Source organism: Pinus tabuliformis, chromosome 7, assembly GCF_031772625.1.
Source record: "Pinus tabuliformis cultivar Carrire ecotype Pingquan chromosome 7, CPIR1, whole genome shotgun sequence".
Taxonomy (NCBI): domain Eukaryota; kingdom Viridiplantae; phylum Streptophyta; class Pinopsida; order Pinales; family Pinaceae; genus Pinus; species Pinus tabuliformis.
In genome coordinates this window covers 605,161,236-605,449,593 of record NC_142293.1, presented here as the reverse complement: position 1 = coordinate 605,449,593, position 288,358 = coordinate 605,161,236, and positions in this window count along the sequence as shown.

The following is a 288,358-nucleotide window of genomic DNA, read 5'->3' as shown; positions in this document are numbered from 1 at the left end:
TAATGATTTGGTGCAAAGGAATAGGAGGATATCGTTGATGGGATCAACCTCTTTCTACCCATATCTCTCCTTCCATGAATGGCACCTCATACCATGTTCAACAGTAGAGTTAGTAGAAGAATTTCATGAGTCTGACACGAAATGCAAAATTTAAGTTAATAATAAGGAACATTTATGAAATATGGAAAATAGGATAATTAATACCTTACCTATGCCAAAACCTGCAATTTGATACCTATCAAGTTAAAAGTAATGGTCAATGACAAGGAAAATGAGTGAAGAAGAGTGTCAAGATTAATCATTCACGAGGCTCTACAGATAAGTTGAAATCTTAGTTGGAATTGGACCAATTTCTTATGATCTCCCCCTTCAAGTCAACATAAAAGTTTAAAACATCTTTCACATATATTTATTAGAGAATTATGTGCATGATTCTACTCACATAATTGATTGGAATGTTGTATAGGTGGAACCAAAGGGAGAGTTCCAAGAAAAACCACTATGTATTCTATACCGAAGAGCAGTTACACTCTAGAATAGAGAAATACTGCAACTGAAAATTTAGTGGAAACATTTACATTTTGAAAAGACAATGTGAGAATTGGAAGATTCTTTCAAAGAACCATGCCACTCTTTATTTCACTAAGCTGATTTTGTTTAGGAGGATAGTAATTAGACACTTGGATGATATCAAATTCAAGAGGGAGATAATGTGAAATCCCCTAGCTTGATGGTTTTATGTATTTATGTGTACATAAGTGTGTTTTTTCCTTTTTGATATTTGAACTAGGGATATTAATAATTTTACAGATAATAACTAAATTATGGATTTGTATTTATGATGTTTGTGGATAAATAAAGAAACTTGGAAAAATAAGTTTTGGAGTACAGATTGTTGTAGGAGAGTGATGAAAAATTGTTTCTAAAAATATTATTACTCATGAATAATTCCTAGTAACCTAATCTAGAGTAATTATATTTGTTAAAGAATTATAGAATTCACTAATTAATGTCTTCCCTAAAATACGGGAGGTTGTCTTTGGGAGTGGGAGACGGAAGCTCACTAATGATATAACAACTACTTGCCACTCGTTGCTGAGGCAGAGGGGGTTATTAACCACCAAGAAGAGTGGTACATGGGTGAGGAACAAAATTTTTTCTACTGACTTGATTTTGTTTTTCACTTCTGGAATAAAGAGGAAAAATTGAAGAGAAGTAAAAAAACAAAAATAAGGAAAAGGTTAGCAAGCATGAAAAGCTCGGAGGGATACTATTTGGTTACAGTATCAAGGTTAGAAGGAGCTAAGTACTCCAATTATTAGTTTTTCAAAAATATTGATTAAGTTGGTATTTTCAACTTCTACTTTTACTTTATGAGTAGGAAATTGTCATTAATTAAAGATTTATATGGTCTTGCGTTTACATGATTTATAAAAAGAAAATAAATTATATTTATGATTGTTTTCTATGTTGTTTCTACAATTACATTATAATTGTAAATAAAGAAAAATAAATTGTATTATAATGTTCATGTTTGGTTCATTTTCTCTATTTTAGTTAGAAGCAGAGTCAGAGTAACAACTCAGCTGAATTTTGTACTATATATTGTTTTCATTTTGTCTCTCTTTTGAACTAAGGACTATAATGACTCTTTTCAGTGCATTGTAAAAACAAAAGTAGTCAAGTAATTATATAGCACAAATATGATTTACATAGTAGAAATGGTGGGATATTTTTGTAAACATTGGTTCAAGTGACAACCTATGCAGTAGAAATATGTTACGGATGTTGTAATCTGAGTAATAGGATGTAGATATCAATAAAATAACCTTGTATGTATATTTTCTAATAGTTGTGATGAAGAAAATATAGCTATAATAATCTAAGTAATATTATGTTTCAATTCTGGTGGCATAACTTCTCATAATTAATAAGATTGTTTTGACCTATCTTAGAAAAAAGTGAAGTCACAAATAGAACAATTGAAAATACTTTGGGTGGTTTAAGGGGACACACACACATATAAAGTGTAAACTTTAAATATATTTCAAATATTTAGTTAATTGAAAACTAAAACAAAAAGTATAGGAAAAAGCTATAGTAACAAAACATTAACTATTGTATTTTATAAGTCATGTCAAAATATTGTAGCCTAGAAAATGTGGCTACATATGAATGTTGATGAGCCCTAGAAATGGGTAATTATATGGGCTCATTTAGCCTCCTAATTCAACTTAATCCATCATTCTCATTAGTTTATTGCCTATTGTTTATTATATTTATGCTAATAGAGTGAGTTGGGTTAGTCATTATGCCAAAAAGTGTAATGTGTGCATTATGCATATTTTTGGTCAATTTTAAGACAAAATTAAAGGTTTAATGAGAACTTGGCAGCCAAATTCGTGGAACAACAAGGAAGAGGATTTGTAGAAAGGTGTACCCTTCATTTATGAGCCCTTACCTCGAATTCTCCACTAGCAACTTGGAGTTCAAGGGCCATCACATCGATGATCACAAGGGAAACCAAGCAGGGCTAGTAAAGTTGTTGTTAACTGTAAGTTTTGGCAGCCGAGTTCCTAAAGTTTAGGAGGACTGTTGGGGTCCTCAATTTGTATAAATAAGAAGGCTTAGGGCCTCAGTTTATTTAGTTAGATTTTAGTCAGTAGGTTAGTCATTTTGTTAGTCTATTTTCGCACTTTAGTGTAGCTCTATATCAGCAAATTTTCGAGCTCCTTTTTGTAGACAGTTCTTGGGATGTAACTATTATTTTTTTTTATCAATGAAGATAAATCCAGCCTTGCACCAGCTCTGATCCCTCTTAAGAGGCCGTAGCTTTTGGGGTTTGGCCCAACCCAAGTGTTAATACCTCCTTTGTGTACTTTTATGTGTTTTTCTTGCATTCATAGAATAATTTCTGTTATTTAGGTTAAGATCTTGCTTTGTTACTTAGGTTGCTTTTGATGATCAAGATAGCTCTTCATGTTTCAACTTGATTTGATAGTTTGGTAATAGAAAAGATCTGAAAAAAGGCCATCAAGCAGTCCTTGATCTCATCTCTCCCTCCTTGGGACCATGAGCTGAGACTAAGGCATACTTGCTACCACAAAAACACTATTTTCACCTTTCCATGCAATTGCTAGTGTTAGATTTTTAGTTGAAAAAGTTGATACCAGTCGTACTTGCATGTTTAGATATGTTCTTGCTTAGTTTCCATAGTTATCTTGAATGATTTCCTGTCTGTAAACTTATGTTCGTCATGTTTCTGGTTTTTAGGTCTGTTTAAGTCAAAATAGATAAATCTCTGGTTTTTCTAGTCTTGGTTCCATCAGTTTTGGAAAATAGTGTGCAGAGCACCTGTAATACACCCATACATATCCTTCCTCTATCATACAACTTGCTCCAACCCCTAATCCAAGATTCCTTCCCTTCATTTGCCACACTTTTCCAATTTGAACTAATTTCTCCATTCTTGTGCAACATTGCTCCCTCCATCCTTGAACAAATCCAACCACCTTGATCACTCCTTAGCTTCATTCCCCGGGTCCTGGAACCCTTCACATTCTCATCCATCCTCTATTCCAACTTTCCCACTGTTTTTCCACCATCAACCCTCCAAAATCCTCTTTCAGCTCTTCCTGTAGAACCCCTGCAGACTTCTTTTAGAAGTTCATGTGAGCAGTTTTTCGAGATTTGATCATTGTGAAACTCCTTGGAAGGGTGCTAGGGACCCCTTAGGCCCTATTCTCACCTTCCCAACCTCCTGCAAGTGCCCACTCCATTTCCTTTCGCCAATAAACCCCTGCATAGTAAAAAATAGTTAACGCACATGCATAATAATTCTGTAAAATTACTCAAAAATACAAAAAGATGATTTTTCCATATTTTCCTTCAAAAGTAGCTTAGTCACATGCATTTTACAGTTCCAAGAGTCATTGGCATCCATTTCAGCAGGTTTCATCTCTTTTCTTGCACTAGTAGGGTTAGTCGGTAAAACTAGGGTTTGTATTTCCTTTCAGCTTTCAGCTTCTTTCTGCAAGTAGATTAGCCTCCTTTGAGTTAGCTTTCATCCATCATAGTTAAAAGCTTCTTCTAAGAACTCATACAAGTTGGTTTAAGCTCCTAGCGAACTTGTGCCAGTTGATTAAGTGATAGCGTGCAGTAAGAGCTAGTACTTGTGCATATAGCACCATCGCTTCCAAGTTTGTTACGAATTACCGGGTTGATAAAAGTAAAGAAGGGAGCCCCAGGAGTTGCAGCACCATTGCTTCAATACCAGAGCTCACCATTTTTTTGGCGCCGTTGTCAGGGAAGCATCAAAGTATTTGTGGTTACTACTTTTCCTCTATTTTCTACTGCAACATTCTGCTAAGTAGTTTATTTCCGCAAAAGTAGATTAGATATTTCCTACTTTCATTTCGTTTCAACAAATGTAGATTAGATATTTCCCGCTTTCATAGATTAGCATTTCAATTCCTCAATTTCAATTCTGCAAGCGTAGATTAGCATTTCCATTTTACAAGCGTAGATTAGCACTTCAATTCTGCAATTTCAATTCTGCAAGCGTATATTAGCATCTCAATTCTGCAATTTCATTTCAGCAACATAGACTAGTCATTTCCTACTTTCATTTCAATTATGCAATTTTCATTCCAGCAAGGGTTATTTTAGTTAGTTGTGGTTCAATCTATTTCAGTTTTGCAGGTACAATGAGAGGAAAAAAACAAAAATCAACCAGAAATATTTCCTTTCATGCCTTATAGGAGTAAATATAATTCAGAAAAATGTTTGCACAACACCCCCACTACTTCACATAGCCAACCTTTTCTCTTCTTCGATGACTGTGATTAAGAAGAACCCTTAGGTGGACAGTAAGACATATTTGAAGAACCTCTAGGGGAGAAGAAGAAGAAAACAATTCCTCTAGAGCAAATGGCTGAAAACAGAAATGTTGGGAGGAGTACCTTTTCTTCCAACTCATCCATTTGAAGTTAAATTGGAAACATGTGGAAATATTTCAAGAATGAGATCAGACAGACTATTGCCATGCAAATGGATACCTTGCAGATCCAAAAGAATCAAGAGGAAGCTGGGAGGGCTTTGGCCATCTTTTGTCCCAGGTGCACTAGAAAGTATCCCAGGAACGAATGTCCATTGCACTCCATAGAAGTGTGTTTTGTCTGTGAAAGAGACCATCCTACGAACGAGTGCCCTTCCTTGCCAGAATTAAAGCTGCATATCAGAGGGCCAAAGGAGCCATTGAACCACTCTATTTTATGAACCAAAGGAGGCCACATGGACCCAGAACTTACAAGGATGGAATGCAAGGGACATCCCAGACCTATTACAACCCCTACCAAGCCACTTCCATTCCTTCTTGGGGTCCCCATGCTCATCCTTCCTATTCCACACCCTGTCCTTGGTCGTACATCTTAATACCTTGCTCCTCCTGTTGCTCATTCATTTCACTCTTATGCTCAGCCACAGCCTTAGTGGAATACACCTCATCAGGGGTGGGGGCCCTAATACAACACTCCTCCCACTCCTTTTCATCCACCACCTACTCAACTATTGCCTCCTACTCCACCAAGGTAACCCCAATTGCCTGCCCAGCCAAACTCGAACCCAAATAATGGGCAGACTCAACAAGTATATAGTGGGGAACCACCATTTCAAAACCCCCGCATTGGAGTAGCTCAACCCAATTACAATGCTGAGGCACAACATGTCCAAATGACTCCTCTTGAGCTCAATGATATTCACCATAGCTCAGGAAGAGTATTGCAAACAAGAGATTATATTGAAAGCATTGAAGGACCACATCCAAAAAAAGAAGATTCAAAAGGGGAGATCAAAGGACCATGGGCTACACTTGATGAAGAGAAGACATCAAAATCAGAGATCGAGAGAGTTCCCTCATGGTTATCATCAAATCCTCCATGTATTCAAGAGAAAAAATAGCAAAAAGAGGAAGATTAGAAGGTCATGGTAGAAGGTGACATGAAGAATGATCCAGATCAGCAAAAGGACCAAGGATATAAAAGCTATATTGAGAGATGGTTCTAGACGGTCACTAAGTTGCAGCAGTACTCTCTTCCTCAGCTATGTTTGATCCCTTCAAAGTCAAATCATTTGGTCTCTGAAATCCAGATACCTGTCAAAGCATGCATTTCAAGCCTCGACATCATTTTGTCTATCATCTTGATGTGCACATGGCTCCATTGGAAGTATTCTTATACTTGAAAATGATTTTGTTTTTCAAGTAGGGTAGGGTAAAAAACAAGAAAAAAAAAGGAATAAAAAATGAAAATAAGAGGAAAATAAAAATCTAAGGTGAAAACCTCCTCGGAGGCGCCTCAGATTGGCTCATTGATTGAAAACCTCCATGAGGCTGTCAATGGGTTGGAAAGAAGAGAAAAGAAAAAAGGAATAAGATCCCTGGGTGAAAACCTCCCTTGGAGATGCCCAGGGAAGGCAATTAGGGTGAAAACCTTTTTGAGGCACTCTAATTGTTTTCAAAAAAAGAAAAAAAGAGAAAATGAAAAAAGAAAAATGAATTTCCAATTGTATTGCAGGTCTACAAGAGAACTTCGGAAAGCAGAAGTAGGTGCCAAGAAAGCTTTGAAACCAATAACAACACCTAGCCTACCTTCCCTCGCCCTTCTCCATCATTCTTGACATCCTTTATACCTCACTGTGCTTCTTTTCTAAAAACTGTGTTTTTTACAGGAGGATCGTGTAGAAATTACAGAGAGCTAGAAATGGACTTCAAAAGCAGTTTGAGGAGCAGGGAAGCTTCATAAATGGTTTATAAATTCTCCTACAGTCTTCAAACCCCTCTTCCATCATTTCCATGCCTGCATCACACCCCAAGCTCATTTCTCCTACTCTTTAAGAAATTGCAGAATGCTCTGATACAAAAATACATAGAGCAGAAATTTGTTTTTTCCCTAATTTGAAAACCGTGCATCCATTTAAAAAAATGTTTTATGGGGAGTTGTATAGGGATGATGGCAACATGCCTAAGTAATTTCAGCCAATTCTAGTGCACGGTTTCTAAGAAATCAGCCTCCATCACCTTCAGCCATTTTTTCATTTTCTCCATATCCATGCATCCATTTAAAAACTTGTTTCATGGGGAGATGCATATGGGTGATAGTAACCTACCCAAGAAATTTCAGCTAATTCCAAGGCATGATTTCCGAGAAATTGACATCTGTCACCTTCAACAATTTTCAGTTTTTCTCAAAATCTGTGCATCCATTAACCACAATTTTGCTATGGGAGGTGCATAATGATGACAAAAACATGCTCAGAAAGTTTCAGGTCAACAACCAGACAAGCATGCATGCACAGAAACAAAGACATGCAGTAGAAGGAAAGGCCAGAGCACCTCACTACAAACGCATTCGACTTCCAGGTAAGTGAGTAAACCCATTCCTCTGTTGCATGAATGTAATTTAAGAACTGCATGGATAGTGAGATGGTTGTGATTAAACAATAACCCTCATCTAGTTCAGGCAGTGCCTTGGCCAGTTCTATAGCACTTATCAGGAAATCATACAGCACATGTGTATAGTCAACTCATGGGAAATTTAAAAAACAAGTAGTGATAGAGGTTTTGAACTCCAACACAACTGATGTCAAGTGATTAATAGGCAGAGAACATACAGTTCATAATAACACTGCAGTGGGGACCAATGGTCTGCATGGGGCCAATGTGCACTTGGCCAGCTCACCCTCCATCAACAGAAGTCTCCATAAACAGCCAATCGAACTCATCTTTGAAATACCCTCACCACCGTTGTTTCCATTTTATCATCATCCCCGCAGCTGCAACAAGCTCTATACCACCTCCATAACAGCAAATCAATTGTTCTCTGCCATTTTTCAAAACCCTCTTGCTTATCGGCATTCCACACGAAGCTGTAACATTTCTACAAGAGCAGGAACAACGTCTACAGGAAGGTTGCTACGGCAAAGGCAGAGAACAGCTCTGCAGAAAGAAAACCCTGGATTTTCATTGAATTTCAAGCTCAAAACGAGGTAGGCTGGAGAAAAATTCTCCGTGCATGCTTTGTTTCTGTAAGGTGGTGAATTGAACACGGCATTAGATTGAAAAGCGAGAGTAAAAGTATGCCTGCACATTGAAAAAATGTGAAAGTCTATCTGCATATTTCACTAAGTCTACATAGTTCATTTCTTTCTTTGCATCCAAAGTCCCCTCATCATTTCTTAATTTCTCCTATAAGGAAGATACATGTAGCAGTAGAATCCAGCTTGTGTGTGTGAAAAAACCCGAATTTACATATCTATCTATGTGCTAAAAAAAACCTATGTCCTTATGCTCTATTCTATATATAAAAAAAAAATCTTTCATAAACAGACAGACCAATTTTGGGTGACAGTAGTTTTTAAAATGGGGAATTACTACCATTTGATATTGTAAGGAGCACATGAAAAATTCCTTCTTGGTTTTAGAAAAAACTGAATTCAGCTCTCCTCTGTTTTAGTGATTGATTTTTTTCCCACCTCAGCATTATTTTTGCTGTTTAAAACACAAACTCAACACCATGTCAGGAGGATTAATGAGGAAATAACCCTTAAACTCTAGCAAATTGTATGAACACCCTGAGGTGGTGGACCTTTTCACCAGAAAAAATTGGATATCCTTCTTTGACAGAATTCAGGGTTATGATGAGGAGGTGACTGAAGAGTTTTTGATATCCCTGAGACCACACTCGAAGACATATGCTACAATTAGTTTTAGGGGTTTGATCCTAGAACTTACCCTTGATTTCATCAGCAGAATTATTGGTTTACCATTGGGGCTTCCTTGGAGCAAAGAAGATGAGTCATTGGGACAAGTGGCTAAGAAAACATTTTAATCTGCCCGAGGAGCATCCTGTAGAAGATGAAAATGGGGTCAGAAGGACAAGCTTGCCTGCTCTTTGTACTGAAGTCGGTTATCAAATAATGAAGTATATCACATGTGAAGGGTGGTTTAGCATCATTTATGGTTATCATTTCAGGTTGCTATATGAATTAAGGTATGGGATGGACTTTCCCTCAGCTAAGAAATTGAGCATCCCATATTTCCTTCTTCAGTCCTTAATTGAATATGGCACAAAGATAAATGTAGGAGTTCCAAATGAGTTGGCCCACCATGGATTCATCAAACTGTTGGTGGAAGATGCCTTACACACCTATACTGTCCCCATAGCTTGGGAAATCTTCAGAAATATGTCCAGGGATGATAACATCAGAACTCTGGCTGAGAACATCACCGCATCCAACAGGGATGAGGGGGAGCAAATTGAAAAAACTGAGAAGAACATTGATGAAGGAACACAGGGCATTCAGGAAGAGGGTAAAACAAAGGAGGAACAGAAGGAAAAAGAGGGATTTGACAACACTGTTGAGCCTAAGACAGAAAAGGAGAAAACAAAAAAACAGAAAAGGGAAAAAGGATAAAGATTGGAAATAAAAAAGGCCAAAAAATCCCAAAAGAAGGTTGCCACAGCCAAGGCAGGCACCCAGCAAGAGAAAGAAAAGATACACCCTGAGATATCAGTGGCACAAGTAGAAACAGTGGGCATAGAAATTTCTAAATGAAGTGAAGAAAAAGAACAACAGAAAAAGAAATCCTTTGAAATGTTGGCAAGAGAGGTAGCAACAGGTCTCATTGCTCTGAGCACAACAATCAAGCCAAATGAAAAGAGAAAAAGGCAGGCCTCCATATATTTTAAGGCCAGGAGAAGCACAAGAATTCAAGCAAGGAGAATAAGAGGAGTAGTGGAAGGACATGGATAAGACATGAGTAGACGACACTAGAAGCTTGGGATGATAGGGAGGCCACCAAGGCTATCAAGGATGAGGAGATGGATTAGTTGCTTAGAGGATGAACAGCACCTTTAATAGGGGGTGATGATGAGCCTCAGATATGGGTAATTATATGGGCTCATTTAGCCTCCTAATTCGACTTAATCCACAATTATCATTAGTTTATTACATGTTTTTTATTATATTTATGCTAATAAACTGAATTGGGTTAGTCATTATGCCAAAAGGTCTAATGTGTGCTTTATGTAGATTTTTGGTCAATTTTGAGACAAAATCAAAGGTTTAATTAGCACTTGGCAGCCAAATTTGTGGAAGAACAAGGGGGAGGATTTATAGGAAGGTGTACCCTTCATTTATGAGCCCTTACCTTGAATTCTCCACCAGTAGCTCGTAGTTCAAGGGCCACCACATCGATGATCACAAGGGAAGTCGAGCAGGGCTAGTAAAGTTGTTGTTAACTGCAAGTTTTGGTAGCTTAGTTCCTAAAGTTTAGGAGGACTATTGGGGTCCTCAATTTGTATAAATAAGGAGGCTTACGGCCTTAGTTTAGTTAGTTAGATTTTAGTTAGTAGGTTAGTCATTTTGTCAGTCTATTTTTGCACTTTAGTGTAGCTCTGTATCGGCACATTTTCAAGCTTCTTCTTGTAGACAGTTCTTGGGATGTAACTATTATTTTTTTATCAATGAAGATGAATCCAGCCTTGCACCAACTTTGATCTTTCTTAGGATGTTGTAGCTCTTAGGGATGGGCCTAACCCAAATTCTAGTACCTCCTTTGTGTACTTTTATGTGTTTTTCTTGCATTCATAGAATAATTTCTGTTAGTTAGGTTAAGATCTTACTTTGTTACTTAGGTTGCTTTTTATGATCATGATAGCTTTTCGTGTTTGAGGTTGATTTGACAGTTTGGTAACAAAAAAGGTCTGCAAAAAGGCCATCAAGCAATCTTTTATCTCATCTCTCCCTCCTTGGGACCATAAGCTGAGACCAAGGCATACTTGCTGCCACAAAAACACTGTTTTTGCCTTTCCATGCAATTGCTAGTGTTAGATTTTTAGTTGAAAAAGTTGATACCAGTCGTACTTGCATGTTTAAATCTGTTATTGCTTAGTTTTCATAGTTATCTTGCATGATTTCCTGTCTATAAGCTTATGTTCATTATGTTTCTGGTTTTTAGGTCAGATTAGGTCAAAATAGATAGATCTCTGGTTTTTCTAGTCTTGGTTCGATCAGTTTTGGAAACTAGTGTGCAGAGCACCTGTAATACACCCATACCTATCATTCCTCCATCATACAACCTGCTCTAACCACTAATCCAAGATTCCTTCGCTTCATTTGCCACACTTTTCCAATTTGACCTAGTTTCTACATTCTTGTGCAACATTGCTCCCTCCATATTTGAACAAATCCAACTACCTTCATCACTCCTTAGCTTCACTCTGTGGGTCCTAGACCCCTTCACATCCTCATCCATCCTCCATTCCCACTTTTCCACCATTTTTCCACCATCAACTCTCCAAAATCCTCTTTCGGCTCTTCTTGTAGAACTTCTTGTAGAACACTTGCAGACTTCCTGTAGAAGTTCACGTGAATAGTATTTCGAGATCTGATCGCTGGAAGTGTGCTAGGGACCCCTTAGGCCCTCTTCTCACCTTCCTAATCTCCTGCAAGCGCCCACTCCATTGCCTTTCGCCACCTGCACAGTAAAAAAATAGTTAAAGCACATGCATAATAATTTTGCAAAATTACTCAAAAATACAAAAAGATGCTTTTTCCATATTTTCCTTCAAAAGTAGCTTAGTCACATGCATTTTACCTTTCCAATAGTCAATGGCATCCATTTTAGCAGCTTTCATCTCTTTTCTTACACCAGTAGGGTTAGTCGGTAAAACTGGAGTTTGCTAGGGTTTGCATTTCCTTTCAGCGTTCAACTTCTTTCTGTAAGTGTATTAGCCTCTTTTGAGTTAGCTTTCGTCCATTACAGTTAAAAGCTTCTTCTAAGAACTCATAGAAGTTGGCTTAAGCTCCTAGCGAACTTGTGCCAGTTGATCAAGTGACAGTCTGCAATAAGAGCTAGTATTTGTGCATATAGCATCGTCGTTTCCAAGTTTGTTATGAACTATTGGTTTGATAAAAGTAAAGAAAAGAACCCAAGGAGTTGCAACATCGTTGCTGCAATACCGGAACTCGCCAAATGTCATAGAGTTATTTTCCCTTTGAAAACAATGTAAAAACAAATTAATTAAAAATACATATACACATGTAGCGAGGAGCTCTAAATTGAACATCTTAAAATAACGTTGAACTTAGAAATGATATGGAAAAACAGTTAGAAACCATTCACAAAAGCATGTAACATCAACAGTAATAGAATAGGTTAATAGAAAATTGGACCTCTAAAGAGGGTTCATGTTAATTTTGTTAAGAGATATGTATTTTAGACAAATTCAACGGTTACGCCGTAGTCAAGGTTTAGACTGACTTTGTAAGTGTCAGTAAACAGAAGAAAATGTAAAAGCTTAAAAATTGTAGAAGGAAGAGTAAAACAAACTATAGAGTATATAACCGGGGACTGAAAAGGTTAATTAAATACCTTTCCAAAAAGTTCGTATATTTAGAATCCTCACTTCTGAGCATTCGATATTTGTGGCTAAGGTTAGAAAGAAAGGTTAAACAAAAGAAGCGATAGGAATAACCAGTTTTCTACAACCTTTACCAGTAAATGAAATCTTGAAACGTAACTAGATATACATCAACATAGACACAAAAATGTAATGATATGCAAAACATGTTAATAATGAACTGAAACAATCTCATTTCTTGGTCAAGCCAAAGCTATGAGTGGCTATAAAACCATCGGAGGAAAATTATAATTTTCTTCGTTGTAGCTTTAAGAGAGAAGAATAACAAGTGAACTCACAAAAAAGTCATATTGATGGAGAAACGTAATTTACCTGTTATGGGTGGGTGAATTTTAGCACCCTTGAAGCGTGATTTATGAACTGGTAAAAACACCAGGGTAAAACCCTACAGTTGAATGTACAGAGATGGGTATACACCTAGATGTTACTTATTTAAGGAACAAAAATTTTGTCAGATAAATTAATTAAAAAAGGGAAATTAAGAAAGGGAAAGAAAAGAATAACACATGATTGAGTTATCACATTACCTCTGTTTCTGAAGGAGAAAAAATAGACCCGCATTGAACCCGAACATGGATAAAAAAACTAAAAGCGAAGAGAGGTAACCTTGTCACATATAAAAAGATTTAAATACAGGAGGTTAAATGAGTACCATAATTGAATGATACTAATCTATGTTGATGGAAAAAAAAATATTATAACCATAAAAGAATTCCTGAGGTAAATTACATTTTAACAACTCGTGATTAAACATTTTCGAAATTACATGCGAAACCAAGTGCATATCCATCGAGAATCTATTCGAGTTAATAAATCTCTGCCATGCAGGAAGGTTGTCATAAAAAATAGTTGAAGAACTACTAAGCAAAGAAATAAATTAATTCTTGCATGAATGTGTTCTTGACAACCCTCATCCTAACCTTCCCCAGAAATAGTAAAACCAAACAACGAATGAACTAGGGAAAGTGGCTTGAATAATGGCCAATGTCATAAACAAAACCCCAAGCCACGTTGAATGTCATCTAACAGTTGATTCAATGTTAAATATTATCTACAGCGGATCCAAAGTTGTACAAAATGTGTAATCATTCACATGATGATGCGTGGAGGCCGACAGCATGGAAAAACACATGAACTCCACTTGTTCACAACAAGGTGATTTGGAGAATGTTCTAGAACTATAATAGAACAAACATTTAAGAGAAAAAATCAAATCTGTGTCGAGGTATCGGAGAGCAACCTATACTATATGGTACATAGTATTATGTACAAATTTGATAATTATGCCATTGGTAAAACAAACTCCTAATTTATAAGGAAACCAAGGTTCAAATATAGAAACATCAATGAGGATAAAGATTTATCATTTACATATTGATATAGTACTGTACATTGGCACAAAATTAGAGGTGTTAGAAACAAAGAATAACAAAGTATTTTATTTAAAAGTAACTGGAAAAGTAACTAGAAATTGCACCGAGAGCTACAAAGTAATGTCGAAAGCTCAACAAGAAAAGTTTGTTGTAGATCAAGAAACCACAGTGAGACTGATACAACTTCTGAAGGCAATGTGATTTCAGCATCTTCAAAAAAAATCAACCATGGAATCTGTCTCATGCAAATCGACATCCATTGTCGATTTCTCCCTAAGCCTCCCCGTCAAAATTCTCTCTATTTAGCTTCACAAAGCCCGCTTCTAGTCTTCTCATGGCAGTCTCCATTTTTTTTTCTCAAAAACCCTGCAAATTTTTTGTGATGATAAAACCTTTGAAATATACATATGCAAATCCCTTGGTATCATCTGATTTGGCTAATATAGAGCCTCTTAGTTCTCTCAAAATGACATGAGGAACAGTGGTAGGAAGGAGTTCACATAGATCCCCACATCCCAACTTTCATTACATCTATGTCATTAGAGATGATAACAACTCTCTACATATTTTGTATCAAAATTCACAAGAACATATCTCCCTTTCTCCTCTATTAAAATCCACACAAAAATAATTTTCTATTAAGATCTATAATGAAATTGTCTTTTGGGGAACTTAAACCTTAAATTGGAATGACATTACTGTGGTAGGTTATAATCAAGAAAAATTAGCTAACTGTGGTAAACATTTAACAGTACAATAAAAATCAAACAACAATGGTTGTTATAGTGACCCAAAATACCCATATAGTTTGTTGAAGGAATGTTAAAAAAGTAGCATCATCATTTTCCATAGCAAAAAACACAACTGTGTAGTTCACTAAAGAAGAGATGTATGCCATATAAATTTAACATGCCTAAAATTATCTAGTACACATGAGGTCTATATTTATGCAGTAGCAATAACTAAGAATGACACTACAAAGTCGAAGACTACAAATTGATGATATCCTCTAAGTAGAAAGACAGTTTGAACTATAACAAAAAGTACACCTATGTAAGCTCATACAACGCAATTTGAAATCTTCATCCATGTAAACATGAATGTAATAACAAATGCCAAACATTACAGTTTTCAATATTATCAATGTAATGATATTGAAGACCAAGCCCCTCCAAGTCTGATTCAGATAATTGTACATTGTTAATAAGAATGACCATTTTGGGAGGACTTAGGAGGCTTATAAAGAAATTCAAAGACCACATACATTATTATTATAATCAAAATACTATGGATTTTGCAATATAGAACTTAATGCATGTAGAGCAAAGAAAACTGCAAAGATTTATTCAGGGTTGTTGAATTTGTGTATATAAATTGGCTCACTTTTCTTCTGACATTTTAGTAATATCTAGAATTTTCCAAAAACTAGTAAAAAATATTATTTATAACATCGTATGTTATCAAAACCATAAAGAAATGAGAACTAAAATGAAAAAGAAAATTCTATTTATCTAGTAATTCTAGTAATCTGAATTCCTTTAGCAACTTTACTTTCGGGTGAGATTTGACTTTTTATAGCTGACGTGGGACTGACAAATTCCATTTCCTATTACAGAAGAAAATTTTGAATTGTATTTTTTTGAAAGTATGGATTTTAAATATTTTACTCTGTCAAGTAGTATATTTTGAATTTGAGTTGTTTTTTATTTTACTTATGATATTATTTGGAATAAATTTTAACAACGTATTTGAAAATTAAGTTTTAACATAATTTTAATTACGAAGGACAATTTTTTTAAACCAACATGTAAAAAGGTTTACATTTTGTGCTTAAAAATGTGTCTATAATCAATTTGTACTCTTTAAGATTGTTTCAGTTTCTTAAATTTCGTCGGTTGTTTTAATTTCTAGTGTTTGTATAAATATGATCATGATTGTGGTGCACTACCTGGTATGCTGATTAGAATTAATGTCATTGCATCAAATTCCATTAGTATTATTTCAAAACACTAAGAAGTAATCGATCAAGGATCAATTTAGTATAAAATTCAAAATCATTTTCTAGAATGATTTAAAACCAACCAAAAAAATTATTTAAATTTCAATGTTTTATTCCCAACAATTAGTGACTAATGATTTAATCAATGAGATTCAACCTTCGTTAATCACTTTGGAAGATGTTTAAGAATTTCTTCCCTCAAAAGTTTACCATTTAATAATCAGCACCAATACATTGGTATGTTCCTTGAATTTACGTTGTTTCATGAGTCGTGAATAGTGTAACGGAATATTCCTTCCGAGTTAACAAAGGATTTGCACGCAACATACATTTGAAGTGTGAGGCATTATAATCAGACAGGAAAGAAATTTAGAGATTATGTTGTCTGTAAATAAGCGGATATGTGCATTAAATAATTCAATATATGGATTACCGCGTTAATCCAGTAATCCATTTTCTTAGTAAGCGTTATGGCTGTCGAGCACCACTCATACCATTGGATATCCAAGAGAAGTTCAATGTAGAAGCCAAGGCTTGGGATTCTCGTTCTCTGAACCTTCTATTTCTGACTCTGTAATTGTGATCGACCACACAGCTTGTATCATAGTTTGTAATGCATATTATGGATTTGGCACCGTTCATCCCAACGATGACCAAAAAAGAGAGATCCATCACTTCCTTATTCACTAATCTAATGCGCGAAACTTGAGGAGTCGTGCTTGCAGCGATCGAAGAATATTGCAGGGTTCTTGATAATCTAATGCATGAAAATGGAGGAGTCGTACCTGCAGGCATCAAATAATATTGCAGGGTTTTCAAAGATGAATTCAGGTCAAGGGAACTCTTGTGAAATATAATTCATGGCACGCACAACCCGAGCTGCGGGGTTGTCCATGAGCTGATCGATGGAGATTACGTACCGCAGAAATCAGTCTTCAAGTAAACGTGCTCGCCAAGAAAAGTCGGACGACGACTTTTCAGGGCTGTGAATTTTCCATGTGTCAAATTTTAACAGGAAGGAGAAGGATGAACATAGAGATTTAGGATTAGCTGGAAAGATGAAAATAGAGATTTAGGATTGGTTGGGCTCAAGAGTGTTTGCCTAGCCAACTCCATAAAGAAACCGCCTTTCAGCATAAATATAAAAATTAATGTGTATATATGAACTTACATAAATTTTATCAACGGTTTCTCTATTATTAGTCCCTGCCTGGGACTATTAGCGATCGATAGAGCGTTGAATGCATATTAATTTTTTGTTTGACCAGAAATATATATCTGCACCGAAGCTTTAACCAAAGTTTTAGTATAAAAAAATAATATAAAATGTATTAAGTTTTTTTTATTGGTCAATAGTTTTTGGGGTCTTATTGCAAGCCTCACGCATCCCAATGCAATTTAGTTTTGGATATCCTAAATTTTTCATTCATGCATCAATGAAAATTTTGGATGTTTCGACTTTCGCTGGCTAGCACGTAAAAGTAACTTTGGATATCTTGGTTGGCAGGTAATTGCGAAGTTTGGATAAACATTTATATGAGTTCAAAAAAATAACAAACTTTGGATATCTAAACTCTCAAATTTTGGATATCTAAACTTTTGGCTGTCAAACCATTTGCAGGACGTTGGCACCTGGTTGGCTAGCTGTCTCAGTGTCTTCATTGCGTTTCCATGACGTTGGCACCTGGCTCGCTAGTTGTCTCAGTGTCTTCATTGCGTGACTGCTTCCACATTGTTGTCACCTGGCTGGAATTATGTATGCCACTAAAACATGATGACACTAAAAACTGTAGATCATGATCCCTTCCCATTTAACGCAACTTCCCATTTAACTGCTACTGCAAATTAAAATTAGTATGTCGCTGCGAAAATTCTATCTCGCTTCCCATTTATACACAGCTTCCCCCAGCTTTCCATTTAGCCGTTGCTGCAAACTGAAGGTATGTTGATGCTTCCCTTTTAGCAGCTACTGCAAACTAAAATTATTATGTCGTTGTTGAAAGTCTATCTAGATTCACATTTATATGCAACTTTCCATTTCGTTGTTTTTGCAAACTTAAAGTATGCTCTTACATATATCTTCCAATTTATCTGCCCATCTAGACATTGATGAATTGGCATTGCTGCAAATTGAAGGTATGCTCTTACATATATGGATCATTTTCTGGATCTTTAAATGAATCAAAAGAATAAACAGCGACAGGTCAACAACATCTGAAGTACAACGTATTGATATTTTCCGATATACAAATATTTTCCAATTTAAAATGATAGAATTGATATTTTATGGCCTAATATAGATGTCTTTTATCAGATATCCTTTATCAAATATAGGTGCCTTCATTTAACATTATCTTTCAATGATTGTTACCCAGAAATGCTTAAATTCTCTTTCAGTCATTATTATACAGAAATACTTACGAAACTTCAGCCATTATTATACATAAATACTTACGAAACAGGGGAGGTTGTGGATGATGATATCCACTATAAGTAGACAACCATATCCTTCAATGGGATGTCAATACAGTCTGATGCATTAATAACTTCCAACTTCCAAAATGAGGCAATGGCATCAACAGGTTCCAAAGGTTCCTTTTAAAAGAAAAGTTTCTACAAAATCTCAATTACTTTTTCTTTCACACAAAAGTAATGAATAATATAAATTTTCACAAAATGACTGTATATTATTCTTTTTATAAGAAAAATGAATCCATAATATTCTTTTTATAAGAAAAATGAATGAATTAGGGAGATAGATTTAACCGGAAAGTCGGTGTTTGGCTCTGCAGTTGTGGGTTTCTCCCACTAAAAATTTGTACATAACATTAGACATAGAATTACTCAGATTCATAATATGTAGCTCTATTTCAGGAGAAGGTGCAATCTTTGCATCACTCAACCATTAGATATCAGTTCCATTCTTATTTGCATTTTTGGGCTAGACAACATAAATTCTCAACTGGGACAGATGGAAATCTATTGGAATGCATACTTGCAATGCTCACCAGGATATCCAAGTCCTATGCAATAACAAGGGGCACTAATGCTTTGTGAATGACCCGGTAGAATTTATGTTTATTACTACTGCTAGCTTGTCTCTAATTGGAGCATTGCTTACTGATCAAATTTACCTACTCATCAAATTTACCTACTGCTCAAATTATGATTGATCATTTAATGATTGATCATTGTTTACTGTGCAAATTATGACTCATCAATCTTTTTTTGAAACAGAGTAAAATAAATTGAATTAAGAGGATAGACATTTACTTAAATATATTGAGAATATAATATATGTCACCCTCATGTTGTTTCTATTTCCCTGGTTACTACTTTCTCTTCTTCTGGAGTTAAGCTTTCAATGCTTAAGTGCTCCATTATATAATTTACATGGGTAAATGTCATCCTTTATAACAATATTTTCATAACAAGAATTTCATTTAAGAAATATGTATAACAATAATTTCATTTATGAAAGATGAATGCCTGTAATTTCTAACCCTATGATGGCCAAAGGTGTCAGTGGAGCAGAATCATTTTGGATACTAGGTTATCCCCACCTTGAACTCCTAATCTTGTATACTATGGGGATTTATGCCTCTGGAGGTAGAGAACTCTTTTCTCTATGCTCTCCCTGGCACATCCTAATGAATTGGTTCCATATCCCCACTCATGGAAGCTACATTGTGTGTTACAGATCGCCTAATCAATATCTCTTTCAACATTTCCCGAACTGTTGGTTGGTATTTCTTTCCACACCAACAAGTTTTTTTTTGTCTTTCCCTCCAAATTCATTAAACAGACTTTGTCTTTCGCATTTAGGGTCCTAAATTGCGTCCGCTCCTTTGACATTTGTCCACTCCTCTTCACGTTCACCTTAAATTACTATGTCAAGTCTCGCAGATGAAAACGGATTTCCAGAACCCAAGTTATGCGAGCTATATTTTTATCTTGTCCCAAAAAGAATAATTTCCTCTGCTATCTTTATTTGCACAACTTTGTTCTACACTGGAGGTTAAGATGGTCCCTAGATCCTTATGTTGTAGAAGTATAACTGAAAGCATTATGTCTTTCCTGCAGAAAGAGGAGAAAAGGTTTTTCTTTTGCTACTAGTTTTCCACGCAAAGAGGGATGGGAAAATAACTTCAGCCGGCCCATGGCCTCCAGAATTGATTCAATCATTGAAATAAAGACTGTTGTTGTTGACATAACATCTAAGCTAGAAAGCCTATGACGAAGGCACCACCACAGAAATAGCATCCAAGCTGGAAAGCCTATGAAGAAGGCATCGCCATTGAAATAAAGGCAACATTGTTGTTTGTTTGTTTAGGCGCATTGGGAATTACTTGGAGCCACAACTACGTGGAGTGCATGGAGTAAGTTTCTAGAACTGTCTTTTATTCCAATCTCGTGTCCTTTTATTCTCTTGTTTTAAGAGAGCATTTCAGAATTAACTCGTATTTGATGATTTGATCAACTTAAACCTGAATAGGTGCCGGTATTAAATGTTGAATATTAATATTATTATATATTTTTGATATATACCATATATTTTATAAATTGTTTTAAAAAATAAAATAAAAATGAAATTTTATTATTAAAATTTTTAATATTGATATATGGTTTAGATCATGTTGTTTTATATTTAATATATGGTTGTTAATTTGTTAGGTTTAATATAGCTATTACTATATCATTATTTTAAATTACATCTTGGCTGAACGAGAGGAGGCAACACTCCAGGAATTCGGGCATAAGGTTAAAACTTTAGTTTAAATGGTAATATGAGTTTTTTCGAGAAAAAGGGCACCTACAGCTGTTAATTTCAACCAGCCAACTCTTCCAATTAGAGAAGAGTTAAAGCGGCAGAGCAACCCAAAGCACCACAGCAGCCAGGTGACTAGAGTATGATTTGATGAAACTTGCTTTATTCTGGCTTAACTTGCTTGAGTATGATTTGATGCTACTTGCTTTATTTTGTCTTAACATGCTTTATCCGGCATTGTCACTTAGAGTGAATTTCAAAATTTGCGGCATATGAAGAGAAAACAATGCATTGGTTTTAAAAAATTATCTGAAGTAAGGGTAGATCTCATCGAGAATACAATGAGTAGACACTTTGTGTTGGCCCTTCACCGTATTGTGGTTGCTAAAGCTTACTAGTATAGCCTTAGTGTTGTGTGTTTGTCATGGTAGATTGACTTTCATAAAATGTTTTGTGGTTTGCGATTTTCTTGATTAATCAGGCACTGTATTTGTATTGTAATTTGTGGTTGTCTCATTGAGATAATAAATTTGTATTGTAGGGAGTTAAACATAATTAATATTATTTTGTATTAATGGAGAAAATGGTTACATTGTTGTAACGTTCTCCCTAGTTTAGGATTAGTTCCTAAAGTTTAGGGGTTTGGGTGCAACTTCCTAATTCCTAGTATTGTATTTAATGATGTAATCTTTCATTGATGAATAATAGAGTGTACAAGAGTGATCTCTTTGTTTTGGTGAGTGTAGTCTCCAGGTGCAACCCACACCTGAGAGCTACATATCTTTCTTTTCAATTCTATTCACATTTTATCTTGGTATCAGAGCTCAGATTGGGTGACCCTGATCTTTTGTCACCTTTGTGGCTGAAGTGCCATTGTAGCTAGCTTACCTGTGTGGTAGAATTGCCTGTGTGGCTTGAAGTGCCTTCGCGGCCGCGTGTACACAAAAGCTCTGTGCTCAATTGAGCAGGTGGACTACAGAACACCTGGCTCGGACTTAGATATATATTTTTTTTTCTGATTAGAAAGGACATTGGCGCGCTTTTCGCACTGACATAAGTGCTAGGAGGGGAATTAGCATGATTGTTTGGGGATTAATCCCGCCAGAGTGCCAGAACACCCGATTGGTGCAGAATTTTACGGATTAATCGCGCCAGCAAAATTACTCTAACTGAGTTTTAATTGGCGTGGATTTTTCACTCGAGAAAGCACCGATACAAAGAAGGACGCACCAATCTTCCTTCAAGGGGATCTGCGGGAAGCGTCAACTTTGTTTGGCAGTTTGTAAGGGGTGCAGATCAGCGAAGTTGCAGATCTATCCGGGAGAGGCAGATCAGATCAATTTTGATCAGATCAATTCTTCGGCTGTATTGAAAATGCCGAATTTGCTCATTGGAGCGAGATTGCCAGACACTATAGATTAGTGGCAGAGGTGACAGATCGATCTGACAGGTATTGTTTTTTTTTGTTGGGTAGATTCATTTTGTAGATCTGGTCAGAATGAGTAATACGATGGAATCTTACCTTAACGAGTCTGGTAAACTTAATGGATCTAACTTCACGAATTGGAAGTTTAAGATCCAGACCTTGCTCGAGGGTGCGAATTCTTGGTCCATAGTTACATGCGATGAGCAGAAGCCGAACGGAGGGCCATAGGAGCAAGATTGGGAAAAACGAGAGAACAAGGCCAAAGTATTGTTGAAGATGTTTGTGAAGGACAACGTTAATGCGCACATCAGAGACTGTAAAACGTCCGCGGACATCTGGACGAAAATCAAAAATATGTATGAGACCCAGAATACAAGCCAAGTCTTGGCACTTAAAAGCAAGCTATTTTCAATAAGGATGGACGAAAGGAAGACTGCTACTGCATTTGTTGCGCAAGTTAAAGATGTGAAAGATAGATTGGGGGCCATCAGAGTGATGGTTTCTGATGAAGATCTTGTCGCAATCACAATGAATGGGATGCAAGATGATTTTCAAACGTTCATCACTGGATTGTCAGCAAGAGAGAAAGCGCCCACATTTGATGATCTCACTGGGATCTTGCAGCAAGAGGAGGAGCGGCGGCGGAACTTGAACCCCCAGAGTGATGATCTTGCGCTGATGGCGAAACGACGATCATTCAAAGGAAAGCAGTCAAAGCAGAAAGGAGGAACATCACATAAGAATTCATATTCTCATAAAGGTATGCTTACAAATCATTCTGAAAAGAAATGTTATTATTGTGGAAAGAAGGGTCATATACAGAGTGAATGTTATAAGAAGCAGGTTGATGATGCAAAGAGGAGGCAGGAAAATGCAAAGCACACATGATACTTTGTTGAAGAAGAAGACTTCAGTCATGAATTTCGACTGTTTACAGTCAACTATGCCTTTTCAGCATCTAATGAGAACAATATTTGGTATGTCGATTCCAGAGCATCCTCTCACATGGCAGGTAAAAAGGAATTTTTTGATAGTCTTGAAGAAAGTATAAATGGATCAAAAATATATCTAGGAGATGATAGTGGATACAAGATTAAAGGTTATGGGGTGATTTCAGTTAAGTTACCAAATGGAAAAATTAGTCACCTTACAAATGTTTTATATGTACCTGGAATTAAGAAAAATATGATATGTGTATCCATGATGGATGATCAAGATATGCAAGTCGAGTTCTTCAAGACTCATTGTGTGATAAAGGATTGCAGGAATGAAATAGTTGCAATAGGCATGCGAGTTGGAAGCGTATACAGACTGGATGCAAAAAGTATACCAAAGCAAGCCATGGTTGCAGGAGGATCGACAGCTGAACAACTTTGGCATCAGAGGTTCGGTCATTTGAATTTGCAGGACCTCATGTTATTGCAGAAGAAAGGTATGGTTGAGGGACTCTGTATCTTTCACAATATTCAGTTAAATTGTGATAGTTGTGCCTTAGGAAAAATGCGTAGAGAACAGTTTCCTGTGCATGATAGGAGGAAGGAAACAAACATTTTAGAACTAGCGCACACTGATGTATGCAAACCTATGCAGACAAGGTCGCTAGGAGGAGCATATTATTTTCTGTTATTTACTGATGACTACACTAGATATTCATGGGTTTATTTTTTGAACAAGAAAAGTTAGACTCTGTAGTGCTTTATAGAATTTAAAACCTTGGTGGAAAAACAGTTTGGTAAGAGTATAAAAATTCTCCGATCTGATCAAGGGGGAGAATACAAGCTAAGGGAATTCATGAAATTCTGCAAATCTCACGGGATTGTTCAGCAGTATACAGTGCCACACACACCACAACAGTATGGAGTTGCAGAGCGCAAAAACAAAACCTTGGTGGAGTGTGGAAGGAGCATGCTACAAGGTAAGGGTCTGTCTAATAGTTTTTGGGTAGAGGCTATCAACACTGCTGTATATTTGAAGAACATAAGTCCTACCAGGTATCTTGGCTTCAAAACCCCTTTTGAAGCTCTATATGGATTTAAACCAGCAGTAAACCATCTAAGAGTATTTGGGTCAAAATCATTCGCCCATATACCGAAAGTTGATAGGAAGAAATTAGACCCTAAAGCAGTTATATGCATCTTTGTTGGTTATGGCACAGAATTTAAAGCATATAAATTATACAGTCCTAAGTCTCGTAAGACATTTGCAAGTAGGGATGTAGTGTTTCATGAACAGGTACAGGAAGGGAAAGATGACATTGGCGATGATTGGCACATTCCATTGTTGTTGGAGGAAAGCAGCGAGGATGAAAGAGAGCGGGAATAGAAATAAGAGCAAAAAGAAGAACAGAAAGAAGGTGATAATGCAAGCCCAATTGTAGCAGAAGAAAAAAAATTTGAGGTAAGTCCCCTACCAGGGAGATCAGGTAGGAAGACTCAATTTCCATTAAAATTGAGAAACTATGCTTTGATGTCAAAGGTTTTGAACATTGTAGAACCCTCTAATTACAAAGAAGCTAATCAATTTAAGGAATGGAGAGCTGCAATGAATGAAGAAATGGAATCAATTCTTAGAAATGATACTTGGGATTTAGTTGAGCTGCCTAAGAATAAAACACCCATAGGATGTAAATGGATGTTTAAACCAAAAATGAATGCAGACGGAAGTATAGAGAAATTAAAAGCTAGGCGGGTTGCAAAAGGATATTCACAGCAGGAAGGTATAGATTTTGATGATACTTTGAACCTGTAGCAAAGTTAAATACTATCAGAATGCTTATTGCTTTAGCTACTAAATGTAATTGGGAATTACACTAGCTTGATGTTAAATCTGCATATTAAATGGTGATTTAAAAGAGGAAATTTACTTAGTACAGCCAGAAGGATTTGTAAAGCAGGGGCAGGAACATCTTGTTTGCAGATTGAGAAAGGCTTTATATGGTTTAAAGCAAGCACCTAGGTCTAGGTATGAAAATGTTGATTCTTTCTTTGTAGAGCATGACTTCCATAGAAGTTTAAATGACCCAAATTTGTATACCAAGTACAATAATCAAGGGCAGATTATTTTGATTTCTTTGTATGTGGATGACATGATTATAACAGGAAATGCAGATGATCTAATCAGAGGAATCAAAAGGCTTATGGCACAAGTTTTTGAGATGAAAGATCTCAGAAGCCTTCACTACTGTCTGGGATTAGAAGTATGCAAAGATACTGGGCAAACTTTTCTTACGCAACGGAAGTATGCCAGAAATCTTTTGGAAAATTTTGGTATGGATTAGTGTAGATCAACAGCGACACCTTTGCAGCAGAATCTGAAATTGAGCAGTGACGATGGCACTAAAGAGGTTGATGCCACAATGTATAGACAACTGGTTGGCAGCTTGATATATCTTACCACAACCAAACCTGACTTGGCATACTCTGTTAGTGTGTTGAGCCAATTCATGTCGAAACCGCTTGAAAGTCACAGGGTAGCAGCAAAGAGCGTGTTGAGGTATCTTTGTGGTACTGTTAATTATGGTATTTTATACACTGATGTATCTGATGTTACTCTAGTAGGTTTTTCAGACTCAGACTGGGCAGGTAACTTGGATGATCGGAAGTCCATCATAGGTTACGCATTCAACATAGGATCTGGGGTCATAGCATGGAGCAGCAAGAAGCAGTGTACTGTAGCCTTGTCCTTGTGTGAAGCTGAGTATCAAGCATTGTGTACAGCAACGTGTGAAGTGATATGGTTGAGAAGGCTTCTCAAAGATGCAAAAAAAGAACAGAAGAATCCCAATTCCATCAAAAGCAACAACCAGAGCACCATTAAATTAGCATACAATCCAGTGTTTCACAAAAGCACCAACATATAGACACTCAGTTCCATTTTGTTAGAGAGAAAATATAGTCAAAAGAAATTGTTGTTGAATATTGTAAAACTTGTGACAATGTGGCTGATATTTTTACAAAGCCCCTTGCACGAGTGAAATTTGAATTGCTTAGAAGGATGCTAGGAGTCCAGGAGAACCCTTTCTCCATTAAGGGGGGGAGTTAAAAATAATTAATATTATTTTGTATTAATGGAGAAAATGGTTACATTGTTGTAACATTCTCCCTAGTTTAGGATTAGTTCCTAAAGTTTAGTGGTTTGGGTGCAACTTCCTAATTCCTAGTATTGTATTTAATGATGTAATCTTTCATTGATGAATAATAGAGTGTACGAGAGTGATCTCTCTGTTTTGGTGAGTGTAGTCTCTAGGTTCAGGCCACACCTAAGAGCTACATCTCTTTCTTTTCAATTCTGTTCACATTTTATCTTAGGGAATATTTTGTGAGGCACACACCTATTTAACTCTCATAATATTAGGGAAAGCATAGTTCCATATACCTATATATATCTATATATATAGATATATATATCTACGAGTAAAGTTATTCTCATTATCTATATGCCTGCTGCTGAAAATACAGTAATATTATTTATGTCTCTTGATAATAACGTGCTACATGGTAATCCAGATTATATATTAATTTCATTCCCAATGGCATTGATCCGATATTGGTAGACCAGAGTATTAACGGATGCGCAAATGGGCGGTATGCGGGAGTATTAACAGATGTGCAAATGGGTGGTACGCGGGAGTATTAACAGATGCGCAAATGGGTATTAAAGCAGCGAACCATTAACTAGAGTAATAATTAATAATTAATTATAAATTATTAAATAGAGAATAATTTTTTTTTTCAAAAAATATGTAAAATCTTTATGTCTATTTCTATAATATAAATCAAATTCATATTTCTCATTATATATGTCGTCAAGTTATTCTCATTGTTTTTATCGGTTCATAATAGCGTGATGTTTAATGGCCTCTTGCCAGACGTGTTAATTAACTGCAATTAATTTCTACGATAGATCCAAATGAATGATTAATGAAAGAAAATAGGTGTCAACTCCTCCTTCAACCTAAGGACGTCGTAGGTTCGTTGATTCTTCTCTCATGAGTCAAGTTAGAATAATCACGTTGTGTTTGAAACTATGATGCATCCCACTAACAAAATTAATTTAAGGATTTCATCAAGCCTAAATAATATTAAGAACAAAATTTGCATGTTTGCACTGCTATTTATTTTCTGTAATTATTGATTTAGTACCTTCTTTCTTTGTTTCTTTGAATACCGAATATCGTAAGTATATCTCTTATTGAAAATTTTCATTTCCTCATTCTCCTATAAAATTGGCAGAGACTACCACTGCTTGCAGTCCTTGTTCAAAGTGGATCCTTTATATATTTTCAAAGCTCCAATAAACCTATTCCAATTTAAAGGTGTTTGGAATGATCTTAAAATTCCAGTTAAGCCATAAGCACAGGGATGCAAAGGGTTGCAAGTTATCAAGATAAAAATACTCTTTCTTGGTATAATCTCAATTCATAAATGGTCTTCAAATTTTAGAAAATCAAGAAATATTCCTCGTAGAAATAAAAATAATTAATGTGTGAATTCACACATTACAATAATGTCTTAATAATGGATTCAGACATTTAATGAAGGAATAATTATTATATGTGTTATTTTTAAAATAAATAAATAAAATCTACTGTGTATTCAGGGGTTATTTACAATAACTTCTTTAAATTATAAAATTATATTATTATTAAAATATATTAATTCAATACACATGTTATTCTTCTCTGCCATGTGGCATGGCAATATATTAATCAGAATCGGTCATATAACATTAATTTGGGTTAAGATTTACTCAATTTTTACTTCGGCCTACACGATGCAGTCTAAAAACTATATTCTAAATTTTTTCATGGTCTTCTTTTGCCTCTTCCCAAGGTGAAGAGGTTATAAGTGTATAGTATCTTGGCTTTGTGCCATTCATATTTTAGAACTGTAAACTAATGCTAGCATTAGTCTAGCAGTATGAAATTCTAGCAGAGTTTAGCAGAGTTTTGGAGTGTCAAAAAGCTGAAGTAATTTATAAATGGCTAAAGTTACCACATGTTCGTGCATGTTTCTTCTATTCTTCTAGTGCATGTTGCTCGGGTGTCTTCATGTTCATAGTTGTGTTTCATCATGTGCATGGCGGAGGAAAACCAAGGGAACATAGAAAAACCAAGGGAGGAGCAGTATTTGGATAGGAGATATCTGTAAACCAATTTTTTGCAATTTTTATCCTAACGTCATGCGTGGTTCTGCTCGTTTGGCTTCACCATTGTTGCTAGCCTAAGAACCTTACCATTTAGGTTTCCCTACAAACTATTTCTTCTAGATGCGGTTTCGAGTGTTGGATACTTCTACCTGGACTGCATGCAGTTGTAGTGTTGCTGCTTTGAGGAGCCATATGGGTTCATGTTGCTAGGGTAGAACTAAAAAATTCCAGCCCGGATCTAGGAGTCCAGTCGTTTTCACACCTATCCTGGGAAGGAATGATACGACAGATGGTGATGCCTCAGTGGATGGAGGCATGCTATTGCTCCTAGAATAGTTCCATCATTGTTTTCACTTGACTCCTCTTTTCTATTATGTTGAATTCATCACCAAGAACATGACACATCAGCTCGCCAATTTCAATAAAGAGAAAATCTCCAGGTACTTTTCTTACCTTGTACATCTATTTATCTGTTACCAGAGTTGCTCCTTATGGCTTTTTGAAATGAAAGGTGGCTCCTTCACAACCAATAATGTTTTAGTTATTTTATTTCTTGAATAGTAGAAAATATCAAACCTATTATAATTATTTTATTTCTTGAATATTAAAAAAGCTCAAACATGTTCATCCTTCTCCGGATTCCTTCTTTGATTTAGAGGCTTATTTGGCTACTCAAACCTAGCTGAAGAAATTTGCTTTGTAAGGGTAGAAACTTCAATCATTAGATCTTTGCATGCATCTAGTGGTATCTCTAATAAGGATTTCTTCTTTTAGAATATCTTATCTTCCCACTGTCTAATCTAGTAATCCTTGGTGCTTAATTCTGGAACGTTCCACAGGTTCATCGAGAGAAGAAAGCTGGAGTCTATGAGGCAAGAAATCACCTCTACACCAACCTACACTCTATGGAACATCACTTCATTTGTGGCCATCTGTTTATCCAATTCATCTTCCTCTAGAGTAGGCTTTGTTTTTATTTCATACATAGCCAGAATGTCCCTAACCAATAGTTGTCTAACCGTTATTGTAAGAAAAGGTATAAGATCATTTCCCTCTGGTTCTAGCCTTATCTAGCTCTAACTCCCATTAAAGAACAAGACCTTGTTGCCATTTGTGGAAGTTCTCTTTGAAGACAAAATTAACCATACTGGTTAGCAAGTTTGCTACATAATAGCATAAGTTATTACAAATAATTCCTTTGACCTCGTACAGAAAAATATTTGATTTATTAAATGCATGTTTGGAAGGGGTGAGGAGTGACATACAAAATCTCACTGGACCATCGAGAAGGTGAAGAGCAAAGCCTAGAGTCATAAATGAAATATTTTGGTTGACTCTATGAAAAAGTTGCTTCATCTGATTCCGAACCTGGTTAGAAATTGTGAGCAAATGATATTGGAAGATAGTTTAGTTGGGGTTACATTGGGGAGAATGTAAGCTGGCACGTGTGATTCATGCAGTCACATGAGGTCCAAGTGCAAGAAAGTTTTACGTATATATCTATTTTTTAATTGCCATATTTTTTTATTATTATTATTTTATCTCAATGATCCCCTAGATAACATGTCCTTGATATTCTATAATTGTTTAATATTTGTCTCTTGATATTTTTCTCTGATGCAATGTAGTGAGAGCAGTCTCATTTGTGTTTTTCGATTAATTCTTTGTCATAGTTTTTTTTCTTGAGCTTTCGTTAGAAGGGAGTGATATGCTTGTAGAAGTCATCAACTGAGAAGGTCATTAACTCGGGGATAACTGGTGGCTTGGTGCTTCTGATTATTGGTGCCTCTCCATATGCTCTCATTATTCTTGGTAAGAAACCATTATTTTGTCTATGTACTTCCAGCCTCCAAGATGTTTTCCAGTGGCATTCACTACAAGAAAAAATGTTATTAGTGAGGGTCATGTCTATTACAGACCTTTAAGGTCCGTCACTAATGTCACATATGGTGACGATCTTTAAAAAACCGTTGTTGTAAGTGTATATAGTGATGGTCCTTTAAGTTTTGTCACCAAAGCCATTTTCAATGACACTTTTGGTGAGTTTCGTTAAAGGCCCATCACTAATTCTCTCTTTGGTGACACTTTTGGTGAGGGTCGTTAAAGGCCCATCACTAATTCTCTCTTTGGTGACACTTCTAGTGATGATCTTTTATGGACACTCACCAATGCTCTTTTTGGTTACTTTTGGTGATGATCAAAAAATGTTTGTCATCATTCATCATTCCAATGAGTTTTCGATGATGCCTCATGCCTGTGACGAACCTTTAAGGTCCATCAACAATGTCGCATATGGTGATGGTCTTTAAAAAAAACGTTGTTGTAAGTGTATATAGTGATCATCCTTTAAGGTTTGTCACCAAAGCCATTTTCAATGAAACTTTTGGTGGGTGTCATTGAAGGCTTGTTAGTAATTCTCTATTTGGTGACACTTTTGGTGGGGGTTATTAAAGGCTTGTTAGTAATTTTCTATTTGGTGACACTTTTGGTGAGGGTCATTAAAGGCCATCACTAGTTCTCTCCTTGGTGACACTTCTAGTGACAATATTTTAATGACCCTCACCAATGCTCTTTTTGGTTACTTTTGGTGACGGTCAAAAAATGTTCATCATCATTGATCATTCCAATGAATTTTTTATGACACTATGTACGATTACTATATTTCTTATCAGAAGATAATGATTTAAGACCATTGTTATGGAGTGTTTTCATTATCTGTCCAAGGTCATAGAGGTTATAGTCAGTCAATTTGTTAAGAATTAATTAATGTGTATCACTTCCCTCAAGTCATAAGAATATATTTCCTATGAGTCAAAAATTGGTTCATCTCTATTAGGTTTATTATCTAGCAATTTTCCTTTAAATAAATTTCCACTAGTGTGTGTAGGAACTATATTATTTAATACATAATTAAGCTTTGTCAATTCTATTAATGAGAGAGACCTAGAATTCCTCAACACTCATGGCACACCTTCACATTCTTTGGAAAAATACACTAACATTCCTTGGCACCTCGCATGTCTTGGAACATATTTGTACCTAGAACATCTTGCCATGAGTAGGACACCCAAGCACATGTTGGCATGCCCTAAGGTAGCATAGCACTGCCCTATGATGTGTTGGCATGCTCTGTAATCCCTAGCATGCCCTAGAACTCCTTGGCATAATATTTCATTGACAAACATTAGCACTTGGCACACATTGGCACTTGGCATGTACTGGAACATATTATTAGTGTGCCTAGCATGCCCCTTTTGAAAAATATAAAGTCCCGACTTATTAACCCTCTTATGTGTTCATTTCCTTACATTTTAGCTTGGTTGTTCCTTTTGTTTCATTGAAACTCCTTAACACATATTGGCATACTTGGGCACCCTGCACATCCTAGTATGTCTTAGCACCTGGCATGCCTTGGCACTATTTGGCACATGTTAGCACACCCCAAAACTACCTAGCATAGTCTAGCGCTTCTTGACATGCCCTGATATTCCCTGGCATGTCTTACCTGTGCTTAGCATACCTTGTCACTCCCTCCTTGGCATGACAGCTAACACTCATTGACACTCCCCGACACACTCCTAGCTAACACATCCTTGCACGCATTGGCACATCTTGGCTGCATGCTGCCCTAACACTTTAACATTCCTTACCACTTCCAACAATGTGTTTTCACTCCTCCTTATCACACTTGGGACTCACTAACACTCCATGACATACACTCTTATTCATTCATTTCCATGCATTATGATGTAGTGCTCCTTTGTGTTCCCCTTGCACTCCCTAACACTCCTTGGCACACATTGGCGCACCTTGACACTTGGAACATATTGGCATGCTTTCCTAACACTCTATCATGCCTTGGCACTACCTAGCATACCTTGTCACTCCCTCCTTGGCACACCTAGAACTTGCTAACACTCCCTATCACACACTCTTATTCATTCATTTTCATGAAAGTGAAAATAGTTCTCCCTTGTATTTCCCTGGCACTCCCCGACATCTATTGGCGCCACACCATAGAACCTAACACATCTTAGCACTTGGAATGTCTTGGCATGACTAACATGCTTTGAAAATATCTAGCATTTGTTAGCACTTCGTGGAATTCCTTGCATGCCTTGGCACTCCCTAGTTGTCATGCCCTCATAGATAGCCTAACTTTTTTTGCGACTTGGGAACCCAACCAAGTCATTAAAAAAATAGTGTTATTCCTAGCCCAATGTCTCCCTTTGTCTGAAACAGCTTTTTCCAACCCCTTTTCGCAATCGTAGGCTTGCCTCCTACAATTCCTATTATGAAACTCTCCTAATACATTTCCTCCTTAGGACACGTGTAATTCACTAACACTCCCTCACAGACACTCTTATTCGTTCGTTTCCATGCACTTTGACCTAATTCTCCCTTATGATGCCCTGGCATTCCCCAAAACTCCTCAACATCTATTTAAATTATCTGGCATGTGTTACCACACCTTTTCATTCCCTCACACACCCAATCACTCCTTATCTATCATGCCCTCACAACTACCCTTATTTTTATTTAGACTTGGGAACCCAACCAAATCTTGCTTCGACTACAACAACATGGCTAAGTTACAGGTATTACAACTAGACTATTCCTTGTTTACCTAAGAATGGCCTATAAATCATCTTAGGCTACTAATGTCCAATCTTAACTCATCCCACTTAACAAGTTACCAAGTCAAGGCTCACGTCCAACTGTGGCCGTAAAAACAACTAAGAAACATAGTTTACATCTTAACATGCCATAACAGCTCGTATGTCTAACAATACCTTATCGCTATGTGGCGCATGTTAGCACCCCATGCATTCCTTGGCATTCTTTGGCACCCCCTAACACACCCTACCACTCCCTGACATGCCCTGACACTCAAAGATGCCTTGACACTACCTAGCATACCTTGTCACTCATCCTTAGCACAACTAAAACTCGTTGACACTCCCTGTCACACACTCTTATTCATTCATTTCCATGCATTTTGACCTAGTTATTCATTGTATTTCCTTGAAACTCTCTAACTCTTAGCACATATTTATATGCTTCCCTAACACTCTAGGATGCCTTGGAACTATCTAACATATCTTGTAACTCCCTCCTTATCACACCCCGAACTCATTGACACTTCATTTCCATCAATTTGAAACTAGTGCTACCTTGTGTTTCCCTGACACCTGGTCCTAACATTCCTTAGCATGTGCTCACGCCACACCCTGGCACTTGACACATCCTAGAAAGCCTTAGCAGTTGGCACGTCTTGGCATGCATAACATGCCTTGGAACTATATAGAATGTGTTAGTACTTCCTAGCATTCCCTTACATGCCTTAGAAGTTTTTTGGCATGCCCTCATAGACAACATTACCTTTTTTGTGGCTTGGGAACCCAACCAAGGCATTGGAAAAACAATGTTGTGCCCAACCCAAAGTCTCCCTTTGTTCGAAACTGCTTTGTCTAGCCCCTTATCATAACCATAGGATTACCTCCTACAAGTCCGATTATGAACATCTCCTAGTACACTTCATCCTTCGGACATCTAGAATTCACTGATACTCCTTGGCACACACTCGTATTCATTCATCTCCATGCATTTTGACCCAGACCCCCCTTGTGATACCCTGGCACTCCCTAGCACTCCTTAGTATGCATTAACACTGTCTGGCATGCATTAACATGCATTTTCATTCCTTGGGATGCCTTTTCATTCATTAGCATGCCCTGGCACTCTTTAGCTATCATGCCCTCACAACTACCCTTACTTTTTTTGGGACTTGGGAACCCATCCAAGTCCTTCCTCGACTACAAAAGCTTGACCAAGTTAGAATTACTACAACTAGAGTATGTCTTGTTCACCTAAGAACTAACTATAACTCATCTTAGGCTACTCATGACCAATTTCAACTTATCCCACTTAACAAGTTACAAGTTACCATGTCAAGTTTCACATAGCTAACCAACCTTTACAACTCTCAGTTTTCACTTTTATCTCATCAGGGAAGTAGCTTTCATTGATGAATGGTTATACAAAAGGGACCCTATGAGCCAATCATTCATGTCATCAATGTGGTGCCCACACAAAAACAAACTTTCAATGGTTTATCATAGCCAGACACTCTATAATGGGTTTCATAGATACCCAATTTATAACAATGAGTTTCATTCTATTGTCAAAGCCTATAAGTACTGGAAGAATTATATTCTACCAAAGGAAATGGCCATTTACACTAGTTGTAGACTTTTTCCTACCCTAGGAAATCCTTGGGAGTTAGTGCCCATGGATTTTATGTCATTTTTTTTGCCAGTCAAGCATGGTAATGAATATGTTTTTGTTGTTGTTGATCGCTTCCTTAGGATGGGAATTGTGACACCCTATAAGAAGAGTGTCACAACAAAATCCACTCATAAGCTCTTCTTTGAGCATATTTTGGTTCATTTTAGGTTTCCAAAGACCATATTTCCTCATAGAGATAGTTGGTTCCTCAGTATTTTTGGTTTAACCCTTAGTCCATGATGGACATCAAGCTTGACCAAATCCATTTCCTTCCATCCCTAGATTGATAAATAAAAATTAGTCAATATGATTATCGTAAATGTCCTTAGAATATACAATTGTGAGGATCCACATACACATGTTGAAAGCCTTCCATATTTTCAATAGAAATTTGACATAGCTCTTGATATTTCTATTAGCTACATTCCCTTTCAAGTATGCTTAGGGTCCCAACAATTGGGACAAATTAATGTAGCTATATTCATGGAATAAAACATGAAGATACCTCCCATGCTTGAACGAGGTAAGAAAAGAAACCAATTTTGAGGAATGTATCCAAAAAATTCAACAATGAGTTCATGATATTTTGTAGAAAGTTGCCAACTCCAAGTACAAGTAGATACACAATCCACTGGGTTTTGCATAAGTTTTAGGTTGGTGACAAGTTATGGTTGGACTTGCATTAAGAGAAATTAACAAACTTCCATAAGAAGCTCATACCACTTTAATACGATCCTTACATCGTCACCAAGTCTATGGGTGAGAATTCTTTTGAGAATAGACATTGGACGATTTATATTACTTCAAAGATACATGTTAGGAGGCTTTATGCTTGAGGGTGCATGTCTAGAAAGAGTTCCTTTAGGAGAATGAAAAACATGATCACACCGTTACTAACATAAATAATTGGCATATTCTACTTGAATGATATTAGGTAACTACACAAGAGATTTTAAGAATGACATTTTTAGGGTTTGTTTTATGTCAAGGTATGTGGATCATTATGTTTTTTTTCAAAGCATTTACATGTGACTAAATTTTTTAAACAGTGCATCACTCTAATATTATTTCTATTACATTCTCCTAGGTTATAATTCGAAACATCATAGGTACTAAAGCTCATGAAACTCTTATTTGTTTCTCTAAATAGTTATAGCTCCCAATTGTGCTACTCCTAATATTCAACTTGCACTATTGTTAATACTACTTCCTCTAATTCCTATTTTTCCTCCATAAGTAAGCTAACTACTAGGTGGACTTGAACCATTGCTAACAAGTTAGTGTAGTGTTACCTAATTGTATTTAAGAAGCATAAGAGGTGGGGTTAGTACGAGGAAAATGTTGCTAATGTCTAGTGCCATGCCCACTACTAGGTTCTCATCCTCCCTAGATAGAAGGGGCACATATGTTGGCCTTAGAATATGGTTTCCCATTAGTTCATTTGATGATTTCTCATACACAATATCATTCTACATTGTATCCAACCTATCACTTTCTAACCACATATCTCTCATGACACAAATCTAGTGTTTTCGTCAGACCTCATTGAGGTGCCTTTACTACTACTCCTTATTAAGATATATTTATCACCAAACCTTTGTTTCACAACCATTCATGGGCTAACTCACCTTTCCTATTAAAATTCTCCAAATCTCTCATCCTCACTTCACTACACCCTTCCTCACTAGTCCATTTCTGTAACTCCTCGTGGCTTTGTTCATTTTCTCACATCTAGTTCAACCACCACTAGTTAGTTATGTCTACTTCCTCAAAGCTTGTTCAACTTTATCTTTAGCTTTTCTGTCCTCCATGGTGATTTGGTCCTTTGAGCTCTCATCTTTTCCAACCTCTTTGTAACCCATTCCTTAATGTAAGGTTTTATAACAACATGCTCAGTGGGTTAGTAGGAAACAACTTTTCCTTCACCAACAACATTTTTATCCTAGTATGGGTTGTGTTCACCAATCTCTCTCAAAACCCATTCTAAAATTGGTCCTTAGATTTTGAGTACAACTAGTACAATTCTACTACAAACTAGATATAATGCATCGTTCCATTGTCTGCTCTCCCCAAAAGCCTATTGCTTGATCAACCAAGTGATCACAATGCTCTAAAGTTATTGGATTTAAGATTCAAATTACTTGTCTTCTTGTCTCCTCAATGGTGATGTGGGGCTTCATCAAGAATATGCAACCATTCACACAAACTCACTAGAAAACTCTATACATAAAATTTCAAAGACATCTTCATACATGAATGTCTCCTTCAAATTTTCCATTCTCCAACAAAATAGTGGAGCTTCCTCGTTAAAAAATATTTTGTTCTATCATCAAAACAATCTTCCACTTGTGGTTTAGCCATTTTTTCCTTAATTTTGATAAGGCCGCAAAATCATGTCGTGGTCCCAACAAAATAACCATTTGTTGGCTTTAATTGGTAAACTAGGGTCCACTTAAGTGTCCAACAAACATTGTACTAGTCCAGCATTACCATTATTAGTTATTGAAGCAAGGAAAGCCACACTTGAGGAGTGTTACCAAGGCATTATAGAGGTGGGGAGCTATACATGGTGAAGTTATGATTCGGTGATGGAGTTCTTTTAAGAGACATTCCATATACATTCAATTAACACTATGCAATCGACCAACAACCATAATTTTTTGTTTGATTATGCTATGACATTAAATTAGATTGTTTTAATTGATATTAATAATGGAGAAAGATTCAAGCATTAATCTAAATGTAAAGCATAACAACATAACCTATATATAAATCATTGTGGAGCTTATGAATACAAAGTTGAATATAGCTACTTAGAATGTGATTTATACTCAACCAGTTGTTAGGCTCAACAAGCAAAGCTTAAGAGTAGGAAGTGAGGTTAGGATTAGGATTTGATCCTTAACTATGACTAGGATCATCTCTGAGCTCATGATCAAGAACATTTTTTTGAAATAAAAGTTTCAACCTATACCTCCTATTAAACTTTCAAAATAATTTTCTACCTCATTTATAATATTTGTGTAATAAATGGCAACTATCAAATCTATTTTCAATCACATTTGTAATATCCATTTTTAACATATGTTTTTGAATCTAAAATTATTCTTTTTATAAATAATTTTGACCTAGATTTTTAACATATATTATATTGGTTTTTTGGACAAAATAATTTTCAACTTTATTATCAACCTAATTTGTGACCCCTATTTAAAATATGGGTGGACCACAAAGTCACACAATAGGTTGAAAAAACATTTTCCTAAGTAATTTCAAGGTGCATTTGAGGCATAAAAGAAGGCTTATGGTTGTGGTGCTTGCTAATTCTCTTCTACTAATTAATCATAACTATGAAGATGATCAAAATAAACACCAAGAAATGGGAATCAATTGTCCTTCGTGAAGAGATAAAGAGGTTGTAGATGAGCATAGAGGTTGGGTAACTAAGGAATCTTTCACCCATTAGTTAAATTGACCATTAGTTATTTGAGAGGCACATTTTAATCTTCCAAGTTATTCCTAGAAAGAATTCAACATATTGGACTCTTTATGCCTACACTAAGGAGAATTAAAGGGAAGAAAATCCCTAAGGCATTGCCAACCATAGTAGGGGAAGATCTTACTTATGCCGTGTAGGGAAGTAAAAGAGAGTGTCATTGATATTTGTGGGTCAGATTATATGTGTAATGCTTTGTAATGAGTGAAGTAACAATTCCATGAGAGAAATTGGTTGGGTTGAGTGAGTGGGAGCCTATATCTTACATTGATTTTACCTAGTGTGCTCATAACCCAACTTGGGGATGACATTTTAAGTGGATGCCTATGACTAGGAGGAAAATTGTTCACATGAAACTAATTTCCTTGGACCATTCTTAGTTAAAAACAAGTGTATTTGAAATTTGATTGAGTATTATTTACTATAATAAATTAACATGGATTATGCATGTTTTGTGTGTTCAGGTTTAATTCAAACATATATTCTTCGTTGCTATGAAATGTTAATGAATTCTTATTTAATCCCATTGCATCTTTATTATTACACATTATGTGTACATTTAAATGAATTACATACCTCCTTAAGAAAACCATAGATGTGTTATAATGGCGAAATGGTCCCTCAAGGGCTGAAATTTCAATGGCCTATAAGTGGCTATCCATATATGGATGAAAATGTAGGGGATGGAGATGGCACATTACTTTTTCTACCCATTAAAATTTTTGAATTCTTACTAATGTTTAACTGCCACTTTAACTAGTGCAACCAATTTCTTAAGTAGGCTCACCATTTTGTTTTTGAATTTATCTTGCCTGTTTGCATTCCATTCATCCCACCATAGAGTCATCTCCCAAAAACACAAACAACATAAATATGACATATCCACAATCTTGCGTTTTCTTAGTCATTCAAGACCCAATATTCGATAAATTGGCATAATTTCGTTGTCGCTCTATGGATAATTCAAATGATTCCTTTGACTCAAACATGTCAGTAGGTTTAGCTTCAAATACTAAAATTACTTTTGTTCAAGGCCTGATTGTTCTAGCAAATTTAATTGTGATTACATTGGATTAAGAGGTGTAGAATGAAAATATAGTAATTAAAACAATGATTTTCTTGTCCTTCCAACTTAAATAAAAACTAATTTGTTTAATGAGAAAAGAGTGCAAGAGAAGATGTTGAGATAATCTATGTGATTTTTTAAGTGATCCTATTACCAATCCAATTTATTCCATTAAAAAACACACTCTTCTAATGCTAGATAAGTGTCCCATCTATATTGTAAAAGAATAAAGTGAAGAAAATTAATATAATTCAACAAATTTATAAAAATCAATAGAGTTAAACCTATTAATTTTTAAAAATATTACTTAAATTCACAAAGTGTAACAACTACTCATTAATATCATGTTTAGTTTTTTTCTTAAATTAAGATATTAATATTTTTTCAAATCATTACATTCACATACATGAGAACCCTTTCCCTACCAAAGTGAACCAACAAGCACTAAAGACTCAAGAGACACTACTCACCCCAACCCAAGTGCATGGAAGTCCTAGCAACAAAAGGAGGGAACTTGCAAAACTTGGTGGGAACCATTCCCATTCTCTCAAATTCTGCGAGAAAGTGAAAAAAAAATTGCAATAGGAAGGAAAAACTAACAATCCACGTTGAGAAGGCTCGAAAAAATGGTGAGAATGCCAAAAAATTTAAAGAAATAAAAAAAGGTGGCAAAAACATTTCACCCTTTTAGTCAAATCCAGTCCTTCCTGCCTCACACGAATGACCTGAATGACAACAAAAGCTACCAAAGCATAGTTTTATTTGTTCGTCAAATTTTAAAACCCTCGTTGGTTCAAGAGTTTCCAATTTGCGCTCTGGATTTCCATACCGTTCTTGGGATCTATCCTCGGTAGCTGAGTCGAGCGGAGCAATGGGAAAGCATGATATGAGTTCATTAGATGGCCTCACTTCCTCCGAGGAAGAACGACCACAAAATGAAGAATCAAGCCCAGATGAAGAAGAGGATGACCAAGAAGAGCTTGAATATGTAACTTGGATGACCATAGACAACCATGAAGATGATGAAGACAATTAGCCAGTGAATGCATCCAACGCCATCAATGATCAAGATGCTTTTGCTATAGGTAATTTTGTCAAACTCCATTTCTTCTGCATTCCCTTTATTTGTCTTTCGCACAGAGTGCAAGTTCGAGTCTTCCATCCTGTGTGGTATAGGGTCTTGAGGAATGTCTGGTCCCTCAAGGACCAAAACTTTAATGGCCTATAAGTGGCTATCCATCTATGGATGAAAATCCTGGGGATGGAGATGGCAGATTACTTTTTCTACCCCTTAAAAGTTTTGAATTCTTACTAATGTTTAACTGCCACTTTAACTAGTGCAATCAATTTCTTAAGTAGGCTCACTATTTTGTTTTTGAATTTATCTTGCCTGTTTGCATTCCATTCATCCCATCATAAAGTCATCTCCTAGAAACACAAACAACATAAATATGACATATCCACAATCTTGAGTTTTCTTAGTCATTGAAGATCTAATATTAGATAAATTGGCATAATTTCGTTGTAGCTCCATGGATAATTCAAATGATTCCTTTGAAACAAACATGTTAGTAGCTATAGCTTCAAATAGTACAATTACTTTAGTTCAAGGCCTGCTTGTTGTACCAAATTTAATCGTGATTACATTGGATTAAGAGGTGTAGAATGAAAATATAGTAATTAAAACCATGATTTTTTTGTCCTTCCAACTTAAATAAAAACTAATTTGTTTAATGAGAAAAGAGTGCAAGAGAAGATGTTGAGATAATCTATGTGATTTTTTAAGCGATCCTATTACCAATCCAATTTATTCCATTAAAAAACACACTCTTCTAATGCTAGATAAGTGTCCCATCTATATTGTAAAAAACTAAAGAGAAGAAAGTTAATATAATTCAACAAATTTATAAAAATCAATAGAGTTAAATATATTTATTTTAAAAAATATTACTTAAATTTACAAAGTGTAACAACTTATCCATTAATATACTCTTTATTTTTTTTCTTAAATTAAGATATTAATATTTTTTCAAATCATTACATGCACGTACATGAGAACCCTTTCCCTACCAATGTGGACTAATAAGGACTCAAGACTCAAGAGCCTCTACTCTCCCCAACCCAAGTGCATGGAAGTGCTAGCAACAAAAGGCGGGAACTTGCAAAACTTGGTGGGAACCATTCCCATTCTCTCAAACTCTCCATGAAAGTGAAGAAAAAAAATTGCAATAGGAAGGAAAAATTCACAATCCACAGTGAGAAGGCTAGAAAAATTGTGAGAAGGATGAAAAATTAAAAGAGATCAATAAAAAGGGTTGTGAAAGCATTTCACCCTTCTAGTCAAATCCACTCCTCCCCGCCTCACACAAATGACTGGAATGTTAGCAAAATCTACCAAAGCATAGTTTTATTTATTCGTCAAATTTTAAAAGCCTTACTAGTTCAAGAGTTTCCAATTTGTTCTCTGGCTTTCCATACAAATCTTTGGATATATCCTCAATAGCTGAGCTCGACCAAGTAATGGGAAATATTGATAGGAGTTCATTAGATGACCTCGCTTCCTCCGAGGAAGAAGAACCATAGAATGAAGAATCGAGCCTAGACGAAGAAGAGGATGACTAAGAAGATCTCAAATCTGTAACTTGGATGACCATAGACAACCATGAAGATGATGAAAACAATCAGTCAGTGAATGCATCCAACGCAGACAATGATCAAGATGCTTCTACTAGAGGTAACTTTGTCAAACTATATTTCTTTTGCACTCCCTTTATTTGTCTTTCGCACACTGTGCAAGTTTGAGTCTTCCGTTTTGTGTGGTATAGCATCTTGAGAAGTGTATGGTCCCTCAAGGGCCAAATATTTAATGGCCTATAAGTGGCTATCCATCTATGGATGAAAACGCAAGGGATGGAGATGGCATTCTACCCATTAAAAGTTTTGAATTCTTACAAATGTTTAACTGCCACTTTAACTAGTGCAACCAATTTCTTAAGTAGGCTCACCATTTTTTTTTTTTGAATTTATCTTGCATGTTTGCATTCCATTTATCCCATCATAGATTCATCTCCCAAAAACACAAACAGCATAAATATGACATATCCACAATCTTGAGTTTTCTTAATCATTCAAGATCCAATATTAGATAAATTGGCATAATTTCGTTATAGATTCATGGATAATTGAAATGATTCCTTTGACTCAAACATGTTTATAGATTTAGCTTAAAATACTACAATTACTTTTGTTCAAGGCCTGATTGTTCTACCAAATTTAATTGTGATTACATTGGATTAAGAGGTGGAGAATGAAGATATAGTAATTAAAACCATGATTTTTATGTCCTTCCAACTTAAGCAAAAACCAATTTGTTTAATGATAAAAGAGTGCAAGAGAAGGTGTTGAGATAATCTATGTGATTTTTTAAGTGATCCTATTACCAATCCAATTTATTCCATTAAAAACACACTCTCCTAATGCTAGATAAGTGTCCCATCTATATTGTAAAAAAATAAAGAGAAGAAAGTTAATATAATTCAATAAATTTATAAAAATCAATCCTCGACCCCTCTTTCTTCATAAAAATGGGTAAAAAGACATGAATAGAGTTAAACCTATTAATTTTAAAAAATATTACTTACATTTACAAAGTGTAACAACTTATTCATTAATATACTCTTTCTTTTTTTTTCTTAATTTAAGATATTAATATTTTGTCAAATCATTACATGCACGTACATGAGAACCCTTTCCCTACCAAAGTGGACCAAGAAGGACTCAAGACTCAAGAGCCTCTACTCACCCCAACCCAAGTGCATGGAAGTCCTAGCAACAAAAGGTGGGAACTTGCAAAACTTGGCGGGAACCATTCCCATTCTCTCAAATTCTGCGAGAAAGAATCCACGGTGAGAAGGTTAGAAAAAAATGTGATAACACTAAAAAATTAAAAGAAATCAATAAAAATGGCCACAAAAACATTTCACCCTTTTAGTGAAATTCACTCTTCCTTGCCTCGCAAGAATGATTGGAATGACAACAAAAGCTACCAAAGCATAGTTTTATTTTTTCGTCAAATTTTAAAACCCTCGTTGGTTCAAGAGTTTCCAATTTGTGCTCTGGCTTTCCATACAGATCTCGGGATCTATCCTTAGTAGATGAGCTGAGCCAAGCAAAGGGAAAGCATGATAGGAGTTCATTAGATGACCTCTCTTCCTCCGAGGAAGAACGACCACAGAATGAAGAATCGAGCCTAGACGAAGAAGACGATGACCAAGAAGAGATTGAATATGTAACTTTTCTCACCGCAGACAACCACGAAGATGATGAAGACAATTAGTGAGAAAATGCGTCCAGTGCAGAAAATGATCAAGATGCTTCTTCCAGAGGGAATTTTGTCAAACTCTATTTCTTTTGCACTCCCTTTATTTGTCTTTGGCACACCATGCAAGTTCGAGTCTTCCATTCTATGTGGTATAGGGTCTTGAGAAGTGTCCAGTTCCTATTCTCTATCTCACATTAGAAAATTCTCCACATTGAGCTGCCTCTGATCACTCTAATGCAACAACTAAGAGGCGTCGTGGAAGTTATGTACTATAGACCCTCTCAACCAATCTGCTATGTATTACCCGTGTATGACCAACTCTGCTCATGACTATATATCAATCCATTCTGTGACTTAAATGTGCAGAGAGTCAAATCATAAGTAACAATATTCCAACAAATAGAGATTAGAAGAGTTCGTTGTTGAAATACAAATTCAACTTACATGGCACATTAGCGTGAGTATCCTTCTTGTGTTCTAGCAGTTAGAGCTGAGATGTGTTATATGTGTTATGTCTGAGTATGTTAGCCTTGAGTGAGGAATAAAACACCCTAGCAGCGAAGCGTGGTCGTCAGACATATGTGAATGCACATAGCCATGGGTGAGCATTGAGCGGCCTTCTGTATAACTGGGTATAACCTGCTCTGTCACTTCTAACTACGCTGTGTTTATCATCCAACCGATGGTAGTGGGATGGTTATGGATCACAATAGTGTGTTCAGTCAAAATAAATTTGATAGTCTAGACCGACTCATCACTAATTTCCTCTTCTTCTCAACATTGTCCAACTAGTTATACGATCTTGAACACATCACAACCTCGTACAGTTTAGTTACAAAATTTACAATAAAAACTTGCAATCTTCTATTCCCAACATTTATAAATATTTTACATATCCCCAATTTAACAATGACATTGTTTAAATTCCTCTCCATCACTTCTCCAAGCGCTTCAGTTCAGTCATCTTGAAAGGAGAAAAACCAAGAAGAGATTGAATATGTAACTTTTCTCACCACAGACAACCACGAAGATGATGAAGACAATTAGTCAATAAATACGTCTAGTGCAGACAATGATCAAGATGCTTCTTCCAGAGGTAATTTTGTCTCACTCTATTTCTTTTGCTCTCCCTTTATTTGTCTTTGGCACACCGTGCAAGTTCGAGTCTTCCATTATGTGTGGTATAGGGTCTTGAGAAGTGTCCAGTTCCTATTCTCTATCTCACATTAGAAATTCTCCACATTGAGCTGCCCCTGATCACTCTAATGCAACAACCGAGAGGCGTCGTGGAAGCTATGTATTATAGACCCTATCAACCAATCTTCTATGTATTACCCATGTATGACCACCTCTGCTCATGACTATATATCAGTCCATTCCGTGACTTAAATGTGCAGAGGGTCAACCATAAGTAACAATATTCCAACAAATAGAGATTAGAAGAGTTCGTTGCTGAATTACAGATTCAACTTATATGGCACATTAGCATGAGTATTCTTCTTGTGTTCTAGTAGTTAGAGGTCATATGTGTTGTATGTGTTATGTCTGAGTATGTGAGCCTTGAGTGAGGAATAAAACACCCTAGCAGTGAAGTGTGGCCGTCAGACATATGTGAATGCACATAGCCATGGGTGAGCATTGAGCGACCTTCTATATAACTGGGTATAACCTACTCTATCACTTCTAACTACACTGGATTTATCATCCAACCGATGGTGGTGGGATGGTTATGGATCACAATAGAGTGTTCAGTCAAAATAAATTTGATAGTCTAGACCAACTCATCACTAATTTCCTCTTCTTCTCAACATTGTCCAATTAGTTATACAATCTTGAACACATCACAACCTCGTACAGTTTAGTTACAAAATTTACAATAAAAACTTGCAATCTTCTATCCCCAACATTTATAAATCTTTTACATATCCCCAATTTAACAATGGCATTGTTTAAATTCCTCTCCATCCCTTCTCCAAGCACTTGAGTTCAGCCGTCTTGACAGGAGAAAAACCACTTTTATCTCTAATTAACTCTATAATAACAAGAAGATTAGTAGAATAATGACTCTTCCTATTAGATCATTCTCAGGGAAAAAGTATATTGTATTTAACATATTTTATCATGATATTAAGATTCTCACCAGGAAAGATGAAAACATTCTTTTAAGATTCCTTACCAGGAAGGATGAAAATATTTTTTTGAAATGAAAATACTTTTTGAAGGGAAAAAGAATACTATATTTAAGATATTTGATCATGCTATACATTTAATTATTTAGAAGAGAAAGTGCTGATGATAATAGCCTATGGAAAAATGAAACATGGTAGGGTATGAGATTATTGCAGTTGACTAATAAACCAATCTCAACCATTATCTGAGCATAAGAAGCTATATGTAGTTGTGATGGACAAAAACTTAGCCATGTTAGAAAGATGCCTGAGAGAATTAATTATATCCCTTCCCCCACAGTAGTAGGGAAATGATAAAAAATACAAAGCAACAAGAAAGTGATCTGTGACCTCTCAATAATTACATTGCTAAAGCCAATCAAGATCAATTCATGATGGCATGAAGAATAGCATTAAAATAAAGTGCAACATATTGTGAAGAGTAGATGGATGATGACTGTTGAGTGTCATTTTGTCACTAAAATGACAACTCATTCCATCCATGATCTTCTTCACATGAATAAATAGTGACTAAATTATCCAAACCTATAACAACACTTCTGAAATGAACCCAAACTAAAAGATGCCTCCAATACTAAGAACATATTGTTAGATGAAAAATCTAATTTATATTTGCAACAACTGGACATATTAAACTTAGAAACATTTCTAAGTGTAATATTTAACATGTGCCACAATGAAAAAACATTATGAAATATGATCAGGACCCCCCTTGGGTGGCCTCGTAACAATTGTTTTGGATATAGCCCCTGGCTTGGTGCTTGACATCTTTGGCGTTGTTGGCGATGCATTGGCGTACATACTTAACCTTATCAGCACCAAGTGGGTGTTTTCCCCTCATGTATTTAATAGTCCATGAAAGTGAAGAGAGGGAAACAATTTCAAAGCCCCTAGCAGACATAAAACCAATGGTGGTGAGAATAGAATAGTCCCAACAGGCACCAATGCTGGGCTAAAGAAAATTACCATAGGAGTTACAACAACTAGAGTTAACACAGTCCCTGTAAGGGTAATTCCAACAAAGAGCAACAATGCCCCTCCCACAGTAATGGTGGCCATCATCTTCCTAACCTTCTAGGCACTAGGAGCATTCTCCTATATCTTTTGCATCAGCCCTTGCACTTACTGCTATTCATTCTCTGAAATTGTATCTTTCTTCTTTTCCTCACATGCTCTGGTTCAACTGGCAGAGAATTCAAAGAATTTGCAGTAATAATCTAGCTGTTAGTTATATAGCGCTAATCGATTTCTCTATAGATTTGATGAGAGGACCTCTCCATAATGTTGCACCCTTCACTTTCATAATTACATTGAGGAATCAGATTAACTCTCATAGTTTGCAAATTGCAAATGATAGTCTTCATCTCCATGATCCTCATCTTAGAAATAAAGTTCTTCTTCTTTAATTTGCATATACTATAGATTTATGGATGCAAGCTTTTAATAAGCTTTGTTACTATTATCATTGAAATTCAATTTCTATGGATACGATGAAGGTTGATTTTTGAGTGTTGCGTGTGAATATATTGCGAGTCTCGTGATTTTATGATGTCATTCATCAATTCACTGATGAGTTTATTTGTTTGGGAAAATATTTGTGTTTTTCATTTGTGTCATTGATATATGATTCCCAAAATTGATTGTTTTCAAGCTATCCCTTTGTAGTTTGGTTGCATAATTTGATTACGCTCTTTCGAGATTTCGAGTACACTCTTTTGAAGTTTTGGTAGTTATGTGTGTGACTGAAATACATTTAGATACGTGATCTAGAATCAACTAATTAATTAATCAATTAAATAGTGGTTGATCAATGCTCTTAACTATAAATCGTTAACCATAAAACCAATATGTGAATTGAGAAATACCAGCGCTAGAGAAAATATAGTTGGCAGATCTTTCAAAAAAAGTTCTCCAACTTCATTGATATGCATGACAAGGAAATTGATCTTCCTAGACACCAGATTTTACAAGGTGAAAGGTGAAAACGACTAAAGGTGTCTATATGGAATAGGCAATGTTTCTGAAAAGTCAATAAAATCTGTGGAAGTTGAGCTATTTTAATCTTGGCAATGAGACTAACACTACATGAATGACCGAACATTCTTATGATGATTGACATAATCAGTAGTATTTCCTTTCAATTGACAAAACTCCACAAATAGGGTTATGGTCCTGACGACCCATCTTTCATTTGTGGCATGCATTGTATGAAACACATTGGCTGTAAAGGTATCTCCTAAAGTAGGACAAACTGAAAATCCATTCGCAAGTGGTTGTAGTGTATTTTCCAGATCGGTGTGTATCAAACCGTAATAAATTAGGCTCGGGTTGGCTTGTCTATTGGATGGCAGGGGAGGTGTCAGGTCCATTCAAAGGCACATAATTGATTTTAATTGTTCATTATGGAGTTGTTTTTAGTGTGATTTTTTGGACTTTTAGGTGTTGGAATCTCGTGGAAAAATTTGAGGTGAAAACTTGATTTGTGTTATTTAAAATAGTTTTTTCACTATATATATGGATTCAACACCCTAAAAAACCCTTAGTGCATTTGGGCTGTGCAGGAGTTATGCATCAAAGTTGTGATTTCAATAAATTTCTTTGAGATTTTAGAGAAATTAGACCCCAAAAACCCACTGCGAAAGCTTCCAAAAAGTCGCACTAAAGACAACTCTGTTCATTATGACCACTTTCTAAATGACCTGAGAAAATCTGTGGTGATTAAATACGATGACCTAATAGGACCAAAAATCCAAACTTAGAGAAGGACATTGTGAATGTCCACGCCATTGTAAACAAAAATAAGAAACTATGAAAATGACTTCCACACTTTACCAATGAGACCTTGAAATCCAAAAGTGTGGTAGTTGCACAATACAAATTTAACATACAAAAACACATGAGTTCAACTCTTCTATTGATCACACAAAAACTTGATTATTACAATAAACTCCGAAGGATATTTAAACTTTTTCATCTAGTTGCTAGCCTAAATTAACTTTACAGGCACATACACTCTAAATTCTACTTTTCCCAAAATATGACTTAACTCTTAACTTAACTCAGTTAACTAACTCTCCTAAATTTAGCTAACTCTAATATGGGGAAGATTATAATTTTTAAGAGATAGGTTGTGGTGCGGAAGATGGTTTGTGCAGAGATGAAAGATGCAAAGGATTGTTTGTGTGGAGGATGAACCATCCTAGCACAATATGAGTCAGTATGGCCAAAAATAAATTAGCTATCTTGTCGTGCTGAACCCCATCCTAGTTAAAATATCGTTGAGGATTTGCACACGAAACTGCTCCTCCCACCCCACATGGTGTACCTATATTGTAACTATACGACCCACCAACTCCACAACATATTGCTTGAACTTTGTTGATATCGAACTCTGGACAATATTAAAAAAACATTATAATTTATTATAAATTTTCAGGAGAAAAATTAGGGTACATTATATAATATTCACACTCCAAATTTTTATAGTCCATTCAAATTCCCACTACTTCTACTTTATTTAAGCCTCACACCCTATCCTAGCTTTCTCCACTTCATTATTTTCAACAGAATTAGCAAATTATAGGGTTTACATGGATCTAGTTATGGATGTTTATATTTTGGAAGACTATGAAACAAGATGACCGAGGTTTTTTCAACAATATAGAGGTCGCTAATGAGAAGAATTTCCAGATGCCAGGACATTGGAATATGATGATATCTGTTTCGACTAGTGATAGTCGCAGCAACAGGTTTAAGGAAGACATACTTTTCAATTATTTCAGTCCATAAACCCTTGCCTAACAATATCAACAGTTTTTGTGACCTACATATCAGAATAAATGAAAAGGATAATTCCTTCATTATAAGTCCTAAAACATGTAGACTCAATTTTATGAACATCCATTTTTTCCTGAACTATACTTATGCCTTTATGCTTGTCTACCCAAAAATTGAATTCTCTACTTTATATGTGTTAAAAAAAAACCAAATGGCATGTATTCACTACATCCAATGGACATGTTTTAACTGACATCGACGACAATCAAACCACACAAATTTGAAAATTAATATAATCTTTTAACAACAACAATAATTTAATTTAATTGTTTTCCATAAATTGTAAAGCTAGGCATGAAGTTGTTAGTACAACAAGCGAATCAAGCCAATTGCATTGATTTTGTTGAATCAAATATTTTATAAATAAATTAATTAACCTAAACTTGGATACTTTTTCTCATTGTGGTAGTGGCGAATTTCAATTCCACATGCTAAATAATATTTCTACTTGTCATTCAATCATATAACTTCTTGTAGTTGTTAGGATTTTTCTAGTCAGAGGTAAAATTTTTTGACACATCAATATAGTTTTGTTTCATTTCCCATTAATTCTGGGTTGGCACTATTAGATCCAAATCTCATACAATTTACCATTAGTGAATCTTAATGTCGACTCATTAACATTTCCTAAATGTGCGGAAGTATTATTGTGTGGAAGGAGGTGGAGCCTGATTGTGCAGAAATATTGTTTTGCAAAAGTGTTATTCTATGGAAAGAATTTGGGTACGATGTAGGGAAGTATTATATGGGGAAGTGGGAGTGCTAAGGAAGAAGATATTTATACTTATTATAATATAATAGGAAAAAAAAAACTAATTTGCACAATGACAATGCTTATTAGTAGCAAAACAATTCAAATAATTGCCAAGTGTCCGAATAATCCAACTTTCATCGCTAATAATTAATATAGTTTTGTCTTGGTTTTTATGCGAATGCTCACCACTGAATGAAGGATTGAAACTTCTGTCAAACAAAATACCTTCCTCAAGTGAGATATAACCACCAGAAAAGCCAATGACAAGGTTGTTCCCTTAAACCTTAGGGTTCCACATCTCTTAGTGTGCATATTTATTCTTCCCTTGGAATCGTGACAAGGTTGTCACTATGTAGCATCCTTTCTAGGAGGCAGGCACAATGACTCAGCTATTGTTATAAGTGTGAATATTGAATGGTTAGTGTATTCCTAGTGATGTATAAGACTCACAACACAAATGTAGACTTCATTACACTTTCTTTTAGAAATTCTCTAGTTTATTCTCGTTAACAATTTGAAACTATAACTAGAGAACTTTTGCATTAAGGATGTGATCCATTTAACCATTAGGTGAGGAAATAATGCATTTTTTCATTGAGATCAATATTTAGTATCCTACTAGTGATCCATAAGACTCGCAATGCAAATGTAGACTTCATTGCACTTCCTTCAATTGAAACTCTAGAACTTACTCATTTTACAATGAGACAATATAAGTAGAGAACCTTTGTATTGAAGATGTTATCCATTTAATCATTCAGCAAGGCTTTGATGCAATTGTTCATTAAGCAAGAAAAAAATATTGTTTCAATAATGTTTTTGATATGATTTTAAATCCATTGAAATGAGAAGCTAGAGCAAGGAATGTATCTTGGGGTCCTTGATTTGTAATGAAACAAAATTTTGTTCTATACAGAGTCAGGCTCAGAATCTGTTGAATAGAAATTGGCATTTCCTGCTCTCGCTATTGAAGTCGGTAAGGGTCGATAGTTGTTTTCTCTAGTTATGCATGTCCTCAAAAAGTAATCACTGATTTCTCTGTTCTATTAATTCCAATTATATTGCCATGGTTATGTAATGGTATGCATGACATGGAATCTGTGTGTCATATTTTGTGGGATAATACTAGTGTCAAACCTACCAACTAGTTGAATCAATGATAACCTCTTTAACATATCGATTTTCAGCATTCATGTCAATATAAGAGTGTTATTAAAGAATGCAAACATTAAAACACATGCAATAGAGACATGCTAACATATAAGATGATTTGCACTATTATAGATGGATAATGCACTCTTAGTTTTGTTATCTTGTTGTCTTGAATTGGCTGACAAAATCTATCATTTAAAAGTTCGACTTGTATTAGAGGTTTTTCTTTGGATTGTACTTTCAAACATTTTTTCCACCACTCCTTTGATTCTAGATTTCCTAACAAACACATGTCCTCCATTTGACAATCTAAAACGAAAATATGTATTATCATATGTTTTTTGTATCAACAAATTTACTTATTAGCTTTCTTGCCACTATGTTGGTTTCTTGTGGTTTATTCGCTGCATATTTTATAGATACCAAACTAGATGATACTTCATACTCATATATGCCAAATTACAGGATACTTGCACTCCCTTAAGTAAAATTTGGTTGGTTGCGGATTGCAATAATAAAGTGGTTAATTTAATATGTGTATATCTAATTTAAGGCGAATTTAATGAAACTGAGGTGAGGTCACATGCTTAGCCTCGCAAACTGTGTATTCTGTAAATCAAAGCATCGTAGTCAAGGCCAAAATTTTTCTTCAAGGAATACAAGTGCTTGACACTTTTACTTGATAGGTAACTGATTTGAAGGGAATACCTGTTACGCAGAATTTTTTCACTGTCCCTGTACTCCCCATTACTTGATCCTGGAGGACCTCTACAGTGAAACCCACATGCTTTTCCTTCATGAAGAAACTCCCGTTGTGTCCCCCTTCCTGAGCATATCATTTCCGTTTTGCACCATTTCCTCTCAAACTTTTGTTTTTCCTAGTTTACAAGACTGATGCTAATGGCCTTTGTCTTCCCTTAATCGATGTGTAGAGATTAGAACTACTCCTTGTACCAACTGGAGCGACTGAGTTGTGTTTTAGTCATCTCGGTCCTATTACGGAAAGTTTTTTAAATTAGAGCCGAAGCTTCCAGCTCTAGAATCTCCATAACGAGAGTCTGGTAAATGGTTTGGCCGGATGGGGTCGAGGATGACAGTTTCGGCTCCTTTCCCTATAATGATGGAACTACCTCAAGGGATAAGTCCTTCTCCCATGAGAAAAGGATCCATATTTCCTATATAAACCTCCCTTCTTCCCAAGCACAAATTAGTGTGAGTATTATAGTTGCAAAGTTTTGATGCTATTTTGGTTTGGAGTAGACAAGCAAGTTATTACTAGTTATAGCTATCTAGTTGTGTGAGGGAGAAGTGTTTTTTGGTTTGGAGTGAAGCCAAAAGGGAAGATTTTTAAAATTATTGTTTTTTGAAGCCATCATGGAATCCTAGCAGAAGTGTGTGGGAACCTGGTCATGTTACAGGAAGACTGGAATGTTAAGACGAATCGTTGTAATCTCTCTTTGATATTAATATATGCAACTATCGACTGATTTCCTACATGTTTTGTAATATTACATATTCATGTATTAATGTTTCTTGACTTGTTAAGTAGGTTTAATTGCAATTTGTCTATTATTATGTTTGTACGTTGTTGTTTTTTAATTGTTTCAGGAGCTTGAAGAAGGAAGCGAGATATTGCTAGAGCAAGAATGTGAGGACATCATCAAGCAGGATATGCGACCAAGAGGTAGGCTCTCTTGATTGATTCTAACCTAAGGAAATCTTCCATAGAATCTATCTATTGTGGCTAGACCCATTATCGGGCTAGAGGAATTTGTTCGTGTCTGCACTTATAATTTTACTTCACCACAATACCATATATATTATCTACTTAGTAATGTGCAGTAGTACTTGACTAGTGCAAATGAAAATACTAAACACAAACTTGTACTAGAAAAATAATTGTTGTAACGTTTAATCCAGTGCAAGGTAACTGTATTTTCTGAGGCAATTGTTTGCTAATTGGTTAACGTTAGACAAATATGCTAACATTATGTCTATAAACAAGAAAATCTATAGGTTCCTTTTTCCACTATTGATATATAATGTAAATTCATATTTAATTCCCTACCTTATATTTCCATACTATTTTCTATTTCAAATTTGATTGAAAATTCATTCAGACATTCTTTTGAATCTATAGCTAACTATTTATCAAGGTTAAAAATAATTCACAAACTTGATGATCTATTGAATTTTCAACTTGGACACTTATGGGCCATGGCTTTATGCAGTTGAAGTCCAGTGTTCACTATTAAGGTTAGTCATGTTTTGGACTACTAATGGAGTCATTCTCTCAAGTTATATTTTCAATAGTGGGTGATGAGAGATTATAAAACTTATTTGTGATCAACCAGTAAGAAGCCAATTGTGTTTTAGGATAAGCCAATCAAGTTTTAGGCTAACTATAGGATGTTTTGGTTCTGATTAAGCACCAATAAGTCAATTAGGCTTTGGTGGTATGGATCAAAGTGACCATTGTAGGCAATTTCTAGGTTAGTTTCCTTGAAGGTAAAACATGATTGGTACCATTTGGAGCAATTTGTCTTTGAAAATTTGTTTTACTAAGTTGATTTTTGACCCTTGGGCCATTGCAGTTGGGCATTGGGATGTGGGTATGTGGGTGATTCAAGGTTGGTGTTGGTTATAGCTCTCAATTTATGTTTGTACAATTTTATAACCATTGAATTTTATAAATTTTACAGATAAGTAAACCATATGTCCTTTTAAGCTATGGTTGGTTATTGTCTCTTGTGAATTATTCCTTCGTGATTTGTTTTCTTGTTTATTAAGTTGTTTTGTAATGTGAAAAAGTAAATTACTGCCAAAACATTGCTCTAAAAGGCCTAGTTGATTCACTATTTATTGAGAAGGTTGTGATTTGGCCGAGTCATCGGCGACATTTTCCAGAAACTGTTTTGACGGGGCTCAAGCCTTTTTGTAAAATGTTTTTTTTAGGATAATTTTTGCTTAGCTTTTGATTTTGCCAGCGAGAGTTAGCTCAATGTGCCAATAAAGGGGAAACGTGGTGTTTAATCGATGATAGAGATACTTTTTTTGATTAGGAAATGAATAAAAAACAAATCAAGTTCTTTTCATTTTTCAAGGTTCTCCAAGCTTTTGCTGACTTTGCTAATTGTTTCTGGGTTCTTCCCATGTCAATGTTTCAATACCCTAATGGAGTTATCCTTGAATCTGAGTTATACAATATTGTTGTTAATATATTCCTATTAATATCCCGGAAAAGGGTAGACATTTACACGATATAATGTTTTTGGATAAACATTTGTAGTGGCATTGCTTCAAGCCCATTTATTACCATGTTGTTTAGTATTATAGGGTTCTTAAACCAACTAGAAATTATAAAAATATGCTTGAAAATTTTGCAATTTAGTTTATACATCCGCCCTTTATTAAAAATATTTGTGAGGTTTATGGGCTTTTTGGTGCTTATAATTCTAGTAATTAGTTGACCATACTGTAACTGTACTGTACAATTTTTTTTTTGAATTTCATACTGTTATGTAATTTCATTACTGCACAAGCCAATATGGTTGAATCTTGCTGTTATTAGCCTTAGATCAACTATTCCTTTCTTTTCAAAGTCAAAATTTTTAGTTTTATATTATGATATAATTTAATAATCTTTAGTTTCAAGGGCTCATATACAACTGTCCATCTGGAAAGAATCCTTGTTAGCACATTATATAGAGAAATGTCTAATGAGACCTTATAGGAGCATGTTACCATGTATAGGATCCTAAGTAACAGGACAAGTCCCTTAGGGGTCCCATGTCTGTTGAACATGTGATGCACTAGGATGTGTGTCCTAAAAATTAGTACTTGAAGCAACTTTAGTTGATATGTTAAGAACATTGTCGAGAAACATTAATACATTTATGATACAATTTCTAAATTTAAGCAATTTAACTTGGGTCTTTTCTTTATGAATTAGAAATAGAGAAACTAGATGTGAGCTTTACGAGATTTAATGATTTTGTAGCGATGTGTCTAAAAGTCAAATACCTATCTCCACCCAAGAAAAGTAGACTAGTATGTCATCCTAATGGCCACTCATACCTCTAGCATTCTTGTGAACTCCAGGATTTCATGACATCTTACTAAAATAGGTTGGTATTATTCATAGTGAAAAATAAACTATACATGTACGCATGATTCTGTGCACTGAAATGCTAAATCATCTCATGGAAGCATAGGAAATACATAAGTGAATTGTGACACTAATTTAATAAGAAAGAAGAACCCTCCATGTGGACAAAATTTGGCATTTGACTACAAGGTATACGTTTCATATTTCCAAGGAGGCTAAGCCAATAGACTAATTATTAAGCAACCCATTAATATATAGAACATTCATACAATTATGGCATACTATAAGGCATTCCATGTATACCAAATCTTGTCAGCAAAGTGACACTAGAGGAAATTAATCAGTAAAAAAGGGAATTCAGTTATGCTCTATATTTAATCATACAGGGAAAACCTGGGGAGATTTGCATCCAAATCATAGTTAATTGTTATGCAACTTTTACAATAATTGCACATAGGCCTTAGTGGAAGTTCCAGATATAGCATTAAAAAAAGAATAAGATCCATCCATCAACAATTCATATATAGTGGCAAGTGGCTTGTATATATTGATACTATGTAATATGGGTGAAATAGTAGCATCCCATGTGAAATTCTCATTCCAACATTTATCCATCAGTACTTTATATATAGTACATTGAGACTGTGATATAGGTGGATGAATTCATAATTTTAAGCCTGCAAGAATCACTTGCTATCTTACTGTCTACATGAAAAATCCAAATTAGAAGCACATAAATCAAATTAGCAAGAGTCCATTGTATATATGCATATTACTGTTTCTAGTATTTGTTACTATTTGTTGTATTTGTTATTGTGTGTGTGCCAATCCAATTAGCCCTAAAATGAAGATAATAATAATAAGAACATTGAATTACGTGTCTATGTTTTTGTGAAATAAATAGACATATGTCTTCTAGTGTGGCGAACTTATTAATGTGATATGTTATAAGTGGACTGTGGGCTGTGTGGAAATTTTTATTGCATGCAAGTGTTATTATGTTATTAATTTTTTATATCAAGGCATCAAGATTATTTGCACCTAAATAGTATGTCTAATTTTATGCTTAGGTAACACATCCCAGTTGTATTAGGAAGTAATTTTTTTCACCTGGACTAGATTAAATTGACAAAATTGACAGATCCTTGGCTATCACAACAGTTATATGTTCAAAATTCTATTGTAGTACTTGTTACTATTTGTTTGTGTGCCAATATGATTAGCATCAAAATGTAGATAATAAAGATAAGCATACTTGATTACACATTTGTGTTTGTGAAGTAAATAGACATCTTTCTTCTAGTTTGGAAAACTTATTAATGTGATATGTTATTAGTGGACAGTGTGGGCCGTGTTGTGGAAATTGACTAGCACATGCAAGTGTTAATATGTTATTAACTTTTTATATCAACGTATTAGGATTATCTTCACCTAAATAGTGTGTCTAAACTTATGCTTTAGATAGCACATTTCAGTTTTATTAGGGAGTAATTTGTTTCTATGAAACATTTATTCCTCTAGCAAATAAAATTTCCATTCATGGGCTTAATTGTAATTCTGTCATATGGTATGGCTCTTAGCATCCTTACACAATTGGTTTTTCACCATTGACATTCAGATTGTAGCAAGAATAATAGCCTTACAATTATTGTTGTCTTATTGTCTCTATTATTTCCCACCTACAGATTTGTATCTCTAATTGTTTTTTCTAGCCCCATATTGAACTACTACTTGCAGTGTTATCAGATGAACTTCCTATTGGGTATATACATTTTTGTTGTAAATTTCAATCTAAAGAATGGTCGAGTAAATTTTCAGGTTGTTGTAACTTTTGATTCAGTATATCCAATCTTGTACGGTCGAGAACAAGGTTGTTCCATTTTATATTACATGATTAATTTTGATGGGACAAATAATTTTACATATTTTGTGTGGATCTAGGTGCCATCTGTTTCCACAAACAATGAGTCCCCACCAAAGAGGCTAGGGGAGCCTGAGTGTCCTGCAATTTTTTTTGTTTTGTCGCATCACACATCCTTATGATATTGTTGTAATTTAGCTTTTGTTTGTAATGTTTGATTTCTTTTGATGTTGTTTAAATTAGCTTTTTGTTGTGTTGTTGATTTTCATATTATTAAACTCAGTACTTTATGAAAACTGGCATCTGCAAATTTGGTTCAAAATGAAAGTTCCAACATCCAAAAGATATGTTGGCAACCTTAAAATCAGAGGAGAATTTTGATGGAAGTGAAGTACTCAAGTTAGTCTATGTTTTCATCCATTATTTTTTGTCTTCCATTTACAATGATATGTAATCAATGCCTGAATTTTTAAACCTCGTGGAAAAATCCAAAAAAAAAAATTCTCCACATTGATGGATGGCATCCCTAGTAAATTCATCAGTGTAGAATAGCACACTTACCTAGGAGTATTTGAACCGGTCATGTGTTGGCAGAGAACTAGCCAAATGCCCAACAACATTAGAGATATTTGGTTAAAATAATTTTTTGGATTCTTAAATAAATATACATTTATATTGGACCTATAGATTACAATGATAGAAAAATTATGCTTTAAGAACTCAGTAATTTTGAATCTTAATCTTTTATTTGGCATTGCAGGGACAAACTATGCATATGACATATCAGACTATTTTCAAGGCATTGGAAGAAGTGGGTCTGGAAAAGACATATCATCCTCAAGATTATTTGAACTTCTTTTGTCTTGGGAATCATGAAGTAAGGGATGATAATGAAGCACCTTCTGCAAGTGCAGTTCTAGAAAATAAATCTCATGTAATTTATCCACACTTTTTTTTCTCAAACGCTCTACATAAAATGATCTATGTTGTCCTCAATTACTAATTTTCCTTATAGCATATTTTGTTTTAGATACCTTTAGTAGAAAATAGCTTTCTCTTGTAAGTTACAGAATAGAATTGAGTTTAGTCATTTTCACGTGCCAGACTGGCTTCAAAAATTTTCAGTTCAAAATTGACGAATCTTTACTGTTACTGAAACTAATATCATATTGTCCTTCTGGATTTTAGGTCCTTCAAATTTTACTGACATTCTTTATGTGACAGGCTCAGCTCTGGAAAAATGTCATTTCATGATTTATGTCCATTCAAAGGGTATGATTGTAGATGATGAGTACATCATTCTAGGGTCATCAAATATTAACGAACGTCCAATGGATGGTTCAAGAGATATTGAGATTGCTATGGGTGCATATCAACCACAATATACATGGCCTAAAAAGCGAGACCATCTAGATGACCAGGTGATTGGATTAATATTTTGTACCATGTTTATATCATGCTTTGGTGTTGTTTATTTTTGTTTTCTCTGCAACAACTTCTTTCTGAGCCACTCCCTCCCTCCCAACTTGAATACATACTAAAGCATCTCCTCCTCTTTTATTTTTTGGAAAGAACTATGCAAATTTTGGTCAGAGTGGGTGAAAAATTATAGGCATGTGTCACTTTGGGATGCCCAACCATGCATACACTGAGAATCGAACCTAGGTTAGTTAGGGTAGACTCACATCAAGCTTCTACTAGACCACAAGCCAACCTACATAAACTAAAGCATAGTTACTAGAGGTCATGCCCATTGTTACTGAAATTGATGTAGCATGAAGATGGGAGGTAAAATTATATGGGAAGTGGAGAACATATCCAGTTTAGTTGGAATTTTATTTAGAGATTATAGGTCCAAATTTGCTCATGTCTTTCTTTGTTCTGAGTTTTTATTTAAGTGAATTTTCCATGCAACCTCTTCCTGCCATAAAATCATAATGCATTTGTTAGTTAGGCTTCATCCTTTTGCTTCATTTCTTTTGTATTGTGCTATATTTCAACTTGTACAATGTATGGATTCCAGTAAAGAATAACCTCCCTTATAATGAACAAGGATTTTTTGGGGTTCCATTTTATACATTAATAGAAATTATATGCTCTTGATTTTATAGGTCAAACATGTTGTTGTTTCACTACCAGAGAGGTTTGGTGAGCCTGAGTGCACTTTATGATACTCTAAATTTTCCATTATGAATGTCAAATTAGAATACTTATCTAGTCATTTCACTACAAGATAAGATGTGCCAAGTGCTAAGGCATGCCCATATGTATAAGGGTTCCAAATCCCTACCTCCTCTTCTTCCATACGCTATCCACCTATGACATTTCCTTTGCAATACTTGGTGCATTTGCTAGTTATAGGTCATTTATAGGTTATAAATGTCTTCAGAGTTTTACTTCTAATTAAGTATTCAACTGAACATATTGATTGTCTTATAGATAACTATTTTTCCTTCCACCCACTTTTCATAACTTCAATAACCATTAGGTAGGGACCTATAGCTTCGATGCTACTTTGCTTGTTTAGTAAAATATTGTTGAGACTTTAATTTATTGAAAGTTGTAGAATTTACAATTTATGAAGTTTTAAGGTCTAACTTTTAAAAGTATAATTCTTTAAAGGGTGCTAGCTCAATGGAAGATCACTTTCTTTACAAGCAGGAGGTTGGTGGTTCGATTCCATTGTGCCTTGGCATCCATATGGAATGGAGACAATCAATTTTTTGTAATGGAGGCTCTTTTAACAATCACCAATGAGCTTTGGTGACATTTTTCGATCCTCACAAAAAATATGAAATGGTGATGGTCAACGAATGCCACCATATATATGCATCAATAGTGACAACCCTCAAAGGTTTGTAACCATAAATTATTGTAGTTGATATGAAATGGTGATGGTAATTGTCTACCATTATAGTCATTATTTGTGACGAACCTTGAATGTCACCACAACACCTATACTTCTGGCAATGCGGCTTTTGGTGAGGTTCAATGAATGTTACCATATGTATGCACCAATAGTGACAGCCATTAAATATGCATCACAGTAAATAATTGTTGTTCATATTAAATGGTGGTGGTCACTCTCTATCATTATAATCAATATTCATGATAGACCTTGAATGTCACCACAACACCTATACTTTTGGTGACGTTTAGTTTTTGTTGACCGAGGCTATGCTCTATCACCATTGCCCATATGAAATGGTGATGGTCGCTATCCTTCATTATAAATAGTTACTGGTGATGAACTTTGAATGTCACTACAACACCTATAATTTTGGTGATTCCACCATTGGTGATGGTCAGTTTTTGGTGACAGAGACTATGGTCCATCACCATTTCTCATACAAAATGGTGATGGTTGGCATCCATCATTATAAATCATTATTGGTGACGGACTTTGTATGTCACTACAACACCTATACTTTTGGGGACGCCACCTTTGGTGACGTTTAGTTTTTGGTGACGAATGTCATTTTGACCATCACCAATGAGCTTGTAGTGACATTTTTCACCCCTCACCAATGTCCTTTTTATTGTGGTGATTTTAATATTGTATTCATTATGGTTGTAAAAATTTAGAGTTCTATCTAGGCATATTTTATTTCTCTTCACCTAGATGATCTTATGAAAATGATTGTTGATCTTGAAGTAATATTGTAGTTGTAGATTCAATTGCGTAGATTTTAAGCACCTTGCAATCTACTTTAAGAGGATTTTATTACTCTCTTCTTCCAAATATAGTTAAAATAATGTTTGAACTAATAGGAATTTTGTTTCCCTGGAAGTTTTGATTAGGCGTAGGTATAAAATTTAAAAAATTCTATGTGAATTGCTCATATTGTATTTGCAAATGTTGAACAATGAACATTCCAAACCGTGTGCTACTTTTGAATTTTTCATTACAGATACATTGACATTTCCCGCCTTCCTTTTAATTATCTTCAATTATGGAAATTTCTGGTGTTACTTCATCCAAAGAGCTCAACAGTCATGCTGCTTACTATTGTATTGAGTAGCTACTTAATAGCTGGAATATGTGATCCTAAAAAAAGTTTCCAATGAAAAAATGATGATGAAACCTTGCACACTCACCAAGAAGTTTAGACATTATTGTAGTTTGTTTCATTTTGAAACTTGATTCACGGTTCTTGAAATTTTCAGTTTAAGATGCTGGGTGTATGGTTTCAGTCGTTTTGCAACAATATTTTCTAGTTTTCAGTAGTTTCTGCCATCATGGATCTGGATCTACTACAGGAAGTAAACGTTTAGTTTATGCAACTATCAATGATATTATCAACAATTTCATGGCAAGAGAATGGTATCAACAATTTATTTCTATCAAAATATCATCTCAATTTTCTTATGAAAAATTGGGTTTCCTCCTTAACTCAGATGGATCTGCATACTAGAACATATAAGGAAAGTGGGTGAAGATTGTTAGTTTATTTTTTCTTTCTCTTTTTTTGTTTTGTTTTGTTTCTAAAATTAAAATCAACAATACAATTAACATTCAAACCCATTAATAAATGGCAATAAAATAGCAGAATTGGAATTATCGCACACATATATGTTTACCTTTCCACAAAATTGTTGGTCTACATGATGCTCATGATCATCCTTTTCAATTAAAATTATTTTATATCTCTATTTAGTGTGTTGAAATTATGTTGGCTTGGTGTTTATTTTCCATGGTGTCAATAAAAATAAGCACTGTAGTTGGTGCCATTATTTAGATTTCATATAGACACAACCGATTTCTTGAACATAATATGATCAGGCACTCAGTATTTAGCTCAAAAAATGATAGTTATCAGAACAGCTCGAAACCCAAACGACCATGTTTTTCGTAGAAAAACAATCCTAACGCAACTCATTTCACTGAAAAATCAGTTCATATGAGGAAGTTATTGAGTTTTTTTCACTTTGCTAAACACACAAAATTAAAAAAAAAAACACAGTCACTGCATAGTTATCAGTCCATACTACTAACGTGGCAGGTGATTGTGCAAGGTAAACTTCAATCAACATCCAATCACGGTTCAAAAAGTGCTAGACTTTTATTGGGTTCACAGGTTGGTGGTGTGGTACATTTGTATTGGTTAATGGAGGTCCATTGAAGAGGGGACAAGTGGCAAGCCCGAACGCTGCCACGTGTCCGTCCCCAAAGGACAGTCTAGGTCTCTACCAAAATCTTTATGGAGGCACCAGGGTTCGACCCTAACAACTCATCCACATAGTCCAAAGAGCCTATCCGTCTCTGTTATACGTTGGTTCTTAACATGTATAGCACGCTGCATATATCTGTTGTTTAATTGTTTTGGGGTTGGCGGTTAGGAGGTCTAGCCCGTGGGCTAGCCCTCCCCATGTGAACACACCAACCACCATGGAAAACAGTTAACGTAACATCTGTCGTCTCTAACATAAACCATGACCCCAATGGTTAGTGCAATCCATGTGAATTCTCTCGCGAAACGTTACGATTAACAACCAGCGAACAACACATAACATTCACCACATATATTTGAATGCAATGAAATCCAGTGGTTATGATTAGGTGGTTGTAAGTTGAACCGATGGTTAGCACAGTGAAATAAAATCTTTAACAATTATTACATGGCATGTGACCGCTCTAAAAACCACAGATAAACAGTTACTTAACTGTGCGTATTTTACGTTAAAACCATATTAGTATTAATTAATTCGTAGTTAAACCTTAATTTACCATAGTTTAATTTGGTGGCACTTTTGGTGATACCACAAAACTTAGAGGTTTCCCCAGATTTAGCGGGCTTAACTTGAGTTCCCCCAGCTTTAGAGGAGCTCTTCTAAGGAAAAATTGTTTGAGTCATAACTAGAGCATTTTTCGACCAAACTGAGCTTAGGAAAAGGTGTTCGTAGCTAATTTCGACATTCTGAACACAATGGTATAGGTCTGAGGAGAAATAGATATTTGTAAACAACATTTTCTTCCATATTGAGCTAATACAAAGGGCCAAGCCATAGAAGTTGGACCAAGGAAATGTAACCCGAGAGGGGTGAACTCCTTCATCAAAACACTATGTTAAGTGTTCCATTGATGATTTGTTGTACCTTTTGTTACTGATGTTCTACATTGTTATTTTATGTTATTTTTCACATGAATGTCACATTAAAACTTGATCAAAATTACATGTTTACATTCACAAACAACCTAAGGAAACCTATGCACAGGAAGCAATGAACAAGCATTTGTTTATAAATCTATAATTGAAATTAGCACATAAAAACTAAAATTCAACAGCAGATCAAGTTGGTATCAAAGAAAAGGTTTATTTGCTTGATTTCTTGATTTTTGTGTAAGTAGGGTTTTAATGGTTGCAAAATTGTGATGCTTACAAGGTTAAAGTTGCAGAGAGGAGAAGGGTTATTGTTGGTTACTACTCCTCAGGTAATTCCCAAAAGAAGGAGAGCCACAAGGCCATCATCTCCACCACCCAAAGTTCCAATTCCCGTTGCACTTGAAACACCTCAAGTTTTTCCTTCAATTGAGATTGAAGAGGTACAAGCAGTACCATAAACTTAGCCTAAACCCACAACCATCATGTTAGGAGCAAGAGAGACTAAAGCTCTTTCAGAAGAATAAGCATTCAAGAAATATTTCTATGACTTGACTGATATGATTAGAGTCCTACATGAAGAGACGAACACTAGAATGGCTGGAGAGAGTTCTAAGCCTCCACATGGAGGAGGAAGCTTAGGAGATAAAAAAGATGATAAGAAGGATTCAAACGGTAATGGAGGTAAGCCTCCTCCATCTCCACCATCTTCATCTTCCTCATCATCTTCATCGTCCTCAACATCTCAAATAGCAACATCTTTCACTTCCACCACAAAAATGATCCATACTCATTCCCAAACCCCAAAAGGAAAAACTCCCTTACTCAAATTGAGCATTAAGTTTGAACTTCCCATGTACAATGGTGAAGTGAATGCAAAAAAGTTAGACAACTGGATTGGAAAATCGGAGGTATACTGCAGAATTCAGAACCTTCAAGAAGATTAAATAAAGATCCAGTTGGCTTCATTGAGGCTAGAAGGAGCATCATTAGTCTGATGGGAAGCAAAGACTCAAGATGGAATGTGAATTCATGTTAAGATATCCATTTCTTGGGTTGAATTTGTTTCTGCAATTAAAATACAATTTTACCCTTTAGACTATATGCAAAAAATCCATTATGAGTTGGCATAATTTTAGGCATCTCAAAGGCCAAACAATCCAAGACTATACCCATGAGTTTAGAAATAGGGATTTGTTGTTAGGAGTAAATTTCAATTCCCAAGATACGTTGTTGAAATATATTGGGGGTTTAAATTCCTATTTGAAACATACTATCCTTATGTTCAACCCAAGCAATTTGGATGAGGTATGTGTGCAAGCCATGCACCTTGATGTAAGGGGAAGGAACATTGAGGAAGAGGGTAGTAATAAGAATCCATGGAAGGGAGAAAAATGGAAGGGAAAGAAGAATGTAAGTGTGAAGAGAGAAGAGGAGAAAAACACATGCCAACATTTTTCCATAGTTGGCCATGACGAAGCCCATTGTTGAAGATTGCATCCTGAGCTAAGGCCTATGAAACAAAACAATAAAGAAAAGGAAAAGATGACCGCTACCACACAACATGACATTGTATCAGATTCTGGTGATGAGACCAAGATTTCATCCATGGTCATAGAAGGAAAAGAAGTTGTTGCAAGCACTAGTTCCTCACACAGTCAAAACAACACTCCAATTGAAGAATCAAGAATAGAGTTGTTTCATGTAAGGGTAATTTCAAATCATACAAAGATAGATGCATTATTTTATAGTGGGTCACAATCAAAATTAATTTCAGAAGAATTGGTTAAAAATATTAACCTAGAAAATGTACTTCATCATAAGCCATATCCATTGGGTTTTTATAGTCAATAATTCAAATTTCCAAGTTACAAGGAAGTGTTTATTCAAGTTTTCCATTACTGAAAAGTTCATTGATGAAGTTCAATTAGATGTAGTTCCACTTGACATTTCAAGAATCATTTTGGGTAGTCCATATGTGTATGATATGAGAGAAGTATTTTATTGCTATGAAAACAAATACTTATTTCTCAAGAATGGGGTGGAGTACATTGTGAGATCCCATTGCAAAAAGATGAGAATTTATTTGGTTAATGCAGGGCAAACGAAGACACTAGTAAATGAAAGTAAAAAAAAATTGCTTTTCATGATCAAGCAAAATTATTATATTAATTATAAATTTTTTGAAGGTTGTGTTGACATATTGAAATATAATTTCTTTGATGTCGTAACCAAGCATGGCAAGATGTTTCAGGAACCAAAGGGGTTACCTCCCAAGAGGGGAATTCAACATGAGATACAGTTGTAGTAGGATGTTCTACTTCCAAACATTGGTATGTGTCACATGTATATTATGGAGAGCATGGAAATCAAGAAGAAAATTCAAGAATTGTTGAACAAAGGTATCATACGCCCATCTACTTTGCCATGTGGTTCACCCATTGTCTTGGTGCCAAAGAAGGATGGGACTTAGTCCATGTGTCTGGATTTCCGTGCACTGAACAAAATCATGGTAAAGAATCGTTATCCACTCCCAATAATTTGTGATTTTCTTGATCAGTAGAGGTATTCAAATTATTTCATTAAGTTTGATTTACAAAGTGGTTGTCATCAAGTTACAATAGCTGAAGAGGACAATTCAAAACCCGCATTTAAAACTAAACAAGGATTGTTTGAGTGGATTGTTATGCCTTTTGGTCTTACAAATGCTTCAGCCACTTTCATGAGAGTTATGAATGACGTATTGAGACCATTTCTAGATCACTTTGTTGTTATTTACTTAGGTGATATACTCATATTCAGCAAATCTAGAGATGGACATGTCATACATGTAAACAAAGTACTTGATTTCTTGAGAAAAGAACATTTCTTTTTAAAGATGTCAAAGTGTGAATTTGGCGAGACTTCTTTAGTTTATTTGGGACACATTGTTGGAGGAGGTGAGCTGAAGATAGACCCCTCTAAAGTTGAGGTCGTTTTGAATTGGCCCAAGCCCAATACATTTATAGTGGTAAGAATCTTTTTAGGGGCAGCACAATATTGGAGGAAATTTATTGCTAATTTTTCTTCCATTACACCTCCATTACATGCATTGACTAGTGTCAAGAAAGTATTCCATTGGGGAGATGTACAGAAGAAATAATTTGATGATTTCAAGCAAAATATCAATTCAACACTGGTGTTGGCTCTTCCGGATCTTAGACAACCATTTGAGATTCAAATGAATGCTAGTGATTATGCCATGGGAGCAGTTCTTATGTAGCATGGTAAGCCCATTTCATTTCATTCTAAAATTTTTAATGGAGATGTAACTAACTATCCCACTTATGACAAAGAAATTTACACATTGGTAGAAAATGTAAGAAAGTTGAAACACTACTTCATGAGAAAGGAGACAATTGTCCATGACTATTAACCATTGCAATACTTACAGTCACAGTCAAAGTTGCAACAGTTGTCGAGCAGTAAAAGGGGTCTTTCTCACCTATATTTAACCTACATTAATTATCAATATAGGTACGATTTGTTATCTCAAAGAGTGTACTCAATCTGAGGCGGTCACTTGTCAAGAGTAATGCTAGTAGTACAGTGCTTTAAATACAAGAGTAATGGATGCTTGGAATAAAATCTACTTACAATTAAAAGAAACTTTAACACTCTGAGACTTAAATCATTCACTTAGAAATCTATATCAGTTTATCAGTCAAGGGTGCAGTAATGATAACTCTCCCCTTTGTAAACTGACGCAATTGAAAAGCAATCAAGGAGAAGATCGTTAATCTGGGAACTAGACAACAATACTCAATGTTCACTAGAGTTTCAGATCATTCTATTCACACCAAAGCAATTACTTGAAATGATAACTCAAATAACAGGAAATGGAATAGCAACTAATATATTTGGCAAAGCCTTAACCTATAGAAATGAATAAAGCAGTAATTGTAATTTATAGGAATTAAGCAACAATCTTTACTTCAGAAATAATTTGAATATCAACCCGAAAAGGGAACAAAAAACTAAAGTGAGTTATAAAATATTGAACAGCAACTTGAATCAAATGTAAATGCACAACAAACCAAATCAAATATTACACACAACACTTCTATATTGAAGGAAATAGTAATCTGAGTTTCGGCATAACGATTATTAATCGCGACTATGAAGAAATAACAATTGTGATCACGGTGGATCAACAATCCCAATGAACAACAACCACAAGTGGAAGTAAACCATAGACAATAATACCAATTTGTAAATACACAACACTGTTACTCTGTAAACAAATAGGAATGGTAATCTGTAAGGGACAGCAAGGTTATATAATAATGTCAATATGTTAAAGGAACGACAATGCGATATAAATTCAGAATGAACAACATAACATTCTAGTTGCAGAGGATAACCTTACTATTCAAATAGGAATGAGATATAACAGATCCAACATATGAAATAATAAGGAACAACAGATTATTGAACAAAGCGGATAAAAGAAATCAAACCATGCACGACTTGGAATAGGAAAATAATGGTACAAGAAGCGAGTTATCCACCAGGGCTGGGCCCTTACCCTCCAGGGAAAGACTATTGTAATTACTCCATAATCAAGGACGGAACAGCACTAGAATTTATCTATTAATCATCAAAACGGACTTACAGTAATTGCTCCTTAAAGAGATTCGATGATCAAAGTTTAACTTACAATAGTGAATTTCATAAAAACAACAATAGTCCCCCTGGGCTAGCAACGTTTTCCCTTCTTATAGTAGCCAAGTGGAAATACCAATGATACAAATAATATTTAAATTAGTGATCCCTCAGAATCAAGAGATCCTAAGGGATTTGCCATATCATTATTTCTTAGTTATCTCTTCATTCTCTTGTGCTGATTTGGTATCTCTTCCTCCTTTTCCTGGCCTACGTGCTCCAATTTGGATTGCCTCGTTTGGATGCGGTTCCCTGTCAAAGGGACAGAAGTTGATTTTGTCTTGTCTTTTCCTTTAGAGTGGTGATCTTCCTTTTTCCTCTTTTTCTTCATAGGAAAAGGTAATTATTAGTCATTTTACGTTGCTCACAAATCTTCTAAACTTTATCATAATCTTTCGCCATATACCCATTTCATAATGTAAATAAGCTATGAATCTAAGGAAAATATGACAAAATAAGTGGAAATTTACATACCTTTTCAAATGCTCAACAACAGTCACAACACTTCAGATGGATGCATTTTCTACAATAGTTTCATTTGGCTATCAAGTAGAAAAAGGGAATCTACAGTAAGGTAGTTGATATTCTTTCAAGGCCTATTGTAAATTCATCTGTTATACTCAAGCATAATTCTATTTTGCATGAAAATTACATTGAGCAATATGCATATGATAATGATTTTTGAGATGTGTATGTAGGCTTGAGTCAAGGAAACCAAATTGAAGAGTTGGATTATCATGTAGATAATAGTTTGTTTTATCACTTGGGCAAGTTGTGTATTCCCCAGGGACAAAGAAATAGTATCACAAGGGAGGTACACACTTCATTAATTGTTGGGCACTTTGGTGTAGGTGAGATAGTAGTGAAGCATCAAAGGTATTTTTATTGGCGACGCATGTTTGATAATGTATCTTCTTTCATTAGAGGATGTTCTTTCTATGGAACAAGTAAGCCTAGTAATAGGAGAATAGGACTGTACAGTCCACTTCTGGTACCTTCTCGTCCATGGGAGAGTATCCCAATGGATTATGTAGGATGTCTTCCATTGTTAAGGAAAGGCCATGATTAGTTGTGTGTAGTTGTAGACAAGCAAAATGTGCATACTAACGTCATGTAAAAAATAAATTACAGTTTAACAAATAGCTCATCTTTTCTTCCAAATCATTGGGGTTCATTTTGGTCTTCCTACTTCTATTGTAAGTAATCGAGATTCTCAAATTGAGGAAGAGTACAACCTTCCATACACAAATAGATGGAAAAACTGAGGTGGTCAACAGAACAGTCATTCATCTTCTCAGAGGATATTGCAGCAAACATACCAAATTGTGGGATGAACAGTTGCATTACATACATCATGCATATTGTTGTCCCTCAGGAAACCAATTTCTAGGCTGTGGAGAAATGGTGCCTAAGACATTAAAGCTTTATTATGCCTGTCACTCATTTTATAAAGTGTCTTTACCTTGAGGAGTATGAAGAGTATTATCTTAAAACCCTTGACATGTAGCTGATATGAAGATTTCAAGATGCCACATGGTGCTAGATACAAATGTTGTGTGAATAATAATTGGGTGGATTAAATACAATATGTTGTGTTTAACAGAAACTATTATATTTAACTTAGAAGAAATACATATAAAGAAGCTTTAAACATGGGAGCATTATTTTAAGGAAATTTAACTTTATTCACATAAGCAAACAAAGGTCCGTAGCTTCATTACCATATTTAAAGAGAGAAAGAGACAAAATGACACATATTAGAAAGATTACAAATCATACCCAACACCATATGGAAAGCTCCTGATTCTTTGATTAATCATCAATTCGTTAAGAACAAAATTGTGTAGCCTTTAGATTCTTAAAACTCGGCCCTTTCTTCTTTAATTTTCCTTCTTTTTATACATCATGGGATAGTTGGTAACTACCAAAAAATTTTCAAACTACTTAACTACTTTTTAACTGCCTAAAGTAAAAAGTCATTTTAAAATATTAGATTGGAGGGTAAAAGACACCTCACTTTTCTTAGGAAATAAAATAACATAAAGCAAAATGGGATTAAATTATGATTGGTTGTTACTGGTCACTGTTCTGATTGGTCTCTTGAGTAGATGGCCCTGCTGGTGCACCTCTTGTTTGTTCTATCATCCGCTCTTTGCATTTTCTTCACAATGGTACATTCGACTTTACTTCATTAGGATCAATAATTTCCTCTACAACCCTTTTTGAACCCTTTTTTGAAATAATTGGGGTTTCAATCTCTGCTCCTTTGGTGTTCTGTGGACCTCCATTTGCCATTTTGTCAATTTCTGGCCTATTTTCATGCACAAATGCTGAATATCCATTTTCTAACCTTCTTTTAGAAATGATCTGATGAGGATCATATGCCCACTCAACAACATGTAAGAGACACATATCACCCAATAATTTGTCAAACTCTTGAGAAGCTTGTCTTGTTTTCACAATAAAGGGTCCCACTGTTCTGGGCAATTTAAACAGATAACCCTTTTTCATGGGGACAAAATTAAACTCAAGAGCAAAGGGTCTCGTTGGTCAAAATTTTGGTAACCTATATGGTTTGACTGAGGCTCCATAAAGCTTGATTTCTACATGCTCTTCAAATACAAACCAGATGCCACATCTTACATCTTTTCTCAATTGAAGAAATTCTTGAGCTTTGGGAAGAAATTTTGGTGGCAAGGTCCCATTCAAAATCTTGTAGGCCACTAGAAGAAATGAAGAAGTAAATTCAAACATGCCACCATCTTTTGGACCACCCCTTACCAGGTCTGTCTAGAAAACCACTAACTATTTCCTTTTATTTATGTCTACAATATTTAACCCCAAGTTTGTAAAATGCTCGGTGTTTTGGTACAAAAACAAATAAGTGACAACTGAAGGAAATTTTAATGAAACACTAAGTGACAGAGTCATGAATTCAGTATTAATGGTGTCCACCTACAATTCTGGAATATATAATATCACTTCTAGTTTCATCATCATAGTGAAAAATCCCAAAACTTCTTTATCAACATGTATGGAGCCTTCCTTCCCCGGAATCTTAGAAATCACCTGCAAAATTGGTCTTGTAGATGTTGCAAAGATATCTAAAGAACACTATTTTTCATCTGGAGAGAACTGTCCAGATTTACGAATTAAGAAGGATACAACATAAGAGGACTCCTGGGATGATAGGTTTTCATAATACGAGACCAAAGACTCTTCAGTAAAGGTAACATAAGTTCGAGAGATAGGATAATTAAAAGCCAAGTGAATTAACTGAGAGGTTACCCGGAAGACACTTTCCCCTAACTCATTCATCACAAAAAACTGCTTAGGGTACATAGACAAGGCTAACCACTAAATGAATTATGGAAACAAGTGGGTTTTTGGGAGAAAAGATGTTAAGACACCTAACCTAACCATTTCCATAAATACAGGGGACTTGTTGTGATTCAGAATAGCTTCTTCATATAGAGGGAGATGCTTAATCATGCAGAAAATATTAGAAATATCATGCTGAACATCCATTAGTGGGTATGGATGACATAAGAGGAACTTACTTGTTTGGCCATGGTGTCTGAGAATGACAATTGCTGATTTGGAACACTGAACTGGAGGTGGGAGTTTATATGCTGGAGCTACTCGTACAGAAAACAAGTGACTAATATAATAGCGTTTTATTTATTTTTTTATAAATGAAATGAAAAACTAGGGGAAAATGGAATGTATAGAGAATTAATGAAGCGACAGGGATGAGGTGACAAGGTACGAAGGGTGAGCTGGACATAAATGAATGTGAGTGAAGGATGATGTGGCGGACGTGAGGTGGAGCAAGATAATGAGGGGTGACCCACTGCGGGGGTAGGGGGTGTATGAGATGTTGATCAAGGCTAAAACCCTGCAATGATCACGTGTCACTGATCTCTATCAACTTTGTTGATGTCAGGGTCAACTGCAGGGGTTAAGCCATGGATTATAACCCATGCTAGTTGTTTCCCCATAGAGCTCGTTACCTATATTCTTTGTCGACACTTGATCGCACTTTGCAGAAATGCTCAGGCTTTAGTAGATGAGTCAGGCCCACCTTCTTAATGCCTTCAATGACGTCGTTAGTGCAACTTAAAATAATATTTCAAAATATTAAACTTTCTTTTTTTTTTTCAAAACTTAGACATGATATTTTATCTTTTTGGCTTTGAATAATATTGAAAATTAAAATGAAACTGTAGGCTACAAAACCTAGCTCCACTTGGGGATAGTGCTTTTTCCACAGAAGCACTAAGAGCTATACATCAGTGCCTTCACCTTAGGCATGGAGTCATGTATCGCTTCGCCAAATTCAATTCTATGGAAAATGTACAATGAATTCACTCTTGCATTTACAATGACAAGGTGTACATGACTCTGAACTAGAAATAATGTTTGAGGTACTGCCCATTGACAGGCAGTTGTAAAGTTTCACCATCAAGGTTCTCCAGGAGAAATGTATTATATTCCCTTACCTCTGTAAATCTAAATGGTCCATGCTAGAGAGGGTCAAACTTCCCATGTTTTCCCTTATCTTCTCTCCTCGTATCCCACCTTAGCACCAAGTCACCATCTTTAAAACCAATTTCATTAGCTTTTCTATCAAAAATACCCTTCATTTTTTATTGATATATATTCAAATTATCTCTTACCTTATCTCTTCTTTCATTCAACTCCATTACCTTATGAATCCTTCTCACTAAAGCGTTGGGTTCTTCCTTTGCCACCTAAATCATTGCAATCATAGGCTTCACAAGCTGACTAGGAAATAGAGCTTGCGTTCCATACACTAGCTCGAAACGTGATTTTCCTATAGACCTTTTTGTAGTCACTCAGACAGCCCAAAGAGAAAACTTCAATTTTGAAACCCAGTCCTTCTGGTTCTCTGCAATGGTTTTTTTAGAATTTTCACCAATGTTTTGTTGGTGGATTCACCAATCCATTCCCTTGAGTGTGATAAGCTATTGAATGAGATAGAATAACATTATATTTTTGACAAAAGAAACAAACCTGACTAAACTGAACACTTGAACATTATCAGTTATGATTTTAACAGGGCACCCAAATCTGCTGAAAATGTTCTCTTCTAAAAAATTCATCACCACTTGGTCATTTGCCTTTCTAGTAGATATAGCTTCTACCCACTTGGTGAAATAATAAATTGCTGTAAGAATCCATTTAAATTGTCCACTCGAAGGTGGATTAATCTCTCCAATGAATTCTAGCCCTCATTGTCTGATTGGTTCTTCTATGAAGACTAGAATCAATGGAAAAGGGGCCAACTTCTTCTTCTCAATGAAAAACTGACACTTTTGAAAGCCAATGACAAACCTATATATATCACTAAATAAGGCAGGCTAATAACAGCATGCCTGGAGAATTTTTTGTGTAGTGACCTTCCAATTGTAATGGCTAGCACACAATATTTCATGATAATTCTTAATTATCTCTGTAGACTCATCTTTTGTCAAACATAATAGCAAAATTCCATCAGGATCTTTCCAATACAATCTACCCTCTATAATCACATATGGTGTGCCTTGATTTTTTATGCTCTATACCTTGCTCTATCAAATGACTGAGGGCAAGAAATAAAACATAAATATCGAACTATGTGCTTATACCAATCTAAGCATAAAAATCTGTATCGGATCCTCATACCTAGCTTTAATTTATATTCATTCTCTTTACCTGTCTCTTCATTTACAGGTGTTAGTAAATTGATTCCCAAAGCCTGAAAGTTTGGCTTAGCCAACATCTTCACCAATCCCTACCCTTTCACTAGTTTGGTTGGCTTTATGTCTAGGTCATATTCTTGGATCTTAGTTATCCATTTTCCTCTTTTACCCTCCACATCACTCTGGACTAGGACATCCTTCACTGCTTCGTTTGGCATATAAGCAATAATCTAGGACTGTAACACATAAGTCTTGAAGGCTTTTAGGGCCTTCACCAAGGTGTACACCTACATTTCAACAATATTCTATTTGAGTTTAGCATCCCTGAGTACCTTACTAAAGAAAGCAATTGGCTGCTCTTTACCTTCATCATTTTTCTATAGCAAAACAACAACTATTGAACTAGGTGATGGTAATGAGAGTATTTGAAAGGGCTTTTGATAATCTGGACTAATAAAAATTGGAGTTGCTTGTGATGTTTCTGTGATTCTAGAAAATGACTCCTTAGCCTCTTTAGTCTAATGTACTTCATTCTCCTTTTTCACCATATTAGTAATATCTTTCACAGTCTCAGCATAGTTAGACACGAATCTCCTTAGAAAAATTATTTTTCCCAAAAAAAATTGAATATCTTTCTTACTTCTGAGGAGAGGTATCTTTTGTACAACCTGTACCCTTGCTGGATCTATTTTTACTCCATCTCTTGAAACAATGTGTCCCAACAGCTTGCCTTCTTCTAGAGAAAAAAACAAATTTCTTGGGATTCAAAGATAGGTCATATTTCCTGCACTTCTCAAAAGTCTTTTTCAGATGTTCCAAATGCTCCTCATGTAACTTGGAGAAAACAGCGAAATCATCCAATTATATCACCACAAACTTATAACCCATAAATGCAATGTCCATAGCTCTCTTGAACGTCTCGCCGCCATTCATCAGCCCAAAAGGCATCTGAGCATACATGAAGGTTCCCCAAGGGTTTGTAAACATAGTCTTCTTTTGATCCTCCTTATCAACAACCACCTGATTATGCCAAGAGAAACCATCAAATATTGACATTCTGAATGATCCAATTACCCTTTGCAACACATGATCCATTTTAGGTAATGGATAGTTCTCCTTTAAGGAGGCTCTTTTCAAATTCCTAAAATCTAGACATAACATTATTTCGCCATTTTTCTTCCACACTGGTACTAAATTTGCCACCCAACCAGAGTATTGGAGTGGAGCTATTATCTTGGCATCAAAAAGATTCTTACCTTCTTTTTCAATTAATGGCAAAAGCAAAGGATTGATTTGCATGAGTTTTTGCTTAAATGGTTTAATCCCTTCTTTCATGGGAATCTTGTGTTGAGTTATGTTCGCATCATATGTCTTGAGATCCTCATATGACCAAGCAAAAACATTTGTGTACTTCTTAAAAAGCTCAATATACCTTTCTTTATTATTAAATGGAACTCCCATAAACAATTTGACTAGCTTGGGCTCCTTCTGGGTCCCAATGTTGCAATCTTGGACCTGTTCATCCTGAGAAACTTTTTCTAAACCAACAACTATGTCATTAGAACTAAAATGTCTTTCAAAAGGGACAAGTCCTCTTGGAAAAACATTATCCTTCAATTGAATGATATTCTAATTAGCTACGGACTTTTTATAATCACTTACTTCTGCATTTTTTGTTACTTCACCCCCATCTTGATCAATTTTGGTGCCTTGAAAGTCTTCAATCATCTTCAAGAACTCCTTGACTTTTTGGTCATCCTTGAAAACCTTCCAGTGCTTTATGTTAACTGGAACATATGGTCTGTACTTCATTTTGACCTCATACATCAGTCTTGAGGGTTCATATCCCTAGGGTATAAAATATTTGAAAGTGCTAGCTGCAACAGCCAATGAATCTGCTAACCTATTCCTATCTCTTGGAACAAACTGTATATTGAAAGAATCAAAGAAATTCTCAATGAAATCCCAAAAATCATTTATATATGTCCTGAGTCTAGGGTGTTTTATTTGACAATAATTTTTTATTTGCTTTATATTCAATTCTGAATCTCCAAAAACAGAAATCGGTTGAGCCCCCATTTGTTTTGTTGTCTGAAGAGCAATGATTAAGGATTCATACTCTACCATGTTGTTAGTTGCGTGAAATTCTAATTTAAAAGAAAATGGAATTATGTTACCTCTAGGTGTAATCGACAGGAAACTAGCACCTATGCCCTCGTTAGAGTAGGAACCATCAAAGAAGCACTTCCATACACCTTTTGTTTGCAACTCTGTATTTACACATGCTGAAGTGAGCTGCCTTTGATTATCTTCAGCAAGTTTTGCACTATCAAGCAGCATAAAACAAGAGAAATCATCTTTTTCTTGGTTGTACAAATGTGAATTACTTCCTCCATTATTTTTAATTCTCTTAACAAACCTTGTTTCTCTATACAACCTTCTCTCTTCCCCACCAAAAACTAGTATAATAGTATAAGTAAAGTCCAACTTCAGAACTCCCGCCAATTTAACCCCCCATGATCTAGATAGCAGAATCACAAACCTAGCAGGGATATCTGCTATTGCTACATCTATTACTAAACTTTTGTCTAGGATCTGGGCTAATGACATTACCATATGCTTAATGACACTAAGACACTTGATATTATTTAAATCGAAGGAATATAGATCTCTGTAGGGCTTAGTGATTTGTAAATTCAGTTGTTTCATCATTGATAGTGGCATGAGGTTATGTGAAGCTCTATAGTGGAGCATACAGTTATGCAAGATGAAGTCATGAATCAATAAAAAAAATTTAGAAAGGGGGGGTTGAAGAGTCTACCTCCTCGACATGTGGGCCAAAAACAACTACAGGTTTATCTTCTTGTAGATTCATAGTATCATTCACATTTACATTTTGAGACAAGTTGAGAAACTCAACAATTTCCCTTTTATAAGTTGGTGTCTTGACTAACTCAGTGAGAGATACCTAAATTTTTATTTTCTCCAATTCTTCAGTGAGACTAAATTCATGGAGTTGCCTTGCATTCCTTTCTGTTTCTTCTTCACTTCTCCTCATAATTGGAATTTCTTCTGGAATGGAAACAATTCTTTCTAAAGGAATTTTATCAGTTTTATTTTGAGAAGACTCACCTTGATGCATCTGAGTCTTGCTATTTACACTCTGCTGCTGCTTTCCTTTATTAAGCTATTTTGCAGGTTCTCCCTCTTGTGGAGTCACCTTTTGTAAGGGAGTAGAAACCTGATGCTCACCTTCATTTTCTTGAACTCTAGATATTTTTCTTAATCTCAAGTCATACTTCTTGTGCAATTCTTCCTGCATAAAATCATTAAATTGTTTCCAATACTCATCAATTTCATTTTCATCAAAAGTGACATATGTTTCGGTATATTCTTCTTCAACAACTATTTCATCTTCGCCCCTTGTATACAATGTGGAAATATGATCATCATGATCTTTAGAATATTGTTTTGATCGTTCACGAGGATCTGCCTCTAGGTAGAGTGGCGCTTGGACTTGATCTTGGTCCTTTCTTTCCTTCTACAAAATCTACAAAGGTTGCCTTCTGTATTGGGGATCAAAACTTTTGTTATGTTGTACTTTCCTTTGAGAATTTTCATTCTCCAATTCCAATTGAATCAATTTGCTATACAAACTTTTTATCAACTTGTTCATATCCTCCAGTGTCTGATTTTGAGATGATTCCTCTTTGGCCTTTCCATTATCTTGTGTAGGTTGTGTCTCTGGTGCTTTTCCTACAGCCAACAGATTTGCTTCTATCTCTAGAGCATCAGTTTGAATCTGGTTAAGGGTTGGAGATCTTCTATCCCTCAACGTGAATCCAAAGTCTGATTCAAATAACCCTGCAAAAGTCACTTTTGCACCAGTAGGAGCGGCCTTGATCTCAACTAGAAGACTGTTGTAGAGCTTATTAAACCTTCTGATGAAGTCAACAATGCTTTCATCATAATTCCTTTTGATAGAATTGAATTATATAAGTGAATATCCATGATCTCGCTTCTCTTCCTAGCTCTGGGTGAACTCGTACTCCATCTCCTCCCATGTAGGGATATATTAATTAGCGAGCTCGTTAAAGCACTTTCTTGCTTCACCATCTAAATATTGCACAAAAAATCTTAAAACAACATCCAAGGGTTCAACATTGAGATTTTCTACAAAGTTATAGAACATCTCTATATGTTTATCCACTGTTTGTTCATCTTCGCTCGTGAAACGAGGAAGAATATTTAAGTATCCTTGAGGCATCGGATTCAGTTGTTGAGGAAACTGAATAGGTGCGTACCTATTCAGTAGGAATGCAGGTGCTGCCATATTTGTGCCAAAACTTACTGAACCTTGAGTACCAGCAGATGCAGAACTTTCCTGAAAGGTAAATGGATTATGAAAAGGAGGTAATGTAGATATAGGTTCAAGTTGAACAACTATAGCATATATATTTTCAATTACTGAAAAAAAAGAAAAACTCTAAACACTATTCTTGAAATTTGGGTTCTTGAAATGAGGTGGATGTAATAGGTGATTCTTGATCAAGAAAAGGTAGTCTTTTTACTAAATTTTCGAGTGAAATATGTCTAGAACTACTGCCAGGTTTAGACAATGTGGGACTTCGTTTAGATGGATTCTTTGGTTTCCAAACCCTCTTAGAAACTAATCTCTCAAGATCTGAAAGAACTTGAGATTTTTGCTACGAGGTATCTAACCTCGTATGAGACCTTTTTGAAGCTAGAGTTCCAGTTTTTGTTCAATACAACCACATATCTCCTCCTCACTAAAAACCCATAGGAAAATATTAAAACCCAGGGAAAAACGTTCTTGTCTTCGATCCCCGGCAATGACGCCAATTAATGTTGTCCCTTAGGAAACCAATTTCTAGGCTGCGAAGAAATTTTTCCTAAGACATTAAAGTTTTATTATGCATGTCAATCATTTGTGTAAAGTGTCTTTATCTTGAGGAGCATGAAGAGAATTATCTTAAAACCATTGAAATATAGCTGATATCAAAATTTCAAGATTCCATGTGGCGCTGGATACAAATGCTATGTGAAGAATACTTGGGAAGATTAAAGACAATATGTTGGGTTTAACAGAAACTATTATCTTTAACATAGAATAAATACAGAGAACAAATATTTAAACATGGGAGAGTTATTTCAAGGAAATTTAACTTTATTCACATAAGAAAACAAATAACCATAGCTTCATTACCATAGTTAAAGAGAGAAAGAGACAAAATGACACATAACAGAGAGATTACAAATCATACCCAACGCTGTATGGAAAACTCCTGATTCTTTCATTAATCATCAGTTCATCAAGTAAAATATTGTCTAGTCTTTAGATTCTCAAAACTCAGCCCTTTCTTATTTGTTTTTCCTTCTTTTTATACATCATGGGACAGTTGGTAAGTACCAAAAAACTGTCAAACTACTTAACTACTTTCTAACTACCTAAAGTAAAAAGTCGTTTTAAAATATTACATTGGAGGGTAAAAGACACTTCACTTTTCTTAGGAAATAAAATAACATAAAAAGAAATGGAATTAAATTATGATTGGTTGTTGCTGGTCACTATTTAGATTGGCAGGTTGAGTAGATGGCCCTGCTAGTGCATCCTTTGTCTGTTCTATCATCCACTCTTTGAATTTTTCCCATAATAACACATTCGACTTTGCTTCATTGGGATAAATAACTTCCTCTCTGGCCCTTTTTGAACCTTTTTCTGAAATACTCAGGGTTTCAATCTCTGCTCCTGTGGTGTTATATGGACCTCCATTTTCCATTTTCTTAATTTCTGGCCTTTTTTATGCACAAATGCTGAATATCCATTTTCTAACCTTCTTTTAGAAATGATCTGATGAGGATCATATGCCCACTGAACAACTTGTAAAAGACACATAGCACCCAATAATTTCTGAACCTCTTGAGAAGCCTATCTAGTGTTCAAAATAAAGGGTCCCACCGTTCCTAGAAATTTAAAGAGATAACCCTTTTTAATGGGGACAAAATGAACCTGATCCACATTTAGGCTTTGTCTGGTAAACTCAAGAGAAAAGAGTCTCATTGGCACAAACTTTGGTAACCTATATGGTTTGACTGAGGCTCCATAAAGCCTGATTTTTTCATGCTCTTCAAATACAAACCAGTCTCTGCATCTTACATCTTTGCTCTATTGAAGAAATTCTTGAGCTTTGGGAAGAAATTTTGGTGCTAAAGTCCCATTCAAAATCTTGTAGGTCACTAGAAGAAATGAAGAAGTAAATTCAAACATGCCACCATCTTCTGGATCACCCCTTACCAGCTCTATCCAAAACACCACAGGCTATTTATTTTTATTTATGTCTACAACATTTACCTCCAAACTTGTAAAAAACTCAGTGTTCTGGTACAAAAACAAATAAGTGACAACTGAAGGAAATTTGAATGAACCAGTAAGTGACAAGCTAATGAACTGAGTATTAATGGTGTCCACCCAAAATGATGGAATATCTAATATCACTTCTGGTTTCGTCATCATAGTGAAAAATCCCAAAATTTTCTTATCAACCTGTCTCGAGTCTTCCTTCCCAAAAATCTTAGAAATCACTTGCAAAATTGGACTTATATCTGCTGCAAATATATCTAAAGAAAACAATTTTTCATCTGGAGAGAATTGTCTAGATTTAGGAGCTAAGAAGGATATATCATAAGAGGACTCCTGGGATGATAGGTTGTCATAATATGAGACAAAACACTCTTCAGCAAAAGTGACATAAGTTCCAGAGACAAGGTAATTAGAATGCTGGTGAATTAACTGAGAGGTTACCTAGAAGACACTTTCCCCTAACTGATTCATCACAAAAAATTTCTTACGGTACACAAAAACGCTAACCATTGAATGAATTCTGGAAACAAATGGGTTTTTGGCACAAAAGCTACTAAGACACCTGACCTAACCATTGCCATAAATACAGGGGACTTCTTATGATTCAGAATAACTTCTTGATATAGAGGGAGATGCTTAATCGTGTAGAAAGTATTAGAAATATCATGCTCGATGTCCATTACTGGGGTATGGATGATAGATGAGGAACTTACTTGTTTGGCCATGGCATCCAATAATGACAATTGCTGACCTGGAATGCTAAACTGGAGGTGAAAGTTTATATGTTGGAGCTGCTCATACCGAAAACGAGTGACTAATCAACAAGGTTTTATTTCTTTTTTTATAAATGAAAAGCAAAACTGGGGGGCGGGGGGGAATGGAAGAACGTATAACGAATTAATGAAGTGACAGGGATGAGGTGATGGGGTACGATGGGTGGGTCGGATAGAAATGGATGGGAGCAGAGGATGATGTGGTGGACGTGAGGTGGAGCGAGATGATGAGGAGTGGGCCACTGTGGGGGTAGGGGGTGTACGAGATTTAAATGTGAGGGTTAAGCCATGGATTATAACCCGCGCTAGTTGTTCCCCATAGAGCGCTTTACCTGTGTTCTTTGCTGACACTTGATCACACTATTAGGTAAACTTGACTGCTCCACACACAACAAAAACATCGCGGAAATGCTTGGGATTTAGTAGATGGGTCGGGCGCACCTTCTTAATGCCTTCAATGCCATCGTTAGTGAAATTTAAAATAATATTTCAAAGTTTTAAACTTTCTTTTGTTTTTTCTAAACTTAGACATGATATTTTATTTTTTGGGTTTTGAATAATATTGAAAATTAAAATGACAGTGTTGGCTACAACACATACAATAGGGAAAAGCATTCTTCCACAAACACATCACCATTTAAGGCATGTTTGGGGTACTTTCCAAGATGACAAACACTGCATTGATCACAAATTTCAAGTTGAAGACGAAGTTCGGTTATATATTAGCAAAGAGAGACTTCAAGGGGAAGGTAAAAAGCTTAAGCAATTCATTATGGTCCTTTTAAAATTCTGGAAAATATTGGTAATAATGCATTTAAGATTGATTTTCCTCCTTATACGGAAATCTACTATGTTTTTAATGTTAAGAATTTGAGATTGCTTGAGCCTCCTTTGATTGATGACAAAGGAGAGAATGTTTAGCTGCCATCAATAGATGCTTTCTCGCCAGAATATCTTGATGAACTTTAGGAGGATCTCATACTTGACGGAAGACTAGGACTTTGAAAAGATGGGATGTCGAATACCTTAGAGTGGAACTCAAGGGACAAAATCCTTCTAAATCCAAATGGTTGTAGATCAAGAAGGTGAGGGAGTTGTACCATCACCTGCTGAACAATTGATAGTATCTTGTGGGATAAAAAACGCTTCTAGTGGGGAGGAATGATTAGGCACTCAGTATTTAGCTGAATAATCAAAGTTCTCAGAATTCCTTGAAACCTAAACGACAGTGTCCGTCTTAGAAAAAGAATCCTGATGCAACTCGTTTCACTAAAAACCGAGTTCTTATGACCAAGTTATTGAGTACATTCCACTTTGCTAAACAAGCGAAATTTTAAAAAATGCATAGTTACTGCACAGTCTACAGTTCGTACTGCTGACGTGGCAGGTGACTCTAAAAGGTCAACTTCGGTGAACATCGAATCATGGTTTTCCAAGTATCAAATTTTTATTGGGTTCACAGGTTGGTAATGTGGCACATTGGTGTTGGTTAATGGAGGTCCAATGAGGAGGGGACTAGTGGAAAGCCCAGAGGCCACTAGGTGTCCCTCCCCAAGGAACCAGCTAGGGATTTACCAAATTTTTTATAGAGACACTGGGGTTCAACCCCGTGACCTCCTCCACATAGTCCAAAGAGCTTAATCATATTTTTTATACATTGGCTCTTAACAGGTATAACACGCCTCATATATTTTTTTTTAATTGTTTTGGGTTTAGCGGTTAGGAGGGCTAGCCCTCCCCAAGGGACCACACCAACCACCGTAAGAAACGGTCAACATAACATCCAGTGGCTCCAACATAAACCACGGCCCCAACAGTCAGTGAAATCCATGTGAATGCTCTAGCGGACAACACATAACACTCACATCATGTATGTGAATGCAATGAACTCCAGTGGTTATAGTTAAGTGGTGGTCAGTTGAACCAGTGGATAGCGCAGTAAAATAAAAATGTTAACATTTATTACATGGCATGGGACCGCTCCGAGAACAATGGATAAAGAGTTAGTTAACTGCGCGAATTTTTCCTTAAAACTAGATTATTATTTATTAATCCATAGTTAAACCTCAATTAACCTTAGTTTAGTTTGGTGATGCTTAGGGTGATACAACCAAACTCGAAGGTTTCTCCATATTTAATCGGCTTAACTAGGTTTCCCCCAGTTTTAGACAAGTTTTTCTAGGGAAAAACTATTTGAGTCATAACTGGAGCATTTTTCAACCAAATTGAGCTCAAGAAAAGGTGTTGCTAGCTAATTTCGACATTCTAAACACATCAGAACAAGTTTCAGGAGATGTATAGGTTTATAAGCAATTGTTTTTCCATATTGATCTAATACAAAGGCCCAAGCCATGGAAGATGGACCAAGGAGATATAGCCCAGGAGGGTTGAACGCCTTCATCAAAACACTGTGTTAAGTGTTTAATTTATGGTTTGTTGTACCTTTTTTTGTTGTTGTTCAACCCTATTCTTTTATGCTATTTTTCTCATGGATGTCACATTAAAACTTAATCAAAATTATGTGTTGACATTCACAAACAACCTAAGGAAACCTATGCACAGGAAGAAATGCACAAGAATTTGTTTATAAATTTGTAATTGAAATTAGCACAACAAAACTAACAATCAATAACAAATCATAATATATAGTAGATTATGTTTTACTAATCAACTATGGATGTCATCCCTCATATGAAATTCAATGTGACGCTGATTTCACACTCATTAGGTGGGATTACAGTTCAAAATATGAGTAGCTATGAAATTATGAGATCTTGCTTGGGATTTTGGTTTAAAATACCTTGGATAATGCTATCCAGTTCTTGGGGCTGTATTTTTCATTTTGAGGCAGTTTTATGGGTTTTGGAACAGAGTGTAGTAATACCCATTAAAATTTCTTAGAGGGTGCTATCTGCTAGTTTTTCTGGTATTTCATTTTTTAAGTAGTGTTATGGGTCCCAGAATAGAGTGTAGTAATACCCATTAAAATGTGTTTGAGAGTGATATTTGTCAGTTTCCTAGACTCAATTTTTCATTTTTTAAACATAGTCCTATGCATTCTAGAACAAAGTGTGGTAATATCAATTAGGGATTCTCTTCACTTTTGAGTAGTTTTGAAATTTTAATGATCTTGGTGGGGATTTTTATTCAAAATAGGATTTCTCTCTTTATTAGCTCTGAATTTTTGACAATTTTGGCTAGGTTTTTGGTGCAAAATGTCTAAAGGGTGCTATCTGCTAGTTTTACAAACTGTAATTTTCATATTTTAGCTCTTGTATGGGTTCTGGAACATAGTGTAGCAATACCCATCAGAGAGTTTGATAATCTAATGCATGTTTCCCTGTGTTTATGATTAATGATATTGGCTCTACTTATTGCCTTCAAACCTTGCGCAAGTTTGTTGAAATGTGGCCCAAAGCCAAAGATCTTCGTCATGACAACACAATGGTCATATATCCACATCCCAGTCCCTTCTAGAAGAACAATAGCTTCGTGGAATATATATCGTCCATTCAAAAGCAAGACAATTTGCTTCTCATAGTTCCAAAAGAAATCAATGCTACCAGCATTGGAAAGGAGTGACAACTGACCCAAAGAATCAAGGTAAAGAAAGGGTCATACCACTCCCTCACCTTCACTTTTGCTCGAACCTTTGCTCAAATGGAGACCTTGAATGCATTTATTCGGCCTGATACTAGGGAGCTACCAATGTAGACTATTTACAGCAGCGTCAGTTAGGATTCCTATAGAGTGGATGAATCTAGTCTTGAGAATCTCAGGAATGAATCCAGTGTTGAGAATTTGGGCACTACTAGTAAGAATAAGGATTAATTATCTATGATGTGTAGGTTATTTGATTAGTTTGAGTGACTTTCTTTTCCTCACAACATTTTAAAAGTCCCATTTCATTTTCAGATTAAGCTCAGGTTTCAGTGTCAGGTGCCAAACTTATGAGAAAAAGCTTTCTAGATTTTAATTTTAGGTTCCAAAATTTAAGAAAATAAAATTTATAAAAAATAAGCTATCTTAGAGAAATCAAATAGATCCAAGCTCGACCAAGTTTTACATAATTCAATAAATCTTGACTGATTTTTACATAAACCAATGATGCCATGCCACCATACGAAATTATATTTCATTAGAACGGTTGTGGAACATACTGAGAGAATAAAGGTAATGAAAGGGACCTACTACTCCCTCACCTTTAGTGTGGCTTGAATCAGCACTTAAATGGAGACCTAAAATGTCTCTTTTCCACTTGACGTCAGGGAGCTGCCAATGCAGACTATTTATAGTAGTGCTCCCTAGGATTCATACTCATAAAAATAAAGATTAATCATAAATTAATTATTAATGACATATATATTAGCTAGTTTGAGTGTATTTTTATTTACCAATTTTAGATTAGTTCGTAGTTGGCTTGAGTGGGAGTGATTGGGTATTGGCCATGACACCTGGCAATGATCATCAAGGAATCATGTCTAGGACTCTCAGCTATGACTAGTTCCAATGATAACTGGCTATCGACAATGACCTTATGTCTTTGCCTGGTGATGGACTTCTCAGAATGACTAGGATTGACTACTGGAAATAATTAGAGCTTCTAGGACAGACTAGAGCTTCTGGCAATGAGCTTCTAGCAATGAGCAGCTTATGGCTAAGCAATGTAGGTTGATCAATTCATCACTGACTGTATGTTGTGTTATACCGAACTATTGATGAGACCATCCTCCATTGTAAGTTGGCTGTAAGTAGAAAGCAAGTGTAAACAGTGCAACATGTGGAACATAGAATTTGTTGTAAGCTTGCTGCAAATGGGATGAGTCATGTGTGAATCGAAAAGATAAGACACCGAGATAATAGATTGTGTTGGGTAATTGGGTGATTGGATAACTGAGATCTATTGTTATGAGCATGATGAGACCAATACTTTCCATTAGGGCTATAAGTATAAAATCAAGGATCAATTGGTAACTAGCTAATTGGTAATAGTCATTTGTGTTGTGAAAAAGTGAAATAGCAACCAATGGGCATTCCTCCCTAGCTTTTATTTGGTAATAGTTTCATTATATAACACAACTGAATAAAAACAAGTTCAAATAATTCTTTTCCATGTAGCTAATGTATGTATTCCTTTTCTTTCAAAAGATGAACTAGATTCCAATTTATTTGTGCTGATAAGTATTTCTACACTACAATTTATATTTATCTACACATGTTATTGGGCATACTTTGATGATTGATCATGTACTTTTGGGTTTTGAGAAGGATGTTCAGTTGTCACTTCAAGTTCTGTTGGATAGAAATGTTGATGATGGAGAGGGAAAGGCTAATGAATAGGAGGAAACAATTTATTTAGGGACAAAACAACTAGTACTTAGAGTATTTCTGAATATTGCAATAGGTAATGGAAACGATTTTTGGAGACCCATTTTTAGATGCCATTGATTTGTTCTCTATTATTTCAAGAATTTCTTTGTATTCTTTGTTGCATCTCCATTTCCAACGAACTTCAGTGAGGATGTGTCATCCTTATGTTTTCCAGCATGGAGAGTAGACAACACCTTTCATTTGCTCCCCATAAAGATGCACCACAAAATTTTGATATCATTTATTAGCTAATAATTGGATGATATTACATACAAGAATATCCCATGCAATTCACCATAAAATCAAAAGCATCATGAAATCCATCAAAAATAGTAGAGAAACCATGATGAACTTGAAACCAAATTCTTCGAGGAAATAGTAGTGTTGGAGCTAGTGGTGAGATACTAGTTAGTGAGATAGTGATGGGTTCTCTCATACACACTGGGTAGTGGGCTCTTGTAGTTTCTATGGTGACTAGTGCTACGGATGGTTTTGAATCAACAAGTGGATGAATTTTTCACTACTGCTAGTGGTCCACTTTTCATGAACAACACACTTCACCCAGTTTCAAAGTTTGTATTTTAGATTATATTTGCAAGTGAATACCTAGATGTTTATTACTAGCCTGCATATTTGTTCTGATCCACAAAGGGAGTTGTTGCTCTTCAACGCCCCTTGTTTACTTATAATTCCATTACAAAAAACTTAAAATTTACATGGAACATAAGGGAAAATATAGTAATAGTGTCCACGTATTTTCTTAGCATTTATTACCTATGTGATTGATCTATCATTTTTCAAAGATAAATGAACATGCATGGTAACTATGTTTATGGATATCTATGGATTTGGGCTAACATAAGATCTAGATGGCCTATTAGAAATGCCAAAATGGACTATTAGAAATGTTTTCATTAATCTATCTTCCTTACTTTATGTACAAAGTAAACAAATTAAATCATGTATAGTTATATTATTGTTACATATATTAATATTAAAATTTACTTTTTTACATACTAGTTTATATTTATTTTAATTTCAGATCTACCAAATGTCAAGAGGAATAAAAAATAGAGATAATGCTTCATTAATGCAGTATGCTGAGTGTAGAGTTGGTTTAGGATTTTGTTGAGAGAACATATCAACCTCCATATCCATATTTGGAATTAATCAAATCTTAGAGAAACTATATGAATGTGATTTAATTGAGTTAAGAGTATAATAAAAAAATATGTTGTGGTGTGCAATTATATTTCTTTGTTGGTATCACAACCCTATTGAGTTTGCCTCCATTATGGGAGGGACCAAGAATATGGAGATCTATGAGAGTAATTTTTTGTAGGAATAATTTATTATTAATGTGTGAGGATAGCATGTTTCATGATTGCTTTCATATATTATGAGGGTGTGGCCACTAAGTGTTTGTCATAGATCTTAGTACAATATTTATGTTCCTCAAAATTTTGTCTTGCAGAACAATGTGTGTTATTGACATAGTCTCAAATTGAGAGAACTACTTTCATATGGATGGAAATGGTTCATATTTCTAGGAGTTGTGTAATTTTTTTTGAATTAGTGAATGAAAACCCTTAGATATGAGTAACTTTTTGAAAGATCTGTGTACACATTCTAGCTAGAGTGTCCACCGTAGAACCCATGGGGAGTTGCATGAAGGAAGCACAATGCAAAATTTATGTTTTTCATTCCTTGCCTCTTCAGTGGTCAATCCATTAGTAGCTAGGGACATGATTATGATGATGATGACATTTGTTCAAGCTCTAACCTATTTGAGATAGATAATTTGGCAGGAATCTAGTTGGCATTGCACAAGACACCCTTTGGTCTTCCATATCTATTTGCAAAGCATATGCTTCAATTCCTTCTTTGGGTTTCTACTTAAAGTGAATGTATGTAAACTCAAAAACATAGTTCCTCTATGGTGAAGTGTATGAATTTTAACTATGCATTTGAAATTCATACCTACTCTCGTAAGTTTTGTTTTGGATGCATGGTAATGGTGACCTCATCCTTTATTTCATGGAAGATGGAGCATAAATCAACTTGGAAACTTTTCTTCAACTAATAGAATCCACTTTGATGCTTGGAATTTTATCCATGGCTCAACTCGGTGTCCATCCTGAATTTTGAGGGAAAGGCAGATTTCAAAGTAAAATACATGGGTGTAAATGACATGTTTATTGGTTTAGAACATGCTAAGACAAATGAAAATATTTTCCAAACTCATACTTTATCGGTTGCTCTAACAGTTGTGGAAGTTGCAAGGAAAGTAAAATTATCTATAAAAATTTGGAAATCGTGTATGCTAACATTAGAAAGTGACATATTGCATTTCAGGAATTAGATCTGCAACTCTCTTCAAAAGGTTTAATGGTTTCTCCCCCAATGATTGAAAGCATGATGACTTGATTAGCATTTTTGTTTTCTTATAATTATAGTCTTTCGCCTGAGAAGCTCCCTTGTATTTTTATTTGGAAAAACATCCACATGGAGATTCATTTATGTTTAGGAAGGTGGTTTATTGGTTTTTTTCTCATGTGTTTTTTGTCTTATTTTATCATTTTTAGCTAATAATGTTTATAAACTATGAAGAACCAATCATATTCAATGGAGTAACGTAATTCAAATCGGTACCATTCCGATTGTATATATGGTGCCACAAGAACATATTGTTGATTTGGTTATGTTCATGGTTTGTTATAAGGATTATTAGTCCTGTGAATCTAGTAACGTAAACAATAGGTTATCATTATATGCTGTGAAGTGTGTGTGTGTGAATAGATCAATTTGCATGACCGACTTCCAAATACATTTAGTAACTAGACAACTATCCTAGATAAATTCTGGATACAATGAGCTATGTTGTATGTCAAATGGGAGGATGTCCATAGGATGGTTCAGTTCCTTGAATATGTTTTCTAACAATTACAATGAGCTATGTAATTCAATGAAATTATAAGGTCCAACCTTACCAACCGTCAATAATATAAAGAATTAAAGGTCACATTGAGCACTAATACACTATTTTTCTATTCATAATATGACTAACCTAGTCATCATATGCAATCATGTTCCTTCATCTATTTCGATAAAAAAGCATAACATAAGAAGTCAACAATAAATTTCCCTTAAAACCAATTCGGAAAAACATTTCTCCTCAAGTTTAAAAGAAGATATCATGTGCTCTTTTCATATATACTTGTGAGATCTAAGTAAGCGTTGCAAATAAATTCCACCATAAGGCGATGTTTGAACATTAAGCTAGATCAAGCAATTTCATTTCCTAGATTAGGCGAAATAAGTTCCACTTATTGACTCTTTACATCATAACCACAAAAGTATGCCACAGGAACCTACAATATTATGTTTCTATCACATATCTATTGTCTTAAAAAAATCACATATATGGATATGAGTATTAACTAACACTCTATATATTTAGCATCAACACATCATGGAAGTGTTTATTGATAAAATTTGTCAGCATGCAAGAATTTTTTTGAGGAACTAAAACCCATAATAGCACATTCAAATGCTCATGAAAAACAATTTTATGAGAAGCAACCATTTAATGGCATTTGAAATTTGGCATCAAACTCATGATGTGGAAGCAATAATATTGAAAAATATTCATACTAGCTTATGAAAGAACAATTATTTGCAAAATGGAATTTCTTCAAACATGAGACTCGTACATTGAATTTTGTGGAAAGAACAGTCATTGATCAAATTCAAACTCCATATTACTCTTCAAAAATTTCAAGGTAAAATAATAGACCTACCAAAATGGGCATAGATACTTTGCTTGCTACAGTCATTTAATCATGAGATTTCACTAATGAATACATGTAGCTTGGAAGAAACATATTATGCTCACTTGCACAAATAATTAAATCCTAAAGGATTGGTCATTGTAAAAATATTTTCAACAATAACCCCTTTTTTTTCATGATAACTTTCTATGATAATGGTAATGACTATCTTATTGAAATATTCCTTATTCATTTATACAAAAACTTGTAGATATAGGAAGCTACATGCATTTAATAATTTATTAAAAATTTTCTATTACATATAATAAAAAATCATTATGACATTTACTGTAACACTCTACGTGCATAAAATATAAAATTATTGAGGCTTTTTGAAAAATAGTTTGCAAGCATGGACTCTATAGCCATTGAGGCATTTTTTCAAGGACTTTGAAGCCATAATCTATTAAAGCAATATTGACATGAATAAAAGATTCCTCCTCAACATATTTAACTCATAGAAATCATAAATTAAAACTTTAAATGTTGGCATATAAAACAAGGACTAAATCATCTGAGTATTTCACCAAAAACTCGACAACATGAAAACGTATTTTCCATCAGCAATCTACAAAATCGCCTAGATTTACGATTTAGGATCTGAAAACTGTTTTTGTGGAATCAAACAAGGGGTTATACATTCAAATGGTAGGTATACCCCCTAACGTTGTATTGAATCATTACAAAACAACCCGTGGAGGCACATCCTTAAAATAGAAAGGACCCTAACACTGGAATCTCATTTATGTAATTTGTCAAACACTTGGAATGCAAACTTCAGCTATAGCTCTACATGAATAAAGGAAACCCAGAATTATGCTATTATGCATTTTTCATCGAGTCCTTGATACCTATAATTAGTTAAACATTGTACAACTTGTAAAGCTACTTCCCTTGACATAATTTGGCATGCTTATTACAGCCACTATTACAATTCTACAAACACATGGCAACCCTAAATGCTACAACCATTAAAAATTTATGTTAATTAGTTTTTAACAGAAATATACCAAAATATTACATAAAACAAACTACATCCATTTCCAAATTTATTCAAACATAAAAATCAACCCAATTCACAATAAAAAAGAACAATGTAATAAATTACTAAAAATGAACAATGAATGCTATCATGCATAGAATATTGGCTTCAAATAATAGATATGACCTGCTATGGATGAAATTTCATTGTAAGAATAATTCGAAAACCTTGGCAACACATTCTTGTTTTAATCCTTTGCATGTAAATTTCCATACATAGTTGCCATGAAACCATTAACTCGTTGTTGGTAAGATCATAAATAAATTTCTAAATATTTCATAAATATTCATAATTTTGTAATATCCTAAAGTAGAAATTTCCAATAAATTTAAAATTTGTACAGCACTTTAAAACTAATAATAAACTAAAAAATTTCACACATTCATGAAGTTTTTTTCATCCAAACGATAGTGTAACAGCTCTAGAGGCAAATTCCCCCAAGCCAATTTAGCTATAAGGATGAAACTATGCTTTGTGAATTTTTCGAAAAGTTTTTTTGCATGGTGGGGTACGGAGAGATTGAATACCTTGATTTACTTAGCCTATTCTTGTTTTATTTTGCTTGTACTTAAAGACCAAAAAATGTGGTTGGGGTGAGGCCATTTTTGTTTCTTAGAAGGGTTCCCCACAATGTATTATTTTCATGATTTAATAGAAAATTGTCGACTTACAAAAAAAATTATAAAAAAATTCAAGAACATTTATAGATATACCTTATGGTGTATATTTATAACTCCAAAAATATGAGAGTATGCTCCAAATCCAATGCCTTTACCAAACCATTATGAACCATTCGATTTTTCTCCCAACCATTTCTAGGAAGAAATTCTCCCCCTATAACCTGTGAGCTGTAAAATCTCACAAGCAGTACCATAATGCAATCGTAGAGAGATATACAAGGAAATATAAGGAAGATAAATTTTTCCTCCTCTCAATACCACTCATGTTCAACTCCATTAGGTAGATCTCCTTAGTAATTTAGTTTATTAATTTTAGATTCATTTCAACAACATTGGGCTACTCTTAGGCCTCTCCCTTTAATAATCTTCTTCAAGTCTCTCCAACTCTTGGTATCACAATGCACCTCCCCTACCCCAGGTGAGAAGAGATGAGATACATATATAGGAGGAGCAGCCAATTCTCATCATAAAGGAGGACTAATATTCATTCCTTGAGGAAAAATAAAATATTCCATTTGGAAGAGTATAACAAATGCAATTAAGGAGAGTTATGTAGGCATTAGTTAAGGAAGGTGTAACATATGCATTAAAGAGAGCATAGGAGGAGTCATTAATGGCAAGCCTCAAATGAGTGTAAGAGGAATATAACATGTATTTGATGAGTGTGTAAGAGAGTGTAATGTATCGTTGAGAGAGGGAGTTAAGTAGAGCCATGTCAGTCGTCAAGGAGAGAAGTGTAAAGTGCTTGAGGTGATGAAGATGACTTGTAATTCCTTTTAATAATAATATAATACTATAATAATATTGATTATTAAGTTGAGATTGAACTATTAGTATTGATTAATGATACATTAAGTGATTTTCCTTCAACTACACTTTATTACCAATTTATGCGAGGTGATTTACTATTTTTAGAAACTCATGCTTTAGATGCTAGACATCACTTTCTATTTTTAGAGAGTCACTCCACAATTGTTAGAAATGAGGATTTATTACGGAAATACATCCATGAGCTACCCATAAGTGGTATTTTTCTTTCGGAGAATAGGGTTTTTGTACCCGTATTGAATGTGTCTTTGTGCCTTAGTAGATTAAGGAATAGATGCCTTGACCTACTCCAATGATCTAAGCTTAGACACCTTGATCTTTGAAATAATTAGGACTCCATGCCATGGTAATTTTATCATAGATCCAAGACTCCATTTCTTTATCATTCATGGATTTAGGAATTCACGCCATAATTTTCATGGCTTCTCATCTACTATGCTTTGGAACTCTGCATGTCACCTTAAGGTACTTATTGTCAGCACATACCCATCTAATGGTTCATTGGTAAGGTCTTGTTCCAAGACCTTCACACATCACAATATAATAGATCAAAGGAATCAAATAAGTTTCATAATTAAATTATTCACATTTTACCAATAATTGTGCATGACTTCCATAGTCATTTTGGTTTGGGGAAAATGAATTCCATATTCATTTATAATTCGAGCATCCTTGCTGGAAAATGACTAATTCTGCTACAACATCCTGATCAGTAAGAGATGAAGCATATATAATCATGCAAATCATGTATCATCCATAAATCATAATTAACCATGTTACACATGACCATCATCATCCATGGTCTATGTGTCTCAATCCTAGTTCACCATCAATGTTATACACCTATGTTGACTCTTGGATACCAAAAGAGAAAACATTGATAATATGCACTTAACTAAAATCATTCTTATACAAACAACCATTGATAATATCATAATCACATAGCAACCAGGGGACCAAAACCAAATCTATAGAATACAAGCATATACATAAGATTTACATGAATAATCTTATATCATTGCATCAAAATCACCATCTCCAAGTGTGATAAAACTAACCTTTCCAAGGTGGGACTACATAGTCCCCTTCTTGAATTAAATTTTTTTTGAAGTTCACTTATATATATATATATATATATATATATATATATATATATATATATATATATATATATATATATATTCCATTCAGGTTGTCCATGAATACAAGGCATACCATTAGTAATTATGCACCATGTATAGTCATGTCATACTAGATAGATTTTGACATACACCACATTATATACTATATAAAAAAAAATCATCTAATAAAGCATATCTTATATAGATAATGTTGTTTGTAAATGATATAACATATAAAGCATCTACTCATATAAATGGAAATGTTTTCACATTATACATGATTGACTTTTCCCTATTTAATGCATTATGAATTCAATAATATTTCATGTGTCATTATCTTTGGTTTCTACGGAAAATTTGAGCTTTCAAACTTGCAAACAACTCCCACATTATTCATATAAACAACAACAATGGTCCATCCCATATCACAATCGAATTTTCATACAAGAAGCATCAAATCACCCATATACAATTTCCAATGAAATTACGCAACAAAACATCTCCTATATATAACACACTCTTACATCCCACTTTTTTTATGTCTTATCAATCCATGTTTCCCTTGTTTATTCTATTTGACACCCATGCAATCAAAATATTTAGGATCTACCTACAATTTTCACAAAATATTTACTATTTTAGGAAAAATTAGAATTTGAGGTTCATGACACATTTTTTTTCTAACAAACTAAGGTTCCATACAGTCCTCATTGACCCACTTTTGTATTATAGACCATTCCTTGAATTCCCATAATACTTATTATTATTCACTTCTCTTAATTTAAAATCAATTATAAATGACTCAATTGGAAAATTTGTGTTCCAAAAACAAATGAAAAATATCCTTTTGTAAGCTTGTAATCCAGAAGAAGTCTCATAATTATGCAAATACGATATCTATATTATTGAATCTCTCTTGATAACTATATTATTGAATCACCATCTCCAAGTGTGATAAAAGTAACCTTTCCGAGCTGGGACTACATACTCCCCTTCTTGGATTAAATTTTTTTTGAAGTTCACTTATTTATATATATGTGTGTGTGTTGTTTTTTTTTCTTCTAAATTCCATTCAGGTTGTCCATGAATACAAGGCATACCATTATTAATTATGCACCATGTATAGTCATGTCATACTAGAGAGATTTTGACATACACCACATTATATAATATATAAAAAAAATCATCTAATAAAGCATATTTTATATAGATAATGTTGTTTGTAAATGATATAACATATAAAGTATCTACTCATATAAATGGCAATGTTTTCACATTATACATGATTGACTTTTCCCTATTTAATGCATTAAGAATTCAATAATATTTCATGTGTCATTATCTTTTGTTTCTACAGAAAATTTGAGCTTTCCAACTCACAAACAACTTCCACATTATTCATATAAACAACAACGATGGTCCATCCCATATCACAATCAAATTTTCATGCAAGAAGCATCAAATCACCCATATACAATTTCCAATGAAATTATGCAACAAAACATGTCCTATATATAACCCACTCTTACATCCCACTTGTTTTATGTCTTATCAATCCTTGTTTCCCCTGTTTATTCTATTTGACACCCATGCAATCAAAATATTTAGAATCTACCTACAATTTTCACAAAATATTTACTATTTTAGGAAAAATTAGAATTTGAGGTTCATGACACATTTTTTTTCTAACAAACTAAGGTTCCATACAGTCCTCATTAACCCACTTTTGTATTATAGACCATTCCTTTAATTCTCATAATATTCATTATTATTCACTTCTCCTAATTTAGAATCAATTATGAATGACTCAGTTAGAAAATTTGTGTTCCAAAAACAAATGAAAAGTATCCTTTTGCAAGCTTGTAATCAAGAACAACTCTCATAATTATGCAAATACGATATCTATATTATTGAATCTGTCTTGATAACTACAAGTCAACTTGTTTTCCAATTATAAAGTCTCTCACAATTGCTATTCAATAATTAATCAATCCATCTGGTTTCAAGTCTAATTCCTTACTATTAATACATACACAAAAGCAAGCTATGAAAACCATACATTTCTCAAACTATGAAGAGTATTGTTGATTTTTAAATAAGATTTAGACTATCACAAGGGAATTTCAAGCCTAAATTTAAGCTTTTTTAAAGGAGAATTATGACCCTCCCAAAATATTAAAACCATTTATATTACTAATAACTACTCATACAGCTATACATCCAAGAAAAAATTATTAAATCCAACAATTTATTTCATTCCACATACTATACAATCATCATAGGTTTCTAAATCATGCAACAATTCCAACTCGCCAAAATGTGATTTATACTTAAAAAATATCACAAGCACATATTCCTGTAAAACAGAAGCTCAAATAAGTTTTTCATTAATCAAGTAGATTACCCTTTAAGTTCAAGTAAAACAAAGTTACCACCACAATTTTTTTATGTATAAACATGTTATTTTCTTAACAATTTACAAGTTAATCAAATTTCAAGAAAGTGGTTCATCAAGATAAGAAATATTAAGTTTGACTCGATCACCTAGCTTACAATATTCTAAAGCATATCATGAGTTCAATCCTCATAATTTCTCTAATTAATTTAGTTAAATACATTTCAACCAATATGCAATTGATAAAATGATTAAGGATACTCTTATTGATTTCCTAGATAGAACAATATGAAATCTTCTTTAAATATGCTAGACCTAATTTCATCAAAAGATATTTCATCAACTTATCACAATAATATTTTTCTATATTTTCAAGCATTTGAAAATCAATTTAATTCTACCTAAATCAAGCACATACAAAATAATTACAATACTAGAGGATATATATTGGGATCACACTTGTGTACATATATCAAATTCAGTTATTCCAGACATTCTAAACAAGCTAATGATGTACACTATGACAATCTTAGTTTCTTCATTTGTGATAAAAATAAAATAATGGATTTAAATATCAAGAAAATCAATGTTACGAACCTCTACCCATTTAACTTTAATCACACATAAACAATCCTCCTTAATAATGTCTATGAGATTCCATCAAAACAATTTGTTGATTCTAGCTAGAAGAATTACTTATCTCATAGATATATCTTAGTATCGATTTGACACCCATACAATAGCTCATAGATATATGTTAGTATGGATTCCACACCCATACATAAGTTAATGAAAACATAACCTTCAATTTTTCTTTAAAATGGCTTCCACAACCATTCATGCACAAGTATTTTAATCCTTTTTTTATTACGGAGGTAATACCACAACCTAGTATTTGAGTAATTTCAAGTTATGTGATGGAAATTTTCAACCCAAAATACACAAACTAGAAACAACACAAAATCATGTCAAAGAAATCATAAGATTTTCATTCTTACTCGTTAAGAATGTATTTCCAAAACATATTTTAATACATCAATTTAATGCACATGCATTATTTGTGAATCTACATGGTTAAAAGTGACATCCTTCAAGGTAAATTTTGTTAAGATTCCATCATGTTAATTGAATCTCATCATTACACTTGTTACACATTCCCAAATAATACAGACCAAATTCATCATACTATATTCTATATTACGCTAATATTTTCTTGGTAGATGTAATTCCAGCTAGTAAATATGGCTACTAAGCCCATATCACATTGATAATGATGAATTAAACATAAATGAAACCATGCATGCCCTCCACATATCTCACACACCCATTGACAATCAAGCCATTCACATCCTTGGGTTTAACCCCTACTTATCAAGCACTTCCTTTACCAACATGTCTTGAAGTCTTTTAACATATTTCTAATAATTTCTCTTAATGAAAATGTAAAGGAATATAAGAAGTCATGAATTTTGTTTCATGATTTTCTGAATAATAATAATAATTATAACAATAATAATAATAATCATAATAATAATAATAATAATAATAATATCCCCTATGAAACCAATATGATTCCAAGTCAACATACACAATAATTCAACATGCATGCAAAATCAACATTCATACATCATCAACTGGCCTATTAGGCCCTACTGTTGTAGCTTGCTCTAATACCATATGTAAGTCCCCACCTTACCAACCATCAATAACATATATAAGTAAAGGTCACATTGAACATAATACTCATTTTTTACTTTTTTATTTTCATAATATGACTAAATTATTTATTAAATGTAAACGTGTTCCTTCATCTATTTCGGTATAAGAATATAACATAATAAGTTAGGGACAACTTTCCTCGAAAACAAATTTAAAAAGACAATTCTCCTAAAGTTTCAAAGAAGATAGCACATGAGCTCTAAGCAAGATTGGAAATAAATTCCGCCATCATGTGTGAACATTAAGCTAGATTGAACTATTTGATTTCCTACATTATTCTATGTAAGTTCCACTTATTGAATCTTGACACCATAACCACAAAAGTATGCCACAAGAACCTACAATATTATCCTTCTACCAATATCTATTGTCTTAAAAAATCCACATATCTGGGTATGAGTATTAACTAACACTCAATAGATTTTGTGCCAACACATTATGAAAGTGTTCAGTGATAAACTTTATCTGCATTCAAGGAAATTTTCGAGGAACTAAAACCCATAACAACACATTAAAATGCTTACCTCACAAAATTGTCTAAGAAACCATATCATGGAATTTTGGCTTGGCATCAAACACATGATGTGGAAGCAATAACATTAAACAATACTCATACGACCTTATGAAAGAATAATTATTTCCAAAATGGCATTGCTTCAATCATGAGACTCGTACAATGAATTTTGCAGTAAGAGTAGCCATTGTTAAAATTCAGAAGCATATTACTCTTCAAAATGTGCAAGGTAAAGGAATGGACTTGTGAAACTGGGCATAGGTAGTTACTTGCTACCATCGTTAAAGCATAATATTGCACACATGAATACATGCAGCTTGAGCGGAAATTATTACGGTCACTTGAACAAGTAATTGAATAAGCTACATAATTGGTCATTGTAAAATTGTTTCCAACAACAATTCATTTTTTTTCATGATACCTTGAGATGATAAAAGTAATAACTATCCTATTGAAATATTCCCTATTAATTTATACAAAAACTTGTAGACATAGGAATCTACATCCATTTAATAATCTATTCAAAAATTTCTAATACATAAAATATATAGTGATTAACACATTTAGTCCAATGCTCTATGTGCATAAAATCTATAGCCATTGAGGCATTTTGTCAAACACTTGGAGAATAATATCTTAAGGAAATTTCAACATGAATCTAAGATTCTTCCTCAACCTATTTAGCTCATAAAATTCACAAATTCAAACTTCCAACATTGGCATATTAAAATAGCTACTAAATCATATAAATCTTTCAACAAAAATTTGACAATAGGTGAACATAGTTGGCAACGACAATTTGCAAAATCACCCAAATTTATAATTTGGGTTTGAAAAAGTGTTGTTGTGGAATTAAATAGGGGGTTATAGGGCCAAACGGTATGGAAACCCCCTAATGTTGTCTTGAATCATTATGAAACAACTCGTGGATGCACATCTTTAAAATAGAAAGGACCCTAACCACGAAATCGCATTTTCAAATTTTGTCAAACACTTGGAATGCAAATCTCATCTACAACTTTGAAGAAAGACAACCTAGAATTACGCTATTATGATTTTTTCACTGAGTTATCAATATCTAAATTTAATTAAACATCGCAAAACCTAGAAACCTACTTCCCTTGACATAATTTAAAAAGCTTATTGCAACCACTATTACAATTTTACAAACACATGATAGCCCTAAAAGCTACAGGGCCATGAACACTTTTTGTCCATTACTTTGCAACAAAGCTATACCAAAAGCTTACATACAATAAACTATAGCCATGTGGAATTGTTTTAAACATTTAGTGTGTAAACTTCTATACAGATATAAGTTTTAGCTAACAACCCAATTCACAATAAGGAAGAATCGTGTAATAAATTGCTAAAAGGAACAACAAAATGTTATCAAACATATAATATTGGCTTCAGTTAATAGATATGACCTTCTATGGGCAAAATTTCAGTATAAGTAGAATTTAAAAACTTTGGCAACAAATTCTTGTTTAATTTCCATACATGTAAATTTTCATACATAGAAGCCATGAAATTGTTAACTCATTTTTGGCTAGCTCCGAAATACCTTTCTAAATATTTATAATTTTATAATAATTTAAAGTAGCAATTTCCAATAAATTTAAAATTTCTACAACACTTTAAAACTAATAATAAACTAAAATTTCAAGAAAAATTATAGATATATACCTGACAGTGTATGGACATAACTCCAAAAAAGATGAGAGTATGTTCCAACTCCAATGCCTTTACCAATGCATTGTGAACAATCCAATTTTCCTCCCAACCATATGTAGGAAGAACTTTGCTCCATGAAACCCATGAGTTGTAAAAGCTCATAAGAAGTACTAGAATGCAACAGTAGAAAGGTATACAAGGAAATCTAAGGAATATAAATTTTACTTCCTCTCAATATGACTCATGTTCAACTCCACTAGGTAGAGATCCTTAGTAATTTAGTTTAGGAATTCTAGATTCATTTTGACAACATTTAGCTACTCTAAAGTCTCTCCCTCTGAAAATATTCTTCAAGTCTCTCTAACTCTTCATAACACAATGTGCCTACCCTCCCCCAAGTGAGAAGACACGAAATACATATATATGAAGAGCAACCAATTCTTGTCATAGAGGAGGAGTAATATGCATTCCTTGAGGAAGAGTAACATATTCCATTTAGAAGAGCGTAACTCATGCCATTAAGGAGAGGTATGCTTGCCTTAGTTAAGGAGAGCGCAACTTATGAATTAAAGAGAGTGTAAGAGGAATCTTTTATGACTTATTTAATTAGTGGAAGAGGAATTTGCCACATCTTTGGTGAGTGCATAAGAGAGTGTAATGTACCATTAAGAAAGAGATTTATGTAAGTCCCATGAGAGTCATGAACGAGAGAGTTATGAAGTGATTGAGGTGATGAAGGTGACTTGTAATTTATTTTAATAAAAATATCATTAATGAAATAAAGTGTTATTTTTGTTACATCTCTATATTTATGGTTATATCTATAATTTGTTGCATTCCTATTTAAGTTCAGATCAGTGGTACCATAGTTGTCTACTCTTTCTCTATTTTTCTTTGGATGTCCCGAATGAGGTCAGGATATAAGGAGTTAGGGCTCAAACTGGTTGAACCTTTGCAATACTAGCCGTGCAAATCCTGATGGCCTCCCATGGTGGAAGAGAAGAAAGACGAGGGGGTAGGAGATCCTTTCAAAATATTGCTCGAAGAAGCCCTCAAGTGACATAGGAATGCGATGATGGATAACTTTGCCGAGGTTGTTCAGCAGATAACCAAAGGTGATGCATCTCCCCCCAACAACTACTCTAGAAGCACCACACCTTTTAAGGTACAAGTTAACTTTGACATTCCCAGATTTGAAGGAAATATAGATCCAAATCCCATAGATAAATGGTTAAATATGATAGAAGGATATTATTATTTTCATGATTTTGTAGCCAAGAAAATATTACTTTTGCACTTCTCAAAGCGGCCCCCACATCAAGGATTGGTGGGAAACCTACTGTGAGAAGAAGGATGAAAGTACACCCTCACTATTTTCAGCCACACCCACTTGAAATTAATTCCAGGATGCCAACAGGGAGCATTACTACTCTCTCAGGAGCTATGAGGATAAATACATAAAGTGAACCATGTTGTGGCAGGGAAAGGACTAAGACGTGTCGAAGTTTACCAATATTTTTCATACCCTTAACACGAAGTTGGGTATTAAGGATTTTGTCAAGTATTGCTACTTCCTACATAGGTACATCCAGGATGAGATGGAGTTCCTAGACATCTGCTCGCTTAGCACGGCATACTGATATGCTTTAAAGATTGAGTAGAAGTTTAAACAGAAGAAGTGAGACTTTGGATTTGTGAATCTAAAGTAAGGGAAAGGCACCTCCAAACCATAGAGAAAAGGACAAAGCCAAGGTGGGGTGACCCAATATAGCCCACCGAAGCCGTAAGAAAATAAGAACACCATAAACAAAAAGAATGACATGGGAAAATGGTGTGAGCTCCATAAGAGCTCCACTCAGAACACGAGTGAGTGTTGGACCAAGTATTTGGTGGTGGCCGAGCTAAAGGCTTCTAAGTGAGACGCATGTTCTGACTTTGAGCCAGAACTTAACAAGGGGAATGAAGAAAGGAATTAGGTCATTGATTTGAAGCCTAATACCACCATGCCCACCACCAAGAATCAGAAGAACGATCCTAAAGATCCAGACGAGGGGGAACACCTCTTCCACTCATAGATGTGGGTGAAGGGTTCTCCATTGTAGTTCATTCTTAATAGTTGGAGCTAAAAGAACCTCATTTCAACAGAGGTCATGAAGCAGTTGGGCATACAGACTATAACACATCTATAGTCATACATCATCAGGTGGTTTCACCAAGGATAAGATTGTTAAGTCTCTATAGTACTAATAATTCCCCCATTACTATTGTCATTGTAGCCCTTATTATTACTTTTGTGCCGCTATTATCCTAAAATTGTTATTATTGTGTGTAATAGAAGCCCACTATTGTTATTGGTGTCTGCTTATATTATTATTGTTATGTCATCTTTGATTATATTGTGACCCCTTAGACTCCTATATATAGAAAGGAGGTTTTGTCAATTGGATCATCAAAAAATTGTTCATTTGTGTAATGTAAAGGAGGTTCCCCCTCGAAGAGGTTTTTTTTGAACTCGTTGATCTATCTGTTCTTCTATTTTTTGAGCTGGTTGCATAATATTTGGTATCAGAGCATTGGATTCTAGGGTTTCACTACTCCAAATAGGTTGTTGTCAAATTTTCACTATAACTTTTTGTTGACGACATTTTAGAAGCAGAAAGTAAAACCTAGTTAAGAAGAAATTGTGATTAACCCTGGATCCAAATTTCAGATATTTTCTCTCTATAATTTCGGAGATAAGATCCAAGGAAGTTAGGGTTTTTGTAGGCTCCCAAATTATATCTCAAACAGGTGACCTGGGGAAAATCATCATAAATTTCTCTCTATGCATCAGATTTAAATTTCGTAAGATGTTATAGAAATATGATGGCCTATAGTTTTTTGTGTATTGGTTTTAGGTTCTAAGGACGAAACATTGATACATGGAACTTTGTACAAGTGCACTTTACTAAACTAGTCTATATTGATGTCATCATGGGAGATTTGACATAACTCTTCCTTAGAGAATCCAATCTTGATCAGACTTGTGGGGTTGGAAAGAGGGCTTAGAGGCCTACCACAGGATGTAATTTCCAACCTTGGATATTCAAACTTACAGAGATACAATAGATTCAATATCTAGATCCTACAAAGTGAAAAACAGTGTGTAGTTTTTTTTAAATTTTGCATAAGTTTGGTTTGAAAAATTAGTTTGAAGAAATTCAAAGGGAATAGTGAAGCAATATTATCATTAATTGATGCCTCAAAGAATGAAAATGGAAACACCTAGTAAGCAACCTGAAATATCTAGCATGACTCATGAAGAATACGAAGAAATGAAACATGATATATCAAAATTACAAGACCAAGGGCAACAAAATTCACTCTCACAAAAAGTAACAGTATCTAAGATCGATAGTTTAAGGAAAGTTGTGGAAGCTAATATGGATGGAGTGGAAGCTAAGATGGATGGTTTAAAGAAAGGAGTGGAAGCTAAGATGGGTGGTATATAGAAAAAGTTTAAATGCAACATTGAAGATTTGGAGACAAGCATGGAAGCTAAGATGGATGGTATAGAACAAAAACTTAATGGAAACATGGAATATTTGAAGACAAATTTGACTAATTTTCTATAAGATTTGTTTACTAATGGCGAATGTGTAGTAAAGGAAACTCATGAGCAGAAAAAAATAAATTTTAATCATGATTTCATAGACTCTAGTAGTGGATTGAAGACCCACCATGTTCCAAAGATCGATATGAGTATGTTTGATGGTAAGGATCCCGTAATATGGATACTATAGATGCAACAATATTTTGATCTCCATAATGTGAAAAACACACAAAAGGTACCCATTGAAAGTTTATATTTGGAACCAAATTAGTTTGTACGGTATCGATGGCTTTGCTCTCATAAGCAAATTGTCACTTGGGCAATTTTTACGGAAGAAATGATAGCACATTATGAGGATACAAAAACAAACACTTTTTTTAGGCAACTGATAATTTATCTCAAACAAAAGGGTTCAATGATGGAGTAGATTGAGGACTTCCAAAAATTGAATATAAGGGTAAAATATACTCAAGAGGAGCATAGGATTGATGTGTTCAAAGGGACTTTAAAGGATAACATCCAACATGAGGTTCACCTTTGGGAACCTGATTCATTAAAGAAGGCATTCAAGCTGGAAAGAAAAATTATGGCAACAAGGAAGCCTACCACTCACAACTATAAAGATGGAAGTTTTGTTTCCCCTAGTCTTCCAAAACCTACAAGGTTGACACCCCAAAAATTCGAAGAAAAAAGAGAAAAAGGACTTTGTTACAGTTGTGATAGAAAATACACTAAAGGTCATAAGAGTGTTAAGAAGAAATTATTTTACATAGATTGTGAAGAGGAGAAATGAGAGGAACAAGAAATGTAAGAAGAAGAGAATATACACCAAGAGAAAACGTTAGAGAAAGAAGAAATGAATCTGACCATATCTTGTAATGCATTTCCCAGAATTACCACTCCTCAAACTATCAAGATACAAGGAAATATCAAGAAGAAAAAGGCAATAGTGTTGATTGATTTGGGCAGTACCCATAATTTTATTCATTGAAAGATAGCCAAGGAATTGAATTTCTTCCTATATCCAGCAGCATAGTGTCAGGTGATGGTTGCAAGTGCAGGAACCATAAATTTCTCTAGAAGGTGCCATAATATCAAGCTATCCATGGGAGAATATGTATTGAATAGCCTCATTCTTTCCATTCCAATCGATGGTGCTGATGTTGTACTAGGAGTCCAATTGCTAAAATTCTTGGGTACAATAGCTTTTAATTTTCAAGAACTTTTCATGAATTTTCCTTTGAAAGGAAAGGAAGTTGAATGAAGGGATATCATAGGGGAGTCAGGAAATATAATCAACTCTAATGGAATGAAAAATCTTCCAAATAAATAATAATGAGGAGTAATTGCATAATTATGTTTGCTAGAGGTTCCCACATCGAAATCATCTTTTACTCCAGAGCTCCAAACCTCCAAAAAGTCTTGCACAATCATTCTAAGGTATTTGAGTCTCCCAAAAGAATCCCACCTATTTGTGATCATGATAATGCTATTCATTTGATTCGAGGAAGAGTTTCTTCAAACATCAGGCCTTACAGATATCCCTATGCCCAAAAGAGTGAAATTGAAAGTATGGTTGCAGAAATGCTAGATGTTGGTATAATTCAACCTAGTCAAAGTTCTTTATTTGCTCTAGTAGTATTGGTTCACAGGAAGAATGGGTCATGGCGCATGTCTCTAGATTATAGGGAGCTCAACAAGATCACCATTAAAGATAAATTTCCCATTCCTGTCATTGATGAATTATTGGATGAATTACATGGATCAATTTACTTCATCAAGTTGGATCTTCATTCAAGATTTCATCAAATCAGAGTGAAGACTGAAGACATTTCAAAAACAACATTTAGAACTCATGAGGGTCATTATGAATTCTTGTTCATGCCTTTTGGACCTACCAATGCACCTTCTACATTTCAATGTTTGATGAATTCCATTTTCAAAACCTTCCTTAGAAAATTTGTGTTAGTATTTTTTGATGACATACTAATCTACATCATGTCTTGGAATGATCATGTTCAACATGTTGACAGGATGTTAAAACTATTGGAGGAGAAAAAAATATATGCAAAAATCCCCAAATGTTTCTTTCGAGTACAAGTGGTGGAATATCTAGGTCATATTGTATCTCATGAAGGTGTGAAGGTAGACCCTAGAAAAATTAAATCCATTAAAGAATGGAAAACCCCACATCCATAAATCATTTGCGATGATTTCTCTAGTTGAGAGGGTATTATCACAAGTTTTTTAATAATTATGGGTGAATAGCAACACCTTTAAAAACATTGTTGCAGAAATATGCATTTTCATGGACTCCAAAAGCAACGAAGGCCTTTGAACATATTAAAGAGAGAATGTGCCAAGCATCAGTCTTAGTTATGCCACACTTCACAAAAACATTTATTGTGGAATGTGATGCCTTAGGAAATGGAATTGGTTTTGTTTTAATGCAAGAAGAAAGACCCATTTCTTTCAAAATTCATCCAATCAAAGGAATGTATTTACACAAAGCTATTTATGAGAAGGAAATGTTAGAAATACTACATGCACTTATGAAATGGAAACCCTACCTAATGGGAAGACACTTCAAGGTAAAAATGGATCATGATAGTCTAAAATACTTTTTAGAAAAAAGATTATCTTCAGAAGAGCAACAAAAATGGGTCACAAAGATGTTAGGTTATGACTTTGAAATAATCTACTAAAAAGGGAAGCAAAATGTTGTGGTAGATGCACTCTCAAGAAAGGATGAGGTTGTGGAAGCATTGTTTTGGGTCATTTCTATTATCCAACTATATTGGATAAATGAATAAACAGATGAATGGAATAATGACAAAGAAGTGTGGGCACTCATACAAAGTTACAACAAGATCCCAGTAAATCTAATACATTTAGCTAGAAAGATGGTTCATTATGGTACAAAGATCACTTATACCTATGTAATAATTCCCAACTCAAACAAAAGATTCTTATGGAATTGCACTCCTCTCCCTTAGGAGGGCACTCAGGCTTTTTAAAAACTTACCATGGGGTTATGAAGGAGTTTTTCTGGGATGGCCTTAAATCAAATATTCAAAATTTTGTGGCAGAATGTTTGGTTTTCCAACAAAATAAAGTGGAAACAATTAAGACCCTAGGCCTATTACAACCTTTATCCATTCCAAGCCAACTTTGGGAGGAGGTTTCAATGGATTTTATTACAGGCTTACCCAATTTCGAAGGAAAGAGTGTCATCATGGTGGTGGTTGAAAGACCTACCAAGTATGCACACTTGTTTGCATTATCACATCCATTTAAAGCTAGTACAGTTTCTACTACATTTATGGAAACAATTTAAAAGCTACATGGAAACACAAAGATTATTGTAAGTGACAGAGATCCCATTTTCATTGAATTTTTTTGGACAGAATTATTTTCTTGTCTTGGTACTTAGTTAGCTCATAGCTCATCTTATCATCCACAATCTGATGGAAAAATTGAGATAGTAAACAAATGTTTGGAAGGATATATTTGTTGTTTTGTATCTGCTAAACAGGCACGATGGGTCAAATGGTTTCCTCTAGTTGAATGGTGGTATAACACTTCATTTCATACTGCACTAAAAATGACCCCACGTATGACACTTTATGGATATCACCCACCATTCATCACATCATATTTGAGAGAAAATTGTAAGGTTCAAGCAGTGGAAGATCACAATGAGAATCAACAACAAGCTCTCAAACTCTTATAGGATAACCTCATTTTTGCACAGAATAGAATGAAACAACATGCAAATCAAAATCACAGTGAAAGAAGTTTTGATGTAGGTGACTTGGTATTCCTATGACTACAACCATATAAACAAAGATCCCTCAAGAAAGCTAAGAAGGATAATAAATTATCACGAAATAATTATGGCCCATACAAGGCGTTGCAAAATATTGGTACTATGGTATACAAATTAGAGCTTCTTGCATCTTCCTGAGTGCACCTAGTTTTCCATGTTTCATGCTTAAAGAAGGTTATCGGTGATAAGCTCCCAGTTCAACCAATATTGCTAGAACTTGACGAGGAAGGAAAAATCATATTGGAACCTGAAGAAGTCACAAAAACAAGAACTCGACAGTTATGAAAATGATAAATTTCGAAGTATCTCATCAAGTGGAATAACTTGCCCATTGAAGAGTTCCACATGGGAGGTTGAGAATTTTATACAGAAGCATCCATAACTACTCAAGTGTTGAGGACAACATTTTTTTGAAGGAGAGGGGAATGTTAGGTCCCTATAATACTACCGATTCCCCCATTACTAATTTCATTGTAGCCCTTATTCTTACGTTTGTGCCCCTATTGTCCCCATATTGTTATTATTGGGCCCCATAAAAGCCCACTATTATTATTTTTGTGCCCTTATATTATTATTGTTATGTCAACTTTGATTATATTATGACCACTTAGACTCCTATATATTGAAAGGAGGTTTTGTCATTTGTATCACCCAATAATTTTTCATTTGTGTAGTGTAAAGGAGGTTTTCCCCTTGAGGAGGCTTGTTTTGAAGTTGTTGATCTATATGTTCTTCTATTTTATGAGTTGGTTGCATAACAAATATCTTCACTTCAGTGAGTAGTTTTACCTTCCCTACAACATCAAGCACTTCATGGATGAGGTAATGTGTGATGTTTCCCTTCTTGAATTTTGTGATTCATTATTGGGACAACCATACTCTTGGAAGTATAATGTTGTATATGAGTCTAGACCTCACTCTACGATTATTACTTTAGGAAATAAGTTGTATAGGATACTGCAGGTATCCTTGTGTACCTCCATCTCTTTGACCATTGTAAAGAAATGAAATAAGATCATTTCACAGACCAATAATTTTCTTCCTTATGATTCACCCTCATGGCAAGAAGAAGATTGTGGCCATGGATTTTAGATAGGTCTCCTCTGAACAGTAGTAGCAGATGAACAAGGTTGTGGAGGAGTATAGGGACATTTTTTCCACACCTACGAGGGTGACTCTAGACTGTCAAGTCAAGTACTCCATCGATCTAAGCTAGGAACGTCATTACCCAATGGAAACATATATCAAGGCTCTATTCTAGAGAATGATGAGATCAAGAGGAAGATTCAGGAGTTGTTGCAGAAAGGGCACATCGTGTCAAGGTCATAACCTTATGGGAGACCAATTTTATTGGTACACAAGAAGGATGGGACATGGGGACAATGTATTGACTTCCAGGTGCTAAACAAGATGACTATATGGAGTAGGTACCCAATCCCATAGATTTATGAACTTTTGGACTAGCACAAGGGGCCAAATATTTTAGCAATATTGATTTGAAGTCTAGTTATAACCAGATACTTATCAAACCCTCTGATGTCTAGAAGACTACCTTCAAATCCAAGGAGGGCCTTTTCAAATGGTTGGTCATGCCTTCAAAGTTGACAAATGCCCCACAAAATTCATGAGATTGAGGGACAAAATGTTGTGACCCTTCACCAATGCGTGTGTTATATTGTATCTAGATGACATCTTGATCTTCGGCCAAAGTTGGGAAGAGCACCTCCACCATATTCGGTAGGTCCTCCAAACCCTAAGGTAACACAAGTTGTATGCCAATTTGGAGGAATGTAATTTTTGCATGGCTCAGGTTCAATATCTGGGGTACAACATTGATTAGAAGGGTGTGCATGTGGACCTAGAAAAAATACAAGTTATTCCAGATTGGCTAGCTCTAACCACTCTAACAGAACTATGCAGCTTTCTGGGTCTTTCCAATTTCTAACGCAGGTTTGTGTTGGGATTATCTCATATCACTTGGACTTTAAGTCAAGTCACTAAGGGTGTAGTGGAAGATACGTTCTTTGGTCTGAAACCCAACAAAAGGCATTTTTCTAGTTGAGCCATCACCTTTTCTCTCCACTAGTGCTTAGATTACCAGACCTACAACAACCATTTTAGATTGAGAGAGATGCCTCCAACTATGTTATTGTTGTAGTTCTTACTCAATAGGGGCATCCAGTGGCTTACCATGATGAGACACTTTTAGACACAATCAGAAAGTATCCCACATATGACAAAGAAATGGATTCTATTTCACAGGTCCGCCACCAATGGAAGCATTCCATTATGGGGAAGGAAATGATCATCCATGCAGACCACCGACCCCTGCAGTTCATATGGAAGCAAGGGAAGTTTCAGAATAATTGTGATCATAAATTGTCCACATACTTGAAATAGTTCCATTCGAGTATTAAGTACAATAAGGGAAGCACCAAAAATGTTGTAGATCACCTCAGATAACCACCAGTCATGGTGCTGATCATTGTGCTCAACTTGTATATGGGCACGAGACTTTGGGGTGGCCACATATTTACAACATTGGTCCAAAATTCAGCAGCACATACGAGACACTCCTAGAAGGTAACGAAGTCACAAATTTTCACCTCCAGGATGCATTGTTATGTAACTTCAGACAGATCTATGTTCCTTCAAGTGAGCATTCCAAGATGATTTTGGAGGCGCACTACAGTCAGGTCATTGGGTATTCAAAAGTAGAAAAAACAGTCGTAGTACTACAGAATTATTTTTATTAGTTGAAGCTCCATCAAGATGTTGGGAAGTACATTCGATCATGCACTTCTTACACCGTTTGTAAACAAACCACCGAGAAATAAGGCCTGTATACTCCTAGTCAACCTTGGGAATCAATATCCATGGATTACATGCCAGACCTTCATTCTACTAAGCATGACTATGAATGCATTTTTATGGTCATAAACATATTCTCTAAGATGGCCATTATGGTGGCCTACAAGAACACTATCACAACACAGGCCACTGCTAAGCTCTTGTTCGAGTGAGTGTGGGTATACTTTGGGATCCCATAGTCCATTGTATCAGATTGGGACAACAGATTCCTAAGTTCATTTTGTTCAATTCTCTGGTCGATGTTGGATACCAAATTTACTAAGTCCATGGCTTTCCACCCCCAAACTGATGGCCAAATAGAGGTTTTCAACATGATGATTACACACATTCTACGCATGTACCACTTGAAGCATCCATTGACATGGGATACAATCACCCCCTGTATCTAGCATAGCTACATAAGAGCTCTCCATAGCTCAACAACTCACAGCCTCTTTCAGGTAAGGCTACGATTTCAGCCATTATGTCCCGTTGATGTGGTCATACAATTTGCATCCACTTAGGTAAATTCCGCTCATGTCCAGTCTGAAGCTGACAGGGCTAGTAGCTTCATTGAGCTCATTAAACACATCCACTAATAGGTCCACGATATATTCGACAAAGCTAATGCTAAGTACAAATAGTGCTATGATCAGCATCGGGTGTTGCACAAGTGCCAGGTGGGCGACAAAGCTTGGCTACATTTGCAGAAGGAGCACATCGCTGTAACCCACCACAAGCTTTGCCCACTCTTATATGGGCCATACGCCATCACCATGTTTATAGGGGACAATGCCTTCGAGCTCCACATTCCACCTTTCCTTAGTCTACACACAATGTTCAATGTAGACCATCTTCGACCATACTTTCCACCATTGTTGGACACATCCGACATTGCAAAAGAACTCACACCAACAAAGCTAAACCCTGACTGCATGGAATAGGACACAAATAATCAGATAATGGACACACAAATAAAGAACACTCGCTAGTAGAATATCCATCTATATTGGGTTGTCAAAGCTTACCAACTCCTCCATTAAGGCAAGTGGCTCACCAGGGACCAAGTTCAGTAGAAGTTTCCCCATCCGATGGTGGAACTCAACGTAATGGGGAACATTGCTTCCTAAGGGGGCGGGGATTGATCCAGGTGGATATTTATAGCCATCCACCTATTCCACTTCGACCCCATCACTACCTCATTTAGCTTTATAGTTTCCTTAATTGTAGCACAATTTACTATTTTTGGCAGTTTTTTGGGTCTTGAACTTCGGAGCCATTTTGAGGCCCTAAAACACATTTTTTGGGGAAAGTGGAACAAGAATTAGTGCTTTCTCATGTTTTCATTCAAAAATTATAGTAATCAGATATATATTTCTAATGAGCTATTGTGCTCGTAAAACCAAGATTCTATCCCAAAGTTACGACCCCGAGAAGCCGATGTACTAATTTACCTAAGCAGGGCCCATAGTTTTGGCACTTCATCTCCTAGTGTTAGATTTTTAGATTTTTAGGGTTTTCCATTGTTTCTAAATAATAAATAGGCCTTCGAGCATAATTCCAAAATACTTCAGAGGCATGTAGCCTCCACATATCTCCTAAGAGATAAGCTACCATCGCCTGAGCTAGGTTTATCTCCTTTCTATTTGTAAGCATATTTATGTATTTGACATTAATGAAATAAAGTATTATTTCTGTTGTAGCTATGTATTTATGGTTATATCTGTAATTTGTTACATTCCTATTTAAGTTCAGATCATTATTATTATTATTATTATTACTATTATTATTATTATTATTATTATTATTATTATTATTGATGACTAAGTCAAGATTGAACTATTAGGATTGACTAATGATAAGTTAAGCGATTTTCATTAAACTACAATTGATTACCAATTTATGAAAGGTTATTTACTATTTTAAAATGTCATACTTGAGATGTTATACATAGTTTTCTATTTTTATAAAAGTCAGTCTACAATTGTTAGAAATGAGGCTTTATTAAGGAAACTCATCGCTGAGCTACCCATGAGTGGTATTTTTCTTTCATGGAATATGGATTTTGTACCCCTATTGCATACATATATGTTCCTTAGTAGATTGAGGGCTTTGTGCCTTTGATCTACTCCAAGGATCCACGATTCCACACCATGATCTTTTAAATATTCAGTACTTTGTGCCTTCATATTTTTATTATAGATCCAAGACTCCAAGTCTTTATATTTCATGGATTTAGGAATTTGTGCGCTAATTTTCATGGTTTCTCATCTACTCTTCATTGAAACTTTGTGCTTCACCTTAAGGAACTGATTTTTATCACATGCCCATTTGATCATTTGTTGGTAAGGTCTTGTTCATAGACTTCCACACATCACAATCTCATATATCAAAGGAATCAAGTGAATTTCATAATTAATTATTGAAATTTTACAAGGAATTGTGCATGAATTCCACTGTCATTTTGGTTTTGGAAAAATGACTTTCCCAATAATTTATAAATTGTGAATCCTTATTGGAAAATGACCAGGTCCCCTACCACATCCTACTCAGTACAAGATTAAGCATATATAATCATACAAATAATGTATCATCCATAAATCATAATTAAATATGTGTTCCACATAACCATGATCACCTATGGATCTATGTTTCTCAATATTCGATCACCATCCATGTCATACACCTATGTCGAAACTAGGATGCCAAAAGAGAAAACATTGATAATACACACTTAACCAAAATCCTTATTATACAAACAACCATACAACAACCAGGTGACCCAAACTTGGTTGATAGCATGCAAGCATATACATAATTCTGACATGCATAATCTTATATCAGTGCATCAAAATGAGCCTCTCCATGTGTCACAAAACTAACCTTGCCAAGGTAGGACACTACATGAATGAAGTGTGACAATATTATTAATATTTACAATTATGCCAATGATGGTTAGAGGTAGTTTTATCTTAAATGGGTCAAGTGGTAAGCTTGAAGTTTTGGTGGAGAAAGAGCCCAATCTGGGAGATTCCAGAGTCGGTATAAGTGTTGATGAAGACAATACTAGACAAATGTGACTTGACTGTGGATTATATGTTTTTCCTATATTGTTATTTGACATGTAGGCATTAAGGGAGGGAATTGGAGATAATGCTTCCATTATTGTTGTAAGTTGAGTTTAGAGTTTGTTTGAGATTTTCTTAATAAAATGTCTCAACCTCCATATCCATACTTGAAATTAGTTGGGTCTCAGATAAACTATATAAATGACATGCAATTGAATCAAGCATACAATAAAAAAATATTTTCTGGTGTGAAATTACATTTCTTTCTGAAATCTTTTTAGGTGCAAACCCCTTTTAAAGTGAAAAGAGATTTGATCCCTTAAGGAACTTGATAGATCCAGAGTTGATATGGACCCAGGGTGGTTTAATTATTAATTACAACTACAATTATTTATTTTATATTTTATATTTTATTTTAGTTTTATGTAATTTTACCAAGTTAAAATGTTAATAATGCATTACATTACAACATATATACCATACTGGAGAGTGCCTCTAGGCCTACATCCATCTTAATTCTGGATCTACCAAGTGCCCTGAGGGATAAAATCTCGTTTTATTCTAAAAGAGGTTTGCATCTTAAGAGATTTGATGCTTCTTGGCCCTTGGTAGATCATGAGTCAAGATGGATCTAGTCTTGTTTAATTATTAATTATAATTATAATTATTAATTTTCTTTTTTTATTTTGTTTTATTTCTAGTTTTAGATATTTGACCAAGTCAAAATAATAGACAATGCATTACATTATAACATATCCATCATATTAACTTAAAAGTGTCTTTCAACACAATAAACAATGATAAACTACTTCATAAAAATACAAATTGCTTTAAATTTTTTTATATAAAAGCTATTTACTTTAAAAGAAAAATAATAAAAATAATAAATTAAATAAAAAAATTAAATTATAAATTAGAATTACATATATCTATATCTATATATATATATAGATTAGAATTATGTTACCACAAAATTGTTTGGTAAAAACATTTAAATAAGGATATTTTTGATCACTTGTTTAAAATAGAGATAGAAATAATTTAAAATTTTGAACTCATTAACATATAAACTTATTTCTTCCACAAATTCAATTGAGAAAGTGTCTTGAAACATGGATATTCTCAATGTTTACCATTAAATAAGGTATAGTTTACTAGTAGCTCCCAACAACATATTATCACTAGATGGCTGACATATTCTAACGTATTCAATGTGGTTGGTTTAAATTTGAAGTGGTCATTGTCTTTCTATTGGTACTTCCCTCTTTTCTTTTCTTTTCTATTTTTTTTTGTATAAGAAGGAATAAAATTATTTCTATATAAAAGAAAATTAAGATAAAAAAATTATTGTTATATTGGAAATGAAAATTGTTATTGATTTTTTCAATTGAAGGGTAAGAAAACTTTTCATAATATATTTTACTTCTTAATGTTTTTATAGTTTTTTTGCTTTCTTAGTATTTTTTACACCTCGTAAAATTTAAAAAGAAAATTATTTGAACAATTTTCCTGCATATCATGATTGTTCAAAAATTTATATAGTAGTATCTTATTGTTTTGTAGCTTTTACATCTATGTATATCTAATTTATTTAAATTGTATCTTATTAGTGGACATTGAAAATCAAAATATTTGATTGTGGTGAATCCTTTTGTTGCTCATAGCGAAGATGAAATTCTTCAAATCAACTTCACATCCTCTTGGTGTCTACATTTACAAACAGTACCTACCAACATTCCATGGCTTGGTGTCTACATTTACAAACAGTACCTACCAACATTCCATGGCGCCATCTGCAGCATGGCGCCATCTGCAGATCTTCTCACTTCTTACTCCACTTGCTTTTATTTACCACTTGCTCTACTTACTTACATTTCTGAATACTTCCCCCTGTGTCTTCTTTATACCTACTTAATATCACAACATGAAACTAGGTACTACGGATAAAAGTTCATTCAATGTAGGTATGATTTCTTAAAATAATAAGTAGTACTCAATTTTTTTGTTGAAAAAAATTGATGTTATTTATGTGCTCTTTTGGGGTGGTGTCACTCATCATAATGCACTAGTTATTAGGACTATAATTCTTATGGCACCATATTCTTGGAAGTTATATTTAGTTTATGAAAATTGTCTTATTTGAGCTTTTAAATAGTGTTAGAAAATTATATATTACAGAGCAATGGAACACATAAAATATTGCAAAAATAGAAACACAGGAAACACATAAAACAAGAGAGACGCAAATATACATGGTTCACCCAGTTTGGGCTACATACACGGAGAAAAAACCAGTCCTTCCTTTTATATTATCCAGCAAACTGAATAGATACAACCTACAGCAGATCCACTGTAACACTCTCTTCCCTCTCAATCTCCTCTCTCTTCCTCACAAAGAATACAGATATCCATAGATGCAATACAATTCCCTCATATATAGTGAGGGGTTGCCTTCTAGGGAAAAAGCCAATAAATTAAACATAACTTCTACCATCAGATCATCCTCCTAATAAACTGCCTAGATTGACTAGAAATTACTAGATTTTTACCCCCAGACCCCCCAGCTGGGGGGGATTTACCCCCCCGGACCCCCATGAGGGGGACAAGCCCCCCTCGCAGCCCCCCACGTGGAGGGGTGTACAATAATCCTGTGGTATACATCCAACTGAGACCTTTGAATACAAAAGATAATCAGGCTCCACACCCAACAATCTCCTACCTGGAAATTGATTATAGCAACTCCACCACTGCTTCATTTGCTAGACAATGACTCCACTTTGGACCTGGCTGTTTCTTATCTTCTTCATCATACTTGAAGACCAATTGAAACTGAGCATATTCTTAGTTTCTCCATGGTTACAAAATTTGTTAACATATTTGTAGGATTATGGCTAGTGTGTATCTTTTCCAGCTTCAATTGTCCATCTTCCAATGTTGACCGTATGAAATGGTACTTGAGCTGTATATGTTTAGTCTTGGAATGAAATGCAAAGTTCTTTGCAAGATGTATGACACTCTGGCTGCCACTGTATAACCTGCCCAACTCTTGCTTCTTGCCTAATTCATCCAGAAACCTTTGTACCCAAATCATTTCTTTACTAGCCTCTGTAGCAACAACATACTATGCTTCTATTGTTGAAAGTGCAACAACACTTTGCAGTTTTTGAGACCCAACTAACAGTTGTTCCACCTATAGTAAACACATGCCCTGTTGTGCTGCTCCTGTTATCTCTATCACCTGCCATATCTGCATCAACATATCCATGTAGAGCAATTTTTGAACCACTAAAGCATAATGCTTGATTTGTGGTATCTCTCAAATACCTGAGAATCCACTTCACTGCCATCCAACGTTCTTCTCCTAGATTGTTCATGTACCTGCTTACAACTCCCACTGCATGTGCAATATCAGGCCTTGTGCAGACCATTGCATACATTAAGCTTCCAACTGCTGATGCATATGGAACTTTAGACATATGAGCCATTTCTTCCTGATTCTTAGCACATGCCTCCTTACTTAATTTGAAATGGCTAGCCAATAGTATACTAACTGGTTTTGCATTATACATATTAAACCTTTTCAACACCTTCTCTATGTACTCATTTTGAGACAATGTCAATCTGCGATTCTTCTAGTCTCTAGCTATTCTCATACCTAGGATTTGTTTTGCAGCACCCAAATCCTTCATTGCAAATGAGTTTGCCAATCTCCTTTTGAGCACATTTATTTCCTACATGTTAGAACCTGCAGGAAGCATATCATCTACATACAATAACAATATAATATAGCTACCACATTTTACCCTTTGAGATAAACATAATGATCAGAGTGACATCTAGTATAACCTTGTTCAAACATAAACCTGTCAAATTTTAGATACCACTACCTTGGAGCCTATTTTAAGCCATACAAGCTCTTCTTCAACCTGCACACTAATTTCTCCTTCCCTTTTACCTCATATCCTTGTGGCTGCTACATATATATCTCTTCCTACAAATCCGCATGGAGAAAGGTTGCCTTACATATAACTACTCAAGATGTAAATCTTCAGCAGCTACTAGACTTACAATAGTTCTTATTGAAGTCATTTTCACAACAGGAGAAAATATTTCATCAAAATCAATACCTTTCTTCTGTGCAAACCCCTTCACTACAAGTCTAGCTTTGTACCTCTTTTTTCCTCCATCTTCTTCCTTTAGCCTGTAAACCCATTTATTCTGCAATGTTGTTTTACCTGCAGGCAACCTGACTAAGTCCCAAGTCTGGTTATGTGCTAAGTAGTCCCTCTTCTTTCATGGATTGCTCCCATTACTTCCTGGTTGCTACTTGCACTGCTTCTTCATAACATTCTGGTTCACCAGAATCAGTCAACAATACATAATATAATGAAGGAGAGTATCATTCATGGGGTCTACTTATCCTGGTAGATCTTCTAACACCACTTTCAGGTGTTTGAAGTGCTTGTTGTTGTTGTGGTTGTTGTTTTGGCTGTTGATAATTATGATTTTCAGGCACCATCAGTTTTCCTGTGATATCATCAAGCACTGTGTATTCTCTGCTTTTTTTTTCTTGTTTCTTTTCTTGCAACTGATTCTTATACAAGACCTTTTCATTGAATATTACATCTCTGCTCCTAATGATTTTGTGATTTTCATAATAATATAAGTGATAACCAAAATCATTAACACCATATCCAATAAAGGTGCATTTCTTTGATTTTGCCTCAAGCTTTGTTCTATTTTCATTATTAATGTGGACAAAGGCTTCACAACCAAAAGTCTTTAAAAATGAGTAGTTTACCTTTTTAGCTGTCCATGCCTCCTCTGGAATGCCACCATCTAAGGAACTTGAAGGCCCTCTGTTTATTAGACAAACAATAGTATCTACAGCATCTGCCCAAAATTGTAAAGGCAATCCTGCATGCAATCTCATGAACCTTACACGCTCAATGATTGTCTTGTTCATCCTTTCTGACACACCATTTCCTTGTGGTGTTCCAAGAACTGTCTTCTCTCTGTGAATTCCATTCTCTGAACAGTACCTATCAAACTCTTTGCTACAACATTCACCTCCATTATCTGATCTGCGACATTTCAACCTTTTCGCTATCTCATTTTCAACCAAAGCTTTCCATTTCTTGAAAGTATCAAATACATATGGTTTATTTGGAATACAATAAATCCAAGTTTTTCTGGTTGCATCATCAATAAAAATAACATAATAACAAGAGCCACCAAGAGATGATACCTGAGTAGGTCCCAATACATCTGTATGCACAAGCTCTAATTTTTCGTTCTTCTTTTCTTTCCCAACTCTAAGGAATTTGACTCTCTTCTGTTTTCCATAAACACAATTCTCACAGAATTTTAAATCAACATGCTTCAAACCTGGCAACAAATTTCTTGAGTGAAGAATCTTTTTGGGTCCCTATAATACTACTGATTACCCCATTACTATTATAGTTATACCCCTTATTTATATTGTTGTGCCCCTATTACCCCCATATTGTTATTTCTGTGCCCCATAGAATCCCTCTATTGTTATTTTTGTGGCTTTATATTATTATTGTTAGGTCGGCTGGATTATATTGTGACTCCTTAGACTCCTATATATAGAAAGGAGGTTTTGTCCATTTCAATCATCCAAGAATTGTTCATTTATGTAATTTAAATGAGGTTGCCCCCTCGAAGAGGCTGAATTCTAAGGCATTGATCTATCTTTTCTATCTTTTCTTGAGCTGGTTTCATAACATTTGGTATCAGAGCTTTGGATTCTAGGGTTTCGTTGCTCCAAACAGGTCATCGTGGCATTTTCGCTATAACTTTTTTTCTGTGACGTTTCAGAAGTCGCAAAAAAAAACCATTTGAGAAGAAATCGCGCTGAACTTTGGGTCCGAATTTCAGAGCTTTTCGCATGATATATTCGGAGATATGATCTGAGGAAGTTGGTCTTTTTGCAGACTCCTGAATTACATTCAAAACAGGTGACCTGGGGAAAATTGTCATAACTTTCTCTCTGGGAATCAGATTGAAATTTCATAAGGAGGTACAGAAAGAGGACGGACTATAGTTTCTTGCATATCTTTTTCAGAACCAAATATCGAAAATTGTACACGTGGCACTTCATACAACTTCGCTCTTCTGGAAAGGTCTATAATCAGGTCATCTTGGGCGATTATGCATAACTCTTTCTTGGAGAATCCAATTTGGATCAGACTGGTGGCATTGGAAAGAGGACACAGAGAGCTACTACAGATCACAAATTCAGAACTAGATGATTGGAAATTACAGAGATACATCAGAGGCAATATCGAGCTCCTACAAAGTGAAAAAAGGTGTGTAGATGTTTTTAAATTTTTGCTTAAGCTTGGTTTGAAAATTTATTTTGAAGGAATTCAAAGGGCATAGTAGAGAATTATTATCGGTAACTGATGCCCCGAGGAAAGAAAATGCAAACACCTAGTAAGGAACTTGAAAGCTCTAGCATGACTCATGAAGAAGAGGAAGAAATGCTACATGATATATCAAAATTACAAGAACAAGTGCAACAAATGTCACGCTCACAAACGTTAAAAGATGCTAAGATAAATGGCTTGGAAGCTAAGATAAATGGCGTGGAAGCTAAGATGAATGGCATGGAAGCTAAGATGGACAATTTGAAGATAGATTTGAACACAAATTTGAAGACAGGCATGGCAGATTTGAAGACAGATTTGACAAATTTTCTACAAGAAATACTTACTAATGGTGAAAAGGTAGTAAAGGAAACTCATGATGAGAACAAAAGAAATGTTAATCATGATTCCATAGACTCTAATGTTGGATCAAAGAATCACCACATTCCAAAAATCGATATGAGGAAGTTTGATGGCAAGGATCCCGCCACATGGATATTACAGATGGAGCAATTCTTCGATCTCAATAATGTGCAAAATGCACAAAAGGTACGTATGGCAACTGTATATTTGGAACCAAATCAGTTTGTATGGTATCAATGGCTTTGTTCTCATAAACAATTTATCACTTGGGCAATTTTTACGGAAGAATTGATAGCACATTATGAGGATACAAAAAGCAACACTTTTTTTAGCCAATTGATAAGTCTCAAACAAAAGGGTTCAATAATGGAGCACATTGAGGAGTTCCAAAAATTGAACATAAGGGTAAAAGATATTCCAGAGGAGCATAGGATTGATGTGTTCATAGGGTCTTTAAAGGATAATATCCAACATGATGTTCGCCTTTGGGAACCTGATTCATTAGAGAAGGCATTCAGGTTAGCAAGAAAAATGGAAAGCAAAATTATGGCAACTAGGAAGCATACCACTCACAACTATAAAGACAGAAGTGTTGTTGCCCCTAGTCTTCCACAACCTACAAGGTTGACACCACAACAATTGGAAGAAAAAAGAGCAAAAGGGCTTTGTTACAATTGTGATAGAAAATACACAAAAGGTCATAAGTGTGCTGAGAAGAAATTATTCTACATAGATTGTGAAGAGGAAGAAGAAAAGGAGCAAGAAAGGTCAAAAGAAGAGGATATATTCCAGGAACAAAGCCTAGATGAAGAACAAATAAATCCGACCATATCTTGTAATGCATTGGCGGGAATTACCACTCCTCAAACCATCAAGATAGAAGGACAAATCAAGAAGAAAAAGGTAATAGTGTTGATTGATTCAGGAAGCACCCACAATTTTATTCATTGTAGGGTAGCAAAAGAATTGAATTGCTTCCTATATCCAGCACCAGAGTGTCAAGTGATGATTGCAAATGGAGGAACAATAAATTTCTCTGGAAAGTGCCATAATATCAAGCTATCCATGGGAGAATATGTATTGACTAGCCCAATGCTTTCCATTCCAATGGGAGGTGTCGATGTTGTACTAGGAGTCCAATGGCTACAATCCTTGGGTACAATAGCTTTTAATTTTCAAGAAATTTTCATCAAATTTTCTACGGAAGGAAAGGAAGTTGAATTAAGGGGTATTGCAGGGAAACCAGGAAATTAGCTCTAATGGCATGACTAAGCTTCTAAAATAGGAGCAAAGAGGTGTAATTGCACAATTATGTTCGCTAGATGTTTCCACATTGGAATCATCTATTTCTCCAGATCTCTAAAAAGTCCTGGACAATCATTCCAAGGTATTTGAGACTCCCAAAGGTCTCCCACCTATGCGTGATCATGATCATGCTATTCATCTGATTCCAGGAAGTGTTCCTCCAAACATCAGGCCGTACAGATATCCCTATGTCCAAAAAAGTGAAATTGAACGTATGGTTGCAGAAATGCTAGAGGCTGGTATAATTCAACCGAGTCAAAGTTCTTTCTCAGCTCCAGTAGTATTGGTGCACAAGAAGGATGGATCATGGCGCATGTGTCCGGATTATAGGGAGCTCAACAAGCTCACTATTAAAGATAAGTTCCCCATTCCTGTCATTGATGAATTACTAGATGAATTGCATGGATCAATTTACTTCACCAAGTTGGATCTTCGTTCGGGATATCATCAAATCAGAATGAAGATTGAAGACATTCCGAAAACGGCATTTAGAACTCATGAGGGTCATTATGAATTTTTGGTCATGCCTTTTGGCCTTACCAATGCACCTTCAACATTTCAAGGTTTGATGAATTCAATTTTCAAACCATTCCTTAGAAAATTTGTGTTAGTATTTTTTGATGATATACTAATCTACAGCAAGTCTTGGAAGGATCATGTTGAACATGTTGACAGGGTGCTACAACTATTGGAGGAGAAACAATTATATGCAAAAAGATCCAAATGTTTCTTTGGAGTCCAGGAGGTGGAATATTTGGGTCATATTGTATCTCATGAAGGAGTTAAGGTAGACCCTAGCAAAATTAAAGCCATTAAGGAATGGAAAATCCCCACATCCATAAAGCATCTGCGAGGATTTCTTGGGTTGACAGGGTATTATCGCAAGTTTGTTAAGAATTATGGGAGAATAGCAGCACCTCTAACAACATTATTGAAGAAAGATTCATTTTCATGGACTCCGGAAGCAACAAAGGCCTTTGAACATCTTAAAGAGGCAATGTGCCAAGCACCGGTCTTAGCTACACCGGACTTCACAAAAACCTTTATTGTGGAATGTGATGCTTCAGGAAATGGAATTGGTGTTGTTCTAATGCAAGATGAAAGACCCATTGCTTTTGAAAGTCGTCCAATCAAGGGAAAGTTTTTAAGCAAAGCTATTTATGAGAAGGAAATGTTGGCAATACTCCATGCACTTAAGAAATGGCGACCCTACCTAATGGGAAGACACTTCAAGGTAAAAATGGATCATGATAGCCTTAAATACTTTTTAGAACAAAGATTATCCTCTGAAGAGCAACAAAAGTGGGTCACAAAGATGTTGGGTTATGACTTTGAAATCATCTACAAAAAAGGGAAGCAAAATGTGGTGGCAGATGCACTCTCAAGAAAGGATGAGGATGTGGAAGCATTGTTGTGTGCCATTTCTATTATCCAACCAGATTGGATAAACGAAGCAAGGGAGGAATGGAAGAATGACGAAGAAGTGTGGGCACTTATTCAAAAGCTACAACAAGATTCCAGTACTTCTGATACATTTAGCTGGCAAAATGATTCGTTATGGTACAAAGATCGCTTATACCTCTGTAAGAATTCCCAGCTAAAACAAAAGATTCTTATGGAATTGCACACTTCTCCCTTAGGAGGGCACTCAGGATTTTTAAAAACTTACCACAGGGTTAAGAAGGAATTTTTTTGGGATGGCCTTAAATCAGATATTCAAAAGTTTGTGGCGGAATGTTTGGTTTGCCAACAAAATAAAGTTGAAACAATTAAGACACTGGGTCTATTACAACCTTTATCCATTCCAAGCCAACGTTGGGAGGAGGTTTCAATGGATTTTATCACAGGTTTACCCAAGTCTGAGGGAAAGAGTGTCATCATGGTGGTAGTTGACAGACTTACCAAGTATGCACACTTTTGTGCATTAACACATCCATTTAAAGCCAGTACAGTTTCTACTGCATTTATGGAAACAATTCAAAAGCTACATGGAAACCCAAAGATTATTGTAAGTGACAGAGATCCCATTTTCACTGGAAATTTTTGGACAGAATTATTTTCTTGTCTTGGTACTCAGTTAGCTCATAGCTCATCTTATCATCCTCAATCTGATGGGCAAACTGAGATAGTAAACAAATGTTTGGAAGGATATATTTGTTGCTTTGTATCTGATAAACAGACACAATGGGTCAAATGGTTGCCTCTGGCTGAATGGTGGTATAACACTTCCTTCCATATAGCAACAAAAATGACCCCATTTATGGCACTTTATGGGTATCAAACACCATCTATCACATCATATTTAAGATAAAATTCTAAGGTCCAGGCAGTGGAACATCCCATCGAACATCAACAACAAGTCCTCCAACTCTTAAAGGATAACCTCATGTTGGCACAAAATAGAATGAAACAACAGGCAGATCAACATCGCAGTGAAAGAAGTTTTGATGTAGGTATTGGGTATTCCTACGGCTACAACCATATAAGCAAATGTCCCTAAAGCAAGCTAAGAAGGATAATAAACTATCACCAAAGTATTATGGTCCATACAAGGTGTTGCAAAAGATTGGTACTATGGCATACAAATTTGAGCTTCCTGCAGCTTCTCGATTGCACCCAGTTTCCATGTTTCATGTTTAAAGAAGGTTATAGGCGACAAGCTCCCAATTCAAACAATATTGCCAGAACTTGACGAGGAAGGAAAAATTATATTGGAATCGGAAGCAATCACAGAAACAAGAACTCGACAGCTACGAAATCGATCAATTTCAGAGTATCTTATCAAGTGGAAGAACTTATCCACTGAAGATTCCACATGGGAGGATGAGAATTTTATGCAGAAGTATCCAGAATTACTCAAGCGTTGAGGACAACACTTTTTTGAAGGGGAGGGGCATGTTGGGTCCCTATAATACTAGTGATTACCCCATTACTATTATAGTTATACCCCTTATTTATATTGTTGTGCCCCTATTACCCCCATATTGTTATTTATGTGCCCCATAGAATCCCTCTATTGTTATTTTTGTGGCTTTATATTATTATTGTTAGGTCGGCTGGATTATATTGTGACTCCTTAGACTCCTATATATAGAAAGGAGGTTTTTTCATTTGAATCATCCAAGAATTGTTCATTTATGTAATGTAAAGGAGGTTGCCCCCTCGAAGAGGCTGAATTCTAAGGCGATGATCTATCTTTTCTATCTTTTCTTGAGCTGGTTTCATAACAAATATGTAACCCCTTCTCACTCATGTGCCCGAGCCTATGATGCCACAATGTCATATCTTCTCCTGTAGAGGTTAAAGCATTAACAGAATTAGAAATATCATTGCATAAATACAATGTACCGACCTTTTCTCCTTTCGCTATTACCAGGGATCCTCTAGCGACCTTCCAGGTTTTATCTGTGAAAGTACTTACACAACCTTCACCTCCCAACTGCCTTGTTGAACTTAGATTTTTCTGTAGATCTGGAACATGACTTACCTTCCTCAATAGCCACTCATTTCCATTTTTCCGTTTTATGAAAACTGTACCCATTCCAACGACTTTATAGGGTTTATCATCACCCAATCGAACTTGTCCAAAATCTCCTTGAACACAATCATGAAAATGTTTCTTTTCAGGTGTGGCATGGAATGAGGCCCTTGAATCTACCACCCAAGCATCAATAATATTTTCTAATGAAAGAATCAAAGCATTTTGCAACACATCGTCTTTTACATTCGCTTCATAATTAGCTTCTTGTTGCGTGTCTCCTTATTTTCCCTTATGAGACGTACAGTCTTTCTTCAGGTGTCCTTTCTTCCCACATTTGCAGCACACTATCCCCGATCTGGACTTGGATCTGCCTTTTCTTGACTTATTGTGATATCCTAGGCTCTTTCCTCGTTCCATTTTTCTTCCCCTATACTCTACACTCAAATCATTACCTGATGTCTCATCGGAGCTTTTCCATCGCATTTCCTCACTAAGGATTGCACCGACGACATCATCAAACTTGAAAGTACTAGATCTAGATACAAGGTTACTAATGGCCATAACTAAACCATTCCAAATTTCTAGCAATGAGCATAGAAATAACAAAGCCCTAACTTCATCATCAAAATTTACCCCTACAGAACTTAACTGACTTGTAACTGTATTAAAATCATTTAAATGGTCAACAACAGATCCACCTTCTGACATCTTCATATTAAATAAACGCTTCATAAGAAATACCTTCTTTTAGGCCGAGGGTTTTTCATATAGCTTGGCCAGTGCTAACATTAAACCTTGTGTTGTCATTTCCTTTGAAATATTAAAAACTACCGATGCTGCTAGGCATAGCCGTATTGTTCCAAGTGCCTTTCTGTCCAGAATATCCCATTCTGTGTCTATCATACTCATTAGATTCTTTTTCTTTCCACTCAATGGTAGGTACAGATCTCTCTGATATAGATAATCTTCCATCTGCATCTTCCACAGCTGGTAGTTTTTGTCGTTGAATTTTTCAACCCTAAACCTACCATCTTCCGCCATTGCTCCCACTCGAACCAGGAACCCTTATCTCCTGCGAGTTTATCAGCCAAATAGACCTTTGGCTCTGATACCAGTTGTTAGAAAATTATGTATTATGGAGCAATGGAAAAAATAAAATATTGGAGAAATATAAACACATAAAACACATAAAACAAGAGAGACACAAATATACGTGGTTCACCCAGTTTGAGCTACATCCACGGAGAAACAACCAGTCCTTCCTTTTATATTATCCATTAGACTAAATAGATAAAACCTATAGAAAATCCGCTGTAACACCCTATTCGCTCTCAATCGCCTCTCTCCTCCTCACTAAGAATACAGATACCCATAGATGCAATACAATTCCCTCATATATAGTGAGGGGTTGCCTTCTAGGGAAAAAAACCTTAAATTAAATATAACTTCTACCATCCGATAATCTTCCTAATGAACGGCCCAAATTGAATAGAAATTACTAGACTTTTACAAGGTAATTTTACATCTATTTTTAGCTTCAGGGGCGCTGCCCTCCAACCCCCGTTGGGGGACCGCTGGCCCCTGGACCCCCTAGCCGGGGCAGATTTAAATCCCCGGACCCTCATGGGGGGACAAGTCCCCCCCTGCATGGAGGGTTGCACAGTCTTCCTGGGGGATACATCCAGCTGAAACCTTTGAATACAGAAGATAATCAGGCTCCACACCCAACAAATAGTTGTTGTTTTTATTTAATTGAAGATTGCAATTATATTAATAAAATAATTCTTTATTTTGATTTCCTTTATATTTTCATTGTAATTCTTTTAAGAGTTTTTTTTAATGAGAAAAAATGGTTTTATTTTAAAACAATGTCATTTTTTTTTAAGACAGGTGTACATGAGATAGAGTAAATAGCTCTGTTAAATTCCTTCCATATGATTTATATATAATGTAAGTAAATCATATTATTAAATTTTTCCATATGATTTTTATATAGATTGTAATACTAGTGAACACCCTCTATTCGTATTCAGGCAAGTGTGCCTATATTTTTGGTCTTTGATAATATCCTTTATTCAAAGTTGTACAATTTAACACAATAGAAACTGTATATGTGACATATATATGAAATTTAAAATTATGTTTCATTTTCATACCAAAATAATAGTTTGTTTAACATGTCAATATTGAAAAGAAAAAGTAAAGTTAACTCTTAAAATTGAAATGCAACCCTTCCCTTTAAATTTGATCCCTTCATGTGGCTTTTCCATGAAAATATAATTTGTTTAAAGTTGCACAAGTTAACACAATAAAAATTGTATATGTAAATGATATATGAAATTTAAATTATTTCTCATTTTCATATGAAAATAATAGTTCTTTTTAACTTGTCAATATTGAAAAACTAAAATGAGGTTAACCATTCAAATTGAAATGAAACCCTTCCCTTTAAATTTGATACCTCCACACATACCTTGTCATAATTGAGATGAAGAGTGCAACGCCATTGTCACAAATAATTATGACACTTCTATTTTGATGTTTGGCTAGAAGTTTAGAGTTTTGGGAACAAGGACTTGTAATATTATATGGCATGACCCATGTAAGCAAGTTCAGTTTTATGCATGGTGAGTTAGCATGGAATCAATGTCATGTGTAGGCCCATGGCAGACGAAGTGCCAGGGCCTCGAGTTGGAGCATGCCCATGACCACCTACATGCACAAGGAGAGTAAAAAAAATCAAAGTGTTGAACCAATGAGTGAATCGAGTGACAGGTATGTTTAATCGAATAGATGTGGATGTCGAGTTGGGCGGGTGCATGCTCACACGAAGGTGTATCACTAAACACCCACCTAGTAAGTCACTAATATTTGGTGTATTTAACTAAATGGGTGTGCGATGAGTATGGGCATAGCGGAGGCCGCACCATAGCACCCAACTTTTGGAGAGTGCACGAGTTATAGCAGTCGGGCGAGGCATGTGACATAGCAGAAAATCGGTAGCGATTACAGGCAGAAATTGTGGGAGAGTGTAGCAACTTGTGGGTAGCATGTGGGCTAAGATAGGGTGCACCCACCTGACTCTTGGTAGGTCAACCCAAGGGACATGATCGCCAAAAGGTCGCCCCATCGAAAATAACAAATATCGGCCATGTGTGTGAGTCAGCCCACATGAATGGATGTGTTAGTTGGGAAAACTCATTCAAGAAAAACACATATAAAAAAAGGAAGGGACTTTCTTTCAAGGCATAAAGTTTGGTAAGAAAGTTCAAGGCAAGTCAACAAAAGTCAAATTTTAGAGAATAGGAATTTTCACAAAGAGGCAGCAAAGGACATAGCAAGGGAAACATGTAGGTGAGGCTCACTCAGCAAGTCACGGGATTGTGCAAAGCTAAGTCTGTTTGTCCCCGGGGAATAATTTGGGGTTTATGGTGGTTGCACATTTAGGAAGGGTCATGGGCATGCTGAGGCACAGTTGTGGGCTAGTTGCATGAAGTGCTACATGTTCAAGCAAAGCCACCACAACATGCAGACGTAATAGTTAGTATGAGAACTCGTTTTGGAGAATGTAGGTTTAGCAGAAGTTGGAATACAACTTTCCACTGCATTAGCAATTAGTATCATGGTGGCGGTTCAAGGAAGACAGAGATGAACAAGTTTAGTAATTGTTCACAATGAAAAGTAGGTGAATTTTTGCAGGGGCAAGGAAGCGAAGGCAGGAACCGCATGTGACACAGTAATTTGTCACCATTGGTCATCGTCCCTATCGCCCCGTTTCGGTACATTGGAGGACGCATTCCGGGACCTGTGAGCAGTGACATAATCCAAAAACACTTGCATTATGTTCCCTTGAGTATATACTTCATGTTCCTTGAAGACACCTCCTGCAAATTATCCCTGAAAAGTGCTATTTTTCCATTGGTGTGGGTCCACAGTGTCTCATCCGCGCCAATCATGGAGATCCTCAAAAGAGGGCGCGACCATTGGCGCTCTGTCTTAGAGCAACAGTCGTGCCAACCAAGTTTGGTCATGCTTTTTGCTTTAACGCACGCCCGACTGTTGTTTCCTTCATTGCATGGAGCTTTTTGAGGATAAAGATCAGTCTTATGTCGAGTTCTATCCTATCTCCATCTTTAATGGCTTTTGGGGATAATGTTAATCCACGATGGGTGTCCCGGTTCATTGTATCCTCCTCCCTTCTTCATATATATAAGCTTGTCCTTATGCACTTGACAAGCTAGTTCGAGTCATTGGAGAGTTCCGAAGTGCTGGAGTTCTTGAGTCCTTAGTCTTTGAGTAATGCTAGTTGTGATAGTGAAGCATAGAGAGGTTATGCTGCCGGAGAGGAGATACATTGCAAGACACGTATAGTTGCTCACCTAGCCAGAGGAGAGGTTCAACGTCAGAACCTTGGTTGTAACTTTTCCTGTCTATTATTTATTAATAAACGACTGCTGTTATAGTTCCAATCTCATTGTCTACTATAGTGATGTTTGATTTATTTCCTTTCTGATTGAAATATAGTTGTGCCTTGGTGGATTTTATGCTTGTATATGTTTCTTCCTTTGCATGTGCAGGTGTCCGTTTGCAAGGATCGCAAGGTTTGTGACCTGCCGGAGCGAGGGAGCGAGGATATCAACTCTGCATCGACTTAAGCGTTGGACTCCAGGTTGGTCCTCTTAATTCGCCCTTAGTGTATAACTAGGAACTTGCGTAGCAGCGTGATTTGATTGTGGCTAGTTCTGTCTTAGACTAGTGGGATCGCCTATGTCCGCAGAGGGGATTTACCTATCCAACAATTTGGCGACTCCGCTGGGGATCGAACCCAGAATCTCTGGTTTCGCAGCGTGATTTGATTATGGCTAGTTTTGTCTTAGACTAGTGGGATCGCCTCTGTCTGCAGAGGGGATTTACCTATCCAACAATTTGGCGACTCCACTGGGGAGTAGCTATTTTGGAGTTTGTCTTGCATGTTAATTTTCTCTTGCCTGTTTGAGTGAATGAGCTTTCTGGGTCAATCTTGAGATTGTTATTTACTGTTTGATCCATCTAAATGTTGTCGGCCGGACCCTGAGTCTTTTTATTTATTTTTTAAGCCGCCAATCTTAATTGGCGCGGTTTTTTATCTGACAGTTGCGCCAGTTGGCGCAGGTTTCCTGATAGACACTCGCGCCAATCGACTGTTAGCGCAAGTTGTAGGCTGACAGTCGCGCCAGCCTTGTGAATTTTGCCTGTGTGTTGGTTGGAAGCTCTTTTAGCTCAGATTTTTGGTTTTTTATATCTTTCGCAGCCTCTGGAAGTGTGTTGAACCTCTGTTTGACTGGTTGTGCCTTTATCCTTCAGTTGTTTGCTTACTTCTATTGATTTTTGTCCTAGCCCTAGAACATCTAGTGGCTTGGCGTGTCTAGCCTTCTATGGGAAGTTTCGGTCTTTTGATTTCCAGTCGTCTTGTTGGTTGTGTTTCACACCTATCTAGTGGTTGTTAAAGCTTGATTTTCTATGCTGTGAATGATGCACGTCTAGCTTGTTTGAATTTTGTTTGACTTCATTTGAACTTAGATCACATGGTTCATTGAGAGTCTGTTTATTTTTCCTTGCTTGGATAGTTCATCTTGGTGTTTCAGAATTGGTTCTATTTTCATTAAGTGAACTTGGTTTGTTTATACTTGTGAAAATCTCTTAAAGATTTGTTTAAATGCATCATGCCATCTTAAAGGAAAGAAAAACAAAAGATCTTTTGCATCATATTAGTTAGCATTTTTTGTTATTTGTTGCTTTTAAAAAGAAAAAGAAAAAGAAAAGAAAGATTTTCATTTCTTGTTATTAGTTGCATTAGGATCTTTGCTGGATTGCATTTTGATCATTTTGTGTGTGTAAAAATCTCAACCTTCTTGTAGATAGAATTCATTGAATGAAATGATATAATTTTGGCATGCAGTTTGCATTTAGGAAGTTTTGAGAGATCACATACGGTAGGACCAAAAAACTGAAACATAATTAAAGATAAACTTTAAAATCAACTGAATGAACATAACAACGCATTGGAACCTAACATGAACATTCTAGAGGTCTAGGTAGAGACGTGTTCCGGCGTCTTTAAACCTAGTAGTTTATCGTCGAGTGGTTGGGTGATTCCTCCACTGTGAAACGATAGGTGCCAATACGGACTGTGCTCCCACGTACCGTCGCGTATATATAGGGGGACCCCTATAGGATTAAAACCTTTATCCATAGGAAGCCGAGTCTGCCACCTTACAAGCCGTAATGCACTGAACACAACATTCGGGAAGATTGACTGCAGTACGGGAAGTCCTTGGTTTTCATCTGATTGCCAAGGTGTATAAGCAGTTTTATGGATTGTTTGGTAAACCTTTTTCCTAGAGTCTCCAGAGTAGTCACTTTTGATCCTTTTCGGACTCTCTAAAAGAAAAGGTTCCAGTGAGCATCTTGTCACTTCGTGCTCATTAAATATTCGAAGGAGACCAGAGTCATCTTTTGTCCTTTTCTCGACTCTTAAAAAATGAAAAGGTGAAGTTCAGTGTCTTAAAATTTATTTGGCCACGATAACATTTACCCAATTAGATTTTGTGTGCGTTAGCTTGAGTAGGATTCTTTCTCGCTCAATGGCATCCTTCCCCGCGTTCATCGGTCAAGGTGTTCCCCCTGATGGAAACCCTAGTCCATTTCCTTCTGTTGGAAATGTCGGTGTTCAGTATATCGCAACTTTGTCTTTGCCTGGGTTAACCATCGGTTTGCCCGTATGGTTGTTTTCAAACTCGGTGGTCTTGAGTGTGATAAATCTTGTTCCTCCACCACCTCCTCCACCCGAACAACACCATGTTGATTCCAAGGTGGACCCCTCCCCTTCTTCGCCTATTGCTGCGTCCTCATCTTCTACTTCGCCTGGTGAAACTCCGGATTTAAGTAACCAGGTGGCTAAGAAGAAGAAGAAGAAGGCCAAAAAGAAGAAGTCTCCCAAGGGAAAGGTCGCATCTACCCCGAGTATTCCTGAAGCAGAGCCACCTTCTGCTCCTCCGAGGAAGGCTAAGTTTCCTTGTCAACTATGCAAGGCGGACCATTTTCTTACTGATTGTCCTGGTATTCCCAGGGTCCTAGATATATGGTCCCGTGACCCGACTTGCCCGTCGTCGTCGCAGATTAACGATACCTTATCAGCTGGTAAGGGAAAAGGGAAGGTTCATTTCCCTTGTCGACTTTGTGAAGGTAATCATCTCCTTCACCTTTGTCCACTTCTGGATGAAGCCTCCCGTCTTTTGGAAAGTCTGTCGGCTCCCTTACCCCAACTACCCACTGGATATCAGCGTCTTTTTCCCACTACAGATCATCTCTCCGCCAACCAAGAGATCAAGCATGATTCCTCTTTGGTCCAGCCTTCTCTTCCTGAACCTGGCTGTGCTCAGCCTGTTCCAGACCAGTCCCTGGTCGGAAAAAGTGTTGATTTACGTTCATCGTCTATGCACCACTTTGTTCCGGGAGTGTTTATCATCAAGGATGAACCATCTGAATCCAAACCAGACGAAAGTCCAAAGGTCCAGATGACAGTTGACCCGGTCTTTCAACAGGTCCAGATGACAGTTGACCCGGTTTTGCCTTCAGAAGTTCCATCCTCAGATGATATTGTCACTGAAAAAAATGAAGACCAAACCGTCCAAATTCTATTCATAAACACAGATGATCAAGTGAGCATCCCTCTCATTCCTTCGCAGCAGGAAGGAAGTCCATCAGAATCATATCCGGCCGTTTATTCGGTCCCACCTCCAAGCAACCTAGTTGTTTCCTTCAATTGGGATCAACTAAGCAATTCTCGGTTACCAGCTTCCATACCATTCCGAATTATAGTCCAAGTCTACCGAATGGTTATGGCCGGTACCATTATTGATGAGGGATCTCCTGTGAGCATCCTTTCTTCAACAGCTTGGGAAGCACTTGGTTCGCCACTGCTTCTGCCTGAGATGAGAAACCTTATAGGTTTTCATCGAGAAACCACTCGACCTTTAGGACTTCTTCCCAATGTACCTATCACATTAGAAGGGAAGACCGTTCAAATGGGCGTCATGGTAGTCCAAGGTCCGTTAGATTACAATTTACTCCTTGGGCGAGACTATATTTATCACATACGTGCAATTGTGTCCTCACTCTTCAGAGTGATGTGTTTTCCGCACGAAGGAAGGACGATCAAGATTATAGACCAACTTTCGTTCCCTGGTTCACACTTCACATATAGTCATCTACCATTCCTAAATGGTCTTATTTCCACAGGAAATGCCTCAACATCCAGTCTGTCATTCTGATGACGGCAGCTGACCCGGGCACGTGACTGAAGCCCGGGGGGCACGCATCCTCCTTTTCAAAATCGAGTCTTTCCAAGTGAACCTTCATTCCATCCACTCTGTGAATGCTATGAAGCTTGGGGGGCATGTACCTCGATTTGTGTTGTCATGCTGGGGGCATGCGAACTTCTAACAAGCACAGTTTTTCGTTTCAAGCTTGTGAAAACATGAAACCGAATCCAAGCAGAGTTCTCCATGGTTCAAGCTTGTGTAAAAATGAACCCATACCTAATTCACATCTTGTGATTGCCGTCTATCCGCTAAATTATTCTAGATGAGCCTTGGTTGTTTCATTCCATCGCCACCATCTCTTTGGCCGATCATGTGCTTTCACTTGGTTGTTCATCCTTTCCTGAGGAACCGCAGCGATGAGTGGTTTTATTAGCCAGCCTCTTGACCATTACATGTTTTGAGCAGTTCCACCATTACCGGAACCAGTTGCTACCTGTTATACCACTCGTTCCTCTAGGACGAGTCTCCTTTAAGCTCTTTTCTGACTCGTAAAACATGAAAAGATTGCCGAGTATTTTTTTTTCCTTTTTGACTCGTTAAAGAGAATAAAAATGGAGGTCTGCTTTTAGCTCTTTTTCTGACCATTTAAAGAGAAAAGATTGCCGAGTTACTCCTCTTGACTCGTTAAACGTTAATAAGGGGCGGTCGTTTTAAGTTCTTTTTCTCAACCGTTAAAACATAAAAAGATTACCGGGTCTTGTCGTTTCAAACTTGTTAATGGTCATGAAACGATGTGGTTTTGACCGCTTTTTTACTTTTTCAGGTCGAAATCACTATTTATGAAAAGTACTCCTCGATCGTAATGGTCGGGCGGTTCTTTCGAGCATTGTTTTATACTTTTTCGGGCTCGGGAGACACAACTTTATGAAAAACGACACCCCTGGAGTTTCCTTTTCTGCTGTCTTTTCAAACTCTCTAAACATGAAAAGACGCCGAGTTCTTCCTTTGTCAGACTCGTTAAAACCTGATGACATCGGATTTTGTCGGAATGACACACCACAAGCATATGTTATCCCCATCAAGCTTGTTAAAAATAACTGGGGTACTCGCCAGAAATGGTGGGGGAAAAGAAAATTTTGGAACCATAATCATTGTCGTGTCGGCAGTATGTCGCTCTTGAACATGGCACTTGTCTGCTTCCGTGTCTTGGTGGGGATATCTCATCTCATTTTTCACTGGCCTCCATGGGTTTGGGTAATCCTATTTGACCTCTCATCTACTCATTACCTTGTCATAATGACCTCTGATCCATTGATGTCAAATACTGCCAATTCCATTGTCGTGCTGCCAATATGTTCAAGAGAAGTTGACCTCTGAAAAGAAACAACCTTCATCTGATAATTCATATGATCTTGATTCACAACATTATCTCTTTGTCTCGTGTCGATGATGTGGGAAACATTATGGCCCACCTTCGATCAAGGTCACTTCCAGTCGACTTCAACTCATTATCCAGGTAGTTGATCTAGAGACTCCCTTCCGGTGCCTTGGAGCCTGCATGCCTCAATGGCAGGTTCTTCATGTTTGACGTGAGGTTTACATCATTGGCCTCCGATCGAATGATTCTACGGGTGTTCGACATCAGCTCATTAATTCGCACGCCGTAGATTGTACCTATAGTACCTTGAGGGCCATTGTCATTATTGGTGGTACCTCTCGCGTCTGTTAACAGTTTCCATTATTGACTGGTAATCAGACGATGTTCCTGCATGTTCGACTTCAGCTCATATATTCACATGCTTGAACTTGTACTTCTGTTCGGGTCGAGATGGAGCGCAAGACCCTGGATTGTGTCTGTTGTAATCCAGGCGTGATTCTTGATATATGACTCATTCACTGGATGGCTGCGACCATGCCTGAGTCTATTCATTGATCCTAACTAGATGGCTGCGTCCATACTATGGATCTAGATTGTTTATATACTCTCTTATGGATGGCTGCGACGATACCACGTACATCATGTAATTGAACTATCAGTTGTATCTCTCAATGCAGATCCTCGGCGGCAGCTATATGTGTTCTTGTCTGTTCTTGTAAAGCATTTCACCCCTCTCCACCTCTCGGACTTCATGCTTTAGGGGGCATCTGTTACACAGTAATTTGTCACCATTGGTCACTGTCCCTATCGCCCCGTTTCCGTACATTGGAGGACGCATTCCGGGACCTGTGAGCAGTGACATAATCCAAAAACACTTGCATTATGTTCCCCTGAGTATATACTTCATGATCCCTGAAGACATCTCCTGCAAATTATCCCTGAAAAGTGCTCTTTTTCCATTGGTGCGGGTCCACAGTGTCTCATCCGCGTCAATCATGGAGATCCTCAAAAGAGGGCGCGACCATTGGCGCTCTGTCTTAGAGCAACAGTCGCGCCAACCAAGTTTGGTCATGCTTTTTTCTTTAACGCATGCCCGACTGTTGTTTCCTTCATTGCATGGAGCTTTTTGAGGATAAAGATCAGTCTTATGTCGAGTTCTATCCTATCTCCATCTTTAATGGCTTTTGGGGATAATGTTAATCCACGATGGGTGTCCCGGTTCATTGTATCCTCCTCCCTTCTTCATCTATATAAGCTTGTCCTTATGCACTTGACAAGCTAGCTCGAGTCATTGGAGAGTTCCGAAGTGCTGAAGTTCTTGAGTCCTTAGTCTTTGAGTAATGCTAGTTGTGATAGTGAAGCATAGAGAGGTTATGCTGCCGGAGAGGAGATACATTGCAAGACACATATAGTTGCTCACCCAGCCAGAGGAGAGGTTCAACGTCAGAACCTTGGTTGTAACTTTTCCTGTCTATTATTTATTAATAAATGACTACTGTTATAGTTCCAATCTCATTGTCTACTATAGTGATGTTTGATTTATTTCCTTTCTGACTGAAATATAGTTGTGCCTTGGTGGATTTTATGCTTGTATCTGTTTCTTCCTTTGCATGTGCAGGTGTCCGTTTGCAAGGATCGCAAGGATTGTGACCCGCCGGAGTGAGGGAGCGAGGATATCAACTCTGCATCGACTTAAGCGTTGGACTCTAGGTTGGTCCTCTTAATTCGCCCTTAGTGTATAACTAGGAACTTGCGTAGCAGCGTGATTTGATTGTGGCTAGTTCTATCTTAGACTAGTGGGATCGCCTCTGTCCGCAGAGGGGATTTACCTATCCAACACCGCAAGTAACTTGTGAATCTAGCATGAACATGGAGGAAATTTTCATGAAAAAAATGTTGGACCGATTGGATGTGCTGAACATGAAAATAAATGCACATGAGGTAGAGAATGTTGAACTTTGGGAGAAGTTCATCGAGAAAGGAGAGAATTATGCATACCTCAAGATACAATATGAGTATATTGAATGGATATATGATCAAATTATTAATGAGATAAAGGAACATGAAGTTGTGAAGAACCAAGGCATGGACGAGATCACAAAGTTGTAGAAGAGCCTTTCTGAAACTTTGAACGAGATTGTGATTTTAAAGAAAGAGATGGGGAAAGGTTCAATTGGTGTAGTTGCCAACATCAAAATAAAAGAAGCAAATTCATATGATTGAATGAGAAGCATGCATGAACACTTCGAACTTGCATAAGAAGAGGCCAAGGTGAATTTTGTTGCCCAATCCCTTACGAAGGATGTCAAGTTTTTCTAAAGGTGGAGAGTGGATCAAATTTCCCACGGTAATGTTGAGGAAATCTCTACTTGGTAAGAGATGAAGGAAGCACTGTTGGCTCATTTCAGCCCATAAGATGAAATGTGTGATGCATGGAAAAATATTAAGTACATCATTCAAAACAGAATTCTACAACCTTATCAACAGGAATTTGCGAGTGTGCTCTTCAAGCTACGTGATATGGTAGAAAAACACAAGGTTTTCAACTTCATTATTGGATTGAAACCTTAGGTATGAAATGAGGTGAAGCTTCAGAAGATCAAAACACTTAAGGAGGCATTTATTGTAGTTGATAGGTTGGTAGAACATTAAAATGAAGGGACTAAGGAAAATAAGAAGAATTTTGATAAATTGAAGGATATAACTTCAAAGGAGGATGATGCAAGGCTAGGTGGTAAAATGAAGGAAAGAAGCCTTTGAAGTGTTGTTTGTGTGAATGTGATCATATGATTAAGAATCGTCCTTCAAGACCTAATACCAATGTTTTTATGTAGGTATATGGAAAGAAGAGGAACCAACAGTTGGGGAGATGAAAATTTTATGTGCTATAGCAGCAAAGGAGGATGTCCCAAAGCATGGTCCTGAGATAAACAAATTGGAGTATGTTGAGATGAAGGTTGGGCAGGTTATATTGCTCACCATGGTGGACAATGGTGAAACCCATAACTTCATGAGAGAGGAGGTGGCAAGGAAATTTAGATTGAAGTTCATTCGAACTCAAACTCACTTTAAGAGAGTGAACTCTCCACCATACCAAGTGATTGGAGTGGTAGAGGCTGTGGAAGTGAAAACTGGTGAATGGCTAGGCAAAGTTCACTTTGAAATGTGTGGATGGATGATTATGAAGCATTTTTTGGAATATAATTCCGAAAGAAGTTTAAACCAATGATTGTGCTAGATGTGAGAAAGTTGTATATTTATGATGGAAGGGAAGACATACCATTGTGTTTCCCAACCATGGAAGTCATGAAAACCAAATGTGAGATAAAAATGATGGGTGTAGAAGAAGATTAGTCAAATGAAGGAGTCTATGAAAGGTTCAACCAAATAGAGGAGAAACTCATGGAGTAGGCAAAGATCATAAAAGAATTGTTTGATAGTGTTCTGGATTTGATAGGTAGACTAGAGGTAGTGGAAGAGTGTAAGGATGCGAAATCAGAGAACTTACAAAAAGAGGACCGAGAGACATACATGAAAATATTAGAAAAAGAGGATGTTGACACTTGGATTGATATGTTGGAGAAAGATGAATGTAACACCCTCATCCCACATCTACCCAAGTAACCGACCAATGTTGTAAATATTCAAAAAGAGGCCATGATAATTGGATTTAATCTCCTAAGTCACCTTAAGGAAGTGGAATCATCAGAAACACACCACAGATACCTTCCACATCAGTAAGAGACCTCTACTCACCATGATAGGCATTTCAGAAAACATGTCACAAAAATGTAATCTACAGGTCTAAATAATAGAATTGAGCATAGGGGTATCATACTTCTTTGAGAATAACTAAGAAGAATCGTTCCCTTATATCATTAGTTGCATTATCATTTATTAAGTCATAGATACATTTTCCATTGATTCATAAATCAAAACATGAGGAGAGCCATACATCATCTCTATCATAATACATTTTCAAAACCTTCATAATAATAACAAAAGTACCAAGGATTATAATGCACATATAAACTATTATATTTACACATAAGATACCAAGAAAATAACCTCTTATTAATGAATGAAAACTCCAACCCAGTATGGGACTACCATGCTCCACATGACCATAGATTGGATTAGCCAAATATCTCTTCAGCCAATCACCATTTTGTCATACTCCAACCATGAATGTGGGACTAAAACTAAAATAAGCAACCAGGCCATCCTGAGGCTAAACCACCTCAACCTCATCAATAGAAACCAAGCATTATTGCAATCCACACTAGATATCTAGGCCCAAACAATAAACATGTAATAACAGGATTTACCATGACTTCCACCAAATCACTAGGAAAAAATAAGCATGGATACCACTGGATTTCTCCACCTACAACATGAGGAATTTTCCTCTCTCCTAGTCTTTAGGATTTACCGCAATCCACAGCTTGATCCAAGTATCACTAGGCCATAACTAAGACACTTGTCTCTGGCCTTTACCATAATCCATCCCAGATCACTAGGTGCTAACCAAGACTCCACTCTCTAGGATATACCATACATCCCATCCTGAGATTACTAGGCTTGATGGAGAGAACCTACTTCAAGGCTTTACTATATACCCTACCATTAGTAGATCGAGGATTCCTAGGCTTACTAAGGAACACGATACCTGGCTTTATAGAAACCCACAGTTTGGTTCAAGGGTCACTAGGCCAATGGCTTTAACATAATCCACAAATTGGTTCAGGGAAGACTAGGTCATGTGTTCTTTCTTTCGGAGATCCACCTCACTCAACTTTGAATCCATCTGGCAATCTAGCTCAACCAGAACATGAGAACCCCATCACACCATGGCTATTCATAAATGGCAAGGCTAGGCTAAAAACACTATCACACCTAGAAAAACCCATGCCATAATAACAAAGAACCACATGCAATACCATGAATTCTAATTCCAAATATAGCAAGGAAAAAAGACATGCAAATCGATACCTTTAAAGAAACCTATTTTCGCTACTTAATCCTGGTCTTCCTTGCTTGATCTTTTCTTCCTCTTTACCTCTGACTTTCTTGATCCAATGGAAGCCTGAGAAAAAACAAGCTTGCAAACTGATCCATAGAAGCCTTTTTATCAATGAGACCTCTATTTTCTTCAATTTCCATTATTTTCCTTTATTTTCCATCTCACATGCAACTTGTGACATTTCACCTTCCTTTTCTCCTAATTTGAATTATTTTCATAAATAAATGTGGCAAAAAAATGCCTTTTTTCCTTTCCAAAGCCTTTGTCATTGCCTTTGCCAATTTCCTTAGCAATATTAAACCAAAGTGACACCCACTAAAATGTTTTTCCCACCATTCATCTTGGAATATGTGTCGCATGACCATGGTCTTATATATTTTTACATGGATTTTTAACTAGGGTTGTTTTAGAACCCTCCCCCTTAGGGAAGACTATCCTGAGTGTTCAACAACACCCACAACCAAGTAGGTTGCTATAAGCATGACATATTTCCCATGGAGATTTATAACGCAACTTGTTGTCGTATATGCAATGACCACTACTGAAAAATGACAATCATACCATTTACTGAAGCTTTATAACACAACTCATTATGATATTTACAATAACCACATATACACATATGCACATTTGCTAAATCGGAAAATAAAAGGATACAATGCCTATATCAATCAACGATGGAATCCATATTGTTACACCTCCACCCTTGAATGTAATACCAGGATTCACCTCCTTCCATGGAAGTATAGAATCCATTGCAAGGTCAAATATGCATCCAATGTCTAGCACTATAATCTTATGCCACTTGTCCTCTCAGCAAATAGTTACCAGCTCATTATTATAGGGCACACTCTCAATGTGCATTTGATTCCATCTAGGAATTCTAATGACCAAAAAAAATCCTTCCCCAACCTTCCTTTCTCTACTACAAAATCTCTTAGGCAGTCTAGTCACCCCCTTCCATGCAATCACTAACCTTCCAAGTTCACCGTCATCGCCATCCCTGGTGATCCATCCCTTGTAAGGGTTTCCTCAGATCGGAAGTAGTAAACAACCAAGAAATATAGCTACCTCAAAACCATCATATCATCCATAGCATTCTGATGGAAATCAATGGACATTATTGGGTACGAGTGTCCCATAATGCCCCTACTCCTCAATTGATTTACCAGCATACTCTACCTGTTCCAATTCCTTTTGTTGTTGTTTCTAATGCTTGCCACCAATTTTTACCACCTAACTGGGAATTTCCCATGCTTTCCTATAAAAATCAAATAACTTCCATTAGATTTAAAAGAAATTGAAATTAATTCACATCATAGCTCATGTGTAGCACAACAATAAGGTACACTTTCAATATCATTTACTCCATGTCACAACAAGTCAAACTAGCATCTTTGATAAAATCATTATGTATAAACATATCACATTAGGTTATCTCATAGCAAAAGCATCATAGATAAAAATCACAAATCACATGTAACCATCATAAAGCAAACACAGATCACATGTAATCATCATAGACCAGAATCATAAATCACATGCATAATAAAATTGAAATAAAATATTGATACTTATTCTTTAATTAATCCTTAGCTTCTACCTTTGTCCTTATTTTGTACACATTATGGATCAGTTTCCATATGTGAAAAGCACCCAGTGCCTTCTCCTAAACCATGTCCACATCAACATATTTTTCATCACACACATACAATGACACATGATATACAACACCATGCAATACATGCACCTACACCTAACATAAAACTCATACACCTACACCTCATGTATGACACAAGACAATACATACATACACTTATACACGGTGTATGCCACAACACATATGCATACACATAGTACAACACATGAATACACATGCCACGATACCACGACAACACAATGCACATACATACTACTGCATGCCCATAACACAACATGTATGACATGAACACAATACCACATGTACATGAGTACCACTTGTACACAACACCACTTGCACAACATGTGCACAACATGTGCACAACATCACATGTACATGGCACCACCAGCACAATGTGTACACAACACCACATGTACACAACAACACTTGTACAACAAGTACACAATACCACATGCACATAGTACCATATGCATGACATGTACACGACACTACATGTACATGCCACCACATGCACGAAATGTACACAACAACACCTGCACACAGCATGAGACAAACAACATGTACACAACACCACCTGGACACAACACCACATGTATAATCATGCATACAACATCATATGTACATAGCACCACATGCACAACATGCACACAATACGATATGTACATAGCACTACATATACAACATGTACATAACACTACATATACAACATGTACATAGCCCCATATGTGCATAATGCCGCATCTCCAACATGCACACAACATCGCATATCAGTCATGCACATAGTAAAATATGTTCACAACACCACATATCCAACATGTACATAACACCATATATACCCAGCATTGCATCTGCAGTATTCACACAACACCACTTGTACCACCTTGTACATAACATTGCATAAACAACATGTACACACACTATATATACATAACACCGCATGTGCGCAACATCATAGATGCAACGGGTATAACATATGCACAACAATAGTACCACACATCCAAAACCACATCGTCTCTACCAAGCAACCTAGCTTCCAGTGTCTTTTCAATGCTTTTCCCAACATGTCATAGACCATACTACTTTCATTTCGCTAATGTATCCCTCGGCCTAGTCTATCCATAACATAAACATACTATAATACAATAATACCAATTCATATCCACATGATACTCACATCATAGACTTGTCGGGTCTACCCTTGCCAATTTATTCCTTGTAAGACCAAGAACGTCTTGATGCCATTCACCTGCATAAGCAATCATTCCTCCACAAGCATTATCCCCGGTGACCCTGTTAGACAACGAGATACATATATACATGTATAGATATAAACATCAACATAAAACAATGATGATCCATGATGGCCCTATTAGATAACAACGTACATACATACATATATGGATATAAACATTAGCATAAATAAGTTGTGATCACAACATAATTACTAGATATCATAAGCCATGGTTAAGAGAACTTCCTTTATTCATGAAAAGCATACACAAAGTGAGAACAATAGTTCCCAAGATAGCCAAGGCATCTATTACCCTAAGCCGATTTACTTTACCTTTCTCATGACTAACCTACCACTGTCCACTATCCCAACGGATAAAACCAATCCAATTGGCTGCATATTCTTTCCTTCAGCTTCCCTTTGTTCATGTACCCACTTCATCTAAGTCTCACATTTCCTGCTAGCTTTCATTCAAATCTCCCCAAGCTCCATTAACTTTCCTATTTTCCCAAACATTTCCAAAGAATCAAAAAACATAATAGGAAAGAACAAGAAACAACAAGAAGTTTGATAAACTGAAGGAGGAAACATCAAAGGAGGATGAGGCAAGGACAGGTGGTAAACTGAGACAAAGAAACCTTTGAAATTTTGGTTGTGCGAAGGTGATCATATAGTCAAGATTTGTCCTTCAATACCAAAGATCATAGTTGTTACGTAGTTAGATGGAAAGAGGAAAGGAGAACTGGTAGTTGAGGAGATGTAAATTTTATTTGCTGCAAAAACAACAGAGGAGGTCCCAAAGCATGATCTTGAGAGAAAGAAATTGGAGTTGTTGGAAAATTATCTATTATAGAGCAATGGAACACATAAAAAAGACTACAGAAATATAAACACAGAAAACACATAAAACAAGAGAGACACATATATACATGGTTCACCCAATTTGGGCTATGTCCATGGAGAAACAACCATTCTACCCTTCTATATTATCCAATAAACTGAGGAGATACAACCTCCAATAGATCTGTTGTAATACCGTCTTCGCTCTCACACAATCTCCGCTCTCTTTCTCACTCAGAATACTTATCTACATAGGCATAATAAAATTCCCTCATATATAGTGAGGGGTTGCCTTCTAGGGAAAAAAACCCTAAATTAAACATAACTTCTACTATCAGCTCTCTGCCTAATTAATGGCCCAGATTGAGTATGAAATTATAGCATTTTACAAGGCAATTTTACATCTATTTTTAGCTTCGAGGGCAGCTACCCCACCAAAGCCCCCTTGCAGTGAAAATATTATGGGTGGCGTGGTCACCACATTATGAACTAGGGTCCAATGTGGTGATACCTCTGAATAAAGAAGATAATCAAGTCCCACGCCCAACAATCTCCTACTTGGAGACTGATTATAGCAACTCCACCGCTGCTTCATTTGTTGGACAATGACTCCACTTTGGACCTGGTTGGTTCTCATCTTCTTCATCATACTTGAAGACAAATTGAAACTGAGAAAAATCTCAGTTTCTCCTTGGTTACAACTTTTGTTAACATATTTGTAGGATTCTGGCTAGTGTGTACCATTTCCAACTTCAACTGGCCATCTTCCAATGCTAACCATATGTAATGGTACTTGAGTTGTATATGTTTAGCTTTGGAATGAAATGTAGAGTTCTTTACAAGATGTATGGCACTTTGGCTGTCTCTATGTCACTTGCCCAACTCCTGCTTCTTACCAAATTCATCCAGAAACCTTTGTAACCAAATCATTTATTTACTAGCCTTTGTAGAAGCAACATACTCTGCTTCTCTTGTTGAGAGTGCAATAACACTTTGCATTTTTGAAACCCAACTGTCAGTGGTTCCACCTACAATAAACACATACCCTATTGTGCTCCTCTTGTTATCTCTATCACCCACCTTGTCTGCATCAACATATCCCTGTAGAGCAATGTTTGAACCACCAAAGAATAATGCTTGATTTGTGGTACCTCTCAAATACCTAAGAATCCACTTCAACACCATCCTATGTTCTTATCCTAGATTGATCATGTACCTACTTGCTACTCCCACTGCATATGTAATATCAGCCCTTGTGCAAACCATTGCATACATTAAGCTTCCAACTGCTGATGCATATGGAACTTTAGACATATAAGCCATTTCTTCTAGAGTCTTGGGACACACCTCCTTACTTAGTTTGAAATGGCTAGCCAAAGGTATACTAACTGGTTTTTCATTTTTCATATTAAATATTTTCAACACCTTTTCTATGTACTCACTCTGAGACAATGTTAATTTTTTATTCTTCTTGTCTCTAGTTATTCTCATACATAGTATTTGTTTTGCAGCACCCAGATCCTTTATTGCAAATGACTTCACTAATTTTATTTTTATCACATTTATTTCCTACATGTTAGAATCTGTATCAAGCATGTTATCTACATATAATAATAGTATAATATAATTGCCATCATTTTGCCTTTTGAGATAAACACAATGATCAGAGTGACATCTAGTATAACCTTGTTCATACATAAACCTATCAAATTTGAGATACAACTGCCTTGGAGCCTGTTTTAAGCCATACAAGCCCTTCTTCAACCTGCACACCAGTTTCTCCTTCCCTTTTACGTCATATCCTTATGGCTGCTGCATATATATCTCTTCCTCTAAATCCAAATGAAGGAAGGTTGTCTTTACATCTAACAGCTCAGGATGCAAATCTTCAGCTACTACTAGACTTAAAATAGTTTTGATTGAAGTCATTTTAACAATAAGAGAAAATATCTCATCAAATTCTATACCCTTTTTCTGTGAAAACTCCTTCACCACAAGTCTAGCTTTATACCTTTTCCTACCTCCATCTTCTTCCTTAATCCTGTAAACCCATTTATTCTGCAATGTTGTTTTACCTGCAGGTAGCCTGACTAAGTCCCAAGCATGGTTATGTGCTAAGGAGTCCATCTCTTTTTTCATGGCTTGCTCCCACTTCTTCCTAGTTTCTACCTGAACTATTTCTTCATAACGTTCTAGCTCACCAGAATCAGCCAACAATACATAATATAATGAAGGAGAGTATCTTTTAGGGCGTCTACCTATCCTGGTAGATCTTCCAACAACACTTTTAGGTGTTTGAGGTGCTTCTTGTTGTTGTGGTTGATGTTGTTATTCTGGATACTCATCATTATGATTTTCAGGCACCTTCACTTTTCCTGTGATGTTATCAAGGACTAGGTATTCTCTATTTTCCTTTTCCTATTTCTTTTCTTGCATTTGATCCTTATACAAAACCTTTTTAGTGAATATGACATCTCTCCTCCTAATGATTTTTTGTTTTTCATAATCATAAAAGTGATAACCAAAATCATTAACACCATATCCAATAAAGGTACATTTCATTGATTTTTCCTCAAGATTTTTTCTGTTTTCTTTATTAATGTGGACAAAGGCTTCACAACCAAAAGTCTTTAAAAATGAGTAGTTTACCTTTTTACCTATCCATGACTCCTCTGGAATACCACCATCCAAGGAACTTGAAGGCCCTTTGTTTATTAGATAAATAGTAGTATCTGCAACATCTGTACAAAATTATAAAGGAAATCCTGCATGCAATCTCATGCACCTTGCATGCTCAATGATTGTCCTATTCATCCTTTCTTACACACCATTTCCTTGTGGTGTTCCTGGAACTATCTTCTCTCTGTGAATTCCATTCTCTAAAAAGTAGTTATCAAACTCTTTGCTGCAATATTCACCTCCATTGTCTGATCTGAGACACTTGAATTTTTTTCCTGTCTCATTTTCAATCAAAGATTTCCATTTCTTGAAGGTATCAAATATATTAGATTTATTTCGAATATAATAAATCTATGTTTTTCTAGTTGCATCATCAATAAAAGTAACATAATAATGAGATCCATTGAGAGATGATACCTGATTAGGTCCCCATACATCTGTATGCACAAGATCTAATTTTTCGCTATTCTTTTCTTTCCCAACTCTGAGAAATTGACTCTCTTCTATTTTCCATAAACAAAATTCTCATAGAATTTTAAATCAACATGCTTCAAACCTGGCAACAAATTTCTTGAGTGAAGAATCTGCATCCCCTTCTCACTCATGTGCCTAAGCCTATGATGACACAATGTCGTATCTTCTTCTATAGAGTTTAAATCATTAACATAATTAGAAATACCATTGCATAAATACAATGTACCAACCTTTTCTCATTTTTCTATTATGAGGTATCCTTTAGTGACCTTCCAGGTTTTATTTGTAAAAGTAGTCACACAGCCTTCACTTCGCAACTACCCTGTTGAAATTATATTTTTCTTCAGATTTGGAACATTTCTTACCTCCTTCAATAGCTATTGATTTCCATACCATTATTTTATGAAAATTGTACCCATTCCAATCATTTTACAGGGTTTATCATCACCCAATTGAACTTGCCCAAAATCTCCTTGAACGTAATCATGAAAATGTTTGCTATCAGTTGTGGCATGGAATGAAGCCCCTAAATCTACACCCAGGAATCAATAATATTTTCTAATGAAATAATCAAAGAATCTTGGGGTACATCACCTGTCACATTCGCTGCATGATTGTTTTCTTGCTGCTCGTCTCCTTCTTTTCCCTTCCGAGACTTGGAGTCTTTCTTCAAGTGTCCTTTCTTCTCGCATTTCTAGCACACTATCCCCAATCTAGACTTCGATCTACCTATCCTTGACTTACTGAAATATCCTAGGCTCTTTCCTCTTCCATTTTTTCCCTTAGTCTCTACAATCAAAGCATTACTTGATGTCTCACCGGAGCTTTTCCATCGCATTTCCTCGCTAAGGATTGGACAGACAACATCATCAAACTTTAAAGTACTAGATCCAAAGACAGAGTTACTAGTGGCCATAACTAAACCATTCCAACTTTCTGGCAATGAGCACAAAAATAACAAAGCCCTAACTTCATCATAAAAAGCTACCCCTATATAACTTAATTGACTGGTAACTGTATTAAATTCATTTAAATGATCAGCAACCAATCCACGTTTTGACATATTCATATTAAATAAACCCTTCATAAGGAATACCTTATTTGAGACCGAGGGTTTTTCATATTGTTTGGCCAATGTCGAAATTAAACCCTTTGTTGTTGTTTCCTTTGAAATATTAAAGGCTATCGATGCCGCTAGGCACAACCGTATTGTTCAAAGTGCCTTTCTGTCGAGAATATCCCATCGCGTGTCCATCATACTCATCGACTTCTTTGTCATTCACCTGAATGGTTGGTACAGATCTTTCTGGTACAAATAATCTTCCATCTGTGTCTTCCATAACTGGTAGTTTTAGCTATTAAATTTTTCGACCCTAAACTTTCCATCTTCTGCCATTGCTCCCACTCGAACCAAGAACCCTTCTCTCCTACAAGTCGACTAGCCAAATAGACCTTAAGCTCTGATACCAGTTGTTAAAAAATTATATGTTACAGAGCAATGGAACACATAAAAAATACTACAGAAATATAAACACATAAAACACATCAAACAAGAGAGACAAAGATATATGTGGTTCACCTAATTTGGGCTACATCGACAGAGAAACAGCCAATCCTTCCTTTTATATTATTCAGCAAACTGAAGAGATACAACCTACAAAAGATTCGTTGTAATACCATCTTCGCTATTACACAATCTCCTCTCTCTTTGTCACTCAAAATACAGATCTACATAGATGCAATACAATTCTCTCATATATAGCGAGGGGTTGCCTTCTAGCGAAAAAATCCTCAATTAAACATAACTTGTACTGTCAAATCTCCACCTAATGAATGACCTAGACTGACTACAAAATTACAACATTTTACAAGGAAATTTTACATCTATTTCTAGCTTCGAGGGCGCTAACCCCGATCCCTCACGGGGGGGTGGCCTCCCAAAGATCGCAGCTGCCCCCCCAAAACCCCCTTGTAGCACAAATATTACAGGCAGCGTGGCTGCCACATTACAAACTAGGGTCCAATGCGATGATACCTTTGAATAAAGAAGATAATCAGGCTCCACACCCAACAGGAGTATGTTGAGATCAAGGTTGGATAGGGAACATTTCTCACCATGATGGACATCGGTGAAACCCATAACTTCATGACAGAGGAGGCAGCAAGGAAATTTGGACTAAAGTTCGTTCCAACTCAAACTCATCTCAAGAGAGTGAACTTTCAACCAAACGAAGTGATTGGAGTGGTAGAGGTTGTGGAAGTGAATATTAGTGAATGGCTAGGCAAATTTGACTTCACAATCATGTGGATGGATGATTAAGAAACATTTTTGGGGATAGAATTCATGAAGTAGTTTGAACCAATGATCGTGCCACATTTGAGGAAGTTGTATATTTAAGATGGAAGGGAAGGCATATCATTGAGTTTCCTAACCATGGAAATCATGAAGATCAAATCTAAGATAAAAATGATGGGTGTAGAAGAACATTGGTGAAATGAATAATTCGATGAAGGGTGCAATCGAACAGAGGAAAAAATCATGGAGAAGGCAGAGATCATAAGAGAATTTTCGGATAGTGTTATATATTTGATAGGATGAATAGAGGTAGTGGAATAGTGTAAGGATGTGAAATCAGAGAACTTATGAAAAGAGGACTGAGAGGCATACATGCAGAGATTAGAGGAAGAGGGTGTTGAAACTTGGAATGAGATGTTGGAGAAAGATGACTGTAACACCCTCATCCTGCATCTACCCAAGTAACCGACCAACTGGGGTAGATATGCCATGAGATGCCACTATAATGGTAATCAATATCCTAATTCACCTTAAGAAAGTGGAATCAACAAAAACACACCACACAGACCTTCCACATCAATAAAATAACTCTCGGGAGCCATCCTAACCACTCAGGTAATGAGTTGCTGGGTACCACTGAGTTTGTAAACCATTAAATCCTTATACTCTTCCTTGAAATAGACAAGGGTCCATTTGGGATACTCCACAAAACACCACAACACGGGTATGCATGCTTCTAGGGACTTTTCTCCTCAGACATGTGCCTCTGACTCCGTGATTTGTGCCACATTTTGAAGCCTAGAGCCCAACTCACTACCTAGAACTCAATGACACCTTCAGAAATGAAATTTCATAGTGGAACCAAGATATAATTGAAAAAAAATCAAGAAGCACTAGACTAGACACCTACTATGCATGACAACAATTTCATCAAAAATGTCACAAATATGTAATCTACAAGTTTAAAACACAAATCTTTTCATAGAATTTTCATACTTATTTGATAATTGAAAAGAAGCATTTTTCCCTTATATTATTAGTTGATATCATCTATTAGGTCATAGATACATTGTTTATTCATTCAAAAATCAAAACATCAGGAGAGCCATACATCATCATTGTCATAATACATATTCAAAACTAGCATAATAAAAATAGAAATACGAAGGATACAGCAGCCATAGAATCCACATATAACCTAGTACATTTTCACATAAGACACCAAGGAAAGAACCTCTTATTATTGAATGAAAAATCCAACCTAGTATGGGACTACCACGTTCCACTTGACCATAGATTGACTCAGCGAAATATATCTTCAGCCAATCACCAACATGCCATATTCCAAGCATGAATGTGGGACTCAAACTAAAATAAGCAACTAGGGCACCTTGAGGCTAAACAACCTCACCTTCATCAATAGAAACCAGGATTTACTGCAATCCACATTTGATCACTAGGTCAAAACAAGCATGGATGCCACTGGATTTCTCCACCTACATTTGAGGAATTTTCCTATCTCCTAGTCTCTAGACTTTACCGCAATCAACAGCATGATTGAGGGATCACTAGGCCATAACTAAGACACCATTGTCTGGGATTTACCAGAATCCATCATGGATCACTAGGCCCTAACCGAGACTCCACTCCCAAGGCTTTAGCGTAAATCCAGTCCCAGCATTACTAGGTCTGATGGAGAGTATGTACCTAAAGGAGTTATCGTATATCCCTCCATTAACTGGTCGAGGATTCCTAGGCCCACCAAGGATAACAATACCTAGACTTACCGCATCCCACAGTCTAGTTCAGGGGTCACTAGGCCAGTAGCTTTACCACAATCCATAGTTCGGTTCAGGGCTCACTAGGCAATGTGTTATTTCTTTTGGAGATCCACCTCGCTTATCTTCAAATCCATCTAGCGATCCATATCAACCAAAATATGAGAACCCCATCACACCATGGCTATCCAGAAATGGAAAGGCTAGGCTAAAAACATTGTCACACCTAGAAAAACCCATGCCATAACAACAAATGACCACATGCAATATCATGCATGACAAATATATCAAGGAAAACACACATGAAAATTGATACCTGCAAAGAATCTTGTTGTCCTTGCTTGATCCTGCTCTTCCTTACTTGATCTCTACTTCCTCTTTACCTCCTTTGCCTTTCTTGATCCAATGCAAGCCTCAACAAAAAGGAGCTTGCCAACTGATCCTCAGAATCCTTTTTATGAGTGAGGCCTCTATTTTCTTTAATTTCCATTACTTACCTTCATTTTTATCCTCACATTTCACATGTGAACTTTCACCTTTCTTTTCTCCTAATTCCCATTATTTTGATAAATAAATGTCCAAAAAATTCCATTTTTCCTTTCCAGAGCCTTTAACATTGCCTTTTCCAATTTCCTTAGCCATATTAAACTGAAGTGACTCCCACTAAGATGTTTTTCACATCATTCAACTTGGAATACATATCTCATGACCATGGTCTTATATATTTTTACATGGATTTTAACCAGGACTATTATAGAACCCTCCCCCTTGGGAGAGCACTACCCTTGGTGTTCAGCAATACCCACAACCCACCAGGTTGTTGTAAGCACGAGATAATTTCAATGTGATAATCCTTAGTATTACAACAAAAATGTTGCAACTCCCAAGGCTACCAACTTTAATTATCAACCCGAGGTTCATACAAAATTAAGAGGCTTCAGCATTATATGTGCAAAATATAATGTGTCCTTCCTTTGTTGTCATGATGTAATGGAGTGCACGTAATGAAATCAAATCCTAACTAGTTGCAAAAATCGAAATGCTCAAAATGGAAACCTTAACCTATTGCAAGAAAGAAAATACAAGGAAGGAAAACCTATTCTAATTGCATAAAGTAAATATCATTAATTAAATATCAATCATTACATTTCAAAGAGTTTATATCCATTGACAGAGTTCATTGGATGTGGAAATCAACAAAAACATTATTGTATTACCCAATTCATAAATTTGTCCATTAACCAAATTCATTGAGATGTGTTGCATGGGTAGAAAGGCAAGTATTAAGTGGTATTTATTCCTACTAAACAATTAATTTAGATCCTAGGAGTCATGATTCAACCCAAAGGGAAAGAAAGAAGCCTTTTTGAGCAAATCTGGGCAAGTATATACATTTTGGAAGAGTGCTACGGGAGTCTCCTACAGGAAACAAGCTTTCTATAGGAAGATATAATTCACCGAATGACTATGAAAATCAAATCCAAATTGGATGGGACAAAGTTTTTTATTTACTACGATTTTTTAGGTCTCTATTCCAAGTTTAATCACTCAAAGATAACTTTGTTAACACATGCTAAAAGATAGCAAAAAATTACTAGTCTAAAATCTAGAAATTTGAGAACTAATGAGTTAGTTAATCTATCAAATGCCTAACCTAATAAAGTGTGAATGCAATGGGGTAATTTTTTTTATTAACTATAATTTTTTATTATCTAATGCATGTGGAATCAACTCGATTGAAGCTCATTAGCATGTTCTAAAAAATAGTATAAATTTACTACTATTTGTCACAACGAACATCCAGAAATTTAGAGTTGGGAATAAGCAAACTAATCCAAGTATCTCAATGATTACTATGACCTTCCAAATATGTTCAAAGGATGAGATCATTATTTTAATCTTGCAAAATAACTTACTTCAACTATTTACCCAATTCTACAGCAAGAAATCATCACTGCTAAATGTGAAAATAGAAAAAGACAAGAGTAAGAGATGTATGTGAATAAGAAGTGGAAGGAAGAAAAGAAAATGATAAAAAAGGGTTGTGAGGCTCCTGGGATCACCAAGCCCAAGGAAAATCAGATTCTTGTGATGGATACCAAGATTTAGAAGCTGAAAATGGTGCTGAACTTCACTATTTCTATCAATACAATTACATCCCTGCAAGAGATCAAATTGGAGCTGCACAAATACAAGTTTTCTGCACAAGAAGACTAATAAAAATCAACCCCTAGAGGCAAATTATACTTGATACTTATTAAAAATTATGAGGAATCATTACTCGTGAAAGGAGAAAGCTTTCTCCTCTAAAATCCATCAAATTGTGGATCTAGTTCCCAACGCTAGGAATCTGCATTAATTGACAGGGAACACATTCCTATATTTTGTCAATCATTGAAACTCCAGAATCTGTGCAATAATTTCAGAATATCATGTTGATTTATTATCCAATATTGATCTCCCTGTAGTAGGGATAAAGTCCCTAAATTATCTCCTCCTCCAAATCTCCATAATCTGCGCAATATTCTCACAATGTTCTGCAAAAAAAATTAATATTAGGCATAAATATGCAATTATCCATAAACCTTCCTATTGAACATATTAAAGCTAGAAACCATTACTAAGTGTAGAAGGATAGGTTTAATATATCCTTCATGTGCCTAAGAAATGTTATATGGGCCTTAATTTACGTCTAATTTGGAGGCCCATCATACCCCCCTACTGAAACTGTTGCTCATCCTCTGAGAAACCTATTCATCATGTCCACCTTGTTGTTATTCATGTATGATGAAATATTTCGTGCTTTATTTTCTGGTCTATTCAATTATTTTTTTGTTTCTCTTCTTGCTACTCTATTTTTCTATCTTAGTTTCCCGAGGAAACCCTATCATAGGTTGAGCTTGCTTCTTTCCCCCAGGTGGTTCCTCAACTCTAATGAGCTCCACACAACCTAAATCTTGTAGAAACTAAATTTTTCATACCAAGAGGTGATGGGTTGACCTTTTTTTTATTTTTTCTCTTTCTTTCTTTTTTTTATTTTTTCCATTCTTTTTTTCTCTTTTTTTCAACCTTTCTCTATTTTTTATTGCATGCAAAATAAACTCAAAGTTATTTTTGTTAACTGGGTTGGCTCTCACCTACCCCTTCACACTCCTTTTCTTCCATCACGACTAAATTATTACATCCCACTCTCTAAAGTCCTTTTCACTTTTGTCTTCTCCTCTCCCCCATGTGCAGGTGTCTTGGTGGAAAGGTGAAGTTAATTTCTAGATAAGGTCGAGGTTTCTCTACTACTCATATTGGTTATAAAATCATTTTCCTTCATACAATTTCAATGTTTTTCAAGCTAAAATAAGTTTGTAAGAAATTTTTAAAGGATTGCATACCTAAGCGTCACTCTTGATGTGTTTTCACAGGTGATATTGAGGTTGTTGATATGAATGTTGAAGTTTCCTTTGCTTGTCCTGAAGCTTCTATTAATGATCTTGAGGCTACATGTGATAATCTATTGGAGGTCCTATTTCTGATCGCCTTGAATCTGAAGGTCTCCTATATTTTTTTGTTGTTTTTGTTGCTCCTTCACATCCCTGGCTAAAATGTTGTTGCTGAGCTTCATAACATGGTGACATTAGATTTTTTGACTTCGTTTGTTTTCTAATGCATAGGTCTTGATATCATGGTGTTTTTTCTAGCTAATGTAATCTTTTTTGTGTGCATACCTCTTTTTGGCATTCAATTTTCTATCATCGGAGTTGATGGATGCCAGCCCACATTGTAAACCTTTATCTTCTAGTTACCATGAGCAAGCTGTCTTAGCCAAATCTTACCTTCTTGGAGTTCTAGGCTTGGCCATGCTTGAAGTCCACCTTCCGCACACTTTTTAAAATTGTCATACACCCTTCCAACACTTCATCTCACCATTATTTTCCTCCAAAACCCCTCAACCAACTTCGAGTATCAATTTGGGACATCCTGTAGTAGTACAGGGAATCATGTAGCAACATCCTATAGCAAACCTATAGCATAGTTGTTTTTCCCATATCTCCCAAATTGTATATTGGATTAACCCACAATTTTTTAGCATGTTTATATCATCGTTATGCACCTCCCCATAAAAAAATCTTGGCTAATGGATGCACGAATCGTGAGAAAAATAAAAGATGGTTGTAGGTGATGGGGGTTGATTTCTCAAAAGTTGTGCACTGGAATTTTCTAAAATTGCTTGGACATGTTACCATCATCCATATGCATCTTCCCATGAAACACCTTGGCAAATGGATGTACGAATATCATAAAATGTAAAAACTGGCTATAGATTATGGACGTCAATTTCATGAAAAGTGTGCACTGAAATTTGTTGAAATTACTTGGGCATGTTTCTATCATCCATATGCATCTCCCCTTGAAACATCTTGGAAAAAGGATACACTATTTTCAATATATGCCAAAAAATAATTTTATGCTCTATGTATTTTTACTTACTATAAAAACATAGAGTCTTCCTATAGCATTTTAAGGCAACAAGAAAAATGTGTGATAAAATCTTAGGTATGATGAGTGGATGGTGCAAATAGACGAGGGTGATGGATTGACACGTCCTTGGTCCTTCTGTCGAATCTGAGAAAAGGAGGAGAAAGTCCAATTTTGACATCCATTGACTAGGATTTTGATCAACTTTTCTTTTGGTGGCTAACTTATTTTTGTTGCTTGCAAAGGTTGGAGAGCACCTACATTCATTAGAGAGAGATACATGGAGCAAAGATTTTTTATTATTTTTTTCCCTTTTTTTTTACTTCAAGGCCTACTAGCTGCCTCAATGAGGTTTTCAACTAGTAGGTCTCTCTAGGTGTCTCAAAAGAGGTTTTCACCTAGGATCTTTTCTTTTTATCCTTTTTCTCTTTTTTCCCAACCCATTGAATACCTCATGGAGGTTTTCAATCAATGAGCCAATCTTAGGCACCTCAAAGAAAATTTTCACCTAAGATTTTATCTTTTTCTCTTATTTTCCATTTTTTTCTTTTCTGTCCTACTCTACTTGAAAAACAAAATCGCTTTCAAGTATAAGAATACTTCCAATGGAGCCATGTGCACATCAAGATGACATATAAACTAATGTGTAGGCTTGAAATATATTTTTTGACATGTACCTAAATTTCAGAGACCAAATGCTTTGATTGAGATGAGATCAGGATTTGTCAAAGAAGAGTATGTCGCTGCAAATTACTAATTGTCTCGAACCATATTTCAATATAGTTTTGATGCCCCTAATCCACTTGCCCGTTTAGATAATCTTGGATGTCTTCTTCTTCCATGAAGTTAAAATATGCTTCTTTTTGTTGATTATTCTCTTGAACACATGGAAGATCTGATGGTAAACATGAGCGAACTTTCTTAATCTCTGATTTTGATGTCTGCTCTTCATCAAGTTCAGCCCATGATTCTTTTGTTCTCCATTTCAATATTCTTTTTATGAATGTTTTCATTAAATGACATCAAGAGAATCTCTTTCTTGCAATTCTCTTCTTCAGCTAAGATGAATACCATTGAGATCAAGAGGAGAAGTTTGGAAGTGTTGTGCCTCAACATTGTAAGTGGGTTGAGCTAATTCCTTTTGTGGGTTTGGAAATGGTGGTACAGGTAGTTGAGTGGGAATGAATCTTTGAGATGGATGTGGTTGGTGTTGTGGTTTTGGTGGAGGTGAATGGTAGGGATAGAATGGATTTGGGTATGGATGACATTAAGGAAAATATTCAAGACATTATGGATGGCTTTCATAAGTTCCTTTCCAGCCTTGTTGCCATGATTGGTTTTGGGGTTGATATGGCCAATGTTGTCAAGGAAAGGGTGTGTTCCAATTACTTCTAGATGGATGTGCATAAGCTTGAAATTGCAAATTAGGATCTTGCATCATATAAAGTTGAATAAGCTGTCATGGTCCTCTTGGAGCTACATAACATAGTTGCATTGGCAATTGACATGTTGTATTGTCCTCTTGGTAAAACTCATTCATCCTTGGTAATGAGGGGAAATATTTAACATCATGTGATTTTACATGGATAACACAAATATCAACATCCTTTTTTTTGCTCATTTTGTATTCTTGACATTTCTACTTGTTCACTTAGATGCTAAGAATTTATGTTTTAAAATTATCAAGCAAATTTCCAAGTTTAGCTTGACTTAATGATATTGGTTAATTAACTTACTCTTTCCCTTCCTCTTGATATGTGTTGCATGTTTCACATATTTATTTAAATTATAAGCGGTATACATCACCTCTACTCACGAGATCAAGGAGATCAATCCATTCATCCTTAGTTGTTCTAAGTAAGAGGGTTTTTAGTGTATTGGATCCTAAATGATGTGGCTTTTCTCTCTTAACGTTATACATGAACCTATCTATTAGATCCTCAAGGATCTCATCTTATGTTTGATTCATTCTAAATATTTCTTCTTTAATATCATGATATTTATATTTTTATAGAAATATCTCTTATTGAATTAGTCCCTAAATTCATGAACCATTTAAGAGCTCTATCCTTCAATGTTTCCAGAAACAATCTCAATTGTTGAGTGTTTAATAAGTAGCCATAAGATCCACAAACATTTTCAAATTCAAAGAGAAAGTTTCCGGATCCTCTTACCTCAGAAGATGAAAGTTTGGAAGAAAGGATGGAGGGATGTTCTTCATGTGCACACTAACACCAATATCTTGAATGGGATATCCAAGAGGATCTTATTCATTGTCATCATCTCCTTCCATTTCTTCTACCTTCTCCATCACCTCTTATTCTCCTACCTGCAAAAAAGAATGGCGATGTAGCACTTACTGCACCACACGATGAAATTGGGGGGTTGGTGTTGGAGATTTGTTTTTTGAATAATAATGCTAATGCAATGGAATTTTATGTTCTTGAAATGAAATATGCTTAGTGTAATTTTTTTATTTTCACACAAAGTAAAAGTAAATGAATCAGCTAGGGAAGAAAACAATGCATACTTTGACACCTCCCTAACAACGACACCAAAAAGTGATGAGCCTCAGTATTGCAACAAGAATGTTGCAACTCCCAAGGCTAACAACTTTAATTATCAACCCAGGTTTCATACAAACTTAAGATGTATTAGAATTATATGTGCAACATACAATGTATCCTTCCTTTGTTGTCATGATGTAATCGAATGCACATAATGAAATCAATCCTAACTAGTTGTAGAAATGAAACTGCTCAAAATTGAAACCTTAACCTATCACAAGAAAGAAAATACAAGGAAGGAAAAAATATTCTAATTGCATAAATCAAATATCATTAACTAAATATCAATCATTACATTTCAAATATTTTATATCCATTAATAGATTTCATTGGATGTGGCAACTAAGAACACCATTATTTTATTATCCAATTCATAAATGTGTTCATTAACCCAATTCGCTAAGATGTTTTGCATGGGTAAAAAGGCAAGTCCTAAGTGGTGTTTATTAATCACAAACCATTTATTTAGAGCCTAGGAGTCATGATTCAACCCTAAGGGACAAAAACTAACCTTTTTGAGAAACTTTGGGCAAGTATATACATGTTGGAAGAGTGCTACAGGAATCTACTACAAGAAACAAGTTTGCTATAGGAAGATATAATTCACCTAATGACCAAGAAAATCAAATCCAAATTGGATGGGAAAATTTTTGTTATTGAATAGTATGTCTTATATCTCCATTCCAAGTGTAATCACTCAAAAATACGCCTGTCAACACATGCTAAAAAATAGAAGATAATTACTAGTCTAAAATCTAGAAATTCGAGAACTAGTGAGCCAGTTAATCTATCAGATGCCTAACCTAATCAAGTGCGAATGAAATGGGTAAATTTTTTTATTAACTATATATATATTTGTTATCTAACTCAAGTTGAATCAACTCAATTTATGTTTGATAGAATGTTCTAAAAAATAGCAGAAATTCATTATTATTTGCCACAAGGGACTTCCAGAAATTTAGATATTAGAATAAGCAAACTAATCCAAGTAGCTCAATGATTACTATGAACTTCCAAATATTTTCAAATGATGAAATCATGATTTTTATCATGCAAAAGAACTTACTTCAACCATTTAACTCAATCCTAAAACAAGAAATCATCAATACTAAATGCAGAAATAGAAAAAGACAAGAACAAGAGATGCATGTGAATAAGAAGTGAAAGGAAGAAAAGTAAATGATACAAAAGGGCTATGAGGCTCTTCGGATGGATAAGCCCAAGGAAAATCAAATTCCTATGAAGGATACCAATATTTAGAAGTTGATCATGGCACCAATCTTCATTGTTTCCATCAATACAATTACAACTCTGCGAGAAATGAAAGTGGAGTTGCAAAAATACAAGTTCTCTCCACAAGAAGACTAATAAAAATCAACCCCTATAGGTAAATTCAATTTTTTACTTACAAAATGATTAGGAAGCATTCTCCGTGAAACGAGGAACATTCTCCCTCCAAAAAACCTCAAATAGTGGATTTGGTTCACAACACTAAGAATATGTATTAAATGATAGGGAACACATCCTAGATTTTCTCAATCATTGGAGCTCCAGAATTTGTGAAATAATTTTAGAATATCTTGTTGATTTATTATCCAATATTGATCATCCTATAGTAGGGAGCCAATCCATAATTTATCTCCTCCTCCAGATCTCCATAATCTGCCTAATATTCTCACAATATTCTACAAAAATAAATAATATTAGGCACAAATGTGCAATTATCCTTAAACCTTCCTAATGAACATATTAAAGCTAAAAAAAAAAATAATAAGTGTAGAAGTAGAGGATTAATATAGCCTTCATTTTCCTAAGAAAGGTTAGATGGGCATTAATTTATGTTCGGTTTGGAGACCCATCACCATGGATCTTTATAACATAGCTCTTTGTACTATTTACAATGGCCATTACTGAAACATGACGATCATATATTTTACTGGAGATTTATAACACAACTCATTATGGGATTACAATAACCACATATACACATATCCACATTCGCTAAACCAAAAAACAAAAGGATATGATTCCTGTATCAATTAACAAGGGAATCCATAGGATTCCATCTCCACCCTCAAAAGTAATACCATGATTCACCTCCTTCCTAGGAAGTTGAGAATACACTACAAGGTCAAATATCCATCCAATGTATACTTCTACAATACTGCACCACTTGTCCTCTTAGTGAATAGTCACTAACTCATTATTCCAATTCACACTCGCAATGTGCATTTGATTCCATCTAGGAACTATAATGACCAAAACAAATCCATCCCAAACCTTCCTCTCTCTACTACACAATCCCTCAGGAAATCCAGTCACCCACTTTCACTCAGTCACTCACCTTCAAAGTTCCCTGATATCCCCCATTTCGGGCAATCCTTCCCATGGTAAGTCTTACTCACATAGAAAGACCAAAAAACCATGTCATATATCTATCTCAAAACCATCATACCAGTTGTAACATTATCATGGATATCAATGGAAATTATTGGGTACTAGTGTCCCATAATGGCCCTTCTCCTGAAGTGTTTTACGAGCATACTGGTACATGTTCAATTTCCTTTTGTTGCTCCTACTAACACTTGTTGTCAGTTTCAACCACATAACTTGGAATTTCCCATGATTTCATGTAGAAAGGACATAGCTTGCATTATATTTTCAAAAAAATTGAAATAATTTCACATTATACCTCATCCATAGCTTGTCAATAAGGTAACCGTGCAATCCTATTTACTCTGTGTCAGCACAAGTCAAACTAGCACATTTGATCAAATCATTATGTATAAACATATCACATCCAGTTAGCTTAGAACACAACCATCATAGATAAAAATCATAAATCATATGTAACCATCATAAACCAAAATCATAGATCACATGTAATCATCATAGACCAAAATCATAAATCACATGCATAATAAAACTGAAATAAATAATTGTTACTTATCATTTTCTACTACCTTTGTCCTTAATTCATACACACTCCGGATCAAGTGCCACACCTGACAGACACCCAGTTCTTTCTTCTAAACCATGTGCACATACACATAATGTGCATCACTCACATAGAACCACACATGACATACAACACCATGAAATACATGAATCTACACCAAACATACAACTTGTACACCTACCCCTACCGTATAATAAAAAACATACATACAGCTACACCTGGTGTAGACACAACACAATACATACATACACCTATGCCCGGTGTATGACACAACACCTATAAGTACATAGAGTACAACATGAGGAATACACATGTCATGATACCATGACTACAGTATTGCATGCCTATAATATGATACCACATGTACATCAGTACCATATGTACACATTACCACTTGTACATAGCATCAACTTCACCACATGTGGACAACATCACATGTACATGAAAACACTCGCACAACACATACATAGTGCCACATGTACACCACACCACTTGTACAGCTTGTACATAATATCACATGCACGATATGTACACAACACCACATGTACACGGCACCACATGCACGACATGTACGCACCACCACCTACACACAAGACCACACCTACAACATGTACACAACACCACATGCACACAAAACCACATGTATAATCATTCACACAACACCATATGTATATGGCACAACATGAAAAACATGGACACAATACCATATGTACATAGCACTGCATATACAACATGTACATACCTCCATATGTACATAACACTACATATCCAACATGCACATAGAACCATAAGAACACAACACCGCATATCTGTCATGCGCACAGTACAATATGTACATAGCACCACATATCCAACATGTACATAGCACCACATATCCAACATGCACATAACACCATCTATACCTAGCACTACGTCTGCAATTTTTACACAACACTAGATGTACCACCCTGTACATAACATTGCAGAAACAACATGTGCACACACTATATATACACAACAATTCATGTGCACAACATCACATATGAAATATATACAACATATGAACAACAATAGTACTAGACATCCAAAACCACGCTGTCTCTCCCAAGCATCCTTGCTTCTAGTGTCTTATCCATGTTTTCCCTTGCATGTTCTAGACCATATTGCCATTCATTGTTGTATCCCTCGACCTAGCCTGTCCATGACATAAAAATATTATAATAACATAATATCAGTTCATATCCACATGATACTCAGCTCATAGATTTGTCACCACTACTCTTCCCAATTGATTCCTCGTAAGACTAGGAACCTCTTCATGCCCTTCACTTGAATAAGAAATCATTCCTCCAGAAGAATGATCGTTGGAGACCTTATCAAACAATGACATACATACATACATGTATACATATAAACATCAACATAAAATAATCATGATCCTTAGTGACCCTCTAAGATAACAACATACATACATACATATATGCATATAAACATTAACATAAAGAAATCATGATCAAAATTTAATTACTAGATATCATAAGGCAAGGTTAAGAGAACTTCCTTTATTCATGGAGAACATGCACAATATTGAGATCAACATTTCCCGAGATAGCCAAGGCATCTGTTACCTTAAACCGATTTACTTTACCTTTCTTGTTACCTTCCTCATGACTAGCTTGCCACTGTCCGTTATCCCAACGGACCAAACTAGTCCTACTGGATGTCATATTCTTTCCTTGAACTACACTTTACTCATGCACCCACTTCATATGACTCTTACATTGTCTACTCGATTTCCTTTAGCTCTCCCCAAGCTCCACTAACTTTCCTCTTTTCCCAACCAATTGCCAATAATCTCAAAACATAAAAGGAAAGAAAAAGAAACAAACAAGAAGCAAACCATGAAAACCAATAACAATACGACACCACAAACAAAGTGGAAAGGCCTTGCACTAGACATAACAAAATTGTAAATCAAGCCCAACAAATCACAAAATACAAAAAGTACGAGACTAGCAACAAACACCATGAACAAATCCCATGGTTCCCAAGGAGAGCTCAACCCAAGCCTTCTTCAATATTTCATAGAAACCTCTCCTGCCATACAACTCTCTCCATCACACTACCATAAACACATAATTGTCAATGCATAAGTGAACATAACATTACATCAATTACCTTACCTTGTTGTGCCAAGCATGTTTCCATGCAACTGCTCACACATGTCAACCACATGTTCCAAGGATCAAGGAAAAATATCTATTAATTTTAAATCAACCTTTACCAAGAATAACAATCATGTCATAATCCATAGTCAACTCAGTGTCATCAAACATAATGCTACAACTGTCACCTACTTACACTCAAGTATATATCATTTGTGTCAACACATATGTGTTAGTACAGTCATCTTAAAACAAGATCATTTGAACAAATACACATATTATGAAATTCATCAAAACTTCAACCAACGTATAAACATATCATGTTAAATAAATCAACTAGATGACATAATAGATACCAAACACTGAAACACCAAATATATGACATAAGCCAACTCATATTTTAATGTATCTCAGGGGAGACTATTTTTTCTGCACAAGCAATCCAAATTAGTGTGATATAACTTCATGACAGGTCAACTCAAACATAAATAAAGCCATGGTATCCATAATAGTCACTAGTTACCATCTTCACATTATAAACTCATAAATAATTATCATTCATGTATAACAATCACATATGAAAAGTCAGTCTCGATTAGTACAACACAATATCGAAAAAATATTAAATAATACCTGAATGCTATAACCCTAACCATATGCATAGACCAATCAAATTTTAGCATGATACATATAGCATCAATATATTAATGCTATAATCCTAATCATCAAGTTAGCTAACATATAACAACAATAAGTTATATATTATTCTCACCAACAACATATAACCTAATAATCAAGCTTACTATTATAGAACAACAACAAGTTAACCTATAACATACTCATCCATAGCATATAACATAATAATCAAGTTATCTAACATAAAACAACAAAAAAAATGCATACAACCACAGGTTACTATCATTCATGACAATCCGACACATGTGCATATGACTACACTAATCAAATAGCATCTATCATGTATGTAACCATAACCTTAATAGAATGAAAGGCATACACATAACCATAATGCATATAACAACCCTTAACCTACATACCTACATGCCCAACATTCAAAATTTTACGACCACATGCTTTTGCCTCAAGATCCAATGCTACAACTACACTTTGATAGTCTATATTTCGTACTTTACCACATTCAACAAATTACCATCATAACATACTAATAGCATCTGATGATTGCCTAATTGAATACAATCACCTCACAGTGCATGTTTGACCTACCATACATGCATAACCATAACCATGACAATGCATTCATAACATCATATAGACACTGACATACAGCACAAATGCATATACAACCATACACTCATGACGACACATCCCAAAACAACACCATCAACCTTCACATGGCAACATCACTACAACCATGATCAACACCATGAAAATGAAAAAACTGCATGGACTACAAACATAAGGAACACATATACGACCAACATGAATGCATGACCAACACACAACCCATTGAGTCAAAGGGGTGAACCATGGTCTTATACCACTCTGTGGTATCAAATATGACCCAAAGAGAGTGAAACCCTCTCTGATACCGCTCTCTAACACTCTCATCCCACATCTATGAAGCTAACTGGTCAATCAAGGTAAATATGTGACGAGATGCCACTATAATGGGATTCAACCTGCTAAGTCACCTTAAGGAAGTGGAATTGACGGAAGCACACCACGCAGACCTTCCAGATCAGCAACAAAATTATGAGGAGCCATCTCAACCATTCAGGTAACTAACCCGTGGGTCCCACTTAGTATTTAGACCATTAAACCCCTGGGCACTCCCTTTATATGGACAATGATGCTTGTGGGAGGTTACAGATGCTCCCACAGCATAGGTATGCATGCATATTGGGACTTTTGTCCTTAGACCTATGCCTACGACTCCAAGATTTGTGCAAATTTTTTAGGCCCAGAGCTTGGCTCACTCCCTAAAACCTAATGAGACCTTCAGAAATGAAATTTCACAGCAGAAAAAAGATACATTTGCAAAAACATCAACAAGGACTACACTAGACCCCTACTAGCCACGATAGGCTTTTCGTCAAACAGGTCACAAATATGTAATCTACAGGTTTAAATGAGAAATATGAGAATAAGGGTCTCATACTTATCTGAGAATCACTGAGAAGCATTGTTCCCTTATATCATTAGCTACATTATCATCTATTAGGTCATAGATACATTTTCTGTCCACTCAGAAATCAAAACATGAGGAGAGCCATACATCATTACTGTCATAATACATATTAATAACCAACATAATAATAATAGAAATACCAAGGATCATCAACCTTAGAATCCACATATAAACAAGTACATTTACACATAAGATACCAAGGAAAGAACCTCTTATTAATGAAAGCAAAATCCAAGCCATTACAAGAGTACTGCGTCCCACTAGGCCATAGATTGGCTAAACCAAATATCTCTTAAGCCAATGACCCTCGTGCCATAATCCAAGCATGAATTTGGGACTCAAACCAAAACAACCAACCAGGGAATCTTGAGGCTACACCACCTCACCCTCATCAATAGAAAATAAGCTTTACCACAATCCACACTGGATCACCAAGCCAAAAAAATAAACATGTAACAACAGGCTTCACCATGATGTCCACTAGATCACTAGGCCAAAACAAGCATGGATGCCAACAGATTTCTCCACCTACATGATGAGGAATTGTCTTGTCTCCTAGTCTCTAGGATTTAACATAATGAACTGTCTTATCCAGGGATCATTAGGACATAACTGAGACACCAGTCTCTAGGATTTACCACAATCCATCCCAGACCACTAGGCCCTAACCGATACTCCACTCTCCATTCTTTAACATACATCGCATCCCAAAATTACTAGGCCTGATGGAGAGCACCAACCTCTAGGATTTACTGTATATATGGCTATTAACCAGTCGAGGATTCCTAGGCCCATCGAGGCACACGATACTTGCCTTTACCACAAGCCACAATTCAGTTTAAGGGTCGCTAGGATGGAGTTTTACCACAATCCACAGTCCAACTCAGGGATCACTAGGCCATGTGTTATTTCTTTCATAGATCCACCTCACTCAGCTTCAAATCCATCCAACAATCTAGCTCAACCAATACATGAGAACCCCTTCACATCATGGTTATCTAGAAATGGCATGGATACACTAAAAACACTATCACAACTAGCAAAACCCATTCCATAATAGCAAAGAACCACATGGAATACCATGCATTCCAAATCTAGCAAGGAAAACATACATGCAAATCGATACCTATGAATAACCTTGTTGTAGCTGCTCAATCCTACTCTTCCTTGCTTGATATTTTCTTCCTCTTTACCTCATTTACCTTTACTAATCCAATGCAAACCTCAACAATAAAGAGCTTGAAAATTGATCCTCAAAATCCTTTTTCTCAATCAGGCCTCTATTTTCTTCAATTTCCATTATTTTCCTTTGTTTTCCTCCTCACATGCAACCTATGACCTCTTCTATTAATTTCCAATAGTTTCATAAATAAATGTGCTAAAAGATGCCATTTTAACATTCAAAATATTTTGACATTTCCTTTGCCAATTTCCTTATCCATAATAAACAACAGTGACACCCAATACAATTTTTTTCCCACCATTAAACTTGGAATATATGTCCCATGACCGTGGTCTTATATATTTTTACATGTATTTTTAACCAAGGATATTACAGAAACCTTCCCCTTGGGGGAACACATGCCCCAGTGTTCGAAAACACCCACAACCAACTAGGCTACTGTAGTCACGACATACGAGCCATGGAGCTTTATAACACATCTCGTTGTAGTATTTACAATGGCTAGTGCTGAAACATGACAATCATAGAGTTTAATGGAGCTTTATGACACAACTCATTATGGTATTTATAATACCATGTATACAAATATGCACATTTACTAAACCAACAGATAAAAGGATAGGATGCATGTATCAATCAAAAAGGGAATCTAGAGGCTTACACCTCCACCCTCAAAATTAATAGTAGGATTCACCTCGTTCCCATGAAGTGCAGAATCCACTTTAGGGTCAGATTTTCATCCATTTTCTAGCGTTATAATCCTATGCCACTTGTCCTCTCAGTGAACAATTGTCATCTCATTGGTCTAGGGCACACTCCCAACGTGCAGTTGATTCCATTTGGTAATACTAATCACAAAAACAAATCCATTGTCGATCTGCCCTTCTCTACTACTCAAACTCCTCAGCAATTCAGTCACCCACTTATTTGTAGTGACTCACCTTCGTATTTCCCTGGCATCCCTTATCTCAGGTAATCTAAAGAGCGCTAGTATTGTGGCAAGGATGTTACAACTCCTGGGCTACCAACTTTACTTATCAACCCGGGGTTCATACAAACTTGGAGGTGACAGTGCTATATGCACCAGTAAAATTGAAGGTCCTGTCTGTTGTCACTATTCATCTGGTGAGAGACCCTAAGGGTTCCAAGCCAGACTTCTATAGAGTCAGAAGAAGCTTGATTCTTGGATGGAAGAAGAGCAAATCTACTCTAAGAGAGCTACTCTATTGAAGTAATGAGGATAACAACATGTAATGCTAAATCACACCACATCCTAATTAACCATTTGAACAGCTATGCTAATAAGAATTGCTAAATCAAAACTAACCTAATGCTGCTATATAATTTACAGAAGCAAAGAGCATTAAATCATCCTAATGTGTAGCAAGAAAACTAAACTAAATCTGTTTTCAGTTTTTCTGTTTTCTTTGGTAAAATTAGGCACCCAATTTAATTTTTCTTGTGGATGTGACAGGTGGATGGAAGGTGGTTGAGGATGGCTAGAAGTTTTATGGATTTTTTGGATGGTGTGGAAGGGTCCTAGGAGGCTTTTTGTGACTTCCTAGAGGTTCCCCATCAATTCAGCCTCAAAACAGGTTGTTTCAGAAAAACCTATAGGATGTACTAGAAACCTATAGGGAGCTAATTGAGAGGTGTTGGAGGTGTTCGGAAGCTTGCAAAAGGTGTGTGATGAGCGGGACAGGGTGTTAGAAGGTCTAGGAACACTCGGATTCAATATCCAAGAGAAGCGATGGCTAGATTCACTCAATGTGTCTAGGGGAATTTCAACGAAAAGGGACAAAAAAAACTAGTGAGGGTGATAGTGGAACAAGAGATGGTTAAGGTGAATGAGGTGGAGGATGGATGCTAGTGATAAGGTATAGACCTCCTCCCAAAGTACCTGTAGTGCTTAAAACATGTGTGTCTTCGAAGAACTATGCAACAAGATACATTTTCATAAACTAGAAAAGCATGAGTGAATTGTCCATATTATGCATGAAGAAAGTGCTGAAGGAAATGAAAGAATGAATGAGATCTTATTGAAAAAATAGAGTAATGGAAAAAGATGACAATAAAATGAACCAAATACTGAATCATGGAAAAAAACTCCAAATCTCATGCAAGAAATACAAATCTGTGTTTTTGGGGTTGCTCAAGGGTCTCTTCCTCAAGTCATGGTCCCAGAGGGAGGAGGTGAGACTGAGACACCTATTGACAACCTTATGGTGATATTTTTCTCCTTGCTAACCTCTTAATTGAAAGAAGGCACAAATGGAAGTAAACTAAAACATAACCAATCTACTCTACACTGTTGTAATGGAAATGCAGCTACTTAGGAAAATGACCAATTAAACTATGAAGGTATGCTAGCATACATGTACAATAAAGAGGAGCCTTGGCTGCTAGGGTTGGACCCTAACACAAGAGCTTCAACCCTCTAAGTTAATCAGTGCTGGCTCAAAACAAAACTCATTCTTATTATCAAAACAATGGATTACATCAAAAACTGTCACAAGTCTTGTAGCTCGAAAATAGAGTAGAGATTTACAATTAAAAATGTGAATTGTACTAAGGTCCTAGGCCTCTATACTTATACATCTGATGTCTCCAATGACATCCTTAAAATTAGGGAGGCTTCGCTCCCAAAATCAAGATAAATTGGTGCTTTCTCTTTTACTTGCTCGGCTGCCTTTTAGTCCTCATGATTTGGCTATTTGCACTTGAGCTAATGGAGGAATATTCAAATGGAGGGGTAGTAAATGAGGAGGATTTACCTCCTATAATTCCTCTCCCTTGTCCCATTCAAGCTTTGACCAAGGTCTTTACCAAAATTCCTTGCTTTTATCCTTTAATCCTGCATTAAATGCACATTAGACCACAAAGAAAAATATCCAACTCTAACTCATCGCATAAACAAAATATAATCAAAAGTATGTAATAGGTTGTGAGAATAGTTGGTTTGACTAAGCTAGGAGGTGAATTAAGGCCAATATAATTACCCAATGATGAGGCTCATCATCACCCCCTACTGAAAGTGTTGCTCATCCTCTAAGCAACTTAGTCAATTTCCATGTCCTTCATGGCTCTAGTAGCCTCTTTGACATCCCATGCCTCTACTGTGGTCTCTTATTCTTGTTCATGGAAGCCTTCTTTCTTTTCTACTTCTTCCCACTACCTTTTATCCTCTTCTTGTTTTCTCCCTTCTAGCATCCCTAGGAGTAGAGGTGGACTGAGTTTTAGGCTTATCCAATTGACCTTCAACCTTTGCATTGATTGCTTATACATAGGTGTCCTGTTGAGTACCCCTCTCAACCTTTGAGGGGAGTGATATTCTCTAATCTTCAAGTTGTGTGGCAGTGTGTTCTATCTCCTTAGGCAGACATGTATATTATCATCTCTTAGAAGCCCAAACATGTCCTCGAAATGTGAAATTGTTTGCTCTTGGGTAGCAATATATCTAGGTTCTAGTTGAGGATCATTTGCAATCAGATTATGGGTGTTGATTAGGGCCATGGGATTTGATTGTTTAGCTCTGATGAAAAGAGGTTCATTTTTCTCTCTAGCAAATATTATTTTCATCTCTGCAGCCCTTGACTCCTCATGGTTCATCCATGATGCCAAAGCCATTAATTGTAGATCTCCTATCTTTGCATTAGGATCCCAAACATTCATGTCTATGAGGGCCATGTTGTGCAATTAAAAATCAACCATTTTGGTTCTCTACTCTAGTGTACCAAGATCACAAAGATCAATAAACTGCCTGTAGTCCTGAAATGGCATGGTGCCCCTTTGTGCTAGTGTTTTAATCTAAAACTGCAGCCATTGTTCTTTGAGGTAAAGAGAATAGGATTTAGCTAGCATCCTACATTGGATGGCCTCCAAGGAGAGGCTGGCCATACATGCTAGTTGGTTCTCCCTTTCCTGTAGTTTTCCCCTAAGCCATGCATTTTCCCTCTCAAGTTGATCTTTCATTATTACTTCTTTGTCCCTTAAGCCACTTAGCTCTTTTCCCATTTCTTTGAGCTTCTCTTCCATGTTCCCAATGTCTTCGACCCCTTTTTACTTAGCGATTTACATCCACCAGTGGGTTCTAGCTCTCTCCTTCTCCAGTTCGGAAAACAATGGGATGGAAAAGTTTTGAGGTATCACCCTGCCTCCTCGAATAAACCAGTAGTAGGACTCTAGGCTAGGTTGGGGGCTTAGTTCCTTTGTTTCAAGGTTTTCTTATTTTGTTTCTTGCTTCTCCCCTACCTTGATTTCCAATTTTTGTGCTTCCTATAGTTTTTGCAGAGTATCTTGTAGCACTGTTTTTACCTCCTATAGGTTTTGTTGTGGATCCTGTAGGATGTCCTTACCCTCTAATGAAGTTAATTTGGTACTAGGCCTTCTTACATAGGTGATTTGTGACTTAGGGGAAGGCGTTTTGTCTCTCATTGTAGGGGAATCTTCAATCTCAATAGGATTTTTTATTGATATTTGTGGCTTCCCCTGTTTGATTGCTATGCTCCTTCTTGTTCTGAAATATAGTGGGGCATGCCTCCTTCTTTTCGCCTTTTTCTTGATTAAGGTGCTGAGAGAAGGGAGGGCAGCTACTTCCTCCCTCTTAGGGGCCTCTGGAGACACTCTAGGTGACACCTCCTTGTGTTCTTCCCTTTCTGTTTCAATGCCTTCTTCCCCTCTGTTTTTCCCATCTTCTTCATCTTGTTGTTCTTCCTCATCTCTATCAGTCTCTTCCTTAGTTTCCCCCTTTGTTTCATCATAAGTATCCCTTTCTTCTTCCTCTTATTATTCTTCTTCTGCTTCATCATGTTCCTCTTTAGCAGTTTCTTCTTCATCCATCTCATCCTTATCTAGCTCTATATCTCCTTCTTCTTGTTTTGCCTCCTCCTCATTGACAAAAGGACTAACATCGTAAGTGACGGTTTTGATGTCATCCTCTGCTGGCAAGTCTTTGAAGATTGACCATGTTATAAGGATTTTGAGATTTTGGAGGGCATCCTAAATCAGGGTCTTGATCAACCCATGGTGAGTTAATTGTTGGCAATTCCCTTCCTTTACTTTTTTGCTGGATTCTATGAGTGATTGCATTAAGAAATACGGTATGCTGAGTCTTTGGTGAACTGGAGTTTCTACCCCAAATCTTAATTCTTCAAGGATCCTAAAATGGTAGCCATAAAGAACACTTTATATACCCTCACATGAGATATATCTGATGAGTTGGTAGCCTACCTCCCTCCATGGGTATGGTAGACTATCCCTCCTTACTCCATTTTTATCCTCTATGGGTTCTTCACCTTATAAAAAGAATTTCCCTTTTGCCACTTGACTCTCTGCTTTGTCTTCTTTTCTCCATGGAATTCCTAGGGGAAGTTTGCTAACCCTATTGATGAGCTCTATGGTGAGATCTATAGTGAGCACTCTCACTATGGCAATGGCATGGATTCTGTTGTGTGGAGTGAGGGAATGAGCAAATTCTTGAGCCACCTCATCATCATACCCTGTGAATTTTTTGAAAAACCCCATCCAGTGATGTCTTGTGAAGATTTCAACCACTTGGGGGTGTTTTTGTATCCTCACATTGTTTTTGGGTTCTCTCCTATTAAACCCTCCTATCATCTTTCTTGTGAGGCTTGAGGAGAAAATGAGAGGGTTGACACAAATTTTTTAAATTTAGGAGGAAAACAGAGTTTACTGTGTATGTAATTCACCTCCCATAGTTGCAAAATTCACCAGATTTAGAGAATTTCTAATTCATGTTCTTGTAAATGGGGATGAATTTTTAGATCCTACCTCCTTAGAATAGTGGCAGTGGACAATTCCCGTGATATGCCCTCTTGAAATGTTCTCTGCGTATCTTGTAGACTGCTCCTATAGACTGTATCCTGTAGACTATTCTTGTAGGAATTCCTGTGCATGCTCGCGTAGAAATTCTCTTGCAGAACGATGGATCCTTGCTTTCAGTGGGTGGCCATAGTTATGAGAGTGACTTGAGTGAGGGAATTCATGAATGCATGCAAATGATGTCTTATTTCCCTTTATGGTGTTTCAGGGTGAGGTGGTGTGCTGGCAGCGCAGGTACGTTGCCATTTTTGGACCATTAGTCCCCACTACCACCTCATCACTTTCAGTCTTCATAATCAGCTCCCACCTCATATATTCGTAGTTAACCACTTCTTGTTCTACTCCTCCACTCTCTTTGAGTTGGCTGCCACCACGTGTGAGAGGACACCCGATCTTGCATGTGATGACTGAATGAAGGTGGCCAAGTTAATTGGCCACCTTTTCACTTATAAAACAAATATCTCGTAACCCTTACAACTTTTGATCAAATGATGCATATGAGTTAGTGAGAGGGATACTTACCTGTGGTTTCGATGCCATGCTGCAGCTGTCAAAGATCATAGGTGCTGCATTATTTATTTGTTGCATGGTCATTCTTCTTCATCCTCTTGTTGTCTACTGATGGTTTCTTCGCTTCTGCAAGTGTCTGTGACTGAAGATCTGATGTTGTTGCTTCTATGGAGCTCTTGGATCATCCTAGTGAAGACCGGTAGCTGATGATTGACATTCTGTTGCATAGGTTGCTACAGGATTTCCTACAGGATATCTTGTAGCTACTTCTTTAGAATTCCTTAATCATGTTGTTGGTTGGGGTTGTGAGGATGGTGCAATGAATGGACATAGGGAGTAAGAGTGTGTGTGGAACAAGGGACATTTAGGTAATTCTCTTACTCTCCTTTGTTTTTCCTTTTTCTTTGTTTTTTCATAACAAGCAGAAACTTATCTCTTTTTGTTTTTAATGGTGAGTGCCGGGATGATGAAAATGGACGAGGTGAAGGGTTATATCATGTCTAGGATGAATTTTAGGGACCTAAAAAACCTACCATGTGCCCTCGGACTTCTTCCTATAGGTTTTTTGGCCCATTGTAATTCCTACAGGATCAACTTGTATGTTTTCAAGGGATCCTATAGGAATATAGGGGATCGTGTGGAAAACAAAATCTTCACATAAATTGAAGCAGTGGAATGGAAAAACAATATAAATGATGGAGGGATGCATCGTAAGGAGTGGAGGAGATGGATACATGTCAAGAAGGGTCCCCATTGGATCCTCTTTTTTCTCCTTGACTGTATTTTTGCCCACCTGCAAATAACAATTATATCTTTTTCTCTCTCTCTCTCTCCCTTTTTGAAAAACAACTAGGTTGCCTGAGAGAAGATTTCACCCTAGATGTTTGCCCTGGCCACCTCAAAGAAGGTTTTCACCCAGGGATATTCTTATTCTTCTTTCTACTCTTTTTTTCATCATTGGGCCACCTCACGAGGTTTTCAAGCCAAATATGGGACTTAGGCACCTCGTGGAGGTTTTCACCTGAGTCCTTATTCTTTTTTCTTCTTTTTTCAGTGACCTGATGATGGATGAGATGGAAAAATTGCTCCACCATCATCACTATTTTGTTGATATTTTTAATGAACTCTTGCTTTGATAAAGGCCTCTTGTTCATTTTCAATCGATGTCCATTAATATGAAATGGGATGGCTTCTTCATCTATAGTTATGATTTGCACTAAACCATTGTCATGGCAATACTCCACCATGAAAGTTCTGAGCCATATTGTCCTTAGCTTTCCCTTGAAGTCTTTATACCTAGAATAATATAACAATGCCCAATCTCCATATTGAAATTGGTTCTCCTTAATATGTTTATCATGTGAGATCTTCCTCTGAAGCTAAACTATCTCTCTATGTAGGAGGGTATGCATTCTGAATTCATCCAAGCCATTCAATTGGAACAATGTTTCTTTCTATGCATGACTGAGATCCAAATATAGTTGGGTTTCTATCCTAAATGTATTATATTCAAACTCAATGGATAGCAAAGCCTTTTTCCCATAGACTAGCTCATAGGGTGTAAATCTAATGGTGGTCTTCCATGTTGTATTATAGGCCCAGGTGGCCTCAACTAGTCTCTCTACCCAATCCTTCCTACTGCTACTCACTACCTTGTTTAATATGCTCTCAAGTGCCCTGTTTCTCACCCCCACTTACCCATTAGCTTGTGGATGATAGGGAGTGGAGGTCCTATGCTTGATTTTGTGATGGATGAGCAATTCTTCAATCATGTTGGAGGTAAATTGGCTACGTTGGTCTATGACTAGCTCTCTAGGGTACCCAAATTTGTAGAATACATTCTCCCTTAGGAGCTCGACCACCTTCTCTTCTGTTGCTACCTTAATTGCCTTGGTTTTGGCCCACTTAGTCAAAGAATTAGTGCACACAATAATTTATTGTTTTTGCTTTGAAGGAGGGTTGATAGGCCCAATGAGGTTGAAGCCCCACTTGTCAAATTTTTGGAATGTCACTTGAGGCTATAGGGGTATTTCATCTCTTAGATTAGGCTTTCGCATGCTTTGGCACTGATCACACTGACTAATTTACCTTTTCACATCCTGATGAAGAGTGGCCAATAATAGCCCACTTGTAACATTTTGAATGTTGTCCTCTTTGCGGCAAAGTGACCTCCACAAGGCCCATCATGACAAGTCAGAAGGATGTCAAAAACTTCCTATTCCCTTACACACCTTCTCAAGATTTTATCTAGGCCAAGTTTGAAAAGATTGCCCCCAATCTAGGTGAAGAGGGTGCTTTTCCTGACTATCTTGCTCTTTTCTTTGGAGGGCAAGTTTGGTGGGAACTGTGTTGATACCAAATAGTTTTCTATATCATAAAACCATGGAGAGAGAACTGAAATAGAAAACAAGTGCTCATGTAGTAACTGGTCATCCACCATTCCTTCTTCACCTGTAGGTAGATTCACCCTAGATAGAAAGTCTGGAACAACATTTTCCTTACCAGGCTTATCAACAATGGTTAGATCAAACTGTTGTAATAAAAGAAACCATCCTATAATTCGAGCATTCACATCTGCTTTCTTCATTAAATATTTTATTGTAGCATGGTCAGTATGCACAAATGTTTGATAGCCTATAATGTAATGCCTAAATTTGTCTAATGAATGCACAACAACTAGGAGTTCCTTTTCGGTCACTGTATAATTTAGCTCATCCTTTAACAAGTTCTTACTGATAAAATAGATGGAATAGGGCAGTTTCTCCTCTTCCTAACCTAAGGCTACTCCTATGGCTTTGTGCAAGGTGTCAACATGAATATGGAAAGGGAGGGCCTAGTTTGGGCCTCGGAAAATTGGTGCAGTGGTTAACTTACCCTTTAGAATGTCTAAGGCCTCTTGACAACTTTTTGACCATATAAACTCAGAATATTTGACCACCAACCCAAATAAAGGAGAGGCCAACTTTTTGAAGTCCTTATGAACCTTCGGTAGTATCTAACTAACCCTAAGAATCTCCTGACATCTCTCTACTTTTGCAGGGGTGGGACCCTTTAGATGATTACTATTTTGTTTGGGTCTACCTGCAGTCCTTGATGAGATATTGAATGACCTAGCACAGCCCCTTCAGTCATTAAGCATTCACATTTTTCCAAACTGAGAGACAAGTTCATTTCAATGCATTTGTGCAATACTTTGCCTAGGTTAGTCGGGGCTTCTTGAAAATCACATCCATAAGGTGCAAAATCATCCATATAAATTTTGATCGCATCATGTACTAATTTGGCGAAAATACTCAAGGCTACTTTCTCGAAAGTGGCAAGAGCATTGCATAGGCCAAAAGGGAAGGACTCTATAGGCAAAAGTACCCCAAGGATAGGTGAATGTGGTCTTATCCTGGTCTTCTGGGTAGATTTGGATTTGGTTGTACCCACTCAATCCATTTAGGAAGTAAAATAACATTTTCCCTACCTGGGAGTCTAACACATGGTCGATGAAGGGTAGGGGAAAATGATCCTTCTTTGTGGCTTTTTTCGACTCCCTGTAATCGAAACAAATCCTCCACTTACCATTTTTCTTAGGAACTAACACTAAAGGAGAGACCCACTCACTATCGAAGATAGGGTAAATGAATCCTGCATCTAGAAGTTTTTGCAATTATTCTTTGACTATGTCTTTAAGAGCTAGATTCATCCTCCTTTGTGGTTTCCAGACTGGCTTACAACATTCTTTGATGTATATGTGGTGACTACACATTGAGGGGTGAGCTCCCTTCATTTCCTTGTAACTCCAAGCGAAGGCTTGTACGTTTTCTCTCAACATGTTTCATAGCTTTTCCTCTTCGAGAGCAGAAAGATATGGATTAATTTTCAAAGTTTGTTTGGGCCAAATTCTATTGTTTTGAGACGGAGTGTGTTTGAATCAGCCAAGCACAAGTCAATTGGATGATTGTTTTGGGTTTCCCTTACTTCTTCTTTTAATGGTAACGAACCAGGAGCTAGACTTTGGAGTAGGTGTTCAATTAAGTCATCCTCATCTTTTTGTCCTCCTCTTATGATTGCTTCCAAAGCATAAAGTTGGGCATAATAAACCTTATTTTCTTCCTCCTCCTCCAACTATAAAGGTAAATCATGCTCTAGAGAAGGTTGAGTAGGAGGGTATAGGACTAACTATTTGGACATATGCCCATTCTTGATGGTAATATTACCATCTATGAAGCTAATGTAAGCATCGACTGTGGCCAGCCATGACCTCCCAACGATGAGAGGGTAACCAGTAAGTTTATCCCTAGGTTGGAGAATTAGAAAATTTGTAGGGTACTCCCAGGAGTCAATGGAGACCATCACATCCTGCACAATTCCCTCAGGGGTGAATATGGAATGATCTGCAAATTGCAAAACTGTTGTGGTTTTCCTCAATGACCCTTGGAGGTTGAGCTTGATCATGGTGTCCTTGGTCATCACACTAATGGTAGCCCTAACATCGATCAGAGTGTGTGGGATGATGGTGCCATTGATGTGCACATCTAGTACAGGGCTTCTAGGGTCCAAATATTTTGGACATATTAACTGCCCCAGCATTAAGTTGGACAGTTGCCTGATGACATTAGTGGTAGGGGCATCTCATTTTATTCTTCTGACATGATTGAAGCATTTCTCGTTAATCAGCATATTGTAAATGGGGAAATGATTAATTTCCTAGAGAAGGAGGATATTTACACATAGATTTTTCAATTCTCCTAGAAGTTCAATTTCTTATGGGGTAGGATGGAGTGGTTGGGCTAATCTCTCAGGAAAGGGTAGATTTACTTTAAGGTTTCTTTCCTCTCTTTATTCTTCAACCTCTCTATGTGGAGGGGGAGGTTGATTATCTGGGAGGACTCTCCCGATCTTAGGTTGATCTCTTAGATTTCTATGGCATAAGTTGGATATGATGTCTCTCCACTGTATACTTGTTGAGCCTACCTATTGTTCAGGTTCAGATTTGGTTGGGTATGCATCTAAGGTTGCTTGGGTGGAGTAGAGTGTAGGAGTTGTGGTTGGGTAGGTGGTGGAGGTAGAGCTAGAGCATTGTTGTATTGGGGCCTCCACCCTTGGAGTGGTGCATTCCATTGGGGTTGTGGCGGAGCATAAAGTTGAAATGACTGGCTAGCTGGCTGGGAATGATATTGAGATGCATAGGACCAAGGAGGGGGTGTAGACTAGGAAGGATGAGCAGGGGGTCCCCAAGAAGGTGTAGTTGTGGTTTGGTTGGGGTTGTAATATGCATGGGATGACCCTTGCATACTCTGCTGGTATGGCCTAGGCCTAGGAGGTCTCCTTTGGTTGATGTAGAAAAGCTGCTAAGTGACCCCTTTAGCTCTTTGATATACAGCTTTCAGTCCAAGTAAAGAGGGGCAGTTGTCTATGGAGTGGATTTCATCACAAACCAAGCAAATTTCAATACAGTTCAATGGAAATTTGTTCCTAGGATGCCTCTTGGTTCATCTAGGACAAAACATGGAAAGGCTCTCTATGCTTCCTCTTGCTTCCTTTTGATGTTCATGGTGTCCAATTGCAAGGCAAGGGTTTGCATCATCTCACTTTTGAAATCTTCCAACATATTTCCAATTTCACCCTTGATGGATGAGTTGGAAGATGATGTACTGGCAATAGGTTGACTACTCCTACCATTTTTCTTGGCTTCTCTAGAATGGTTTTTGTTATCACTCAGATTTTCCTTGAAGTTGTTGGGAAGAGGAAAGGGGTCCGAGGTAACCACAAACCAACTTCTAGGTACAGAATCTAGCCAATCTGTACCCAGAGAAGGCTCTCTCTTTAAGTTTTAGCTTTGTTTTGAAATATTTTAGGCTAGTTATGAAATTTTAGGGGTTTTGATTGTGTTTGGGTGGTGAAATTCAATAGCAAAGGTTTAGAACTGAGTAGTTTAGGCCATTGGGCTAATGGAGTCAAAGAAGATGGCTTAACTGGATTTGGTTTCTTAACAATGGATGGTTTCACAAGGCAAGATAGTTAAACAGAGAACAAATAGAGACTTAAAAAGAATGGAATGGACTCAAAAGGGATGAAGGACAATTAAGAATCCTTCATCATATTTTAAGAGAGGGAACTTGGATGATTACCAATAAAGAGAAATTAAGAATTCTTTACTAAATAATCAAAGTGAATAAGCTATGAAATAGGAGCAATTAAGAATTCAATATTTATGCCAGTTTAGAGGAAAACATTAAGAACAAAAATGATTGAAAACAGATTGCACTCAAGCACTTTCTCAATTATTCTTTTTCGTTTATCATTCAGATATGAGACATAGTTGATATAATAAACAAGAAAACTTTAATACATGAGATATCGAAGACTTATTGATCTAGTGTCTAACTCATGATTCCTGTGAAAAGTCCTTTGCATCAATTCTTCATCCAGCTAGCCATAGAAAATTTTATCAAACAACACTTTATTCCAAGATAATCAGTATTACAACAATGTCTAAGAATCCACCCCCAATACTCCAATTGAGGGAGTATTTACATAAAATCTTTACAGAAAATATCTCATAACAAAGTGAGATATATTATACGATGACTATGAATAAGTTACAAGAAAAATAGAGACAGATGGTCTCGTAGATAGAAGAAAAGGCAAAATGATGTTGTGCTTTTCCTATTCTTGTGAGTGTGTTGGAGGCAGGCCCTATGATTTGGCTTGCTACTGTCTTCTTGGTAATTCTATGCGGGCTGCCCTATTTTCATTGATACACTTTACCTGCTCCAATACTCTTTGACCTGTTTGATCTCTGTTTATCCTTTTTACCATTACTTACTGTAGTAAATAACCAAAATTTACATTTTACCATGGATAATTTACAAAATTTCTAACATTTCTTCCCACCATTGTGGTTCTAGTATTCTGGTTCTTTGAAGTTTTCTCAGGGTCTCATCAGTTTCAGTGTACTTGAAAAAGGTAGGTTGAATTAGAAACAAGTGCTTTATTTCATGCTCGACATAGAATAAGTTCTCTAGACTGTCATAGAGAACTTTTCCTGTAGGAAACACCTTTGATGCTTATGCACTTGTTGATGAACTTGTCTGGTTGATTGCATATTGATTCAATTTCTCCACATAGTCTATATGCCTCATCAATTTGTCATTAATAACTAAAGGACTAGGCAACCCTTTACTTTGCAAAATATCAAATTTCTTCATGAAAGCATTAATTTCTTCCTCCATGTTATGGCATCTTCTTTCTAAATTTTGCATCAAAGTCCTTTTAGTTAAAACCCTTTTGACTTCTAGAATTGTTCCTGTTCTGTCTTGAATGCCCAGTTCTTCAAGCTGGTACTTATTCTTGGGATTCAAAAAGTGTATGAGCCTGGTGGTTTCCTCATGCATATTTCCTAACTCTGCTCTTATCTTTGAACCTCTTCTCAAGATGCCTTTACTAAATCAGTTTGCTCAAAAATTATTTCGATTGATGACCAAGCATCATTTATTGACTGAGTGATGTTGGCCCAAAGAATTTTCCTAATTTCTATCAAAGGTTTATCAAATGTGAGATCCTTTTCTAATGATTTCACTCTCTATTCTAATCCTTTAATTTCCCTTGTTCTTTCTACAACATTTATCTTTGAGAGATCATACCTTTGCTCCAAGGTAGCATATTATTCTTTTACCTTTTTCAGCTCTCTAACTTGGAGCTTCAATTCCTCCATTGATTTTACTAATTCATCTAGGCTAAGACCTGTAATTCCTGCTTGTGTTGTAACTGTTGTTGTTGTTGTTGTTACTGCCTTTGCTATGACTGCTGGAACATTAGGTGCCAGAGCTGTTCCAAGGGTGGAAGGGACTACAGTGGAAACTACTGGAATCACATTAGGAGGATGAGAGGTCGACTTTCCCTGCTTATCCTTCAATGATTTCTCCAATTCTTGTTCAGTTTCCTTTAGCTACTCATTAAGTTTCAGGACTATGTCCATTAGCTCTTCTTTAGTTTTTTGTTGTATCACCTCAACTGTTTGTGGGTGTCTTGAAGGTGGAAAATTCAGTTGCTTCATCAAAGTAGCAATGTCTTCATCCTTCTTTTCTATTAAGGCTTCTGCAGCCATCACATCTTTGGGATCACGACCCAACCCAATGATCAATTCTTCTAATGTTTTGATATTGTTATATTTATCCTGTGGGGAGGCTTTGTCCAGCTGTAGTTGGGCAGTTGTGTTATTCAAATACTTTTCCAGCCTTTGGACCATCATAGCCTTACCAGTCAAGGTGGAATAAATCATCTCTCCAGTTTTTTTGTGCAATTCAATTTGATCCAAAGCATGGATATCCTTTGCCATGACCTCAAAATTGGTTCTAAGATAGTCTGCTAGTAATTGAGGCTGTTGCACTTTAGGTTTGAAATAACTCATTATCATCTTACCTCCCTGTTGAAGCCCCAAAAATCGGGTCTACAACAAGGGGGATACCCACCCGGTCCGGACCTTGGTTAGCAGCTCCTTTTCCATTTGGTATAGTGGGTCCAACTGGGGATATGGGACTAGTTTCCCAATTTATGTGTGTGTGTGTGATGGACTAATATTTCTTTTTCTAACAATTTCTAAATGGAATAGTTCTACTCTAATTCTAATCTAATAATAAGGAAATTGTATTCTAATAAGCAGAAATATCTAATTCTACACTAACCCGGGGTGTAACCTTTCTTTTATGTGATCTAAAATGATTACAAATAACAACTGGTAATAAAGATCATTCAACTGTTATGAGAAAAGAATTCAATAAGGATGAACCACTTCGTATAAAAAGTTAGACAAAACAGTTGTGAGAAGCATATCGCATAGTAAGCTACTCATACATCAAGCATAAATAAATAGCTATCACCATACAAAAGTGCCAAATGATAACTCAGGCATTCATATATCAATATATAAATAAATGAACATGAAAATCACTTTAACACAAGGTAGAAATAGTTAAGAGATAGAAATACCATTTATAACTAGTCTTACTCATGAGTTTCAAGCAATAACAATTTATCTCTTCTTGATCTAACATCCACTAAGAGTACAAAAGTGCAACATCAGTAGCAGATATCAAATGCAAACATCAATAAATCATGTTCCATTCATTCATCAAAAGCTCCTCAGAGGGTGTAGAAGTGCATGTTCTGGGGATAAGTTTTTGATAAATTTCAGGACCCCTTCTCTAAATGCATGAGAAGGCCTTAAATACTACTAACTAAATCTAAAAATAAATTATTACAAAAATGTAGGATACAGTTTAAATGACCATCCTTATTTCAGGAAAATAAAACAAAATTAAAACTAAACATGAATGTAAAATTAAAACTACTTATGTATCTGCTCCTTAAAATCGCATGCATGCAGCATCTGTTTGAGAAGAGTCGGCTGGCCGACTTCCGATTTTAGCTGAGCTGAGAAAACAGAATCGACAAGAGCTGGCGCCACCATTTCGGCTGAATTGATGATACACTTAAGAGTCATCCACTGGCTATGTGGCCTTACCAAGTATGCCCAGTAATAATCCTAGTTTAACTTGGTTAACCCTTGGATTGCTTCTGCCTTTTCTTGGGCCTTCTACTTCCAATCTATTTCTATCGTTGCTTTCTTGAAATTTTTTGGGGCTTGCAGGTAACTGAGCAATTAGAATCTTTCCTTTTCGAGAAATTTTTTTCAGCGATGCGTGATTAGGCGCTAATCGCTCATCGGAAACTACCTCCGTTTCTTGATCCGGGTTTCCTTGATGCATTTTTCGCCTTTTGCGCTTTTTTCTTCTAGCGGATATAAAGTTCAAATTTTGTGAAAATAATGATTTCGTAAGATTTTGACCCTGAGTTTTAAACTTTCTATTTCTAATATTAATGTTGTCCAGTATCCATTTGACCATGTCCATGTATGGGAGAATTTTGGGTCTTGCTGCTATCCGATGTAAGAATGAGTAAGCTAGCTCTGTAATGGATGCCTCAGAAGAACTATTTGAGCCCGCAGTAGCGGCAACTTCCATTACTCTGGGATTCTCCTCTTCAAGCAGATTATACATGTCTTTCCACGTAGCAATTCATGCGTCTCTGTTACAGGCTATGTCTATATACAAGGGTGCCATTTCTTTTTCTTCAGAGCTCGAAGTTTTGGTTTTCTTTCCCATTTTATCCTGCGTATTGCTTTGTATCATTATCTGTTCTCCGTTCCTGCAATTCACAAGTGAAGTGAAAATAATGACAAGGAAGGGTGATGGGAAAGTTTTAAACGCCAAAGACACATCAAATACACCACCTTACGTGAGATGATTTTTCGATAAGCGCAAATCCAGTTTCCATTAATAACTGGCAACTAATTCATTTATTAGCATTAAAGCGCATAACCATGTGTCAGTTTATGGAAAATACTTTTTTGAATAACGAGCCCGAAAGATCTGCGATGAAGCAATTTTGCGATTTGCTTCGCAATATCGCAGATCGCAACATCGCAGAATCATAACATCGCTGGGTTGATTGCTCGTGACATCGCATTATCACATTGTTGCTGATATCGCGAAATCGTAATATCGCATTATCGCAATATTGTATTGTCGCTTTATCGCAAAACTGAAATATCCGTAATATCACATTATCGTAGGAATGTAATATATGACAATCTTTGTTAACCTGTTTTCTGCGAAATGCGATTTGCGATCGGCGTCATCGCATATCGGAAAATTAAAGTGTTTTCAATGTAAGTTGTGCTTGATGTATGCGCTGCGATATTTGTTTATTATCGCATATCATGATCTCGCAATGTTGGAATTTGGTTTGTAAGGTGGTACCCTGTCATCTTTTTGCGATGTGATATTTCCTAAGGAAAGATTTTGTCTTACCTTATCATAAAACTTAGATTTTTAGATTTTTCAAGGGGGCTTCCTAAGCTTATGATGGTAAGCTTATTCTAAAAAGAAATTTAAGCACTGCTTTGATTTTTTTTTTAATTCTTAAATAATTGTCCCCATGTATTTAGTATTAGGAATAACACTAAATAAGAAGGGGGGTTGTTGCTGGCCACAACAATTGGCGATTCACTTGGAAGAACCAGTTATCTCTGCTGCTTTTTTGAATTTTCAAAACTTCCAAAACAGAAAATTTTCCAGAAAATTAAACTTTACTATAGAAAGACTAAGTACATTATGCTTTTGCCTATCAATGATATTTTGTTTCTTCCTTTTCCCAACTTTGATTATTTACTTCCTCAAGCCAGTCCTTGTATCTACATCAGTCATTACTTGGTTTATAAAGATAAAAACAAAGTCTTCTCTATAAATCAGTTTGAAATATGCTCATTTGTTGTAGGTAGAGCCTCTGCTGCCAGCAAGCGTTTATAGCTTCGACAGGGTTACCTATTATCCAGCAATGATCCTATATCCTACTTAGAGAAATTTACAACTTTTCAAAGAAAAATCCATTTCCACACTTTTTCTTTCATTTTCTTTTTATTCTTAAAGAGCAATGTCTTGGTTTGGTAGCGAATTTATGACACAATCATTCACTGATTTATAACTTTGCTGAACAAGCTAGCTCGTGATGAGACCCCTTGTCTTTTGATTTTAACAATCTTGAGTCATTGCCCTGTTGTGGTATGTAGTATTTGGCAAAGTCAGCAAGCTATAATATCTATGATCATGATAAGTCGGCTTGTGATGAGACCTCTTACTTTTTAAGTTAAAGTGTATCTTTGGTTTATTCTCTGAATACTGTAGTTTCCTAGGTGGGGAGGAAGTCATTGTTTCCTTAAGACAGCTCTAGATGACAATGATAGAGCTTTTTGGAAAGAGCCTTTCTACAGAGAATCTTCATTTTTTTATTGATACCTTTCATTTGACTGAAATAAAACAATTTCTAACTAAAGGTGTTTTTTGTCAAAGTTTATACAGTTGAAACTAGTATCATTTCTAGGCGTATAGTCTTTAACTGTATCTTTCAATAGTAATGATCAATTTCTCAAAAAGAATTCTATTTATACAAGTGAAAAAACAAAATCTAGAAGAGAATTTGTGTCTTTTTCGCGAATCTCAAATGTAACCATTTACAACCAATTTTATTATGGAAAGAAAAACAACTACTCTACAAGAATAGAAGAATGATCTTCTATGGAAAATATTTCTTAAGAATCTAACCATTAACAGGTAGAGAATCTCTTTTCCCTGTTAAATCTTGTAACATGAAGGTAGACGGACGTATGACTTCTATGATTTGAAAAGGACCAAGCCACATCATTTGAAATTTTGTATGTTTTCCTTTTTCCTCATGAGCCTTGTCCCATTTTAAAACTAGATCTCCCATCTGAAAATATTTTTTGGATATCATATTGGAATCAAAAGAGGATTTCACCAATGCTTGATGATGAGCGTGAGTAATCTTAGCCTGTTCTCATTGTTCTTCTAGCTTAATCAATTCCAGCTGCCTTAGTTGTAGGGAAGAAGTTGGTGCTTCATCAATATATTGAACCAAGGCTAAAGAGGGAATTGCCAGAGGTGTTGGAAGAACCACTTCTTTCCCATAAACTAGATTAAAGGGAGAAGTGCCGCTAGAGGCTTTCTGCATTATTTGATTTGCCCATAAATCATATATTAAAGACGTATGCCAATTTTTATGATTTTGGTCAATGGTTCGCTTAAGGATTCTGATTAAGTTCTTATTTGTAGATTCAGCTAACCCCTTCCCTTGTGGGTAATAATTGGCCGAGTATTTAAGCTTGAAACCACTTTTGAGTGAAAATTCAGTCATTGCATTACTAGAAAAATATGATGCATTATCAAACATTAAAGTGGAAGGCAATCCAAACCTGGTGATTATGAACTGATCTATGAATTCAATGATATTTTCAGCATTAGCCGTCTTGAGTGGAACTACTTCTACCAATTTAGTAAAGTAATCTATTGCTGTGAGGATGTATCTATGCTGTTTAGAAGAGAGAGGAACGATCTCATCTATTACGTCCAATCACCACTAATCAAAAGGCTATTCAATGGTAACTAGTTGTAGTGGCAAAGATGGTTTCTTTTGTCTCCCAGCAGCGGTTTGATAGACTTGACATTTCCTTACATAGTTATGTGTGCCTTTGAATAATGTGGGCCAGTAATAGCCTATGCGTAAAATTTTGTGAGCAGTTGCATCTCCAACATAGTGTCCGCCCGCTGGCCCATCGTGGAGTTCCTGCAAGACTTTTTCAGCTTCAGCTTTCTCAAGACATCTAAGGAGAACAAAATAATAATTTATTCTAAAAAGAACGTCATTCATGAGTTGATATTGTTTTGCTTTTAACCTCAGGGCTCTTTTCTTGGTATGATCGAGGTTTGGAGGAGCATATCATTCTTTAGATAATAAATAATATCAGTGTATAATGACTCAACATCGTTTAGGCTTACCTCACATACTTGTACCTTTGTAGATGGATTTTCGGACATTAGCGATGCTCCTGCCAGCATTTTACAAAAGCCTTGACCTTTTAATATACTTGCTGGTTTGATTTCTACGTCATATTCCTGTGAGGCAGTAACCCAGTTGGCCCTTTTATCACCCACATCCTTCTATACTAAAAGATTTCTTACCGCTGGAAATGGTACTATGATTTGGTATGTGTTTTGATAAAAAAGGTTTGAAATATTTAATTGCTTTAAAAATATCATAAGCTTGTTTTTCCACATCTGAATAATTCAATTCATCTCCTTGTAAATTGGAACTGAAAAAAGCAATTGGGGCTTCCGCCTTTTCTTGATTTTCTTGAGTGAGTATCGCAGCGTATGACCTATCCGAGGCAAATGTATACAAAATAAAAGGATCGGAAAAAATTGGAGTTGTTAAAGATGGAGCATTGATAATTGCTTGTTTGATCAGATTGAATGCCTCATGTTCATCTTGGCCCCATTTAAAGTTTGCGTTCTTTTTAATCATTGCTTCTAAAGGAGATACGATTCTTGAAAAATCTGGAAAAATTCTCTTTACAAAGTTAATCTGGCCAAGGAAAGATTGCATGGCTTTCTTGTTGTGAGGTAGGGGTATTGTGGAAATTTCCTTGATTCTGTTAAGATCAATGTGAATTCTAGATTTTGACACTATGAATCCTAGAAGTTTTCCTTCACTTAACGCGAAAAAGGATTTTTTCGGGTTAAGCGAAAACCCATACCTTAAACAACATTGGAAGATTTGTTTTAAATCGCTGAGATGGTTGTTTCGTTTCTTGGAATAAACAATTATATCATCCAAATAGATTACCACTGATTTATTAACTAACCCCTTGAATGCGATGTCCATGTCTCTCTGAAATGTGGCACACGCGTTAATCAAACCAAATGGCATCTTTTGATATGCATATGTGCCCCACTTAGTTCTGAATTTAGGTTTTAATTGATCGTTGGGATGTACCAACACTTGATTGTATCCTGAGAATCTATCCAAGAATGACATTAATTCTGAGCCCACAACTGCTTGCAGTATTTGTTCCATGGGAGGTAAAGGAAAATTATCCTTTTGGCAGGCCTTGTTAAGGTTTCGAAAGTCAATGCAGATTCTAATATCTCCATTTTTCTTTCTAACAGGTACCATATTGGAAACCCATTTAGAATGTCTAACGGGAAAGAATATTTTGGCTTTCAATAACTTATTGAGTTCAATTTTGATCTGATTTTCTAAATTTGGATGGATCTTTCTCAACTTTTGTTGGCCAGGTTTTTCATTATCAATCATTGGGATAGTATGTTGGATGATGGAGGTGTCGTATGTTTTGAGTTCATCGTAATTCCAAGCAAAGACACTTTTGTATTGTTTTAAGGGACGGATATACACTAATTTTTCTTCAGGGGCTAGGCTAAGGCCTAGGTTGATATTCTACGGTTTGGCATTAGTTCATTTACTAATTCATAATTCAAAGTTGAACTTTGGAGTTTTGAATTGGTAGATCTTTTGAATCAATCTTTAAAATCATAAAGGTCTTCTAATTTGACTACTGATTTAGGTATAGCATTGTTAGTACTATCCTGTTGCAATTGTTGGTCATGTTAATCTTGGTCACTTATTTGATTGGTGTAGGATCCTTCAGATGTGAGAAAACTCACGATATCAGGATTGTCATTGAAAATCCTCAAATTGGTAATGTTATCAGGAATAGATGGTCTAAAAATTAACTCAATTGAAAATTGGTCAGGGCTAAAATCTTCTGAAGGAATGAGCTTGGAAGCTACGTTGGCTAAGAGGTCTGTGCTAGCATTCTCGACTCTGGGAATTGATGAAATATTAAATGCTATAGAATGTTCAGTCATATATTGAACTAAATATTGGTAATGCTTTAACTGACCTGATAAACAATGTATAGTATTACATACTTGTCTGATTACAATTTCAGAATCTCCAAAACCTTGCAGTTATTTGACGTCTAATATGATTGCTTTGTATAACCCTTGGACTAGAGCTTCCTATTCTGCAGTATTGTTGGTCCACTCAAATTCGAGTCTGCAAGTTAGCATGGTTTTATCTCCCTCTGGGCTTACTAATACGCATCCTGCTCTTGCTCCTTCGTTAGACTTAGAACCATCAAAAAATAATTTCCAAAACAAAGATTTATTTACAGGACTATCTATAAAATTAATGCATTTAGAACTATCTGTTTGAGAAAAATTTTCTACTTGAGATAAAATAGAATGTTCTAAGTAAGGTGAAGTATGAGCATTAAAATTTCCTAGGAAAGAATCTACTGAATAGTTGCCAATGATGTTAGAATTATATGCTACTGATTCATTTTCTCCCTCGAGTTCTATTACTATGTATTTCTGATGTCATTCGTGTTCAACTTTTATTTGGTTTGGTTTACCATTATAAGGCAGCCATATGTGGGACCAGTCGGTTGCAAAGTATCCGTGAAGTTTTTCTGACCAATCTCTGCTAAGAATTAAGCCATAAAATTCAGGGATATTAGCAACTAAAATGTCAATAACTTGACATACCTTTTGGGTTGGATGACAGCCTTATGGTAACTTGATTTAACTCACCAATCACTTCAACTTGCGATTGATCTAGCTGAACTATTCGTATAGCAGATTTTTGTGGTTGAATGTTCAATTTTGCACAAATTGATCTTGGTAAAATATTCGATGAAGCTCCAAAATCAACTAAGAAATTATGCACGTTTTTATTGAAAATTTCATAAGGAGAAATGGGGGAGTATGTGATCTTGATCTTCCTCTAATTAATACAATATCATTTGGATCAACTTTATTCATCGTACTAGTTGGAGGTCTTCCCATATCATGGGAAGCTTGAGATATTAAAGAGGCTGGTAAAGGTGCAACTGGTACACCACGTAATTCTTTCAAAAGTACTTTTTGTTGGTTTTTTAACTTGCTCAATTCAAAAAGAGTAATATTGGCCCTAGTCTTTTTCATGTCTTCTATGATATTATACTCCATTTCATCTAGAATGATTAGCGTTTTAGATGGAGTTGATGTGTCTGTTTGGACTGGGCTCGTTTGAGTCACTTTAGGTGATGTTTTCTTGGCTGCGACTTTATCCTTAGTCATCAAGCTTGCGCTCTTTGGCTTAGGTGTAGGTTGAGGAGGATCAAGTTGATTTCTGCTACGAGTACTAACCAGGAATGCCTCTTGATCCTCTTCATCTGGGAGGATGAAATCCCACATACCTTGTAACTCTACAACTTCTTCTTCATCGGTATGTTCTTCAGTAGTGCTTTCCTCTTCTTCTTCTTCTGATTCAACATTTGAAATAGCATTAGGGGGTTTGGAATCGGTTGAAGTATTTCTTTTAAAAGGATTGTATGGATTTTTAGAAGAAGTTTCTACCACTTGTTTCTTAATGTCGACCATTTCGTTAGACATGGTCTTCAAAACTGTTTGTAATCCTTCTAAATCGAATGGATATTTTAGTTGTTTTTTCTTAGGATCTTCTTTGAAAGACACCACCTTAGATTTTCATTCCTCTATTGCGTTTTTCTTTTCTAGGGCCATAATATGTTTCTCTACTGCTATTTCTTCATTCATATTTTCAACTAAAGTTGTTTTGATAGCCCTGTCAATAAAGATTGCTAAGTTTGATGGTAAAGTAGTAATGTACCATTCACTTCGCACTTCTTCACTAGGCTGAGAAGCAGTAGGAATTTTGTTTAAGATTTTATTGAAACGTAAATTGAAATCTTTGATAGGTTCTCTTGACTCAGCCCTAAGGTTAGACAAGTCATTGATCAGTGTCGTTGTAGACCTGTCATCACCAAACTTGGTCAGGAACTGTTCTTGGAAGATGTTCCAACTAGTAATAGATCCAGAAGGTAATGAGAAATACCATGATCCCGTTGTTCCTTGTAGAGTATAAGGAAAAATTCGAGCAACAACATCTTCATTAACAACTCCATTGAGATTTATGGATATCATAAAGTTATTTATATGTTCTTCCGCTAGCATGCCTGCCTGAGGATTAAACTTAGGCAGCCATTTTTTAGGATGGGCCAGTAACTGACTCAAAGGTGTAGGCATTAACACTGCCCCTGGGTTATTCCATGGAGATTGGGCCATCGCTGAACTACTAACAGAGGAAAGTGCAGAAGATGATCCCTACGGTTGAGAAGATGAGGATATTACAACTACAAATGGTTGAGAGGGAGTTGTGGAAGTTCCAATAGGCTGATGGACAATGATTTGAAGTGGAGGAGTGGATGGTTGACTTCGCAGTGAAGAGGTTGAGATGGATGACGATGATGAAAGAGTCTCACTATCAGACCCTTTAGGAGACTTCCTTGCTCTCTTCATAGTAGGTAGAGGTAATTCGGTTGGTTGAACACCAAACTTTTCGCATTTATCCTGGTAAGAGGATGAGCAGGGTTATATTGTGAAGTCACGTTGCCTTGAGATTTATCAGATTTTTGAGGAGATATAGAAAATCGTTGAAGTTGTGAATCAAAGATTCAACTTCAGGAGGTTCAATAGTAGATTGTTCTGAAATGTCAGGGTTTGTAGCAGCGGCTATTGCTCCACCGACTTCTGACTCTAGATTTAAATGCAACAGAGAAGTTAGGGGAGATGGTGAGGGCGATTTACTCTCAGAATGGTATTTAGATTTAGACTTACTTTCCATTCATAGTTTGAGGCCCTCCTTCTAGCGCCAAATATGTTGAAGCCCTGAAAATCAGGTCTACAATAAGGGGGATACCCACCCGGTCCGGACCTTGGTTAGCAGCTCCTTTTCCGTTTGGTATAGTGGGTCCAACTGGGGATATGGGACTAGTTTCCCAATTTGTGTGTGTGTGTGTGATGGACTGATATTTCTTTTTCTAATAGTTTCTAAATGGAATACTTCTACTCTAATTCTAATCTAATAATAAGGAAATTGTATTCTAATAAGCAGAAATATCTAAGTCTACTCTAACCCGGGGTGTAACCTTTCTTTTATACGATCTAAAATGATTTCAAATAACAACTGGTAATAAAGATCATTCAACTGTTATGAGAAAAGAATTCAATAAGGATGAACCACTTCGTATAAAAAGTTAGACAAAACAGTTGTGAGAAACATATCGCATAGTGAGCTACTCATACATCAAGCATAAATAAATAGCTATCACCGTACAAAAGTGCCAAATGATAACTTAGGCATTCATACATCAATAAATAAATAAATGAACATGAAAATCACTTTAACACAAGGCAGAAATAGTTAATAGATCGAGATACGTTTATAACTAGTCGTACTCATGAGCTTCAAGCGATAACGATTTATCTCTTCTTGATCTAACATCCACTAAGAGTACAAAAGTGCAACATCAGTGGCAGATATCAAATGCAAACATCAATAAATCCTGTTCCATTCATTCATCAAAACCTCCTCAAAGGGTACAGAAGTGCATTTTCTGGGGGTAAGTTTTTGATAAATTTCAGGACCCCTTCTCTAAATGCATGAGAAGGTTTTAAATACTACTAACTAAATCTAAAAATAAATTATTACAAAACTATAGGATACGGTTTAAATGACCATCCTTATTTCAGGAAAATAAAACAAAATTAAAACTAAAATTGAATGTAAAATTAAAACTACTTATGTATCTGCTCCTTAAAATCGCATGCATGCAGCATCCGTTTGAGAAGAGTCGGCTGGCCGACTTCCGATTTTAACTGAGCTGAGAAAACATAATCGACAAGAGCTGGCGCCATCTTTTCGGCCGAATTGATGATAAACTTAAGAGTCATCCACTGGCAATGTGGCGTTACTAAGTATGCCCAGTAATAATCCCAGTTTAACTTGGTTAACCCTTGGATTGCTTCTGCCTTTTCTTGGGCCTTCTACTTCCAATCTGTTTCTATCGTTGCTTTCTTGAAATTTTTTGGGGCTTGCAGGAAACTGAGCAACTAGAAGCTTTCCTTTTAGAGAAATTTTTCTCAGCGATGCGCGATTAGGCGCTAATCACACATCGGAAATTGCCTTCGTTTCTTGATCCGGGTTTCCTTGATGTGTTTTTCGCCTTTTGTGCTTTTTTCTTCTAGCGGATATAAAGTTCAAATTTTGTGAAAATAATGATTCCATAAGCTTTTGACCCTGAGTTTTAAACTATCTATTTCTGATATCAACGTTGTCCAGTATCCATTTGACCATGTCCGTGTATGGGAGAATTTTGGGTCTTGCTGCTATCCGGTGTAAGAATGAGCAAGCTAGCTCTGTGATGGATGCCTCAGAAGAACTATTTGAGCCCACAGTAGCGACAACTTCCATTACTCTGGGATTCTCCTCTTCAAGCAGATTATACATGCCTTCCCATGTAGCAATTCCTGTGTCTCTGTTACAGGTCGTGTCTGTATACAAGGGTGCCATTTCTTTTTCTTCAGAGCTCAGAGTTTTCCTTTTCTTTCCCATTTTATCTTGCCTACTGCTTTGTATCGTTCTCTATTCTTTGTTCCTGCAATTCACAAGTGAAGTGAAAATAATGACAAGGAAGGGTGATGGGAAAGTTTTAAATTCCAAAGACACATCAAATATACCACCTTACGTGAGATGATTTTTCAATAAGCATGAAACCATATTCCATTAATAACTAGCAACTAATTCATTTATTAGCATTAAAGCGCATAACCAGGTGTCAGTTTATGGAACATACTTTTTTGAATAACGAGCCTGAAAGATCTACGATGAAGCGATTTTGCGATTTTCTTTGCAATATCACAGATCGCAACATTGCAGAATCATAACATCGCTGGGTTGATTGCTCGTGACATCGCATTATCGCTGATATCGCGAAATCGTAATATCGCATTATCACAATATTGTATTGCCACTTTATTGCAAAACTGCAATATCGCAATATCGCAATATCGCGTTACGTAGGAACGTAATATATGACAATCTTTGTTAACTTGTGTTCTGCGAAATGCGATTTGCGATCGATGTCATGGCATATTGGCAAATTAAAGTGTTTTCAATGTAAGTTGTGCATGATGTATGCGATGCGACATTTGTTTATTATCACATATCGCGATATCGCAATGTTGGAATTTGGTTTGTAAGGTGGTACCCTGTCATATTTTTGCAATGCGATATTTCCTAAGGAAAGATTTTGTCTTACCTTATCATAAAACTTAGATTTTTAGATTTTTCAAGGGGGGCCTCCTAAGCTTATGATGGTAAGCTTATTCGAAAAAGAAATTTAAGCACTACTTTGATTTTTTTTAAATTCTTAACTAAGGGTCCCCACGTATTTAGTATTAGGAATAACACTAAATAAGAAGGGGGGTTGTTGCGGGCCACAACACTTCCTTGATGTCATAGGATAACATCAATCTATTTTGATTAGTGGGAGCCATTTTTGAATATTGATTATAAACCTGAATCCTCAATGGATCATTTATGGCTTTTATTTCCACAAATGTCTTCTTCATATCTGAAGTGTCCTTTCCCGGTGGTTTGAAGGATGATATCTATGCACTTTGTTGCCTTTCTAGCTCCTGTCTCTGTGAGCTAGTAGATTTTCCACCTACTGGGAATGTTTGATGACTATCTTTTCCTTCTTTCCTTTGACTATCAATAGTCTCTTCAAAAAATTCTTCCTCTGAAAGAGGATTTAAACTTTGTCTTTTTGCACCAGGCTACATTGAGGGTCCTCTGGAAGCGGTAGCTAATTCCCTGTCTCTTTTCTTATTCCTTTCCTCATTCAGAGGAGTCTACAAAATTGGAGGTTCTCCCACATTTCCCTGAGTTCGGAAAGTTTGCATTTGGGCTTGTTCCTTAGAAGTTTCAGGCTATTTTGACATTGTAGATTGCTCAAAGGCCTGTGTACTGGTCTGTATTTCTTTTCCCTTGGAGGTCTTTGTGGCTGGTGTATTATTCTGTTGTGAGTGTCTTTCTGAGGTCCCAGCTGCTGAGGCACTTATTCCTGATACTGATCTCTAAGAACTACCACGTACCTACCCAAAAGAATCTAAATCAAGAGTCCTTTAAAGATCTCTCATTACATTTTCAATATTGACCTGTTCACTGTCAACAGCTACTAAGGTCCCCTCTCTCCATTCATCCATATTGGAAAACTGTTCAATTTCTGAGATCCTATGATGCATATAGAGGGACAAGCTATTCTTCATTCTTCTATCACAGATAAAGCCCTGAGGTCATATGGGGCCCAACCAAAACTCTTTTGTAATCTAAGTTAGTCTTCTAGAATTATTTCTAGTACTTCTCCTACTGCTGTACTGTTGTAGACAAAAGGGCCTATTTGATGTTTGATCCTTAGCTGTGCTTTCTTTTTGGCTTTAGTAAAATCGGTCCAATCTACACTACACATCTAACTATAGTATTCTAATGCAAACAGTCACATTGGAACATACTTTGGTAACTTGAAGAGGGCAACCTCATAGCCATATATTCTGAATTTTGTGAAGTTCTGGTATAGATACCAGTCTCCCAATTTGTACTGCATGGAAAGTTGAAGGGTCTTTTTAATATCACCACTGATCCTGGGCGGGCCAAATATAAATTAAAGGATTTAATCATATCAGGGGTGATGCGATTGGTTATTAGAATTATTAATTTGTCCAAATGACATAATTAATCCTAATTAAATGGTGTCAGAGTTGGGCTCTTAATTAACTACGAATTAGTTAATTAATCCCATTTTATTGTTTGATTTATGGTTATATTTAACCATCGGGGCAGGATATTGTTGTAGGGAAAAGTATCCGATTCGGATGACCCTATCCCACTCTAAGGGTGATAGTACCTCAGCAACAACTGTAAAGAAAACTACTTAAGGTTTACTTCTTTATGAAAGCAAGAGAGAATGAAGAAATACACTAACCGTTGCCTTGCGCTTAATGTCGAATCCAAACTCTTCTCTTTGCTTGCTTGCTCCCAGCTCCTTGCTCTTTTGCTGGCCCAGCTACAATGAGATCCTGCAAAATAACAAAGAAGGAAACTACAAGAAGCATGCAATCATAACTGATTCAAGGATTAGCATAAATCAAATATACAATTATCACAACACATCATTGAAACAAGTGCATATAGAAGAACCTCAATAACTTTTATTAATGAAGAAGTAAAATTCTGAGAGAGTTACAACCATTGAAGGCCCCAATCCAGCAACACCTCCCAGCAGAAAGAATTTCTCCTCTTCACCTCCTTCAAGCAATCACCCAATAGCTCTATAGTGAAACCAACAGCATATCATTACTTTGCACAAAATTCCAGCCTCATGAGCTCATAGGAGAGAGCTCAATATATAGATGAATTGAGAAAGGATGAGTCAGCTTGCAACTGATGTGTAACTGCCTTGTGTCCTCTCTCTCTTCAGTTGATCTTCAGTTCTTGAGTCCACTTGGAGAACCTTGCTTCCACTTGGAGAAACAGAGCCTCTGACTCATCACAAGGCGAAATCCCTGATCCAAGTGTCATTTTTGGAAGATTCCAGAGCAATGACTCAGTGTGCCACTTGTCCCATCTCGCTCAGCGCAGGTGGCCTTTGTTCTACCTGCTTTGCAACGCAGGTACACCATGGAGGAGTTGAGTTTCAGCACAGAAGCCTAGTGGAGCACCTGCTTTGATTTCAGGATTGCTTGTTTTCTGAGTGTTTTCAGGTGGAGAACTGATCTGAGAGCTGTTGGTTTGCTGACCTTGTTCCTCTAGGGGTAGGAACATCATGTTTAGGGACTTTGGATCCCTTGGATTATTGACAATTCATGCCTGATGCTGTAAGGCACAAAATTGTCTATAACAGATGCCCCCTAAAGTATGAGGTCGTTTATCGGGTGAAATGCTTTATTAGGAGGATCCGAAGTTCATTCAATCTGCTGAGAAGTGTCCTGTAATAAGATACAATACAATACATTATTTTTTCATTCTTTTTCATGATCTAGCTGAGGCGGGCATTCCCATGCTCAGCTTTATAAATTCATTTTGGTACATAGCACAGACGATCGTCTGATGATAGACTGATAATTCTCTGCTGAAATTATCATCCTTTGAGAAGGATGATCATCTGCTGCAATGATGTACATATCAAATGTCTTTATATCCTGAATATATATCGCAGCCCGGATGGATGAAACTAGATCCGGGGTCTTCAATCTCTTTCGATCTTCACTCGATGTACAAGTCGATCCATGTGAGAATTTCTTGAAGTCGAACATGGAAAGACATCGCTTGATTACCGGTCAATGATGTAAACTGTTAACAAGCGCGAGAGGAATCACCGATAAGGATGATGACCCTCAAGGTACGGCAGTACAATTCACATGGTGGGAATAAAGGACTTGGCGTCGACCACCATGCAAAATCTTCTAGTCGAAGGTCATTGATGTATACCTGTCGCCGGAAGTGAGAAACTTGCCATTGAGGCATGCAAGCTTCAAAGTACTAAAGGGGTTGTTCCTAGATCAACTCCTTGGATAATGAGCTGATGTCGACAAGGAGCGATCCGTCAAAGGAGGGCCTTAATGAATCCCACATCATTGACACGGAACGGAGCTAGTGATTGTGATGAGGTGAAAACAAACTGTGATGTATGATTCAGGGTGGCGGTCATGAAATGGATGAAGGACAATGTATGGCAGTGGATGGGACACGGTTGACTCTTTGCAGAACAACATCTCTTGAACAAATAACGACACTGATGTGATGGATCGGTAGCATTACCCCAAATGTGGATGGTGTGGTGAGGACCATGGTGATGAGACCGGTGAATGAAACAACCCAACCTGATGTGATACGGAGGACAAAGTGTCATGTTCAAGAGCGACTTGCTACCATTAAAGCTGTGAGGTTCTCCCAATTTTTCCCCAGTCATTGCTGACCAGTACCTCTTTATTTTTGTCAAGCTTGAGGAGGATAACATATGCTTGTTCTATAACCTGCCCTTCGGGCAAGCCCATCGCTATGTTTTAACGAGCCTAGTGATAGGGAAACTCGTTCTCGTCTAAAGACAAGTTTGTCGCTATTTAATGAATTTAACGAGTCTAACGACAAGGATAACTCGGTCCTTTTCATTTTTAGAGAGTCTGAAAAGGTACATAAAGTTAACTCCAGAATTCCTTTTTCGTCATCTAATCCCTTAAGCCCGAAAAAGTATAAAACAATACAGAAGGGATGAATTTTCGATTGCTTTAACGAGCCGAACAAAACAAGCGCTCGATCTTTTTGTGCAATAATCCCTCAGGTCCAAAAAGATTAAAATCTAGAGGAGGGATAGCTCTTCCGGTCGTTTAACGAGCTGGAAGGCCAAAACTCGACAAACTTTTCATATTTTACGAGTCAGTGAAAAGAGCTCAAAGAAGACTCGTCTTTTGAGGAACGAGTGATGAACAGGGCAGCAGCAGATTCCAGGTACAGGTTGGAATATTCCAATCACGGCAGTGTCACAAGGATGGCTTAGTGAAATCACTCTTCGCAGCTGTTCCTCAAAATGGGTAAACAAACATATGGAGATGAACGATTGGCCAAATGAACGGATGGAAGTGATGGCATATAAACACGACCAATGGCTTTTAATATGGCAGTCAAAGGTTACATTTCTCAAGGTTATTTACCGGGCTGGGTTCGTTTTTTAACGAGCTTGAACACTGCTCAACCTTATGTTTATTTTTTAACGAGCATGAACTATGTGCTAAAACTGCTCGGATCTTGCGTTTATTTTTTAACGAGCATGAACTGTGTGCTAACACTGCTCGAATATACCAGTCATAATACAAGAAACGCCTCAGGTGAGATAGCTATTTTTTAAGGAGGTTTATCTCACGAAGCTATGCTCCTATTTGGCAAGTTTTGACTTTTGCCCCACATCCTTTCTTTATGCAAGATGGAAACGGCTAATCCTACGAGTTTAATGGGTTAGACCTACAGGTTTAAAGGGAGGACCTAAAAATTTAAAAAATAAATAGTCGTCCCGTGCTTGCACTCCAAAAGGTTTGCATGCCCTCAGGTATAAAGTATAATTTCGAGGCGCTGCCTCTTTCTTATTATCCGAAAAATGGTTTTATTTGCTGCCGCAAACTGAACTCTCTTTTTGGCGATGTCTATCATTAGGTTGCTAAGGATGGTGACTACTTGTTGCAGCAATTTCATCTCTTTCTTTGGAGGCTGCCCCTACTTATCCTTCAAAACCTATGTTTTAATGGGTGAGGCTTGCCTTCAAAGATGGTGGCTACTTGCTGCCACAAATGGATCTCCTTCCTCAGGAGAGCCTACTTACCTAGACAAGGGGAGCGAGAAGCTGATTATCTCACTCACATAACTTTGACAAAAGAATCTTATTCTAGAACAACCCTCTCTTCCTTCCTTCGGACGGGGTACGGACTAGTCATATTCTTCTGCGGAAATCAACTTTATACCCAAGGTTTCCTCTGCCCAAGGCAGGCCAGGGTGCATGCCCCCTGGGTCCCAGTTACATCTTTCCGAATCACTCGCATTCATCGGGAAGTAGAACCGGGGGTGGAGGCATTCCTTGAGTGAATAAACCGTTAAGGGATGGTATTTGACTATTTGCGATGCGTGATCCTGGAAATGAAAGTTGGTCTACGAGCTTGACCATCCTTCCTTCGTGTGGAAAACACATAACTCTGAAGAGTGAGGACACTATTGCCTCCATGCAATATATATAGTCTCGTCCAAGGAGTAAGTTATACACCAAGGGTCCTTGGACGACCATGACGTTCATATGAACTGTCTTCCCCTTCAATGTAACGGGAACATTGGGGAGAATCCCTAACGGGCGACTGGTTCCTTTATCAAAACCTGATAGATTTCTCATCTCAGGTAAAAGCGCCGGGGAACCCAGTGCTTTCCAAGCAATAGAGGAAAGGATACTCACAGAAGCCCCTTCATCAATGATAGTTCCAGCCATCACCATTCTGTAGATTTGGACGATGATTCTGAATGGGATACTGGCTGGTAACCGGGGTCTGCCTAGTTGATTCCAATCAAAGGACACAACCAGGTTGCTTGGTGGTGGGACCGAATACACGGCCGGATACGACCCTGACGATGTTCCTTCCTGCGATAAAGGAATGGGCGCGTTGCCCTGATGCTCATCAGAGTCTGTGTTGATGAAAAGAATCTGGATGGTGTCATCCTTATTCTCTTCAGTGAGGGTGTCATTCGAAGATGAATCTTCAACGACGGTGTCATTTGAGGATGAAACCTCTGAAGGAAGAACCGGGTCAACTGCCGTTTCGACCTTTAGACTTTCGTCTGGTCTGGATTCAGTAGGTTCATTCTCAATGACGGACACTTCAGCTGACCACTTGAGCGGGCCAGCTGGATTTTCAACTATCGAGGGATTAGGCACGAGTTTTTGGTATCCAGGAGGAGTCGTAACGGTGATACCGGACGATCTTCCAAAACTCTCTTCGCCTCATCTAAGAATGGACATTGGTGGATGGCATGATCACCTTCGCACAACATACAGGGTGATCTTGGTCTCCCTTTTCGTCCTTCACTCTCGCTAGTTGATGGACTGCAATCAACATGACTACCAGAGGTTGATGCTACCGCATTGTGCAACCTGGGGGACCAGTCCCTTAGTATCCGGGGAATACAAGGACAATCACGATGGAAGTGTGTCCCTTTGCAAATGACACATGGTGATTTAGGCCCGGTCGGTGCAGTGTGTGGATTTTTGTCAGATGTCTTTTGCTTGCCCCCAGTCGCCTTCGCCATAGGCCCCTTCTGCTTCTTTTCTCTCTTCTTCTTTTCTTTCTTCTCCATGGGAGGCTGACTTCTGCCGGCTCTACCCTGCGAAGATGAAGGATCAGAGGAAGAATTGTAAGAGGTAGAAGGCTGGTGGGTAGCTCGAGACTGGTCTGACTGTTGATTCGACTGCTCAGGATTAGTGGCAATTTGAACTACATTAGTTGAAAAGAGCCATACAGGTAGGCCAATTGTCAATCCTGGAAGTGACAATGTGGCCATATGAGGCGCACCAACATCTCCCCAAGAGGAGAAGGGATTGGGACTTCCACCAAGGTGGCTTCCTTGGTTGGTGGGCTCCATACTTTTCAACTGAAAGATCAACGTGGGAATAACAGGTGATTATGTTCCGATTAAAATAAATTTTATTAACGACGCTTTAGACACAACTTTGTTTTTTCATGTTTTAAGAGTCGAGAATAAGCTAAAGATGACTCTAGTCTCCTTCGATGTTTTAACGAGCCCGAAGTGACAAATGCTCGGATGGACTTTTTCAGTTATAGAGTTTGAAAAAGGCCAAAAGAAACTACTCTGGAGTTCTAGGCAGAGGGTGTGCCAAACTTTTCGCGAAACCACAGAATACGTTTTACGGTACGGGTGGTTGATCTTCGTGAATGCTGTGTTCACTGCATCGCGATCAGTAGGGTGGCCGACACGGCTTCCTATGGATAAAGGCTTTGTTCCTATAGGGGTCTCCCAATATATACGCGACGGTACGTGGGAGCACAAGTCCGTATTAGTGCCACTGACTCTCAGGAGGAATCACCCACCTTCGTAGAGATCGACAGTCACTATGTTTAACGACGCCGGAACACGTCTCTACCTAGACCTCTATGTGTTTGCGTTATGTTTCAAAGCGTTGTTATGTAAATTGAATTTATTTTAATGTTGATCTTGCTTAGTAGTTTGCCTTTAAGGATCACCACGAGATGTATGTAACAAATTCCTGAATGCAGTCTAAGATGAGAAGCAAACTTTTCAATCTTTCAACTTTGAAAATCTTAACTACTGAGGGAGAAGAAAGGCAAATCTTTTCACACAGATTATAGAGCACACACTAATGCAAAATTTCCTAAATCGTCATGCAAGTAGTCAAATGCAAAATGCACAATGCATGTATTTTCTTTTCCCTTTCTTAATGTTGATGTATTACAAAAAGAAAGTTGTTATATAACTTTGATTTCGATTTAAAGCGAAAACAAACAAGCTTGTCCAAAATCAAAAGACACCTTAAGATTTACTTGTTTAATCACTGGAAATACATGAAATCAAACCATAATGACGAAAGTAAAAAGACTAATCAGCTATGGATAGCAAACAAGCTAACTCTTTAGACCAGCAAAATGGCTAACACAGGTTCAGATCTAAGAGGCCAAAGCAAGACTAGTTCACTTTCGTTATGGGAAATTGTAAATGATGTAAGAAATACAAAAGAACAAGTACAATTTCGTTATATAACAAAGGCAGAATGATGGCAAGTAAGGTTGGTTTCAGAATAGGTACAAGACTGGTAACTGGCTGCAAAATCTATAGTGAAAACAGGCAAGAAAAAGGGAGGAAACCCCAAATGCACAAGGCAAATTTGGGCCAACGCAGGTGCTGCACAGCCAGTCTGGCTCTCAGCGCAGGTAGCCCCTTCGGGACCTGCGTTGCAAAGCAGGTAGCCTATGTACTACCTGCTTTGGAAAACGAAAGTTTCGTTTTCACAGTTTCCGGGTCACAATTTTCTCAAAAATGCACAGTTTTTGCTCAAATCAGAAGCAATCAGTCAAGCACACACTAAGGGATGACAAGGAAGATGAAAAGCTATCACTAAAAGCTTACAAGGATCCTTGTAGATCAGCTCTTCAAATCATGAACATGCTCAGAAATGAGCTAGAGTAGCTGCCCTCTACTTCGCTTTTGATATAGTCAAAAGCTTTTCGATTTGGTACTCTTTTGTTCAGGAAATGAATAGCAAAATACTACAAACAATCAAACAGATACGGTCCCCAGCGGAGTCTCCTGTTTGTTGTAGGGAAAAGTATCCGATTTGGATGACCCTATCCCACTCCAAGGGTGATAGTACCTCAGCAACAACTGTAAAGAAAACTACTTAAGGTTTACTTCTTTATGAAAGCAAGAGAGAATGAAGAAATACACTAACCGTTGCCTTGCGCTTAATGTCGAATCCAAACTCTTCTCTTTGCTTGCTTGCTCCCAGCTCCTTGCTCTTTCGCTGGCCCAGCTACAATGAGATCCTGCAAAATAACAAAGAAGGAAACTACAAGAAGCATGCAATCATAACTGATTCAAGGATTAGCATAAATCAAATATACAATTATCACAACACATCATTGAAACAAGTGGATATAGAATAACCTCAATAGCTTTTATTAATGAAGAAGTAAAATTCTGAGAGAGTTACAACCATTGAAGGCCCCAATCCAGCAACACCTCCCAGCAGAAAGAATTTCTCCTCTTCACCTCCTTCAAGCAATAACTCAATAGCTCTATAGTGAAACCAACAGCATATCATTACTTTGCACAAAATTCCAGCCTCATGAGCTCATAGGAGAGAGCTCAATATATAGATGAATTGAGAAAGGATGAGTCAGCTTGCAACTGATGTGTAACTACCTTGTGTCCTCTCTCTCTTCAGTTGATCTTCAGTTCTTGAGTCCACTTGGAGAACCTTGCTTCCACTTGGAGAAACAGAGCCTCTGACTCATCACAAGGCGAAATCCCTGATCCAAGTGTCATTTTTGGAAGATTCCAGAGCAATGACTCAGTGTGCCACTTGTCCCATCTCGCTCAGCACAGGTGGCCTTTGTTCTACCTGCTTTGCAACGCAGGTACACCATGGAGGAGTTGACTTTCAGCGCAGAAGCCTAGTGGAGCACCTGCTTTGATTTCAGGATTGCTTGTTTTTTGAGTGTTTTCAGGTGGAGAACTGATCTGAGAGCTGTTGGTTTGCTGACCTTGTTCCTCTAGGGGTAGGAACATCATGTTTAGGGACTTTGGATCCCTTGGATTATTGACAATTCATGCCTGATGCTGTAAGGCACAAAATTGTCTATAACAGATATGTAATTTTTTGGGGTTTTGTATAATAATATAATACGGGTGTGGGTAATTTTATAATGGATTTATATAAAATAAGCTATAAATTAATATGGTAATGTAATGAAAAGCGCCAAGTAACAAAACAATAGAATTGTGTATTTAACTTAGGCTTGAATGAAAAAACGGTTTTTATGGGGTATTGTGTAATTTTCCTAAGTAACATAGGATTTTACTTGGGAAAAGACTTATGGAAGTAAATAAATGACTTTTGGATGGTTTTAAGTGCTTAGGCTTTTAAATTATTGGGCCAAGGGTCCGGTCCCTCCAGAAGTCAGAGAAATGCTCTGAGCCCCTCTAATTTTAGCAAATGCCTTAGTACTTAGGGGGAATTAGTGAAAATTTAGGGAAAGATGAGAAGGGGAGTTAATTATTTGACCTTGTCTTGCTTGAAATTCTTCCATTTTAATGTCTACCTTGCACTTGTGATGAAAGTAAAAATTAACACATTTAGAGTCATTATCCATCACATGTAATTCTGCAACATCATCTACCTACCCTACCTATTTTAACCTAACATTTTTTCTTCTTTATTTGGGTGCACTTAAATTGGCAAACCCTTATCAAAATTTTCTTTTCTTTTACATGGAGAAATCTATCTATATCTAGCCTTATTACATACAAGGGCTTAGGTTAAACTGTTGAGCTCCTTTTATTCACTCTACCTATCTACTTATCTACCAAGATTAAACTATTTGGTCGGATTTTATTTTCTATCTCTAAAACATAAAATTCAAATATGAACTAGCCAAGCTTAAGCTATATGACTGTTCATCAATTGTAGCATAAGTTACAAGCTACACATAATTGTTTATTGCATGAGAGTAAAATGTAGTGGAATTTAGACTTGCACACTTTCCTTGGTCTTTATTTTGGTGGGGTTCATTTTCTTTCACTTTTTTGACCATCTTATTCTTTTCACCCTTTCTTTTTTATTTTAGGGTATACCCTCTTTACATTTTAATTTTTTTTTTATTTTTTAAAAATAAGGAAAACCTTTGAAACAAGGAAAGGTATGAACATATTCATAGCTAATCAAGTCAATCATGAAATATGACACCTATTGGTATAGGAGCATAACACTGGCTCCACTTGGGGATGGCTTTTCCTGGTGGAAAGTCAAGAACGACAGGTCAGATGGCCTCTGAATGGTTTTGACCGAACTATGGAATCTTCTTTTGCTTGTTGCTTTATTGTATGTATGACAGTCATACTTCTGAAGCATAGGGCCTTCTCTTCAGGCTTCAACTCCAAAAAGTTACTATCCAATGAAAACCGTGACAATACAAAGGATATAGTATGTATATGTTAAAAATCAGGATACATTAATAAGTAGGATCAAAGTAATGTTTCAACATCTGACCATTAACTGGCCCTTATTTTGTTTCTATGCCATCCAAGTTTTTCAGATAATATGTATTGTTTCCCTATAAGGCATAGATAATATAAGTTCCTTTCCATAGGAAGTCAAACTTCCCATGTTTTTCCTTATCCTCTCTCCTAGAATCCCATCTTAACTCTTTGTCTCCAAGGTAGAAATCATCTGCCTTGGTTATTTTATCAAATATCTTCTTAAGCTTCTCCTGCAACACTTGGGATCTTTGATACACTTCCTCTTTGGTCTACTATAGATTGATGGTCTGGTTTATCCTCCTTTGAATATCATTAGGTTCCACCTGAGCTTCTTGAAGTAATTTCATCATAGGAACTCCTAACGATGAAGGGAATACAACCTCCATGCCATAGAATAACTCATAAGGACTAGTTCCAATAGATTTTTTGGTGGTGAGTCTGTTTGCTCATAGTGCATTTGTCAGTTTCTTGTGCCAATTTTTCTTGTTCTCCTCCAATAGTTTTTTAATAATATTAATGAGGCTCTTGTTGGAAGACTCAGCCAGTCCATCACCTTGAGGGTAATAGGTTGTGGAATGGCCTAAGGTGATATGGTACTTGTTATAGAAACTTCTCATCTTCTTGGATTTGAAGGCAGCAACATTGTCAGTTATGATTGTATCAGGATAGCCAAATCTAGACAATATGTTGGTTTCTAAGAATCCTATGATCACTGTGCCATTGGCTTGCCTAGAAGGAATGGCTTCTATCCATTTGGTGAAATAGTCTGTGGCAATGAGAATCCATTTGTGTTGGCCAAAAGAGGGAGGATGGATTTCTCCAATGAAGTTGAGGCCCCATTGTTGGAAGGGTTTTTTAGAGAAAATTTGTCTCTGGGGTAAAGGTAACAATTTTCTCTTTCCTTCAAAAATTTAACATTTATGGAAAGCAGTGACAAATTTCTTTGCATCAGAAAACAAGGTTGGCCAATAAAATCCAGCCCTCGGGATCTTGTCTGCAGTTGATTTCCAATAAAGGTGTCCAACACAGTCTCCTGCATGAAATTCTTGGAGAGTCTTGTCAGCTTCTTCTTTTAATAAACAATTCAATAAAATTCCTTCATGATCTTTCCAAAAAAGAGCATTATCTAAAATACAAAACTTTGAAGTTGTCATCTTTAAAAACCTTTTCTTTGTTCTGGATAACCCTGGAGGAGCCTGCAGGTTTAATAGTACATAGATTACATCAGCATACCAAGGTGAATCTAAGAATCCCTGGCTGATTTGTGGATTCCCCATCTCCTGTTCAGTGTTCGTTATCTAGTTCATTAATGTCCAGGGCTTGACAATTTTTTCCTGTCATGAGCTTGGTCAATCCCTGTCCTTTTATTAGCTTTGTAGGTTTTATTTCAATATCATACTCTAATATGGTAGCAATCCATTTACCTCTTTTGCCCTCAATTCCATCCTGGGTTAAGATGTCTTTGACAACAGCATTTGGTACATAGGTTATCACATGGGAGTACAATATATAGACTCTGAAGTCTTTGATAGCTTTTACAAGTGGAAAATATTTTTTCTCTATGATTTTGTATTTTAATGATGCATCCCTAACTGCTTTACTAAAAAAGGCTATGGGTTTCTCACATCCTTGATCATCCTTTTGTAATAAAATATCTGCTACAGTGTATTCTGATGCAAATGAAAATATTATGAAGTCTCTATCAAATTGTGGGCTAGAAGGACCGGTGTTCTAGTTAAAGCCATTTTAATTTCTTCAAATGCTTGTTTGGCTTCTACTGTCCATTTAATACTTGAATCCTTTTTTAACATATCATTAAGAAATCTAATTAGTTCAAATAAGTTAGATATGAATCTTCTCAAAAAATTTATCTTTCCTAAGAAAGCTTGAAGTTCTTTGATATTTCTTGGGTGAGGTATCTGCAGAATAGCTTCTATTATGGTAGGATCAATTCTAATGCCATATTTGGAAATGATATGGCCCAAGAGTTTACCTTCCTCTATAACAAACAAGGACTTCTTTCGATTCAAAGAGATACCATATTTTCTGCATTTTAGGAATACTTGTCTGAGATGGTCCAAATGTTGTTGATCTGATTTAGAAAAAATAGTTAAGTCGTCAAGAAAATCATGAATTTCTTTTGCGAATGCTATGTCCATTGCTCTTTGGAAGGTTGCTTCTGCATTTTTAAGTCCAACTGGCATTTCGATGTACATGAATGTGCCCCATGGTGTTGTAAAAGTAGTTTTTTCTTGGTCATCAGGATGAACCAAAATCTGGTTATACCCTGAGAACCCATCTAAAAGTGAAATCCTAGAAGCACCTACTACCCTTTGTAAAATATGATCCATATTAGGTAAAGGGTAATTATCCTTCAAAGAAACCTTATTTACATTTCTTAAATGAACACATAATCTAATTTTGCTAGGTTTCTTCCTAATAGGTACTAGATTAGACACCCACTCTAAAAACCTGATAGGAGCAACTATTCTTGCTTCATACATACGTTTGATTTCTTTTTCAATCAATGGTAGCACTATAGGGTTAGTCCTTCTGAGTTTTTGTTTGAATGGTTTCTGATTTTCTTTCAAAGGTATTGTATGCTAAATTATAGAGGTGTCATGTGATTTGAAGTCCTCAGAGCTCCAGGCAAAGACATTATGGAATTCTCTCATTAGTTCAACATATTTTAGTTTTCGGTCAGGGGGCAAAGATTTAGATAACTTTATGATTTTTGGATTTTCTTTGGTCCCCAAGTTATATTCTTCAATATCTACCTTTAGTGGTTCCATCTTAGGTTTCTTTGGAATGTCATTAGAATCAAAGAGGTCTTCTAGAGGAGTTAATCCTTTAGGAAAATGATTGTCTTTTAAATTAATGACTTTAGATTCTCCTTCAATAATCTCATCAATATCCATTTGTTTCAGGTCCTGCATTTCTTTGTTAGTGAAATTTGTGGGATGAAGCATTTGAATTATACACTCTTTTGAAATGTCAGTTTATACCTCATTTGTTTGATCAAATTCAATAATAGTATCTACATCTATGTGACTGTTAGAAAATTCTTCATCTAAAGTCAAGAAATTATTAATCTGCTCATCACTACCAAACACTTGCCAATTCTTTAAATTGTTAGGTATGGCTGGTCTGTGTCTAGTCTCATCTATGAACTGATGATTAGGTTTGAATGGTAATTTGCAGGTGCTGGAAAACATTTCCAGACTATGGGCTTTCAAGTTGTGTTTTCTTGGGATTTTAGCAAGCTGATTTTCCATAAAAGTATTGAGAATCTTTATAATTGTTCCTCTATAGTATCTCAATCTAGGATGATTTGTTAGATACTTCCCTTTGATTTGTTCAATGATTAAATCAGAATCTCCTATGACAAATACTCTAATTGCCCCAAATCTTTTGACAAGTTTAAGACCTAGCAAGAGAGCTTCATACTCTGCCATATTATTGGTGCACTTAAAGTCTAATCTATAGGCATGGCCTTTAGCATGGTCATTTTCAAGATTATACACCCAAACTCCTGCTCTTGATCCTAATTTGTTGACTGAGCCATCAAATTCTAAGTTCCAAATAATTTCATCTTCGTAATTGGTATTAGGAGTATCAAGAATTTGTTTAACAGTGAGATCTAGTTTTTTACTTTCTTCTGGTCTCTCTTGGGTATCTGATGTTTCATTTCTCTTAGAGATTTCCTGGATTTGAACACTAGACTTTTCTCTTATACTTTATTTTGGTTCTACTGCTAAAACTTCTAATTCATTGGAGGGATCAATTTCAGCATCTTAAAGAATGAAAGAATCCATATCAGAGTGTACTGAGTAGATGGGGAAATTTTGGGGTTTCTCCTAACTACTTACTACATATTTCCTTAAAGTTTCTCTGTATAGTTTCTTAGGTTGGCCAAAAAATGAAATAGTATCATATGACATGTCCAATTGAAGAGATCCCTGAAGCTTTGCACCCCAATATTTGGACAATAACATGCCATACTTTGGTGGAATATGTGCTACTACTATGTCCATTAAGATTGTCTTTGCAGGGTATTGAACCAGTGAAACACACAAGTGTTTTATTAATCCTAAACATCACACCTGACTCAAATCGAAAGAAAAGAGGTCTTTGTATGGCCTGGTGATGTCTAGGTCTAATTTTTCCATTACAGACTTGGGCATTAGGTTGTGAGATGCCCCAAAATCAAACATGGCATTATGAATTATTTTGTCATGTATGTTTAAACTTACATAGAAAGGAGGAATTCCTCCCTCTAAGGGTTTTCCATTTACTTAGGGCCAAATATTAATTTAGGTTGGTCATCAAAAACATTTACCGAGTCTTCATTTCAAGTGATTTTGAGTGATCTATTGATTTGGCTTCAATAGACATCATGTTTAGCTAACTCAGATAATGGAACAACTATTTTTAATCTGCCTACTTTAGTCTCCAAATTAAAAGGATTTTTAGTCTGAGTTCTTGTATTTTGGACAGTTGGATTCTCTTTATCTTCTGTATTTTCTGTGTTTTTCTCCTTCTCAGGAGTGGGGTTATGAGCTGAAGTTGTTTCCAAATCAACTTCTATAGGTTCTTCCACATTTCCTTTGGGAGGAAGAGAAGTGAAGTGTTGTCTGTTATTAGGTTGATTATCAGATATATCTTCAATAAATGGATTATCACGATTAGGATCTAATCTAGAAAGAATATGTACAAGTGTAGTATTGGTCTTACCTTTGATGGGCTATTTTGTGGCTTTCTGTTTGCTGGTTTCAGGGACATCAATTCTTCTGCTCCTTAGATTATATTGCTTGTGGAATTCATAACTGGTTGTATCATATCCCTCCCTGAAGTCAAATGATTCACCTGACTGAGTTTGGAATTGTTTGAGAATGTGAACTTCTTGATCCTCTTGGGTCAAGAAAACTTGTTGTTCATTATTGAGTCCCATCAAGTTTATTTGAGTATCTTCTATTGGTTCATTAGAATTTGAGGCTTCAACATAATTTTCCTGGAATGGGGGCTTAATGTTTTGGTTAGGACCAATCTTTCCAGTGTTCTGGTTTTGATTTTTCCTGAAATTACAATTTCTTCCAGTATTGGTTGGCTGACCATCCCAAGGGGATTTCCTTTCATTTGTTTCTACTCTATCTTCTAGCCTATCCATCCCTTTAATAATAGCATCCAGTTTTTATTCAAAGACTAAGGGTTCTTCTTTCAATGGTATCCTCCTTTCACTTCTGGCCTTGGCTCATTTAGATATCAGGTTGTCTTCAACACTAACGGCTATACTTTGCATATCTTTTAAAGTTCAACGAGCTCTTTCCCTAAGCTGGTATGCCATGTCAGAATCAAATCCATCAGGAAATTTGATTAATGCTAAATCTGGAGGAGGTCTGAGGTTTTGAGGGATAGCACTGTAAACAATACTAAACCTAGTGTAGTAATCTTGCATAGTTTCTTGTGTTCCTCTCTTCAGGTTTTCATATTCTGATAAGATTTGGAGAGGATCTTTCTTCTTTTCCCATCTGTTCAAGAATTGTCTATAAAGAGCTTCTAGGTCATTAATATTGTTTGTAGGAAGGGCTCTAAACCAGGTTCTAACTTCTCCAGTCAGACTTTGAACAAATATTCTCATTCTTACATCATCTGCATCTATTTCATATATTTCAAAGTAATCAGTCATTTTTTTGGTATGTTGTTGTGCAGTGTAGGTACCAGAACCATCGAATGGAGTGATTTTACTTTGATAGTCTTGGGGCATAGCCCTTGGATTGGCTGGTAATACCAAGGGAGTATATCTATTTGCCATTGTAGTAGGTAGTGATGAAACAATAGCTGGGGTTGGGATAATGATGGGTGTTGGAGTGGTGGATGGAGAGGTAGAAGGGGCGGTTTGAGGTTGAGATGTCTAAGGAAATGGTGATGAACTTGGAGAGGCAGTAGTGATCACAGAAAGGTTGGGTGTTCCTTCAAAGGTAATATTAGATTGTATGGAGTTCTGGAAATGCCTATCAAGATGTGAAGTAACAAATTCAAGTTGTAAATCTTCAATAAATACTGGGTCTTGAACCAAGTGGACCAACTGAGAGTCAGAAAATGTTACAAATAAAGAGGTCTCAAATTTCTCATCAAAGGGTTCGTCCTCAAGGTAGATCCACTTTACAGGGAAGGATCTTGATCTGTAGATGTGCCAAGAACTAGCAGAACTTTCTTGGCTTTCCTGTTGCCCAAGAATTTTGGGGATCAGATTAAGATTTTCAAACACAGGTGGTGGATTTGGATTAGGATTAGCTCTGGTGTAATGAGTCCTTTCTGAAGCTAGGTTTCTAGTTGTATTTTTGGTTTTTCCCTAAATGGGATTAACAACACAACTTCAACAGTTTCTTTAAGAGGTTTTAGATATGCGATTTGAACTTTCTTCAACACTTATTTGATAAGAGGAACTGGTCGAGTGTTTGAAACTACATGTTCAATCCATAAACTAGACTGGAGATAGACTGAAGCAACATTCATTTAATGTGCAATTGCAAAGCAAGAGCAGTTCAAAGGCTACCTAGCTAACTTTAGGCTCCATCTATAGTTAATAAAGTAAACAATAGTAACAAACAAACTATTCATCCCCAGTGGAGTCGCCACTATGTTATCACTCAGATTTTCCTTGAAGTTGTTGGGAAGAGGAAAGGGATTTGAGGTAAAAACAAACCACCTTTTAGGTACAGAATCTAGCCAATCTGTACCCAGAGAGGGCTCTCTATTTAATTTTTAGCTTTGTTTTGAAAGATATTAGGCTAGTTATAAAAGTTTAGGGGTTTTGATTGTGTTTGGGTGGTGAAATTCAATAGCAAAGGGGTATAACTAAGTAGTTTAGGCCATTGGGCTAATGGAGTCAAAGAAGATGGCTTGACTGGATTTGGTTTCTTAACAAGGGATGGTTTCATAGGGCAAGATAGTTAAACAGGGAACAAATAGAGACTTAAAAAAAATGGAATGGACTCAAAAGGGATGAAGGGAAATTAAGAATCCTTCATCATATTTTAAGAGAGGGAACTTGGATGATTGCCAATAAAGAGAAATTAAGAATTCTTTACTAAATAATCAAAGTGAATAAACTAGGAAATAGGAGCAATTAAGAATTCACTGTTTATGCTAGTCTAGAGGAAAACATTAAGAACAAAAACGATTGAAAACAAATTGCACTGAAGCACTTTTTGAATTATTCTTTTTTGTTTATCATTCAAATATGAGACACAGCTGATATAATAAACAAGAAAAATTTAAAACATGACATATATAAGACTTATTGATTCGGTGTCTGACTCATGAATCCTGTGAAAAGTCGTTTGCGTCAATTCTTCATCCAGCTAGCCATACAAAATTTTGTCCAACAACACTTTATTCTAAGATAATCGGTATTAAAATAATGTCTAAGAATCTACCCCCAATACTCCAATTGAGTTAGTATTTATACAAAATCTTTACAAAAAATATCTCATAACAAAGTGAGATATATTCTATGATGACTATGAATAAGTTACAAGAAAAATAGAGACAGATGGTCCCATAGATAGAAGAAAAGGAAAAATGATGTTGTGTTTTTCCTATTCTTGTGAGTGTGCTGGAGGCAGGCCCTATGATTTGGCTTGCTACTGTCTTCTTGGTAATTTTGTGATGGCTGCCCTGTTTTCACTGATACTCTTTACCCGCTCTGATACTCTTCGACCTGTTTGATCTCTGTTTATCCTTTTTACAATTACTTATTGTAGTAAATAACCAAAATTTACATTTTACCAAGGATAATTTACAAAATTTCTAACATTTCTTCCCAACGTTGTGGTTCTAGTATTTTGGTTCTTTGAAGTTTTCTCAGGGTCTCATCAGTTTCGGTGTACCTAAAAAAGGTAGGTTGAATTGGAAACAAGTGCTTTATTTCATGCTTGACATAGAATAAGTTCTCTAGACTGTCATAGAGAACTTTGCCTGTAGGCAATGCTTTTGATGCTGATGCACTTGTTGATGAACTTGCCTAGTTGCTTGCATATTGATTCAATTTCTCCACATAGTCTATATGCCTCATCAATTTGTCATTAATAACTAAAGGACTAGGCAACCCTTTACTCTACAAAATATCAAATTTCTTCATGAAAGCATTAATTTCTTCTTGCATATCATGGCATGTTCTTTCTAAATTTTTCATAAGGGTCATTTTAGTTAAAACCCTTTTGACTTCTAGAATTGTTCCTGTTATGTCTTGAATGCCCAGTTCTTCAAGCTGGTACTTATTCTTGGTATTCAAAAACTGTATGAGCCTGGTGGCTTCCTCAGGCATATTTCCTAACTCTGCTCTTGTCTTTTGAACCTCTTCTCGAGCTGCCTTTACTAAATCAATTTGCTCAAAAATTATTTGGATTGATGGCCAAACATCATTTATTGACTGAGTGATGTTGGCCCAAAGAATTTTCCTAATTTCTGTCAAAGGTTTATCAAATGTGAGATCATTTTCTAATGATTTCACTCTCTATTCTAATCCTTTAATTTCCCTTGTCCTTTCTACAACATTTATCTTTGAGAGATCATACCTTTGCTCCAAGGTAGCATATTGTTCTTTTACCTTTTGCAGCTCTATAACTTGGAGCTTCAATTCCTCCATTGATTTTACTAATTCATCTGGGCTAAGACCTATAATTCCTACTTGTGTTGTACCTGTCGTTGTTGTTGCTATTAATGCCTTTGATGTGACTTCTGGAACATTAGGTGCTAGAGTTGTTCCAAGGGTGGAAAGGACTATAGTGGAAACTACTGGAATCACATTAGGAGGCTGAGAGGTCGACTCTCCCTTCTTATCCTTCAATGATTTCTCCAATTCTTGTTCAGTTTCCTTTAGCTGCTCATTAAGTTTTAGGACTAAGTCCATCAACTCTTCTTTAGTTCTTTGTTGTATCACCTCAACTATTTTTGGGTGTCATGAAGGTGGAAATTTCAGTTGCTTTCTCAAAGCAGCAATGTCTTCATCCTTCTTTTTTATTAAGGCTTTTGCAACCTTCACATCTTTGGGATCATGACCCTACCCAATGATCAATTCTTCTAATGTTTGGATCCTGTTGTCTTTAGCCTGTGAAGAGGCTTTCTCCAGCTGTAGTTGGGCAGTTGTGTTGTTCAAAGAATTTTCGAGCCTTTGGGCCATCATAGGCTTACTAGTCAAGGTGGAATAAATCATCTCTCCAGTTTGTTTGTGCAATTCAATTTGATCCAAAGCATGAATATCCTTTTCCATGACCTCAAAATTGGTTCTAAGATAGTCTACTACTGATGGAGGTTGTTGCACTTTTGGTTTGAAATAACTCATTATCATCTTACCTTCCTTGATGTCATAGGCTGACATCAATCTGTTTTGATTAGTGGGAGCCATTTTCAAATATTGATTATAAACCTGAATCCTCAATGGATCATTTCTGGCTTTTATTTCCATAAATTTCTTCTTGATATCTGAAGTGTCCTTTCCTGGTGGTCTAAAAGATGATACCTCTGCACTTTGTTATCTTTCTAGCTCCTATCTCTGTGAGCTAGTAGATGTTCCACCTACTGGGAATGTTTGATGACTATCTTTTCCTTCTTTCCTTTGACTATCAGTAGTCTCTTCAAAAAATTCTTCCTCTAAAACAGGATTTAACCTTTTTCTTTTTGCACCAAGCTGCATTGAGGGTCCACTGGCAGAGGTAGCTTATTCCCTGTCTCTTTCTTATTCCTTTCCCCATTCAGAGGAGTCTGCAAAATTGGAGGTTCTCCCACATTTCCTTGAGTTGGGGTAGTTTGCATTTGGGCTTGTTCCTTGGAAGTTTCAGGTTGTTTTGACATTGTAGATTGCTCAGTGGCCTGTGTACTGGTCTCTATTTCTTTGCCCTTGGAGGTTTCTGTGGATGGTGTATTATTTTTCTATGAGTGCCTTTCTGAGGTCCTAGCTGTTGAGGCACTTATTCCTGATACTGATCTCTGAGAACTACCATGTACCTACCCAGAATCTAAGTCAAGAGTCTTTTCAAGATCTCTCATTACATTTTCCATATTAACCTATTCACTCTCAGCAGCTACTAAGGTCCCCTCTCTCCATTCATCCATATTGGAAAAATGTTCAATTTATGGGATACTATGATGCATATAGGGGGACAACCTATTCTTCATTCTTCTATCACAGATAAGGCCCCGAGGGTCATATGGGGCCCAACCAAAACTCTTTTTTAATCTAAGGTAGTCTTCTAGAACTCTTTCTGTTGCTTCTGCTACTTCTCTACTATTGCAGACAAAAGGGCCTATTTGATGTTTGATCCTTAGTTATGCTTTCTCTTTGGCTTTAGTAAAATGGATCAAATCTGCATTACACATCTTCGTATAGTATTCTAATGCAAACAATCACATTGGAACATACTTTGGTAACTTGAAGGGGGCAAGCTCACAGCCATATATTATGAATTTTGTGAAGTTCTGGTATAGATACTAATCTCCCAATTTGTACTCCTTGGAATTTTGAAGGGTTTTTTTAATATCACCATTGATCCTGGGAGGGGAAACCCCTGTCAACAAGGTGGTTGCTGGGTGAACAAATAGGTCAATGAATTCATTATAGGAGTAAGGGGTTTCATAGGAATCATGGAAGACTGTAGAACAGAAGATTACAGACCTTGGATTTCCTCTGTTGTCAAGATTCAAGATAGGGAATGGGAAATTGTCTAACTGATAAAAGAGCATAAGATGGTATATAAAGGTGGAGTACTTGAAAACTATTTCATTTTCTAGTCTCATGAACTGGTCATGAATCTTGTCAGAAATTTAGGAGGCAAAGTCATATTTGATAGTAGGGGCTGTCCAAGAGTAAAAATTGACAATAGTACTAGGGTTAACTCATTAATAAACTCACTAGTATTGGAACCCATTATTGATGATATCATGTCAATTATGAGTTTTCCCATATTTGTGAAGAAAGTTTGCATGTAAGGAGGTGGGCCATCAGGCTAATGCTTTGGTGACATGAAAAGTTAACAGAGGTGAGTGAGTTCCTCTTGGGATAATTTAACTGGTTTCTCAAGTAAATATCACATGGAAAGGGGAGTCAGGGCTTGACTGGGATGAAACTATAACATTTCATTAATTGATTCAACAGTTATTGGAAAAAAAACTATTCGGCTTAGGGACATGACTGCTCGACGATTAGGGTCGTAATTGGCATGACAATGATGAATTATTTCTGTGAAAATATGAACTGAGGGTAGAAAATACATAGGAAGGTTGGATTCCCATAGTCCTATCATATCAGAACCATTTAGGTGGTTATCTCTACTCTGGAAAAAGACATTCGGGTGATTTTTGTTAGTGATGAGGTATTTTATCTGGAAGTCCTTATCAGCCAAAAGTAGATAGTATAAATCTTTGTGGGGAGCATTTAAGGGTGCAACACTTAGGGCCATAGGGGTTTCCATGTCTGGTTCTTGTGGATTCAGATGGAAACAACATTTCTCTATAAAAATGGGCAAACAGAGGGTCTGGGAACTTATATAATGAAAACAAAGACTGAATTGCAATGAATTTGGGCTTTTTTTGTCAAATTACAGTGGAAAACGAGAACTTGCAAGGTTTTATTAGGAATTTGGATAAATACCTATGTTCGGGGGATGAATAGTGAAATAACAAGTGCTGGTAGTGGTTAACAGGTTGTGGGATGTGTCGGCTGCAATTTTTTTGAGCAAGTTGGTTGTTGAAAACCTTGGGTTGTTGACCTCGACGTTATTTGCATGGGAGCACAAGTTTACAGTGTAGGTTTTAACCCCATGTAGAAATTATCTGCATATGAATTCTAAAACACAGAAAATAAATAATGCGAGAGAAGAAAACATAAAACACATATACACAGATATTTTCCCCTGGATCCCAAAACCAGGACTACCAGCTTGATTTTTTTCATTATGTTCCTTCCAATGTTACAATACATATTTATACATGCCGAAGCATCTAATACCATTGACCGAAAACCATCGCGTCCAAAAAACATGTGTGAAAATCATGCACAAAATCATAGGTGGATCTGCCCAGCCTAACATAGGGTTACAAGTGCCCCTCAAACCCCCTGTTAACTACGTGGAAAGAATATAACAAAACCCAACATTCTCCCACTTGTTGTTTTCTTTCAACAGGGGGCCATAAGAGAGCTTAGTCATTTTTCCAGCCCTGAAATGCCCATTGTCTCTCCACACCAAGAGAACTTCTCAGAGCTCATAGATTTTGTCAATGCATCTGCAGTATTCTTCAAAGTGTCCACCTTTACCAGCAACACCTTTTTTTCTTCTATCATATCCCTCACAAAGTGATACTGAACATCAATGTGCTTTGTCTTTGAATGATATGCGGGGTTCTTTGCCAAGAAAATTGCACTTTGGCTTTCACATTCTATCCTTATAGCTTCCTATTCTAACCCCATACTTGAACACAATCTATGCAACCAAACTGCTTCCTTGCTTGCATGAGTGGCTACCATGTATTCTGCCTTTGTAGTTGATAGTGCCGCTATAGATTGTTTCTTACTCATCCAACTGACTGCACCTCCAAATAGGTTAAACACATACCCACTTGTAGATCTTCTCTGATCCAGATCTCTAGCCAAGTCTGCATCAACAAAGCCATGAATATCCAACACTTTGTCCAATCCTGGTCTTCCTTGGTAGCACAAACCATAATCACTAGTGCCATGCAAATACCTGAAAGCCCTCTTCAATGTTGTCTAGTGCTCCTTCCTTGGTTTTGAAATAAACTTTTTCAATACTCCCACTGCATGTGCAATGTCTGGTCTAGTACAGACCATTGCATACATCAGGCTACCAAATGCACTGGAATATGGAACATGGGACGTGTCGTCTTCCTCTTCTTATGTCTTGGGAAACTGTTCAGCAGATAACCTCACACCTACAGGAATAGGAACCTTCACCAGTTTACTATCCTACATATTAAACCTCTGTAATATTGTCTCAACATACTTCCTCTGGTTTAACCAAAGCTTCCTCTTTGCCCGATCTCTTTTAATGTCCATGCCCAAAATATAGTTTGCAGCACCAATATCTTTCATGTTGAATTTGGAGGACAATTGGGTCTTCAAATCCTGGATAACTTCTTTGTCATTTCCAACCAACAACATATCATCCACATACAAGACCAGATAAATAACATGGTCACCAATTAATTTAAAATACACACAGTGATCTTTTTTGCTTCTGGTGAAGCCATGTCCCCATATAAATGTATCAAATTTCTGATACCACAACCTTGGTGACTGTTTTAACCCATATAGAGACTTCTTTAACTTACATACCAGTTCTTTCTTAGCCTTCACCATAAAGCCTTCAGGTTGCTTCATGTAGATCTCCTCTTCTAGATCCCTATGAAGAAATGTTGTCTTCACCTCCATCTTCTCTACCTCAAAATCAAAAGTAGCAGCAACAGATAAAAGTAATCTAATAGAACTTACCTTGGAAGCAAGAGAAAAAATATCACCAAAATAAATTCCCAACACCTGGGAATAACCTTTTGCTACCAACTGAGCTTTGTATTTCTCCACTTTTCCTTCTGCATTTGTCTTATTTTTGAACAACCATTTGCTGCCAATGGGTTTCCTTCCAGACAACAACTCCACTAGATCCCAAGCCTCATTTTTTTGCAAAGATGCCATTTCATCAACCATGGCCTCTTTCCAGAGTTTTCCATCCTCTGAATCCATTGCTTCCTTCATAATTCTGGGATCATCATCAGTAATAGACAAAGAAAAATTTGAATAGAAAGCAGATGGACTATACCTTTTTGGCTGCCTTCTTTCTCGAACTGATCTTCTCACGGTCGGAGTTTGTGGCTCTTCATCTTCTGATTCCTCCTCTGCTGTAGAGTCTGATTCTTCCTCCTTTAGCTCAAACTCTATCTTCTCAGGTTCCTTTGGTTGGACTTCATGTTTAATAACATCTTTCACCTCTCTGAGAACCACATCTCGGCTGTACATAACCTTCCTTTTTATTGGGTTCCAAAGCTTATAAGCCTTTAAACCATCCTTATACCCAATAAAGATGCACTTTTCAGATTTACTATCCAACTTTGTTCTTTTCTCCTTTGGAACATGTACATATGCATCACATCCAAATACCCTCAGATGTGAAAGAGAGGGTTTCTTACCAGTCCATACCTCTTGTGGAGTCTTATCCTACAATGGTGATGAAGATGACCTGTTGACCAGGTAACATGCAGTATCCACTACCTCTGCCCAGAATTCTTGTCCTAACTCGACACCACTGAGCATGCTTCTTGCACTTTCCATCAACGTCTTGTTCATTCCTTTTGTAACTCCATTTTGCAGAAGTGTATATGGAGTAGTCTTCTGCCGTTCTATACCACACTTCTTGCAAAATTCTTCAAATTCCTTACTACAAAACTCTCCACCATTATCTGTCCTTAACACCTTTATCTTCTTCTCTATCTAGTTTTCCACTAGAGCCCTAAATTCTTTAAGCCTATCAAAGACTTCAGATTTCTTCTTAAGGAAACATATCCATGTACTCCTTGAGAAGTCATCTATAAATGATACATAGTACATAGACTTACCCAGTGATGGAACCTTCACAGGTCCAAACACATCACTGTGCACAAGCTCTAATATATGTTTCACCCTCTTACCGCCAAAGGGGAAACTCACCCGATTCTACTTCCTGTATACACAATTTTCATAAAAATCAAAATCCAGAGAGCTATTACTCATACCTTCTACCATACATTTACCATGAAGTATTTGAAGACCCTTCTCTCCAATATGTACAAGCCTTTGATGCCACAACATGGTATTTTCTCCAGAGACCACTGGATTTTCTGCTCCAATTTCAGGAACCACGGAACTGTTGCACCCATCAAAAACAATGCTACCTTGCAGCTTGTACAGAGTTCCAATCCGAACTCCCCACATCAATACCAGCTCCCCAAACCATCTTGCAGGTATCCTTCTCGAACATTGTTTTTACACCTACATCATCTAGCTTACTAATAGAAATAAGATTTTTGGCTAATGCAGGAATATGCAGAACACTCAGAAGTGTTCTAACCCTTCCACCTTGCAGCTTCAACTTTACTTTTCCACCACCAATGATTCTAGCCTTCTTGTCATCCTCCAAGAAGATATCACCACCATCATATTTCTCATACTCACAGAACCACTCTCTATGGGGAGTGAAGTGAAAGGATGCACCTAAGTCAATCAACCATGCCTCATGATCTACATGTGTACTTGAAGAAGCTAAGTACACATCCCCACCTTCATCTGAGGTGGTTCTCGCCTCTGCAGAAGGAGCCTCATCAGATCCCTTTCCTTTGCTAGGGGCTTTAGATTTATAGTCCCTTTTGAAGTGGCCTTCCTTTCCGCATTTCCTGCACACCACCTTTATAGGTTTTCCTGGAGATTTAGATCTCCCTCTAGATTTAAATCTCCCACTCGATGAATTATTTTTTCTTTCTATTCTGGGGCCGTCCTCGTACAAACAAGGCATCACCATTTTGGCTCTCCATATTTTTCTGTCTCATCTCCTTCGTCAACAAGGCTGAGACTATTTCATCAAACTGCAAGGCAGTTGCATTGCTACCTATTGCAATAACCAAACTATCCCACGAATCTGGTAGAGAACACAACAAACTAATGCACTTATCTTCATCTAAAATTTTAATATCAATGGATGCTAACTGACTTACCACAATATTAAATGCATTCATATTCTCTATCACCGAGTCTCCATCTTTCATCCTCAGGTTATACAGCTTTTTCCGCAGGAACAGTTTATTCACCAGAGACTTAGATTGGTACAAAGTCCCTAACTTGTCCCACAAAGCCTTTTGTTGTAGCTTCCCCTGGTACATTCATCAATACTGAATTTGAGACACACAATCCTATTGTTCTCTTTGCCTTCCTATACAACTTCTTCCATTCTTCATCGGACACTCCTGTTGGTTTAGTACCCGGATCTGCCATGATCCATTAATCCTTATCCACCAACAGATCCTCCATCTTAAGTTTCTACAACTCAAAACTCTGACCATTAAATTTCTCGATCTCTATCTTTCCTCCGCTCGCCATCTTCTCTCACCACTAGAATCGATCTCGCAGATCTCCCACTGAACAGGGTCTACCATAGGTCCAAGCGAAACCCCTCAGCAACAAAAGCGTCCACTTGAAGCCAAATCTACTCTGATACCAAATGTAGGTTTTAACCCCATACAGAAACTACCTACATACGAATTCTAAAACATAGAAAATAAATAATGGAAGAGCAAAACACATAAAACAAATATACAGAGAGATTTCCCCTGGATCCCAAAACTGGGACTACCAGCTTGATTTTTTTCATTATGTTCCTTTCAATGTTACAATAGATATTTATACATGCCGAAGCATCCAATACCTTGGACCAAAAACCACCACGTCCAATACCATGGACCGAAAACCATCGCGTCCAAAAAAAATGTGCGAAAATCATGCACAAAAGCATAGGTGGCCGACTAGCCTAACATAGGGTCCAAAACGAAAAAATTTCAGGGCGCTACCCTGGACCCCATAAAGTGGGGTTATGGGTGCCCCTCAAACCCCCTATTAACTACACGGAAAGAATATAACACAACCCATCATACGATACAAAACAATGAAAATGAAATTTGTTGGGTTTATTTACAAAGTCAAGGGTTGGCCGGGGTTTTTGGTTTTTGGGCAGATGACGTCAGTCGGGAATGAAGTGACATTTTTGTCATATGTGGGAAAGCGGTAAGTGGTTTCATATCGCACCACTTTTGGGGATGGGCAGTAACTAGCTGAGAGCAAGTGATTCCACTAGATGTGTGACGCATGGCGGAGTTACGGGGAGAAAACCACTTAGTGATCACGTGCTAATGTGCGGTCACAAAGGGGTGCGCAATATTCATTAAGGCTGTCAGATCTGGAGGACCTAGGAAGGTGAAGTGGCGAAAGGTTAGGGGAGGGTGGGCCCAATATAAATTAAAGGATTTAATCATATCAAGGGTGATGTGATTAGTTAATAGAGTTATTAATTTGTCCAAATGACGTAATTAATCCTCATTAAGTGGTGGCGGAGTTGGGCTCTTAATTAACTAGGGATTAGTTAATTAATCCCAATTTATTGTTTGATTTACGGTTATATTTAACCATCAGGGTGGGATATGTAATTTTTTGGGGTTTTGTATAATAATATAATACGAGTGTGGGGAAATTTATAAGGGATTTATATAAAACAAGTTATAAATTAATATGGTAATGTAATGAAAAGCGCCAAGTAAAAAACATTAGAATTGTGTATTTAACCTAGGCTTGAATGAAGAAAGGGTTTTCATGGGGCATTGTGTAATTTTCCTAAGTAAATAGGATTTTAGTTAGGAAAAGACTTATGAAAGTAAATGAATGACTTATGTATGGTTTTAAGTCCTTAGGCTTTTAAATTATTGGGTCAATGGTCCAGTCCCTCCAGAAGTCAGAGAAATGCTCTGAGCCCCTCTAATTTCAGCAAATGCCTTAGTACTTAGGGGGAATTAGTGAAAATTTAGGGAAAGATGAGAAGGGGAGTTAATTATTTGACCTTGCCTTGCTTGAAATTCTTCCACTGTAATGTCTGCCCTGCACTTGTGATGAAAGTAAAAATTAACGCATTTAGAGTCATTATCCATCACATGTAATTCTGCAACATCATCTACCTACCCTACCTATTTTAACCTAACATTTTTTCTTCATTATTTGGGTGCACTTAAACTGGCAAACCCTTATCAAACTTTTCTTTTATTTTACATGGAGAAATCTATCTAAATCTAGCCTTATTACATCCAAGGGCTCAGGTTAAACAGTTGAGCTCTTTTTATTCACTCTACCTATCTACTTATCTGCCAAGATTAAACTAGTTGGTTAGATTTTATTCTCTATCTCTAAAACATAAAATTCAAATATGAACTACCCAAGCTTAAGCTATTTTACTGTTCATCAATTGTAGCATAAGTTACAAGTTGCACACAATTGTTTATTGCATGAGAGTAAAAATTAGTGGCATTTAGACTTGCACACTTCTATCTCTAAAACATAAAATTCAAATATGAACTACCCAATCTTAAGCTATTTTACTGTTCATCAATTGTAGCATAAGTTACAAGTTGCACACAATTGTTTATTGCATGAGAGTAAAAATTAGTGGCGTTTAGACTTGCACACTTTCCTTGGTCTTTATTTTGGTGGGGTTCATTTTCTTTCACTTTTTTGACCATCTTATTCTTTTCACCCTTTGATTTTTATTTTAGGGTATACCCCCTTTACATTTTTAATTTTTATTTTTATTTTTTGAAAATATGGAAAACCTTTGCAACAAGAAAAGGTATGAACATATTTATAGCTCATCAAGTCAATCATGAAATATGGCACCTATCGGTATAGGAGCATAATAGTTTCTAAAAACAGTCTTGATATCCTCATAGAGTAATTGGTAGATATCTCCTCCTGCTAAAAAATGTAAGGTATCCAGAAGATCTTCCCTTATTCCTCTGATCAGGACTAGCTTTAGTGACTTGGGGTCAAATGTACATCTGGCCCTTTTGTAACTAAGTTGGAATCTTTCTTCTTAGTCTTCTAAGGATTCATCCTTGCCCATGTTCATCCTGAAAATTTCTTATTTAGTATCCTTTAAACTACAATAATCCTGATATTTGTTCTTAAAAGCTTGCAGCATTTGAGCCCAAGTTAAACCCATGAACCAGTACAATGCTACATCCTTGAGGGTAGATGGAAACAATTTTGACTTTTGCTCATCATCTATATAGTCACAAGTTCGGCATATAACAACAAACTCAAATAGGAAAGTGTCAGGGTCCTCTGTGGTTAGGCCATGTAAATGAGGTAGGGCAGAGGGGCTTATATTCTTCATTTAGTGTCCCCGTTGGTTTCCCTGATGTGGAAGGCACCCTCAACTCTCTCTATTCCCTCTGTCATTTCAGTTTTCAGCCATTGCTTCAGTAGGAATGGGTTCCTCTTCTTCTTCTTCCCCTGTAGGTTGTTCAATTGTGCCAGGTTGCTCACCTAAAGGTTCTTCTAGCTCACAGCCACCGAAGAAGAGAGAATGTTGGCTATTGGATGTAGTGGCAGTATTTGGCAAGAATTTACCTAATTGTCCCTATTCCTATGAGGCATGAAAGGAAATGTTTTTGGGTTGGTTTTTGTAAGATTTTTTTAAGCTAGAAAGTACTTTATAGAAATACAATTGCTGATTGAATGAAAACTACTAACATAAAGAAAAGTTACTTACTGAATTGAAACTCTACTTGCAGAATGGAAAGGAAAGCAAATAATGACAACTAAAATAAAGGAAGCTACTAGATTACTTTCGCAGAAATAAACTAATGGCAGAAAATTGGAGACTAGAAATAGAAGAAAAGAAAGCAGTAATCACATTCTACTCAGACACCTCTCTGGAAATGGTGCCAAAAAGTGATGAGCGCTACTATTATAGTAAGAATGCTGCAACTCCAGGACTACTGGCTTTACGTATCAACCTAGGGTTCGTACAAACTTGGAGGTGACATTGCTATATGCACCAGTAAAAGTGAAGTTCATGTCTATTGTCATTATTCATCTGGTGAGAGACCCCAAGGGTTCCAAGCCAAACTTCTATAGAGTCAGAAGAAGCTTGATTCTTTGATGGAAGAAGAGAAAATCTACTCTAAGAGAGCTACTCTGTTGTAGTAATGAGGAAAACAACATGTACTGCTAAATCACACATATCCTAATTAACCCTTTGAACAACTATGCTAAGAAGAATTTCTAAATCAACACTAACCTAATGCTACTATCTAAGTTATAGAAGTAAAGAGCATCAAATCATCCTAATGTGTAGAAAGAAAACTAAACTAAATTTATTTTCACTTTTTTGGTTTTCTTTGGTAAAATCAAGCGTGCAATTTACTTGTTCTTGTGGATGTGATAGGTGGATGGAAGGTGGTTGACAATGGCAAGAAGGTTGATGGAGTGGTTGGATGGTGTGGAAGGGTCCTAGAAGGATTTCCGTGAATTCCTATAGGTTCCCCATCAATTCGGCCTCAGAACAGGCCGTTTCAGAAAAGCCTACTGGATGTACTAGAAACCTATAGGATGATCCTATAGGAATTACAGGATACAATTGAGAGCTAATTGTGAGGTGTTGGAGGTGTTTGGAAGCTTGGCAAAGGTGTTTTATGAGTGGGATAGGGTGTTATAAGGTCTAGGAACACTCAGGAATCAATATGCAAGAGAAGAATGGCTAGATTTGCTCAATGTGTCTAGGTGAATTTCAACAAAAAAGGACAAAAAAACTAGTGAGGGTGATGGTGGAACAAGAGATGGTTAAGATGGATGAGGTGGCAGATGGATGTTGGTGATGAGGTCTATACCTCCTCCTGGAGTACCTGCAGTGCTTAAAACATGTGTGTCTTCCAAGAACTATGCAACAAGATACATTTTCATAAACTAGAAAAGCATGAATCAATCGCCCATATTATGCATGAAGAAAGTGTTCAAGGAAATGAAAGCATGAATGGGATATTATTGCAAAAATAGAGTAATGGAAAAACATGACAATGAAATGAACGAATACTGAATCAAGGAAAAAGACTCCAAAGCTCATGCAAGAACGAGAAATCTGTGTTTTTGGGGTTGCTGAAGGGTCTCTTCCTCAAGTCATGGTCCCAGAGGGAGGAGGTGAGGCTGAGACACCTATTGTCAATCTTATGGAGATCTTTTTCTCCTTGCTAACTTGCTAATTGAAAGAAGGCACAAGTGGAAGAAAACTAAAACACAACCAATCTACTCTACACTGTTGTAATGGAAATGCAGTTACTTAAGCAAATGAACAATTAAACTATGAAGGTATGCTAGCATACATGTATAATAAAGAGGAGCCTTGGCTGCTAGGGTTAAGTCCTAACGCAAGAGCTTCATCCCTTTGAGTTAACTCAGTGCTTGCTCGAAACAAAACTCATTTTTATTATCAAAACAATGGATTACATAAAAAACCGTCACAAGTCTTGCAGCTCGAAAATAGTGTAGAGTTTTACAATAAAAAATCTGAATCCTACTAAGGTCCTAGGCCTCTCTACTTATACATATGAACCTCCAATGAATTCCTTAAAATTAGGGAGGCTCGTCTCCCAAACTCAAGATAAACTGGTGCTTTGTCTTTCACTTGCTTGGCTGCCTTCTAGTCCTCATGATTTGCTTATTTGCATTCTGAGCTGATGGAGGAATATTTGAATGGACGGGTAGTAAATGAGGAGGATTGACCTCCTATAATTCCTCTCCCTTGTCCCATTCAAGTTTTGATCAAGGTCTTTGCCAAAAATCCTTTAAATGCACACTAGACCACAAAGAAAAATATCCAAGTCTAACTCATCTCATAAACAAAATATAATCGAAGTATGCAATAATTTGTCAGAATAGTTGGTTTGACTAAGATAGGAGGTGAATTAAGGCCCATATAATTAGCCATTGATGAGGCTCATTACAATCCATCTCTTGGTAAGGTTTCCTCACATAGGAAGGTCAAACAACCAAGGCATATACCTACCTCAAAAACATCATACCGGTCATAGCATTCTCGTGGCAATCACTGGACACTATTGGGTACCAGTGTCCCACAATGGCCATGCTCCTGAAGTTCTTTACCAGCACACTCCTTCCTGTTACAATTCATTTTGTTTTTGTTGCTAATGCTTCCGGTCAGTTTCGAACACCTAACCAACCATTTCCCATGCTTTCCTATATGAAGCACATAAATTACATTAGATTTATAATAAATTGAAATAAATTCACATCATACCTCATCGGTAACTCATCAATAAGGCACACTTGAAATCATGTTTACTTCTTGTCACAACAAGTCAAACTAGCATATTTTATCAAATCGTTATGTATAAACATATCACGTCAAGTTAGCTCAAAACACAACCATCAAATATCAAAATAATAAAAAAAAACGTAACCATCATAAACCAAAATCATAGATCACACTTAATCATCATAGCTCAGAAACATAAATCACATGCATAATAAAACTGAAATAAAATATTGATACTTACCCTTTAATCAATCCTTAACTTCTACCTTTGTCCTTATTTCGTACACACTCTAGATCGGTTGCCACACCCAACAAACACTGAGTGCCTTCTTCTCAATCATGTGCACATACACATAGTGTGCATCACACAAATATAATCACACATCACACACAACACCATACAATACATAAACTTACACCTGACATACAACACATCCACCTATGCCTAGTGTACAACACAACACATACATACACCTACACCAATTGTACAACATAACACATATATGTACATACATTACAACAGAATGAATACACTTGTCATGATACCATGACTACATAATGCACATACATAGTACCGCATGCCCACAATACAATATGTACAACAATCACACTATATCACATGTACATCAGTACCATATATATAACATGTACACAGTACCACTTGTACACAACACCACCCACAGAACATCTGCAGAGCAACACATGTACATAGCACCACCTGCACAACACATACATAGTGCCACACGTACATCGTGCTGCCTATACAACGTGTACACAATACCACATGTGCATAGTACTACATGCATGACATGTACATGAAACCACATGAACAACATGTACACAAAACCACCTACACACAACACCACATGTACAACATGTACACGACACCACATGAACATAACACCACATCTAAAATTACATACACAACACCATATGTACATAGCACTACATATAAAACATGTACATAGCACCATATGTAAACAGCACCGCATATCCAACATGCACACAGAACCATATGCACACAACACTGAATATCCATCATGTGCATAGTACAATATGTACATAGCATTGCATATCCAACATGTACATAGCACCATTTGCACCCATCATTGCATATGAAATATTCACATAACACTATCTCTACTACCTTGTACATAACATTGCATAAACAACATGTACACACACTATATATACACAACATCTCATGCACACAACATCACATATGCTACATGTACAACATATACAACATATGCACAACAGTAGTACCATAGATGCAAAACCATGATACTAACGTCTTATATTTTTCAGGGCTACCTTTCCCAATTGATTCCTCGTAAACCCGAGAACCTCTTCATGGCATTCACCTACAGAAGAAATCATTCTTCGATAAGAATGATCCCTGGTGACCCTGTCGAACAATGACATACATACATACATGTATAGATATAAACATCGACATAAAAAAATCATAATCCTTAATGACCATGTCAGATAACAACACACATACATACATACATATATGCATATAATCATTAGCTTAAGAAATCATGATCACAACATAATTACTAGATATCAAAATGCAAGGTTAAGAGAACTTCCTTTACTCATGCAGAATATGCACAACAATGATAACAATAGTTCCCAAGATAGACAAGGAATTTGTTACCTTAATCCTGTTTACTTTACCTTTCTTGTTACCTTTCTCTTGACTATCCTACCACCATCCATTATCCCAACGGACCAAACCAATGCAACTAGTTATCATATTATTTCCTACAATTTCCCTTTACTCATGCACCCACTTCATCTGTTTCTTACATTGACTACATGATTTCATTCATCTGTCCCTGATCTCCACTAACTTTCCTCTTTTCCCAACCAAATCCTAAGAATCTCAAAATGTAAAAGGAAAGAACAAGAAAAAAAACAAGTAGAAAACCATGAAAACTAATAAAAATACAACACCACAAACAAAGTGGCAACACCTTGAACCAGACATAACAAAACCACAAATCAAGCTCAACAAATCACAAAATACCAAAAGAATAAGACTAGAAATAAACACCATGACTTAATCCCATGGTTCCCAAGGAAATCTCAACCTGAGCCTTCTTCAAGATTTCATGGCAACCTCTCTTGCCATGCAACTCCTTGCATCACACTACCACAAACACATAATTTTCAATGCATAAGTGAACATAACATTACACCAATTACCTTAACCTGTTGTGCCAAGTATGTTTCCCTGCAATTTATCACACATGTCGAACAAATGTTCAAAGGATCACAGAAACATATCTATTAATTTCAAATCAAATTTTACCAAGACTAACAATCATGTCATAATTCATAGTCAACTCATATTCATTAAACATAATTTTACAACTGTCGCCTACTTACACTCAAGTATATATCAGTTGTCTCAACACATATGTGTTAGTACAATCATCCTAAAACAAGATCATTTGAACACGTACTCATATTATGCAATTCATCAAACATTCAACTAACTTGCAAACATACCATGTTAAATAAATCAACTAGACAACATAATAGACACCAAACACTCAAACACCAAATAGATGACATTAGAGAACTCATATAATGTATATTAGGGGAGGTGATCTTTTCTACACAAGCAATCCATATTAGCATGATATAACTTCACAAAAGAACCACTATACATAAATAAGATCATGATATGCATAATAGTCACTAGCTAGCATGTTCACATTATAAACTCATAAATAATTATCATTTATTCATAACAATCACTTATGTAAATTCACTCTAGATTAGTACAACACAATATCACAAATATATTAACTTATACCTGAATGTTATAACCCTAACCAATTTCATAGGCAAATTCAATTTAACATGATACATATAGGATCAAGATATTAATGTTATAATCTTAATCATCGATTTAACTAACATATAATAAAATTAAGTTATATATCATGCTCATCAACAACATATAACCTAATCATTGAGCTAATTGTCATATAAAAACAAAACATTAACCTATAACATACTCATCAACAACATATAACATAATCATCAAGTTATATAACATAAAACAACAAAAGAAATTCATACAACCACATGTTACTATCATTCATGATGATTCGACACATGTGCATATGACTACACTAATCAACTAGCATCTATCATGGATGTAACCATAACCTCAATGCAATAAAAGGCATACACATAACCATAATGCATATAACAACCCTTAACCTAAATACCTACATGCCCAACATAACTTGTATGAACTCATGCTCTTGCCTTGAGGTCAAACGTTGCAAATTCACTTTGATCGTCTGCATTTCCTGCTTTATCACATTCAACACATTAGCATCATAACATACCAATAGAATCATGATGACCTAATTGCATACAATCAGCTCATAATGCATGTCTAACCTACCATACATGTATAACCATAACCATGACAATGCATGCATAGCAACATATAGACACCAACATGCATGAGAAATGTTATACAACCATACACTCATGACGACAAATCCAAAAACAACAACATCAAACTTCACATGGTGACATCACTACAATCATGATCAACACCATGCAAATGCAAGAAGCACATGGACTACAAGAATAAGGAACACATATGAAACTGACATGAATGCATGACCAACACACCGCCCATACTATCAGAGGGGTGAACCATGCTCTTATACCACTCTGTGGTATCAAATATGACCCAAAGAGAGTGCAACATGCTCTGATACCACTCTCTAACACCCTCATCCCACATCTAGTCAAATAACCAGCTAACCGAGGTAAATATGCAATGAGAGACCACTATAATAGGATTCAACCTCCTAAGTCACCTTAAGGAAGTGGAATCGATCGAAACAAAACACACACACCTTCCACATCAACAAAATAACTCTGATGAGCCATCTCAACCACTAAGGTAACCAACACCTAGGTCCCATTGAGTTTTTAGACCATTAACCGCACGGATGCTCCCTTGATATGGACAATGGTCTGTATAGGAGGCTCCAAACACTCCAACAGCATGGGTATGCATGCGTCTTGGGACTTTCCTCCTAAGAGATGTGCCTGCAACTTTGGGATTTGTTCCACTTTTTGAGGCCCATAGCCCATCTCACTAGCCAAAACTCAATGACACCTTCGAAAATGAAATTTCACAACAAAACAAAGTCACATTTACAAAAACATCAAGAAGGACTACACTATACCCCTACTAGCCATGACACTCTTTTTGTCCAAAATGTCAAAAATATGTAATCTACAGGTTTAAACAACAAGAATCGTTGAGAAGCATCATTCCCTTATATCATTAGCTACAATATCATCTATTAGGTCATATATATAGTGTTCATTCATTCACAAATGATAACATGAAGAGAGCCATACATCATCACTGTCATAACACATATGTATAACTAGCATAATAAAAACATAAATACCAAGGATACATCATCCATAGAATCCACATATAAACAAATACATTTACACATAAGATACGAAGGAAAGAACCTCTTATTAATGAATGAAAAAGCCAACCTGTTATGGGACTACCACGTTCCACGTGACCATAGATTGGCTAAGCCAAATATCTCTTCATCCAACACCCTAGTTCCATATTCCAGGCATAAATGTGGGACTCACACCAAAAGAACCAACCAAGGCATACTCAGGCTAAATCACCTCACCCTTATCAATAGAAACCAGGCTCTACCGCAATCTGCACCGAATCGCTAGGCCTAAACAATAAACATGTAATAATAGGCCAGACCATGATCTCCACTAGATCACTAGGATAAAGCAATCATGGATGCCACTTGACTTCTCCATCTACACCATGACAAATTTTCCAATATCCTAGTCCCTAGGCTTTAAGTCAATGCATAGTCTAATCCAGGGATCACTAGGCCATAACTGAGATACCAATCTCTAGGCTTTACCACAATCTATCCCAGATCACTAGGCCCTAATCGAGACTCCACCCTCCATTATTTATAGTACATCCCATCCAGATATTACTAGGCCTAATGGAGAGCACCCACCTTTAGACCTTACTGTATATACTGCCATTAACCAGTCGAGGATTCCTAGGCCTACTGAGGTACACAATACTGAGCTTTACCGCAACCCACAGTCTACTTCAAGGGTTACTAGGCTGGTGGATTTACCACAATCCACAGTCTAGTTCATAGATCACTAGGTCATGTGTTATTTCTTTTGGATATCCACCTCACTTACCTTCAAATCCATTCGGCAACCTAGCTCAACCAAAACATGAGAACCCCATCATGTCGTGGCTATCCAGAAATGGCAAGGCCAAGATGAAAAAACTGTCACATGTCACAAAACCCGTGCCATAACAAAAATTAACCACATGAAATACCATACATTCCAAATCTAGCAAGGAAAACATACATGTAAATTAATACTTGTAAAGAATCCTCCTATAGTTGCTTGATCCTTCTCTTCATTGATTGATCTCTACTTCCTATTTATCTCTTTTACCTTTATTGATCCAATGCAAGCCTCAACAAGAAAGAGATTTCCAATTGATCCTTAGAAGCCTTTTCATCAATGAGTCCTCTATTTTCTTCAATTTCCATTATGTTCCTTCATTTTACTCCTCACATGCAACCTGTGAAATTTCACCTTCCTTTTCTCTTAATTTTCATTATTTTCATAGCTAAATGTGCCAAAAATATCCATTTTGTGTTTCCAAAGCCTTTGCCATTTCCGTTGCCAATTTCCTTGTCCATAATAAATTGAAGTGACACCCACTAGGATGTTTTTTCCACCATTGACATTGGAATATGTGTCCCATGTCCGTTGTCTTATATATTTTTACAAGGATTTTTAACCAAGGCTATTACAAAACTCTCCCCTTTGGGGGAGCATATTCCTTGGTCTTCAACAACACCCACAACCAACCAGGCTGATGTAAACATGACATACTACCCATGGAGCTTTATAACATAACTCGTTGCAATATTTATAGTGACCGTTGTTGAAACATGACAATCATATCGTTTGCTGGAGCTTTCTAACACAACTCATTATGGTATTTATAATAGCCAATACACACATTTGCACATTTCTAAACCAACAAATAAAAGGATACAATTCTTGTATCAATCAATAAGGGAATCTAGAGGCTTAGACCCCCACCCTCAAAAGTAATACTTGGATTCATATCCTTCTGAGGAAGTCCAGAATCCACTTCAAGGTGAAATTTCCATCCAATTTCTAGCACTATAATCTTGCACCACTTGTCCTCTCCATGAACAGTTACCAGCTCATTGTTCCAAGCCAAACTCCAAATGTGCATTTGATTCCACATGGTAATGTTAATTACCAAAACAAATCCATCCATGTGTTTCCATTCTCTGCTACACAGTCGCTTGGGAAATTTGGTCACCCCCTTTTGTGCAGTTTCTCACCTTCCAAGTTCCCTGACATCCCCTATCCCGGGCAATCCAACCCTTGGGAATGTTTCCTCACATCAGAAGTTCAAACAACCATGCCATATACCTGCGTCAAAACCATCATACAAGTCATAGCATGCTCATGGAAATCAATGGACACTATTGGGTACCAGTGTCCCACAATGACCTTTCTCCTGAAGTGTACCAGCATATTATGACTTGTTCCAATTCATTTTTTTGTTGTTTCTAATGCTTCCTATCAGTTTCAACCACTTAACCACGAATTTCCCATGACTTCCTCTATGAAGCACATCATACCTCGTCAATATTAGATTTAAAATAAATCGAACTAAATTCACATCATACCTCATCGATAGCTCGTCAATAAGGTACACTTGCAATCAAGTTTACTTCCTCTCACAACAATTCAAACTAGAATATTTGATCAAATCATTATGTATAAACATATCGCATCACGTTAGCTCAAAAAAAGCCATGATAGACCAAAATCATAAATCACATGTAACCATCATAAACCAGAATCATAGATCACATGTAATCATCATATAGCATAATCATAAATCACATGCATAATAAAACTGAAATAAAATATTGATACTTATCCTTTAATAAATCCTTAGCTTCTACTGATGTCCTTATTCTGTACGCACTCTGTATCGATTACCAGACTTGACAAACAACTAGTGCCTTCTCCTCAACCATGTTCCCATACACATAATGTGCATCACACACATAAAACCACACAAGACATACAACACCAAGCAATACATGCACCTACACCTAACATACAACACAACCACCTACACCAAATGTGTAACACAACACACACATACACCTATGCCTATTGTAAAACACAACACAATGCATACATACACCTACACCCAGTGTATGACACAACACATATACATACATAGAATACAACAAAATGAATACACATGTCACAATACCACAACTACACAGTGTACATACATAGTCTGACATGCATGCAACACAACATGTACAAAAAGCACACAACATCACATGTACATCAATATCATATGTAGAATATGTAAATAGTATCACTTGTACACAACGCCACCTACACAACATGTGCAGAGCAACACAAGTACACAACACCACCTACACAATGCATATGCAGCACCACATGTACATCACACAACATGTACATACATACCACATGTACACAGTACTACATGCATGTATAGGACACCACATGTACATCGCGCCACATGCATGACATGTATACAACACTGCCTACATAAAGCACCACACGTACAACATGTACACAACACCACATGCAAATATCACCACATTTACAATTACAAAAACAACACTATATGTACATAGCACCACATGCACACAACACCATATGTACATAGCATTGCATATATAACATGCACACATCACCACATGTACATAGCATTTCATATCCAACATGTACATAGCATCATATGTACACAACACTACTTATCCAACATGCGCACAAAACAATATCCACACAACACTGCATATCCAACATGTACATAACACCATCTATGCCCAACACTACATATACAATACTCACAAAACACTATGTATACCACCCTGTAGATAACATTGCAGAAGAACATGTACACACACTATATATACACAACACCACATGCACACGGAATCATAGATGCAACATGTAAAACATATACAACATATGCACAATAGTATTATGACACATACAAAACCACAGTACCTCTACCAAGAAACCTTGTTTCCAATGTCTTCTCTATGCTTGTCCCAACATGTTGTAGGCCACAATGATTTCATTTTGCTGATGTATCCCTCAACCAAGTCTGTCCATAATATAAACATACTATAATAACATAATATCAATTCATATCCACATGATATTGACCTCATATATTTGTCAGGGCCACTCTTCCCAATTGATTCCTCATAAGACCAAGAACCTCTTCATGTCATTCGCCTGCATAAACAATCATTCCTCCACAAGAATGATCGTTGGTGACCTTGTCAGACAATGACATACATACATACATGTATACATATAAACATCAACATAAGAAAATCATGATCCTTGATGAACCTCTCAGATAACAATGTACATGCATACATATATGCATATAGAGATTTGCATAAATCAATCATGATCACATTATAATTATTATATACCATAAGCCAAGTTTAAGAGAACTTCCTTTTCATGCACCACATGCACAACAATGAGAAAAACAATTCCCAATATAGCCAAGGCATTTTTTACCTTAAGCCCATTTACTTTACCTTTCTTGTTACATTTCTTATGACTCTCATGCCACGGTCCATTATCCCAATGGACCAAACTAATCTAACTGGCTGTCATATTATTTCCTTCATATACCCTTTACTCATGTACCCACTTCATCTGAGTCTTACATTTCCTGTTGGATTTGATTCAGCTCTCCCTGAGGTCCACTAAATTTCCTCTTTTCCCAACCAATTCCCAAGAATCTCAAAACATAAAATGAAAGAACAAGAAGCAAACAAGAATACAACCATCAAAACCAATAGCAATAGGACACCACAAACAAAGTGGCAAGGCCTTGCTCCAGGCATGATAAAACCGCAAATCAAGCTCAACCAATCACAAAATACCAAAATCACAAGACTGGAAACAAACACCTTGACTCAATCCCATCGTTCCCAAGGAAATCTCAACCTGAGCCTTCTTCACAATTTCATGGAAATCTCTCTTTCCATGCAACTCCTTGCATCACACTATCATAAACACATAATTGTACATTATGCCAATTATCTTACCTTGTTGTACCAAGCATGTTTCCATGAAACTGCACACACATTTTGACCACATGTTCGAAGGATCAAGGCAACATATTTACTAATTTGAATTCAAACTTTACCAAGACTAACAATCATGTCATAATCCATAGTCAACTCATAGTCATTATACATAATGCTACGACTGTCACCTACTTACAATCAAGTATATATCATTTGTCTCAACACATATGTGTTTGTACAGTCATCTAAAAAAGAGATTATTTTAACGCATAGTCATATTATGCAATTCATCGAACATTGTAACAACCCTAGTTAAAAAATCATGTAAAAATGCATAAGACCATGGTTGATGGGACACGTATTCCAAGCTAAATGGTGGGAAAAACATCCGAATGGGTGTTCATTTTGGTTATTATGGCTAAGGAAATTTTTAAAGGCAAATTTTATGGCGTTGGAAAGGTAAAAGGCATTATTTGGCATTTATTTATGAAAATATTGGAAAATAGGAGAAAAGGAAGGCGAAAGGTTAAATGTTTCATGCGAGGAGGAAATTGAAGGAAAGTAATGGAATATGAAGAAGATGGAGGCCTCATAAGTAAAAGGACTTATGAGGATCAATTGGCAAGCTTTTTCTGAGGTTTTTCATTGGATCAAGAAAGGCAAAGAAGGAGAGAGGAAGGAAGCAACAAGTAAGGAAGAGCAGGAACAAGCCGCTACTACAGGATTCATTACAGGTATCAATTTGCATGTGTGTTTTCCTTGATATATTTTGCATGCATGGTATTTCATGTGGTTTTTTTTTTGTTATGGAATTGGTTTTTCCAGGTATGACAATGTTTTTAGCCTACCCTTGTCATTTCCGTATCGCCATGGTGTGATGGGGTTCTCATGTTTTGGTTCAACTGTATTGCCAGATGAATTCGAAGCTAAGTGAGATGGATCTCTGAAAGATACAACACATGTCTTAGTGGTCCTTGAACTAGACTTTGGACCATTGTAAATCCACTTTCCTAGTAACCCCTCAGCTAGACTATGGGTTGCGATAAAGCTAGGAATGTGTGCCTCAGTGGGCCTAGGATTCCTTATGGGTGAATGGTGGGATATGCAGTAAATCTAAGAGCTTTATTTCTCTCTATTAGGCCTAGTAATATCGAGATGGGATATGTCATAAAGCTTATAGAGTGCATCTCGGTTTAGGGCATAGTGATCTCGTGTGCATTGTGGTAAGGCTTGAGAGACTAGGAGACAGGAAAATTCCTCATGGTGTAGGTGGACAAATCCAATGGAATTCATGCTTATTTTTCCCTAGTGATCTAGTGGAGGTCGTGGTAAAGTTTTTTGTTACAATTTTATTATGTTGTCCTAGTGATTGAGGATGGATTACAGTAAACCCTGGTTTCTATTAATGAGGGTGAGGTGGTTTCGCTTCAAGACAGCTTGGTTGGTTCTTTTGGTTTGAGTCCCACATTCATGCTTGGAATATGGCATGGAAGTGAATGGCTGAAGAGAGGTTTGGCTCAGCCATTCTATGATCAGATGGAATGTGGTAGTCCCATCCTAGGTTTGGATTTCGCATGACCAACATGAGATCATTTCTCGTTGTCTTTCTATTAGTATTTTACCAGTTTATATGTGGATCATATGGCTATGATTTCCTTTGTATTTATATTGATATTATGCTACTTATGTATGTGTTTTATGAGAGTGGTTATGTATGGCTCTCATCATGTTTTTACCTATAAATGAATGAACAATGTATCAATGTCCTAATAGATGATAATGCAACAAATTATATAAGGGAACAATTCTTCATAGTGATTCCCAGATAAGTATGAGACCCCTATGCTTAAATCTGTTGTTTACACCTATGGATTACATATTCATGATATGATTGACGAAATGTCGGTAATGTATAGTAGGGGTCTTCTTAAGGGCTTGTTCAAGTATTTACATTTGCATCATTGTTTCTTTGTTATCTCTCTGTTCTGAAGGTGTCATTCAATTTTGGGTAGTGACTTGGGCTCTAGGCCTGAAAAAGTGGCTCAAATCCTGGGGACGCTAGAATAACACTAGGAATAATTCTCCTTCGACGCTGGGATTCCTTGGCATGAGAGCATCTAAAGCCTCCTAGACACTGTCAGGTACTTATCATGGGAGCATCCAGTGGTCAAGTTATCTAAAACCTTAGTGGGACCCAGGGGCTAGCTACCTGAGTGGTTGGGATGGCTCTTGGAGTCTTGTAGCTGATGTGGAAGGTTTGTATGTTGTGTTTCTGTCAATTCCACATCCTGAAGGTCACATAGGAGTTTGAATCTAATCATAGTAGCCTCTCGTCACATGTTTACCCTGGTTGGTTGGTTACATGGGTAAATGTGGGAGGAGGGTGTTACAAAATGGTATCAGAGCATGGTTCACCCCTTGGATGGGATGGGAAAAGTGTTGGTCATGCATTCATGTCGTTTTCACATGTGTTTTCATCTTTGTGGTCCATTTTCTTGTTGCATTTGCATGATGTTGATCATGGTTTTAGTGATGTCGCCATGTGATGGTTGATGGTATTTTTGTGGGATGTGTCATCATGAATATATGTTTGTATATGGATTTGTTATGCATGTTAGTGTCCATATATTATTATGCATGCATTGTCATGGTTATAGTTATGCATGTATAGTAGGTCAATCATGCATTATGAGGTAATTGTATGCAATTAGGTCATCATGATGTTATTTGTATGTTATGATGCTAATCAATTCGTTGAGATAAAGCTAAAGATCCAGATCATTACAGCATTTGACCTTGAGGCAAGAGCATGTCTTCATACAGGTTTGGATTTTGGGCATGCAGGTATTTTAGTTAATGGATTATTATATACATTAGGGTTATATACATTAGGTTTATGTACATTTTTATTGATGTTATGGTTACATACATGATAGATGCTAGCTGATTAGTTTAGTCATATGCACGTGTCAGATAGTCATGCGTGGTAGTAACCTATGTTTGTATGCATTTCTCTTGTCTTTTTATGTTAGATAACTTGATGATTAAGTTATATGTTGTTGATGAGTGTTATAGGTTAACTTGTTGTTGTTATATGATAGCTAGCTTGATGACTAGGTTATATGTTGTTGATGAGCATGATACATAACTCCTTATTGTTATATGCTAGTAACTTGATGCTTAGGGTTATTACATTAAGATCTTGATGTTATATGTATCATGATAAATTGGATTGGCCTATGCATATGGTTAGGGTATGACATTCAGGTATGATTTGACTTATTTGTGGCATTATGTTGTACTAATCTAGACTAATCATACATATGTGATTGTTATGCATAAATGACAAATGTTTATAAGTTTATGATGTGAAAATGTTAGCTATTGAATATTATGGATATCATGACCTTATTTATTTTTGATTTGATATGTCGTGAAATTATATCATGATAATCTAGATTGGTTGTGCAGACAAGATAGCCTCCCCTGAGATATATTAAGGTATGAGCTTGCTTATGTTGTCTACTTTGTTTTCGAATGTTCGATTATGTAATCTATTTGGTGTTTGAGTGTTGGTGTCTATTATGTCATCTATTTGTTGTTGAATGTTTGCCTAATCACATGATATGAGTATGTGTCTATAACATTGCATCAAGAAATGACCTTGTTTTACGATGGTTTTACTCACACATACGTGATTATAAAGTAGTTATGTACTTGAGTGTAATATGTGACAGTTGTAGCATTGTGTAATGAATATGAGTTGATTATGGATTATGACATGATTTTTAGTCTTGTTAAAGGCTAATTTCAATTAGATAGATATGACTGTCATGATATTTGGAACATGTGGTTGACATGTGTGAAGAGTTGTAGGAACATGATTGGTATTAACATGACAAGGTAGTAGTTTATTTGTTTATATAGCTATCCATTGGGTGATGTGATAGTACATAGTAAGACTCAAGTATAGCAAGGTAAAGGTAAAAGAAAGGAATTAGGTAACAATTCCTTTGGATAGGTTTGGAAACCCTAATTCCAAACGAATGAGTTATTTGCATACAAGAAGTCTTCTTAACCTTAGTCTTGTGTAACATTATGTGGATATATGCTAGATTCATGAACTTGTATTTCCCAGGTATATTAGGTAGCTTCTAGTTACATGCGGATATATCAAGGGAATTGGATTCCCTTGAGTGATGGCATTGATGTGCTCAGTTGCAAGCAACATTCTTGGTACAACAAGGTAAGGTAAGAAGTGTATTTTTATGTTTACTTAAGCACTAAAAATTATGTGTTGATGGAAGTATGATGCAAGCAATTGCATGGAAAAGAAATTTCCATGGAATCTTGAAGAAGGCTCAGGCTTAGATTTCCCTTGGAAGAACTTGAAACCATGGGGATTAATTCATGGTGTTTGTTGTTGGTGTTGTGATTTTAGTATTTTGGTGATTTGTTGTGCTTGATTATCATTTTTTTTGCGTCTTCTGCATGGCCATGCCAGTTTGGTTATGGTGTCTTATTATTGTTTATTTTCCATGGTTTTCTTCTTGTTTGTTTCTTGTCTTTCCTTTTATATTTTGTGTATGCAGAATTGGTTGGGAAAGAGGAAATTTAATGGATCCCAAGAAGAGATGAATTAAATCCAATAGGTGATGTAAGGCCTAGATGAAGCTCATTACGTGTATAGGGAAATTGAAGGAAAGCATATAACAAATAGTTGTATTGGTTGTGTCCATTAGTGTAAATAGACGATGGAGGGATAATAATAAGAAAAGTAATCAAGAAAGGTAAAGTCATAGATTTGAGGTGTCAAATGCCTTAGCTACGTTGGGATTTATTGTTCTTGATGTTGTACATGCGTTGCATGGATAATATAAGTTCTCTAAACCTTGACCTTGTGATATCTGGTAATTATGTTATGATCATGATTAAGTTGATGTTTATATACATATGCATGTGTGTATGTGTGTGATTTTCTGACAGGATCATGATTTTTTTATGCTAACGTTTATGTATATATATGTATCTATCTATCTATTTATGTCATTCTCTGACAGGGTTGTCATGGATCATTCTTGTGGAGGAATGATTTCTTATGCATGTGAATTGCATGAAGAGATTCCTGGTTTATGAGGAATCAAGTGGGAGGAGTAGTCATGACAAATATATGAGCTCAGTATCATGTGGATATGAATTGATATTGTGATCTTGTATTATGCCTATGTTTATGTTATGATAGGTAATTCTTAGGGATACATCAGTGAAATCAAATTAATGTGGTTTGTGACATGCTGGGACAAGCATGGATAAGGCACTGGAAGCAAGGTTTCTTCATAAGGGCACTGTGGTTTTGGATGTGTAGTACTATTGTTTTGTATTAATTGTATATTTTTTACATGTTGCATATGTGATGTGTGCACATGTGGTGTTTTGTATATATAGTGTGTGTACATGTTGTTATGTAATGTTATGTACAGGTTGGTATAGATAGTGTTGTGTGAAAATTGTATATGTAGTGTTGGGCATAGATGTTGCTATGCACATGTTGGATAGGCAGCCTTGTGTGCATATGGTGCTATGTACAAGTTGGATATGTCATGTTATGCACATGTGGTGTTATGTGCATGTTGTGCATATGGTTTTGTGTGTAGGTAGTGTTGTGTAAATGTCATGCATATGGTACTGTGTACATGTGGTGTCATGTACATGTCATGCATGTGGTGTTTTTTATCTCTAGAATTATTTCCATATTGTATAGGTGGTATAGTGTACATGTGGCATTATGTACAAGTGGTGTCCTCTACATGTGATGTTGTGTACACGTTATGCGGGTGATACTGTGTATAGGTGGTATTGTGTACATGTTGTACGTGCAGTATTGGTGTAGATATGATATTGTGTGCATGTTGTACATGTTGTGTTGCAGGCATGTAGTACTATGTATGTGCATAGTGTAGTCATGGTATCATGACATGTGTATTTGTTTTGTTATACTCTATATATGTATATGTATTGTGTTGTACATCGGGTGTAGGTGTATGTATTGTGTTGTGGTGTACACCAGATGTAGGTGTATTTATTGTATTGTGTTTTACACTAGGTGTAGGTGTATGCATTGTATGTTAGGTATAGGTAGATGTATTGCATGGAATTGTATGTCGTGTGTGGTTGTATGTTTGTGATGCACACTATGTGTATCTGTACATGGTTGAGGAGAAGGCACTCGGTATTAAGTATAAGAATTTTATTTCAGTTTTATTATGCATGTGCTTTATGATTTTGATTTATGATGGTTTTGTTTTGATCTAACCTGATGTGATATGGTTATACATGATGATTTGTTGAAATATGCTATTTTGACTTGATTGTGAAGGGAAGCGAACAAAATTACAAGTGTACCTTATTAAACAGCTACCAATGAGGTATGATGTGAATTTATTTCAATTTATTTTAAATCTAATGGAAGTTATGTTATTGGTACAAGAAGCATGAACATCTCTAGTCGGGTGGTTGAAATTGACTACAAGAATTAGCAGAAACAGTGAAAGGAATTGCAACAAGCAGTAGTATGCTAGTAAAGTACTTTAGGAGTAGGGCCATTATCACACATTGGTACCGAATAATGTCTATTGATTTCCATGAGCATGCTATGATAGATATGATAGTTTTAAGGTATGGATATCCCTTGGTTCTTGTATCTTTCGATGTGAGGAACCCTTTCCAAGGGATGGATCGCTTGAGATAGGGGATGTTAAGGAACTTGGAAGCTGAGTGACTACACAGAAGGGGTGACCAGATTTCCCGAGGGACTGTGTAGCAGAGAATGGAAGGTCGGGAATATATATTTTTTTGGACATTAGAAGTGCCATATTGAATCAAATCTAGATTGGGAGTGTGCCTTGAAACAATGAGCCAGTAAGTGTTCACTAAGAGGAAAAGTGGCATAGTATTTTAGCACTAGACATTAGATGCAGCTTTGACTTTAGTATTGAATTATGGACTTTTCAGGAAGGAGGTGAATCCTAGTATTACGTTGAGGGTGGAGGTGTGAGCCTTTGTATTCCATTGTTGTGTATGAAAGCATCATATCCTTTTATTTTCTAGTTGAGAAAATGTGTATATGTGCATATGTGTATATCATTGTAAATACTATATCGATCTATAATTATAAATATCCATAGGAAATATGATTATTTGTTGGGTGAAGCAAATGTGTATGTGCATAAATGTGGTTATTATTGTAAATACCATAATGAGTTGTCTTATAAAGCTCCATGGGAAATATCTTTTGTTTTCAGTGGTATTTCTAGTTATAGGTGTCATTGAACACTGATGATGGTGTTCGCCCAAGTGGGAGGGTTCTATAATAGCCCTAGTTAAAAACTCATGCCAAAATACATAAGACCATGGTTGATGGGACACATATTCCAAGTTGAATGGTGGAAATAACATCTAATGTGTGTTCATTTCGGTTATTATGGCTAAGGATATTGGCAAAGGAAAAGGATAAGGAACTTGAAAGGAAATGCATTATTTGGCATTTACTTATGAAAATAATGGAAATTAGGAGAAAAGGTAGGTGAAAGGTCACATCTTGCATGTGAGGAGGAAATTGAAGGAAAATAATGTAAAATGAAGAAAATAGAGGCTTGATTTATAAAATGGCTTCTGAGGATCAGTAGGAAAGATTTTGCTGAGTTTTTTCATTGGATCAAGAAAGGAAAAGAAGGTAAGAGGAAGGAAGGAGAAATTAAGGAAGAGAATGATCAAGTAGCTACAATAGGATTCTTTGCAACTATTCTTTTGCATGTGAGGTTTCTTGCTAGATTTGGCATGCATGGTATTGCATGTGGTTATTTTCCTATTATGGCATGGGGTTTTCCAGGTGTGAGAGTGTTTTCAGCCTAGCCTTTCCATTTCTAGATAGCCATGGTGTGACAGGGTTGTCATGTTTTGGTTGAGATGGATTGCTAGATGGATTTGAACCCGAGTGAGGCAGATCTCTGAACGATAGAACACATGGCCTAATGGTTCATGAAGTAGACTATGGATCATAGTAAATCCATTGGCCTAGTAACCCCTGATATAGACTATGGATTGCGGTAAATTCATGATTTGGTGGGCCTAGGAATCATTGCCATTGAATGGTAGGATATATGGTAAAACCAAGAGGTGGATTACTCTCCATTGGAATTACTAATCTTGGGATGGGATATGCAGTAAATCCTGGAGAGTGGGTCTCAATTAAGGGCCTAGGGATCCAGTGTGGATTGCGGTAAAGCGTCAAAGACTAGGAGATAGTAAAATTTGTCACAGTGTAGGTGGGGAAATCTAGTCGCATCCATGCTTGTTTTGGCCTAGTCATCTGGTGGATATCATGGTAAATCCTATTATTACATGTTTATTGTGTTGGCCTAGTAATCTAGGATGGATTATAGTAAAGCCTGGTTTTTATTGATGAGGGTGATGCATTTTAGCATTGGGATGCCCTAGTTGGTTCTTTTGGTTTGAGTTCCACATTCATGATTTGAATATGGAATGAGGGTGAATGGCTAAACACAGATTTGGCTGAGCCATTCTATGGTCCGGTGGAACATGGTGGTCCCATCCTGAGTTTGGATTTTGCATCATCAATATGAGGTCATTTTTCCTTGTATTTCTATGAGTACTATATCGGTTTATATGCGGATTATATTCTTGTGACTTCCTTTGTTTTTATATTTTTATTATGATTGTTATGTATTTGTTTTATGATAGTGGCTATGTATGGCTCTCATCGTGTTTTTACTTGTAAATGCATGAACAATGTATCTCTGATCTAATATATGATAATGCAACAAATGATATAAGGGAACAATGCTTCATAGAGATTCTCAGATAAGTATGAGAACCCTATTTTTGGCTTAGGGGTCCTAACCCAAGTCTAAAGTTAGTTTCACCAACCAACAAAACCATACAGTATTGGCCCTTTCGGAAAGAACCCACGTAGCGCAGGCTACAGACTCACCTGAAGCAGTATGGGGGGGATGTTGGAACCAAGTTTATGCATCCACATATTAGTGTGATATCTTTTAATGCCCTGGATCTGCCTTCATACAGATCTATAAGCCCCTAGGGCTTGAAAATGAAACTTCCTTTAAAGAACCTCTAGACCTTCTCAAAGGTTTATGGTTGATCTCTGCGGACCCTTAATGGTCTATTCAACCATTTAAGCACAATAGAGAATAACTCTAAATCTGAGCTCGCGTAGATCTACTTAAGTATTAATAAATAGAGGACATAATTCTTCAAAGTATTCACAGAATTACATAAACATCCTTGCGTATATCTTCTAACAATTATTCAATAGAGTTGCACATCATTAGATCAATATTTCATAAATATATTATTCATTCAGATCATATATCAAAATCATAAATCAATAGAAGTAAACAGATAAACACATGAATTTTTCAACAATCTACTTTATTGATATTCAATATGGTATTACAGACTCAAAAATACCCTGCGCACTCCACTGCAGGGGTCCGTTCACTCAGCTGTGGACTCTATCTAGGCCTCTGCGTACTCAGCTGCAGAGCCCTTATCTCCTATCTGACCACTTCTCTGTGCTATCTTCTATTTACCCATTACTATCATTTTCTCTTAGACATGTCTTAGACTCTCTGAGACACACCTATTTATACCATCCCATGGTTCATGGACCATGGGTGGATCTCAAAGCTGACTCAACTTTAGATAAATAGGTGGCTAAAACCCCTTTGAATCCTAACCATCTACGCACTGCACATCCACAAATCGTGTAGAATTTACATCTTTCTACAAAGATTACAACAAAACTTGGGTTTTTAACCCCAAAACTGATCCAAGGGCCCCATCCCAATAGGCCCCTAACACAAAGATCATATCTCACCCTTCAGTCACCTGGATGGCGCTGCGATCTTGCCATGAAGATCCCCCAGATCTACCTGCATTATTGCAACCTAAATAACACTTTGCATAGCTGCCTGATTGACTTCTTCCACTAGTTCCTCGGTAGTTGGTCCTTTTGAGGCCTGCTTCATCGTATGCTACACCTATTGTAAGATGGTGAGAGTTTCCTAAATGTTGATCATGACCTGGTAAGCTTTGTCTAACAACGGCCCCAGCCTAGCCTTAAGCAAGGCCTCCTTGCTTTGTTCTGCTTCGACCTACGTGAGTACATTCTTCCCTTCATGCAATTTGGCAAGGCTTGTGCTAGGCTAATGGAATGCGTCACTGCCCAGACTTCGTCGTACTATTTCTATAGCTCCCACACTTCTGTATTCAGTATCTGCAAGGTTGGTTCTTCCTGCAGAGACTTCACCAACTCCATTTTCTACTCAAATAATGTTAAGCAATCACCGACTGTTGCATCCAAAGTTGTCATCCCTTCTTTTATGGGGGGCTCCACATTGCTCCCTGACCTTGGGCATAGTTGTTGCTGAAACTTTAGTTGTAGCTCATTGATTTTCATGTTGAGTTCCAATTCAACTCGCCCAACCTCTGCCTTTTCCTCATGCACTCCAGCGATTAACTTCTTGATATTAGCTTTCGTTTGTGCATCCTATGGAATTTGAAGCTCGGGCACTGTTCTGCACGACTCTACAATTGTGGACTCCAGCCAGGAACTATGTCCCTACATCATTTCCTTTTCTTTCAAGGTCTGTGTTTTATCAGCGAACATCTGCTCGTTGTTCACCCCATATTCACTGATCAAATTGAGAGCGCGCTGATCACGAGCTCTCAATTCCTCCGTCACCCCTACCTATAGCACATGGAGAAGCTCATTAGGGAGTGTTGCGATGTTCAACCTGATGTTCTTAAGGGTGCTTAATATGATGCGGTCATCAGCTGAATTTGTGTGTAGGGACCCTTCATGTAATGCAACCATGTGAAGATCTAGAGTCCTTAGCAATTTTGTATCTTGACTTGTCCTTAGGGCTAACCTCACTTGTGTTGCACTCATCCTTTCTTTTTGTGTTATCGAGCTTCCTGCGTCATTACTGGTTCCAACATCCAAGTCTCAGAGGGCATGCCACTCTACTAGAAATCACTTAATTACCTCATGTATGTCTTTATCTGTGACTAAATATGGCAAGTCATGCCAGTTCTACTACTGATTCTTCCATGCCTGAATGTAAACTCGCTGGAAATCAGCCTTGAACGTGGCATAAGCTGACAACTACGTGTACAAGGTTGAGGACAACCATGGGCACTCATTGATGGCAATGCAGAGGCTTGATTCCATTAGAACCCATAATATTTTTTTTATGTGATGCGTGTGGGGTACTTCGTAGCCCATAGTGAGGCGAATTGCACTGCCTCCACAATCCTTCTTCCACCAGAGGAAATTGGCTATCCTCCAGCAACTCCCATGCAACCAACACAATGGAGAGCAGCAACCAAGCATAAGGGAATGTCTTGGTCTCATCAGGCACCTCGTGGTGATTTGTAAGGAATTCTTGGCACAGGTACCCAAACCAATTAAACTACACACCCTTCGCGCATTGCGCAACTAGGGAGACCACAGGTTCCAGAACGTTGTCCACACGACACTTCCTCATTACCTTCCTTTCTAAGGTTTGTGTAGAAACTGTGGGGTTATTTATGGAGGTGATTGAGTAACCTTGCACCTTTTTCATGAGGGAAAATTCCCTCTTCATCCTTTCTGTCGTATCCTTTTCTCCAGTCTTTTCACCAAACTCTTGGGTAGGATTCAATCCCTCGTATGGCAAGTGCATGATCCTGTTGATGAGCATGTCAGTGATGGGTATAGGCCGTCCTAGCCATAAGCACCCATCGTGCACCAAAGTAAGTAGTTAGCGCACACAGTCTATGTTGATAGGGGTGCGGTGATAATGGAGCACCCACAACAAGTTCAACAATCACAAATTCTCCACACCACAGATCCATTCCATTGTCTCCAGTGAGGTGACACCTGAGTCCGCGTAGTAGTCACACTTCATATATTTATTTTTCATTAAGTGAGGGAACTTATCATGATCTATAAGGTCCCAATCTTCCATCTTCAGTAGGGGGATTCACGTAAGTCACAAACCTTTGAAGGGAACCCGGTTAGGAAGCATGGGCATAAAGATAGAGAATTTGTCTGAGTCTGGGTCCGTGGTGATCTTCACCTTCCCCTTGTGTGGAGGGATATAGTCAGGTAGCTTTGTAATGGGCTCCATTCCCTTATCATCTATATCCTCCGTGCCCTGTCCTTCCTCCACCTCCAAATCAATGACCTTCTTAGGTTGCTTGTCTTTGCTTTGTTTTTGAGTTGTAGAGTGTTTTCTAAGTGATTCGCGTACTAGCACTGGATTCTTCTATTTATCCTTGCTCAGTTTCTGGCTTTCTCTAGCAGTGGTAGGCTTTGTCCTAGGTGACCTCAGCGCTGTAGGCATAGGAGTCAGACCTTCCATACTCACCACCTCTAGAGTAGCTCCTTCAGAAGTAAAATTGCCAACAGTACTTACAATCTTTGTAGGGCTTGGTCCTAACATCTTTTCAAGGATGAAATTTTGATTCAACTAAGATAATTTGGCAAATGCATGGCTCGTGACTAAATCCTCCCAATATGAGCAATTCATAGGCAATAGATAACACATCTAAAAAAAAAAAATCTAAGGGTGCAAAGTGTCCTATGTTGGACTGGCACGCATAATTTATAGGGGTTTTTGAATTCAAATCTGACTATTCCCCCCAAATTTTGACCATTAATGTCATTCTGGCAGTAGATCCTCAAATATTTTTTCCTTAAATGCTGTCAGCCCGCTCCCCTTAACGCTCTTCTAGCTGTCAAATCATGAATAGTGACTCCAACGGTCACTTTCCTACTGTGCTGTCCAGCACCTCCCTCCATAACGTATCTTTATGCGTGAAACTTCTTATATTGCAAATTCATCATTTTTTGTGCAGCCCACCTACTGCACAGTCCTCGAAGCCTCGCAATGTATTTTAGAGTCTCGTTCTCCCTTACAACTACCTGGAGCACTAAGACACTCCTACCTCCATATAGTCATCGGCTAGGATCCCCTATATATAACTTCAAGCAACTCCCATTCACTCTTCCTGAAAAAGTTTCTGCATTCAGATTTTTGTGTTGAACTGTGCCCCCATCTGTAATTTCTTTAATAATATATGACTCTATCTAATGCATCTGAAATTTACTTGGAAATTTAGTAAACTTTCTATCATATAAAAATACCAGATCGTTTACCTTGAATGTGCGAATCTTGATGTTTCAATCATGTCATGCTTTTTCACATTCCTTTTGTACTTATTAATTGGAATCCAGCTAAGATTCAATCCTCTTGAAGCTCCATTAGCTACGTGATCCATTCCTCCAAGGCTTCGTGATCTGTCATACCTGTGAGAGGTGCTATGTGCAGACTAGGCACAATATACTCCATTGGCATCACAACTTCTACACCATAGGCCAATATAAAAGATGTCTGCCCTGTCAACTTTTTAAAAGTAGTCCTGTAAGCCCATAGCACTGTAGGGATGCAAGCATGCCAGTCATTCTATTACGTGTTGCAAATATCTGTCATTGTGTTCTCCAAAATCTTATTAAAGGCCTCAATTGTTCCATTAGCCTGTGTATGATATGGGGTGCTCTTCTGATGATAGACCTGCAACTCCTCAGTTAATGCATTGGTTTTCTCACTTACAAAGTGCGTACCTCGATCACTCATAAACACCTTCGAGCAGCCAAATTTGGTCAAGACACTCAAACAATAACTTCCCTGGTGTAGCCCCTATACAATCCTTAACTAGTTGTACCTCTACCCATCTCGTTAAATACTCCATTGTGGTGATGATGTAGCATGCACCCGTTTTCTTCCATGGCGGCTGAATCTGCCCAATGAAATCAATCGCCCATTTTTCAAATGGCTGCAATCATACTTGAGGATTCAGTGGCAACTTGTCCCTCCATGATGGTTTGCCAGTTCTTTTACATGCATCACATGCCCTATAATGCACTTTGGAATCGTTATGAAACATGGGCCACCATAGACTTGCACACAATATCTTCTACAAAATCGCCTTTCCTACATAATGTCCTCCAAAAAAACCTCCATGAGCTTCAGCGAGAATGTTATTCCTCCCAAAATCTGGTATATATTTTTGCAATATCTTGTCCACACCCATCTTATACTATGTCCTGCAAGCACTGAAAAGTCTACCACGTGCACTACCAATTCCTTCTTTTGCTAACTCATATACCCTTTTGATGCCATCACCATAGTAAAAAATTGAATGATATCTGCAAAATGATTATTTGCTATGCGCATCACGAAGAGCTACACATCTCGTAATCCTACTTCCAAATTAATAAGTTCCTCTCCTATTTCGATCTGCAACAGATGGTCAGGTCTTGCATTCAACCTTCATGGCTTCAAAATGACCTCAAAGTCATATTCCTAGAATAGCAACAACATCGGTATATATTCCCCCCAAACATAGGCTTATTGGATAGGTATTTAAAGGAAAAATGATTTATGTACATCTTAAAATGTCCACCCAATAGATAGTACCTGAACTTTTCAAGCATGTACATCATAGCCAATCCTTTGCGCTATGTCATTGAGTAATTCTTCTTGGCCTTTAATAACTTCCTACTTGCAAAGGCTATAGGATGGTCCAGTTCTCCTTCAAAGGCCTGTGTTAGCACTGCACCCAATGCAATGCAAGAAGCAATCAGGGAAGACCAAGATTGGTGTGGTGACCATCTTCTCTTTCAACACGTCTAGGCTGAGCTCAAATTCTCCATCCCGATAGAATGTAGCATCCTTCTTGAACAACTTCTCCATGGGCGCGATAATATATGTATAAGCCTTGATGAAATTCCTGTAATATCTTGTATGTCCCAGCATCGTGCACAGCTGCTTAATGCTCGTTAGGGCCTCCAAATTTACTATCACTGCGATCTTGGAAGATTCCACCATCAGCCCTTGCTTGCACACCACATGACCCAGCAATATCCCAAAGGGGACACAAAATAAACACTTCTTTAGATTCAACGCAATCTAGTATCTGTGACAAGTACCGAACATAAAGCATAGACTTGCTACATGGCACTTCACTAAATCAAACATAGTCCAATCATCAAAGTATACCTTCAAGAACTTATGAATAAACTCCTTGAACACTATGATGTCTATGTGAGAAAATATCACAGGCACATTCTTGAGTCCAAACGACATCACAGTGTATTGAAAACAACCCCATTCCCCTGCGAAAGTTGTTTTTCTCCTACCCTCTAACATGATCTTGATCTGATCGTACCTAGAAAACCCATCAGTGAATGAGTAGGCTTCCTTCCCTCCAACGTTTTCTAATAGTTCGTCTGTCTAATACTTTTTCTATCTAATACTTTGTCTATAAATGTCATTGGGAATGCTTTATGGACACAGGCATCATTAAACTTCCTTGGATCTATGCAAATCCTTATTTCATCCTTCTGTTTCTTCTCCTGAACCACCATGGGGCTCACCTAATTAGACTCCTCCACTGGTTTTATGATCCTTGCTGCCAGCATCTTATCGAATTCTAAGCGAAAATTTTCCTTATACTTAGGATTCAGGTGATACGAACTTTGCTTAACAAGCTTCACGTCTACCTTTAGATTGATTTTCATAATGCCCAAGTCTCCTATTATACCCTTCAAGTCTGAAAACTTAGTGGGGAATAGATCCTGATATTCACAGAGTAACTCAGCAAACTTATCCATAGTAGCACTGTTCCAGTAATCTCCAATCTTTGCAAACTTCAGTTTTGCTTCAATCTCAATGATTACTGGCTTGGTTTTCAATGGCGCGGTGATATCCAAGTTCTCTATTTGTGGACCTTCGACTCTGCAATGCCCTTCAACCTCCAGAATAATAATATTTCTAGGATCATCATCCCCCCCTTGAGCTGTCACATTATAACATTCAAATGCATGGTGCAGTTGGGTACCCCAATTTGGTTGGACCCATTCCAAAGGTTCCTATGGTATTCTGAAGATCACTTCCTTAACCTCTTGCACGACTTCATCAATGCTCTCGAACTCATCTTAAAAATTGAAGGTCACTAAGAATCCTTCTCTTAATATGTCCCACTCTGCGGTACCATGGCAGAGCTTTGTCTCCAAATACAAATTCATGGGGATTATGTCTAAAGTATCAAAAAACAAGTGTACCCACTCTGACTACGGCTCCGTTCCATAGGCTTTAGTCCAAATTTCTAGGTGATCACTCGAATCATCCCTCCCATCATATTTCTCAGTCAATCGAAGGTTAGGTCCCCCAAAACACAATCTCATCATTCTTTTATAATCCTGTCATCCATCAAAGCTATCCTTGTGCATACCCCACCAACGTGGGGGTGTAGCATGCAGTGCCAAATCTAACACTTTGAAGTAGTGATGCTCAGGGACTTCATGCTCAAACGCATCCAAAAACTTATCCACATCAGTTAAACCATCATAATAAGGTAATTTCCTTACCTTCGACGAAATGCAACACATCGATTTAGTCATCATGTTGCAGCGCAATGTAGATACTTCATCCAGCTGATTTTGTGAACGCTCCAACTCTTCATCTAAATCAGAGGTTCAGGAACTCTCCCGGTCCCATGAAATCTCCCCATCTGTTGTTGGATTGATATAGTATTGATCTCATGGTGTGATTTTGTAGATTTGATCCAAATCATCTTCGCTTTCCTCATAATCACAGACCAGTTCATTGTAGCATGGCCCTTTTGCAGGGTCCAACGACACTACAACTTGAAGTGATTTCTTTTCAAACGACATTATCCACTTCTTCAAGTTGATCACCCCATTCATGTCAATGGCCCACTCAATCCTAATGAGTGCGAGGTATGGATTACTATCATTAATGATCTCTATTACTTTGGACTTAGCGAGTGTGCTCGCACCTTGTATATCCACTGTTACCCCATGTACTCATCCCCTAGGGATGATATTCTACTGGATTTCCATTCTAAGCTAGATCGGAGACTACTGTAGCTCAGGTCTCCTCATTCTTTCCCATCTTTTTTTGGCAAAAACTTCACATCAAACCCCAAATCCAAGATAACCTGGTCCATCTCATATTCTCCTATCTGCATGGTGAGCCTCAATTCGTGCCATGCTCTTGCCTTATGTTTGCTAATTTTTCTTACTATGTGATGTCCATCAAGGGTGTCTCCTTTTTCAGCACATTTGATTATTAACTCCTTCAGGCCTTTCACATCCTTTCTATCACACAACAATTTCATGCAAATCTCCAAGAATGTAGTAAGGACAGGGGGATCAACCTATGTAGGCACACTGGTTTCTTGTACTGCACTTTGGCTTCCTGAGGTGGAGGCCTCAGCGAAGCTCTCCTTGGCTTCCATAAAGGTTTCCTTCATGCACTCCAAATCAAAGCAAACCTCCTTATATGTGGCCTTGCCAACCCATCCATCTTCTTCAAGTTGTTTTTCCTTGTCATCGCGAGTCGTTATTGTGCTTCTCAGCACTATATTCACATTTTGATCTTCTTCATGGGGCTCAACTCTCATCATTTGTATGTTCTATGTAGGTTGTTGATCCTACACTTTATTCTCTTGCATCTTAGCTATCAACACGGGGAATTATCCTATAGTGTTGTTAAACTGGCCATAGTATTGATAGGACGGGCATGTATGATTCTGACAGTCCCTCATGTAGTGCCCTAACATTCCACAGTTATAGAAAATAACATGTTTCCAACATTTACCACGTCCTCCTCCTTTGCGGCCTTGTCCTCATCCCTAATATCCTCCGCCCGCTACTCTAGTGCCCTGATCGTGAGGCTAGGCTTCTGCTTGCATCCGGTATGTAGGCGTTCTTTCCATTATTGGTTCATAGATGCGATGATGGTGCTCATCACGGCCCATAGATTTACAAAAGTCACAGAACAACTAATGTGGTGTTTGAACGAACTTTTGAAGCAAATGGAAATTATCCATTTCTTGATTTCTAGCCACCTGACAAATAGTGCACCATAGCACGGCCCCCATGCTTGGCCCTATTGGGGCTTCTCGCTTTAGGGAAATTGATCCCCCTCTTGTAATATAATTCACAAAGATAGGATAGTGGATTTTTGCGTGCCCCTGGCTCTTACACTTCAGACACCAAACTTCTATGCATACCTCTGGTTTAGTCTCCTTCTCTTTCTTCATGCTCTGTATTTCTAATCATATGTTTGATAACTAGGAGTGAATCTATTGTACCCACAAGGTCGCATGCTGAATAGGGGTTACATGCAGTCTCATTGTGATTTCAAGTGCTTATGCTTAAGTTCCTATCTTCTGCTCCAACAAGGCAATCCTCACATGGGGTAGAAGCGAAGCTATGAACCACTCATGATGTTGACCATTTGTGGGATGGATATTAGCTTCGCGAATTACAGACTTCAAACTTTGATCTAACTCCCAAGGTATCTCATCAACCCTCATGGTGATCTCCTTAAAACCAAATACTGACTGCAAGTTAGACTTAGGCTTGATGAACTCCTTGTTTAAAGAATCCTTAGTCTCTGCTAGAGTTTCCACAAGATGATCAAAACAATACTTAATATACCATGTCAACGTGCAATCTTGCAGAGCGGTAACTAATTGCACCTTCTTTATGTTGCCATCAGTAATCAATTGTGTTGTCCACATAGCATTCGAAACAAACCAGAATTGATCTGTATCTTCACTCCCCATGCCCTTGAAAATAAGCAACTTCATTATGTTTGACATGTTGAATGGTGGTGGTGGTGGTGGAGGTGTGGGCGAAGGTGTATGATGTGGAGGTGGAGGTGGATGTGGGGTGGATGGTTGATGTATCATAGAAAACTCTGTCTAATCTGCTGGACAACACTCTATGGTGAGACCTATACCATTCCCTCATCGTCACTTGAAGGAAGCCCAATCAACGAGCTATATTCAGGACCTAATTTTTCTCAATTTCCGAAGAGTTTTCCACTCCACATAGCTCCAAACGTCAAGGCAATGGCATAACCCATTTTTTGCACAAGAGAATATTAATCCAGGTATTCAAAGATTTTAAATACTTACCTCATGGCCCCTTGAAAAACCTTCGCTCCACTTCATTGTAGCTGCCTGAGGTATTGACTATGAATTCTGTGACAAATCCTCTTATAATTCGATCAAGCCAGTGATCAATAGTGCACACAATCTTATCTTCAAAGGCTTCTAATAGTCGCACTAGCTCCAGAGTCCACACTATTTGACCGTCAAGGTTTCACCTCCCTTGGTCATCTACCAACTTAGTTAACCACTCATATAATTGAATCGGGAAGGTGAAGAAGAAAATTTCATGTATTTCCTTATACAAACATTTGTCCAATCACTACTCCTTTGACAGGCACATATTCTTGTTTTCGTATGCTGCGAATTCATGAATTTTTCTATCCAAGCACTTCTCAATTTCCTTCTTGATCGCATTCCACTGCTGCGACATCACAAATCTCCTTGAAGCAGATCCCAGTCTTGGCAATGGAACCATTTGTTGGCTTAGGGGGTCTTGGCCTAAGTACAGAGTTAGTTGCGCCAACCAAAAAAACCCTACACTATATGCCCTTTTGGAAACAACCCACATAGTGTAAGCTGCGGTCTCACTTGAATCAGTATCGTGGGATGCTGGAGCCAGTTTTCCGCATCCATAAGTTATTGTGATGTCTTTCAATGCCCTAGATCAGCCTTTGTGCAGATCTACAAGCCCCTAGGACTCAGTACTGAAACTTCCTTTAAATAGCCTCTAGACCATCGCGAAGGTCTATCATTGATATTTGTAGACCCTTAATAGTTTATTCATCTACTTACATGCACTTTAAAATAACCTTGGATCTGAGCTCACACAGATCTACTTAAGTAGTAATAAACATAGCAGATAATTCATTAAAGTCTTCTTGGAATTACATAAACATGCTTGTGTATATCTTCTAAAAATTATTCAATACAGTTGTGCGTCATTAGATCAATATTTCATAAATATATTATTCATTCACAGCATATATCCCAATCATAAATCAACATAAGTAAATAGATAAACATAGGAATTCTTCAACAATCTGCTTTATTGATCTTTGATATGGTATTACAACCTCAAAACTACCCTATGCACTCAACTATAGGGGTATGCACACTTAGCTTTAGAGCCTTTCTCTCTTATCTTACCACTTCTCTGTGTTATCTGCTATTGACCCATTACTATCATTTTCTCTTAGACATGCCTTAGACTCTCTAAGACACACTATTTATATAATCCCATGGTCCACGTACCATGGTTGGATCCTAAAGCGAACTCAATTTTACATAAAAAAGGGGTTAAAACTCCTTTGACTCATAACCATATACATGCTCCATATCCACAAATCATGGAGACTTTAAATATTTTTAAAAAAATTACAACAAAACTTAGGCTTTTAACCCCAAAACTGACCCAAGGGGGCCCATCCCAATGTTGGTCACTTTAATTTCTTATTAATTCAAACAACAAAGTGCTACATAAATTGTCAACCCAAGGAAGTCTGTTATTTCAAAGGCAATTGCGTACTATATGTACTCAATCCTAAAAGTAATGGAAATTGTAGTAAAGACTGGTCACACTTTTCCTTAGGCAAACTGAAGCTCAACTCTGAGTTACAGCAAAAACAACCTATTTCAGACAGCTACCAAAGAATGCTTAAAAGAAATAATCTAAAGAATCAATCTGCAAAGGAATGTGCTGGCTATGCTGTAATAGAGAACAGGACCCTATTCCCAAAGTGGGAATCTTCAGCACCTATTCTGATTATCAAGCTGCCACCTTGCTCTGTAAGCTTAATTTCAACATACATGAATTAACTGTGGATAAAATAAACATTGCAACAATCAATTGGGAAGAAAACAGAGTTTCAGCATTAATGCAAAATGATATTCAATAAACATTACTATTAACAAAGCATGAATAAAAGACACACTTAACGCACTGCAGAAATATAATGGGTGAATCTTGTGATGAAGGTGGGCCCTGTCCTTCTCACAAGATTCCCTAGGAAACAAGAACTAGAAAGAAATGTTCAGAACAAGATTTTATTCATCTGTCAATATGTCATGTTACAGGAAAAAAGATTCCAGTTATGTTCCTCCAACTAAGCCTTTTCCCCGCAGTCTGTTCGTCCCCCTCTAATGTAGATGTCTCCTCTTTTTAAAGAGGGGACATCTATTACAATAGATTACATTGTAAGTCCTATTTTAACCCTTTATACAAAAATAGGGAAGTAAGTTTTCCCTTTAACAAAATGCTGTTACAAAAATATTGTCTTTAGATCATGATCGCTACATCCAGTGTAGCAGCTCCTTCTGTGATATTCTTTGTTGCTGTCAAATCTAGACTGCAAATCACAACTGTTCAGCCACGAGATTTGCGCGTTGTTCCTACTGTTTCAGCAACTGTGGACATAATCTTGCAATCTCCAAGCAATTTCAGCAACATGGACTTCACATTGTTCTTTAACCGTTCAGCAATTATCAATTCAATGGTTAACAATTAACATAGCGTAATTATATGTAAAATAATTAAACGTATAGTGATGAGAAGAAATATTGTGTACCTTTGGGATACTTGGGTTAAAACAATAACAAGGACTTTCAATATAAGTTGAAAAAGGATGACATCATAACAAAATGTATGGTAAAAAAGAGAGAATATGAGGTCCTAACACCCAACACCTATGCTTAAATATATTGTTTACACCTATAGATTACATATTCATGATATGTTTGATGAATCACTTGCCATGGCTAGTATGGGCCCAGTTAAGGACTGGTTCAAGTATTTAGATTTGCATCATTTTTTCATTGTTATCTCTCTTTTTCGAAGGTGTCACTCAATTTCGGGCAGTGACTTGGGCTCTGGGCCTGAAAAAGTGGCTCGAATTTTGGGGATCCTAGCAGAACACTGGTTAAAATAATCCCTCAATGCTGGCATGCCTTTACATCAGCGAATTCAGAGTCTCCTTGGTGCTTTCAGGTCCATATCATGGGAGCGTATGGGTGTCAAGTCGTCTAAAACCTTAGTGGGACCCGGGGCTAGCTACCTAAGTGGTTGTGATGGTTACTAGGAGTCCAGTAGCTGATCTGGAAGGTTTGTATGTTGTGTTTCTATTGATTCCATTTCCTTAAGGTCGCATAGGAGGTTGAATCTAATCATAGTAGCCTCTTATCACATGTTTACCCCAGTTGGTCGGTTACTTCGGTAGACGTGGGAGGAGGGCGTTACAAACATTCAACCAACTTGCAAACATACAATGTTGAATAAACCAACTAGACAACATAATAGAAACCAAACACTCAAACACCAAATAGATGACATAATCCAACTCATATCTTAATGTATCTGAGCAGAGGCTATCTTTTCTGCACAAGCAATCCATATTAGCATGATATAACTTCACAACATATCAGCCCAAACGTAAATAAGGTCATGATATCCATAATAGTCACGAGCTAACATGTTCACATTATAAAATCAGAAACAATTATCATTCATTCATAACAATCACATATGCAAAGTCAGTGTAGATTAGTATAACAAAATATCACAAATATATTCTCATACCTGTATGTTATAACCCTAACAATCTGCATAGGCCAATCAAATTTAGCATGATACATATAAGATCAAGATATCAATGTTATAACTCTAATCATAAAGTTAACTAACATATAACAATAATAAATTGTATATCATGTTCATCAACAACATATAATCTAATCATCAAGATAACTATCATATAAAAACAATAAGTTAACTTATAACATACTCATCAATGACATATAACATAATAATCAAGTTATCTAACATACAACAAAAATAGAAATGCATACAACCACATGTTACTATCATTCATGACGATCTGACACATGTGTATATGAGTACACTAATCAATTAGCATCTATCATTTATGTAACCATAACATCAATAGTATTAAAGACATACACATAACCATAATGCATATAACAACCGTTAACCTACATACCTGAATGCCAATATACAAACATGTATTACGACATGCTCTTGCCTCGAGGTCCAATGCCTCAACTTCACTTTTGATATTTTTCACTTCCTGCTTTACCTCAATCAACACATTAGCATCAGAAAATACCAATAGCATCATGATGACCTGATTACATATAATGACCTCACAATGCATGTCTATCTTACCATACATGCATAACCATAACTATGAAAATGCATGCATGATAACATATAAATATTGACATGCATGACAAATGCATATACAAGCATACACTCATGATGACACATCTCATAACAATAGCACCAACCTTCACATGGTGACATCACTACAACCATGATCAACACCATGCAAATACAACAAGAACATGGACTACAAGCATTATGAACACATATGCAACCAGTATGAATGCATGACCAACACACCACCTATCCACTCTTAGGGTTGAACCATGCTTTGATACCACCCTATGGTATCAGGTATGACCCAAAGAGAGTGCAACCCACTCTGATACCACCATGAAACACCCTCACCCCACATCTACCAAAGTAACCAGCCAACCATGGTAAATATGCGACAAGATGCCACTATAATGAGACTCAACCTGCTAAGTCACCTTAAGGACATGGAATCATCATAATAAAAGCACACATACCTTCCACATCAGCAACAGATCTCCAACGTGCCATCCCAACCACTCACGTAACCGGCCCCTGGGTCCCACTGAGTTTTTAGACCATTAAACACTCAGATGCTCCATTGATATGGACAAGGGTGCACATGGGAGGCTCTAAATGCTCCCATAGCATGGGTATGCATTCATCTAGGGACTTTTCTCCTTAGACATGTGCCTATTGTACCACCCTCCACCCATATCTACCTAAGTAACCACCCAACCAGGGTAAACATGTTGGAAGAGGCCACTATGATTGGATCAACCTCCTAGGTGACGTAATGAAAATTGAATTGACAGAAACAAATCATACAGACCTTACAAATTTGCTACAGGACCTTCAAGAACCATCCCAACACTTCTGGTAACAAATCCATGGATCCTATTGAGGTTTTGGACCCCTTGACCTCTCGACGCTCCCATGATATGGGCATGAAAGCATCCAGGAGGGTTTGGATGCTCTCATGACAAGGCATCCCAGCATTCAAGGATGATTTTGCTTAGAATTGTGCCACCATCCCTGAGATTTGAGCCACTTTTTCAAGCCTAGAGCACAGGTAACTATCCAAAATTGAATGATACCTTCAGAACATAAAGATAACAATGAAACAATGGTGCAAATGCAAATACTTGAGGAAGCCCTTGACTGGACCCCTACTAGACATGACATTCATTTCGCCAAACATATCAAAAACATGTAACCTACCACTAGGGGACTTTTGAGGTCTAAAATGGGAATCCTAAGAAAAATGTACAACCAAAATAAACTTTATAAGGACCAATACGATTCAAGATGATGATGTCAACCATGGGGGATGATTCACCATTTTTGGAGTAAAAAGGTAAAAAGAATAAAAAGTAGTAAAACTACTTTTTCAACTCATTTTTTCAACTTATCTGCCTAAGGTTTTACTCAAATTTTGAGTGGGAGTACTCGTTAGATGCAAAATTTAATTCCTCATCCAAGGAGTACCCAGGTTGCATACTTCCGATGGACCCTACTACACAAAAAATGACAAATACATGAAAAAGAGTGATTGCAATCACATTTTTCATGTATTTCTCATTTTTCGTGTAATAGGGTCCATCAAAAGTATGCAACAAGGCTACTCCTTGGATGAGGAATCAAATTCTACATCTAATGAGTGTTTCCGCTTGAAATATGAGTAAACCCATAGGGAGATAAGTTGAAAATATGAGTTGAAAAAATAGTTTTTCCTTTTTCCCTCTAAAATTTGATGATGTAATCTAATCTTGTTTTATTATTTTATAATTTCCTTTGAAGGCCCATTTTAGACCTCAAAATTCCCCTAATGAAGTGTAAATAATATATTTAAGCATAGCGGTCTCACACTCATCTGAGAATCGCTAAGATGCATTTATGCCTCAATGCGTTAGCTACAATTTCATGCATTAACTCATAGATACATTGTTCATTCATTTACAAGTAAAAACATGATGAGATACATACATAGCCACTATCGTAAAACATGTATATAACCAGCACAATATCAACAAAAATACCAAGGAAATCAAAACCATATGATCCAGATATAAACCAATATAATACTCATAGAAATACAAGGACAAATAACCTCAAATTGATGATGCAAAATCCAACTCAGGATGGGACTACCACGTTATACCCGACCATAGAATGGTTGAGCGAAATCTCTCTTCCTCCATTCACCCTCGTGCCATATTCCAATCATGAATGTGGGATTTCATAAAACACCCCAAACCAATTCCATTCAAGGCTTCCAGAGGCCAACCACATCAACCCATCAAACAATGATTCCACCTCATGATAGGAAATCACAAAACCATCATTAGATTGGTCTCTATCTAAGCCTTCCAGGGATCCAGAGCGTTTTTTCCAACAAATTCTCTAGGATGAGTAACTCAACCCACAAATTATATCGAGCTCTAGAGTGTTTGTCCAACCAAGGCTCTAGGACTAGAAACTCAACCCACCTAGGGCTCCAGAGCATTTTTCCAACCAAAGCTCCAGGTCTAGTAAGTCAACCCAAGTTGTTACAGGGCTCCAGAGAATTTGTCCAAGAAAGGCTCTAGGAAATAGTAACTCAAACCAAGGTAAGGAAACATGAGAACCAACCAGAAAAACAAAGAAATGAACCAAAACACCATGGTTATCTACGAAATGGAAAGACTAGGAAAATCCACTGTCAGTTTAGGTAATCCTCCATGCCAGTGATAGATCATGACCAATAAATGACATGCATATGCCACACATCCCAAAACTAGTGAGGAAAATATACATACAACTCAGTACGTACAAGCCAAACTCATTGTAGCTACTGATCATGATGTCCTCTTGCACTTTCCTACTCTTCCTTTCACTTCTTGCTCCAAAACTCCAAGTATGCTACACTCCTCCAAGAGTGCTCCAAGAAACTCTAAGTGTCCAAGAGTGTGTGAGAGATAAAGAGAGAATAGAAGAGAGAGCTCCAAGACCAAATTGACCAATATGACCCATTGATCCTCAGAACCCTTTTTATTAATGGGGCCTCTATTTTCTTCATTTTCCACTATTTTCCTTCAATTTCCTCCTCACATGAAACCTGTGAACTTTCACCTCGCTTCTCTCCTAATTTCCATTATTTTCATAAATAAAATGCTAGTTAATGCCTCTTTGCCTTCCCAAAGCCTTTTCCATTGCCTTTTCCAATTTCCTTAGCTATAATAAACCAAATGAGCACCCACTATGATGTTTTACCCACCATTCATCTTGGAATACATGTCCCATGATCATCGTCTTACATATCTTTACATGAATTTTTAACCAAGGATGTTCCAGGATGCTCCCCCTTTGGGACACCTTCCTCAGTGTTCAATGACACACATAACCATCAAGGCTACTGAAAATCAAACATATTTCCCATGGAGATTTATATCATAGCTCGTTGAAGTATTTATAATGATCGTTTACTAAAACATGACAACCATACCGTTTACTAGATCTTTATAACACAACTCATTACAGTATTTACAATCCACATATACTTATAAACATTTGATTCAACCAACAAATAACCATACTATCTATTGAGCTTTATAAACTAGCTCGTTCTAGTATTCACGATAATATACACATATATAGATTTGCTCGACCAACAAATTAAAGGATACGATGCCCGTATTGATAAATAAGGGAATCAACAGGCTCACACCTCCACCCACAAATTAATACCAGGATTCACCTCCTTCACTAGAAGTCCAAAATCCACTACAAGGTTAAATATACATCTAATGTCGAGCACTATCATCCTGTGCCACTTGTCCTTTCAGTGAAATTTTACCAGCTCATTGTTCTAGGGCACACTCCCAATGTGCATCTATTTCCATATGGAAATGCTACTGACAAAAAAATCTATCTCCGACCTTCCCTTCTTTGCTACACAGTCCCTCAGGAAATCATTCATCCCCTTCCATGTGGTCACACACCTTCCAAGTTCCTCTAGTACCCCTATCCCAGGCAGTCTATCCCTCGGCAATTTTTCCTTATGTTAGAAGATACAAAAGCCAAGGCATATCCCTTCCTTAAAAACATCATACTATTCATAGCATTCTCATTGAAATCAGTGAAATCTATTAGGTATCAGTGTCCCACAATGGCCCCGCCCTTGAATACTTTATCAGCATACTATTGCATTTTCCAATTCCTTTTATTGCCACAGCTAATTCTTTCAGTTAGTTTGGACCACCCAATCAGGCATTTCATGCTTTTCTGTATCAAGCACATAATTTCCATTATATTCAAAATAAGTTGAAATAACTTCAAATCATACCTCGTTGGTAGCTCATTAATAAGGTACACTTGCAATCTTATTTACTTACTGTCACCACAAGTCAAAATAACATCTTTGACCAAATCATCATGTATAAATATATCACATCAGGGTATCTCAAAACACAACCATCATAGATCAAAATCATAAATCACATGTAACCATCTTAAACCAAAATCATAGGTCACATGTAATCCTCATATACTAGAACCATAAATCACATGCACAATAAAACTAAAATAAAATATTGATACTTATCCTTTAATCAATCCTTAGTGTTGGTATTTGTCTTTATCCGTACGCACACTGGATCAATGGCCACAACCGACAAACACCCAGTGCCTTCTCCTCAAACATGTGTACATACACATAGTGTACATCACACACATACAACAACACATGACATACACCATCATGTGATACATGTTCCTACACCTGACATACCACACATACACCTACACGCAGTGTATGACATAACACAATGCATACACATAAACCTGGTGTACACCAAAACACAATACATACACCTACACCCGATGTACAACATAATGAATTCATATGTCATGACACGATGAATATACAATGTACATACATAGTACCACATGCCCACAAAACAACATGTATGCCATGCACACAATACGACATATATACTAGTACCGTATGTACACCATGTACATAGTACCAACTGTACAAAGCACCACCTACACAATGGGTGTACAAAATCACATGTACACGACACCACGTGAACAACATGTACTCAATGCCACATATACATTGTACCACCTGTACAACATGTACGCAATGCCAAACATACACAACACCACATGCATGACATGTACACAACACCACATGTACACAATACCACCTACACACAACACCATATGTACATCATGTACACGACACCACTTGTAAAATCATGCACACAACACCATATGTACACAAAACTACATATAGAACATGTATATATCACCCTATGTACACAAGCACTGCATATCCAGCATGTACACAAAACCATATGCACACAACACCGCATATCCATCATGCCCACAGTAAAATATGTTCACAACACCGCATATCCAACATGTACATAACACCATCTATACCTAACACTATCTATACCACCTTGTATGAAATCATTGCACATACTATATATACACAACACCAAATGTGCACAACATCACAGATGTAACATGTATGACATATACAACATATGTACGACAATAGTACCAAAAATCTAAACCCACACTATCTCTACCAATCAACCTTGCTTCTAGTGTCATATCCATGCTTGTCCCATCATGCTGTAGACCACACTGCCTTCATTTTGTTGAGGCATCCCTTGGTATATCCTATCTTTAACATAGACATAATATAATCACATAATATCAACTCGTAACCACATGATACTGACCTCATATATTTGTCATGACTACTCTTCCAATTCATTCCTCATAAACCAGGAACCTCTTCATGTCATTCACCTGCATAAGTAATCATGCATCAACAAAAATGATCCCTAACAACCCTATCAAATAGTGACATAGATACATGGATACATACAAACATATACATAAACATTAGCATAAAGAAATCATGATCGTGTTAGACAAAGACATACACACACACACATATATATACATATAAACATTAGTATTAAACAACCATGATCGATGACAACCATGTCAGACATGACATAAATACATACATGTATACATATATAATCACCATCATAATGATGATCATAACATAATTACTAGATATCAGAAGGTTAAGGTTAAGAAAACTCCCTTTATGTGTGTAACACATGCACAGTATTGAGAAAAATAGTTCCCAACATAGCCAAGGAATATGAGACCTCAAATCCATTCACCTTACCTTTCTTGATTACCTTTCCGAGACTATCATGTCATTGTCCATTTACACTAATGAACCCAACCAATGCAACGTGTTGTCATACTCTTGCCTTCAACTACCAATATACATGCACTGAGTTTCATCTAGGTCTTACCTTACCTGTTTGGTTTCATTCATCTCTCCTCAAGATCCACTAACTTTCCTCTTTTCCGAACCAATTCCTAAGACTCTAAAACATAAAAGAAAAGAAAAAGAAACAAATAAGAATAAAACCATTGAAAACTAGTAACAATAAGACACCACAAACAAAGTGGCATGGCCATGTAGAAGATGCAAACAAAACCACAATCAAGTACAACATATCATAAAAGACCAAAAGCACAAGAGTAGCAACAAACACCATGGATCAATCCCCATGGTTCCCAGTTCTTCCAAAGGAAAATTCAACCTCAACCTTCTCCAAGATTTCAAGGGAGACTCTTTTCAATTCAATCCCTTGTGCCATGCTACCATAAACACATAATTGTCAATGTATAAATAAGCATAAAAACATACTAGTTACCTTACCTTATTGTGCTAAGCACATTTCCTTATAACTGAGCACGTCCATGCCATCTCTCAAGGTACTCCAATTCCCTTGATGAATCCATCTAACTATAACTAGAAGCTAGCTCATATACCTGTCAAATACATGTTCATGACTATAGCACATATCTGCATGATGTCAAACAAAATCAAGGTTAAGAATACTTTTTGTATGCAAAGCACTCATTCATTTGGAATTAGGGTTTCCAAACATCCTGACTTACTATGCACTGTCACATCACCCAACTGTTAGTTATATAAACACATCAATTGTTACCTTTTCACACTAATACCAAGCATGTTGCCCTGTAACTACTCACGCATTTCAGTATCACGTTCTAAATATCAAGACATCATGTATATTAATTTGAAATCAACCTTTACCAAGCCTAACAACCATGTCATATTCAACAATCAACTCACATTCATCATTCATAATACATAATTCTACAACTATCACATACTTACACTCAAGTACATATCATCTTTCTTAACACATATGTGTTAGTACAACCGTCTTAAAACAAAATCATTCCTTCATGCAATCTTACATACACATAGTCATATTATGGAATTCATAAAACATTCAACCAACTTCCAAATTTACCATGTTAAATAAATCCACTAGATGATATAATCGAACACTCAAACATCAAATAGATGACATAATCAAACATTCAAGCACATAGTAGATGACATAACAAACTCATACCTTAATGTATCTCAAGGGAGGCTGTCTTGTGTGCACAATTAAACTAGATTAGCACGATATAACTTCACAACATGTTAAAAAAACCATAAATAAGATTATGATATCCATGACAATAACTAACTAACATGTTAACATCATAAGCTCATAAAAATTACCATTCATGCATAACAATCACATATGTACGATCAGTCTATATTAGTACAACACAATATCACAATAAGTCGACTCCTCCCTGAATGTGATAACCCTAACCATCTGCATAGGTTAATCCAATTTAGCATGATACATATAACATCAAGATATTAATTCTATAACCTTAATCATCTAGTTAAATAACATATAACAAAAATAAGTTAACATATAACATCCTCATTAACAACATATAACATAATCATCAAGCTAACTACAAGTTAACATATAATATATTCATCAATGACATATAACATAACCATTAATTTAACAAACATAAAACGAAAACAACAACATATAACAACAACTTACTATCACTCATGACTATCTCACACATGTACATATGACTACGCGAATCAACTAGCATTTATCATACATGTAACCATAACAATAATAAAATGACAAGTATATAAGTAACCCTAATTATTATAAGAACCATTAGCCACATACCTGCATGCCAAACATACAATACTGTATGACGATCTTTTCTTAAACCAAAGTCTAATGTTGCAACCTAACTCTAATGGTCTACATCTCCTACTTTATCTCAGTGAACACATTAGAATTATAACATGACAACTATATCATGATGACATAACCATATCCAATGACCTTAGAAAGCATATCTAATTTATCATACATGCATAACCATAACCATGACAATGCATGCATATAAACACCAACATGCATAACAATGCATATACACCCATACACTCATGACGACACATCCCACAACAACACCATCAAAATTCACATCGTGACATCACTAAAACCATGATCAACATGATGCCAGTGCAACAAGCACATGGACTACAAGCGTAAGGAACACATATGAAATCGACATGAATGCATGACCACCACATTTTTCATCGAGTCTAAGGGATGAACCATGCTTTGATACCCCTCTATAATATCAAATATGACCCAAAGAGAGCGAAACCCACTCTGATACCACTTTGGGGTATCAGATAGGACCAAAAAAGAGTGCAACCTATTCTGATACCACTCTGTAACAACCTCCTCCTACATATACCCAAGTAACTAGCCAATCGGGGTAAACATGTAATGAGAGACTACTATGATTGGATTCAACCTCCTAGGTGACCTTAAGGAAATGGAATCGGCGGAAACATATCATAAAGACCTTACACATCAGCTATAGGACCCCTGAGAACCATCCCAATAGTTCTGGTAACCAACCCTTGGGTCCTACTATGTTTTTTGACCTCTTGACCTGTGGACGCTCTCATGACAAGGCATGCCAACATCCAGGGACTATTTTTCTCAGTATTGTGCCAACATTTCTTGGATATGAGCCACTTTTTCAGGCCCAAAGCCCATATAACTGCCCAGAATTGAATGACACCTTTAGAACAGAAACAAGACAATGAAACAATGATGAAAAATGGAAATACTTGAATAAGCCCTTGATTGGACCACTACTAGCCATAATAGGCATTTCTTCAAACATATCACAAATATGTAATCTACAGTTGTAAGAAACATATCTAAACATATGGGTCTCATACTGATCTAAGAATCACTAAGAAGCATTCATGCCTCAACAGATTAGATGTTATTTCATCCATTAGGTCACCCATACACTGTTCATTCATTTACAAGTAAAAACATAATGAGAGCCATACATAGCTACTGTCATAAAACATGTATATATCTAACATAATAGCAAAAAAAATACCAAGGAAATAACTACCATATGATCCATATATAAACCAGTATAATACTCATATAAATACAAGGAGAAATAACCTCATATTGATGATGCAAAATTCAACCCGAGATGGGACTACCATGTTCCACCTAACTGTAGAATGGATGAACCAAATGTCTCTTCTTCCATTCACCCCTATGCCATATCCAAGCATGAATGTTGGATCTCGTAAAACACATCAATCCATAACCATCAAGCGCTTCCAGAGGCCAACCACCTCAACCCATGAAATAGTATTTCCACCTCACACCCGAACATCACAAAACCATCACTAGATTGGTCTATCTCCAATCCTTCTAGGGCGGCAAAGCATTTGTTCCAACGAAGGCTCCAAGACTAGTAACTCAACCCACAACTTATAGCGGGCTCCAGAGCATTTGTCTAGCCAAGGCTCCAGGACTAGTAACTCAAACCACCTAGAGCTCCAAAGCGCTTGTCCAACCAAGGCTCCAAGGCTAGTAACTCAACCCAAGTTATTACAGGGCTCTAGAGTGTTTGTCCAACCAAGGCTACATGAACTAGTAACTCAACCCAAGCAATGGAAACTTGAGAACGAACCAGAAAAATAAAGAAATGAACCCAGAACACCATGGATATCTAGGAAATGGCAAGGCTAGGAAAATCAACTATCAATCCAGACAATCCTCCATGCCACTAAGAGGTCATTACTAATAAGCCACATGAATATGCAATGCATGAAAAAACTAGTGAGGAAAACATACATGCAACTCGGTACCTGCAAGCCAAACCCATTGTAGCTATTGATCTCGATGTCCTCTTGTGATTTCTTGCTCTTCCTTTACCTTCTTGCTCCAAAACTCCAAGTATGCCACACTCCTCTAAGAGTGCTCCAAGAAACTCTAAGTGTCCAAGAGTATGAGACACATAGAGAATAGAAGAGAGAGCTCTAAGACTGAATTGACCAAGCCTACCCATTGATCCTCAGAAGACTTTTTAATAATGGGGCCTCTATTTTCTTCATTTTCGATTATTTTCCTTCAATTTCCTCCTGACATGCAAGTTGAGACCTTTCACTTTCCTTTTCTCCTAATTTCCATTATTTTCAAAAATAAAATTTCAATTAATTTCTCTTTCCTTTTCGAAAGCCTTTGCCATTACCTTTTCCAATTTCCTTAGCCATAATAAATTGAATGAACACCCACCAAGATATTTTTCCCACATTGAGCTTGGAATATGTGTCATGTGACCATGGTATTATATGTTTTTTCATGAATTTTTTACCAGGGTTGTTACACCTGCGACCTCTAACATTTGTGCCACTTTTTCAGGCCCAGAGAAAAGGTCACTACCCAAAACGCAATGACACCTTCAGAAATGAAATTTCACAACGGGACAAAGATACATTTGTAGAAACATCAACAAGGACTAGACTCGATCCTTACTAGCCATGACACACATTTCGTTAAACATGTCATAAATATGTAATCTATAGGTTTAAATAATAGATTTGAGTATAGGGGTCTCATACTTAATAATCTAAGAATCACTAAGAAGCATTGTTCACTTATATCATTAGCTTCATTATAGTCTATTAGGTCATAGATACATTGTTCATTCATTCACAAATATAAACATGAGGTGAGACATACATCATGATTATCATAATACATAGTCATAACCAACATAATATAAACAAAAATACCAAGGATACATCAGCCATAGAATCCACATATAAACTAATACATTTACACATAATATAGCAAGGAAGAACCTATTATTAATGAATGAAAAATCCAACCTGGTATGGGACTACCACGTTCAACCTGACCATAGATTGGCTTAGCAAAATCTCTCTTTATCCAATTACCCCCATTCCATATTCCAAGCACGAATATGGGACTCAAACCAAAAGAACCAACTACGGAATCCTTAGGCTAAACCACCTCATCCTCATCAATAGAAACCAGACTTTACTGCAATCCACACAGGATCACTAGGCCAAAACAATAAATACGTAAAAACAAGGTTTACCATGATCTCCACCAGATCACTAAGCCAAAGCAAGCATGGATGCCATCGGATTTCTCCACCTAAACCCTGAGGATTTTTCTTGTCTTCTAGTCTTTGGGCTTTACTACAATCCACAGTCTAATCCAAGGATCACTAGGCCATAATCGAGACACCAGTATTTAGGCTTTACCACAATCCATCTCGGATCACTAGGCCCTAACCAAGACTCCACTCACAAGGCTTTATCATACATCCCATCCCAGAATTACTAAGCCTGATAGAGAGCACCCACCTCTAGGCTTTATCGTATATCCCACCATTAACCGATCAGGGATTCCTAGGCACCCCCTGGCACATAATACCTAACTTTACTACAACCCACATTTTGGTTGAGGGGCCACTAGGCCAGTGGCTTTACCACAATCCACAGTCAGGTTCATGTGTCATTAGGCCATGCATTCTTTCTTTTGGAGATCCAGCTCACTCAACTTCAAATCCATCCGGTAATATAGCCCAACCAAAACATGAGAACCCCATCATACCATGGCTATCCATAAATGGAAAGGCTAGCATGAAAACACTGTCACACTTAGAAAAACCCATGCCATAAGAGCAAAGAACCACATGCAATACCATGCATGGCAAATATAACAAGGAAAACACACATGAAAATCGATACCTCCAAAGAATCCTGTTGTAGCTTGTTGATCCTGCTCTTCCATTCTTGATCTCTACTTTCTCTTTACCTTCTTTATATTTCTTTGGTCTAATAAATCCTAAACAAAAAAATAGCTTGTCAACTGATCCTTATAAGTCTTTTCATCAATGAGGCCTCTATTTTCATCAATTTCCATTACTTTCCTTCATTTTCCTCCTTACATGCAACCTCTAACCTTTACCTTCCTTTTCTCCTAATTTCCATTATTTTCATAAATAAATGTGCCAAAAAATTCCATTTGTCTTTCCAAAGCATTTTCCATTATCTTTGTCAATTTCCTTAGTCATAATAAACTGAAGTGACACCCACTAGGATGTTTTACCCATGATTCAACTTGGAATATGTGCCCCATGACCGTGGTCTGACATATTTTTACATGGATTTTTAACCAGGCCTGTTACAATGAAGATGGATATGGAATACCATCAACCTTCCCATCCCCACTATCTTTCTGAGCTTATAATGGAGGATGGGCTCATTGTCATTTGTTGAGGGAAATGAGACCCCTTGAAGTGATGAGTAGGCTATGGAGGCGAGATGGGTAGTAGTATCATATAATAGCAGGATTTGTTAACAATTTTTATTATGCTAGATGCATGATTTCTTTTAGAGGAGACACTACAGTGGGATTAGCTACCTGATTTGTCACCATCATGAGGGGTACCAACACATGATGTTCCTATTGAGTTATGATGATATATGGGCATGGAGCAGGTCATAGGGAGAGTTATTTGATTGCCAAAATGGATATGATGATCTTAGCAATGGAGTTTGTCGAGATGGTGTTCTCAAGGGTGAAAACTCTTTTAAAGTGGGGGAGGATGTGAGGGCCTCGAGTTGGCAAGTGCCCATGGCCACCCACATGCAAGAGGAGAGTAAAAAAGCTGAAGTGTTGAACTGATGGGCGAGTTGAGCTACAAGAGTGATTAACCGAACACATGTGGAAGGCGAGTCGAGTTGTGAGCATGCTTAACTGAACGCATGTGGGGGTGAGTCTGGAGGGTGTGCACCCACACGAAAGAGGGGTGCTTGACACCAACCGAGTGAGTCACCCATAGTGGTTGTGTTTAATTGAACACGCATGTGACACGTGTAGGCATAGTGGTGAGTGCCCAACCGAATTATGGAGAGTGCACAAGCTGTAGCAGCAGGGTGAGATGAGTGGCATAGTGATAAAGTGGTAGCGAGAATGGGCAACAACGTGTGAGGAGTGTGGCGACCAGTGGGTAGCGTGCGAGCTAAGGCAATACGCTCCCACCCAGTAAGGGGTGCCTGTCCAACTCTTCGAAAGTTAGCCCAAAGGGTGTGACCACTAACAGGTCAGCTGATGGCAAAAAATGAAAGATCAACCATGTGTGAGATTCGACCCACACGAATGGATGTGTCGGTTGGGCAAAGTCATTAAGGTAAAACACATATACATAAAAGGAAGGGATGTTCATTGAAGGCATAAATTTCGGCAAGCAAGTTCAAGGCAAGTTGAGGAAAGGAAAAACACATAGAATAGGAATTCACACAAAGAGGCAGCGAAGGGCACAACAAAGAGGATGGGTAAGTGAGGCTCGCTCATCGAGCTGCAAGACCAAGCGAAGCTAAGTCTATTTGTCCTTAGGAAAATTTTGGGGTTTTTGATGGTTGCATGTCTTGGTGGGGTTGTAGGGAGGCTGAGCTAGAGCTACGAGCTAGCTCCACGAAGTGCTACACATTTAGGAGGAGCCACGGGCCAGTGCTGCATATTCAGCCAGAGTCGCGGGCGAGTGTTGCACGATCAGCCAGAGGCGTGTGAAGATTGCACAATAAGTTGCATGACTAGGCAGAGGTGTGGGAAAGCTAGACAACAAGTTGCACAATTTTGATAAACAGGTGGATGAGTTGTTGGGAGACCATGAAAGTGCCACATGATTGTAAAATTATAATCTTTGTATATTATTTGCAGAAGTTGATAATTGAAATTGGGTGAACTGTTGGGAGTTTTCCCTCCCCTTTTATTACTGCCTTGTACATGTATGAATGTTAAATGAAGTTAAGTTATTTTCGTTGCATAAATAAAAGAAGTGAACACTTAAACAAAAAATAAATTAAGTGTTGTTAGTAGGTGTAGTGTGAAAGCTTTAATAGTAGTGAAACAAAAGAGTTAGTAAGACGCTCACCTTCCTTACACTTTTTCTTTTAAAACCATGGTGCTAAATAATATATGAGAGATTCAACAAGTTGTGTATAAGTATTATGACAAGTTGTCAAGTAAAGATAGAGCAAGTGGTTGAGGTGTGTTGTTAATGATCCACCATATAAATTAAATTCTTTAAAATAACATACTTAGTTTATATTAATTAAAATCAAAGAATATAACTTGGTTTGTGGCCATTGCACTAGGAGTATAATAGCAAATAACAAGCCATAGCTCTACCGATTCCCCTGACTTAGAAAACCATGGTGCTTACACTCCACATATATACACTCAGTGCATCGAGAGGACAAAACACACAATACAACGGACTTGTGGACTTCTTAGTTCGCATGATCGAGACGAGGAGAAGAGGGTGTGAATGGCACTTAGAAGTGAACGGAAGTATTTCGTGAGGATTCTTTTGTGGTTTGCCGAGGAGGTCGCTCTCATGTTCATGTTGACATCGGAGTAGAGGAGAGGATCGACAACGACATCGATGCATATGCTAGTTGTGGCAGATTTATTGTGAGACAACTTAGTTTGGATGTGAGTGACAGATTGGCACGTCAGGTGGAAGGGCCTACCCCGCAACCCTCCCAAACGGTGGAACAACCCGACTGACGCGATGTGTGAGGGAAAGATAGCTTTTTGGGGTTCAGTCGACAACCTAACTGAGTTATGTGGACAACTGATATAATAAAATTCATGCAAGAAATATGTTAATATATTAATGCAAGATGAGCACACACCTTACCTATGGAAACATCGAGGGGAAGCCACTAGCTTTACCTTTCCCTCTACTTCATCTTGATGTTTGTGTTTTTTGGGATGACAAACAAATAGGCATTAGGCAAGCTTATTTAGTTTCATAGGTGTCTTCCCATCTTTTCCAAGGGGTCGAGTCCAAAGATTGATCATAGCAATTTTCCAATGGTGTCAAAGTCCAAAGATAAATCACATGGTTATGGTTTGCTAGAACCAACCATGTAAGAGACTCCCATCAATTACGGGTATCTTACAATGGTATAGCTTCTACGTGGAATTTATTAAAGCTATGTAGCCGCAGGAAAGGATGGGTAGATGGGGAAGATGGTGAGATTTTAGTATACCTTCAAACTTCTAACAGTTAGGCTTCTGTTTATAACGCGACTTTTTGAAAGTCTTTCCGATGGGTTTTTCTGGTCGAAATCCGGCAGGAATTTATTGGAATGGCAAGTTTGATAGCTAGTTTCTGCACAATGAAAGCGTCACAGGGGTTTTCGAGGGTGCTGAATCCAAATATGCAGTTAAAAAACCATTTTAAATATAACAAATCAAGATTTAACCTCAATTTCTTCCGCCGGATTCCGTTGCCGGAATCTCCAAAAAATCGCATTATAAACAACTCCTTGATAAATTTACTCACCGCCCCATGCCCCGGAACGTGAAGTTGACGTTTATGATCCCAACGATGTCTTAAACACCAACTCTTCTTAATGTTTCGCGGCCTTAGTAGAAATATTACCAGAATTAAGTCATACGAAACATTGCCCGGCATTGCCAAGAAACTAAAGTGCATGTTAAAGTGGACCTTGCTATTGCTGAAGCGCTGCAACTGAACAAGGCAATGGGAAGGCTGTGCAGTCAAGTTGATGAAGAGGCGGTGAGCTCGGTTATGAAGGAATGGAATTAATTGAAGTTGTCTATTTATGCAGATCAAAATTTGGTGATTGTTTTTTTAAAAATTGATAGTAGGGGAAATAGTTTCAGCACCATCAAAAATCCAAGGTATCTAAAATTTTGAAACTTGATAGCTATATTTATGATTTAAAAAATGTTGGTGAATTTTACCAAAATCTCAGGAGAAAATCAATTATTTTCAAATCAATTTACTCCATTTTTAGACTGGGTGCTAAGTTGATGTAGGAATTGAGTTTATTGATATCAGAGTCACTAAAAATTAAATAACAACAGACTTAATTTCAGTGCCAAATTGTCATAAAAATTGGGTGACATCATAAATGCATTTATCCCCATGATATATACCACTAAATAAAAAATTTAACCATACATCTTTCTCTATATGTAGATATACATGAAGTTGATATTTACATAAATTAGTTAACATAGAGATTCAAATAGTTTATTTAAAGCATGTGATTTATACGTTTTTACTTCTAATTAATATTTGTTTTTTTAACTATAGAGGACATTATTTTTCTATTTAGAACATAATTTTTATTTTTTAGATATATATGAAATTGATATTGACATAAATTAGTTAACAAATATATTCAAATAGTTTATTTAACTCTCTTGTTAAAATATTTTTGAAAAGTATAAGATTTAAAGATATTATCCATATTTTTTTTACTTCTAATTACTTTAAAGGATATTATTTTTCTATTTCGAACATAGTTTTTATTTTTTTTAGATTTTTGGATATATATATGAAGTTTATATTGACATAAATTAGTTCACATAGATATTCAAATAGTTTGTTTAAATTTCTTGTTAAAATATTTTTTGAAAAGTATAAGATTTAAACATGTGATTCATAGTTTTTTTACTTCTAATTACTTTAAACCATATTCATTTTTTAAAATTATAGATGACATTATTTTTCAATTTAGAACATAATTTGTATTATTTATTATTTTTCTAAAAGGGCATGGACGGATATACAAACTTACACATTCCCTCTTGGATGAGTCTCTTGACTCAATGAGCCTCCCTACTCAATTATATGTTTTTGGAATTATGTGAATATTTTTTATTATATTTAATTTTTTATTGTTAAAAATTGGTTTTTGATTTGTATATAGAAAGAAAGAAAGAAAGTATTTTAACGAGGCTAAAGATAGCCTATGGGACAGATTGCATTCTTTATCTGCTTGATGTATTCCACCATTTTTCTATGAAGCTTCATAATGAATGCTCCCAAATGCTCCCAACTGTTTGACAAACCCCTGGCTAAATAGATTATCCCAAGAGCTAGCTCCCAGCATATCCTCATAACATTCCCTATTGTCTTTGAAGGCCTCACATTCTAAAATGAAATGTTTTCTTGTTTCCACTTTTTGGAAGAAAGCATACTCTTTCCTCCCACACTTCTTTTGGCCTTTTCAAGCGCGCTATTTCACAACGAAGTTGATGAGAATTAGTCCTTAATTAAGCGCTAAGAATTTTGCCTCTCCAAGAGATATTGGTCTCTATGTATGCTTTTGGTTGATGCCTATGAATGGGATTAAACACTTCAATATAGAACTTTTTCTTTCTTACTAACTCCTTATCCCAAGTACGCTTGTTGAACTTTTCCATAGCAAAAGTTTTTATCTCTTTGTTGTTTATGGGACACACATTCAAGAAAATACCCATTTACTAAACCATTTTTTATTTTGTTGCATCCAAGTTTTTCTTCTCTTGCACAATCTATCATTAAAGACAACCTTAGGCCATCTATCATCCTCCATTTGCGCATTTTTTTAAATACCTTATGACTCGCACCATAGTAATTGGTTCAATAGGAGAAGTCCATTTTTCACTTAACAAGATAACATAAGGAACTTCACTTTTAATCTTGAATTTGTTTGTAATCAAATGCTTCTGAATTTTCTCAATTTATCTCCAATGCATGTCGAATGTACTACTGATCGATAGTTCACAACGATAGAGAATCACTAGAATCACTAGAAGCCCAAAAAGAGTTTGAGTGGTTTTCCAATCCCATAACTTTGCCCCTCTACACCTATTTTGAAAATGATAAAATGCTTTCCAACCCCCGAAAGTTCTTTTCTTTCTACAATGATTCCTTCTTAGAATTTTGTTGATGTCAATTCTGAAGTATTTGTAATCCGCAACTTCTTCTAGAATGTCGCCTTAAAAGTAGAACTTATGCTAGTTATGTTTTCTTTTCTTAGAAAAAACCACTACTTTCGTTTTGCTGATATTGACTTACTTCCCCACACTTCTACAAAAATGCTCAAGGGATAGTAAGTGTTCTTGCAAACCAAGAGCCGATTTAGCAATCAGAATAAGGTCATCTACATACAAAAGAATCCTTATAATAAGCTTGCCTAAATAGATACCATCACCCCCTTGCGAATTTAACCACACCTCAAGCTTGTTGATATATAAACCGAAAAGGGTAGGAGACAGTGGGAAACCTTGCTTGACCCTGATATCACTTCTAAAACTTTCAGAAATGCCTGCTGAAGTTCTAGTTTTGACTTTCACCTCTTCATATAGCCTATGCACAACTACTTGCAAATGTTTAAGAACCCCAAGTTACTCCATTCTGTGCCAAAGATTACCCCTAGGAGCCGAGTCAAATGATTTTCTGAAATCAAGAAAGCTACAAAGGACTTCTTCCTTTTTCTCCCAATCTCTTTCAATGATGTGCCTTAAAGTTATACAATTATCAACTTTGGAATGTTTAGGCGTAAAACCTACTTTCCCTTTAGCATGCTTATCTCTTTCTTTTCCACACTTGCTAATTTTGTTTTCTAGCATGCTTCCAAATAGCTTTGCAAACAAAGGGTTTATCATGATGGTCCTATAATTTGAGGGATTAATGATGTCTCTCATCTTGAAAAGAGGTATTGCTAGACTAGTTGTCCAATCTGTGGGGAGTCCCTATTGTATAATGTTGAAGATTTTTGCAGTGTGATGTGTAAGAATCTTTGAGCCTGACTTTAGATATTATTCTTGGAATTCAGCTAAGTCTTTTTCTTTCCCAACACCCAACTTCTTGATACCCATCTCTACCTCTTGTACCGTGAAGAGTTTAGTATCAGTGTTGACCAATGGGGGAGGGTCAACTTTGGGATCTTGCTCATAGAGTTTTCTTGGATAGTCAAACCACTTAGATGCTGTAATACTATTTCTAGTTTGTATCTTTTTGGGTTTGACCTCCTTTCAAAATAATTTAGGACTATTTTTCCCAAGGAAGATTAGTTCTTCCCTCCTTGAAACCATCAAATCAACCTTTTTCAAACTTAATAACCGCTTGTAAGCTTCGAGATTTATGTTATCCTTGTTTGACTCTTTCCACAATCTCCTTTCCTTTTTGCATTCCCCGTCAAACCAAGCATTAACCGGGAAGCAAATTATTTGGACTTCTTAATTTTTTCTCTTTTTCACTTTGCAAGTGCACATTGAGTTAAATGTGTTAATTCATGACTTTGAAGGCTCTGAATTGTGATTTTATCCTTCTCGAAAAGCCTCTCTAGCGTCATTTTGAAGGTATTACAATTTTTTGGGGTCAAAAGAATTCTTCCTTGTGGGAGATTTTGTTGGGCATGCTGAATTTTTTTCTATAATTGTTTCTTTCCAATCCAAGAGAAACATAAATAAATTGGCTTGTGATCTGATTTTAAGTCCCATAGTTGATCTCCAATCAAAACTTCATCCATTTTCTCACACAAACCATGCAAGCAAACTACATGATCTACTACACTTGCTCCATTGTAAGTATTGCAAGTGAAATTACCGGACTTTTCCCATCTAGTTAAGCCATTACAAATGACTAAATCAAAGGCCCCACATAGAGTAAGCAATTGTTCACCAAAGAGATTGCAGCCTTTGTCCTTTGAAGTTCTTTCCCACTGATGATTACTCCCTTATGTAAGCCAAATCTGGTCACAATCATCTTTACAACAAAGAATGCTAGCTTGCTTACTTACAGTCTTAGCATTGAAATCATCCACTATAAGGACTTCACCTAGCTGTGAATATGTTGCAATATCTACTTTTAAGGTTGCAAATGGATCTTTGTGGTTAAGCCCTCTAGCTTTCTAGATTTTTGAAACCTACTCGGCAAAATAGCATGTTGCAATTCTAATGTGGTTTTTCTATTTTATGATGTTTTAAACCAAATGAATTGCTTATTTGAATATTCTTTTTCTAATTAAATGAGACTACCTTATTTCTCCCTTACTAAAACCATCATACCCTGTGCCCTTTTCCATTCCATGCTGCCTTGTTTCACACCCAATGTATTCCAAACAGAGGTGTCTTACACCCTCTATACTCATAAATTTCTATGAAACAAATTATGTATCTATCTTCGCCAAATTATATCTTTATCTAAATTTAACCTAAATTTGTATATTCTTGTAACTTGTATTCCTACCGATACCTACACAAATTAAAAAAGGAAAAAAAACACCTAAAAATAAACACACAACTTATAACAAATACAATAGTGAGTGTAACTAATACGCAGTCGACCATAATCTCATTTCTATATGAAGGTATCACAACAATTCGATAAACATAGCACCCGGGAATTGAATGGTCGAAGAGTTCCAATTCAGTGGTGCTGCGTTGGTTTGGAAAATAAATTTTGTATTAATTTGATTGTAAAATATAAGGAATATATTGAATTGCACCAGTAAGGTGAATGATTTACACTGCGAAGAATTCGGATTATACAGGGTTTGCTTACGGCATATTACGGCATATCTTGGTTCATTCTTGGTTCATTGTTCACTTTAGATTAGGAAAAAAATATTTTTCAACCGTATGTTGTCGATGAAAGAGTATTGGTTAAATCCAAATGACTAAGGGTGAATTTTTTTTAATAAGAGTTCTATTTTTAAAACGTAGTTTTTGTTATATATTAATATAATTATATTAAAAATATTAATATGATTGATATAATTTAAAGGATTTATAAATATATAAAAAAATTATTACCATTATTAATCCATATAGTCTATTTGGTCAACCTGGTTTGCAAGTTTTCTCAACCTACTTAATATGGTTGATTGGGCTCACCGTCTCTGTCACTGTTTGCAGTCACGTTGAGTTATTATAGAAATCGTTTATTGCCGAAAAAATTTCCAGCAGAAAACCTGTGTTGTACTGAGTAGCGTGTTACTTTAAACGTTTGTCTTTTGTACTCGGCCCATTTAAGCAGTTGTTTATAATGTGATTTTTTGAAAGTTTTTTTGGCGGGTTTTTCTGGTGAAAATCTGGCAGCAATTTATTGGAATCGCAAGTTTGATAGCTAGTTTCTGCACAATCAAAACGTCTCAGGGTTTTTCAGGGTGCTGAATCCGAATATACAGTTAAAAAATCATTTTAACTGCAACAAATCATGGTTTAATCTCAATTTCTTCCACCGGATTCCATCACCGAATCTCCAAAAAATCGCATTATAAACAACTCCCCTGCGGACCTCCCAGGCATAGAATTAGCAGCCACAATGCTTCAATAGATACCGTGCAGAAGCAAATCCAGGCTGTAGCAATTTAATTATGGGGTTTTGCACTATTTATTTTCCCGCAGCTTATGGGGTAGTACTTCTGGTTGTTGTGCATTTAATGTTTAAAGAAAGTTAGTGTAAGTTATAACTTGGCCTAAGCATGCATATATATTATTGAAATGTATCGATCCCATGAATGAAAGAAACCTATTTAATTGAAAATATGAAAGAAAATTTAATTATATACCATACAAATTCATGAAATAATGACCATTGTTGTGACCATTTTTAAGCTTTTCCATTTCTATATTTATACTTTAATATAAATCTAAATAATTATTTGTCATTAAATATATATAAAATATTTAAATATTTAAATATTTATATTTATATAATATATCTTAATTTAACAAAAGTTGATATATTTTAAAAATATATGGTTAAATAAATGTTAATATATGAAAGTTTTTTTATTTGTGAATGATATTTATAAAATAATTGTATTTGATGTAATAGTGATAATTGATCAAAATTATCAGTTCTTCAGAATTTTCTACTATAATTAAGAAAAATAGTTAAATTTATTGTAAATTAATAATAATTATTATTAGATTAATAATTTAAATATAAATTTAAAGTAATATATTACTTAAAAAGTAATAGACTAACTACATATTTTTTAACTTATTATATATTAAAATAAAAATTTATGGTATTATATAAATATATAATTTAAAATATATTACAATTAATGGAAAAAAATAGAAAAATATATGATTAAATAAATTTTTGAAACAAAATTGGAAGAAAAAAATAGTTACTTATATTGGTACCCAATATACTTGACTTTGTTATTGGCTAACAACATATTGTCTTTTTGAAGATTTAACGTTAAATTTCTAACTAAATTAATAAACCAATCATTTGAATCTATTAAATGAAGAAATTCATAATGTTGATATGCTACATGATATGATGGTTATGTACTTCATTGATCTTAGAGTATGATTGCAAAAGAGTATATCGAATAGAGATGGCCTCAATCCCTAATGAGGAAACTCATTTCATTCTAGCTTCTAAGCAAAACTCTTTTTTGGGATCTGTAGAGTAGGAAAGAGCTTGAATAGGGTTAAGGAATACAAAGCTATACATTTCCATGAAACTTCATTAAAAAAAGTAGTAGTTCCCAAACGTAATGATGAATTCTAAATAGAACTGAACTAAGGATAGATACAACTATTTGAATATAGGAAATAGTGAGGGATACCATAAACTAGATAAGTCTTAATATGGACCTTTGTCTCTTTTTTCACATTTGTCCACAAGCCTCTTGATGTAGGTTTCCCCAGTTGTTGTCTAGTGATTTTAGGCTTAAGAAGATACAAAACTAGAAATTTCACCACATGTTGCAAAGGAAAGGAAATGGCATAGGATGTAATAGAATTAAGGATATGATTAACGTGTAAACAAAATCTCACTATATTGAAAATAAAAATGAATAGAATTTGTACACTATAGGATCATACACAGATGGGTGAACAGTTCCACACGAGAACATTAACAATAACAACGTTGTCATTGACTTATTCGAACTTACTCCATAGATCAAGGAACATCAATCATACCCATGCATTTTTGGGTATAAACAATATATGCACTTGCATATCCAAGGTTAACCTGAACACCATTATGAAAATGCAACTGGTTGTGCCATAACTTTGCAAGTCAAGAATGGAAGTATATTTTCCATCCTAATCAAGGACCTTTTAAGCCTCTTTTGTGGTTTAAAGACCATGCATACTATGAGGCTACACAGACTTATGGATAAATGTAACCAATAGTTTCAGAAGAGCAGGGCCTCTCAATTGTGGTCTACTTATACTCAAAGCCATTTCATTACTACCCATGAAAGGAAGACCTGAACATGTGAAAGCCTATGTTGTGGAATACAATAATTCACATTAGATTGAGCCTAATTCGTATTAAATTTGTATTGAGAAAGGAGACCTAATTCATATTATGAGAAAGGAGGCAAAACAAGCATCTCAATAGACATAAAAATTGGGAAGTTACAAGAGTTACCTGCAATGCACAACTGTGATAATTTGAATTAAAAATAACAAGGTAGACAGTGCATAATTTTAAGCAAGACAATGTACATTTGCTTTATTCACACTTTATAAAAATAAATGTTCACAATGTGAAATGCAGGTGACTCATCTATGGGTTGAGTTATTTCATTGCCACCAGAATCACAACCAGCTTTCCCCAAAAATTAGAGAAGATTATTAGATTTCAATCCCAAAATAACACACTACATCTATAAATTAAAATGCTTAGAACTGCCCAAGCTATATGATTGAAATGGCAAGCCAGTACCATCAATCTGGATGATAAAAACCACTAGTTCTACAAAGCTATACTACTACTCTAGGTTCCACAACCCTACTAATGACCACCTTTCCAGGTGGTAGGAACTTCCTCTTCATTTGACTCAATATCCCTGTACTGCCATATATTCAACTTGTCATGCCTGGCTTTTTGTTGGTGCTCTTCTAAATTATCAAGGGTAGATTGTCTTTCCTTGGTGTCAAATTTTTTCTTCCTTTCCAATCGAGCTAGACCTTCCTGTAAGAAGAAAAACAATGTAATCAATAATTTTTCAAGAAATACTCAGGGAAGGAGACAAACAGAATGTCATAAAATCATCATGCCAAAGTTTGGAAACACAACTATGAATGACTCGACGAAACTCAGAAAAATACTCAACAACATATTACATTTCTCAAATTGAATATCATTTCTGTAAAGCACCCAAAACAATTTTCCAATTACAACACATGGGTAACAACATTGAATACTTTCTTTCAATAAAATATCTAAAAATATTTATGAGAGTTCAAAGAAGAGAAACTTCCTTTGAAAATATGGATTTCAAGATTGCCTCTAGGACGTTGAAGCACTTCTAATGTAAAAGAGGAAAGGGGTCAGAAATCCCAGTATTAGAAGCCTTGTGTAATGGAAAAGGATCCGAACTCTGAATTAGAATAAAAATCGACAACAGGTGGGAGCAACACTTCTGAATGCCAAAATGAAAATCAACCATGAATTTTGTCAAAATTTGACAAAGTGGCTAGGTATTTTGATAATAGAAGTTGTAAGGCGCAATAAATTCAACAACCATGAGAAAGTGTTCAAACATTGCCATGATCCCTTCCCTGTGAGAGAGAAATTAGATAATTGGCAGAAAAATGAAAAAGCCATAATAGAGGTGAAGGTGCAGATCATAGTGAGAGGCCCTCATGGATATTTCCTAAGGAACCCTGAGATATTGGAACTTGTTATTCATTAATAGTGCATGAAGGGACTGAATCACTGATCATATATACCTACTGCAAATAAGATTCATTTTAATACTTTCCAGGTAGAGCCCATACAAGAATGCCCTAAAATTTGAAGTTGGACTGGTTATAGTAGATTCCCACCAATTTGAATCAAATGGGGCATGCACTAATTGTTATACTCCACAACCTAAATTGATGTGGAGTTTCTGGTAATGTTATTATCACTCTCTCCTAAAATTATTGCATACATATCTTCTTGGACTGTAGGATTTGGTTATAGGTGGTAAACTTTGGACCTCTCTTGAGGAATTTGAGTAACATCCATGCCCATTGCTGGTAATGTTAGTTTCACTCTCTCCTAAAATTATTCCATACCTATCACTACCATATATGTTAAAAAAAAGAACTAATTAAAATCATGTGTTAGCTTAAATTCCATACTAACAAGAGATGATCTCACTGAAAGATTATAGCATATATGCAATGTTAGTATCACTCTCCTAAAATTATTCCATACCTATCACTAGCATATTTATTAAAAAGCGAAGAGCACTGATTTTTATTATACATTAGCTTGAATTCCATACAAATAGGATATGAACTTCCAGAAAGATTATGACATATCCACACTAGTTAAGATGACACATTGGCTTGAATTCCATACGAAAAAAAGAGGAACTATGAGAAATATTATAACTACATGTCTGTTGTATATAATGCATAGATTTCAACATCATGTCACTTCTCTCTTGGAAAAAGGGTTGTGAAAGGGGAGAACACGACATAGGAGTATTCCTTTCTCCTCGTTTTTAATCTTTCTTTAGGGCTTCAGAGTTATAGGTGAAAACATGATGATACATTGATTGACTAATATTCTTGGAACAATGGCAACTATGAATTGAGTGGAAGTAATAAAACAAAATTAAGGAACCAAATAATACGAGACTGCTGGGTGAATTGTAACTTTGGGGAAAGCAATGAACTGTAGCTCTAGGGAAAGCAACCATAATAGGGAAACATGTTTCATAAATCTCATAAAGGAAGCACTCTAATTCTAAAATTGATTATACTTTCAAGTAATCTTTCAGGAAAATGATAAATCAAAGAACACAATCTAAAAATATATGCAAAATGTAATGCAAAAAATGTGAAGCACATGGGACTCCGGAACCCAAATTGGTCTAGGGAGATTCCAATTTTGGACCAAAAAATAAAAATTAAAGAAAACCCTTCTTCAACATTAGGAAATTCTTTATTTTTCAGCAAGCTAAGTGGGATCCCTACTAAACATGCCATACTTTGATGGAAATGACTAATATGAGACTATTGGGCAAACTGCAGCTATGGGGGAAGAAACCATAAAAAGGAAACAAGCAAAAAAAGTCTCATAAGGAAAGCAATCTAACTCTAAAACTGATTATCCTTCCAAGTAAATTTTTAGACAAATGATACATCAAATAACATTATCTAAAAATATCCACAAAACACAATGTAGAAAATGTGAAGAACATGGGACTCCAAAACCCAAAGTGCTACAAATGGATTCCAATTTTTTATTAGAAAATAACATTAAAGAAAATAATAATTCATTACAGCAAAATTGTTATTTTGAAAGAAAGTGAATGAGAGGAGGGCACCACGAGGTGCATTCTCTCCTACTAAACTCGACAAAAGTTTCCTATCCTATTCTAACTTCTCTCTCTTCCAATGTAAAAAGAGGAAAGGTTCCTGGCATGCCTGGTGTAGCCCCTTTTAATAGATGATATTTTTTCTTTGAACATCCTCAGTTTTGGTTCTTTTTGGTTACATACAAGTGTGTGTGGTTCTTAATTTTTGTTCCACCATGAGCCTGTATCCTGCATAGAAACACATGCAATTTAATCACTCTAGATACACCTCTACCTAGACAATGATTTCAATGAAAGCTATAATTATGTTCCATTCCCATAACTAAATGATGTTAATGGGACCTCGCCTCAATTCGAACATCAAATTATGAATATATAAACATATATTATATTTTTGAGACTCAAGGCATAGTTTTTGTATAGAAGATAGGTTCATGATGTGCACTCCTGATTTAAGGCCCATTTAATATTATAGAGGCCCTTGAGAAATTATCAACTCACAATAACTCATAGGTCTGCAGGCCTCTTAGGTTGATAATAATTGGCAGAAAGTCGACCCATCTTAACTTAGAGATCTACTGGTCTTTGGGCTAATAATGAAAATTTAATAAACTCATGAAAGAAAACAAGAACCCATACAATGCCCAAAATTCCTACAAGAAATCAACATTCCACAGGTGGAAAGGAAATTTCATTCTTGATTCAACTGGCATAAACAACACATTTGAGCATTAAATTAACATCATTATAGGGTCGTAATCAACACAATGAACACATTTTAAACATTTAATTACAAGATATGAGGTATCATTTAACTTATATGGTATAGGAGTTTTAGAGCTGCGAGTGGGACTTTCACTCTCCACCCAACCATAGACACTTGCAACCAAGTCTTACATGCAACATTCACCCCTGAGCCAAATTCCAATGCTTGAGGTGGAGCCCTTTTGGAAGAGAGACCAAATAGTTTGTTGAGCTGGAATAGGATGACACAAGGTCACACAACCTTCATCAACAAACCTTATAAACTCCCTGGTGATGCTTTCATTGTACACATTAAACTTTTGGAGGAAGCCTATAAGAGCAGCCCGATAAAGTTTCTCTATTGTCTCTTTTTCTGAATGTTAAATTTGGAATTCTTTTGGTTCTATCCTAGTAGCCATATGTTCTAAAAACCAATTTATATAGCCTTCCAATGTCATCATTCTCATTTTGGAAATAAAAATTATGCATACATACGTATCTTTCTTGATTCATTCATGCATTATGGTAATAGGTCTTACCTCCTCTTTGATACTCTATAAAAAACAATGAAATCAACCTTCTTCAACCTTTGTTCTGCTGCAAAAAGAATGGTTCGCACTTCTTCAAAACATTGTTCTCTGTATATAAAAATCATAAAAAAAAAAAGTGAACTTGTTTTTATTGGGCCTTGATTCACAAATCAATCTCTGTTTTTGCCAAAACTCATTAAAAATCCTTTCTCTGTTTCAACAATTCTCACTATGCATGTAAATGAAACAAATTTTCCCATACAAACCATACATGAATTATGTCCATTGTATATAAAAAATTAGGAAAAAATGAAAAATCTATTTTGGTGTAGAATACTGTGTTAATTTTTAAGAAAAATCATGCCATCATGTCCTTCCCTTCAAATTTTTCCTCTACATTAACAAATTTATTATACATCAAAATGATGTGATTTTAGGCTCACTGTTTGTAAAATCAATTAACAAATGGCTCACTATTTCTTTTGAAATTTACTCACTGTGCAACACTCTTTTTTACCTACTTTGGAAGATTTGATTTTGTTTACTTGCTTTGGATCAATCCCAAGAGTTTCTATGAGTTTTAGCTTTGTTTCCCTGTGTTTTCACAACATCACCACTATTAAAAATCTCCTTCAATTAACTCAAAATCTTCATGTATTAGTAGATGGCAGAGTTAAGGTACTTGGTGGCAATTGCTTAGATTTCTAAACTGGAGTTTTAACTCGTTTTTGACATGACACAATGTAATACTTAATATGAGTTCTGTTCCTTGAAATTTTCTTAACAACTTATGAAAATCCGGATTTCATCTCTTACCTTCCTTTATGGAATTACTTGAGTCTGGTGGAGCGCTCAGTCATCCTTAACATTGAGAAAATTGTGGTCTCCTATCTTCTTGAACCGACACCTTCTTCCTTGCACAACTGCCCATATATTATGCGTTGCTTCCTCAGTTCAAGGTTCTTGCTTTACGCAACCCTCTCTCCTTCTTTGGTTTGGTTTTGCTTCTTATTCCTCCTTCCACAAGAGCAGTGTATGTGTGCACATGAATGCACAACATTCGACACCTCAACCTAAGCGGAATTTTCCTATGATGGTGGGAAAAAAAATGTTTAATTACAGAGCAGTAGTTTACACAGTGAGAAAATAGGCATATTTTGCAATGTTTGAAGCTTTTGTATGTTTGTTTGAAGCTTTTGACTATTTCTACATTCCAACTCATAGTCTAACTACATACCTTAGGCTGCCATGTGTTCTGTTGACAAAGTCTCCTTTTCATCCTTTCCTCCATGGTGTTCATGCTTGTCTCATCATTATAAATCATACTCTATTCAATTCATGTGTTTGTATGCCCATACCTCCATTCCTTTGTAAACTATGCAATCAACCATTTTGTTGCATCATTAATCGGTCATTCATTTGTATGCCCATCGAAATGCATCATTTCAACCTTGCATTTCATTTCATCATTTTGATTTTTCATTTCATTGAATCATTTCTGCTTTATGCGCTTGGTCCTTAATCATAATATAGGTATATTACACTTTGCATTTTCATTGTTTTAACTCAATTTTAAAATAAGCCTAGAATGGTCATGTTTAAAGCTAAATTCTTATGATACCAACCTTTGTTTTTTTTTGGTAGGTCAATCAAGGGTTTGAATATTGAGCCTTTAATTTTTTATCCATATGTTTTAAGAAAATAACTAGGATTAATGTGATAGTTTTTTTATATGATATGGAATGATGGTTAAATGTAGGAAAGGGTAATGAATATGTGATGATAGTAGTGGTGATAATAATGAAGGTAGGAATAGAATGCATATCAATCACTAAATTAATCTAAACAACTTCTATTTTTTTTTTTTTAAATTGAAATTTTCAAAGGAAAATATTTTACTTACTATACTTGTACTCCCATAAAATATATTATGTTAATGATGTCTTCTGGTCAAATGATAGTTGACAATGTCTTTAATGGCTCTTCTAGGATATATTGAAATGTAGAGACTTATTTATGCTTCATGTTTTCGCATCTGACATTGATTCATGATCTTCGAAAGTTGATGTTGTTCAGGTCCCTTTTGTTGTTTGTAATTGATGTTTCAGATCCCTTTTGACATGTACTTTTCAACAATTTTTGTATGTTGCATT